Source organism: Eurosta solidaginis, chromosome 2 (genome assembly GCF_040869045.1).
Source record: "Eurosta solidaginis isolate ZX-2024a chromosome 2, ASM4086904v1, whole genome shotgun sequence".
Classification (NCBI taxonomy): Eukaryota; Metazoa; Arthropoda; class Insecta; order Diptera; family Tephritidae; genus Eurosta; species Eurosta solidaginis.
The window spans coordinates 11,264,466-11,552,823 of NC_090320.1; the positions used below are offsets into that span (position 1 = coordinate 11,264,466).

The 288,358-nt window shown below is 37.3% G+C and overlaps 5 protein-coding genes and 1 pseudogene across 10 annotated transcripts in view; 4 read left to right on the forward strand and 2 right to left on the reverse strand.

Annotated features, from left to right (window-relative positions):
* The first annotated feature begins 3,229 nt into the window (after window positions 1-3,229).
* On the forward strand, window positions 3,230-6,331 carry LOC137241977 (putative nuclease HARBI1). Its single transcript, XM_067769351.1, has 6 exons — window positions 3,230-3,541; window positions 3,599-3,868; window positions 4,369-4,546; window positions 4,619-4,757; window positions 4,833-4,977; window positions 5,788-6,331. Exons 1-6 carry the CDS (start codon window positions 3,354-3,356, stop codon window positions 6,014-6,016), a joined length of 1,149 nt encoding a protein of 382 aa, XP_067625452.1. The 5' UTR covers window positions 3,230-3,353; the 3' UTR covers window positions 6,017-6,331.
* A 13,709-nt stretch (window positions 6,332-20,040) lies between these two features.
* LOC137239284 (uncharacterized) lies at window positions 20,041-112,559 on the forward strand. 2 transcript variants are annotated; one of them, XM_067764385.1, is made up of 10 exons: window positions 20,041-21,319; window positions 62,743-63,890; window positions 74,645-74,968; window positions 75,053-75,230; window positions 75,311-75,418; window positions 81,998-83,410; window positions 83,509-87,575; window positions 88,306-97,028; window positions 103,452-105,397; window positions 109,182-112,559. In XM_067764385.1, the coding sequence occupies exons 1-10, from the start codon at window positions 20,560-20,562 to the stop codon at window positions 110,210-110,212; spliced, it is 19,698 nt and encodes a 6,565-aa protein (XP_067620486.1). In that variant the 5' UTR covers window positions 20,041-20,559; the 3' UTR covers window positions 110,213-112,559. The 2 variants fall into 2 exon arrangements, with proteins under 2 accessions (XP_067620486.1, XP_067620487.1); XM_067764386.1 differs by having other exon boundaries at window positions 75,317-75,418.
* A 4,832-nt stretch (window positions 112,560-117,391) lies between these two features.
* Fatp1 (Fatty acid transport protein 1) lies at window positions 117,392-164,766 on the reverse strand. The gene is made up of 4 exons (XM_067764428.1): window positions 164,333-164,766; window positions 125,906-126,529; window positions 125,634-125,835; window positions 117,392-119,093 (listed from the first exon to the last, which is right to left on the reverse strand). The coding sequence occupies exons 1-4, from the start codon at window positions 164,449-164,451 to the stop codon at window positions 118,152-118,154; spliced, it is 1,887 nt and encodes a 628-aa protein (XP_067620529.1). The 5' UTR covers window positions 164,452-164,766; the 3' UTR covers window positions 117,392-118,151.
* A 21,383-nt stretch (window positions 164,767-186,149) lies between these two features.
* The window catches only part of LOC137239292 (uncharacterized), a 157,888-nt gene continuing 55,679 nt past the window's right edge, over window positions 186,150-288,358 (reverse strand). Inside the window, exons 12-13 of one of the 5 annotated variants that reach the window (XR_010949323.1) lie at window positions 271,655-271,839; window positions 270,541-271,587 (exon numbers count right to left, since the gene is read on the reverse strand). The gene's annotated coding sequence lies outside the window, so the exon portion shown is untranslated. Of the gene's footprint in view, window positions 200,222-265,495; window positions 269,299-270,539; window positions 271,840-272,094; window positions 272,754-288,358 lie in introns of those variants that run through there. The other 4 variants (XM_067764427.1, XM_067764424.1, XM_067764425.1 and 1 more) reach the window with 4 other exon arrangements.
* Window positions 258,752-260,244, forward strand: LOC137241463 (uncharacterized; annotated as a pseudogene).
* LOC137239300 (uncharacterized) lies at window positions 271,129-275,396 on the forward strand. The gene is made up of 6 exons (XM_067764436.1): window positions 271,129-271,332; window positions 273,164-273,298; window positions 274,012-274,187; window positions 274,477-274,652; window positions 274,779-274,932; window positions 275,302-275,396. Exons 1-4 carry the CDS (start codon window positions 271,284-271,286, stop codon window positions 274,558-274,560), a joined length of 444 nt encoding a protein of 147 aa, XP_067620537.1. The 5' UTR covers window positions 271,129-271,283; the 3' UTR covers window positions 274,561-274,652; window positions 274,779-274,932; window positions 275,302-275,396.

The window sequence follows — 288,358 nt, forward strand, 5'->3', positions numbered from 1 at the left end:
TAGCAGCAATTCCACAAAATAGTTCCCGCTTTTATTGTGCATCAGCCTTCGCAGTATGTATTGGTGTATATTTTCTTTTGCTCTTCCAATCTTCCTTGCACCAGTAAAGGATTATTTCATTTTGGAAAATGTTCAAGCTCTACCCATTGAGTTTAAATTATTATCAAGATGCCTTACTAGAACTTTACGCTGCCGGAACCTCGTGCGAAAAGAAAATTTTTTTCGTAGTGATGGCCGGTCTGTCTTTTTTCTTCTTTTCGATATTTTTTTATCGCCACTTTCGCCACATCGCTAGGTGTGTTCGCGTGAACACGCTCCCAAGTGGGTCGTAGCCGTAGACCGTAGCAGCAGACCGTAACAATTCTATAGTATGTATAGAGAAATATTACTTTCTTTATTCACGCAAATGCTAAATAACATAAGAATATTCGTAGTATAAAATATAAAAGTTGTATTGCCCCTCTTCATTTACTTTCATTTTAAATTAAATTCACTTCGATAATTCTTTCCGACACAATTCCTCTTTAGTGCTTTGGCATATGCTCCTCTGTGGGTGCTCCATGGAGTACTACAGTGAAAGTAATTTGGAAAGTACTCTCACGTATGTACTCTATGGAATACTCACAAACAAAGCGAGAGTGGGATCACCTACTCCTCCTAGGACATCGCAATGTTAATTGGAGCACATTTTTTGTATGAATACAGATTAGATTTGGAGCAGTCCTATACTCCCAAAGGAGTATTCCTTACATTATTTATAGAGTACTCGCGTTTTTTGAAGGGGAACCATATGGATCACATTATTGTTGCATTTGCTTGTTAAAGCTGGAGACATTGGTGCTTTATCGGTAACCGTATCGGTAACCTTTTAACAGCTGATTCGACCTACCTTATGAGAATCAATGCAATCTATTATTGGTGCCGCTAAGGTCGTAACCGTATCGTAGCCAACCAATTGGGTTTTGGTCTACCTTCGTAACGATAAACAGCTGATTACGTTAGGGATACGGATACAGCGATACGACATACGGCACCAATGACTCCGGCTTAAATCTATCCGTATCTGATTCATGTACCATTGGAACACGAGGATTGTCTTAAGGGCTAATTAAACTACCTTAACTCTAACGCCATAGGCGTAACGATACCCATATCCATAACCATCTCCAATGTGATCGATTAATGGTGTCTTAACATAAAAATCGTGAAAATTTCATAAAAATGAAGAAAACGCCAAAAATTACAAGCATATTACACAAAAAATAAGTCTCTTAGTCATAAGGTATCCAAAACAATGAATAAAATATACAAAAAGTTATTAAATTCACCAACTCAAATATTTTTAGGTTATGGATATGGCGAGAAACAAAAACCAATTTGTTGGCTATGGTATGGTTATGGCACAATTAATCGATTACATTGATTTCCATAAGGTAGGTTCGATCAGCTGTTTTATCTGGTTATGGTTATAAGTCACCATTAATAGGCCCTTAAGTCACCATTAATTTGCCCTTTATAGCATGGTATAAATATTACCAGGTAAAACCATTTACTCTTCTTGACGGCCATAATGGTTTTTTGATTTTTAAAAAAAATTTTAAATCACTCTCTTAAACTTTATGGAAATGCCAAACCAAAGTAAACACAAAAAAATTGTTGGTTTGACATTTTTCACTTTTTTTACATCCCAAAAAAATAGAATGCTTATGAAATAAGTAAAAAAATATTTCGAAAAGTTTGAAATCGGTTTTATGTATATGGCAAAAAAAAGGAGTTAACAATATAATGGATGCCTCAATACGTCTTATTTTTGCAAAGGGACAAAAGAAAAGACCTTACTTCTTAACCTCTTCTCTTCTCCGAACCCAGTGGAGATATTCCCATAACTTGCCCAAGCCAGCAAAAACACAGTAGCTCTTCGCAGCTTAGCTAAACATCATCATCCAGTTGGAGTATGATAGTTCGTGGAGGCTGAATTTACCGGCTGAACGGTCAAAGTCTGCCGCCGTGTGGTAGAGCTAGTGTGTTGGCCTATACCCCAAAAATATTTAAGAAAATTTATATAAATGGTATTGATTGTCCCTCGGCATTACCTTGGCACCAAAAGTTTGTCCGCCTTAGCAGATAAATTTTTGGGTCGGCTTAAAACATGTATGTAGGTGAGCCAGTTCGTAGAAAAACGTATACACTATACGTAGCCTTCGAATTGGATGGAAAGCTAGACCTTAATCTCTTCAGATATATATCACACCAAATTGTTATTATTAGTAGATATGTATCTCTTCCCTACACCTTGGAAGTAAGTCGTGGTTTTCCTCTCGTCGCGCAGACGCAGATAAATTTCTAAACAATTTGTTGAAGAAAATTCCTCAGAAGAGGATCCTGGCCTGATGTTTCCTTTTGCGGGAAACCACAATACAATTCTTGAGTTGAAAATTCTGGAATGGGGTTGACCGTTGAGATTTCTTTCCCACCAAAAAAAAGTTATTTCCACCAATAAAAAATTCGGTTTGGTTTTGGATAAAATATAATAATATTAATGTTAGAATTCAAAAATATTAACGACAGCATGACACTGGTAATACGCGTCCAAAAATATCGAGAGAGATGTCAAAATACTCGTATGACCTCGACAACAATAATCCGAAGGCGGAAAATAAAAATTTTAGATCGTTCAAAAGATATTAACGAAAAAGCGAAAAATGACCCCGGAGTGCTCCGAAACCGAGGGTTGGATCCATAGTATTTTTGCGCAGAACACCTTTCTTCATTGGCAGCCTTTGGCCGCGCTTATAAAAAATTACCTTGGGTGGCTCCAACTCCGGTTTGGAGACCAAAACTATATCCACGCAAAACACTTATGTTCACTTTTTGTTTTGTGGGTACAACGAAATAATCAAAATTACAACAATCACATGGAAATGCAAATATCTCTTGACAGCCCCAAAATTGTTTACCTCCGCTTTCGGATTCGCGTCCTTTGATATCCCTCTTGATATTTTTGGACGTGTATTAAGAGTGTCATGTTGTCGTATAGAATTACCAATTATATTATAGTTTGTTATATTTCTGTTATGATATCAAAACCAAAATAAAAATGTGAGAGCAGTGAGAATTTTATAATTTTTTAAACGTCATTTCGGCTCTCACCGGTTTTACCTTGTAATATTTATACCATGCTTTATAGTATCATTCTACAAATCAATCAGTCTGGCAATATTAAAGCTATTGCAAAAGTGCCGTTAGATTTGCATGTTCGAACAAAGTTTTCACTTGTATTGTTTAATGCAAAATTATACAAAAATAAAAAACTTCCGTACGGAAATATACGTTAACTGAAAACATACAAAAAAATGGATTTGGCGACTTGCCTTTTCGCTGGACTAACAACCCAACAATTGCAGGACAAACAGTACAGTTGGTTGGATGGTCGTTTCGTTGGACCAACTCAGCATAAATTGTTTCCTAAAGAAGTGATTAGATTTGTGAGACGCAAGGAATTACGTGACTTACCAAATCCTTTCAATATTCCAGATGAATAGTAAGTATATGGTTGACGATTTATCATAGAGATGATTAGCAATCTATTTCTTCACAGTTTCAAACGTTCCTTCAACATGGACAAGCTACTCTTCCAGGACTTTCTACTCACGCTTTGTCTACGCACATATTATCGTCCTGAAGTGGACACTAAGTCGTTGCCTTTTGATTTACGTGTGCTGGTCGCATTATCTTTTTTAAGGCATGGCCATATCGAGGCATTAATTCCCTTGGATGCTTTTAAAGTGTGGTCAGCAAAAACACTGCTATTTTGCGTACCTCAAATATGCCAGACAATAGTAAATTTTATGAGTCCTGATTTTATTGTGTGAGTATAGCCATCCATCTGTATTGAAATGTGCTTTTGAACGATCGCTTCATATTTCATTTCTTAACAACCTGAGATGAATGTAACAAATATTAAGTCGTATTAAAACTGCGTAGTGTCAGAAACTTAATTTTAACCAGCAATTATATTCACGTACTTAACCCCTCTTAGGTAAGTTAGATAGGCATATTAAAGTAAAAACTTGCAAATTATATCGCAAGAAAAAAGTTTGTAGTTCAACAGTAAAATATAGATAAATCCCATACGATATTGGACTTGGAGGAAATTTTACATGGGTGAGCGGTGTTTCATATTATCCGGCTAAAGTGGCTACATTTTAACACAGGAGCTTGCTTGATAGTCAGACTGTCGTAAAGAGCACAAATATAGTTCATGGAGAATCTTGTTTAATAGGGTGAAAGGGAAAACTTATATTGAAAACAGTTATTTTTAAGTAATGTATTTCCGAGATAAAGATTTTTGAACAATATCCTTTTCAGATTTCCTTCAAATAGCAGTGAAACCGTGGGTATCAAACATGGTTTTCATTCACGTTATACCATACCAAATGTTGTGGGAATTATGGATTGCTTTCATATTAGACTATCCAAAATAGATGTATCACAAGAAAAGGCTTACAAATGTCGGCATGGCAATTTGGCTATTAATGTACAAGTGGTAAATTAAATTAATAATGTTTTCTTCACTAAATAATTGATAAAGTAACCGCCGTTTTACACCTTTCTATAGATCTGCGATCATAACTCTCGTTTTATAGATGTAAATCCGCGGGCATCTGGTGGTACAAGCGATATTTTTGTGTGGAACCGTAGTCACATAAAGGGTGTAATGAAGAACCTTTTCGTTAAGGAGCCAGCCTGGCTTATAGGTAACCTGTTATTCATTAAAACCAATTCCGTTTAGCTCAAGGCGAATATATAACTAAACATTCTATTAATTTCAGCTGATCGTGGTTATAAATTAGATGATATTCTAATAAATCCATATCGAAACCCGAATTCCAGCTCTGAGCAGCGGCTTAATGATGTATTTGAAAAAATGCTTACACAATTAGATGTCACTGTTGTTATGCTTAAATCGCGCTTTCGGTATGTCAATGATATACGCAGGACTTTCGAGTGTTCGAATGGTTTTAAAGAGGCAAAATTTTTTCATATACATATGTTATTATATTTGTCCAGTTCCACACCAAAAACTTTAAATTTTCAAAGTTTGAAAAAAAAATTCCTTTTAATGCAACGCAATGATTTTTAAAACAAACTTTTTATAAGGGAACCAAATGCAATCAAGCCATCAGCCACAACTGTTGCAAATTCATTTCAAATAAAAATTTAAAATTCCACAGTTTTTTTTATGATTCTAGTAATCGTCCTATCTTTTGATTTTGAGTTTTTATTAACTTTCCACAAAGTTTGAAGCCTAGATTTATACTGCCGTCCGAATAAAAAACATTCTAACTGAAATTGATATATTGAACATGGTGTGCTTGATAATGTGCATAATTGTAATTGCTTATACGCGAAACTGACTAAATAATTTTCTAAAAAAGGATACCCACATTCTATATAAAGATGGCAGTAAACGCCATTTAAAACTTGAGCAAGAGAGTGTATACGAATTTATGTCTTTTACCAGAAAAAATTAGTACTGAATTTGTTATCTTATCGTTGTTCCCAACGAAAAATAGCACGCTTTAAATTCCCATGAAAGACTAACCGTTTCGTAATTGAGAACTGACACCGCTCTTTATTTACGCGAGCAACAAAACCGTTAGTCTTTCAACCGAATAATGCAACATGTTAGTTTTCCTTGGATCCGATAATATATCGCATGTTTAACGCATTGCCTCTGTCTTTTTCGTTTTTAATTATCAATAATGTTTATATGCATTTTTATAGTTGCCTTAATACGATATTACCCTACAATCATCAGACAGCAGCGAATATTGTTACTTCTTGCGCAACAATACATAACTACATGCTGTCGAAAGATTATGCCATGGAAGATCATCTAATGTCAAAAGTACCAAGACGTAAATCATTACCAAATGCAACTTTTGAAGACGAATGGTCAAGTGGTTATGAAAGTCGTGAATATATTAAGAATTATTTAAATAGTATTAACTAGGGTAGTGATGATAAATTATTGCATTTTCTATATTTTTAACTCCTTTTCCAAGCATACATAGTGTAGTGCAACAATTTTTATTTTAGTGCATTAACGTTTCAAAATTTATTTTTTGGTCTACCTTTTAATTATCACGCACGTCCTTTATGGGTGGAATTGTCTCTTTTATAGATTGTCATTTGTATGTCCTTATTTATTGAAATATTTTTTTTTCGTCATACATTACAGAACATTAAAAAAATGTTTTTTTTTTTAAGTTAAGATCGATTTTGATTTTTAATAAAGTACCATATTGGCAAGCATGTTATCAACAAATATTAATTTTGAAATTATTTTAGTCTACAAAGATCTTTGCATAGTTCGTAACCAACCTATTTAAATCAAATAACTGGAGATCAATTCACGTTCTATGAAGTGATGAAGTGAAAAAAAATAATTCATTCATTAATGGAAGTAGTAAATATTTTCAACTTTTCAATAAGAAAAGAAGAAAAGGCCCAATATTCGCCTTTTGATTTCTTTTAATTCTCATCTCCCTTTCGCGACTGCATCGCATTCCATCAGGATGTGTTCTGCAGTCTCATCTTCGCGATCACAGAATCGACAGAGGCTACTAGACGATATATGTACCTAGTTTATCCATGTGGCTCTTTAGCGTGCAGTGACCTGTGAGTATGCCTGTAAAAATTCTAAGGCTGCTTTTTGGGAGCTTAATCATGGCTTTATATCGCTTATTCTCCTCTCCTGGACTTTCTCACCAGTGTTGTTCTCTGAGGCACGCTTCTTTTTGCCTGAACTCTTCCCTTATTGTGTGTGACACTATCGGTATGATGGGCTCGGGTCCTATTGGCTTTTCCGCCGCCGCCAACCTGGCAAGCTCGTTACCATCTACTCCTCTGTGTCCGGTTACCCAGGCTAAACGGATGGTGTTATTGGCCCCTAGACTGCTTAACCTCTACGCACTCAAGGACTGTTGATGATTTAATCTCAACTGAAGGTAGTGCCTTGAGCGCAACCTGACTGTCGCTGAGTATAGCGATTCCCTCGTTTGTATATCCCCGCTGTAAATTTATCTCTGCACACCGGCTCGTGGCGAAAACTTCGGCTTGGAAGATGCTCGGACATTTTCCGATTGGTATGGACATTTTGGTCCGGGGGCCGAATATCTCCGCTTTTATTCCCTCCGGTGTCTTCGAGCCATCGGTGTACCATGTTATAGTGTGTTCCTGGTGAAGCGCTTCAATTCTGGAGGTGTCCTATGTACACTTGTTCCCTTGCTCTTCTCAAACTTAATTAGCTTCCTCGTCTCATCGCTGGGAAGTTGGATGAGTGCAATCTGCTCCTTCAGCTGCGCCATATTCCGTGACTGTATCACTTTGCCTCTTCCGCATCCCTCGTTAGCTATGTTTACTGAAGTACTCCTGGCTGACTGCTCAATTATTATGTGTAGAGGCGTTAACTTAAGGGAACGTACCCAAACTACGTGACCTATTTTCTGCAACTTTTTATCCCCCTCCCCCCCTCGGTGACCCCCGGTAGTATATTTTAAGACCTCCCCCTTTAATTTTCACGTAGTAGTTCATAAATGATTTTAAATTATTTTTTGCTAACTTAAGAAAAAATTATTTGATTTATATTTGTTTTTATTAATTCGGTACCCGAAGCGTTACGCGAAGCGTGCGTGCATACATATAATTTAAGAAAAAATGATATTAAGAAGAAAAAATGTATTTAAAAACATATTCAAACAACAACTTAATTTATAAAGCCTTTCTTTTTTATGTTTTTTTTTTCATCTAATTCAACTTTAACGAATACACTTCCAGCATCAAGCCACTGGGATACATCGTAGATTATGGGAGTAGTAGCATCAGGAGTTTTCTCAGACGTGATTATTTTTCCTCGTCGACAGCCTCTATGTCTATCCACTCCGCGCTTTGCTCCACGATACATAAGCTCTCTTTTGGTCTCCTGTAGAGGACCTGCAGAGGTCGCCCGCGAGACACGTCGTGCACTGCATTACCGTGTACGTTTTTCTGATGATTTTCTGAAATTTTTGGCGCGAAATAAACTCCACAAAAAATGGAAGATGTTCTACAGATTATTGACTACGTGACAAAGTCTCAATCCCTCCCCTACCCCTGTGACCAGGTGTAATACCTAAAGAAACCCGCTCCATCCTAAAGGGGTCACGTAATTTGGGTACGCTCCCTAAACAGCACCTCTATTGCCGCCGTCGGCCATGTTCGCATAGCTCCCATCCATGGATGAGTCCTCTTCCCCATTCCTCTCCCGGGGAATGACGGGTGAAGGTTGCACAGGGAGCAGTTATCGGCATACAATAGTCCGTCCTGTCAAGGATAAAGTCGAAGGCTAGAGTGTCCAAAGTCAGAAAGCCCATAGCCCATATCAGTGGATCCCTAGTAAATAATAAACAACTTTTAAAAGAATTTTTGGGCATTTAGCATCTCTTTAGCCTCATTCTTATGGCTCTTCCTCTTCTCCATCTTTTTATATAACTCTCATTCTCCTTCCTCTCGGTCTCCCCCTCTCCCTCCGCCTTTCCTCTCCTCTCCCTTTCTTTTCCCTCTTCCTTCCGCTTTTCCGTTCCGTTTTTCTTCTTCTTTCCTTCCCCTTCTTTTCGTTCTCTTTTTCCTTCCCCTTTCCCTTTCCCTTTTCGTTCTTTCCTTCCCCTTTTCCTTTTCGTTCTTTCCTTCCCATTTTTTTTCTTCCCTTCCTTCTCCTTTACATCTACGCCCCCCTCTCCTTCCCTTCCATCTTTTTATCCCTCTCCTTCTCAGTCTCCCTCATTCGCCCTCCCGATCTCTTCTCCATTTCCCTTTCCCTATACTTTTTAATTTTCGTTTCCGTTCCCTTTTCCTTCTCCTACGCCTTCTTACTCTCCCTATTCCTATGCTTTTTCTACCCTTATGTGTATTCTTGTATCTATTCTTATTCGTCGGATAGGGACCATTCCCAAGAAGTGGGTTTACCTCGAGTGGCATGCATCACTACTATATATATATTATGCTAGCCTTTACCCGTGGCCTCGCCCGCAAGGAGAAAATAAAATACATGGACTATTCACATTATCCTGCTTATCAAGTTATTTGTTTTAAAAAAATTGTTTTTCTAATATATTTAATTTTTGTAATAGAGTAAAAAAATAACTAAATGAGCTGATAACCTGATAGGATCCCTAATTTATGGAAATTATCCAGAAAAAGCCACGAAATGACCCCGACGGTATCGCGGACGGATCCCGAAAACGATCCAGAAATGCTCCCGGAAGGGTCTCCAAATGGTCCCAGGACAATCCCAAAAAAGTTCCGGAATGACAACGACGCGATTCTAGACTGATCCAGATAATCAAACAGAACTGATCCCTGTAGGGTACCCAAATGATCCCGGAATAGTGTCGAGAAAGTTGCGAAATGACCCTGACGGGCTCCCGCATGGACCCCAAGCACCATCCGGGAAAGGTCCCTAAATTACCCCGACGTGATCCCGGACGGATCCCGAAAATTATCCAGAAATGATGCCTGAAGGACACCGAGAATGTCCCGAAATAACCCCGACGTGATCCCAGATGGATCCCAAAAACTATCCAGAAATAATGCCTGCAGAATACCGAGAATGTCACGAAATAACCCCGACCGGATTCCAGATGGGTCCCGAAAACCATCCAAAAATGATCCCGGAGGAATCCCCAAATAACCCTGACATAGTCCCGAAAAAGTCCCAAAATAACCCCGACAGGATCCCAGACGGATTCGGAAAACCATCCAGACGGGATAAGAAGTATCCTATGCCCGTCTCCTGGTTCTAAGCTACCTCTCGTACTAATTTTCAGCCAAAACGGTTCATCCGTTCTTGAGTTATAGTGTAACTAACACCACTTTCTTTTAAAGCGGAGTCATTGGTGCCGTTTGTCAAATCGCTGTAGTCATATCCCTAACGTAATCAGCTGTTTATGGTGACGACGGTAAACCAAAAACCAGTTTGTTGGCCACCATACGGTTACGACCTTAGCGGCACCAAAAATCTATTGCATTGATTCCCATAAGGTTGGTCGAATCAGCTGTTATAAGGTTACAAATACGGTTACCGATAAGGCACCAATGTCTGCAGCTTTATATATACAGATTTTTCACGGGCAAATTCAAAATTTTTCACGGTGAAAAAATATTCGTTAAATGAAAAAAATTTGACAATAACGCCCCGATTCTAGTGTGGTAACAACATTCTTCACCACGGTAACGAAATCATGTGGAAACTTTTACACCCTTTTGGTATTCTATCCGCGAAAGTAGCCGGATAATTTTTTACCCACAAAAGTAGGTGGTTACATCGAAATAACCACCCAACAGCTGTTGTTTAGAAAAAGGCAAAACTGAAAAATATAGATTTGTAAGCGCAAATAAGTAAAGATAATAGTAAAAAAGTGTTGCCTCTTGCTATATATTTGTTTACATTATGTTCTTTTACAGAATAAATTACAATATAACTATGTAAAATCTTATGCATGCATGTACATATATACACATCGTCTCGTTTATTCGTTAACCTCGTATCTACGAGTGACACATTTTCGGTAAAGCCATGGCGGAACCATACAAGGTGGCAGCCTACAATACCTACAAACATAAATAAAAATTGCATGTACTTTGTTTTTGTAAATTCGATGGACGAATGTCAAAATCTTACTGCGCCGGAAGTTGATGTATCAAATCAAATAAAAAAGTTTATATTCAGCTGTCGCATGCTGCCACTTTGTATCGTTGCGCCATGGATAAAGGGAAGAAACCCAACTTTTAAATTTCACCACAGACATTGGTGAGTTCTTCGGTGATGACAGCGTTTCCACTTTGGCCAGAATCGCGAATAAAAGAACTGGTAACGATTTTCGGGTACATAATGTTCTGGGTAGTATTTTACCGGTAACGCTCAGAATCCGCCCGTTAATATCACTTCTTTTTGAAACTGAATCGCATATCAGATGAAGTGGTGAAAAATGCTTTCACTTCACAACTTCATAGAACGTGAATTGACCCCCCCTGGGCAATGGTTACAGCTAAAATAACTGTATGAAAGGAAAGGCAAAGCGAATTCAACCAATTCGCCGTGCAGAAGAATGTCAACCCGAAAGAAAATTTTAATAGATTTCGATTAACTGACATATTAAAGTACGCGGCGCTGTATGGAAAATAATCAAGAAGAAGTCATCAGCTGTTAGGATAACAACACCTGGTACAGAATTCACCTTGATTATCTTCCATAAAACGCCTTGTACAACAATTTGTCAGAAATCAATGAAAATTTTCTTTGGACTTGGCATTCTTCTGTACGGCGAATTGGTTGTATACGCTTCGCCCACACCTGATATGGATTCGCCTTGGCAAGTCAAAAGAAAGCAAGGCGAATCTATACCAGGTGGTAGCAAAGCGAATTCAATCAATTCGCCGTACAGATGAATGTCAAGTCAAAAGAAAATTTTCATAGATTTCGATTAACTGACATTTTGTTGTACAAGGCTTTGTATGGAAAATTGTCAAGAAGAAACAATCAGCTGATGGGATAACACCACCTATAATGAATTCACCTTGAAAGAAAGGTAGCATTTATTTTGATTTACTGCCATGGACCAAGACCAGTCCTATACCGTACCATGGTATAAATATTACAAGGTAAAACCGGTGAGAGCCGAAATGACGTTTAAAAAATTTTTAAAATTCTCACCGCTCTCACATTTTTAACAAACTGTAATATATTTGGTAATTCTATACGACAGCATAACACTCTTAATACACGCCCAAAAATATCAAGAGGAGTATCAAAAGACGCGTTTTGGATCCAGGATCGCGAATCCGAAAGCGGAGGTAAAAAATTTTGGGTCTTTCAAGAGATATTTCCAAAAAAAAATTTTTTAATTTCCATGTGGTTGTTGTAATTTTGATGATTTTGTGGTACCCACAAAAAAATTTTGTGAACATAAGTGTTTTCCGCGGATATAGTTTTGGTCTCCAAACCATTGTTGGACCCACCCAAGGTAATTTTTTATAAGCGCGGCCAAAGGACGCCAATGCAGAAAGGCGTTCTGCGTAAAAATATTATGGACCCACCCTCGGTTTCGGAGCACTCCGAGGTCGTTTTCGGTTTTTCGTTAATATCTTTTGAACGATCTAAAATTTTATTTTCTGCCTTCGGATTATTGTTGTCGAGGTCAATACGAGTCTTTTGAACCTCACGGTATTTTTGAATGCGTGTTACCAGTGTCATGCTGTCGAATATAATTACCATATATTTTATCCAAAACCGAATTTTTTATTGGTGGAAATAACCAGAAAATAAGAAATATCAACGGTCAACCGCATTCCAGAATTTTCAATTCAAGAATTGTATTGTGGTTTCCCGCAAAAGGAAGCATCAGGCCACGATCCTCTTCTGAGGAATTTTCTTCAACAAATTGTTTAGAAATGTATCAGCGTATGCGCGACGAGAACCCGACTTACCGCCAAGGTGTACGGAAGAGATACATATCTACTAATAATAACAATTTGGTGTGATATATATCTGAGGAAATTAAGGTATAGCTTTCCATCCAATTCGAAGGCTACGTATCGTAGATTCGTTTTTTCACGAACTGGCTCACCTAAATACATGTTTTGTACCGACCCAAAAATTTAGCTGCTGATTCGGACGAACTTCTGGTGCCAAGGTAATACCGAGGCACAATCAATACCATTTATACAAATTTTCTTAAATATTTTTGATGGATAGGCCAACACACTAGCTCTTCACCACGTCGGCAGACTTTGACCGTTCAGCCGGTAAATTCAGCCTCCACGAACTATCATACTCCAACTGGACGATGATGTTTAGCTAAGCTGCGAAGAGCTATAGCGTTTTTGCTGGCGTGGGCAAGTTATGGGAGGATCTCCACTGTATTCGAAGAAGCAGGTGGGGGAAGACTTTGATCTCGCTTGGTGCCACCTGTTGGCGTCAGTTATCGCGAAACAGGGTTAGCTGGAGTGACTTGTTACGCAACGACCAGCATCTCCTAAACGGTTAAGCGCCAATTAAAAAATGTATCTTCCAACCGCGAGTAAAAGGACCAAAACAAACAAAGGAATATCTCCAAGATCATTATTTTCCGCAGTAGCAAGAACACCTGAGACGGTGATCTCTTATAAAGTGAAGTTTCAGCATATTTAAGGGTTAAAGACGTATCAACGAAGTGAAGAAGGATGAATGAAAAATCAGTAGGGGTTGTCTCCAACATTCGCTTCTTAATTAGGAGAGGTTAAGAAGTACCTAAGGCCTTTTCTTTTGTCCCTTTGCAAAAATAGCACGTGGCATCCATTATATTGGTAACTAATTTTTTTTTGCCATATATGTACATAAAAACCGATTTCAAAACTTCGAAATATTTTTTCACTTATTTCATAAGCATTTTGTTTTTTGGCATTAAAAAAAATGAAATGTTTTGTGTTTACTTTGGTTTGGCATTTCAACAAATTTTAAGAGAGTGATTTTAAAATTTTTTTAAAAATCAAAAAACCATTATGGCCGCCAAGAAGAGTAAATGGTTTTACCTGGTAATATTTATACCATGATACCGTACCAGGTGTTGTTATCTGCTCCTGATTGCTTATCCTGATTATTTTCCATACAGCGCTTTGTACTTAAATATGTCAGTTAATCGAAATGAATTAAAATTCGCCTTGGACTTGACATTCTTCCACACTGTTAATTTGGTTGAATTCACCTTGTATAGATTCGCCTCGACCATGACGTTGCAAGAAAAAATATCAAGAAGTAGTCAGCTGAAGGTATAACACTCCCTGGCACTGAATTCACATTGGAAAACACCTCAATTTGGCTTTGATTTCGACTTATTACCGCGTCATATGAGAAAAATTGATTCACGCGTCTGCATTTAGTGTGCAGATCGTACGAGAACTCAATAATTTTTTTATTTTCCCCTTGTGAGCCAAACTTTAGTTGTTTTTAATTTGAAAATAGCCGTTTTTTTTCACGCGCGTATACGTTTACGTTTGCGCGTGAAAAAAAACGCCTATCCTCGCTTAGATAATGCTTAGGAGACCCATGGGCCGGCAACTAGCTACAGCACAGGGTGTACTGAAAAGCGGAGACACAACCCTCTGTTGTATTTCTGTGTATAACATATAGCAGAGTCAGTTGTGATAAATAGTGGACGCGCATAGAATACATCGAATTAGTGCAGAGGGTGAAACATGGACACATATTTCAGTTACATCTGAGTATAATGCGTATTGAAATTTAGTAGGACACATTTTATGCGCAGCAATTTCAGAGGTGTATATAAAGTTTGTCGCTTAGCAGTCCATATAAAGTTTAAGGGTAAACGTATATAGAAGTAAAAAAAAAACAGCTAATATGAGAAAATCCTTTTTGATGTCATAAGAAATAAAACTTCATTTGCCAACGTATAGCCCCTGGTACAGTTACCAGGTAGAAGCATTAGCGAAAATGCAACCCTCCCGTGTATTTTGTTGTTGCCGATTGTACATAAACTGTCAATCGTTCTTTCAATTTTTTCTGTCAAAAGTGATGGAAGAAGAAAAATGTCACATGTAATTTTCGTCAACAAAGCCAAAACAAAAAAAGAAAAAAAAAACTTTTTTAAAAATAAGCTTTTATTATTTTGGTTAATAAAATTAACTAAAAAGTAAACAATAAATTGACTAAAGAAATATAACACTTTATAAGTTCATTGTAAGCTTAAACGATAATTAGGCTTTTTCGTCTGCGACAAAAAAAATCTATATTGTACATAATTATATATTTTTAACATTAAAACATTACACCTAAATTATTAAATCTTACAGTTTATACACAGTCCTAATTCTTCTAATAAAAAACGTGTTAAATTTTGATGGTATAATTAAGAACATTTAGGATCTCATTTTCTTGCTATCGCAATGTAACACGCTTTTATTAGAACAATTAGGACTGTGATATAAACTGTAAGATTTAATAATTTAGGTGTAATGTTTTAATGTTAAAAATATATAATTATGTACAATATAGAATTTTTTTGTAGCAGACGAAAAAGCCTAATTATCGTTTAAGCTTACAATGAACTTATAAAGTGTTATATTTCTTTAGAGTCAATTTATTGTTTACTTTTTAGTTAATTTTATTAACCAAAATAATAAAAGATTATTTTTAAAAAAGTTTTTTTTTTTCTTTAATTTTATTTTTTACTTTTTAGTTCGTTTTATTAACAAGTAATAGAAGCTTGTTCTTAGAAAAGCTATAAATATAAGTAAAGGAGGTGAAACAAAAACACATAATTCAGTTACATCTGCGTATAATGCGGATTTGAATTTATTAGTACACATTTTATGCGCAGCAACTTCAGCGGTGTATTCAAAGTTTAAAGCATAGTAAATATAAGTATTGAAGTCATGAGCCTGGGTATTCGCGCAATTTTAGTGATGTAAATTGCATGGCGCCAGCGCCAATGCGGTGCCAGCTCAATGGTAGCTCATTGACGAAATGACTCCAAGCGAATTTTTGACGCTACTTAGTAGTGAGTGCGTAGTACATTTTACTTGCGCTATTGAGTGAAACGACTTTTGTGTGTCAGGCACGAGTTTGGTGTTATTGGCGCTACTGGCAATGATGACACTGAGCTGTTGACGGTAGCGCTGGTAGTTCAGATTTTAAATCAGAGAAAGAATTGATGACCCGTGTAAATTATTATGGCTTTGGCCGTGTAAATTATTATGGTGTATTTGTATATTTTAGATTTAATGCACAATTAATATATGTGTGTTTGAGCGGCCAAATAATAACAGTAGTATTGCTAAAGTGCTGCTTAGTTGATGGAATGTCGCTAATTTCCTAGCGATGATCAGCAGATTGTCAATATTTCGTTCAACGGACGCGCGAAATTGCCACATCTGATCAAATTTTCCAAGATTTTCCATTCTTGATTTAACTTAAGCTGTTATGCCAATATTTTTCAGCCAGCTTTTTTCAAATAGGTAATTTTTCCAAAAGCAAAATAAATTACAGAAAAGATTACAGAGTTAAACAGCCTTAAAAAAGAGGGTTGTGTCTCCGCTTTTCGCAACCGTTGAGATTCACCACGCGTGACACGCGTGATTCACCTCGTCCAAATGTCACAATCCACGGATAGGTACCGGCGGGTTTGTATGGGACTTAGGCTGTTATGCCAAAGTAAATACAAATCTTTACCGATAACTGTGTTATCGATTAATTTATCGAATTCTAACAAAGTAATATTGCATTGTCATCAGAGTTATACATGTGTGCAAAATTTCAGCTCAATCGGACACCGGGAAGTGTATCAAATTTAACTTGCAAGATTCCATTACAGACAACAAAAGTGAAACTAAATAAAAGCTTATAAAAAGTTGGTTTGCTGATGAAGCTGGAGGAAAAAGGCATTTTTAATGGAAAATAAAGGTAATTAGCTGATTTTTAAATGATGTATATTTAATTTATTGTTATTATTTATTTACATATCGCAGCTGAATCACTTCTTCAACGTTTCCAGCGCATCAACTCTTGGTAATTCTATACGACAGCATGACACTGATAATATGCGTCCATATATATCGAGAGAGGTGTTAAAAGACGCGCATTGATCTCGAAAACAATAATCAGAAGGCGGAAGTAAAAGATTTTGTGTTGGACAAGAGATATTTGCAAAAGAAGTTGAAAATTTTCAATTGAAAATTTTCATGTGAGCGTTGTAATGTTGATGATATTCGTACCCACAAAAAAAATTGTGGACATAAGTGTTTTGCGCAGATATAGTTTTGGTCTCCAAACCGGTGTTGGAACCACCCAGATTAATATTTATAAGCGCGGCCGAAGGCCGCCAGCGCAAACATACTATGGATCCCACCCCGGTCTCGAAGCACTCCGGGGTCATTTTTCGGTTTTTTGGGAATATCTTTTGAACGAGCTAAAATTTTTCTTTTCCGCCTTTGGATTATTGTTATTGGATTTGGTGCTGCATGTTATCTTGCACTAAAAGAAATGGAATATGATAAGAAATTTATAGATTTTCTGTCGAAACGTTTATATGATCGCATCACTTCAAGATTATCACATGGTATATGTAATGGTGATCCAGAGCAAAGGTATAGTGGTTTATTAAATTTATCATTACTTATGGCCTTAAAAGATGTGGCGTTGTCTAGTGCCTCAGCATGTACTTCTGCATCACTGGAACCTACGTGCGATTGGAACTGATGAGGATTTGGCACATAGTTCAATAAGGTATACGAGTTTACCGTACTGAATTGTTTAGTTAATTTGAAAGTAATTTATTGTTAAATTTTTATAGATTTGGTATTGGTTGTTTTACCACCATTGAAGAGGTTGATTATATTACCGATACCTGCATCAAACATGTCGAACGTTTACGTGAAATGTCTCCATTATGGGAGATGGTGCTAGAACCAACTGATTTGAAAAATATCCAATGGTCGCAACATTAATTTTGTTTATGATATATAAATAAGGGACCGTTTTGTATTGTATGCATCTTTTAGTGTATGTATTTATATTCCAAAGCAGTTTAATGTAAAGTGAGATACAACTTTTTAGGAATTATATTGTTCCTACTTATCTGCCTAAGGTCGTTATTTTGTAGTATTAAAATTATATTGGGAAATGCTATTGCTAAATGTTTTTTGAGGTGGACCTTATTTTCAATACATGTATGTATGAGTGCTAACGTTACTATCTTCAAGAGATGTTGAAAATTTGGGATGAGATTGTATATAAAATGCTGAGTTAATAGTATGTTCATGAATAAGTACTGATTTATTTTAAAATTTCATGTATTTTGTAAAGTAAAAATTAAGTAATTTAGTAACCTAATAAATATCGAAGATACATATATACATAATAACGTTTAACGTTGGAAACTCGTCGTGTCGGTATTTGAGGTGCAGATTTCTTTGAAGAATATGTAGGTGCTCCATGTCTTTAGATGTAATTTTTTTTAAATAAAAAAAGCATGGGTGTGTTGAAAATTTCAAATGAGTCGCTATGCCACAGAACTTTCGGCTTCAGCGCCATTGCATGGTTGTTTTGATCCAATTTTTCTTTGGGCTCCTCTGTTCGGAACCGATTTTGCTTTCGGTTAAATTTTTGGATACTAGTTCAGTTGTAGTACTGACTTCAATTACGGTTCCGGGTTTTCCTTCTGGCTCTAGCCAGGAGGCTTATGTAGCAATTTCGGCTTTGGGTTGGATCTGGTATCGGTACCTGCTACGGTAAAAATTCGGCTTGGAATATTTCCGTTTTCAACTCCAGTATCAGTTATACTCCAGTTTTTTTCTTGGATGATATAAATAATCTAAAAGTAAATCTATAGCATGTAAAGCATAATTGTCTAGCAATATTGTCCCTTCGCAAACTGTTTGTGGCCCTGACAAGGGCCGCTTTTCGTAGGTATAATTGTTTAGCATTTTTTTCTCTTTGTTGACTAGTGGTGGCCTTTGTTTTGCGTATACTTGTATAGCATATTTTCGCTCTTTGTAAACTAATGGTGGCCCTGAAACTAGGAGAGGTTACTGCGTCTGGGTTTCACGGCTTATTAGTGGTACATCATGCATATCCGTTTGTGTGCTGCAGCTGTTCCGTGCGAAGTATTGACCTTTCGCTCCAAGGGTGTCACTTAAAAAAAAGCGAACATGTAGAAGGGACTTTATTATTTATCCTTCGTCCTTCCTTCACGTTGTAGCGGCGAAAGTATTGTCCGATATTTTGGTAGATAACTGTAGGAATGACCGTTGGGGGCGATGAGACAACTTCCGTTTTTCACAAACTCTTGATTAGCACTGCTAAGTCATACATAAAATTATATTATATTTTTTATCTTACAACATTCGGGAAACAATATTTAAATCAAAGACGGTAAATATAGCGATGGAGTGGAGTTGGGCATCAAATTTACTCTCTGAGCTCCCACAATAAGGTCACAGGCCTGAAAATGGAGCGAAAAAATTAAGCCATTTTAGGGAAGCTAACGCCACAAGCTTTTTCCCAATTTTTCCTCTTCCTTGATCTTGCGGGGTAATTCTTTACTTTAGCTCACAACTGCAAAAACTCGTGCAAAAATATCGGGAGAGGTGTCAAAAAAATGCGTTTTGGACTCAGGACGACGAATCCGAAAGCGAAAATTAAAAATTTTATTTGTCAAAAAATGTTCCCAAAAAACTGGAAAATGGCACCGGGGCGCTCCGAAACCGGGGGTGGAATCCATAGTATTTTTGCGCAGGTAATAGTCTAGTTGAGGGGTCGACTGCTAATACGCTACCAAAAATATATTCCAAAGGCGGAAAATAAAAATTTTAATTCGTTCAAAAGATATTAACGAAAAACCGAAAAAATACCCGCGGGTACCTCCAAAACCGGGGGTGGGATCCATAGTAATTTTGCGCAGAACACTTTTCTGCGTAGGCGGCCTTCGGCCGCGCTTATGAAAAATTACCATGGGAGACCAAATCTATATCCGCTCAAAACACTTTTACCCACAATTTTTTTTTTTGTGGGCACTCAACACCATCAAAATTACAACAGCCACATGAAAATTTTCAACATTGCAAATATATCTGGAAAGAAATAAAATTTTCAATTTCCGTTTTCTGATTCGTGGTCCTGGGTCCAAAGCGCGTCTTCTGACTCCTCTCCCGATATTTTTGGACGAGTTTTAGTAGTTGTGAGCTAAAGTAAAGAATTACCTAACATATTTTCACATCAAAAGTAAATAAACAAAAAATGTAAACATAAACAAAGTTTGACATTTTATGACCACCTTCGAATGAAAAAACATGTAAAATGCAACTCTGATGCTTTTACCTGGTTATTGTACCATGGTATAGCCCATGAGTAAGACAATTCTCAATACATGTGCATGGCAACTCTACATAAATATGAAACAAACGTCAAATGCCAAATTATAGATATTTGTCAAAAGAGAAAAGAATTTGACGCTGTTCACTGAAAAATTTTAGCACGTCTCGTGAAAAAAATTTTAAATTGTCGAAAAAAGTGGAAAAAATTGAGAAATAATATAAAATTTTATGTGCCTTTGCAAGTTAAAGTGGTATATTTGTATTTTCCATTGAATTTGTTAAAGAAAATGATGAAGCGCAAATGAAAAATGTAAAATTAGCAGGGACTCCTGCATTTACATATACAAAAAAATTCCAAGTATATAAAACGCCGTGCAAATTATATGAGAAAAGATCCCCAAGCAATTGGGGAACGAAGCGAAAAAATAAGCATTGGCAGCCGACATAGAAACGACATGAAGTGCCGAAAGCCGAACGTGAACAAGTGTTGAAAGCAAAAAAAAAAAATTAAATTAAAAAGTTTTTGCGAACGAAGTGTGTGTGCCAACAAACGACGACCGGCTATTTTGATAAAGGAAACGTGACGCGACAAAGTGACAGCGGCGTTGTGTTGAGTGTGCGCTATATATGGAGAAGTGTTGACACAACGCCATGTCACAAAATCAAAACAAACCACATTTGCAACAACAACTTGAACATCATCATTTACAACAGCAACAGCAACAACATCACCACCATCAACAACAGTTTTTGCACCACCACCATCAGCAGCAACAACAACGACAATGGCATCAACAATATCAACAACAACAGTTACATCAACATCAGCAACAACAACAACATGCGCAGTATGCTGCCGCTGCCGCAGCGCATGCACATGTTGCTTCTGTTGCCGCTACTGCGACAAGTATGAGGGTTGGTAACGGAATGCCCGGCATTTATGGAAATAGCTTGGCGAGAGGTGGTAGTGGTTGTTTATATGATACAAATAGAAGCCTTATTCCTAGCGGCGGCAGCGTTGGCGTCGGCTATGACCTTGATATGGCTGGTCATCATGTAGGTAGTAGGAGTTCTTCAATAACGGCTACATCTGCAACTCCGCTTGTTGGTGGAGGTGGCAGTGCTAGTTATATGCCGCCGCATATCAATATAAGCTCAGTCGGTAGTGGTATTTACAATGCCGGTATGCCTGGTATGTCTTCTGCTGCTACTGCCGCAGCCAGTGAAAGTGGTAGAAGAGCAAGTGCTGGTATGTGTGGTTTATATCCACCACAACTTCAGCCGCACCCATCATCGCAACAACAGCAGCGTCTTCAACAGCAAACACATTTGCCGCCTGAAAGAATAAAAATGGAACCACTCGAGAATATACTCACACCAACTATAGAAATGGATGAATTGATAATAAAGAGTAAGTATGTGTGTACATAATAGCTATTACCCGATACTTCGTATGTGTGGAACTTTCCTTGTATAAAGGGTCTTTTATTTTTGAACTGAATTTGGGATTCGACTGTTTAAAATAATATATGCATTAATATTGCAAATTACTCGGAAATTTTCAGAGCTAGCTACCTACTCGTCAGAGCTGTAAAACTGTGCAATCATTTGAAATTTTGGTAATTCTTTACTTTAGCTCACAACTGCTAAAACCTGACCAAAAACATCGGGAGAGATGTCAAAAGACGCGTTTTTATCCCAGGACCACGATTATTTCTGCCAAAATTTACTTCCAAAAAACCGAAAAATGGCCCCGGAGCGCTCCGAAATCAGGGGTTGGGATCCATAGTATTTTTGCGCAGAACATCTTTCTGCATTGGCGGCCTTCGGCCGCGCTTATAAAAAATTACCCTGGGTGGGCCCAACACCGGTATGGAGACAAAAACTATATCCCCGAAAAACACTTACCCACAGTTTTTCTTGTGGGTACGTCAAAATCATTAAAACAACAACAACCACATGCAAATTTTCAATTTTGTTTGCAAATATCTCTTTGAATTCCCGCTTTCGGATTCGTGATCCTGGGTCCAAAGCGCATCTTTTGACATCTCTACTGATATTTTTGAACTAGTTTTAGCAGTTGTGAGCTAAAGTAAATAATTGCCGAAATTTTAAATCATTGATTTAAGAATGCTTGCTCTTCATTCATTCATTCCTTGTTAAGGAATGTGGCTTAAAAGTTAACCCATTCTTCATTCAGTAGTGGAAAAAAAGAATGCACTCCTGAACTCATTCGAAGAAAGAATGAAGTGATTGAATGAGCATTCAAATGAATGCAGTCTTTGCTGAGTGTGCACACACTTTTCTAGTACCAATCAATTATGAAAAATGTACATGCACAAAACCCGCTCAAATATCACATGGTTGCATTTAATTAAAGCCACTTCAAAATATCTATATCTGTCCGTAATGACCAGTTTTTTCGATATTTAAATGGTAATAAAGCACAAAGAAGTTAATGACAAAAATTTCAACATCCCTGTTCCGAAAATTGTCATCGTTCTAAATAAGTGTTGCCAATGTCCCATATAAAAGGCTTGCATGAAAAAGTACTAATCTACATTTGAACGTCCTTAATTGTTGATTAAAAAATTGAAATTTATATATTATAAAAGGTCTTTTAAGTTCCTTCATATATTCTTCATAGCGGTTTATGGTTTTTGATTGATTGATTTATTAATTTAGTAATAATAGGATTACCAGTAATTACATTGATATTATTTACAAAATTTGGATATGCTATTTTCTTACAAAATCTATACATTTTCTCTTGAATGATTTAATATTTTGCTCTTGTTTGATGTCTTCGCTTAATGTATTGAATATTTTAAACCCTTTATAAAATATATTATTTTGCGATGATGTTTTGCTATACTTCTGTAATCTTATGTCTTTAACGTTTCTCAGTCCATATGGTTGCACTTCTCCAACATAGAGGACCTTCTCTGCTATGTAGTCTGGCATTTTTCCGATAGTAGTATGGTATACAAACGTAATTGTATTCAGATCTAGTCTCTGCCTTACATTCAACCATTTCAGTGTATCAAGCATCAGCTGTACGGATGTATATCTACCACATTTTAATATTATTCGCATATCTCTATTCTGTAGCTTTTGCATTCTATCAATTTGCGTTGTTACGAATACAGTATAGTGAACAATACTCAAAATGTGGTTTAAGTATTGTGTTATAAATTTTTATTGTATTTAGCACAGATAAGTTCTTTCTAATTTTTCTCAGGAAACCAAGTTTTTTTCCTATTTTTTGCACGCATTTTCCATGTGAGGAGAAAACTGAAGACCATTATCTATTATTACACCGATATTTCGATACTATCTTCACTGCTCCTATTAATTTCCATTAGTTTCGTTTTTTGCTCATTTAATTTAAGTTTATTCATTTTTAGCCATGTACTTATTTCGGTAATGTCTTGTGCTAATTTATTTTTACATTCTCTCGGAGTTTCACCTACCCTGTATATTAATGTGTCATCGGCATATAACATGACTTCGCTGCATTTTACCACATTGCCTATATCGTTTATATATATTATGAATAATAATGATCCAAGAATTGAGCCTTGCGGGACTCCTGTGTTCACATTTAGGTAGTCGGATTCATACCCTTTCACTATTGTGCGCTGCGTTCTATTTGTTAGGTAGGACCTAAACCAGTTTAGTTCACTATTTTGAACTCCCTACATATATAACTTTTGCAATAGTATATCTCTGTCTATTGTTTCAAAAGCTCTCTTAAAGTCTAGAAAAAGGGACATGATTTTTTTATTTTCATATCTTTTCCACTCACTACATAGTTTACAGCTGTTTCACACGAGTATTTCTTTCTGAACCCCGATTGGTATTTCATACACAATTTATTCGATTCAAAATAGTTTTCTAACTGTATTATGACAGTTTTTCAAGAACTTTCTCTAACGTCTTTAATGAGTTTATGGGTCTGAACTCATCACAGTTTACTGCCTTATTAATTTTTTCAAGTGGACTAATCATAGTTTCTTTCCATATATCAGGAAACACTCCTTGCATGAGGCACTCATTTACTATTTTCAATAGGGAATCACCAACTATATTCCAGTTATCTAATATCATTTTGGGTTTAACTCTTACATAATCTATTATTTTTTAAGGATTTGCATATATTTTTCAATTCTTCTAAACTTATTTTCCTAAATTTGAAAATGGCCGGAGCTTTTGTGGTTTTATCTACATATTGCACATGGTCAATCGAATCTCTTATGTTCTGTACACTTTGAACAAAAAATTTATTGAACTCATTAGACAAGGTCGTTTCATCACAGTATTTTTTATCGTTAAATATCACATAGTCAATTTGCTTTTTGTTCTGTTTTAATACAAATTTTTTGATCTCATTCCACATTTGTTTTTGATCTTTCGCTTCTACAATTCTTTTGTTTACGTAGTACTTTTTTGCTTTAATAACTTCCTTATTGTAATTGTTTCTTGCACTTTTGTAATTTATCCAGTTCTGGGTTGTACCTATTCTTTTAGTTTCTTGATACAGATCAGATTTCATCTTCCTTAGACTCCGGAGATGGTTGTTGTACCAATCATTTATTTTTTTCCCGCATGGAATAACTTTCTTCTTCATAAACATCTGTATTGTATTTTCGAAGCTTTCGTCGAATAATTTAGCACCACTGTGCACATCATCACTTGACAAGGTTAGGTTTTGCCTGCCTAACTCGTGAGCAAATTTGTCTTTATCATATTTATAATATATTATTTCTTCAAATGTTGTACTACGCTCAGTTTTCTTAAAGTTTAAAGTTTTAGGTAACTATTTACCCTCACGTCTATTGCTTGAATGTTACTAATTATATAGTCTATTAGAGTTTTCGAGTAACTGGTTACGCGGGTATGTTCTTTCACTTGTTGCTTTAGACCATTGTCATTCAAAAAACTTTCTATATTTCTTTTATACGTTCCTCGCTTATTCCAGTCAATGTTAAAATCTCCTGCTATTATTATATTGCCTGGCCACTCCATTATTTCTTCAATTGTCAAATACTGTATCTATACTGGTTTGTGAGTTTGCAATTTGCAATGGCAATATCCTATTTTTCTTTATTTTCTAAGAAAAATATTCTTCTAAACACAATAGTTTGTAATTACAGTCATTTAAAATAGGCTCTATAGGTAGTTTTAGCTTTTTTGATAGCAAAGAAAATTAACTTTGAATACAAATCTGTTCAAGTAAGATATAATTCAACCTACAAATGCAATGCAAATAGGAGAGAGAGACTAATGTTCCTTCTCAATCACTCGGGTCCTATATTTATATTACGTCAAACACTGTCAAAACATCAGCTGTAAAAAACTGTAGTCCGATGGAGCCAGTCAATCTCTTTGTGGTAAGGGAAATTAATAACCTCTGAAGAGTTTCTCCCAATGAAAAAATTTTTTTTGTGGCACATATGAAGGAAAACTGGGAACATGACTCAGGTGAATATAAAAAGCCTGAATCGCTGTAGGACGATGCCATGGAATTAGACATATATTTATCGAAATTCTCGGAATTAGGAAGCTCCAACGAAATCGCCGATAGACCTATGTACTTTGATGTATTTACATTTAAATGACTTAAACTCAAGTATCTGTTTTTGTTATACTATCGACTAAAAATATCCACAATTTACTCTATTTGGTCAATGCACAATTTGTTCATTTACAAAAGTCCTTTTACTAAAATAGCAAAATAAGTAGGACATATGTATATGTAGAACCATTTTGACATATAGCAAGAAAGAAATAGATTGTCTTTGCGAAGTTTAAGAGAAACTGAAAAGAAAGAAACATTTACTGGCATATTGCGATGATTTAAGGCAACTGCAGTTTCACCGTGTGATTCGCGGTTCGAATCTCGGCGAAACCTTTGATAACATTCGAAATTGACTAATGAGGATTATGTGGCGGTTTTCGAAATGTTAAAATCGCAGTATGCCTGTAAATGTTTCTTTCTTTTCAAAAATAATGATTGAATATTCAATTATTATAAGCCGGTGTTAAGCTCATGAATTCTTAAATATTAAACTACTTGAATAATTAGAAGAGGCTATTATTTCTATTAATAAAATTTACACCTTTTTTGCACCCAACTCTTAAATTGATTTAACATATCTGATGACAATGAAAGTGTACAAAAAAATTACCTTGGAGAAAAAGTATTTAGTACTGAATGAGAAAAAAAGTGTGCATTCATTAAAGATTGGGAATGGTTCCTACATTCACACTCTATATTGAATTATATTTTACCATTCAAAAACACACACACTTTGGCTTTGAGTTAAAGTATTTTGAGCCATTCAGGAATGGAGATTTATAATATGCAACCAAAAAATCACAATTTTTCAAAAGAATGCTGAGAGAATTCACACTCAATTGATTCAATCTTTTTACAGCTCTGCTGCTCGTGCGCAAGCAACATGCAGTTGATCGCGAGAAAGACAATTCGTAATACATAATTGTCTTACAGAGATTTTGTTTCAACAAAAAAGGGCCGGTACGTAGAGCATTCTTGTACTATCGAGCTCAACGCTATTACAATTTATTTGTTCATGTTTTCGGAAAAGTGAAGATTATACACTATTAAGCTTCTTATATTTGCCATAGTGTGCAAGAACTAAAAAGGTTCGTCAAATAAAACTATCGTCAACTGATTTGAGGACATTCATTCACACTGCCAAAGTTTAAAAGGCGAGAAAATGTACCTTTTTACTTTTACGTATTGCCTTTATATTGGAATCGAACACAAAATGTGAAGTCAATCAAAATTTAATCGGTCCCGAGATGGTCGGGCTTGTACCTTAAGAGAATTTCACATTTCAATATTAGCTCCGTCCCCCAGCGGGTTAGGGGCTTAGATTATATCCGCGGCAGGTATGCCTTTCGTAAGAGGCGACTAAAATACCCAAATGATTCGTGGACTTGTGTAGCGCAACCATCGTAAATATAAACTTCTCCAACCCTACCGTGGCGAATCCTTTTTTTTTTAGCAGCCGAGGCACTGGCGACAACAAGTTTCTCATGGAGCTAGGAGGTGGGAGGCGAGATGGCCTAGAAGGTTTAATGGGCAGAGCAATAAAAATACGTCTTTTATCTTGAAACGAAGTCACCATTAGTAAAGCATACAAAAATAAAAAATGTTTGACACGGCTTACTTCCGAAGTGATATGCGTCGTTGTCCTTTTTAATTTTTACTAAAAATTGGCGGGACGTGACCTACACGTTTTATATCGACTCCAAACGAAAGCTACTAGGCAGCTGGATTTTCACTGAGAAGGTTTTCAATGCAGAACCAACCACAACCAGTGCTGGCGCTCACATATTTTTCTTAGTACGAAAAACCGGACCAAAATGCATTTGAGAGTACCAAAATAATAGTGTCGGTTTTTTTTTATACTTGTGAAGATATCTGTGATTTTTTTTTAAAGAACTGAACCAAAATTATTATTTCGGATGTCTCGGGCGTTTTTCTGTAACTCGATTCAAATGAAAATGCGATTTTAAAGCTGTCAAATTCATAAATTTTTTCAAACGCGACAGAATTTTCTTTCGAATCCAGTTACATTATTAAACCCTGGAAAAAAGTATAACGTAACGTAACGCACTTCTGTTGGAATTGACAAACATTGCTTATGTTTTAAACCCATTTTGAGACCAATACTTGATATTATTATATCAGATGTGTCCATTACTCTGTTAAAAACATCCTCAATATTAGATTCTCTGTTATGCTTCCTGCTATGAGCTCGTTTGAAATTCTTGTAGTCCTTATTTCGGGCTTCAGAAGCTTCTTCCCCTAAAACACCAACAACAACGTTTGCAATCATATCATGTATAATAACATCCTTCTGCAATTCAACAATTCTCTTTGCTGTGTGGTTTCACAAAGCTTGTAGTGACAACTCAATTCTGTTCTCAGAAATAGAGATGTATCTTTAGATGGTCTACATTGAGACTTCATTTCCCTTACATCATTATATGGTGGCCAGATATCGGCACCACTTGATTTGGATTCTAAACGCATATTTGTGTATACGCTCTTAGTAATATTATTGTTCAACAAAAAGGCTAAAGCTTTTTCAGTGGTTTTTGCTTGGATTGAACTTTCAAACAATTTTCGAACTTTTCTTGGTTGCTCAATATTTTTTAAAACAAAACTTATGACTGAATAAAAATCTTTGTTTCCACTTCTACTTGCTGACTGGCGACAGGCTATTAACAACAATTCTGGGCTATGTTTTTGATGCGAGTTAATTTTTGAAACTTCACGTCGTTTAGATCGAGAAGATTTGTCATCAAATTTAAGACTCGGACGACCAGGGCGAGGGCGAGAACCATGCTCTTGTATTACACAATCTTCAATTTCCAGTTTAGGGATATTAAAACTGGAATTCAACCATTATGCATGCTTTTGTTCGAATCGAGATTTTATTCTACATTCAGCGCTATATTTCACATTCCGCTTACCATTTAGAGAGTTAATTGATAGTTTCAGTCTAGAAAGAAACTTATTGTCCACTTTGGAAATTTTTTTTTTTTTTTTCTGAAAAATATAGTTCATGACTAAATTAATATCTTTTAAATTATCTAACTGCTGAAGAATTTCCCCTTTAGTAAATTCTGCCATATTAACTAACGTAAATGTACTTAATCGAAAGAAACCAAATCACGAATATTTAAAAAAAATATGCTAAAAAAGCTGAGTTCAATGAAATGTATATTTATAAATAGGGACTTCTTTAAATCGCTTTTTACTATTTTTTATCGTAATGAACAGTGTTAATAAGAAAAAGAAGAGAAACGTTAAATATTTACTATTTTAGGCAATGAAAAATTCAGTGTCAACACCCCACCTGTAAATTTTAAATCCAACGCTCTTAATCAGATTGAAATTGTGACTTTAATAATTAAGCAATTGCTATAATATTTTACGAACAGTTGCCTTAGTTTTTATATATTTTGGCTAATAACACGAAAAATTAAAATCCCAACAATGACTTTTGGCCGTTTTTGACCCCTTCCTGGCCACTGTGCATAGGTCTGAAATGAATTTCGAGCCTCCCTAATTTTGTTAGAAAATTTTATATCCCATTCCGAATCCGAATTTGACATTTATTTTCATGTATTTTATTTGTGAGAGCCCGCTATTCGGATTGGGATATACAATTTTTTAACAAAATTAGGGAGGCTCGAAATTCATTTCAGACCTATGGTCCCATGGACAATATTACTCAGTATGACCCATAGATTCAGAAACTGGATGTGCCTTCTCAACAATAAATTTGACCCACCCTAATGTACATATTAAGCAGGCGAGGCTCTGGCGACCCCAAGTTCCCGCCCAGAAGGTTTAACGTGCTCATGTTAATCGAGGAGTTTCTCTATCGTTAAAACAACCACAACAACAACATTTTGATTGTTCATAACTCAAAAAGTAATAAAGATATCGATCTCCGCTTTCTACCAATTTCTAGAACAATCTTTCATTCAGAATAAATCGTTAAAAAGTAACTTTTTTCGAGTTTGGGGGTCTTTTTTCGCGGAGCGTCACATGAATGTATTTTAACGCGACTACAATTTAAGCACACTTCCTCTAGAATTTCTTCTGATTTTTCACAGATTTTTGCTACTTTTTTAGTACTTCACTTGTGCAATGTGCGGAAGAAAGGCAAACACGACATACATACATATCTAACAAAGATGTTGAAAGTAAAAGTAAGAATAAGTACAATGGGTTGAGAAAAAGTAGGAAAAAGAGAGTGTCGGGAAGAGTAAGACTACTAGCGTTTTATTTTCTGAAAAAAATTGTGGGCTAAATAAATGGTAAAACCTTAATAGAGTTACTCCTACCCTTGAAAAGTGTCAACTTTTATGTGCATGAAAAGAACATAAATGGCTTCCCCGTGTATCAGCTGATTCTCACAAGCGCGTTGTCAATAATAATAAAAATTCATTAGCAATTATTGCCTTCATTTAAATTTTCTTCGGTAAAAATACGATCACTGGTTTGCCACACCGTCATTTTATGCAGGGTAAAAGTGTAACGCTTTTGTGTTGCGAGAGGGTAACAATTTTCACAAAAGAACGTAAGGTTGTGTTATCCACAATGTAAATAATTTTTGATTGTCATTTGAAAATAAAATTCTAAATTCTAAGGCCCGAACACATTCGACTTCTGCGTCGTTTTGGCGATGGTGTCACTTTGAAATAACGCATGGGGAGTTTTGCCTGCCAAGATGAACGCAAGAAAACTTGATTAGTTTTATTGATCAAATTTTAAAAATAACAAATTTTTCCCAACGAATATGGAGAGACCATGATGAAATGAATATTCAGGTGTTCTCATCCCGTTGACGTTTTCGCTTATTCTGACAAGTTCGGCATGCATAATTTAGAGGATTGTCTATCATTCAGAACTGCCTTTGAGTTCTACTACGATCGTAGTAGATTTTACTATACGTTTAGAAATATTATAACTATATAAGCCGTTACTAGAATTGTTTAGCCAAAAACATTAACGTAACTTTGTATTCCCTAACAGAATATAGAGAAAACTTTGCAGCAAACTAATTTATTTGAAGAATTTGTACGAAAAATTAAGCAATCCATTCTTTATTGCTTTTGAAATACACGTAAATACTGGCATTTAGGGCTGCCGAAAAAGTGAGGTTATGTTGTTGACATCACCTTTATTATTACATCATGTGTAGAGACTTTTAAAATTAACAAAATTAAAAAAAATCAATAATGGATTTCATATACAATTTAGGAGATGGCAATAAGAGATTGACTGCGCATGGAAAAACGTAAGTTTTTGAACTCTTTTGCGCTTGTTCCCGTTGACTTGCCTGTGGATTGAAACATAGCAATAAAGACGTGTGCGCTCAAAGTCAGCTGTTGACGCAACGTAAACACCAAAACGACGCAAAAGTCTAATGTGTTTGGGCCTTTAGGCATTCAAAACAGCAATGAGATAATAAGGAATTTGTGTTTTGTATGGAAGGGCTTTGATGATAAAATCTTGACTTATTATTTCCTTATCCTTCTGTGTGAAATTGCTATTGGTCGCATCTATGAAAAAGTTTCAGAATTTTTTGTTTAAAATTATATATATATTATATATACATATGTATATCAAACAACGCACCTAACAGACATATATTTTGTTTGTATAAATACGATATTTGATATATCATTGGTACGTCGCACGTTTTATTATAACACAAAATTTTATTGGTTTAATGCACAAACTGCCTGATGTCACTGCGTTGAGTCTCATTTAAGACTCAATGAGATAAAGCTTGAGGAAACAGCTGCCTTTTTCATAAATTTTGCTCTTTGAATATCAATATTTCGGCTGCCGTTTCGCAAACGGTGATAGGGCATCTCAGAAGAGAAGAACGCAATATTTCAGAACTCGGTTGAAGTACGCCCTTCTAATGAAAATTTCACTGATGCAGTTGGTTATGACGTAATGCGGTTATTATGAATAACGAAGACGAAACTAACGACGCAGTCAAAGATGACCCCCAGCGGGTAAGGGGGTAAGAATATACCCGCGGTAGGTATGCCTGTCGTAAGAGGCGACTAAAATACCAGATTCAAGGGGTGTGTAGCGCAACCCTTCAGGTTGCCAGCGCAATATATAGCTTCTCCAAACCTAATTGTCAACCTCACCTATCCGCGGCGAATCCTGTTTCACTAACAGACGAGGCTCTGGCGACCCCAAGCTCCTCATGGAACTTGGGGGTGGGGAGGGAGGGGATGGCCTGAAGGTTTAATGTGGCCACATAAATCGTTCCCGAGATGGTCGGGCTAGCACCTTAATGGTGCTGTGGTACCGGAGCATACCGGATCTGTATCCGGCAAAGGCCCATCACATCGATAACACTCCCCAAAGCGTTCGGGGAGCAACCTTATCGCTACAACAACAACAACGATAAAGATGTAAATAAATTAATGATGGCAAGAGCAAAGGAAAGGAACGGCATCTAAAGGAAAGCAAAATAAAATTAGAAGAGAGAAGAAAATAATATGAAAGAAAGCTAAATTTACTGGAAAGGAAATGAAAGTAATCTAAAAGTTAAAAAAAAAATAAAGTAATGTATGAGAAGAAAAAAAGCAATACTCAAGTTATGAAGTTGAATTGTTTCGTTATTTATATTGTGTTGTGGTAAAGAAGTAAAAGTCAAGTTAAACTAGATTGAGCTTGGCTAATGCCTATATAAAGTTACGTCAGTTTTTATAGCTTGGAATCCAAAACAAAATAAAGTAGTGTCATATAGGCATAACAAAATAAATTTTTTATATTGCTTTGTTCTATCTTCTCATGATGAAATGAATATTCAGGTGTTCTCATCCCGTTGACGTTTTCCCTTCTTCTGACAAGTTCGGCATGCATAAGTTAGACGGTGTGTCTATCATACAGAACTGCCTTTGAGTTCTACTACGATCGTAGTAGATTTTACTATACGGTTAGAAATATTATAACTATATAAGCCGTTACTAAAAATTTTTAGCCAAAAAGATTAACGTAACTTCGTATTCCCTAACAGAATATAGACAAAATTTTGCAGAAAACTAATTTATTTGAAGGAAAAATTAAGCAATCCAAATTTATTACTTTTGAAATACACGTAAATACTGGCATTTAGAGCTGCCGAAAAAGTGAGGTTATGTTGTTGACATCACCTTTATTATTTCAGCATGCTATCTTGTTACGTTATGTATAGTAGGGTAGATGAAAACACAAATATGCATCGATCAGTAGTTTCGTACCATAAAGAGTTAAATTAAATATAAAAATGGAAAAATGTACCAAAATATGAAATGCATATTCGAAATGTTTGCCTAACCTTTTTTAATATAAAAGCATTTATATGTTGTAAATAGGTAGCCCCATTTATGGGCAAACTATAATTCTTACGTATAAACAATTATATGTATAACTATCTATAGGTCTTCTCAAGGAGCAGAAACAAGATTTCGAGAAGGTTAAATATAGCGCTAAAATATTAGTTTTAAAATGGCACGACTATAAATGCCAAACAGGTATTTAAACTATGCGAACGTTTACACTCACACCATGTTTGTTGTTGTGTGTTGAGAAAACCAACAGGCCCCATGCAAGCGAACTCACATTTGATCTTGCAAATACGAGTTGGAGTATTTTTTTGTTTGGCTGGTTGCAACAATTTTGTGTACTGCTTTGTTAGTTAATATAAATAACTTTAAAAAAATTGTTAAGTTAAACGGTTTTATTGAACACAATACTTACATTAAGTAATAATAATACTAAAAGCTAGAAAATAATTAGGTAGGTCCTAGGTACTAGTCATCATACTCCTCATCAATCTAGGGCGTTGATCAGATAATTAAATAAAAGCGTTGGATGTGTCAAATTTCTATTGATAGTCATAAGTAAGACCAATTGAACCTTAATCAGGATATGCTACGTCTCGCATTTTTAGAAATTTCACGCACTCAACGCTTTTATTTAATTGTCTGATCAACGCCCTACATTGACGAGGAGAATGATGACTAATACCTAGGACCTACATAATTATTTTCTAACTTTTAGTATTATTATTACTTCATGTAAGTATTGTTTTCAATAAAACCGTTTAACTTAAACATTTTTTTTTATTATTTTATTTTCAAGTTTTTAGTTTTTATTTAATTGCCTATTATTTCTCATTCTATTTAGTTCTTTTAGTGACTCATTATTACACGGACTCTTTCCTGACAATTTGTTACAATCTAAGTCCTCAAAACATAATCCTTCCAAAGACTTAACTCGACTCGGCGCCTCGTATGCTTGTCCCTCCTCGAACTTTAAAGTATTTTGGTGTCACTTCTACCGGGCTGTATGTAATATTTGTTCCAAATGTGAGCCAAATCGGATCGCAAATACGAGTATTTTTAATATCTCGATCTTTGTGGCACCTAGCGGAATTTTTTTTCATAAAGCGATTTCTATTTCTGTATGTAAAATGTGTTCCAAATATGAGCCAAATCGGACCACAAATACGATTTTTTTTGAATATCTCGATCCTGGCGACGATTTTTTCATGTCGCTTTCTATTCATGTATGTAAAATGTGTTCCAAATATGAGCTTAATCAGAGCACAAATACGACTTTTTTAGATATCTCGATACTTGCAATACCTAGCGGAATTTTTTTCATAGGTCGCTTTCTATTCACGTATGTATTGTGTTCCAAATATGAGCCAAATCGGACCAATCGGACAAATACGATTTTTTTAAATATTTCCATCCATGCGCCAACTATCGGAGTTTTCTTATTAATGCATCGGGTTATGAACTATATTCCAAGTTTCAAGCTTGTAGCTTATCGGGAAGTTACTTAAATTGTAATTACAAAATTCGTCAACAACGCACATAGGTAGATTTTCAAGTTTTAGACGGCCAAAAATATTTTATTGCCTATATCTTCTTAAAACTGTTTAATAAATGAAAAATTATAATAATTTGTGTAATTAATCGGTTATATTAATATTACACTGTGTATCACTAAAAAATACCTGCGCAGTGAGGCTATTTTTCTTGTTGTACAGCAGGAAGTGTAATAACTTAGTTCTGTCTTTATCTAGGGTAAAATTTTAATTGGTTTTATGAAAAATTATAATAATTTGTATAACTTATATTAGAATAGATATTACACTGTGTAACACTAAAAAATACCTGCGCAGTGAGGCTAGTTTTCTTGTTGTACAGCAACAAGGGTATATCAAACCCTCTATCTAAACCCCTATCTGCAAGTATCTGCAGCTAAATTTAATGCAGTTGGCAAGCTCATTGTGCCAAGTACCATGTTCAAAACTTATTTTCACTTGGACGGACTTGGAAACATAACAAAACAGGTTTTGAACACCAAAAATCAAAAAAAAATTTTTTTTAACATCCTAAATAAAATAGGTTCTTTATCAATTTATAACTTTTAAAAATCACAAACACCATTAATAATATTAGTATTTGCCTGAAATATAAGAATTCATCACAATTACTCAATTCAATCGTCTTAAAACTTAAAATATTCACGTTAAAACATGCGATTTCACATAGGTTAAAAAAATTATAACACGCGTTTCAGAAATAGCTAAATTCCGATTACTTGACAGCTAAGGCCAGGTATGCGATGGATAGAAAGGGGTAGAATTATTGTTCCCCTGTCTATTCTTAAGCTGTGGGAGTGCTTTTTTTTGTAATTGTGGCAACTTTCAGAAATTCAATTATGGCCGCCTAAATGTCTAAAATCTAGCTATGTGCAACGGTCGGCCGGCCGCTGCACAGAGTCAAGCTAAATAAAAGCGTTTAAAAATAAAATAAGGTTAAATAAAATAAAATAAGGAAAAGAAAGGAAAAGAAAAGAAAAAAAGGAAAAGTAAAGAAGGGAAAAGAAGTGAAAGGAAAAAATGAGAGGATAGGGGAGGAAGGAGGGGAAAGAAAAAGAAAGGAAAGTAAGAAAAGGAAAGAAACGGAAATAATGCAAATAGAGTGACGTCTGTAGGGGTTGAATTTTAACCACTGGGCGAACTATATTTACTGGTTATTCGTACCGGACCGGGTACGTCTGCACAAATTTAGGTTTGTGCGTGTATTCCCCATGAGAAATGAATATATCTATGCATGTTCATATGTCTGTATTGACGGTTTTTTTTGCTCTATACATAGTTTACCTATTTTATAAAACAGTATGTACACATTTTGTTTACCTAAATTGCCTTATCTATTATTATTTCACTTTCTGCACCTATTTATGGATGCAATATCCACGTTAATTCCACTGCGTATACACTGAAAGAAATTGTGCTAGTAAAATCAAAAAATCTGTTCTATTGTTCTTGATTTAACGGAGATTCGGTGAAATTGATCGAATTATGGTTAATTCGATCGAGTTCTTTGTCAAGCGAACAAATTAATTTAGTTATTTCAACAGAAGATAAATTGTCGCTCTTAAGTTAACAAAATTCTGTAAAATTGACTAGGAATATGTTAATCAATCTAACTGATTTTTCTGTTAACACAACTGATCTTACAGGTTGTTTCAACAGCGAACAACAGTCAATGCATGAGCAAATTTCAAAGAGAATTTTACGCTCACTGCGCTCTCTACTTTGTACTTATGACGATGGTGCCACTTGTTAAAAAAAACACCAAAATAAGAAAACCACCAAATCAAAAAAACACACAAATTGGGAAAAAAAAAAAACAGTTTTTCAGTTATTCATACAAAACAAAAAACCCTTTTTTGTGTTATTACTGTGCGTAACACTGCAAAAAATTATGCGATACCGGGGCACCTATTTATCGGGTACAATTTTGCAACTTCTCCTCCAAGCGAAATGCAAAATTGCGCTCTCTTGTTGCAAAAGTTTTGTTTGAACGAACAGGATTAGTAACATTTTGTTCAAGTTTTTACGAATTTTCACTCACTCGAACGAATGTAATAAGATAATAAAAAACATCATTTTTTAATGTTGATGTTTCCGACAACACAAAAGTTTGAGTTGGTTTGGAATCGTTTCAACTTAAAGTGTTGCGAGAATTAAACTTGCTGAATTACATGTAAAGTTACTCCAATGGTGAATTACCTTCCCGCGATTGATTCTTTACTTTTCTATAACTTACAAGTTCTCTATTTAAAATGTTATGTCAAACATTTATACTACAAGTTTTGTTCGAAACAATCCAGTGTGGCGACTATACATACGAGAGAAGAAATTGAGAATAAGTTGTAACTGAAAGAATTGAGAATCAGTTTCGTGAATACTACGAAGTTCAAAACTATAAATTAAATAAATTATAAATTATAAAAAATAAAATTTGGTGAAAGTGCGTTTAATAAAACAAGGTAATAAAGTGTATAGTGTTTAATGTATATGTATAATGTTTAATTGTAAAGTTGAAATAAAGTTCTTGAAACCGACGCCAATGTGGTTTAACAAACGGTAGTTGCTCTTATTTTAGCTAGAGCATGTACTAACGCGTGTGTGAATATGTATGTAGCATATATACATATTTATATATAAAAATCACGTGTCACATTGTTTGTCCGCAATGGACTCCTAAACTACTGAACCGATTTTGAAATTGTTTTGCACCCCGTGTGCAGTTTAATCTAACTTGAAATATAGGATACGTTATATCTCATTTCATAGTCTCAATATTATTTTATTGCATTTTTTTTATATGTTTATACGTAATAATAAAATGTTACGTATACGCACCCGCACTCATTTTCAGGTGGTGCGGATATACTTCCGTGTAATTGGTTGGTGTTTAATTAAACAACGTGCTTATCAATAAAAAATATTATAGCGAATGATATCAAGTATAGCACATCTCCAGGCCCGGCGAGAGGGGTGGGGGATGGGGGCATTACCCCGGACCCGGGGTTTCTGAGGCGGCCCGCGATTTAGAAGTACTAAGAAATTTTTTTAATTCAGGAGAGTTTAGTTGCTCCATGTGCAATTTTTAAGCCGAATTTCAAAAGCAACGAATATCTGCATTTCGTTTTAATATTATAGTGAAGTGTGAAAAATATATGTGACCCGGCCTATGAAAAGGTGGCTTATGACTAAAAAAAAATAATGCAAAAGAAAAACTACTAAGAAACTGAAGAAATGCATTGTTTATCTTTAACAGCTGTATCTTTTTTGAGTCATAAGCCACCTTTTCTTTAGCCGGGTCACATATATAAAAGGAAAGGCTAAAATATGTGTTAGTTGGTCGCCGGTGTTTGAAGAGATGCGTCGCACAGTGGCGCCTCTGCCGTTAAAGCATGGCAAAAATCAAAAAAATCATGAAAGCGTTCGCTAAATCTAATATATGTTTCTAATAGAGAATTTTCCTGGGATCAAGAATATACAACTTCTTTTTCACAGAAAATTATAGTTTACCAGGTAGAGCTGCTCAAAATTGACCAATTTTCAACATTGGGAAAAATTTGAAATTTTTCTTCTTTTTCGTTGTATTTAAAATGGTTGTGTGAGTAAAGAGGGCGACCGGTTGTCGTTTTCTTGTATAGCTATTAAAGATAATTTAATTTAGGATTGAAACAAAAAAAAATTGTTTTTTTTTTTTTGGTAAAAGTTGGCGGATATACCTGTTTTTCGAAATGCCTATTTTTAGGCCATTTTTAAAACTTTGATGGAAAAAATAAAAAAATGTTAAAATAAGTGCTCCGTCAAATTAACAGTAGTTATTTGTGAAATATTCAGTTACCTAAATTCATAAAGTCTACCTGCGTCCAGCTGCAACTTCACTTTTTACATCAAATAAAGTTAAACAACCTTGGGCATAAATACGCGCCTGAGCAGGTATATATAATTCAGTACGGCCGTAAGGTCGTTTTTGTTATTGGAACTTGTTAACAACATACGTTTTTTTAGTTACGAATTGTATACCTGAAATTAATTTTAATAATTTGCGTAGGTATATAAAGCTATCCATCATGCAATGCACATTATCATTCGTCTTTTGGAGATTAAGGAACTAAGTATTCTGTTTACTTAAATAAAGTGAATAGTATTTTTAAATATAGTTTACAGTTTAATATTTAGTCAGATACACTCGAAGCCAATTCTAATATGTATCTAGAAAACTCGAAACTATTTGCGGTGTTTAAATCTACAAAGTCAAGATGGGACTTCGTTGAGGCTATTATGAGAGAATTAGCGAGTGAAACAAGCATTAAAGAAAAGGAAGGCCTGGAAGAAAAAATTGGTACATTATGATAGAAAGAAAATGGAAAGACGTCTATCGTAACAATTTCTAAGTAAGCATGAAAAGTGGCTAGTTGACAAAACTTTTTTGGACGAAGAAACGCCTAGCACGTCAACCAATCCAACTAGAGGGAGACCAACAAAACCCATAGAAGAGTGTTCTACCTACGCAAGGAAAAGGAAGCTGTCTGATACCGCATAAGCTATGGCCACGACTCATCTTTCAGAAGCACTGGCTATTAAATATATGTAAAAAAGACGAAGAAAACGTGAAGTATCATATAACAGAAGCAGTTGCGGTAGCAAGTCCAGTGCGACTGATGAGGATCAAAAACAGCATTCCCACACCACCAAATGCGCTACCTAGGAAATACACTCCCGAAGAAGCTTTGGCGCTGTTTATAGATCTCGGTTTAACGAAGAAAAAACATATTATATTGCGTAAGTCATTACTGCAACGTAATGCCGATATTTTACCTGGATATAAAAAAATTACTCAAGCCAAGAAAGAAGCAGTTCCTCCAAGTCCCAAAATAACCGAAGTATCAGCTGAAATTGAGCTACAAAACCTAATGGATCATACGTCTACATGACTCCTTCAAAGTTTTACTGAAGGAAAGTTGAAATCACTGCCAAAGGAGTAGACGATGACCCAATTACAGATAGTAATATGTTTATGGCTTCTATTGTTCCATTACGACTAAAAGATGAAGCTTCAGAATATTGGAAAAATCCACGTCCGTCATCAACTATAATGTGCCGCCCGATATTATTTAAATACGAGAAGGAGTCTTCGGAACTCATAAAAGTTACAGTGAGTGATATAAAAAATCAAATTGCCAAATTAGAACCAACAATAATTGAAATTGAAGAGGGGAATGTTATTACAATAAAGCATGATTTTCTTCTAACAATGGTCGATGGAAAAGTTTTGAACTTAATAACAAATACGACATCTACAATGAAATGTCCAATTTGTAAGAAGGGCCAAAAGGACTTTGAAAATCTTGATGATTCAATAACTGACGAACTAAATTATAAGTATGGAATATCTCCTTTGCATGCTAGGATAAGACGTATGGAATTTGTTTTGAAGCTGGCTTATACACTACCACAACAAGGAGAAGTTTTCGACGACAAAACAACATGTAAGAAGAAACAAAACAGGAGAAAAAAAATAATTCAGGATGCATTCTATAAAGAGATTGGCCTTAGAGTTGACTGTCCAAATTATGGATACGGAAATACAAATGATGGTAACTCCTCAAGAAGATTTTTTGAAAACGATGAAGTGGCTGCTCGCATAACAGGAGTTGATAGAGATATTGTGAAAAGATTGGGAGTAATTTTAAATATTTTAAACTGCCATGAACCAGTTAATGGACCCAAATTTGGAGAATATGCATCTAAAACTACAGAGATGCTGCATCAAAAGTATCCTGAGAAGAAACTTACACCAACGGTACATAAAATTTTAGCACATGGAAAAGATTTAAGAGTACCAGTGCTTACCATTAGGAGAATTGTCCGAAGAAGCTCAAGAATCTAAGAACAAGAACTACAAAAGATATAGATGTATGAACACCTGCAAAGTATCACGAATTAGACAAAACGAAGACCTTTTCAACATGTTAGCCATCTCTTCTGATCCAGTCATATCATCTATGAGGTATGTAAGAACACAAAAAGATCTTACAGATGCGTATAGCTCAGAAATGGTTGCTTTGTTAGATATATGTTCCAGTAACGATGACAATGTTAAGATAAAATAAGCTTCTCATTTTTTATCACAACAATGAAAAACAGATTTACTAAACAATTTTGTTACTTTATTGAAAAATAAGATATCTATGTACAAGTTAATTTTTTATTTCAAATAAAAGAATTAATTAATTTAGTAATTTGTAAATATATACTTTTCGTTATTGCATTTCTCTAAAGTTTATCAAATTTATTTTAAAGCTTAGGCATTTCGCCTTCAAACGAGTATTCAATTTTTATAGAAATCAGTACGTCTATCGAGTTTGGTACAAATAGGTAAAGCGGTTACTAAGATCAAACTTTTTAGCATAAATGGGCAGTGCCACTCCCCTTTTCAAAAATTCGTTGGCTGTTTAATCTTGAGCTCAAATAAAATTTCATTGAACCACTTTCAATAACTTTTAGTTATTAATAAAATACATATTTGGCTTGTAAATTAAAAAAATTTTACGATGAATTTCGAAGCACCTTGTTATTGTGGCACCAAAAACGGACATTTGAGTTTTATAAGAGTATTGCCATTTAAAAGAAACAATACGTCTATCGATTTTGGTAGTTATTGATTACGTGACTACTTAGATACAACTTTTTATCATAAGTGGGAAGTGCCACGCTATCTTATCAAACTCATTAGTTTATTTATTTTTATTATTTTTTACTAAAAACATTTTGTTTTTGCATTTTTCTAAAAAATTTCGAGTTTGACGAATTTTTTTGAAACATCCTGTATCTGTGACATTCTGAGCTTTCACACAATAAAACTTCAAATAATTAGCTTACATTTGCATTTTAAATTTTTAAAATATCTTCATTGATTCAAAAGTTATGATTTTTGCAAAAAAAAAACTCAAAAGGCGCCACTGTGCGTCGGTCGATTTTGTTAAAACTTGGACCCGGGTACCCCTAGAATGTGTTTATATAATATGGATATCAAATGAAAGCTGTTGATGAGTGCTTTAGTATAGGGTAATATATTATACCGCTTGGTGACTAGGGTCTCAAGATATAGGCCAAAACGTGGGTACCATGGACTCGGGTACCCCTAGAATGTGTGGGTAATATGGATATGAAATGAAAGCTTTTGCTGAGAGTTCTAAAGTAATTTTCATTGTGATATTCGATTTAGTCGCATCAACCTTGCAAAACTGATAAATATGCATGCGAAGCCGAAATAGAGACATGAATTAATAATACCCACATACCTATTTACATACGCCCTATTCGATTTGCCTGAAATTTGGTATATAAATTTGCCTATATTAGTATTTACGATCCTTTTTTCCGGGAAGTAGACCAGAGACGGACGGACTGGGATTAGGACTAGGACTGGGACTGAGACTCGGAGTGGGACTGGGACTGGGACAAAATATATACCACCCTCTAGGAAAGGCAATAAGGGATGAAAAAGAATGAGAAGAACGCGAGAAAAGAGAAAATAGTGAAGGAGGAGACTGAGAAAGAAATGGAGATAGACGAATATGGAGATGGATGAAGCGAAAAAGACGGAGGGAGGAGTGAATAAAAGGATCAGGATAAAGTGAAGAGGGGTGGGAGGAGGGCAGATTTAGACGGAAAAAGCGTATTAAAATGTATGCAGATAGGCCAAATTTAGGGCAGAACAACGTCTGCCGGGTCTGCTAGTATATATATATGTAGCAAGCATGCGTATTTATGTATTCAAATATCAACATACTTTCGTACAAAGCTTTAGATAGTGATTCGGAACAAGTTTTGTTTATTTGAATTCAGATTTAAGTTATTATTATTTTAATTAATATTACTAAATATAGCAATAAAATCATTAGAAATGAAATGTACTTATGTGTAATTTATAATAATAAAAAAAAAAACCTACGTAAGTTTAAATATATATTTATCCGGCTTTTATTTTCTCCACAGGTATTAATGTCATATGAACAGAAAACTTTGTTGATGTAAAATTTACGCTATTAATCTAGAAAAAAACATAAATATCTGTTATTTCAATAGATTTCACTGTCCGTGTCATTTCGACAATAAACACTGTTAATTTAACAGTTCACGCTGGTTTTTTCGAATGAACAGAAATCCCTTTCATATTAACAGTTTTGATTGGTATTCTTAGAACGACAGTAATAATTGTTAATTTAACAAAACTATGGGTTAAGAAATTTCGGTTTAATTTACCCGTATTTCGGTTGATTTTACCAGTCTTTGTCTTTCAGTGTATATATATAAATTGTTTACTTTGAAAACATTTTATATATACAAACTTAGATAAGAATTTTCCAGACTCAACTGTATTATAAAATGTTTTTATATTTTCTCAACGTAACCACATAATTTCTGTTAAATGAACGAAAAAAAAATCAAAAATAAATTATAAGTTTTGTGTATGGTATGTACCAGAGTAATGTAAAGTAATCAACGGCAAATTTCAATTCTCTACGAAAAAATACCAAAAAATTATATTTTGAACGCCAAGTCCCAACCCTCAGTGCCATACATTACAATTCAACGACGTAGTCCATGTCATCGTCGTGTTTCTCGTTGGTTTCGTTCGTAGCTATATATATTAGATATATATATAGTATATATGTATATAAAATGCTCTGCATCGTGTGCTATGTAAGTACATATGTATATATGAGTATGTATATACATTCAAGTATGATATTACGCAATATTTGCGCGCTGTGCTCGTTTCAGCTTTTTGCCATCTTCTTCAATTACTACATTAAAGTTTGTTTGAAAAGTTTTACTTGCTTGTTGAATTTCAATAGTCGTTCGTTTATTGGCGCTCCGCTTTCGTGTACCCATGTTATTTTTGCTTTTGTAATTTTTTTTTTTTTTTTTTCGTGGCTCATCCAACTTTTCAACCATTTATTATTCTATGCTATACCTTACGACTTTTCGTGCTCGATTTTTGAGCCCGTTAGTTTCGCTTGAACATTGGATTCGTTTGAGCTTTTAAAACACATCAATTCGTATAGATTTTCACATAGCATTAAAATTTTTCACACCATCTACTTAAATTTTTTCATTACATTTTTATATTATTTTTTCCTTTTTCAGTTTCATGCATTGCCTTTATTAGTTTTTCGGAATATATCCATCATGTAATAATTATTTATTTCGCTCCCATTCAAAGTGTGAATTGTATTTATTCCGTGTAAGATTTCAACAAGGAAAAGAGTTCTACTTAACAAAAGCTAACTTTTAGATTTCATCAAATGCATAGTAGTTTTTAGAGTTTTCTATCGTAAGTGTCAAGTTATGAAAAATTTTGCTTTGTAGTCAAGTGGAATTATTGCGGGGCTTATATAGAAATTTGTATAGATGCATTCGTTGGACAAATACGGCATTGAAAGACAATTAGTATTCCACAGATACTTATACAAATATCCATTAGACATAATCTATGTATGTATTCACGTAAACATTGGCTTAGTATCCCAATAAACACAACGGCTACAATTTCGTTCATAAAACTGTTGAGACAGTAAACATGTACTTTCCTTCAAATGATCGACAAATTCGAATACATAGAAGTCATTAATCGTTATTAAATTGGCTGAATATAATTTTTTCCACCTTATGTTCTATAGAATTTTAAATACTTACGGTCTATTTGAAAAAAAAAAACGAACATGCAAATTGGAAAAAATATGCTATAATTTATCGGTTTATACTATAATTTATTTTTTATACATACATGCATAAATGCAAATCCAGTTCATGTTGCCTTTACACGTGCCTATCCTCACTCTATTTGTGTATCGATCTCTTAAATCTTCTCTCTTTTAAAAATTAGATAACTTTGAAAATATTAATACAAAAACGGCAGACAATGTCAATGTTTAGTTTTTAAAAATGCATTAACAGCATTAGAAAAGCGAAAGAATATATCAGCTGCATACAAGACCTGGTTTACTTGTAACGTAAATGTACTTCATTTCCTACTCGTTAATTAAATAACTAAATTTTCCATATAAATATTTCCCTTTGATAATCGGTAATTATGAAAAAATTGTAGAGATGCCAATTTTTTTTTATAGACAAAGAACCATCTCTAATGGAAGCACGAAATAAAAGAGAAACACGAAAATTTTACAGCTAATAATCTAGTTCCTAGGAATGGAATATGTGAACGTGTAGATTAACTATTCTGGATTTATTATAGATTAGTGTATTTGTAAAAGTGGTCTAAGCTTCTGGTAGAATGCCAATTCGACTTTAAAAAACTCATAGAGACATTGATTGGGAAGGCCTATCTACTATGTTTATCAAATGTTATCTGAAAGTGCTGTTGTTGCTGTCAGCTCTAAATAAGTTAAATCAGCAAAAAATAATTCAAATAGATTACGACTTCAATATCAACCAATGGTTCTTAATAAATCACACATACGGTGGCGTTCCCATAATAATAAATTTATATCAAAACAAATTTAAGGGTTCAAAAAATCTAAAAAATATTGTATTACATTGTTCGATTCAACATACTTTGCAGAATCTGTCCCAAGGACAAGGTTACATAATGAAAAACCAAAGTTCCAATCGATTAAAGCTCCCGTGTTCAGTACGTTGAACTTGTAACCGAACTCGATTATCTCAAAATGTCGTTTTTTTAAAGTGCAGTTGCGGTGAGCATATTTTCTCGAATCGATTTAAAACATTCGCACGTTTACGCATAATTATGTTTCCTTCGTTCACTAAGTCCGTTTTGGTGTGTTAGAGGCGTGGGTTCCATATTGCAATTAAAGAGATGGTTGGTGTCATGTGGTGACACATTGCAAGTAGGACATACCTAGGGAGAGTGATTTCCTCCTCTATGAGTTCGGGGTATTTATCTTTAAGCGCGGGGTTCGCCGGGCAACTTCTAGCATAGAGGTCCGACGACTTTTTGTGGATACCACAGGGTGCCTATTTGTGTTGTTCTTCTTTTTTACCCCTTAAAAGTCTTCTTTTCATGACAGCCAGTGGATTTAACCCTTGAGACCCGGTTTTCAGTGAGAGTTTAAGTAAACTAGGGTTAAACCGGCTCCCCTTTAAAAGCTTAAATTCGCATCAAAATGGCAAGGTGAAATTTTAGTCCAGTTTAACTGTAGTTCAAACTCGCACTGAAAAACCGGGCCTTAATGTTTTTTTTATTCCTGAATCGTCTGTCCGCACATTGAAACTAAAATTAACGAAATTTAAAGTCACAGTCTATAGGGCCAATTAATGGTGACTTATCCATAACCAGATAAAACATCTGATCGAACCAACCTTATGGAAATCAATGTAATCGATTAATGGTGCAGCCATACCATAACGCTAAAGCCATAACCATATCATAGCCAACCAATTGGTTTTTGGTTTTTCGCCGTATCCATAACCTAAAAATATTTGAGTTGGCAGAATTTATTAACTTTTTGTAGATTTTATTTATTGTTTTGGATACGTTTTGACTAAGAGACTTATTTTTCGTGGTATATGTTTGTAATTTTTCGCGTTTTCTTCATTTTTATGAAATTGTCACGATTTTTAGGTGAAGGCACCAATAACTGATCCAAATTTGATATGGATAAGTTAAAATATGGTTATGACTATGGTGTTAGGGTTAAGGAAGTTTAATTGGCCCTTAAAGCTTTAATTACCGACTAATGTTTAAATTGCCAACCGCGTTCGTACCAGATATACATATTTGTAAATATTTTACAATTTTACAGCAGAAAACAAATGAATAAAAACCATTTTTGTATTAAATTTGATAACAGAGCGCGTCACTTGGGAGTTTTACAACTTCTGCATTATAAAAATGTTACAAGGGATTTTCTCTGGTACAACGGGTAAAGTTTTGGTTTGTAAATTAACTTACTTCACTGTACTGTGGTTAAAAACATACTTCCAGCAAAACTTGTCCCAGGTTCATTACTAATTTCTTAAAAACCAACTTACCTCATTCTTATTCAAGCAAAGATTTTGCTTTTATTATACCAAGTTTACTTTTAAGAGCCAACTCATTAGACACCTGGCATTAGTTTAACTATACTTTTTATATTTATAAGGTAAATGTGTATTTATATTAAACAGTCTGTAAGCATATTGTTTGTTGATGATTGCAGTATTTAGTTTATCTGTCCCGCTTCTTTTCAGGAGATCAGTAAAAAGAACACGATTACTTTATATTTGTTCAACAACAATCTTCGTCTCTTACCATTATTAATAATGGTTCTACATATTGTGAACCATAGAAAACTAAATAAATATAAATTTTTTTTAACTTAAGAAACAACGCTTGAGATTTGAGAACTATATACTTATGTATATCAAAACTGCCTGAGTCCACAGTGGACATTGCTTTCAGGTTTTGTTTGCATTATATATAAGTTGACCAAAGCTATATTTTAAAACAAACAAAAAATTGCCTGGATAATGTCATTAAAATTACTGACAATCTTCGCTATTTTTCAAACCTAACTAAGTCCCACTGTATTTGTAGATCATAGCTGCTTAGTAGCTGTAGTAGTAGTTGATGCTACAGTGAACCATCATTTGGTTTTAATGTAACGGAACGGTTATAATCACATCCCTTATTTGTGATGGAAGATATCCTGGTGCTCAGTAAAGGTTGTTTACATGCCTTAATATTTGTATTAAAATTGTGGAATCCTATCATGTATCTGGCGATGTCCCAAGCGTCAGAACTGATGCAGCGAATTATTTATGCTTGGAAAATAATGGTATATGGAACTCAAAAGGAGTTGCCTTGCAACCGGATGCTATTATTCTTATAATGGTAAGGAGTTTTGATATACTTCGCATCTTACCAAGGTAAGACCTTGTGATTGTACACCCGATTACAAGCTAATTTGGTACCAATGATTCGGCTACGAAGTGTTTAGGTTAGGAGCATAGAGTCGATAGTTGGCACTGATCATGTAATTAGATCCGTTGTGTTTTGACACGGTGAAATGGAACCTTAAGGCACGTTTTCGTGCTAAATGCGTACTATTATTTCCCTCCGAAAACCCCAAAAGCAACGCTTAGGGACATTAACCTACTTTCTTTTTTGTTCCTAACGCAGTTTCTTTGCTTTTTATTAGGTAATCAGCCCAGTTAACCTAAAATAAAAATTATCGATAGTCAATTCAAATCTGTTGCAAACTATCGATAGTTCTTCAACACTTTGATCTACGAGCAATTTTCTTTGATCTAAAGAAACATTTTTTAGGAAATGTTTTCCTCATTTCAGTTATGTAAATATATCACTCTGAATAAATATAAACTTGTACCTATGTATACAGTCTGTCTATAGATGAGTTGGTTCGTTAGTTGCTTGTTGACTTGTTTGGTACGTTTTTACTTATACCGACTTATAGCACAAGTGCACTTCAAATTCATATAGTATAGTTATCCGTTTTCTCATCTATATGTATACACATTTACCGAGTTTGTAAACGTGTATATACGAAGATACTATGCATGTATATTCCCATTTTTTTTTAAGTAACAGCATCTGTATGGGTGCATTCATTATTGTATAGATTGGTATGGCTGCTTGACTGCCTGCCTGGTTACTGTTTGCCGCACTCGCTGTCTGTTTGGTTGCCTGACTAGCTGGTTTTATAAATCAATGGAATGGCATTTTTCCTATACAACGTTCACTTCGACCGTCGTACACTTCATCTATCATTTCATCTGTTTGGTTTATTTGGTTGTTTCGTTTATATGGTCTTTGTTCATCGTGCCCGTAAAATGTCGTTTCATCATGGACGCCGTCGTCGTTCCATCATTGTCGACCGACACAGTTGCTCGTATTTTATCTGCTATTACAATCAACTTTTTCGTTTACCAACCCAACTGGATTCGCTTCAGTGTTTTATTTATATATGTATGGAGTGTCTCTGTAGTATATACATAAGCATGTTTAGTTTGCGTGTGGACATATTTCTGCTACTTGAATGGATGCTTGGATAGATACTCTGCTTTTCTGTGTTCTGAACTTTATACAGTAAACGACTCTGCACTTTCCATTTACACAGAGTTCTTGCAGATGATATCCACGTGTTTATCTTGTGCGTTAGTAAATTTATGGATACTGCATATATCATCTATTTATAGCTAAAATATCTCAATTGTTTGCCAAACATACGCAAATACTCTCTGCCAATTCGAAATTTCTTAACAAATATTAATAATTACCATAATAAATTATACCTAATGTGAAATTAAAATTTTTACAATTTAATCTGCAGATGTTTCCAGCAAAAAACCACAAGAAATCAAACTACATTATGTTCGTACATACAAACATATTTATGTGCATACAACATTATTAAAAGTACTTGCATATTCATTCTTATGATTTAGCAGTTTTATAATACCAAAACCAAAACCAAAAAATAATCATCTAAATTGATAAATAATTCTTTGCTAGCGCTTCTCTCAGTAAAATCATTATTTACTTGGCTCAACTGTACTTTTACATTCTCGCTTGTACTGACAGTATCGCCAGAGTGTCGTTCAGTTTTATATCCAACCACCTAACCAACAACCAACCAACAAACGATGCAATCGATCCATCTGTTTTCTGTATAACTAAGTAAATACATATTCATTTTCTGTCTTCTTTGTTGGGTTTGCTTTTATGTTTGCTGCTGGAACATTTTAGGTCGTTCGTACGTTCGACTTGTGTTTTTATTATTTCTTTTTGATTTTGGTCGTTTGCCCAGATACTTTTACCATTGCTTCCATCCATGTGAATTTTATTTTATAAGACCGATAAGACAACGACTATAGAACGTGTATTTTATGTATCCACAAAAAGTTTTCCCAAATGCTACTATGCTAACAAAGCTACTATATAACGCGGTAAGCTATAGCATTTTATGTGCATATTGTTAAGTACAGAACAAAAGTGTTTGTGCCAAAGTTAATCTATCGAATAAGGGGAGAGGACAACCAAAGTAATGAATCATATTTCCTCACATCATAGAGCTAGGGTTGCTCATGTACATTTGCTTATTTACGAAAAAGTTGTTCTGGATGTGGCAATGTTTGTTTAGAAATTATTATTTAATTTTTAGGGATTTTGAAAAAAAGTGATTTTGATTAAATTGAGTAGCTGATAAAAGATTATTGCTCCTAAATAAGTAATTGAAATTTATAATTTTCTTGCATTTGTCACATCAAAAATTTCCATTTGATTCTCTTCGTCGGCTTAATTATAGTAATGCAATAATATTGTGTAATTATGTTGAAACCCACTTAGTTATTTTAACGATATTTGAGCGTGATTTTCATATAAGACCACGAAAAATTTAAGACATGTTTTGAAAAGATTATACTTAACGTTAAAACGAAAATTTTGTATGGTATTTAATCACTAATCATCGGGATATCCTGTTACAATATGCATTTCTTGATGAATTATATTATGGCAACAATTTCCAAACAATCAACATAATTGTATACTAAATAATCAATATTTTAGTCGTTTAATCGTATAAACATCAATTAATAAAAGTTTTTCAGATTCAGACACACTGACAATTAGATGATACAATAACTAGCGACGCAATTCCATTTCCTTTTCTCCACTGCCAGAAATCGTGCCTGCACTCAAATCTACAGTTGGATGTGATTCTCTTGCGAATTCAGTACCAGGGGCCGAATCGTAACATACGAGCCGTGATCGAATGCCGTTTTTTATATCACAATAGTTTCGAAATGTTTTATCAGATTAATGAAATATGTGAATTAGGGACAACGCGTACTCACTAGATCCATAATATATTATTATTTTTTAAATAGTTGGATAGCCTAATTTTTATCGCTTCAGTGAAAATAGTTTTCGATCTGTGATCGTATGTTACGATTTCATAGCAGGTGTTGGTATTCCAACAGCTGATTGTTTTTTCTTGATATTTTCCATACAACACCTTCGTACAATAATATGTCAGTTAATCGAAATCAATGCCAATTTTCCTTTGACTTGACATGGCGGCAAATTTGCCGTGCAGAAGAATGTCAAATGAAAAGAAAATTAGCATTGATTTCGATTAACTGACATATTTTTCTGCGTTGTATGGAAAATAGAAGGCAGAAGCAATCAGCTGATGGGATAACAACACCTGGTAGCGTACTCGCCTTGTTCTCTTGTAAGGCACTATTATGTCAAACAAATGTAAACAAATGAATTAACCCTTTGTGGTGCATGTAGCATTTTATCACTTATGTTTTTTTTTTGCATTATCTATGTCAATAAAACCAAACACCCAAGTTATAGTTCTCTACGTGAAATTATATTAAATGCACATTTTGCTAAAAATAAAACATATCTGTTAACAAAACCGTTTTAGCCATTGTTTGTATTTAATTTCCCAAGATTTAATATTTTTTTTAAATATCTGCACACTTCCAGAAATATTTTTTGTTAGGATTTTTAAGTTTTTATGTACACTTAAACCCTTTGAGCTTTATTTCCACATTTCCTATTTTCTTCTTTCGAAAACCAAATCGTATTCGTATTCGAGCTTCCAAATCGTATGTTCAGTAAAGGACCATCAACATCGTACAAAGACCTTCGTGTCTTTATCGCTACAACAACAAGAAAAACATGCACTTGTAAGCTGCGAAATATTATAAGTGTACATTAGGGTGCTTACAAGGTATATGGTGAATTTTAATTTTTGTTCTATCTTTCGGGGCACCCTTCTAAAATATGCCAATGGATCAGAAAATGATTATTGCAAAGGTTCAGGCCAATCCGATAATGTTAACTCGTGCATCATTGAGGTCAAAATTAGGAAAAACAGCGATTTTTCAGTAACAATTTTAGTGTTTCGTCAGTAAAAGCGAAACTATTTATGCCAGGAACTTCATTCGTATATCATTCGATAGGTTGTTTTATTCGTATTAATTTTTATCTTAATATTTTTATAATATAATCTAATATATAAAATTCTTCTGTCACGGTTTTAGAGGCTTAACTCCTCCGAAACGGCTGAACCGATTCTCATGAAATTTTGTGAGCATATTGGGTAGGTCTGAGAATCGGCCAACGTCTACATTTTTTCGCTACGTGCCTAGGGTCTTGAGGTCAAAACGTGGACCCGGGTACCCCTAGAATGTGTGTATACAATATGGATATCAAATGGAAGCTGTTGATGAGTGATATAGTACAGGATAATTTTCATACAACTGGGAGGCTAGGGTCTCGAGATATAGCCCAAAACATGGACCAGGGTACCCCTATAATGTGTTTATACAATATGGATATCAAACGAAAGCTGTTGATGAGTGCTATAGATATAGACCAAAACATGGACCCGGATATACCTAGAATGTGTTTTTATATTATGGGTATCAAATTGAATCTATTGATGTGTGCTATAATACAGAGTAAGTTTTACACCGCTGAGTGACTAGGGTTTCGAGATATAGGCCAAACATGGACCCGGATACGGATATCAAATGAAAGCTGTTGCTGAGAGCTCTAAAGTGCATTGTGATATTCGATTTAGTCGCATCAACCTGGCAAAACTGATAAATATGCATGCGAAGCCGAAATAAAGACGAGAATATTATTAATTCATACCTATTTATATACAAAATAAATACGAGAATATTATTAATTCATGCCTATTTATATACGTCCTGTGACTGGGACTGAAACTCGGAATGGGACTGGAACAAAATACATACCACCCTCTGGGACTGGCAATAAGAGATGAAGAAGAATGAGAAAAAATTGAGAGAAGAGAAAAGAGAGAAGGAGACTGAGAAGGAGATAGAATGAGACGAAGATGGAGATAGATGAAGCGAAAAAGACGGAGGGCGAAGTGAATAAAAAGATTAGGAAAAAGTGTATAGGGGTAGGACAGAGTTAGGCTGAAAAAGCTTATTAAAATGTATGCAGATAGACGAAATTTAGGGCAGAACAACGTCTGCCGGGTCTGCAGTATTTGACATTTATCCAAAGATGATCGATCTTAATCTTAATGCGGCCACCCTGATCGGATAAATGCCAAATAATTAAAAATAACCGTTTAATAAAAATATTATAATATAAAAATATTATTAAGATAAAAATTAATAGAAATAAAATAACCTATCGAATGATATACGAGTGAAGTTCCTGGCATAAATAGTTTCGCTTTTACTGACGAAACACTAAAATTGTTTCTGAAAAAGCGCTGTTTTTCTTAATTTTGACCTCAATGAGGCACGAGTTAACAATATCGGATTGGCCTGAGACTTTGCAATAATCATTTTCTGATCTATTGGCATATTTTAGGAGGGTGCCCCGAAAGATAGAACAAAAATTAAAATTCACCATATACCTTGTAACCACCCTAGTGTACATGTATTTACTGTTCTTGACTTGATGTATGTATATAATAATAAAATAATAATGATAATAATAAAATACAGCAACAAGATTTTTACTAAGAAAATCCCATTTCTTGGCACGCGAGCACGCGATTTGTGCATACACAAAACATTCAAACTAATAGTTAATTTCTGAATATGTAATTTATTGATAACCATCGAGAAACTATATATAAACTCGATTCTTGCCACCGATTTTAAATCGCAAAGAAAATTCGTAATGCGCCAAATCAAAACATCCCCTATATAATGCTATCATGTAAAAATCACCGCTTAATGGCATTGACAGTTGAAATTGGGATTAATGTTGACTGAGCCTTCTTTTGTTACGAATTTGAGGGTGTTATCAAAACTATTTGAGCACCAATAAAACATTTGGTCCGGTAAATGCACAGTGCGTTTCAAAATTCATTACCTCTCCCTGTATGCTAAGAACGTTAGTGCCACCAAAAGTAATAAACGAATCAAACAGAATGAATAATATCAGGTAAGGCTAGAATTGGTTGAAATGAACCTAACCTAAGATTGAATGTGCCCTAGAATTTGTTTGATAAACAAACTGAAATGCATTACAACGCGAGCGCAGGACAGGAATACGGGAAAAAGTTATACAACCGAAACTGAAGATGTAACTAGAGTTCGGAAACTATCAACCAATTTTTTTTCGAAGGGTATTTCGTTTTTTTTTCTTCGTAAAAAGCTTGGAACTCTTCCGAAATTTTTCGGAAATATTTTTGGTATTTGTTTCCATAGTTCCCATAGTTCCACTGTTCCCCAACAAGCAAAGTAGACGTAATGTACAGTTATAAAAAGTTTTCGGAAATAAACACTAAGCTTAAAAAACATAAATTTTTTGTTTAAAAATTGTTTAGAAATAAGCATCAAATAATCGAAACGGCTCGTTGCTGAAAAGCTTATAAATGTAAACTTATAAAACATTTTAAGAAAAAACTTTTTATAAATAGTTTTCTTAGGCTTTTTTAAATGATAGATTTCAGTTCAATTAATAATTTCAATATTATATACATATGTATGTACTGAAAATAATATACATATGTATATTAGGGCGGGTCAAATTTATTGTTGAAAAGGCACATCCAGTTTCTGAATCTATTGGTCATACTGAGTAATATTGCTCATGGGACCATAGGTCTGAAATGAATTTCTAGCCTCCCTAATTTTGTTAGAAAATATTTTTTTTTGAACTTTTTATTATTATTTTTGTTAGAAAATATTTTGGGCTATTTAAAAATTGAATTTGCAATATGGAAAAGTAAAATATTCGTCGCTATAGGGCGCTTTCCTACTATTTTTCGCATTTGATCGCTTCTTTTTGGGGAAAATCGACGAATATTTTATTTTTCCATATTGAAAATTCAATTTTTAAATAGCCCAAAATATTTTCTAACAAAAATAATAATACAAATTTCTAATAAAAATATTTTCTAGCAAAATTAGGGAGGCTCGAAATTCATTTCAGACCTATGGTCCCATGGACAATATTACTCAGTATGACCCATAGATTCAGAAACTGGATGTGCACCTGAAGTTTTTTCCCCATACAATTTGGCCCGCCCTAATGTATATATATACAAACATAAATTTCTAATTTCCCACATTCATTAAAGGAAGTATAGCTGCAATTCTAACGAGTTCTTGGACAATACAAGGAGATGTTTAATGCAACTATTAGGGCTGATCACATTCAACACGGCGTCTACAGACCACAACCACAATAAAGCCAAGCTTGACGACAACCGTTACCAAGCATCTGCTCCTTGATTACTTCCAAAGCGGCAGACACCAATATAAATTACAGCAAACAGTAGCGAAAAATTTAGAAAAAAGTTTTAATTGTCTTTAAAAAAACGCCCAAAAGAATGATTTTAGCTTTTATTATCTGCTATTTACTTCTATTTTAGTTTTTATTGACACACTATAAAGGACGCCACTCACTGGCGCTTCTGAAAAATAGAATTAGGTTTAATTTGGCTACAACGGCTTTCATGATTGATTGTCGTACTGCTCTGTCGCCCCGAAAATAACGATGCTCATAAGAATATGTGTAAAAATAATATGACAGATGTGGAGGTTACACCGCCGTCGTGAATGTAATCAGCCCTATTCTCTTCCATGTACAAACATTTTTGAAAATAATTTGAATATTTTCAAGTTAAAACACATTGAATAATAGTTTTTTAGTGTTTTTGTAAACGTTTAAGAATTCAATTGTTTATAAACTTTTGCCTCCAACGCTTATATAAAGTTTTCTGAAAGAATTAAAAAAAAAATAATATTGAAAACGCATATACATACATATATCGTTTTAGAAAGCAAGTTTACTTTACAGAAATGCCTGTTGGGTGGTAGCTATTTGTACATACATATGTCTTGAAATATGTACATATATGGGGTACTCCATTCCATTTCGACCAATTTTGAACCCGACCTCTTTAGAATTGGCTGAAAGTTTTTCTTCTTTCTCTAGCTTACGAAAGACGTTTTTCAGAAGTTTTTCAAATTTTTTCATCCAACTCAAAAAAAGTTATGAATTTAAAAAAAAACACTGTTTTTGTTTTCAAAATGTTATAACTTTTTCAAAAATTGACCGTTTGGGATCTTTTTTTTTTTAATTTGTTTTTAAATGTACTTTTCGGAAAAAATTCAAAAAAATTTTTTAAGGGCATTTTTTTGTAATTTTTCAGTTTTTCGAGATTTTTCGAATTTCGCCCTTTTTTTCTCATAAAAAACTTCAATCAATTCTGCAATCATCCCCACTAATCCCGGAGTGGGCCGAGAATTTTTTTTTTTTTTTTTATTTAATTGAAAAAAAACTTTAAAATTTTTTTTGTATTTTTTCTGAAAAGTACATTTAAAAACATATTTAAAAAAAAAATGATCCCAAACGGTCAATTTTTGAAAAAGTTATAGCATTTTGAAAAAAACACCGTGCTTCGTTTATTAACGTTGATTATCGTAACGAAATGATATCGGTTCGTTGGTTAAGCATGCCTGGTTTATAGTAAATAAAGTATGTCAAAGGTTCAAAGTGTGGTTTCCGTGTTGGAATTATTTCATGGGCTAAATAAATTTAAGTCTCGGAATGTTTTAAGAATTTTTACTACCTAAACCCTTGTCTCATATTTTAGCGGTCGTAATACAGCGGCACCGTTTTCCGAGGAAACCAAGCCTTTATTGGAAGCACAAAGTAAAAAAGAAATATAAAAGTTCGACAGAAAATAATCTACACCATTTCCAGTTGTAAATGAGAAATCGTCAGATATAAATGCGAAGGCGTTATATGGAAATGAGAATAGTCAATTGTAAATGCGAAAGCGTCACTTCGATATGAGAATAGTCACTTGTAAATGAGAAAGCATCAAATGAAAATGCGATAGCGTCATTTGTAATTAAGTTAAGTTATTTAAGCTTTTTGGCTGGTATTTAACCACTATTTACTTCACTAAAATAACAATAGGTATTAATAAGGCTTTGTTATTTATTCCCATTGTGTCCCTCGGACTTCGGACTCCTTATGCATTTTTTGAAGAGAAGTCCAAGTTGTTGTTGTTGTAGTAAGCATACTCTCCCCGAAGGCCTTGGGGAGTGTTATCGATGTGGATGGTCCTTTGCAGGATGCAGATCCGGTACGTTCTGGTAACAAGCGCTATAAAGGTACTAGCCCGACCATCTCGGGAACCATTTGGTATGGCCACATGCAACCTTCTAGGCCATTACCGCCCTCCCACCACCTATTCATCAGGAGTTCGGGGTCGCCAGAGCCTCGGCTGTTAATTAAACAGTATTCGTCACGGGTAGGTGAGGTTGACAATTGGGTTAGAGAAGCTATAGATTGCGCTGGCAACCCCTTGAATCAATTTGGTATTTTAGTCGCCTCTTACGACAGGCATACCTACCGCAGGTATATTCTAAGCCCCCTAACCCGCTGGGGCGAAAAGGCCAATTCTTGTACAGTGGTGGAAATGGGTAATGAGAGAAAACCATTACATTATACTTTTGCATAAAATTAACAAATTTTATTCTTAATAAAAAAATAAGTCTTTCTAATTTTCATTTAATGATTTTTCATTCAAAATTTACTTACTTCTCTCATTTCTATATAACGCTTTCGCATCTACAATTGACTATTCTCATTTCCATATGACGATTTAGCATTTTTTAGTGATATTTTCTTAATTATAATTGACTACGTATTTTAAATTACAAATGACGCTTTCGAATTTTCATTTGATGCTTTCTCATTTACAAATGACTATTCTCATTTACATATTACGCTTTCGCATTTACGATTGACTATTCTCATTTACAAGTGACGATTTTCAATTACAATTGACGCTTTCTAATTTTCAAATGACGCTTTCTCATTTACAAGTCACTGTTCTCATTTCCATGTGACGCTTTCGCATTTAAAACTTACTATTCTTATTTACAAATGACTATTCTCATATCGAAGTGATGCTTTCGCAATTACAATTGACTTTTCTCAATTATATATATATTATAACGCTTTGGCATTTGCATTTGACGCTTTCTAATTTGCAAATGACTAATCTCATTTACAATTTACAAATCTTATTTTAAAATTACGCTTTCTCATTTTCAAGTAACTATTCGCATTTCCAAATGATGCTTGCCCCTTTTAAAGTAACTATTCTCATTTCCAAATGACGCTTTCTCATTTACAACTGGAAATGGAGTAGTTCCCAGAAATGGAACATATGTAAATGCGTAAACGTGGCCTAAGCTCCACAGATGCAGTAATCTTTTTATGCATAATTTAATACATACTGACTCCAGATTTCCTAGATAAATAAACGAGAATATGGATAATCATTTTCTAAAAATATTATTTATGAAATTGTGCCGGTTTATATTATATTTTGTCATAAAATGTAAATTTTTAAAATATTATTTTTTTTATTTCGATTGCTGCACCGTTTAGAAAAGTGCTGTTGTACCCCATGTATATTTTATATATTAGGAAATTTTCTCGTTATTCCCAGGGGCGTTGCCAATTAACAATGATGAATGCCAAATTAAACTGGCGCACGCCATTTTTAAAGTACTATGTACGTACTTGTATGCACTTTCCGAGCGCGCTTAGCATGATATAAAACAAAATTTATAGCGGTTGTTAAATTTTGCTGCAAATTTCTTTTATAGTATGTCTGATTTTTTTTTTTCAACTTCTACTATACACCAACTTTATAATGGCCGCAATATTCCAGTTTGTGTCTCAGAAACTATAACAATATATAAAAGTTAGCTAACAATCGTAAATCCTACTTTTTAATAAAAAAAAAGAAAACCCAAAGAAGAAATAAATAATTTTTTCTTTATTGCAATACCGTTACCATACTTACCAATCTTGTTGTTATTCTGTTTAAAAATAAATGACTTTGCTTGCGAAGTATTTAATCTTATTAAAGTTAAACTTAGGCAGGTTGTATGAAGTACGGGTTGGGGGAGGAAACTATCGAGCACGTTTTATGCGCTTGGCATGCTCAGACTCCAGCTATTAGCAGTGATACAGCTGTCAGATCTAGAAGCAGCAAGTGACATGGGTCCTAGAAAGCTGCTAATATTTGCCAAGAGGACGGAGTTATTTTATGACATATGTAGGTCCTGGTTTTCGATGGGTTTTTCAGTTTGGTCGGTAAACACACTTCTGTTAACACCGGCCAGCTCAACACAACCTAGCCTTTAAATAAGGAATACACAACAAAGTTTATCGACACTTTATTTCGCTTAAAATTAAACAGTCTTGTATTTCGTTTATTGTTCTCAACTATTATGAACTGGAAAACGTGAGATTGGTTAGGTCCCGTATCATGTTATATTATGAGTGACTGAAAACCATTTTCACTCAAAAAACAACTATGCAACTGTCAAACTATTTCTAAAAATTAAAATAGGTTATGGAACTAACGAGTACTCGCTGTCGCCAATTTCCTTATTTACTTACTAAATAAGTCACACCAAGGGAATTCAAATAGTTTTATACCTGGTCCTTCTAGCGGGTTCCGATAAAAGTACTTTCTTAGCCGGAGCATCATCTTTCATTTACATAACATTGCGCGGTCAGCCTTTTAATTCGCTGAACTATGATGTATGCGTAAAGGTCATCATTGAATTTTCTTCGGTACTCACCGTCGCCGACGTGTAGAGGTTCGTAAATATTTCGAAGAACTTTTCCCTCGGACACTCCCAAAACCGCCTCATTTGATGTTACAATGGTCCATGCTTCTGCATCATATACATATGTAGAAGTACCGGTACGATAAGTAAAGTAAGATTTTCGTTTGCCGAGAGAGGACTTTACTTTGAATTCAATTGCCTACCTAGTACAAAGTACCATTTAATGGTAAGAGTGAGTCTTCGCTGACGTTGTTGTTTGTGTTAATGCTGGTTCCCAAATAAACGAAGTTTATTACTATTTCGAAATTATGGCTGCCAATAGTGCCTTATAGTGCTAATACGCTGACTCTTTGCTTAATGAGAGCTGGTACTCCTCGTCCCTAGTTCACCATTAAACTCAGTTTGGAGTAAGCAGAAATTACGGCGCGGGTTTTTAGGCCGATGATATCATGTCACTAATTAACATATGTTATTAATCCGATCCACCGTTTCAGAGCTTTTGTGGTTTAAAAAATCAGTTTCGAAAACGGATCGTGAAACGTAATGCCGGTCTTGAACTATAGACATCAAGCTCTATCCATGGTGGAAAGTCTCGGCAAAAAGAGCATTGCTCAAGGTATCAAAGGTCATTGTCGCTGTACCAACAAAAACAGTAATTTTATTTTCTGTAATTGTTCAGGAGAGCTGAAAAACAATTTTTTTAGAGCGTTTATAATAACTTAAGCGCCCATCAACCTTTGATAACTACCTAACCATAAGAGATATCAAAATATGGGAAACGAGGAAATGTGTATAATAAAGAATACTAATATAATATGCAATCAAAAAAGTTTACAAAGAATCATATACTTAATTACTTTTGTTGTCGCAGAGACGATGTGCGCGTCTTATGATATTTATCTGATCAAGTTAGTATTATCACTGAAAGAAAGGAATGTGTGCTAATGCAGGGCGTTTTGGTATGATTATTTCTGAAGAAACAGAGATAACCCTGTTATACCTACGAACTATAAATACAAGACAAACGACAACAACAGATCAGAACGAAAATAGACACTGATGATGGCACAACGATGAAACTGGTTTGTCTCGAAACCAAATTTGACAAGGAATGGCGGAAGATCGTTCCAATATACATCAATTATCCACCCTCTCACAAAAAAACAATGAGTTATTTTAGAGTTTAACCTTGCCATTTTGATCGGTGACATCAAATTTTGCTTCTCATCTTAGTTTAAGCGACCAAACTTACACCTAAAATCTGGGCCTTGGTATGAATAATAACGCGCAACGCAGTGTTGCACATTATCAATTATAACGTTACATCTATTCAACCTGGAAGTACGATTTAGAAAAGTTACAGAAACGTACTACTGGTTCTTTATAAGATTAGCCGTTTAGCCTACACGCATACAGAATGGGTGGCAGCCAAGTGGGTGACAATGAAACGGTTATCCTTTTCCTCTGCTAGTGTCCAGCTGTAGCGATATCGAAATGCTCCATAAAGGACATCAGCAGGTATATTGATCAAACCAAATGTTTTGAGTAGAAACATCCAACCAAGCAGTTAAACCGAAAGTCCTGGATTCAAACCGTAGGAACAGGAACATCAAAATATTTTAAAAATAGTTTTTCTGAGCGGAGTCACCTCTCGGCAGTAGTTCGGCAAACACTCGGCGCGCATTTCTGCAATGCAAAGCGTCAAAGTATTATTATTATTAAAGCTGCTGTTCGGAAGTTTCGAATTTTATATTTGCTTAGAATTTACCGAATTATACAAGTGAAAGACTAACATTAGCAAATTTTGTTCTTTGCGTAAAGGATTAGCACATTTCCTTTGTTTGCTTGGGAGATAAGCATGTTTCGTTTGGAAATTTTTGAGTGTAAATTACGGAAACAACTTGAGGGAATATTTCGGATACGACTTGATTTCGCTTAATGGAAATAAGGCACTTTTTTATGAAACAGCTTTCAAAAATAATGAATATTGTAACGATTTTCCTTCATCCCCTGTCAAATTTGGTTTCGAGACAAAGCGGTTTCGGCGTTGTACCATCATCAGTGTCGATTTTCGTTGTTGTCGTTTGTAATATAGTTCGTAGGTACATGTTCACAGGTATTGTCAAAATTGATGCTTGTGTATATTTGTGTGTATGTGCTGTGTGTTCATTCAGAACCGAGGGTGGATTCTAGTAATCGATTTGTGTGGCTGACTGAGGCAGGTAAAATTCAGTAACTCTAGTCGTTTGATCTTCTTTATGGGTTTGTTGCTTTGGTTCGTTTATTGTTTTGTGTTTATTTGTTGTTGTGTGTTTGTCTGTTGTACCTATGTGATTACTTCGTTTCTTGTAAACAATTTTTAAAGGCTTGTGTCAGAAATTGTGTTTATCTGTTCGTTTATTATTCTACCGTCGAATGTTTTCTGTTTGTAGATTTCCCTGTTTTCAAGTACGTTGAGACGGCGGCCTTTTGCTTGTATGTGAAGGATCCTAATGTTGTTTGCTGTGGAATTCATTTTCGACCATGCGATTCGCGAAGTTAGACTCTGGTATAATGTTTGGATTCCGTGTTTTTTGTTGTAATTTCTAATGTGTTCTCTGAACCTCATTCTTATTTGCCGTCCTGTTTGCAGGTAAGCTTGTATACGCCGTGGCTCCTAAACGGATACTCTGAGTTAGTGTTAGTTATTAGTTTTCGCCCTAGATTATTCGCAGCTCGACCAGGTGTAAATTTCCTTTTCATTTCATTTTCATCATAACAACTGGTCGACCATAACATATACTGGAAAAGCTCTGAAAATTCGGTTGAAGAACGAACGCCCTATTTAAGCTCTGATTGGGCATTATTAAAACAAATTCTAAGATAGGGCGTTTTTAGAAACAAGTTCTGAAATATTACGTTATTCACAAGTTTTCTTAGGATGTTTTCCAGAGATAGGGTGATATTTCATTTAGCAGTGTATATGTGCCTCAAACTGTTTTTGTTGGCACATCGACGATATCTTAAATGGATTTAAGTATTCGTTATTCCTAAAACAAGTTTTCTTGTGGTATCGGCGATGTAGTGTTAGGTCTAAAAACATTGATATGTATATACATACATACCTACATATGTACGTGTGTAGTAAAATTTATTCTTGGTAGGCAATATGAGCTAGTGCTTTGTATAATAACCCGAAAATTGCTGATGAATAAGTTTTCATTTACCACTTTCCCACTCTCTTCTCTCAGCATTTTGTATGGTAAAATTTTTTAAGTATATGGCAATAGCTTAGTTTCTCTCTTGTTTTCAACACGATAATGCATTTATACTTGCATACACATATGCTGACGTGTATTCTATCTATACACATACAAGTATATACATATCGCTCATTTACTTCAATAGGGTCATAACTCAAAAAAAAAAAATGACTTTTGAGTTAATAACATATAAACGTACCCAATATCATGATCTATGTTGTATAAAAAAATCTTTGTGATCAGTTAAACATTTACCACGTGCTATAAAAATGAAAATATGCCTTTATATGCGTAACATATGGCAGTTAAAATCTTTGAATGGTTCTCCTGGAAAATTGTGTTTTTTGAGTTTTGACACTATTGAAGTAAATGAGCGATATGTACGTATATTGATCTGTGTATGTATGTATACATTTTCACTTGCCGTATGTATTGTACTAATACTATAGTGTATATACTATTTAACTTTTGATAAGTTCGGCATGTTATTAACGAGTTTCTATTTTTCTCTATAACTTTTACAGCCGAACCAACAGATGACGTTTATAATAAAGTTAGTACAGTCGATGAAGCCATATCTAAAGGAAGCACAAATATCCATCCGAACGCTGGTTATATGAATTTTCCAAAGCATTTACAACCATATCCTCAACAACAACAACAGCAGTTACAGCAAAAACAACAACAACAGCTCCAGCATCAACAACAGTTGCGACACCAACAACAAGAACAACATCAACAACAGCTGCGACGACAACAACAAGAACAACATCAGCAACAGCTGCGACAACAACAACAGCAACTGCGACAACAACAACAAGAGCAACAGCGTGTGCGACAACAGCAACAGCAAGAACTACAACATTTGCAGTTGCGGCAGCAGCATCAACAAGAACAGCAACAACAACAGCAGTTGCGACAACAGCAACAATTGCGACAACAGCAACATGAACACCAACAACAACAACAGTTGCGGCAACAATACCAACAGGAACAACAACAACAGCAGCAGCTGCTGCGAAAGCAACAAGAACAAGAAGAACTGCGGCAAGAGCAGCACAAATTGAGACATCAGAAGCAGATAGAACAACAAGAACAACAACAACAGCAGGTTCGAAAACAGCAACAACAAGAAGAAGAGCTTCAGCGGCAAAGGCAGCAAGAAAAACAACAACAGTTAAAACAGCAGCAAGAACAAGAAGAGCAACAGCATATGAGACAGCGTCAACAACAAGAACAACAACAGCATGAAAAGCAAAAAGAACATGAACATCAGTTGAGAGAACATCAACAACAACAGGCAGAATTACAACAAGAAAAAGAACGAAAACAGGAAGAGCTTAAGCAGCAACAGGAAAATGAACCACAAAAGCAACAAGAAAACGAACAACAACAACAGCTACCATCAGAACAAAATCAAAAACAAAGTGAGCCAAAGAAGCAACAAGATAAACAACAATACCAAGAAAGAGAGAAACAACAAGAACAACCACAACAAAAGCTTCATCAACAAGAACAACAAAATCAGCAGAAGCAGCGGCAACAACAACCACATGAACCACAATTACAGCAGCTTTCACATGATGCCATGGCTGAGGCTGGTCTATTACCTATTAAATTGGAACCGCAAATAAATATTACAGAAGAAATGTTCGAATCGTCCCAGAATAAGGTCAGTCTAATGTCATAAATGCATATATTTACTTTATTAACTTATACATTTACTTATAAATGTATGGCTGATTCCACTAAAGCTCTCTCTGTTATCATGTTTTTCTTGCACTTTCGAAATTATTTTTTTTTGTACTTTTCGAAAGTAAGGGCCGGTTTTTCAGTGGGGGCTTAAACTTCAATTAAAGTTGACTAGAGTTTAAGTTCGCCAATTTGTTCGATTCTTAAGCGGCCGAAGATGCAGCGTTAAACTCTAGTCAACTTAAATTGGAGTTTACACCCGCACTGAAAAATCGAACCTAGGGATCACATACTCAAATACACAACCACGCCAGTTTCAGAGCAAATAACTAAAAAAAAAAAACAAGTAAGGACGGGACTGTCTTCAGCTGTGCCGAAGACTTCATACCTTTCATGAATGGGGCTGAACAATAATCTTATCCCGTTCGTAATCTCCAAATAATCGGATGTATAAGATAAGAAATATATAGTGAACAGATGTACATACCTAAACGATTTTTAAGATAAATATAAAATAAACAAGTAAGAACGGGGGCTGAACAATAAGCTTATCCCGTTCGTAATCTCCGAATAATCGGATGTATAAGATAAGAAATATATACAGACCAATTCTAAATATTCTCGCGGAATTTTGTTCTCGCGGATTTTTTTATTCCCGCGGAAAAATTCCTCCAATTCTGTTCTCCTAGGGAGAAAAATAATTGGGGAATAGGAATTTCGAATTTTCGAAGTCAACTGTTTTGTCAATTGAAATTTCGTTGCACATTTCTTATTTTGTTTAAAAAATTGAAAAGTTTAATTATTGTTGCAAATTTGTTGGAAATTAAGAAATAAAATATAAACAATGCACGGTATTTATTGCATTTCATGTAGCATTCCCTGAAATGAGTAATGAATTGGTGCTACAGCAACAACAACAGCGGAACATAAGAAGAAGACGGCCGCATAACACAAATCTGCCGCAGTTGCCTGCTTTCATTCAGCAAAGCAATTTTCTGGCGGCCAAGTCGAGTTGAATTCGTCCTTCGTCATATGCCAAAATCTATTTAAGCCTTAATAAAAAATCCTTGCGCAATTTCTGGATGGCTGCATCAAATATGTATACCAAGAGCTCTACCGTTGCTTATGATATACTTTTCGACTTAAAATAAAGAATATTGTGGTTGTAGTTTTTGTTGTATTAACAGTGAGAATATTGTGGTAGAATGTACATACACAATAGCACAAATTTGTACAAATAAGTGTTCTTTCTTAAAAGAACCAATTTCCTTTAACTATTTCGATACATTCCCTTTAATTTAACAAGTGAAAAAACTCCTATGAAATGGCAGAAAAATCTCCCTCTCCCTCACATTCATAATACCTACTTTTCTCCCATAACCGGTTTCCGCTTTTTCGAACATTGTTCAGAATAGGAGGAAAGGGAGAAGTGAAAAAACTCACAAGGAATTTTTATTTAGAATACGAGGAATGGGAGAAGGGAAAAAACTCGCACGGAATTTTGGTTTAGAATCGGGCTGTAGTGAACAGATGTACATACCTAAACGATTTTTAAGATAAATATAAAATAAAAAACAGGTAGGTACTTTGTGTGAGGATGCAAAGTTTCAGGTTTTTTGTGGTCTGCGTGTAAAAACTATGACTACGAATCACGTATTTCAAAAATATATGACGTAAACGTAACTATTTGATGAAATTTGATGATGACAGTTTATATGAAGTATATAATATATATACCACCGATCTCTATGATTGTTTCAGACAACAATATATGCTATATACGTAAGCATTTGGTGAAATTTGAAGCTTCTAGCTGTTAAAACGGGGCAGAAATTGCGCAAAGTTTCTTATCTGAGCAATCGGTTGTATGAGATATATACTATGTATACCACCGATCTCAATGATTTTGTCAGACATCAATATATGCTATACACGTAAGCATTTGGTGAAATTTGAAGCTTCTAGCTGTTAAAATGGGGCTGAAATCGCAAAAAAAAAATATATATATACTATATATATACACTATATATACCATCATATATATATTATATATATCACCGATCTCTATGATTTTGTGACACAACAATATATACTATATACGTAAGCAATTGGTGAAATTTGAAGCTTATAGCTGTTAAAATGGGGTGGAAATTGCGAAAAGTTTCTTATCTGAACAATCGGTTGTATGAGATATACTATGTATACCACCGATCTCAATGATTTTTTCAGACATCAATATATGCTATACACGTAAGCATTTGGTGAAATTTGAAGCTTCTAGCTGTTAAAATAGGGCAGTAATTACGAAAAGTTTCTTATCTGAACGATCGGTTGTATGGGATATATATTATATATAGCTCCGATAGAAATGATTTTTTACAAGAAATCTATGATATATTAGAATATATATCACCAAGTTTCACGTTCTTATATTGGAAACTAAGGGAGAAATGGCCAAAAATCTTTCTATCTGAACCATCGGTTGTATGGGATAAGTATATACTATATACATATATGTAGTTCCGATCAAAGTGATTTTTTCAGGAAATCTATGATATATTAGAATAAATACTACCAAGTTTAACGTTTTTATATTGGAAATTAAGGAAGAAATGGCTAAAAATATTGCTATCTGAACGATCGGTTGTATGGGATATATATTATATGTATATAGCTCCGATCGAAATGAGTTTTTCATGAAATCTTCTATTATATATTAGAACAAATATCACAAAGTTTAACGTTTTTATATTGGAAATTAAGGGAGAAATTGTCAAAAATCTTCCTATCTGAAAGATCGGTTGTATGGGATATATACTATATAGATGGAAATAGCAATGGATTGTTAGGGATGGAAACACATTTAGAAGTATTACGATCACTTCCAAGTGTGACTGTAAAACTTTTCATTAAACCCGAAAACCATTTAGGTGCGCAAAGTTATTACAGTTCAACTAAACAATGGATAACACCTCTCCCTTTAAGGTGCGGTTTTTCGATGAAAGCTTCAACTGCACTTGCAGTTTAGGTCAGTTTACTTTAGACGCATGATTGAATTTTACTGCTCATCACAGTTTAACTTTTTTATTTTTATTCGATGCCAAAAGTAATATAAGCTCGCACTGGCCCTGTATATCCCCTTTTGAATTGGCATTAGGTGGCACTGCTATGCTGAAAAAAAACAGCTTCTGTAATGGCTTTCGTAGCAAGGTATTTATTTTTCTACTCCTATTTTTTTAAAGCGGGTACAAATTGTACGCTCTTCTGGCCGTTGAAAATACATTCCTACCGTTCCAGATAGCGTACATCTTCTGTCTTTTTTATTTAATTCACGTGGTGATTCCACCATGGAACATGGCTTTGCGTCTACAGAGTTCAGAAGTTATTAAGAGCTTGATTTTTAATTAACTTTTTTTTTAATTTTTTTACAGCAATTGCGCATTTATGTGTAGTAATAGCTGTAGAGAAAAAATAAAAAACAACAAGAACTCTCAGAGTCTTGGAACCAAATTCTGCGTACATAAAAGTAGAAATAAAATAATTTAAAAAAAATTTAAGTTAAACGGGTTTATTGAAAACAATACCTACATTCAGTAATAATAATACTAAAAGCTAGAAAATAATTAGGTAGGTCTTAGGTACTAGTCATCACACTCCTCATCAATCTAGGGCGTTGATCATAAAAATAAATAAAAGCGTTGGGCGCGTGAAATTTCTAAAAACGTGAGGCGTAACATAACCTACTTAAGGTTCAGTTGATCGTACTTATGCATATATGAAAATATCATTTATAAAGATGTAAGCGGTTGACTATCAATAGAAATTTGACGCGACCACGCTTTTATTTATTTTTCTGATCAACGCCCTATTTTGATGATTAGTGTATCTGAGACCTACCTAATTATTTTCTATCTTTTAGTATTATTATTACTTAAGGCAAGTATTGCTTTCAATAAAACCGTTTAACTTAAAACTGTTTTTATTTATTTTATTTTAATATCTCGATCACCTAGTGGCGATTTTTTTTCATATGTCGCTTTCCAATCATGTATGTAATATGTGTTCCAAATATGCGCCAAATCGGACCACAAATACGATTTTTTGAAATATTTCGAGCCATGTGCTACTTATCGGATTATTTTTACGCTCACTGCGCTCTCTACTTTGTAATTATGACGATGGTGCCACTTTTAAAAAAAAATACCAAAATAAGAAAACCATCAAATCGAAAAAACACACAAAATGGGAAAACGAAAAAAAAAATAGTTTTTCAGTTATCAATACAAAACAAAAATACCCCTTTTTGAATTTACTGTACAAAAATTATGAGGTACCGGGACACCCATCTATCGGGTACAGTTTTGCAACTTCTCGTCCAAGCGAAATGCAAAATTGCGCCCTCGTGTTGCCAAAGTTTTGTTTGAACGAAAGGATTTTTCCAAAGTAACATTTTGTTCAAGTTTTTACGAATTTTCACTCACGCGAACGAATTTAATAAGATAATAAATAAAATAATTAAAAAAAAATTTTTAAGTTAAACGGTTTATTGAAAACAATACTTACAATACTTACTTACTTAAGTAGTAATAATACTAAAAGATAGATAATAATTCGGTAGGTCCTAGGTACTAGTCATCACACTCCTCATCATTCTAGGGCGTTAATCAGACAATTAAATAAAAGCGTTGGACGCGTCAAATTTGAGTTGATATGCTCCAAAGTATTTTGACGTCACTTCTACCGGGAAATGAATTTTTGTAATGAAATTTCACTAGCAAAATTTGAACTTATGTGCTCCAAAGTATTTTGACGTCACTTCTACCGGGAAATGAATTTTTTACAGAATCACTAACAAAATTTGAACTTAAGTATGTGCTCCAAAGTATTTCGATGTCACTTCTACCGGACTGTATATAATATTTGTTCAAAGAGCGAAATCGGATAGACAAGTACGAGTTTTTTGAATATCTCAATTTTCCGACACCTAGCGTGAATTTGTTTTACTGAAGCGGTTTCTATTTCTGTATGTCAAATATGATTTCCAAATATGAGCCTAATCGGACCACAAATACGATTTTTGTGAATATCTCGATCCTTGCGCCACCTAGCGGCGACTTTTTCATAGGTCTCTTTCTATTCATGTATGTATTATGTGTTCCAAATATGAGCGAAATCGGACCACAAATAGGATTTTTGTGAATATCTCGATCCTTGCGCCACCTAGCGGCGATTTTTTTCTTAATATTGCATTGTCATCGGGTTCTGAACTATGCTCAAGCTTCAAGTCAGGGATGCACCTTAACGTTAAGCTAATCGTTTATCAAAAAATTTCCACCGTTTCCGTTGAAACACTTCGAAATGTTATCGATAAAGAAATTATCAAGATAAATTGTATCTCGTTTTTAACCGAAACGAAAAGCTTTCGTTAACGTTAACGTTAAAAACGTGATACTTTATGTTTGAATTGTGCTGGCAATGCTATAGCCATGGTGAAGCCGTAAGGTGGTAACAGCGAGCGGACATACACACAAACTCCATGTAATTTGTTTGTGTAATTCGTTGGTGGTTATGTCAAAAATACTCTGAGAAATGTTCGTACTGTCAAAATTCATAAGAAAAGTTGCAATCAGCTTGGCTAATGCTTTCACCTTTAATGACTCCGCCATCAATCAGCTTTCCCAGCATAGGTTGAAATTAATTGTCAACATAAACGATTTGATTTCGTTTTGATATGGCAGAAAACGAAACAAAATCATTTCGTTAATTTGACGTTCTTAACATTAATAAACGAAACGAAATGACTTTGTTTCGTTTATTAACGTTAATTATCGTAACGAAATGGTATCGGTTCGTTGGTTAAGCATGCCTGCTTCAAGCTTACTTAAATTTTAATTACAAAATTCGCGCCGTGCAGTCTGTCAAGTCAACCTAAATAAAACCATGTAAAAACATCCTTTTTTAATGTTGATGTTTCCGGCAACATAAAAGTTTGAGTTGTTTTGGAATCGTTTCAACTTGAAGTGTTACGAAAATTTAACTTGCCGAATTACATGTAAAGTTACTCCAGTGGTGAATTACCTTCCTGCGATTTGATTCTTTACTTTTCTATAACTTACAAGTTCTCTTTTTAAAATGTTACGTCAAACATTTATACTACACGTTTTGTTCGAAACAATCAAGTATGGCAACTACATGCGAGAGAAGAAATTGATAATGGGCTGAGATGCAACTGAAAGAATTTAGAATCAGTTTTGTGACTACTATTTTCATTTCTATTTGCAAAGCGAAGTACGTTTAATAAAACAAAATAATAAAGTGTATAATGTTTAATGTGTGCCAGCGTATCTGATGTAGCCCAATTGACGTTCGGTTAGTAAGTCACACCGTATGCCCTGGGTTCGCACCCCGGGCAAAGCAATATCAAAATTTTAGAAATAAGGTTTTTCAATTAGAAGACAATTTTCCAAGCGGGGTCGCCCCTCGGCAGTGTTTGGCAAGCGCTCCGAGTGTACTTCTGCCATGAAAAGCTCTCAGTGAAAACTCATCTGCCTTGCAGATGCCGTTCGGAGTCGGTATAAAACATGTAGGTCCCGTCCGGCCAATTTGTAGGGAAAATCAAGAGGAGCACGACGCAAATAGGAAGAGAAGCTCGGCCTAAAATCTCTTCGATGATTATCGCGCCTTACATTTATTTACACCTTTTTTTGTTCATTTGACTACTAAAACGTTCAATTACGAATCAACGATTTGTGCGCAGTTGATTCAACATCTTGTTGCGATGGATAAAAATTGACCGAAATTTCGGTTGAATTGACCCGTATTTCGGTGGATTTTATCAGTCTTTTTCATTCAGTGTACAAAATTCATTCACAACGGCCTGTCAACCCTGCAAACATCGACTACCGAAACTACTAATACAGTGATCAAAATTTCAAGGACTCGTAACACCAATAAACTGAAAGTAAATAAGAATTTTGGTAAAATTCCAGTAGCCCTCCTTCATAACTACCAATTTTAGAAACTGCTATGTATTCGGTAATTTTTTAGTAATTTCCACGTATAATATCCGATTTAAACTGTAATTATTCACATATTATGTGAAATGGAATATGTCTCAAGTAATTTTTTAGTAAATTCCGAGTATCTTCGTAATTTAAAACTTAATTTTTCCTGAAACTGTTGAAAATATACATACATAAGTAGGCTGTATGGATTAGATCAAATGGTCTTTCAAATTTTTTCAATAAATAAACAATTTTGGTCGATAAACATACATCAATGTAAACCAATAGTCCGCATTGTCTAGGTGAACTTCATTTCAGGAAAGAGGTAAACATATGGACATACATATATTTTATAGGATGCATTTAGATCACCTTCTAACAGAACTTTTTTTGAACTCTTATTGGACTAGTAATCATGATTTATAGTTTCTTCAACAAGAAATCAACAAGTTATTAGATCCATTTTTATATTAATTAAATTCAGGCCTGAGTTTGTAAACTTAAAAAAACAGATATAAATAAAGTCTGCATAAGTTAGTTAAGGCGTTTAACTGGAGAAAGACTTCCTGACCAATACGTTACTGCCAAGGAAAATACCAGTAGTCTATGGGAATTTAAAGGGTATTTCATATATAATTTTCAGGGGAAATACCAATATCATCCTTTTAATTGTAAGGAAAACTCACCCAAAAGCTACTGATTAATTATTTGAAACATACTTGTAAGATTCCAGAATTCGAATCCAAACTTTATGGTATGTTACAAGTAACTCCCCCGGAAAATGCAGGGATACTTTCATGTAGGCTACCAAAATCCTACCTCTTAATATTCAGGTATTGTTTTGGTATAATACTCGAAAATTAAAAAACTACTGGTATATTCCAGTTTTTGTATTTCCTATTGTACTTAAAAAATGCACTTGTACATGAAGTATATAGTAATTTTATCCCGACGCCAATTCTGTTTAACTGAAGAACTACTGGTAAATTATCTGATAATTATCGAATAAATACCAGTGGTAAGTATGCAGGGAAGTCAAGCTAAATAAAACCGTTTAAAAATAAAAAATTAAAAACGGAAAAATACTCGGTGATGGCATTCAACCAAATTCGCCGTGCAGAAGAATGTGCAGTGAAAAGAGAATTAATTAGCTTTGATTTCGATTAACTGACATCTTGTTTGCCAAGCCGTTGAAGCAACCAGCTGATGCGATAACACCACCTTGCACTGAATTCGTCTTGGATTCGCCTTGAACTTGTTTTGTACTTTTGAAAAGCAAATATCAAAATGAAATTGAAACTAAACAATATATAAATCAAGTCGAATCTATACAAAGTGATGTCAAAGCGAATTCAGCCGAATTCGCCATGCAGAAGAATGTCAAGTCAAAAGAAAATTTGCATGGACTTCGATTAACTGACATATTGTTGTACCAAGGCATTGTATGGAAAATAATCAAGAAGAAGCAATCAGCTGTTGGGGTTTTTTTCGCAAAAAAAAAATTTTTTTTTGTTATAACATTTTAACAAAAGGTGGACAAACGAAAATTTTTCCTGGACAAACATGGATAAACGAATGAGATATGGTTTTTTTAATTACTCGCAAATGGAGGTGCCAACTTCACACACGGTTTCTTTCTGTTGGGGTTTTTTTTTGAAAAAACAACTTTTTTTGTTATAACTTTTTAACAAAAGGTGGACAAACGAAAAAGTTTCCTGGACAAACATGGACAAACGAATGAAATTTGGTTTTTTTAATTACTCGCAAATGGAGGTGCCAACTTTACACACGATTTCTTTTTTTATACTCAGCTGAGCAGAGCTCACAGTAACGGTACCCTGTAACGGCATAAACTAATCGGGATAGATATAGACTTCTATATATCAAAATGATCTGGGCGAAAAAAGAAATTCATTTAGCCATGCCCGTCCACCCATCCGTCCGTCCGTCCGTAAACACGATAACTTAAGAAAATTTTGTGGTATCTTGATGAAATTTGGTATGTACGTTCCTGGGCACTCATCTTAGATCGCTATTTAAAATGAACAAAATCTATAAACTATAACCACGTCCACTTTTTCGATATCGAAAATTTCGAAAAACCAAAAAACTGCGATAATTCATTACCAAGGACGTATAAAGCGATGAAACTTGGTAGGTGGGTTAACTTTATGACGCAGAATAGAAAATTAGTAAAATCTTGGACAATGGGCGTGGCACCGCCCACTTTTAAAAGAAGGTAATTTAAAAGTTTTGCAAGCTGTGATTTGGCAGTCGTTGAAGATATCATGATAAAATTTGGCAGGAACGTTACTCCTATTAGTATTGTGTGCCAAATAAAAATTAGCAAAATCGGATAACGAACACGCCCGCTTTTTATTTTAATTTTAAAAGTCAAATTTCAACAAAAAATTTAATATCTTTACAGTATATAAGTAAATTATGCAACAAAATACAGAAATAAAAGAAATTTTCAAAATGGGCGTGGCTCCGCCTTTTTTCATTTAATTTGTCTAGAATACTTTTAATGCCATAAGTCGAACAAAAATTTACCAATCTTTGTGAAATTTGGTAAGGGCATAGCTTCTACGACTTCTGTGAAAATGGGCGAAATCGGTTGAAGCCACGCCCAGTTTTTATACACAGTCGACCGTCTGCCCTTCCGCTCGCCGTTAACACGATAACTTGACCAAAAATCGATATATCTTTACTAAACTTAGTTCACGTACTTATCTGAACTCACTTTATCTTGGTATTAAAAATGGGCGAAATTCGACTATGACCACGCCCACTTTTTCGATATCGGAAATTTCGAAAAAAGAAAAAAATGCCATAATTACATACCAAATACGAAAAAAGGGATGAAACATGGTGATTGGATTGGTTTTTTGACGGAAAATATAACTTTAGAAAAAACTTTGTAAAATGGGTGTAACACACCTATCATATTAAGTTGAAGAAAATGAAAAAGTTCTGCAGGGCGAAATCCAAAGCCCTTGGAATCATGACAGGAATACTGTTCGTGGTATTGCATATATAAATAAATTATCGGTCCCCGACAGATGATGTTCTGGGTCACCCTGGTCCGATATCTCGAAAACGCCTGCACATATGCAACTAAGGTTCACTCCCTTTTAAAACCCTCATTAATACCTTTAATTTGATAGCCATATCGTACAAACACATTCTAGGGTCGCCCCTGGTCCACCTTTATTGCGATTTCTCGAAAAGGCGTCCATCTTTAGAACTATGTTCCACTTCCTTTTAAAATACTCTTTATTACCTTCCATTTGATACCCATGTCATACAAACACATTCCAGAGTTACCATAGGTTCATTTTCCTACATGTTGATTTTCTCTTATTTTGTCTCCAAAGCTCTCAGCTGAGTATGTAATGTTCGGTTACACCCGACCTTAGCCTTCCTTACTTGTTTTGAAATAACTTTTTAACAAAAGGTGGACAAACGAAAAATTTTCCTGTACAAACATGAATAAACGAATGAGATATGTTTTTTTTTTTAATTACTCGTACATGGCACCTACACAGAACTCTATAGTGTTATGCTTATACAAACAAACAGGTGTATTAAAGTTTTTTGCTTTTTATAATTATTTTCAATCTTACTAATAAAAATATTTTACATGATAAGTAAAAACATCCAAAAAAGTATACTCATAAATTTCATTCTTACTCATTCAATTTAATCACTTATCGTCATTTTCCTCTAGCCACTCAACTTTCCACGTCGCAAAGTTCAAACCGAACGTTCAGACACGCGCCCGATTTGTCAACGCTGCAAGCAAGTATTCTTTAAGAAGCAAAGCTACACCAGACATGTATCGCAAAGCCTCTGCGAAATTGTTGAGTATGATTTTAAATGTTCTATATGTCCAATGTCTTTCACATCCGGCGAAGAGTTGCAGGAACACGAACAATTGCATCGTGAAAATATGTATTTTTGTCACAAATATTGTGGAAAATATTATGATACCATTGAATTGTGCGAAGTGCATGAGTATATGCATCATGAATATGTCAATTATATCTGTAATGTAAGCGCCATCATTTATTTTATGCGAAAAATTTATGAATTTGTAAAATATTCATTTGTTTTGGTTAATTTGTTTGAAATTTAGATTTGCTCGGCTGGTTTTGCTAGTCGTGATCAACTATTTTCTCATATGCCACAACATCGTAACCAACCACGTTATGATTGTCCCATTTGTCGTTTGTGGTTTCACACAGCAATACAGTTGCATCAACATCGCTTATCGGCACCATATTTTTGTGGGAAATTTTATAAACCGGAAGGAGGTGTGTGATTTTCTTATATATATATATATATATAAATATACTATTATTAAGTCTTAATAATGTTTTTAATTTTTTTGCAGCAACAGCTTCCGCAGCGCCAGCGACAAGTGCGGCATATGGTCACACGCCACCACCATCACATGCCACTAATTATAATCTTCAAGACTGTTCCATGGGTGTTATAGAAAGTAAACTTTTAAATCAACTTTTCAATATTCTATATCCAGCTGAGGCTATGGTACATGTTATATGGTAGATTGCAATTGCGAAAAGAGTTGTTCATGTAACATCCGCTGAGTAAAAAAATCGCTCTATCCTGGCTGACGTTCCAAAACTTTCTCTAAGACATTCTAGAATATATTAAAGAACATCTTTTCTCAGAATTTTGTTGAAAGCCTCATACTGCCGAAGTTTTTTCAAAAACGGCCTCTTCCTGAATTCAATCGAAGAACGATGTAAGACAGAATAAGTGCTGTTTAGATACACTACACCTTTTCCAGTTTATAATGAGAATATATAAATTTGTATTGAGAAATATAAATTTATATTGAGAAAACGCAAATCGATAATGGGAAATCCAACTTTATAATGAGAAAATAAAAACTGATAACGAGAAGCGTATCTTCTTATTGAGAAAACTATAAATTGATAGTGAGAAATGTTACTTTATATTGAGAATACATAAATTGATAATGAGAAATATGAATTGATAATGAAAAAAATAATAATTTAATAATGAGAAAATATAAAATTTTAAGAATGAAAAGTTGCAATTAAGCTGATCTGAAGTCGGTGAGCCAATGCTGCAACATTTCGGGGATACAGCATAAAGACAATTAAAATATAGCGTTGTTTAAAGCACTCGGAAGCATTTTAAAAGCGTGAGGTCAAATCCGGAAATTATATTGTACAGATTTTTTGGGTGACTGTGTTACTGGAATGCATAAGATTGCGTTGAACGCATCTATATAAGAAACTTCTCTGTGTATTCAAGTCTCTACTTGCATATCAACTAAACTGAAATATTTGTTTGGAATGTAGGTATCTGCAGTATTGATCTCGCACATTTCCATTCCGTTAAAACATTTTCTGGTGCATCCACTGCTCCTTCAAGGTGCTACCATATTTGATCGCTTACTTAAGTAAGATTTTTTAAATTATAACCACTACCGTCGATTTCGCCATCCACAACAGATATTTTTAAGCTATGAATGCCTTTCAATACAGGTCCGCTTAAGTAAAAACAGGTACAAATAAAACCTAAATATTTTTATTTCTCATTATGAACTTACATTTTCTCATTACCAACTTATTTTTTCTCAAAATAAAGTACCGTTTCTCATTATCAGTTTATATTTTCTCAATATGAAGTGACATTTCTCATTATAAATTTATACATTCTCATTATAAAATTACATTTTTCATTATCAATTTGTATTTTCTCAATATAAACTCACATTTCTCATTATCAATTTATATTTTCTCAATATAAACTTGCATTCTCTCATTATAAACTAGAAAAGGTGTAGTCACAGCTGGACGATGCGCATTATATATCGATCGCGCTCACGATTACAATTACTTTAAGTAATTTCGTAATTTTAAATTTTTTAGAATTACAGTAACTTTATCGTTGATGGTACCTACTGTTATCGTAAAAGTGGCTCGAAGGGTTATAATCGCCTTTATCGTAATTTATAAATGTACAAATACGAATATTTTAAGCGTAATTGTGTTGTAGTCATTAAGGATATGTGTAATCGGTTACATCTAATCGCAATGCATTTTAATTATGGTTCCAATGATTATGAGTGATCTTTATCGTCTCGTAATCCTTGTTCCACAGATTTATATCGAGTCAATAGGGGGACTCAAAGCATATAAATTTGTAAGGTGTAAAATTATATCCGTTTACACACACTGTTATATGAACGCACCTAGTAAACTTCTTGATAATCTCAATTGTCGATCAGCTGTATTGTTGTTGAAAGAAGTAAGATAATTATGCAAATTTAAATATGTCAAGATTATGTAAAAAATCAAAACAAAAACGTCTTTAAAAAGATATTCTTGTAAATGACTTGCTGATGTTGGAGATTTTTGATGAAAATGACGGCTTTTATGTCTGCAAGGTTGCATTTCTTTGAGCTTACCGCGTTTACACGAATGTGCGCGTAAATTTACACAAATTGTGTAAATGATTTTGCATACAAAATTTGACAGTTCATTTACGCACTAGATAAATAGATAATAAATATACGTTTACACACTTTATAAAGCATTTATAAGGTTTAATGACTCCCCTATTGACTAGTACACCGGCACCTGTTCCCATAAAGTTAAAGGTGTATTGTGTGCCATTGGAACAAATGGGAGTTCAAACGAATTTTCAGACTAGACTTTACCTGCGGCTTAAGCTAAGGAAAAAAATATTCTGAATTACAAAATGGACCACGACATAGCATCAAAATGGTCCGAAAACAATCCCAAATATGAAGTTGCATTTATATTGATATAAGACAAAGTCAAACACTTTTTAAAATACGGCGACGCATGAATTACATGTTTCGGCACCCGAAGTGGTCACGAAAATATAGCTGAAGTTATTTGAAGATAGTTTCGTAGGAGTACTGATGTGATTTCAATAGTAATTCCGCAATTTTTCTCGAATTACTTCAGGAATAATTCTGAAAATAGTCCCGAAACCATCCGTCTATAGTTCCAAAAATATTTATGTTTGTTTGTTTAATGGTGTGTTCAATTTATACTTTAAGAATTCATGAGCTTAACACCGGCTTATAATAATTGAGTATTCAATAATTATGTTTTCTAAGAGAAACTGAAAAGAAGAAAAGAAACTAAAGTAAATACTGGCATATTGCGATGTTACCATTTCGAAAACCGCCACGTAATCATCATCAGGCAATTTCGTAATCTTATCAATGGCTTCACCGAGTTTCGAACCACGAATCACACTGTGAAACTGCAGTTGCCTTAACCACTAGGCTATCCTGCTTCTATTTGTTTCCTGGCTTAATTCAGTTTATCTCATTTCTACACTAACAACACAATTGAGACATTCTGTCTGTATTAATTTGTGTGCTATGTAGATTTGTTTCTGTAAAGTTTCTTTTTCGTTGCGAATGACAAGCTTTGTAAACTTATTAAATTGTGAGCCAGTGTTAAGCTCATGAATTCTTAATTAATAAGTTCCAAAGATATTGTTTAAACAATCCCGAAATTATCCCGAATAGTTCCGCGAACAAATAATTCGTGGATGACCGCGAAATTATCCCTTAATGATTCTGAACTGCCTACTTTTTCAAAATTGTTAACATCGCAATTAAATCGACCTTAATTGTGAGGCTTTAAATTTTAGATATCGTGACCAAAGGTATAACTGTTTCTGACATTACTGAAGTTTTTCGCAATGAAAAAAATTTAAAATTGCACAACTTCTCTCAAACAAAAATAAATCTGAATATTTCACTTTGTTTATTTTTTGATTTCCTTTTGTTCTGACGCAAAAACTTCGAAAAAAATCATGGCCGACCAGAAGAGGGAACGGTTATTCCTCGTAAGTGTTTTTATCATAATCAGTACTTCTCTTTCATTAATTTCATTTATTTATTGACAGTATTAGCACAATAAGATCTTGTATGATCTTTTATAGTGCAACAATGGTTGCATAATAATGAGTATAATTTTTTTAAAACTTAAAACTTAAAAATGTATATATTATTCCATAAAGTAATAAAAGTGATAATATATAAGTTTCACAAGAATTGTGACAAGGACATTTAGCAACAATGATTGACTAGATTAGTAAGTAGCTAAACTCAGATTCTAATTTGTATAAACTTTACCAAAGAAAGAAAATATAACATTCTTAAGGTTGCTTCTATTTAAGCTATTGCGAACCGAGTTGGGGATAGAGTTCCAAATGTGGATAGCATTGACAAAGAAAAGTCTTGCAGAGTTTAGGTAATTGTAGCTGGGCACGATCAAGTCATTTATGCGAGCAGATCTAGAGAATGTTAGCTTGTTATATAAATAAGTAGGCATTTTATCAGCAATCACACGACACAAAAATATACAGTTCCTTGCCTTAAGATACTCAGATATTTCACAACCCAAGAGACTCGTTCGCCACGCTGATATATGATCATACCTAGCCAACCCGAAGACATACCGAGTGATGTGATTAAAGGCGACATCAATCTTATGTGCCGATTTTGAATCTAATTTGCTGTATATACAATCCGAATAGCAGATAATTGGTAGCATTAGTTGTATAGCAAGCCGCTTCCTAATTCCAAGTGGGGTGAAGGGGGCAGACATTCGTAGATTACGTAGAGTGTAGTAAACTTTACTGATAACAGCGTTTATATGATCATCACAAGAGAGACTAGAGTTAATAACAACCCCAGATTCCTTACTTTAGACACGTACTTAAGGCAATTATAATTGATATATAAAGCTGGTAGATTTGATGAGTTAATTTGCCTTTTAGATATAGGTAGCACATACGATTTATCACTATTAAGGGAAATATAATTTTTTTGCGCCCAAGACGAAATAGCTGACAAATCACTATTAAACTTGGCACAAAGTTCAGAAACTTGCGCATGTGTTCCAGACATATAAAGTTGAATATCATCTGCAAAAGCATGTATTTGCGCATACCTGCAGGTGGTAAATATGTCATATAAATGTAATATGTAAATAGGCTAAATAATAACGGTCCAAGTATAGAACCTTGGGGGACACCATTAGATAACATCTTAAGACTGGAGACTTCCGATCCCACCTTCACTCGTTGCGCTCTACCACCCAAGTAACTCCTCATGAGACCTAAGGCAGAGTCCCCAAAACCAAAATAAGACTTTAGCTTCATGCACAACAACGTGTGGTTGACAGAATCAAACGCTTTGGAAAAGTCGAGCAGACACAACATAGTTATCTTGTTACTGTCATAAGGCGCCCGAATATCATCCAAGATTTTGATTATTGCGGTTGAACAGCATGTTTTGCTCTAAATCCAGACTGGAATGGGGAAAGTAGATTGAACTTGTCAATATAAGCATGGATCTGTTCTGATAACAAGCTCTCAAAGGTCTTCGACAACGCAGGAAGGATGCTTATGGGACGAAAATCACCTAGACGGCAGGCGGACTTAGTTTTAGCTACAGGAAGGACAGATGCGATCTTCCAGACATCAGGAAAGCACGAGGTTGTGATGCAGTGGTTGATAATGTGGGTCAGGGCTGGCAGTATCTGTGGAAGAACAATTTTTATAAATTTTACAGGAATACCATCTTCACCAATAGCATTTGAGCGTACCTTATAAATGCATTTCACCACATCATGCTCCGACACAGCACAAAATTCAAATTTCTGGGAAAAATTCACAGGACAATGTATCGGGTGGGTGATTGGGACATTGGAAGAGGTAGCATAATTAACGAATACTGCATTCAGATCTTCAGGGTCGAGCGAGCAGCCAGGATTGTCTTTAACATGTACACGAAGACTTTTCAAGTTACGCCACAACACATTATTAGGAAGTTCACAATTTAACATTTTTCGAAAGTATGCCTGCTTCTCATGTTTTATGGTTGCAGTAGCTACATTCCGTATATTCGTATATGAACGCTAGTTTATATCAGTGCGATTCCGTTTCCATACTGCATAGGCTTTGTTACGTTTACAGATTATGTCACGAGCAGTTTTGTTGAATCATGGGCATGATCGAAATTTTCGCTGAACTGTGCGCATCGGTACATGAGCACAAGTTTAGCTTGTCATTTACCGATGGCAAGCTCCAGCAATAAGTCCAGTCTACCCTAGACATCTCAGTACTCAAATTGTTAAAATTGATCGAGCGATAGTCAGGAAAACTTGAAGGAACCGAAACTAAATTGCCATGATCAAAAGTAATGTCAAAGGAACAGAAAATTAAATCATGGTCAGACACAAACGAAATTTGGTCGAACTTTAAGACAGAAGACAAATCAGACACAATGAAATAATCTAGTAGGCTAGGACAACAATTATTACCATATCTAGTCGGTACAGAGGAATTTACTAAAGAAAGACCAACACTAGACATGTCATCTAAAAGGCGGGGGCTATACATATCAGGGGAAAACATATTTACATTAAAATCACCACATACTATTATTTCATCATAATCAACAGCTACTACAGACAACGTATTAAAGAAAACATTTACACTAAAACATCTATTGGGATTGTACACACAAGACAAGAGGACTTTAGACAGGGGACTGGTCACCTGAACCAACAAGTACTCAGTTGTAACTCCGCCTGCATGGGATACCATGCTCGATTTTAGATATTTTTTGCAGTAAATGGCTACCCCACCACCCTTTTTATTCATTCGATCATTTCGATACATCGTATACCCATCTATCTCAAAGTGCGCATCCTTTATCTCATGCCTGAGCCATGTCTCCGACACACATATAACATCTACCGAAGATTGCTCGAATGTTCTCCTAACCTGATCCATTTTCTCAATATTTAGGCTTCTCGCATTAAAGTGTACGACATTAAAACCCTTTTGACGACTGCATAAAATATTCATAAGTACAAGACTATTATCGCCAATGCTATTCAACCTACGCTGCATGTAACCTGTTGTTAAAGTCCTTAGCTGGGTATACATTTTTCGATTTTACACGAACTGCTTCTACTTTTTATTGTTTATTAATTATACTTTTGGAATTTTTTTATTGTTATAGTTCCCGGTAGTAACAATAGCTTCTCCTCAATTCTACAAAATCGCGCCTTTCACCATCAACAGCAACAACATTCACAACATACGCTGCAACATCAGCAGTATCAGACGCACCAACAACATCTTCAACGTCAACAGCAACATATACGTTTTCCACCACCACATCCAAATCCACCACACCAACCACATCGTCCACTACCACCACCACAGCAGCGTCACGCATCACTCACTCAGCCAGATTTTATGCGGCGCAGCAGCATAAGTGGCGGCGTTAATGACTTTCATATGCCACAAATTAAAACTGAAATAAAACTTGAACCTGACACATACGACTCGGATTTTCCACAGCAAACATCTTTGCCACCACCACCATTACCACCGCCACCGTTAAATACACATCAGTCTGCTTTAACATCACCATCACGTCAACGACGTTTTGTTGATTATTCAAATGAATCCTTTGGCGGTGGCGATAGCTCGCTTTCGTTTGGCAGCAATAGTAATAGCAATGATTTTTTAAATGGCAATAGTATGCAACGCAGTAGCGGCAATCAAACACCACAATACTCACCAAATTTTAATTTCCCAACAACACAAATTTGTTCGCCGCATATGCGTGCAGCTGATCCTGATGAGGAGGCTGTATGTTGTGTACCGCATTGTGGCGTCAATAAGAAAGTCAGTCCTACACTACAATTCTTTACATTCCCAAAAGATGACAAATATTTACATCAATGGTTGCATAATCTTAAAATGCTACCCGCACCAAACTCCGACTATAGTCAATATCGCATTTGTAGTTTACATTTTCCGAAACGTTGTATTAATCGTTATTCATTGTGTTATTGGGCAGTGCCTACATTCAATTTGGGGCATGATGATGTGGCAAATTTATATCAAAATCGTGAGATCACCAACACTTTTACAGTTGGTGAACGTGCACAATGTAGCATGCCGGGTTGTCCCAGTCAACGTGGCGAAAGTAATTGCAAATTTTATAACTTCCCCAATGATATGAAAACACGCATTAAATGGTGTCAAAATGCGCGTCTGCCAGTGCATAGCAAAGAGCCGCGACACTTTTGTAGTCGCCACTTTGAAGAGCGTTGTTTTGGCAAATTTCGTTTGAAGCCCTGGGCGGTACCTACACTGCATTTGGGCACACCTTACGGCAGAATACATGATAATCCGGGTGTCTTCTATTTGGAGGAGAAGAAATGTTGTCTTCCACATTGTAAACGCACACGTTCATCTGATTTCAATCTCTCGCTATATCGTTTTCCGCGTGATGAAGTTTTACTGCGGCGCTGGTGTTATAACTTGCGTTTAGATCCGGCTGTGTATCGTGGTAAAAACCATAAAATTTGCAGCGCACATTTCATCAAAGAGGCATTGGGTTTGCGGAAGTTATCATCAGGTATAAAAAAATGTATTATTTCATTTTGTATATTAAGCTTTGCTACCCTTATTGCTATGTCATTGAAAATCGTTTTAATTATTTTCTACATTTCTTAGGCGCTGTGCCAACGTTAAATTTGGGTCATAACGATCGTTTCAATATCTACGAGAACGAGTTGCCCACTCCACCACCAGTAGCGGCACCAACGCCCAAAATGTTTAATTTCCATAACGTATCCACACCACCAGCTCCATATAACAGTCATCATCGACTTAGCATTGGGTCGAGTAGCAGTCACAGTGAAAGGATGTACTCCAATCCAGTTTCAAGTCTTAAATTTAGCATATCCAATATTAGCGCAAGTGATATGAGTGGCATGGGTAACAGTTCGGCACAAAATGTCTTAGACTCAGTTGATGTATGTTTTGTGTCAAGTTGTAAACGTAATCGTAATGTAGATAATGTAACACTACACACCATACCACGACGACCAGACCAAATGCGCAAATGGTGTCATAATCTCAAAATTCCACTCAGCAGCCTTCATAAGGGCGTTCGCATATGCAGTGCACATTTTGAACCATATTGCATTGGTGGTTGTATGCGACCATTCGCAGTGCCCACTTTAAATTTGGGTCATGACGATCCGAATATTTATCGTAACCCTGATGTTATTAAGAAATTAAATATACGTGAAACATGTTGTGTACAAGATTGTCGACGTAATCGTGATCGTGATCGTGCCAATTTACATCGTTTTCCATCAAATTTGGATATGCTTACGAAATGGTGTGAAAATCTATTGAAACCAGTGCCTGATGGTACTAAACTCTTTAATGATGCCATATGTGAACGACATTTTGATGAACGTTGCTTACGCAGCAAACGTTTAGAAAAATGGGCTGTACCAACAATAAATTTGGGGCATAATGAAGAACCCAAACATCGTTTACCAACTGATGAAGAAATTGCCGAACTATGGCCTAAGCCACTTATGCCTAATAGGGGTGCTGAAGATGGCGAGTGTTGTATATCGACATGTCGACGTGATCCTAAAGTTGATGACATTAAACTATATCGTACACCCGAAGATCCAGAAGTGTTGGCCAAATGGGCACATAACTTACAAGTCGAAACCGAAGATCTTACAACTTTGCGTATATGTAATTTACACTTTGAAGAACATTGCTTTAGTAAGAAGCGACGTTTGCAAGATTGGGCTTTGCCCACACTCAATTTGGCGAATAATGTCGAGCAATTATATGAAAATCCTGAACCACTTGTACCATTGGCAATTAGAAAAGCCGAACAGAGACGTGAACGCCGACGCCTGCAACAACGTGATCCCAACGAGCCTGCTAAGCCCTGGATGCCACGTTGTTGCTTGCCACATTGCCGCAAACGGCGTGGTACAGATGGCGTGCAACTCTTTCGTTTTCCAGTACTTAATCGTGCTATACTAGCTAAGTGGTGTCATAACTTACAATTACCCTTGGTTGGTAATGGCCATCGTCGTATATGCTCCACGCACTTTGAGACGCGCGTACTATCTAAGCGTTGCCCCATACCAAACTCAGTACCAACAATTGATATAAATACGCCACCAGGCTATAAAATCTACACAAACCCTGCACGTCTCAAAGCAGTGAAGTTAGGTCTACAACAAACATGCTGCATTGCAAGTTGTCATCGCACACGCGCCGATGGTGTACAACTTTTCCAATTCCCACACAGCCGGACGCTGTTGCGCAAATGGTGTCACAATACACGTCAACAAGCGCGCGAGGCAATACGTGGTAAATATCGCGTTTGTTCGCGTCACTTTGAGCCACATTCATTTGGCGCGAAACGTTTAATGCCACGCGCTATACCAACATTAAATTTAGATCCAGAGGTAGAGGATGCATTCGCAAATGAAGCGCAGAGTTTTGCTGAAACCCAATGTGTTGTTAGTGGATGCGTGGCGACTAAAGAATTAGATGGCGTTCGTCTTTTTAAGTTTCCATACGACGATGAAGATTTGTTGTGGAAGTGGTGTAATAATTTGAAATTAAATCCAATTGATTGTCGTGGCGTGCGTATTTGTAATCGACATTTTGAGGATGAATGTGTCGGACCAAAAAATCTATATAAATGGTCTATACCTACATTGGTGTTAGGACATAATGATCCCGATATAAAATTGGTGCCAGTACCCCCACCAGAGGAGCGTTATAATGATGTTGTGACCAAATGTTGTGTACCTACATGCGGTAAATCACGTAAATATGATGATGCGCAAATGAATAGCTTCCCTAAAGAATTACGTTTATTCCGCGCTTGGAAACATAATCTAAAGTTGGATTATCTAGATTTCAAAGATCGTGACAAATTTAAAATATGCAGTGATCATTTTGAGCCAGTATGTTTAGGTAAAGGGCGTCTTAATTATGGCGCAATACCAACACTCAATTTGGGGCATGATGATACAGACGATTTGTACTCAGTTGATCCAGCACAGCTACAAGTATCGCTTTTCGGTAAATTACGTCCAGCTGCTGCGGGCGAGAAAGATGCTGCCGACGCTGTAGATGCATCTACGGAGAAGGATGATATAATTAAATGTTCCTATCCAAATTGTACTGCGACAAAAATGCTTTTACGTGAACCCTACGATATGCCAGCCGCTTTACCATTACATGCACTTTGGTGTGCACAAATGAAAGTGGATGCCGAAGCATTGACCGAAACTCCCAAATTATGTGGTCTTCATTTTATAAAACTTTACAAATCAACTTTAGATCCTGCCAATGCATTAACTGAAGGCGATGAGGAATTGGGTGAAGCGCTGAAATCGTTGGCTGAAACTTATAACAAATGTCTTGTATCACCAATCGTCTGCAGCGCGCAATGTTGTGTTGTAGGCTGTAGCAGTAACCAAGTTAGCGGTAGCCGTACAGCACAACGTCTTTACCTCTTCCCAGCAGCAGCAAGCAGTGGTGCGGAGTTAAATGAAAAATGGTGTCAAAATGTAGGCGTTAAGCCAGAGGATTTGAGCCGTTATCAACATAGAGTGTGCGCGCGTCATTTCGAGTTACAATGTATTGGTCCAACACAACGTTTACGTTCATGGGCGGTACCTACATTGTATTTGAAACATAAAACTGAAAGTGAAATACATCCTCTACCAGAACTTGGAAGTGCTGTACGTCCCCATGAAGCACGCTGCTGTGTCGTAACGTGTGCACGTGAACGTGGAGATTTTGAAACAATGCGCCTTTTCAGTTTTCCCCTTGTGGAGGAGGTGTTGGAGAAGTGGCTGCACAATTTGCAACGAACGCGCAGCGAATGCGCGCGCTTACGTATTTGCGATCAACATTTCGAAACGCGTTGCATTACTAAGGGACGTCTATTGCGTTGGGCAGTACCCACCCAGCTTTTAGAGCGCAAAGCAGACGAGTTGTTACAGAATGAACCACCAGTTCAACCAACGCAAACAGCTAAAGAAAAAGTAGTCGACTCAGCCAACAACAATGATGACAAAGGTGAAAACGATGATGATGATGATGATTCTGCCAGCGGCGAACTGGCTGTCGTACCAAATGTGAAAATGAAAAAATCCTTGGATATTGTTAAATGTTGTGTTACGACGTGTAAACGTAGTCGCCTACAACATGGTGTACGCCTCTTTCCGTTCCCCACAAACAAAATAATGATGCGCAAATGGTGCCATAATCTTAAAATGTCCGCTGAAACAACTCCGGATCCATCGTTACGTGTTTGCAGCTTGCACTTCCATAAACGCTGTATAGATGGCAAAGAATTGCGTCCATGGGCTAAGCCAACCAGTGCGCTCGGCCATGATGGACCCATTTTTGAAAATAATAAAAATATTCCAGGCGTATTTTTGCCCAAATGCTGTTTGCCACATTGTCGTCAAAGACGCACACTTGAAAATCATTTACGTACTTTTGGTTTTCCGAAAGATCCAGCTTTAATGCAAAAATGGTGCTCAAATTTAAAAATGCGACCTCGTCTCCTCCATGCACGTATTTGTATGTCACATTTTCCACCCGAAGCGATGGGTAACAAAAAATTGCGGGCCAATGCGGTGCCTACCTTAAATTTAGGGCACAACGAACCGCTCAAATATGACAATGAAGCTTTAATAGCTTCGGCGCCACCTAAGGTGGATAAGAGCAATGTAAGTAGAGTTGATTGTAGTAGTATATAGTTGTATTTAACTGCCGTGTTGTTGTCCTCAATGCACTGCGAAAATAAACAACAGATTTATGTGAAATTGGATACGTTGTCATGTGATAGGATATATTTTTTTCTGGAAAGGGAACTATAGACCGACCTCTTCCGCGGTCCGCGGCCTTAACATGGACTTGCGCATACCATTTTCTAGGGGACATGTTGCTAGCTTCTATAGTCTTTTCTCCATCTTTGCACACCCAAAGGTGCATTGCCGTAACAAAAATGCCAAAGCACTCAATGTTTATACTTGGAAGAAAACTTAAAAGGGACGAGAAAAGGTGATCTGAGAAGTAACAACACCTCCCGTCTGGTCCCATCCCATACAAACTGCATTTTTTTATAACTAGAGGTGCTATGAAAAATTGTGGGTGTTAACATGATTAAAATTACCGAAAAAATCTTCAAAAATTTGTTAAGCCTTGCAGACCCGAATATTTCATTTCACCAAAAGACTTGCTTGACTGCAATTTAACTCCACAAATTTTCCATCTCTGCCACCCTACCCCACAAAGCTCACATATAGGCCGTAATCTCCGTAACCAAATATAATATCCTTAATTTTATACAATTAGTACATATACATAAATGTAGATAAATATATAGATCAAGGTTTAAATGATAACTTTTTTAGGCTAATTGATTTTATTCTTAAAAATTTGTTTACTGTCTTACAGACTCTGGATGAACCAAAGGCAACTGCTTCTGATGATGAAAAAGATGAGGAAGAAAAGGACGATCATGGTGACGAAGACTATCGCGTCGACGAAGAAGAGGAGGAAGACGATGAGGAGGAGGAGGAGGAGGAGGAGGAGGAGGATGAAGAGGATGAAAGCGATGTTTGTGCTAGCGTTGTAAACAACAGCGACGAAGAAGAAGATTTAACCCCGAGTATTAGTGCCGATGATAGTCGTAGTAATGCAAAAGCGCGTAATAAAGCACGCAACCTTAAGAATAACTCTGAAGACGACGAAGATGAAGAAGATATATATAGCAATGGTGATGAAGACGACAATTCTGAGTCAGAAAATGAGAGTGGTATGGAGCGTGTGTACGCGGAGGGTGAAGAGGGTGAAGAGGTTGAAGATGATGACAGTGAAAGCGAGGATGAGGTCATTTACGACGAAAGCAAAGATGCCGAAGACGATGAAGATGATGATGATGATGAAGATATTGAAATGCTTATCGATGATGAAGATGATAAAAATAACGATTGTGATCCCCTTGACTTTCTTGAATGTGATAAAGTAGATCAACGGGCAACGCAACAGAATCGAAACCTAAAGCGTGGTAAAATTCTTGCTACAGATAAAAATGCGCGTAAAAGACGAATATCCACAACATCTGTACATTACGATTACGATGAATCGAGTACCAACTTTAGCAATGCTGATGAAACTACACGCTTTACTACGGCAACATCCAATTCGGCTTCAATGACGACATCATTCGCTTCGGCATCGGCAACAAATGGTGCACGTCAATGCAGCACTGAGAAAATAAGCCGCTCGGTTTTTCGGTTTTCTTGCCTCAAGTATCGTAGGAAGAAGAAAGCACCACCAGATCCACAACCACCTGACAAACAGCAAAACGCGCAAAAAAGCAACAAAGATTCAATCGCGCAAAGTAGGATGTTGACGAATGAATTAAATATCAGCAGTAGGTTAAAGAAAGAGCAGAAAGAGCAGCGCTTGCAACATAAGCGACGAATGAAATGCGCTGTACGACGGTGCGGACTTGTAGCTGGTGTGCGTTTGCCATTATATCCTTTCCCTCCGATCGGCAGTCGCTACTCTCGTTATTGGTGTGCGCAGGTGAATGTAAAAATGTTACAAACGCCACGTTTACGCATGTGTCAACGACATTTCGCATATAATTTAATAGATCGAAGACGTAGACGTTTGCGCTTTGGTGCCATACCCACAAGGAATTTGCATATTAATGCAATAAATACGATAAGTAAAGACAATTTAACCGCTATGCCAACCATAATCGATGAAACAAAAGAATTTAAACATACAATGCGAATTAAAGTTAAAACGTCGACAAACAAAAGCCAACTGTCGCACGCGCAATCAAATCCTTATCTCCGTTGTTGCGTGCCACATTGCGGCAAAACACATATGGATGATGGTGTGACACTTTTTAGTTTTCCCAAACTACGTTCACTCTATTTACAATGGACAACTAATTTGCGACTGAAGCCCACTGCTCGTTTAGTACAAGTCTATAAAGTTTGTAGCGAACATTTCGAAGTAAACTGTTTGACCATTCACCCTATACGTACAACACTAAAATATGGCGCAGTGCCAACATTGAAACTCGGGCATACCGAAGATTTGCAAAACTTAAATAATAGCAATATTAGTAAGTCTGTAACACGTAAGCGTCGCATCAAGATTGGTCCAAAACAAAAACGTAAAATCATAAAACCACAAAAAGTACATAAACAACTACAAAAAAGTGTCAAGGCATGTGCTGTGCACGATTGCCGAGTAGCACAATTTCTACAAATGCAACTTTTCCCATTACCCGATGTACAAAAAATACAAGAACGTTGGTGTGATTTTTTTAAATTAAACATCATCAGCAATACGAGCGGCAACGGAACAAAATTCTTTGAAAATGTACGCTTATGCGCACTACATTATATGGAAGGATATCAAATGGCCAGCGGCAGTGATGGTGATGTATGTAAAGATCAGACATCGGCCGGCTTAGAAGAGTTGGAAGCAAACTATGCACGTATTACCAGTTCAACGCGCATACAAATGTTGAAATGCTGTGTGCCCAATTGCTCGACAAAATTTACCGATAACATACGTCTACAATCATTTCCAGGCGTAGATGAGCTACGCGCTAAATGGCAACACAACACGCAAGTTTCTTTTAGTCCATCACATCGTTATTTGTATAGGGTGTGTGCATTGCATTTCGAAAAACGTTGTTACGCTAAGAAACGCCTTCACATGTGGGCTATACCAACATTGAATTTACCGCAACCCCGTAATAAGGATCCAAAGCATAGAATCTATGAAAATCCTCATATAGATATTGTAGGGACATCGCATTGTTGCGTTGAAGGTTGCACAACGACAGAAGATAAAAAAGACAACACTACGTCTGCTGCTGATGGCCGCGAGGGCACTGGCAGCGCAGCTCTTTCGCGCTTATGGCATTTTCCACAAGATCAAAGTTTACGTGAAAAGTGGTGTCACAATTTGGGTCTAACTGCCGAAGCAGAAAAAATTACGCACACAAGTCGTCGTTGGCGTATTTGTGGACGTCATTTTGAAGACTATTGCTTTGGTAAGGCGCTACGCACTTGGGCTGTACCCACATTGCACTTACCCAAGCCAAACAAAACGGCGAAGACTGGCAAGCGTTCTACATATATATATCAGAATCCCGATAGCGCTATACACTTTTATCGCTGCTGCATCAAAACTTGCGGTCAACAACGTGATATCGATGCTGGAATACGGTTGTATGGTTTTCCCAAGAAAGATACAATGCTGCAAAAATGGGCGCATAATTTACGTATGCCCGCTGTAAAATGCCGTCATGCACGTATATGTACGCTACATTTTGAAGCACAATGTATGCGTCCGCAAATGCAGCCTTGGGCATTACCAACAATAGCGCTTGGGCATGATGAAGATGATATTTTCCGTAATCCAAAAGTAAAATTAAAAGTTACACAGGGACGCTGCTGCTTACCGCATTGTAATAAATGTCGCAACAGCGATAATGTACGTCTTTTCGCTTTTCCACGTGATGCACAAGTGTTGGGTAAATGGTGGCATAACCTGGGGATTGGCGCGCAAGATGCTAAGCATCGCCTAATTTGTGAGACGCATTTCGAACCACAATGCATTAGTTTGCGCCGTTTGAAACGTTGGGCCATACCTACATTAAATTTAGGACATACAAATAAGATACTAGAGAATCCGACACCTACAGAAGTGTTGGCATTTGAAAATAACACAAGCACGCGCCGCTCACAAACACCGTCGAAAGCTGTGCGCACACCAAAACCAACTACAGCGACGCCTGGTGTAACTGTGAAATGCGCCATAGCTGGCTGTGAGAGCGGTACTGAGTCGGTCGTGCTTTATCGCTTCCCGAAACCAGATTGGTTGCATAAAAAATGGTGCGATAATACTCGCATTAATGAAGAAGCGGCCAAAACGGCAAAACTATGTGCGCGACACTTTGAAACGCAAGTAATGGGTAATCATAAACCACGTCCATGGGCATTGCCAACATTGGAGCTAGGCTCAGATGAAAATGGCGCGCCCATATCTGCTGTACATGCAAATCCCAAACAACTATCGCGCTTCCATCCCGAAGAGCATGAATGGGGTGAATTGCGTTATGTGCGCGCTAATCATTGTTCCATTATTTCGTGCATGAAATCAAAAGGGGACGGTGTAATACTATTTAACTATCCTACCAACCCACATATGTTAAAAAAATGGGCTGAAAATTGTCGTCACTATGCATATCAAGCAAAACGTTACCGTTTTCAATTATGCGGCTCACATTTCACTGCTGATTGCTTTAAACGCGAAGGTACACGGCTGCGCAAAGGTGCTGTGCCAACACTCAATTTGGGACACGATGATGAGCATATAAATCAAAGCATTTTCGAGACTGTAGCGTCGATGTCAAGTATTGAAAAACCGCTGAGGCATTGCAGCGTACCACAATGTGGACGCACATCAGAAAACGAAGGCGTACGATTATTCAAATTTCCTAACGAACGACCAGAAATTTTAGAAAAATGGTGCCATAATTTACACATGAACGCAGCCGATTGTCGTCAGGCCTCAATATGTAATATGCATTTTGAAGCGCGTTGCGTTGGTCCTTCACGTTTGCTGCATCGCGCCATACCAACGCTGCTTCTGGGACATAATGACACAAATGATATCTACAAGAATCCAGAATCATTTGCGCCACCAGAAAAGGTGATTAGCTGTTGTGTGCCAGGTTGTAGCAACACCAAAACAACTGAGGGTGTTGTATTGAGTGCTTTCCCGAAATGGCGTGCTCAATTTGAAAAATGGGCGCATAATTTACGATTACCTGTAACAGCGACTGTGTGGCATACCTACAAAGTTTGCAGCGCACATTTTGAAAACAATTGCTATGATCATGGACGTATAAAAGTAGGCGCAATGCCCACTTTAAAACTGGGACATGATGACACTGAAGATTTGTATACCAACGAAGAAACAATGGGTTACGTACGTAAACGCAAGATGGGTGCACCTAAAACTGATGTAACGAAAGCGGCACAAGGGACATGTTGCTATCCGGATTGTAAAGAATTCGAATTACGTTTATCGCACTCCGTGTACGAGTTGCCTGCATTGAATGTAATACGCCGTGCGTGGCTAAAGACTATGGGCTTTTGTGAAGAAGAGGAGGAGAAGCAAAGCATAAAGCAGCAACAGGTTATCGAAGCAGAATACTTAGCCATTAAAAATGAGCCGGTTAGCACGTTAGGAAATGTAGCCACCATAACTGTCGAAAGTGTTATGGAAACTGCGAAAGATGGCGTTGGCGATGAAGCGCTACCAGTTCAATCTCCACAAAAACCACGTGAAGTATGTGCAATGCATTACAGAATACTCTATATGGAACACCAACCGATCATGCAGCAGTTGCTATCTAAAAACGATCCGGATATAATACGTTGTCTACAAGATATTGAAAACACATTTAAAGCAGTGAGTGATTTATCGTGCGTACGTCGTATTTGCTGCTCTGTGCCAGGTTGTAAATCAAATTTGCTCACCACTGAAACCATTAGATACAATAAATTCCCCGATAACCCAGATATGCGCTCAAAATGGTGTCATAATACACAGGTCACCATCGATACGGATCGCTTGTATTGTTATAAAGTGTGTGAACTGCATTTTGAACCGGGATGTGCGTCGCAAGCCAAAAAAATGCAGCGCCTGAAAGCATGGGCCATACCAACATTGAATTTGCCACTACGCACTGATGATATGCCCGATATATATCCATTACCATCACCAGAAACAGTTCCCGAAACAAAACGCGCCGCCTTACTGTTGCATACGGCCATAAATAAATGTTGTATACCTAGTTGCTCATATGCCAAGCCACCCGAAGATCGTGGAGATGAAGATGATAGCGATATACAATTTTTCAATTTTCCCAATCATGCTGAATTACTCTACAAATGGGTGTTTAATACTGAGATAAGTATGGTTGCAGCTACGAATGCGCGCATATGCTCGTTACATTTTGAAAAGCACTGTATTAATAAACGTTTGCGTATGTATGCAGTACCTACACTGAATCTGGGTCATGGCCGTACCGATATATATCATAATCCAAAAGATAAAAGAGATGCCGTAGCTGCTGAAGTAGAAGTTAAAGACAAAGAAACATTACAGGAGGATGAGATCAAAGACGAGGACGATGATGAGGATATGAAGGATGAGCAGAAGGAGGCGTCAAAAGAGGAGGAGAAGGTAGCTAGAAAAGTAAAACGCTCTAAATTTGCTAAAACTGTTGCGCATGCAGTAAAGCGCATGCGCAAGATGCGAAAGCTGGGTGTGCTTAAAAAGGCAAGAAAAAGAGAAGACCCTGCTGTGCATTCAACTGCTGAGCTTAAAGAAGAAACGAAAGCGTCCAGTGTAGGGCATAAACGCAAAAAGCGTAAGCTAGGCATACATACAAAAACTGTGAAAGGAAAAGAGGAATCGGAAGCGGTTACTAAAGCTAACAAGGCAGGTAAGCTTTCGGTTAAGCAAAAAGCAACAACTGATAACGATGCACCGAAAGTGGAAGCTAAAACATTCAAGAAGGATGTAGACAGCTATGAAAAATCAATAAGTGAAAAACTGCAAACTAGAGAGGAAGAGCCGAAAGTTGATGCAAAAGCAAGGAAGAGGCATGCGGATAAAATGGAGTCAAAGCAAAAAGCAACCAATGAAAAGTTAAAAATAGAAGAGGAACCCAAAAACGAAGCGAAACAGAGCAAGAAGCATACAGAAACGCTGGAGTTTACACCAAAAGCAAGAACTGAAAAGCCATATTCCGAAAATTCAGCAAAAGTAGAAGCAAAATCGAGCAAGAAACAGGTTGATAAGCTAGAGCGACAAGCAACTGAAAAACCACATCAAAAAGAGGAAGCCAAATTAGAGGTAAAGGCAAGCAAGAAGCATGCGGATAAGTTTCAGCCGTCACAACTAACAAGAACTGAAAAGTCATATCCCGAAGTAGCAATGGTGGAAGCGAAATCAAGCAAGAAACAGGTAGATAAGCCAGAACAACAATCAAGTGAAAATTCACATCAAAAAGAGCATGCAAAATTAGATGTAGAGGCAAACAAGAAGCATGAATCTGCACAAAAACCAACAACAGAAAAACCGTATCACAAGCCTTTCATATTAAATATCAAAGAAGAAAACAATGCTGACGAATACGAAACCGAAGTAGAAGAAGGAGTAGAGGAGCACACTGAAACAGAAGTTGAAGGCGTTGAGAGTCAAATGAAACAAGGTTTACTCGATATGTTCCACAGCTTTGGCGAGACCGCCGATGACTTAGATAATGAAGAGGAAGTAGCTGCTGATCCAGAATCAGAAGATGTAGCAAAAACAAAAACTATTACTGCGCGCCATTGTCGTATTACAGGTTGCAATAGCTACCTCAGAGATCCTGGTGTCACACTCTTTAAATTTCCCTGCCCGGTTAACCAATTTCGTAAATGGTTGCATAATACCCAATTGGAGGTTGATTATACGCGCCGTTGGCGTTATCGTGTATGCAATCGCCATTTCGAGCCGATTTGCACTAAATTCCGAAAATTACCCGCAGGCACAATGCCTACGCTAAATTTGGGCCCAATGCGTCCAGCCAAAATTTATGAAAATGAATTTAATGTAATGGCTTTACAGCGGCGACACAAAGCTAAAGAGCAACGACTAAGTGCCGTAAGTAACACACAGCCAGTACAACAACAACAACTCTTGACTACTAACACGATGATGGGGTTGGACGAGGCGGAGCAAAGTGAAACGATTAGCTCAAATGCGACAGACACGCGCCCAAGGCCACAACACTGCGAAAATGCAGCTGTTGGTGAGTTGCCTATTGAAGATTATTGCATTGAGAATAATGAAGATTATGCTTTCGATGATGATTATGACGTTGAGCAAAATGAAGACTATGCCATGGAGCGCCAAGAAGATTATGCAGGTGCAATGGATACGACACCAGTGGAACGTGACACCTCACGCCATTGTCGTATACCTGATTGTAATAGTCACGCTAAAGATCCCAAAGTCACACTTTTTAAGTTCCCCTTGTCCGAATATCTATTTCGCAAATGGTTACATAACACTCAACTGAAAGTGGATTATACACGCCGTTGGCGTTATCGCATATGTCAGCGTCATTTCGATCCAATTTGTATGCAATTTCGTAAATTACCGCCTGGCACAATGCCAACACTGCATTTGGGCCCATCACGTCCGGCACGTATTTATGAAAACTGCTTCGATGTAAATCATTTAAAAAAGTTCAAGCCCAAACCACCTACTGCAGCAACCTCAACAAGTACGACAGCTCACCAACCCCATTTTATGAACGAAATCTCCGAACCGAGCAGTTCCTTCCCAGCGGTCACATCAAAAGAATCTCAATTGCTGCCCTATTCCATTCCAGAAAGTGTACAATCACAGCTTTCGTGTTCCATACATAATTGTTCCAGCACATATCAGCGTAACGAAGGCGTACATTTGCACAAATTACCTACAAATACTACGTTGCGTGAGAAATGGATTTATAATTGCCGCTTTAGTAAGGAAAAAGTTCTCAATATTAATTCGCGCATACGTGTTTGTACGTTACATTTTACGCCGAATTGCTTCTTTGGCTTTAGACGTCAGTTGAAATTTGGTGCAATACCAACACTGCATTTAGGTCATACAGAGCCTAATATATATTCAGATGGTTTCAGTAATGCTGGTGAAGCAGCACAGCTTGAAATTACGCCATTAATTTCGGGTGGTGCTAGGCCTGACATTTGCTGTTTAATTAATTGTACGCGCAGCGGACGTGAATATACACGTCATTTTGCTTTTCCAACGGAAAAGACAATACTTGACAAATGGTTGAATGCACTCGGCATGGAGTTTAATAGTTCACGTCCCGACGATCATAAAATATGCGAATGGCATTTCAAATCATCAGATTTTGATGGTGAGGTATTACGTGCCGATGCAGTGCCAACGCGCTTTTTGAAAGTTGACGGTGCCGACCAAACGGATTACGAGGAAGATGATCGTTGTGATGAAGATGAGGACGGCGAATTAACGTGGAATACGAACGAGGAACCGCTTGATGAACGGTGAGTAGTATTTAATGTTATTTTTTACGCTTATATTTATGTATAGAGCAGGAACATGAGCGAAATCCTGCCCTAGTACACTCGACCAACTACATATTGAGTTTATAGGTATATTCTCGAACTTTATTCGTTCATTAATTTGGCACTCCAATGTCTAGCTTTTTTGACCATCTCCTATCATCATCCTTTCCAGTGATAACCGACGCCAAACATACCTCTAGTTGCATTTCTCAACTCTTTCCCTTCCTCAGCTACTTAAGTCCGGTGTCAATGAGATCCATGATTATGGAGCGTTTATCAGGACAGTTAGGCTGAGAGACTTGACGTCCGCGCTTTTTGTTCGCCTACAGGACTTTACTTCTCTAGCTCTACTCGGTCCAAAGAAGCTCTTGTTCGCAAGCTGATTACCTGTTGGTTTTCACTTTGGGTCGTCAGAGCCACTGCTGCTAAAGAAACGGGATTCGCCACGAGTAAATGAGGTTTACAATTGGGTTGGAAAAGTTTCAAATTGCGCTGACATCCCCTTGAGCTGGTTGCTTTACACAACCCATTGAGTCAATTAGCTATTTTAGTCGCCTCTTACGGCAGGCATACCTGTCGGCGGCTCGTTAAGGCCAATTAAATTAACATCGTCAGCTTGCAAATGCACACCCTTATTAAAGATTGTACCATCGCGGTATAGTTTTGCTGCTAGAAATATCTTCTCCATCTTTAAGTAAATGAAGTCACACGATAGAGAGTCGCCTATCTGAGGTCCTTCCCACGTGCGTAGCTATTAATGCTGCCCAACCCCATTTCGCATATCCAACGTGGTGAGGGTGATGAAGCATCCCACGCTCTGTATGCTGGTTACAGGGTCGTTATTATTGTATCTCCAGCAACACTATGGACACATTCAGCCTTTGTGAAGTTGATTTCAACCGGACCCCCCAGTTCAACCAGCTTCTCTCTCACGCCCTATAGGTGCACATGCAGCGTTTTCTTTCTAACACCTCACATCGTACCATTTGTTCTTCCGAGCTCGGAACGGAACAGTATTAACAGTAGCGGTAGGTAGTGGTTATATTTTTCAATCACTGCCCGTTTACATCGTAAAGACGAAGATGGATGCTGAGTGGCGAATGGATACATTCAATCATGTGTCTTTTCTATCCATGTCCTTGGTTGGAATCATAATCGGAGTTGTTGTTGTTGTTGTAGCAATGCTCTCCCCACCTAATAGCCGCGACCGATCACAAATTGTCATCAATATCCTCTAACGGGAGTCCAAGGAAACTTGCCGTTTCAACAGGGGTGGACCATAAGGAAAGGGGTGTTAGAGGCGTTGGTTCCACATTACAATTAAAGAGATGGTTGGTGTCGTGTGGGGACACATTGCAAGCGGGGCATACATTTTGTATGTCGGGGTTGATTCTGGATAGGTAAGAGTTTAACCTGTTACAGTATCCAGAACGAAGTTGAGCAAGAGTGACACGCGTTTCCCTGGGGAGTATGCGTTCCTCTTCTGCGAGTTCTGGATATTTTTCTTCAAGTACTGGATTCACCGGGCAATTCCCGACATAAAGGTCCGACGCCTGTCACCAAGGACCTGCTTGTGTTTTTTCGCTTCATACGGCTGGGTTCTCAGGTGCCGTATTTCCTCAAAATACTTACGGAGATGACTCCTTAGGCCCCTAGGCGGTGCTGGTTCGTCAATCAGATGTCTGTTGGATGCCCAGGTTTCTGGGTATTCAACAGAAACTGTTTGGTCAGCATCTCATTTCTCTCCCTGATGGGGAGTATTCTCGCCTCATTATGCAGATGGTGTTCTGGGGACATAACAAGACAGCCCGTGGCGATTCTGAGAGCAGTATTTTGGCAGGCCTGTAGTTTTCTTCCAGTGGGTGGTTTTTAGGCTTGGCGACCATATGGGTGACGCGTAGCACGTAATCGGCTGGCTAATTGCTTTGTATGTGGTCAAGAGCGTTTCTTTATCTTTTCCCCAGGTACTGCCAGCAAGGGATTTGAGGATTTTATTACGGCTCTGAATTCTTGGAAACAATTGCGGTTGCGTGCGCACCAAAATGTAGATCCTGATCAAACGTCACACCCAAGATTTTGGGGTGTAGGACAGTCGGTAGCGTAGTGCCATCGACGTGGATGTTCAATATGGTCGACATCTGGGGCGTCCATGTTGTAAATAAGGTCGCGGAAGATTTAGTCGGTGACAATGCGAAAAAACTGGAGAGATCAGGGAGATAGCCGTTTATTTTATTGCATAGCTCATCGATCTCTGGGCCTGGGCCTGTGGCCATTATTGTGCAGTCATCGGCGTAGGAAACGAAGGAAACGATTGTGACTCCTTCCGGTGGTGAAGGTAGCTTAGATATGTAGAAATTAAACAAAAGCGGGGATAGGACACCACCCTGTGGCACCCCTTGTTTAATTCTCCTTTGTTTTGATGTTTCGTTTCTGAATTGCACCGATGCCTGCCGACCACCCAGATAATTTGCGGTCCACCTTTTAAGACATGGGGGAAGGGTAGACCCTTCCAGGTCTTGCAGTAACGAGCCATGGTTGACCGTATCAAAAGCTTTTGATAGGTCTAACGCTACGAGTACTGTTCTATGCTGGGGATATTGATTCAAACCGCAATTTATCTGGGTGCTAATGACATTTAGCGCGGAGGTAGTGCTATGGAGTTTTCTGAAGCCATGCTGATGAGGGGCTAGCTGCAAATGTGCTTGGAAATAAGGGAGCAAAATGGCTTCAAGCGTCTTTGCCACTGGCGATAGGTGAGATATCGGACGATATGACTCACCTACGTTAGCTGGTTTCCCAGGCTTTAGTAGCGGGACCACCTTGGCCATTTTCCATTTCTCGGGTTTGACAAAGGTGGAAAGAGACAGGTTGAAGACATGCGCTAAATATTTGAAACCCTCTTTCCCTAGGTTTTTAAGCATCGGCATGGCTCTGACGTCTGGGCCCACTGCTTTGGATGGTTTAGCGCGACCAATGGCGTCCTCAACCTCTCTAGTGGTGATGGTAATTGGTGACGCGCTGAGTTTGTGTTTATGTGCGTGTCTATTGGCTCTCCGTCTATCTTTGTCGACCGTAGGATGCATTATATATTGTCGGCAGAAAGCGCTCGCGCATTTTTTCGCATCCGACAGCACCTTATCGCACCTTAAGGCGATGGAAACTTTGTCTTTGTGCTTAGTCGGATTCGATAGGGACTTTACGGTGGACCAAAGTTTACCTACACCGGTAGAGAGGTTACAACCTCTTAGGTGCTCTTCCCATTTCGCCCGCTTGTGTTCGTCCACAAGCAATCTGATGCGTTGGTTTATATCCCTTATTTGGGGGTTGCCTGGATCAAGCCGTCTTATAAGGTCGCGTTCCCTCGCTAAGCTCGCGGCCTCCGCCGGGAAGTGGGGCCGGATTTCGGGAATTCTCCCGGCGGGAATGAAATGTGCCGAGGCGGATTCAATGACCTTACGGAAGGCACGCTCCCCTTGGCGGGCATCAGTCGGGATAGGGAGGGCAGCAAAGCTGCTGTCTGTTGCAGATTTATATTCTTCCGACTTTCCTTTTTTGAAGTTTATGAAAGTGCGTTTTTCGGTGACGATGAAGTCGGCGGTACGCCCGAACGAGATAAGTATGGGCAGGTGGTCGGATGCCAATGTTACCATCGGCTGCCAGTTGACGCAGTTTACGAGTTCTGCGCTCACGATTGAGATATCTGGCGAGCTATGACAGCTTCCTACCATACGTGTGGGTGCGTCTCCGTTTATTGTGCAGAACGTCGTTTCGTCTATTTGATCCGCCAACATCTCACCCCTACTGTCCGCCCGCAAGTTTGAATGCCATAGGTCGTGATGGGCATTGAAATCGCCTAAGATAATGCGATTGTTGCCAGTGAGTAAGGCCTCGATATTAGGGCGGTATCCACTGGGGCAACAGGTGACAGGAGGGATGTAGATGTTGATGATTTCTAGATTTGCATCGCCTGACCGGACAGATAGGCCTTGACGTTCTAAGACATTGTCCCTGCGGTCGATGCCAGGATCAAATATATAATATTGCACAGAGTGGGGTATAATAAACGCGAGGCCGCCTCCATTTCCGCTCTCGCGGTCTTTCCTGTGGACATTATAACTAGAGCAGGTCTGCAATGCAGATCTTGCTGTGAGTTTAGTCTCTTGAATCGCAGCAATGCGGATGTTGTGCCGCTTCATGAAATCGACTATCTCCGTAATCTTCCCAGTTAGTCCATTACAGTTGAACTGCAGAATTCTGAAGTGCATGAGGGGTGACGCCGCCACTCTAGGGGTAAGTGACGGGTGACTACGCCTAGGTTGTGGAAGGCCAGGACGCAATTGCTGTTGTGGCCTTGGAACTGGGCGCCCTTGGGCAAGCATTGGGGTACCCGGATGATTTGGGTTTGCGACCTGGCAACATGGCGCGATGAAACCCGTCGAGGGGTTGCCGTCGCGGAGACCAGAACATCTAGGAAAGTGGCACCACCCAAGGCAGGAGCTGCATTGAGCGAATGTCGCAAACCTATATATTCTGTGCTGGCAGACGGTGCAAACGGAGGCAGGGACTAAGAGTCTGTTTCCCTGACCTGCACGATTGCTGCCAGAAAAGAGGGGGGGAGAAGAAGACCGGGCAGGGGCTGATGCTCAGCATTGCTACCAGCTCTACTACGAAGGTAGTAGTTATGAGTGGTATCAGCTGTTTGAGTTGTTGGCGCCGTGGGGCGCGAGCAGCAGCGGGTACTTGTTGTGGCTTGCTGAGCAGCGAAGCTGCTGGAAGGTAGTGGGGATACGCTTAGGCGTAGACTACGGGACGCCCTTGGGCGTGAGCAGCAAGGAGCCACAAAAGATTTATAAAAGTTACGTGGACGTCGGGTTTTGGGATCAAGCCCAGAACAACCTGTCCGATGCAACCATCCCTTGCACGAGACACACTGAACAGAGTATGACCGTCCTAAAAAGATTCTTTTCTGGCAAATGCAGCAAAACCATTTCTCAGGACCGGGGTCAGGAGACGGACTCGGATTGGGTTCGATACCTTCCCGGAGTAAGAGAATATGTAGCAGTCCTGCTGCAAGGAGCTGCTGGGAGGATGACAATTTGTGGGAGGGACGAAACAAATTAAATGGGGTCACACTGAAATGACAGTCCTTGGTCGGGAAAAATCCCGAGTCGCTCCGGTACATAGAACCGACTGCCTTGGGAAGCGCGGAGTGGTCTGCTGCGGTAACCGCATATACACTCCCCGAAGATTTGGGCAGTGTACAGGTTAGTGAAACTTCTTTAGCCTTATGATACAACCCTGACTGAGTCTGGAACGATTTTCATGAACCTCAAACCTCTGGGTCTGTAGATTTGAGTCGACTCTTACTACAGAGTGACCTTCCTACTAGTATATTCGAAGTCCCTTAAGCCGTAATGTCTGGTTAAGTTGCTGGAAATCTCGATGAGCCTTTTTGCCGAATTGGTCCTATCGGAACTCCCCTTCTATTTGCCGTATTCTACACCTAGATTAAACAGCCATATTGACAAGGTTGAACTGAGATTAACTTTACCAAACAACTTTAATTTACACAGAAGAATTGCACCTAAGCAAGGTTAAATTCTGGTGTAGTTAATTGTAGTATAAACTTGCACTGAAAAAGCGGGCCTGAAAAATCGACTGCCATTTAAAGTTTTTTTCGGTTAACTGGTTCCGCTTATGATTTTGGTGCTGTATCAGTACCGGTTTGAAAATCGATAAATTCGGTTTATGTTTGAATTCCGATTCTGATTTTGGTATGGTTCGGGATTTGGTTCCTGTACTTTTCCTGTTTCGGTCTCGGTTTAGATGCTGGTTTCATTTTTAGTCCCGGTTCGATTTTCGGTACGGCTTGGGACGATCTGTGTTTCAGATATTTACCTTTCCCTTAACTTCCTTCCCCAATCCCTCTCCCTTTTATTTCCATCCTTTCCTAATTTTTTTAGTCTCATCTCTCCTCTCAAGAGCATTTCGTTTGACCTGAGTAAATAGTGAGTTGTTGTTGTGTTATCGATGTTGATGGTCCTTTGCCCGATGCATATCCGGTACGTCCCAGTACCAAGCCCGACCATCTCGTGAACGGTTTCTTATGACCACATGCGACCTTCTAGACCGCCAGCCCCCCCCCCCCCCCCCCCCCCCCCCGCTCCCACCCTCTAGATCCATGAGGACTTCGGGTTAAATAGTGAGTATTTTGTTTCTGCACAAGTCACCTTTTAAATAAAAAAAAAATCAAGTCAGGGCAAATGCTTGCTTTTTATACACGAGTCTTGAATCTACCGGATTTGTTAGTAAGTAGGTTAGTAAGACGTACAAAGTTCGAAGTAGTATAACATCAATTCGTATTATGTTTACTTTTTACTAATTATTACTCATCTCCTACAGTCCTTCAACTTCAGCAGCAGCAGTAGCTGCAGCCGCAGCGGCAGCTACAATCACACCAGATGACGACAAGACGTTAGTTCCAGGTGCACGTAAATGCTGTCTTTCACATTGTCGTAAACAACCATACCCAGATAAGGTGCGCACATTCAAATTCCCAACTATCCGCGACCATTTCGATAAGTGGATACATAATTTGGGAGTTGATTATGATGGCGAAGCGCCTTGGCGTTATCAAATTTGTAGTGAACATTTTGAAGAAAAATGCCTAATACTATATGAAAATAAAGCAAAACTTTTTAGATGGGCTGTCCCCACATTGAAGTTAGGAAAAAATGCGCCAGCCATACTCTTCACAAATGATAGACCCAATAAAGCAAAAATGAAATCAATGAAGCCGTTAAATGATTTCGATAGAGATGTTTATAGAAATTCGAATACTGCAGGCTATAATGAAAATGATGATATGGATATAGAAACAGCAAATCAAGAAAGTTCTAATGCATTACCAACAAATATGGGTTTACTTTCATCAATTGAACGTGCACAACCCAAACAAAGCGCCACCACAAAACGTAGTACGCATGCTGCTGATACTGATGATTATCATAATTATAATGCGGTTGTCGACGATGATGATTATGATAATGATGATGACGCCTATGACATGATGGGTGATGATAATGAAAATTCACTATTGGATGTTATACGCGAAGAAAGGCCAACTCCAGTTAATGAGGGTACACCCGCATCAGCCTTTTATAGAAACCAACTGTTGCCCAATCGTACGCCTAGAGAGCGTGCATGTTGTCTGCCACATTGTGGTCGTACACGTTCGACGGGCGTACGTTTATTCCGTTTTCCAACTGAACCTGTCTTCCTGCAACGTTGGGAATATAATTTGCGCGTGCGCTTTAATGAGGCTCAAAGAAATACACATTTAATTTGTAGCTTACATTTCGAACGCTCACAATATAATAAACGTTTAGTAACGGATGCAATACCAACACTGGATTTGGGTCACAATAGCAAAGATATTTATAGGAATGGACATTTTGAACAAATTAGAGGACATGCCAACACAATAGCACCACATCCACAAGCCAAACCTCTACCACCGGCACCAATTGTACTACAATCCAGCAACAGCAGCACCACTGCAATGAGTGTTGGTAACATGCCAAGAACTACGAAAACACTTAAATGTAATGTGCCCGCTTGTAGTAATACACAAGCGATACGTCGTCTGTATCCTTTCCCAAGCAATATAGCATTTGTTAAAATTTGGACTGAACGTACACAAATTTCGTATGACTTGCGTCAACATGCCGAGTTACGCGTATGTGATTTACATTTTGAGCCGGATTGTTTTAGTGCACATGGTTTAAATAGAAATGCTGTGCCAACATTATATTTACCAGCGCCTATGCCTATAAATGCTGCTACGTTGATGCCAACAGCGACAACAACAAAATCTTTAACACCCGTTAATCGACCAGCAACATCAGCAGCAGTAGCATCATCTACGGCTGCAGTAGGAGCAACAGTACGTGTCACAACACCAACACCAACGCCAATGCCAAAACTCAGCGCAATTAGTTGTAGTGTTTCCAATTGTGGTAATAATACCGCCACACGTCCAGATTTGAAAATATTTTCGAAATTTCCAGATGATTTTGAATTATTCACAAAATGGTGTTTTAATTTAAAAATTGATCCACGCACTTATGTAAATGGTGCCTATAATATATGTAGCGAACATTTCGAACCATTTTGTGTTGGTGGTCATAGTTTGCGTGTTTGGGCTGTGCCCACATTACGTCTAGGACACAATAGCAAACTTATACATAGCGTTGAGCGGCCAGCAGAAGCGGAAATGAAATGCTGTTTGCCGCATTGTGGACGCAAGAAGAGCAAAGATGGTGTGGAATTTTATAATTTTCCAAAAGGTGAGTGATATATGAAATTATACTAATTTTGCTTTATTTTAAAATTAAAATGGAAAAGATAATCTATATTAAAATATGATAAATGGCATATCACGTGAGACGATTACATAAGAGTTGTTGCTACAAGGTAAATCAATGACTGATTAAGGGACCACATTTTTCGCCACGCGAAATCTGGCATTATCACCGACTAAATCCTCTGCGACCCTATTTACAACATGGACGTCCCAAATCTCGACCGTTTTTTACATCCACGTCGATGGCACTACGCTACCGACTGTCCCACACCCCAAAATCTTGGGTGTAACGTTTGATCAGGATCTGCATTTTGGTGGACATGCTGTCGCAATTGTGCATAAAATCCAGAGCCGTAATAAAATCCTCCAATCTCTTGCTGGCAGTACTTGGGGAAAAGACAAAGAAAGGCTCATTACCACTTACAAAGCAATTGGCCAGCCGATTGCATGCTACACGTCCCATATATGGTCGCCAAGCCTAAAAACTACACACTGGAAGCAGCTACAGGCCTACCAAAACACTGCTCTCAAACCGCCACGGGCTGTCTGCTTATGTCCCTAGAACACCATCTACATAATGAGGCGAGAATACTCCCCATCAGGGAGAGAAATGAGATGCTAACCAAACAGTTCCAGTTGAATACCCAGAAACCTGGGCATCCCAACAGACATCTGATTGATGAGCCAATACAGCCCAGGGGCTTAAGGAGTAATCTCCGTAAGCATTATGAGGAAATACGGTACCTGAGAACTCAGTCGTATGAAGCAAAAAGACACAAGCAGGTCCTCAGTGAACTGCACAAACAGGCGTCGGACCTTTATGCCAGGAATTGTCCGGTGAATCCAGTACTCAAAGAACAGTACCCAAAACTAGCGGAAGAAGAACGCACACTCCCCAGGGAAACGCGTGTCACTCTAGCTCAACTTCGATCTGGATACTGTAACAGGTTAAACTCTTACCTATCCAGAATCAACCCCGACATACAAAATGTATGCCCTGCTTGCAATGTGTCCCCAAATGACACCAACCATCTCTAATTGTAATGTGGAACCAACGCCTCTAACACCCCTCACATTATGCTCTACCCCTGTTGAAACAGCAAGTTTCCTTGGACTCCTGTTAGAGGATATTGATGACAATATGTGATCGGTCGCACCTATTGTATAGGGCGAAGCACTGCTACGACAACAACGACAACCACATTTTTGTATATTATAAGCTAGCTTATACAATGCATAATTTGGAACCAATACTTAACTAAATTGATAACTTTTAAAATATTTTATGATTCTGCTTTGCTCAACAAAACGGCCCTCAAGCAATATTATATTTAATTATGTGCTTAATTCACGGCATAATCATTTCCAAATAAGGGAAAATATATAATAAATACTTGGCGCGATTTAACTTCGAGTTCATTTAGGCCGAGATTCTCTTCCAATTTGCGTCGTGCTCTTTTTAATTTTTCCTACAAATCGGCGGGATGAGACCTACTTGTTTTATGCCGAGTCCAAACGATAGCTGCAAGGCAGATGAATTTTCACTGAGTAGCTTTTCATGACAGAGCGGCCAACACGCATATTATTATTATATATTTAGGCTTAAAATTAATTTTAAGATTAAAAAAAAAAGAGCACTAGCCTGCTATGGCTATCAGCTCAGGCGACTCCGCATAGAAATACTTTTTTCTAATTGGCACAAAAAAGGTTATTTCTAAATTTTCGATGTTGCATCGTTCGACACTTGGAGCTTCAGTGCATCATTGTAAAATTGTGATATCCATATCACATTCTTCTTGAAAAAATTACGGGGACATCGCATTGTTACTTCATTTCTTAGAACTTCTTTACTTCGGTCAAGACTTTATGTATTCTTTTACTCGTTGCTGGATAGTATAATATACAAGAGAGATGATAACTATGTCTTATGCAGGCTGGCTTAATAGTCTACTTAAATGACTGTTGTTGTAGTGATAAAGGGTAATAAAAAATAATAAAAGATATTGCTGCAACAACATAAACTTGGATACTAGTTTTTCTTGATGGCAACTATCTTGCCAATCATGTGTGGATATCTCATTACGGCAACTCCCAGGAAAGTAAGAGGAAATCTTCAGAAGCAATGTGATGACATTAGTTATATCATCATGATGAAGGATCACCGACTGGTCTTGCTGATTAAGTCTCCTTAAATTTATGCAAAGAAGCATGACTATTTGACTGCACCTTGCTGCGAAAGTTCTGTTATACAAGAGTTCAAGAACACGGTCTCGGACTCCTGAACGAATTAATAATAGATCGCGTGATACAAACATGTTCTTAAACATCACATCGTAATCATATTGTGACGAATATTAGCATCACTAACTAAAGGCAGAATAACAATAAAGTAAGCTGCCACTCTCATGTACGTAAACGAATCAATTATCATATAAAATTGAAACAACACCTTTTAGTCGTTTAAAATTAGTTTTATTTATAACAATGCAATTGTTTCGACACGCGCGTGGTGTCATCATCAGTTGCTAGTTTTCAACTGAAAACGTATACATAAGTCGTTTAGCACTCTAAAATTAAAATTGTTTAATTAAATCAATTATCATCTACACACATACATACAAGGCAACGGAGAGATACTCATAAACACATGTGGTCATCAGCCGAAGTAGTACTCACATATACACGTGCATAGGGCTATGCGAGCGGCTATAAACTTCAAATACACATGCATATAGCTGGTAACCAAGTAGTAGATTCTAGAAGGAGAAACGTTCTGACATTTGGAGAAATATGCGGACAAGGCAACAGAGAGTATAAAAGAAGCACAAGCTGAGTAATCAGTAATCAGTTTTGGTTGTGAAGTATAAGTGTTATTGTGAAGTACTTTCAAAGTAGTCTAATAAAGACCATAATGCATTATTGAATATTAGAGATATTTATTCAACAGTTTAGCGATTCAAACGTTAGCATAAGGTTTGGAATAAGCGGAATTTCCCTAAATTCGTTGCAATATTCATTCAAATTATGGCCGTTTTCTTATATAAACGTCAAGCCTTATTCGTCCCATAAAAATATTTATTGTGAATAAAATTCGTGTTTATGGGGAAGATAAATGTTAAAGATTACGTGAAAACACGTTTTTTTTACCAGACACGCGATGGTCACTGGTGTACAAGTGACGTGATGATCATATTAATACTGCACTGGTCTACTCGTTGAAGATATTTGTTCCCTTGGCTCATTAAGTACTTCAAAATAAGCCAATCATCTCTACAATCATTATAATATAAAAATGTGCATGCATGTATCGCTGAACCGAACTGCCGTATAAATAACTCCAACATTTAGTATTGCAAATTGGTCTTTATTTGGATTACTTTGGGAGTATTACTTCACAATCATACTTCACAACCAATAGCGTGTTTAAATCAAAACTGATAAGTTATTACTCAGCTTGCGCGGCTTTTATACCCTCTGTTTCCTCGTCCGAATATTTCTCCAAAGGTCTAGACGTTTCACCTTCTAGAACTGCTGTATCTCCTGTTTGGTAATTTAGTTATTTGCGTGTGTATGTGTCAGTAAAAACTTCGGCTGATGACTGCATGTGTGTGTGTGAGATATCTCTTCACTTCGAGCTGCTAGTTATGCGTGTGCATGTACACAAGTTTGGCTGCTTCATGTTTTTGTTGTTCCGTGATTATTTACTAACAGCCTATTGATGTCCCATTCGCCACAATATTATAACTATCTCTCCTGTTCATTTTCAGGTGATCTTTATCGACAATGGTGTCAAATACTTGGAATTGATGAGGGACTCTATCGCAACACGGACAAGAAGATCTGTAGCGCACACTTCCGTGCAGACTGCTTTAATAGCAACGGTACTCTGCGTCAAGGTGCACGCCCAACACTTCTACTACGCAATCGCACACCAACGGCTGCAGCACATATACTCAAACCACCAGCTCCATATCGCAGCAAATGCATAGTGCGGACATGTCATGAAATGCAACAACTTTATAACTTCCCTGGTCAACGCATTTTATGCACAAAATGGTGTCATAATTTAAAAATTGATTATTATCCAAAATTACATGAAAATATGAATTTTAAAATTTGCCGTCGTCACTTTGAACCGAACTGCCTATTGAGTGGTGGCAAATTGCATGTCGAAGCTGTACCCACTGTGCAATTGGGACATAATGATATTAACATTTATCAAAATTTAATTGGCATAAAAAATAGTGGCACCACACCAAGCTATGATGATAATAGTAGTTTACGCACAAGCGTTAGTACTGTACACACTTGGCTAATGGATGTGGATGCGGAAACTAATACCCATATGCCGGCGCCTAGTCATAGTAATGCTGGTGGTGGTGGAGGTCTAGTTGCTGGTAGTCCGAGTGGTGTACGTCGTATGGAGTATGAACCACCCGTTGCACTTGAAACAATTACCGTTGATGCTGATGACGACGGTGATGATGATGATGATGATGATGATGATGATGATGATGATGATGTTGTTGGTGTTGTGAATGACGATATGGATTTGAGCAATAATGCTTATATGCCAATCGAAGATGACTCATATTGTGCGAATTTTAGTGAGCAACGTTTATTACCGCAAAGTAGTACATTTATAGCAGCAGAAAGTACAGAAATAATTGATTTGGATGATGTTGATGTTGTGCAAGAACAATTTCCCAATTGGTCACAAAGCGAGCCAGTGTTAGTTGATGACGATGATGATGGTGATGATAATGGTGATGCGCGTTTGTGGCCGCCGTTAAATTAAATAGTTTTAAGATAATATAATAGTTATAAGTAAAATTAGTTATTTAGCGTACGAAAAAAAAAAAAGTTAAAAGGGTGTGCGAGAAAGAACAAAGACAATTTATAACGGAAAGCAATTACACAATAAGAGAAGTTAAAGAGAGTATGAGTAGGAGCAAGACAGTGTATAACTCATTTATATGCGAGACGGCTGTAAGGCGCTCGAACGAATGTGTGGTTTTAAATTATTTTTACATACCTACTTAACTGTATACATACGTACATGTATTTTTATGCGCATTTTTTTAATGCCCATATTACCGTTTACAACTCAACTCTGGTTGAGTTGAAATTTCGCAATTTGGTATTACAGATTACAACTCAACCTGTCAAAAAAAATTTCGGTTGAGTTGTCTAGTCTTACAACTTTTTGTGGCATTGCCGTTTACAACCTTGTGTTGGTGTAGTTGTCAAAGACGTCAAAATCTTACAACTGCTTACTAGCAGTTGTCTCATGCAATTTTGCAGTTATTTTGAAAAAATGTTATGTTTTAGAAGACGGTTCACCGCCAAATTTTTAACAAAGATGTTCAAAGTTGATATCAAAAGACACGTTTCGACCTCCGATTTAAGAATCGGAAAACAAAAATTGTAATTCTTTGCGACAGCATGGCACTGGTAATACGCGTCCAAAAATATCGAGACGCGTATTAATCTCGAGAACAATAATCCGAAGGCGGGAAAGAAACATTTTATCTCTTGTCCGGAGATATTTGTAGTTGAAGTTGGCGATTTTCATGTGGTTGTTGTAATGTTGTTGTCTTTTTTCGGTTTTTGTTTAATATCTTTTGAAGGAGTTAAAATTTTTATTTTCCACCTTCGGATTATTAATACTGATGCCAAGACGCATCGTTTAATACCTCTCTCGATATTTTTGGACACGTACATATTAGCAGTGTCATGCTGTCGTAAAGAATTACCACAAAAATTAAAAATTTTATTTCTAATAAAATCTAATTTCATGTGGTTGTTGTATTTTGCCAGATTTTTTGTACACAGCTATGCAGAAAGGTGTTGGACCCAACCAGAGTTATTTTTACGAATCGCGGCCAAAGGCCGTCAACGCAGAACGATGTTCTGTGCAAAAAAAACTGTGAAACGGGCCTCATATTTCGTACCCTCTCGGGCCATTTTGTGGGTCTTTGTAAATATCTTTCAAAAGAAATAAAATTTTTAGTTTCCGCTCTCGAATCCTAAAAACGGAGATGGAAACCCGTCTTTTGATACCACCTTTGATAAGAGTTAGATGGTGCACGGGCTTATAAAACGTTACCAAAAAAAAAGCAAAACATTTAAAGCCGGTAGTTAAACCTTTTTTAATCAAACAATAATCAACAATTTTGTACACATTTCTAGAAAAAGCAACGTTTAAATGAAATACATTGAACAACTTTTTGACTTTAGTTGGACGAGGCTGGCCGCAGTTCGGATGCAGCCAAAATAGGTGAAATAATTATGCGAGTCCCATTGATACTTATCACTACTCCTGGGTATCCTATTTGAGTAAAATACAGTTTTTTCTGTTTGGGTTTTAATCTACTTCGCACAAATATTCTCCTCAATAATATCTAAAACCAGTCCAACACCAAAATCATTTCCACATCATATTTGATAGCTGCCGTCAGCAAGGAATCGGAGTATGGCGCATAATTTTAAAATACGAACGCGTATGCGGAAATGGTCCTTAATTTTGTTTAGTACTGAGTAAAATGCTTCCTTTCAAATCTGCAAAATAACTTCATATGAAACTATTATTTGTTTGTCACTTAAACATTTTCTTACTTGGTGCTTGGTAGTTCCAAGGGATTGGAATGATCACGCGAATGTTTTCCGTATTCGCGAAATGTCAATCACCAACATTTTTGTCATTATAAAATAGATTTCATATAATATTAATAAAAAAAAACACATTTGAAAATGCTTAAATTTCTGCCACAAATTGATCAGCTGTTTATTTATCTGTCAAATCATCACTTTCTGAAGTTGGCAACTCAATTCAATTTCAACTGAAATAAGTTGTAATTCGTAATACCAAACAGGAGTTGAGTTGTCTTAAAGTTGAGTTGTTGTAATTACAACCCAACTAAGTTGAGTTGTAAACGGTAATAGGGGCATAAATTATTGTTTTTTAAATATTAAATTTTTGTTTTGTTTAGTTTTCTTCTCGTGATGAATAACATTACTCTATTTTTTTATTTAAACTATTATATATGCAGTTTACTGAATTAAATTACTGATATGTGTATACTATATTTAAAAAAAAGCATTTAAAGCGAAGAAACCCAAAAATAAAGCTGAAACTTAAAGTATATGTGTCTAAAATGTTAACAAGATGTCATCCAGATGGCCAACCCTCAAATCCATTGCGCGTATCTTAATAAAAGCTAGGAAAGCACCGGATGCTTTGTACGGCTGCAGGAGGCATATAGATAACAGCTGGGGACTCAAGCCAAGCGTATTTTACTGACATCATGCTATTAGAGACAAGCCAATGCTGCTCTGGTGGAACGGTATTGATGACTGAAGTCTCTTGAGCCAAGCCGAATGACAAAGTTTTTATTTTTGCAATATCTTGGTAGCTAGTTGTAGATTGATGATCCACATTTTGACATAAAGTTCCATCATTAACCCTTCAAGCAACAATGGGAATTTATCGGTACACAATAACCAAGCACCTAAATTGCCCTATATCTCTTAAATCAAGCAAGATTTTAGAAACAATTGTTTTGCATTATATAGCCCACTATTTGTAGATTAATCCACAATCTGATATAAAGTTCCATCATTAACACTTCCAAGGCAAAAACCGGAATTTATAGGTCCATAAATGACCCAGCACCTAAATTGCCCTTTATTTTTAAACCAAGCAAGATTCTCGAGCCTCTTGATTTGTATTATAAAGCCACCTTCTTGTAGACTAATCTACAAGCTGACTCAAGGGTTTATCATTAATGGTTCAATTTATACGTGCGATTTGTCAGTTCATTGATCAGTGCTGCCTACGAACTGATTTTTGTGTATATCTCTTGAAAAAAGCAAAATTTCAATTTTTTTTTCTTTTGCATCCAAAACTGGCAAAGTTTTTGTTTTTGCAACATGTAGGCCTCCTCTTGTAGATTACTCCACACTTTGTTATAAAGTTCCATTATTATCTCTTTAATGAGAAATCGGGAGTTATCGGTACACACTGAAGGGTTAATAATAGAAGTGAATATCAAATTGTGGGTTAGTCTACAGGTGAGTATCTAAATATTGCAAAAGTGGGTAGCTTTATAATACAAAAAAAAAAAAAATTCTAAAATCTTTCTTGATTCAAAAGATATATGTAGGACAATTTAGGTGCCAAGTTCATTTGTGTAGCGATAAATTCCCACTTTGCATTTAAGGGTTAACGATAGACATTTATGTCAAATTGTGGATTATTCTACAAGTGCGTACAGATGTATTGCAAAAACAAAAACTTAACTTCAATAACTGTGATTCAGAATACTGGAAGTTTTAGAGACTTATACCACGTTTACACATGTACCAATCTATAATATATCCTCAATGGCATTAGGTAACACTTTACACTTCTCAATTGCATCCAGTACCTCTTGTTATACCATCATTGCCTTTTGCCTTAAATACTGTAGGTGGCCTTAGCGGCTCGATCCACATACTTATTTATGTGTATTATGACGACTTTCGTACCGTATCCCGATGATTATATTGCACTTCAGCAAGAGAAGTACCACCAAAACGTGTACTTTTCCACAACTGAGCTTTTTTTGAAATCCTTTGTGGAAAGCGACCCTCCCTACTGAACTCGGAATATCCGCGAAGCATCTTTACCAACTATTCCACAGCGGTATCAGAAATAACTATCTGTATTTGCCAAAATTACTCCACACAGAACAGAAACGTCATACACATCCCTAGCGGCAAATTTTTTCCATTGGCGTTTTTCGTTTTTCTACATTGATCACATTGATGAATTACCAGGCTCGCAGAACTACAAAAGCAGACAATTTTCGCTAATACGTGTGGGTGTGTGTGTGTGTAAAATTTTGTTCTTTCCTCTAACCAAAACAAATATTGCATACTTTTAGGCTGGTTCTACAAGTGCAAATGCCTCATATGACTACTGTAAATTTGTGTATATCTCTTGAACCAAGCCAAATGACAAAGTTTCTGTTTTTGCAATATGTAGGTATATCCTTGTCGTTTAATTCCCTATTTGATATACGGTTCCATCATTCACCCTTCAGGCGAAAATCGAAGCTTATCGGTACACAACTGATCCAGCACCTACCTATATATCTTAAACCAAGCAAGATTTTCTAAACTTTGTTTTGCATTCTATAGCCACCAACAAATAGATTAAGACACAATTTGTCTCAGCATTCTATTTGACTTGGCTCAAGAGATATACACAAAAGGAACAGAAATAATCGAAAAACCGATTAATCCACTTAGCGCTTCAACCGTTAGCGATAGAACCTCGCGCATAACTATGCCGCATTCTACGAGTAGGTGGCTATATAATGACAAAAAAAAATTGGAAATTTGGCTTGGCTCAAGAGATATCCACAATAATTTGTTTAGTTGCCAGTAGTTGTCGATATCTCTCGTAACGCTTGAACCGTTAATGATGGAACCTTGAACCAAATTGTGTCTTAATCTACATATACGTATGGCAACAAAAAAGTTAAGTCTTCCTCGGTTCAAAAGATAAAGGAGAATGTAGATGTTAGGTCGTTTGTGTACCAATAAACTGCATTTTGGCTTTAAAGGGTTAAAGTTGGAACTTTGTATCAAATTGTGGACTAATCTAGAGGTAGGTAGCTATATATTGCAACAACAAAAACTTTGTCATTTGGCTCGGTTCAACAGATATATACCAATTCACAGTAGTAATTTTCACTTGGAACATAACAAAAGCCTAAAAGTATGCAATGGTCGTTTTGAGTTAGAGGAAGTAACAAAGTATGACACACACACACACTTATTAGTGCAAATTGTCTGCTTTTGTAGTTCTGCGAGCCTGGTAATTCATCAATGTGATCAATGTAGAAAAACGAAAAACGCCAATGGAAAAAAATTAGCCGCCAGGGATGTTATGACGTTTTGGTTTGTTTATGCTTTTTTACTGAGGATTTTTTACGGCTTTGGAGTATTTGTTGTAGACTTGGAAAACAGTTGAACGAATTCGTCTTGTAGTGTATGTTACGGCCTACCAATCTCTGATAGTTGCAATTCTTAAGTCCAAGTACTACTTATGTTGTAGATTCAGGTTGCCAGCGCAATATATAGCTTCTCCAAACCCAATTGTCAACCTCACCTATCCGTGGCGAATTCTGTTTCAACAGCCGAGGCTCTGGCGACCCCGAACACCGAAATTGAAAGGTTATTGTGGAATTGATAAAGCGAGTTTGCATCTTCTGCATTAAAAAGAAAAATGGATGGGACACTTTTAACAAAGAATGGCATAACCAGTTTTGACCGTCTGATATTTTCAAATCGTTTATTGTGCAATATCCACCTAAAAATTGAACCTAGAATCTCCACTAAGCAACTTTACGAACCAAAAACATAGATCAAAAAATGCGGTCGTCGCGCGGACAATTTTTTTCCATTGGCGTTTTTCGTTTTTCTACATTGATCACATTGATGAATTACCAGGCTCGCAGAACTACAAAAGCAGACAATTTGCACTAAAAAGTGTGGATGTGTGTGTAAAATGTTGTTACTTCCTCTAACTCAAAACGACCATTGCATACTTTTAGGCCGATGTTATATGTTCCAAGTGCAGTGACTCAGATGACTACTGTATATTTGTTTATATCTCTTGAACCAAGCAAATTCAAAAAAAAAAAAAGTGTTGAATTATGTAGTTACCTACCTGTAGATTGAGACACAACTTTATTCCAGGTTCTATCGTGAATGGTTATGGCGCTAAGTGGACTAATTGGTTTTTCGATGACTTTTGTTCCTTTGTGTATATCTCTTGACCCAAGCCAAATAGAACCCTAAGTCAAATTGTGTCATCTGCAAATAAGTACCAATATAATGATCCAAAAAAAGTTTAAAAAATCTAGCTGGATTCAAAAGATATAGGGCGTTTTAAGTGCTGGGTCATTGTATACGGATTAAGGGTTAATGATAGAAGATTATATCGAATTGTGGATTAACCTACAATATATTGCAAAAACAAAAACTTTTCGATTTGCTTTCGTTCAAGAAGAGGACACAATTAATCGAAAAACCGATTATTGCATTTAGCGCATTAACCGTTAGTGATAGAAACTTGAATCAAATTGTGGATCAATCTAAATTAGGCGCTGATAAAAAAGTTGAAATTTTGCAAAGAAAAAAAGTTGAAATTTTGCTTTGCTCATGAGATATAGACAAAAATCAGTTCGTAGTTAAATCGCTCGTAGAAATCGAACCATTAATAATACAACTTTGAATTTAAATGTGGTGTAATCCTCATGAAAGTCGCTACATAATACAATAGAATAGTTTAAAAAACCTAGCTTGGTTCAAGATATATGACACAATTTATGTGCTGGGTCAGTTATGTAACAATATATTTGAGTTTTTGCATTGAAGGGTTAATGATGGAACTGTATAGCAAGTTGTGGATTAATCTAAATGTGGAGGCCTAAATATTGCAGGAAAAAAACTTTTGTTATGTGGCTTGGTTCAAGAGTTATGGGGAAATTTAAGTGATCGATAATTTGTGTGCCGATAACTCCCAAAACTTTGTCATTCGCCTTGTTTCAAGAGATACACAAATTGACAGTAGTTATCGATAAAGCGTTCAATTGCACTCTACATACAGTGAATTCGTCGAGCACACCAGTGATTCGTACGTTAGAATAGGACGAATATTCATCTTATATGTATGTCCATGCCATGACTTCGGCTTTTCGGTTCCACTTTTTGTCTATCTTTCTTTTGCAAGCACACAAAACCGCGCAGGTCCGATTGACTGGCTTGGGTTTTATGTCCCACATATTTGCTATGACATGAGATCAGGGACGGGTTGACGATATTATTAAAAAATTGCCAAACTTTATGGTCTTGAAACTCAGACCACGCATGACCTGTATTCAAACCCCCTCACATTATACATAAATTAAAAAGTGCGCAGGTGTTATTTTAATATATTTGAGTTACTTTTTTTTAAATCGTTTTTCGGTAGCAAAAATTAGATAATTATATTTAAGATATGTGACCCGGCTTATGAAAAGGTGGCTTATGACTCAAAAAAGAAATTGCGAGAAACAGCTGTTAACAGCTGTTTCTTTTTGAGTCATAAGCCACCTTTTCATAGGCCGGGTCACATATAGTCTTCAACAGCTTTAGGTATGTAAACCTTAACCACCTTACATGTAATAGGCAATCCTCTAAATCTATATTCTTAAGCTACATTTAACGGTATCTGCAATACAAACCCAAAAGCATTAATTTCGAAAATCGACAAAAAAAATATTAACAAAAAATATTTAACGATTCTTGGAGCAATATAACAATTTTTAGTTATATATAGTAGGGATGTAACGGCGCTTCGATAACGAAAATTCGGAGCTTTTGATTTTTCAGTGAAAAAATGACTTTGACTTAGGCATTATGAATACATCATCGATTCCGATGAAGCAAATTTGAAAAAATTTTCTCCGATTCTGGTTCCGATAAGCTCACTTTCGTAACATCCCTAATACTTATAAAGTATCTAACGTACTTATACCTTAATGATAAAGATGTATAATCAATTTTGTTTATACAAAGCGTTATCAATATAAATTATAGCGAAATTACTTAAGGTCTAAAAAAAACTGGCAAACATAACCTTCAAAACAGAAAGGCGGCACAAACTCTTACTTTCCCCTGCTATCCAACTCGATATGGTCTGTCTAAAAACGTAATTCGTGACGATTGATCTTATCGAAAATCTCCGGTGTAAGCAATTCGTAGCGTCCTTTCGACGTCTGATAGTACAGTTTATCCTTTATTGGTTTAGGATCGAAACCTTCCTTCTGCAAATCCACTTTGCGCAACTTAAATGTACCAGTCATATCGATTTTAGTTAGAAAACGTAAAAATTGTGGACGCGCATATGTAGGCAAAACTTTAGCTAATTTATCAGCAAATTCGTTTAAATTGACTTCATTATTGGGATCATAAATAGCCGCCATACCGGCACGTCCTTCCGTATGCGGTATACATACACCATAGACTACGGTATCTTTATAGCCGGCAACATTACTAACTTGTGCCTCCACCTCGCTAGTCGACACATTTTCACCCTTCCAACGGAATGTATCACCTGTACGATCTTTAAAGAATAAATAACCACGTTCATCGGCAACCAAAAGATCACCCGATAGAAAAGCCATATCACCCTTACGAAATACGTTGTGTACAATTTTTTTGGCTGACGCTTTTTCATCTACATAACCGAGGAATTCGCGTGAAGAGTTACCCTTTACAATTTTACCAATAAATACGCCCGGTTCATTTGATTCACATAGTTGACATAGACCATCGGGACCGCGTATTGGTACGCCGGTATCAGGATCAGCGCGCAGTATAGAAATTGGATAGACTTGTGGTAGAATACGCGAAACGAAGCCGATTGCACCCACAGTGCTATCATTATTCATAATATTTGCATTACCCTCGGTGGCGCCATAGAATTCTCCCACTTTTGGTATATTGAAACGTTCAACAAATTGTGGCCAAATTTGTGGACGCAGACCATTGCCAAAAATCAGGCGTACTTGATGAGTGCGATCGTTGGGTGAAGGTGGTGTAGAGAGTATGTAGCGTGCCATCTCACCAATATATTGACCGACCTGTGTGTGGGAGGGAGAGAGATAGACAAAATATCAGAGTAAGTAAAAATATTTAAAGTTTAAATTCGCGTCGTAATTGGAAAAGATTTTACATTTTTACAAGGACTCCATAGAATAGGTTAGGCTACACAATTGATTGTAATTCCACACTCAGTCTGAGGAAAATTAGCCAGTTTTTGACTTTTAGATTATCTTCTAGGGAAGAATAGTAGTAAGCCGTGCTACCATTGTATGGAGGGATCCAAGAACTATCTAGAGCCTCCGCAACCTAATTGTTATGAATATATCATACACCTATTTAGCAGGCGCGGCTCTGGCGACACCAAGTTCCTCATGGAACTTAGGGGTGGCGGCGGGATGACTTAGAAGGTTCAATGTGATCAAATTGAATCGTTCCCGAGTTGTTTGGGCTAGTACCTTAATGATGCTTGTTACCGGAACTATGAGCTTTGTAACCAAATAAAGCGCTATCTCCCTGATCTCTCCAGTTTCTTCGCCACGCGAAACCTGACATTGTCACCGACCAAATTATCGGCGACCTTATTTACAACATGGAGCAGGTGGGCAGAGGTTAAGGTAGTATTCTTACCAAAGCCAGGGAAACCCGAGCAACTGCCCTCGTCGTATCGACCAATAAGCCTGAGCTCATTTCTCCTTAAAGGTATGGAGGAAACCTTAGATCAGCATATCAGGGAGGTCAATCTAAATAAACTCCCTCTGTGTAGGAATCAGTTCGCCTACCAGTTAGGGAGATCCACGGAGACGGCTATTCATAGTCTCACGGTAAAAATCGAAAAGGCTCTTGAGTCAAAAAATATAGCCCTCCGCGCTTTTATTGATATATCAGGGGCTTTCGATAACACAACACATCAAGCTATGATTGACAAGGACATAAGCCCTATAATAATACGATGGGTGCTGTCTATGTTAAAGAGTAGAAAAATCCATTTGGAACTGGGAGGAACAACTAAATCAATTGCGGCCACAAGAGGCTGCCCACAAGGAGGTGTGCTCTCCCCTCTTCTGTGGACCCTGGTCTTTGATGACCTCCTTCAGTTAATGAAAACCAAGGGATTTGACATACAAGGATATGCAGATGATTTGCATCACAGGGATGCACGAAGATACAATATCAGATCGCATGCAACAAGCCCTTTGCATCATAGATACGTGGTGTGATACCAAAGGATTGTCTATAAATCCTAACAAAACTGTTATAGTGCCTTTCACCCGGAGAAGGAAATTATCCATCCCAGAACCATCCCTGGGTGGTACAAAAATACAATTCTCAATGGAGGCTAAATATCTAGGGGTCACACTGGATAGAACCCTCACGTGGAATGCTCATTTGGATGCTATCCTAAACAAGGCAACAAGAGCTTTCTTCGGCTGTACTCGTCTCTACGGCAAAACATGGGGGATTTGTCCAAAAATGGTATATTGGACATTTAATACTGTCGTAAGGCCAATAGTCACCTGCTTCTCTAGTTTGGTGGCAAAAGGCCACGCAAAGAAAGGCAACGGCTAAACTAAGCAAACTTCATCGATTATAGTTTGCGTTGGCATAACGGGTGCGATGAGAACCGCCCCTGCTGACGCACTTGGTGCTTTAGTGGGAATACCTCCCTTCCCCATTCTGATAGAGAAAGAGGCAACACTAGGTGCACTAAGACTTCCAAATATTTCTGAGTTGAAGGAAGGAAATATGATAGGACATATGAAAGTATTAAGAAAATTCATAGGAAATCCCTCATTACAACTTCGTGACGTAATGTCCCCTAAGCTCAGAATCTCACGGAACTTTGAAGTGTCCATTGTGGACAGGACACACTGGGAAATAGAGAATCCTTATAACGACCCTGACTCAGAGGTCTGGTACACGGATGTATCGAAATTCTATGACGGAAGAACGGGAGCTGGCATATATGGGCCAAACTTCAAAAAATCGATACCAATGGGATGTTATCCCACCATATTTCAGGCAGAAATTCATGCAATAGAGGTCTGTGGTAGAGAATGTCTGCGGAGAGGCTCAACATCGCAGAGCATCTACATTATGTCGGACAGCCAGGCGGCACTGCGTGCCTTGCAATCCTACACAGTTACATCTAAGTTAGTGGATGAATGCATTGAAATCCTTAATGCCCTGGGAGCCAAAAACAAGGTTTTGTTGGGATGGGTTCCCGGACATCAGGGAAATGAAGGTAATGAACATGCAGATTACCTAGCAAAGCATGGTGCTACATCAGCATTCTATTGTCCAGAGCCCTTTTGTGGACTCACAAAAGCACACACCAGGGACACTATAAGTAACTGGAAAACTGGATCGATTGCCCAGGGCAAAGGCAGGCCGAACTGTTTATACTTCCGGCAACGAAAGTATCAGCCAAACTCATTAACCTAAGCAAGGAGGACCTAAGAACTCTTACTGGGTACTACACGGGACACTGCGTCACGGTCTACGATATCACCTAAGTAAATGAAATCTATCTGATACCCAAATTTGTCGTTTCTGTGAGCTGGATGATGAAACGCCGGTTCACATTCTCTGCGAATGCGTCGCTCTAGCTAGGCAGAGACGATCCCATCTAGGTGGTGGGACGTTGAATGCCTATGTGATATGGATTAAAAAGCCTGAAGAGGTACTTAGATACATCAAGAGCCTCCAGATACACAATAGATCTGCACAAAGGTCCCAGTGCTTCCAGACCTATTAATAATAATAATAATAATACAACATGGACGCGCCAAATGTCGACCATATTGAACATCCACGTCGATGGCACTACACTACCGACTGTCTTACACCCTAAAATCTTGGGTGTGCCCTCAGAACCGCTATCTTCTTATGTCTCCAAAACACCATCTACATAACGTGGCGAGAGTACTCCCCATTGGGGCTTAAGGGGTCATCTCCGTAAGCATTATGAGGAAATATGGTACCTGAAAACACAGCCGTATGAATCAAAAAAGCACAAACAGGTCCTCAGTGATATCCACAAACAGGCGTCGTACCCAGAAAAATACCCGTTTTCCTTAGGGAAACGCGCAACACTCTAGCTCAACTTCGATCTGGGTACTTTACCAGGTTAAACTCTTACCTATCCAGAATCAACCCCGACATACAAAATGTATGTCCTGCTTGCAATGTGTCCCCACTGGACACCAACCATCTCTACAATTGTATTGTGCATCCAAAGCCTCTAATACCCATCTCATTATGATCCACCCCTGTTGAATCAGCAAGTTTCCTTGGACTCCCGTTAACTTACCGTAACTTACCGGATCTATATCCGGCAAAGGAAAATCAAGATCGACCAAAACCTTTTGGGAGTGTATTTAGCGCTTTAACAACTACAACAAGCATTGTATGGAATGTTCAATCTTCTCTAATATTGAAAAGGGAACGGGTGCTGGACTTTCCTCCAGGCATTGAATATCAGGCAATCTTAACGACTTTCTGACACTTGCAATGTGTTCCCAGCGGAGAGCGTGGGTCCAGGGATCAACATAACGAAAACCAGGCTGCCTTAAGGATTTGGAATTTCGGAAAAAGCGCTTGACAGGAAATGGATATAAACGTCGCGGACAACTGTATGACCACCATTGGGTGATTTCCGGATGAAAAATGCGGAACACACCATTCTTCATGTCACAAAAATGATTTGGTGCAACTAAATGGATATCAACTTTTCAGGGCTGATAGACGTGGTCATGGTGGTGGTGTTGCTATATATGTTAAAAGTAGTTTATCCTGTAAACTTTGCTGCAGTGCTAGTCCAAGTGATTTTGTCGAATATGTGTTCGTAGACGTGTTCTCTGTAAATAATAAAAGGCTTCTTATCGGCTGTGCATACAGACCTAATCGTGGAGTTGACTTCTCTGGCTTTATTGCATTTCTCGAGCCTCTACTTATAAGCTATGATAATATAATCATCGCTGGGGATTTCAACTCCAACCTTCTCGTCGACTCAACTCTAAAGCTAAGTATGGAGTCTCTTGGACTTTTTCCCAACAATTTAACATCACCTACACACTTTACTGACTCAAATTCTTCTTTGCTGGATTTATTTTTTGTGAATGATCCCCTGAAATTGCTCCACTACGATCAATTGTCGGCATCATGCTTTTCAAAACACGATCTGATATTTCTTAGTTACAACTTTCAAACGTCACACATACAATGTTCCTTTACATATCGTGATTTTAGAAGCATAGATTACAGTTCCCTTAATGCAGCGGTGGAGTCGGTTGAGTGGAGCTTGATTCGTACACTGACATCGGTCGATGATCAGGCATCATTCCTACAGAACCATATTATTAGGCTTTTCGACAACTATGTGCCAGTGAAACTCAAAGCTGCTACACACAATAATACCCCTTGGTTTAGTGCCAATCTAAAACACTTAATTCACCAGCGTAACCTTGCTTACTCACGATGGAAAAGATACAAAACCCTGGAGGCTCACAACTGCTTCAAAACAGCTAGGATCGCTGCAAACAAAGCCATTAGGTCAGCTAAGCAGAAATTTTATAATAACAAGTTTAGTGCTGCTTTGAGTTCGAAGGAAACCTGGAAGTCGATTAAACATATTGGTATCGGAAAATCCAAATGTGATATTTCTGTCCTCCCTGATGTAGACATTAATGAGATAAATATAAATTTTGTAAATCTGCCAATCTCAACTGACAATATATGTGCTGATAATTATTGTATTCGCGCTAATGTTGATTTTGGTCCTCTTGAGTTTGCTAGTGTCGATGATTGTGATGTCGTTCAAGCCATTCTTTCAGTAAAGTCTAATGCTATGGGGTTCGATGGTATATGTCCGAAATTTTTAAAAATAATTCTTCCTAAAATCCTTCCTCACTTAACCTACTTGGTTAACTCTGTGCTGACGTCCTGTGTATTTCCCAGATGTTGGAAAGTTGCTAAGGTAATCCCAATCCCCAAGCAAAACAAGGAGTATAGGCCTATAGCTATTCTGCCTTTCCTTTCCAAGGTCGTCGAACGAATTTTGCACTGCCAGATAAATACTTATGTGCAGAATAATAACCTTCTCACAGATTCCCAGTCTGGATTCAGGTCAAATCGTAGCTGTAAAACGGCGCTCCTATCGGTGATAGAGGATATTCGAGAACAAGTTGACAAAAATTTTACTGCTTTCCTGACTCTTCTCGACCATTCAAAAGCGTTTGACTCTGTCGACCACACCGTTCTCTGCAAGAAGCTGGACAACCTATTTAATTTCTCCAACTGTGCAACAGCCCTAATCAGATCGTATTTGGCCGACCGAACTCAGGCAGTAAGTGTTGGTAGCAGAAAGTCTGACTTCGTCAGTGTTTTAAGAGGAGTCCCACAAGGGTCAATCCTTGGTCCCCTGTTATTTGTTTTGTATATAAACGATTTGCCTGGTGTTCTCAAGTATTGTAATATTCACATTTATGCTGACGACGTACAATTGTATATGTGCTGTCCTAGTGATCGTACCAGTTCATGTATTAATAACTTAAATTACGATTTGTGTCAAATTGGTACGTGGGCTTCTATGAACGGCTTATGTCTTAACCCTAAGAAGTCGAAATGTATAGTCATTCATAGAAGGTCACTAGATAAAAGTGGAATGGAAAATTTAATTTTAGACAACACTGCGGCAAAAAATCTAGGTGTAGTTTTTAACAAAACCTTGACATGGAAAGATCACATCTTCCGCACAGTGGGAAAAGTTTATGGGATGCTTCGTACACTCTGGCTTACACAGTATTTTACTCCGTTACATATTCGTCTACTAATAGCAAAAGCGTACTTAATACCTACGCTGCTTTATGGATGTGAGGTTTACTCCAATTGTGACTATGTATGTAATAGGAAACTTAATGTTGTGTATAACAACATTGCTAGATACGTCTATGGGTTGAAAAGACTTGACCACGTCTCTCAACATGCTTACAGGTTGCTAAACATTTCTTTCGATAACCTTATTAAACTTAAAACGCTCACCACGCTACATAAATTAATATATATGAAGGAACCTGACTATCTGTATCGGAGGCTAAATTTTCTCCAGTCGTCTAGATCTGTTCTCCTTACCCACTTCAGACATCGTATGCTAATATCTGATCGCCAGTTCTTCATTAATTCCATATGTCTTTGGAACTCGCTCCCTTCTAGACTTAGGCTTATAGGCAATGCTCTGCTCTTCAATAAAGAATTAACAAGTTTCTATAATAACCTAGACAATTAAAATACTGATTCCTTCTAAGCAAATGTACTCTATCATTCCTTTATTTATCTATTTACTATTTATTAAATATATTATTTGTTGTAACCTTTTCTTAGCCATAGTCATTAGCTTTGAGTTTCAAGATTAGATTGTTCCTATTTTATGCCTTTTACCGACTAGCACTGTAAAATAATTTTTGTCAAATGGTTGTGCTGGGATGAATTGCCTAATAAATACAAATACAAATACAAAGGCGAAGAACTTGTTCTGAACCAATGGGGATGGTCTCTGCTTAACATTCACTTAAAACACTTACCGTAGCTTTAAATTTTACACAGTCCGCGAAGTAACCGGAAGCCGAAAACTTCTTGCGAATAACAACTGTAGAACCAAACAACACCGATTGACCAATACTCATAATACCGCCAGCGGTATGATAGAGCGGTAACGGCGTATAAAAGATATCCTCCTGGCGGAAGCCCATTGTAAAATTAATACCAGCGGCAATAAAGAGATATCTGAAAAGAGATGGGGCGAAAATTAATATTTCAAATGTTGGACTAAAACTCATTCAACAATAAGCTTTACCGCGCATGTGAGATTACTGCTGCCTTAGGCAGTCCTGTTGTACCCGATGTGTAAATGTAAACGAGACGATCATTATGATTGGGACGTTCTGAAGTCGATATCACCTTATGCTTCTCCATTGTCTCCAATAGCGTAGTCATATCTTTAGCCATCTCAATCACTTGCTTATTCGGCTCTTCATTAAATTGATAGAGTGTCACATTGGTGGGTATATCTTTGCGTACATCTTCGACAGCTTCGCTAAAGCTCTCGCCAAATATCAATGAGCTGCAATGTGCCACATTTATGCTATGCACTAATGAAGGTCCACGTTGATTGGTATTAATAAGCGGTGTGATAACACCGATTTTCGAAAGTCCCAACCAAATGCCTACAAACTCGACACGATTCTCCAGCAATAAACCGACAACATCACCCTTTTTGAAGCCTTGCGCATGAAATAAATTGGCAATACGATTCGAAAATTCGTCCAACTGTCGAAACGTCCATTGCTGTGTTTCGCTTATTATTGCCAGTTTATTGGGGTTCTGCTTGACTTGTATTTGAAAGATATCTGCAATGGTGAGATTTTCTCGTTCATATTTTTTGGTAAGCCGCAATAGTTTCACGTAGGCCCACAGTGCGCTGCAAAATGAAAACAGAGAAGATGACAAAAAGTAAGTGTGATGGTAAAAAATCATATTTTTATAGGTATTTACAAAGATATTGTATTACTGTAGATCGTAATATGTACACTTCCTTATCGAGGCGTAGATAAATTCGCCAGGCGTTGTAAATTAGATTAGAAATTCCAGCAACGATTACCTTCGTTTTGCTGCCAATTTCTGTAAAGATCTGCAATTCGAAGTACAGAAATCAAATTCGAATACAAGCGCAACATTTTTTGTAATAGTATTTGTGTACATGGGAATAGCGAAAAAAGTTTCAGCATAGAGTTTGCGAATGCTTCTTTACGGAATCTCTATCGCTGAGCTCGCAAGACAAGTAGGCGAATACCGAATAGTTGTCCGTTGCTTTACGCAGCTCTCAAGCGATACTCTGGTCTAAATCATTACAACACGGTTGTAAGTCAAAACAAGTAAGGAAGGCTAAGTTCGAGTGTAACCGAACATTACCTACTCAGCTGAGAGCTTTGGAGACAAAATAAGGGAAAATCACCATATAGGAAAATGAACATAGGGTAACCCTGGAATGTGTTTGTATGACATGGGTATCAAATGGAAGGTATTAAAGATTATTTTAGAAAGGAGTGGGCCATAGTTCTATAGGTGGACGCCTTTTCGAGATATCGCCGTAAAGGTGGACCAGGGGTGACTCTATAATGTGTTTGTACGATATGGGTATCAAATGAAAGGTGTTATTGAGTATTTTAAAAGGGAGTGACGTTTAGTTGTATATGTGAAGGCCTTTTCGAGATATCAACCGATTTCGCCCATTTTCACAGAAAAAGTTACCGGCATAAAAGCTATTCACAAATTTCACAAGAATTGGTAAATTTTTGTTCGAGTTATGGCATTAAAAGTATTCTAGACAAATTAAATGAAAAAGCGCGGAGCCACGCCCATTTTGAAATTTTCTTTTATTTTTGTATTTTGTTGCACCATATCATTACTGGAGTTCAATGTTGACATAATTTACTTATATACTGTAAGGATATTCAACTTTTTGTTAAAATTTGACTTAACTTTTTTTTTTAAAAAGCGGGGTGGTCATCATCCGATTTTGTTAATTTTTATTTAGCACACATATGGTAATAGGAGTAACGTTCCTGCCAAATTTCATCGTGATATCTTCAACGACTGCCAAACTACAGCTTGCAAAACTTCTAAATTACCTCTTTTAAAAGTGGGCGGTTCTACGACCATTGTCCGAAATTTTACTAATTTTCTATTCTGCGGCATAAGGTCAAACCATATACCAAGTTTCATCGCTTTGTCCGTCCTTGGTAATGAATTATCGCACTTTTCGGTTTTTCGAAATTTTCGATATCGAAAAAGTGTGTGAAATAAGTTCTATTTCAAACTGGAATAGCCAAACTTAGACTGCACTTCGGGTAGAAACTATCTCAGTTACTTTTATGTCTGTCCCAAATTTAACAAAAGTATTTCATTCTGAGATCTTTGCAATTTATGAACTTTGCAATAATTAGTTCGAACAACGCCAGGAATTGGATATACATCTGATGGTTACTGAGTAAAGAACTATAACATTGAGTCCAGTTGACCATTGTAGAGATAGCCTTGTAAAAGGGCCATAGACTTAGCTAGTCGACATATTATTTCTTTGAATTGGGGACACAGTAACCTGCAGGTAAACGGAGAAAAAACCTGTTGGATTAAGATGAACTTACCATCCCTTTGAAAACCTTTTAGAACTCTAGGACGGGTTGTCTTCTATAGTCTTTAAACTCAATGAGTTGACAGAATTAGATAATAATTTTATGCCGGATATTAATTATATTAGCTGGGTATATTAAAAACTACTCCACGTTAGCTTACAAAAGTGTCAACAACTGTGATGGATGAATTAAGTTGTTTCATGGCCTTTTCGGCTAATTCCAGATAGCATTGCTAAGAACAAGAACTCCATCTGCATAGTCGGTCGAGCGCATATCGAACTGGTGAAGCAGCTATGGAATCGTAATATACGATCACGTATCGAATACTATTTTCATTCAAGCGTTAAAAATCAGACTTTCCATTTATTTAAAAGAATATACATATATATTGTGGCGAATGTTTGCATAACTAGGCTGTTAATAAATAATAACGCAACAATAAAAACATTAAAGCGATCCATACTGGTGTACATGAATACATCAATCATCATTTATACACATACATACAAGGCAACGAAGAGATACTTACAAACACATGTAATCATCAGCCGAAGTAGTTACTCACACATACACCCGCATATGGCTACAAGATAAACATAAAATACAAATATACATGTATACAGACGATAACCAAGCAGAATAGACAAAATTTCTAGAAGGCGAAACGTATAGACCTTAGCAGAAATATGCGGACGAAGCAACGGAGAGTATAAAAGCAGCGCAAGCTGAGTAATCACTAATCAGTTTGATTTAAACACGATGTTTTGTGAAATACGTGATATTGAAGTATAATTGTGAAGAATAGTTGTACTACTCCCAACGTAGTCTAATAAAGACAATTTTGCAATACAGAATATTGGAATGATTTATTCAACAGTTTAGCGATTCGAACATTAGCAGAAGGTTTAGAATAAGCGGAGTTTCCCTAAATTCGTTACAATATAATATATTATGGATCTAGTGAGTACGCGTTGTCCCTAATTCACATATTTAATTAATCCTATACACCATTTCGGAGCTATTGTTATTTTAGAAACGGCATTCCATCACGGATCGTGTGTTACAATTCGGCCCCAGAGCGCTCGTCATGCCCAGCATGCGGTAATGTGCTTAACGATCAACCAGCTACTCATATAACCTCCATAAGGAACCACAATAATAGCGTCTAGGTTATACAAATGTTTGGCGTACTTTTTCATAATTCAGACAACGCTTAATCTACATGTGTCGACTGTGTGGGGGAAGCAGAAGCACGGCCTAAATTACGACATATATGTATGTTAGGCCGGGTCGATTTGCGGGGAGGCAAACAAATCGCCGATTGCTCTGTGAAAATCATATTCTAAGGACCATGCCTCTAAAACGAATTCTGATGTCCCCCCTTTGGGTCGTAGGGGCAAATTTTTGAAAAATCCCACTTTGATATGCCTATGTTTTTTCTTTTTGGAGTTTATTTTTCTCTTTAGAAATTATTTAGTCAGAACATATGTAAATGAAAAAATGAATTTAACTTAGTAATAGAAAAGAAATTAAAAAAAATTATTAGAAATTAGCGTTTTTACAACCCCCTTTTAAAACCAAGACATCACTGTGATGCATTTGCATGCCGTAAACATAGTTGTGTGGGTTTTTTATTCAACCGTTTTAAAAAATGAAGGTATCACTGTGACACAATTGCAGATCGTAAAATTGCTTGTGTTGTTTTTTTTAAACCACCACAAGACACAGCAGGTAGAATTGAAATTGCCCCTACCCAAAAGTTCGACCCAAAGGGGGGACATCAGAATTCGTTTTAGAGGTATGGTTCCTTCGGCAAAGTTTCTTATTTTGATCCCTAGAATACGATTTTCACAGAGCAATGAGCGATTTTTAAATCGATCCGCCCTAATGTATGTGCAATATACCAGCTGTATTATAAGATAAGCATTCCTTAAATACATATATAAACGTCAAATAGTCCACCATACTTTAATCACAAGTCTGACTGATCGATTGATCTACTTATTAAAAAATTGAAGATTATATTTAAGCTAAATATGTACAGTGTGCATGTATGCAGAAAGTTTCTACTATACACTGATTTTGATAAGCTTCATGTTTTAAATTTTGCACCGTTGATTCCTCGACTGCACTTTGGACTGACAGCAGAAAAGCACATAGTTACCCAGGGTGAACTCTTTCTTCTTCTTGATTTTGACTGTGGTTGAGTTTCACAAATAATATTAGCCTGCCCTATTTTTTGCGAATTATGTTTTGCTAGATCTTTCTGGCGTAAGCCTATGGATATCTTCACACCTTGTTATTAAAAGAGGATGAGATAATGCTCTCGCTACCAACTCTTTCCTATTTCTATACCAATCGTATCAAACAGTTTCATCTATCAGTGCTTGTTTATCTCACTATTGCTGAATCAGCAGATTGATACCGATCTAAAAGTGGCCCTTGCTAGATTTTTCCTTTCAATAGCATATGCATTCCAGGGCAACTCTATGTAGATATGTCTGCTCTTGCCAGATAGGGTGTGGAATATTATAGGAATATGCAAGCCCGCATTATAGTAGAGTGCTCTGCCCACTAATCTTTTCAATAATTTGAAAAAAAACCTTTACAATAATATTCAAATATTACACCTCAGCTAAAGAGTTTTTAGTTGTCACATCCTAAGTATCTATTTTGCAAGCTCAGCCTATCCGCGATTGCATTACTTTGTCAGTTATTTATTGTGACAGCAATTGCCCCGCGAAGCCACATAAATTACGTAACTAATTATTTGAACGCAAACGCTACGTCGTTATATCAACACAACATACGGAGATCATGAACGAATAGATCACTTAAATAGGTAAAGAAAAGGCGCACTCTTTAGCAAACACATTGCAAAAACACATGATTGATATGTGTCGACGGAACGTGATATAAAATACGTATGACGTATGGCTCCATAATGTGGTGGGAAGGTCTTAGTAAGAACTACATTCTCAATTAGTCGCACTGCGGGCGTTGGTGCCACCGGAGTCTCTCGCATCCGGCCCAATACGGATTTGGACCCATTCTTAACCCTTCTTCTGATAGACATACAAATGTTGTGTACGATGGCATAAACCGCGCTGAGACTTAGGGAATCTGTGTACTGGAAGTATGCTCTGAAAGGGCATAGCAGTATCCTTAATTTACTTCCGCTAAGAAGACTTAATGCCGTAATAAGTTATTATTCCCGCAAACTGCAGTTTGAGGGCGGTTTTAACACTGTCACTCCATGTAGGAATTATTGGAAGGGGGCACCGATGAACTCAAGTGTGAGGGTTGGAATCTATTCGCATTATCTAGCGATTTCTACGCCATTCAAACTGCCGTCATACTTTAGTGTGTTTCAAGCAGAAGAGCTCACGATTTGACAGGTCTGAAAATCATTCGAGGTGCGGAACATAACTGACAAAGTTTCTATTTTTTCTGACAGCGAAGCAGCAATAAAGGCGCTAGCTGCATAGCTCAGTAGGGGCATGCGAGCAACTTATAGCTGCATTAACCGACACTCTGGATATATCCATTATCTGGGTTCCGGAAGATAGGAGAATCGAAGGAAAGGAAATGGCTGATGAGCTGACACGTACGTACTCAGCGGAAGGAGGTGGGGATATTATCCCCAAAGGGGAAAGTCGGCATTTTTACGTGAACAAAGCTCAGCAAATGACGAAGAGCTCCACGGGCTGTACAATTTCAAGAACTGCATGGCCAGACTACAATGAAAGGAGTAGGAGGAGTCTACTGGGTAGACCTAGGGCCGACATCCAAAAGCTTAAAGCGGTCTGCACCGGTCAATGAACACTGTAGAAGCTATAAAGACGCAACTGCAAAAGAGACTGTTGAGGATTTTCTGTGTTAGTGACCAGCTTTAGCTATAACAAGTTTAAAACCCTTAGGATGCATATTCTTGAAAATCTGGGATTCTTGAATTTATAGAAAACTCGAGCTGGTTGTAGTACAATGTGGCACTCAGTAGGTTCACACGAGTTTTATAGCATTAAAACGGCTTTCATTAGCTACTTGGACGACCTGAGTCGCAGCCATTATACCTATCTAGCTACCTAGTTACCTTTATGCTGATCCCAAAGGCAGTTTGAGAAATGATTCGCCAAAATATCTTTATACCTCACTTGTAAGCAAAGTGTTATAGTAAAAACGCTTTCAGAATGTCTGCTCTTTGAAAGGTTTTTAAAGAATGCTTAGATCTCAAATTGTATTATTCTTGGGAGATGAAAGGGCGTTTTTTTTTTAAACTCCCGCCCAAGGCGAATCCTTATAAGGTGGTGTCAAAGCGTATTCAACCAATTCGCCGTGCAGAAGAATGTCAAGTCAAAAGAAAATGTTCATTGACTTCGATTAACTGACATATTGTTGTACAAGGCGTTGATGGACCAAGGCGAATTCAGTACCAGGTGTTGCTACACCAACAGCTGATTGCTTTTTCTTGATTATTTTCCATACAGTGCCTTGTACTTTAATGTCAGTTAATCGAAATCAATGAAAATTTTCTTTTGACTTGACATTATTCTGCACCGCAAATTGGTTGGATTCGCTTTGCCACCACCTGGTATAAATTCGCCTTGGTATGGACAATAATCAAGAAAAGGTAATCAGCTGTTCGGATAACAACACCTGGTACTGAATTCGCCTCGCACCCGCCTTATGCCATCGCAAAAAGTGTATGAAATGAGGTGAAATAATCCGTACTCATAAGTGAGGATTTGAATTAAACGCCTGAAAAAGGTACGCAATTTTTTTTTGAAATTAATGCTAAATTTTATATATGTACATAAAAATAAAAAGTAATTTCTCATTCCATAGAAAGTTTTCAATTCAACAAAACATTTTTTAGGAAAGGTTTTTAAGATGGGCCCATATTCTATATCAAAGAGTAGAGATATTATAAAAAATATGCAGGAATAAGAAATTGCCGTTCTTTGACTGCTTGGTTGCAAAAGAATGAATCTAAAATATAATAATTTAGCTAAAGGGGTGAACAGTTATGTAGGATGTAAATATTATAAAATGAGCGGTAAAATTGAATTGTGGTTACAGTATAAAAGCTATATTATACACATATTAACAACATTTACATATTTACATACATATGAATGTAAACATGTTTGTCCATTAGACCGTTTTAGAAGGAAAGCTTTTAGGACATTCTTTTTAGCAATCAGCCAAAACTGGCTAGAATATGTGGTATGTGCATTTAAGCAGATGGGCTTGTCTAATCGCTTACTTTTTGGTTGTCACGTCTATGGACGAATGTCTCGCTGCTATCAACATTTTTTAATATCTCATTCATTTGCACCCATACACCGACGGAGGAGAATGGCGATAAGGTGAAGAACGTTTTTGGCCCCACAATGAAACCGCTTTTAATGGGCTGAAGCTGATCGAACGGAGAGGTGTTCGAAGCATGGTCAAAGGCAGCACCTGGTTTAAGTTACATGGCTGTCCCCTGATCGAAATACATGTAAGGAGATCGACTAAATTGTGATCGACGTACGGCATGCCTCCAGTGTTTTAGATATAGCACGATTCCAGGACCTAACATCGACATCATCGATAACATTGCAGCAAAATACACGCGGCTAAGAGCAAGAAAAAAAAATCGAACAGACCGCCAATGATTTCACAGCTCGACACTCACACCTGCTCTCTGACGGTTGAAGTCAACCCGACGGAATGGAGGAGCAGTGGGGGGCATATCTCTAGAGCACTTCATACCGCCGCCGTAGAAAAAATTGGTTAGCACGGAAAAGTAACTGGTACGAAGCAGCATGCCGCGTTGCAATTACGTTAAAAGCGTACGCAACAATAAGAGTGACTGAGCGCTACTGCGAGTTGAAAAGGTAAGCCAAACGTCTTTACAGGAAGAAAAAAACAGAGGCAGAAAGTCGTGAGTGCTAGGAGCATGAGCTGTTAGCCACCAAGAATAACGCCCTCAAATTTTACCAAAAAATTGGGCGATAGAAAAATTGTTTCAGGTCACGGGCTAATTTCTGTAAAAACGAAAACGTCGATATGAACACTCCTTTGTGCTCCCAAAAGGAGAGACCAATGAAACGCCCAGGGAAGATGATGAACCCGAGGCTATACACAGATAAATTGCGCATTGAATCAAAAACACATCACTGAGCGGTACTGGTAGCGCTAGACTTTTCAAAAGTTTTTGATATAGTCAACCACAGCACGTAACTAAAATAGGCGACCTTATTTAGGTTAGGTTGAACTGGCCGGTCAATAAAGACCTCACATAGACTGATTGTGTCCATAGTGTTACCAGAATTTGTTTGACGACCAAACATTAAAAACCCGAACAAGGTACCAGGACTTATGTTAAAAAATAACTCTGCCCTCTTGGCGAAAACTAAAAGTTTTCTAGGACCTAGCTTAATAGCTGACTCGAAATCTGGCAACTCTGCCGCTCTTAGTAGAACACAGAATGTGCTCAACCGTTTCTTCCTGCAGCTCGCACTTCCTACTTCTGCTGTTACTGACGAGGCCCAGAAGGAAGTGTCCAGTTAATATGGTCATTGTGAGCCTTAAGATTTCTCTCTTTAAAATATAAGCAACTTTTCCACGCTTCCGCCCATGTCTTTCTTGCTTGGTGGATCATAGCCAGATTAAAAAACAGCAAGGCAACGGCGACGAATTGATAAGGCACATGCATCAACTTTTATGCAAAATAAGGTCGAACAAGTACATGCTCCACGATTGGAACCTAAGTGTTCTTTGCCCACTCCACAAGAAATAGGATTCTGCAAACTGCGCCAACTATCCCGGAATCAGCATTCTTATTATCGTATATAAGATCCTGTCAAGCGTATTTTGCGAAAGTTTGGACCTTATCAGTGTGGCTTCAGACCTGGTAAATCGACCAGATTTTCACTATGCGCTATTCTTTATTACTCCATACAGCATACCAATATTACACACTACGGCTGCATTTACATTCTACATATATCCTCTATATAGCCTACCTCTTACAAAGACTACGCTTACACTTACATCTTAAGAAAAGATGTTAACACATCAAAAAATTGGGTTTTCTGTAACGGCCTAATGTACATGCAATAATAAAATGCATTTCAGGTTACTTATATGGAAATATATCTTACAAAGTCAGCAAAGCGTATAAACCAATATTTAGTTCTCTAATTACAGTGCAGGTAATTTAATTGGAAAATTTGAGGTAGAAATCTATTTGATGTGTGTAAACTTTGCACTCTCGCCAGCACTTACGCATGTAAGTATTTGTTTTCAAAAGTGATACTTACACTTCCTCAAAATAAATATAGCTACTAGTTCCCGTTGGAAGAGGGAAATTGAAACAAAAGAGTAAAGGAAAGAAAGTGAGAGCAAAAAATAAAAGCTAATATTAAGGAATTTAAAAAGGAAAAGTAAAAGAAAATGGAAGAAATACTAAAAAGTAAAGGGAAGAGATAACAAGAGGAAAAGGCAGACCGGGAGTAATAGAAGGAATAATGGTAAGAGTTCCAGGAAAAGTAGGAAAAAGAGGTTAATAGGAAGAGTAAGAACAACATTAAGATACATTAAGAATAATAGTGAGAGTAATACTAAGATTAGAGTAAGAGCGGGAAAACGGGAAAAGTAAGAGGAAAAGGGTAAAACATTGGGCGCTTTCAGCGAACACAATTTTTGTTACTACGTTGCAAACATATTTCCATCAGTTGAGTGATAGAAATGTTGTTTTATGAATGGCAAGTTGATCCAACTGCCAAGTGAAATAATTACACAGCCCCACAGAAAGAAAAAGTGGGATGTTCAACGGAGGAGACAGGTCAATTATGGATTATTGGTCGTTGAACACGAAAACGAGAGTTTTTCGAGGTTAGAAAAAAAAAGTAAAGCTAACCTAATCCATAAGATTGACCTGTATCCTCCGTTTAACATCCCACTTTTTTTCTGTGGGGCTGTGTTATCATTAAATATTAAGGAAATGGACTTTTTAAATTATATTTTACATTTCGCCATTATATTATTCGCAGTGTTTTAGATATATGCACGATTCCAGGACCTAACATCGACATCATTGATAACATTGCAGCAAAATACACGCGGCTAACTGCCAATGATTTCGCAACTCGACACTCACACCTGCTCTCTGATGGTTGAAGTCAACCCGACGGAAGTAAATTCCAATCGTTGAGTGGATCAAAAAGACTCAACACTAAACCCTTAAGTGGGTCAAAAACACTCAACGGTACACTTAGAACGTTATCACTTAACGACTGATGAACAGTTGTGTTTACAGAAAGCGCCCATTCAAAAAAAATGAAAGGAATAGCGAAATTGAGTGGGTTGATTAAGTTAAGTTGGAAACACGCAGAGCAAAAGGAAAATAAAGGAGGAAGAAAAAAAAGATAAAGTTCTAGGATTTGGTTTTATATCAGCATGTAAAGAAATGTTTAGCCGGAACAATGTTTGTCGGGTTTGAGCATAAGGCTAGAAGTATTTGATATTGTTGTACACTCTACAAAGTATTGTGACGAATATTAGTATCACTAAGTGATACTCACATCACTAATCTGATACTAAGTAAATAAAGGCACAACAACAATAAAGTAAGCTGGCACTCTTGGTAAGTAAACAAACCAATCACTTACACACATATGTGCATACAAGGCAACGAAGAGATACTCGCAAACACATGTAATCATCTGCCGAAGTAGTACTCACATATACACACGCATATAGCTGGTAACCAGGTAGTAGATTCTAGTAAAAACATCGAGACATTTGGAAAAATATGCGGACAAGGAAACAGAGTGTATAAAAGCAGCACAAGCTGAGTGGTCAGTAATCAGTTTAATTTAAGCACGCTATCAGTTGAGAAGTGAAATATAATTGTACCACTCCCAAAGTAATCTAATAAAGACCATTTTGCATTACTGAATATTGGAGTTATTTATTCGACAATTTAGCGATTCGAATGTTTGCAGAAGGTGTTAAATAAGCGGAGTTTCCCTAAATTCGTTACAGTATTATTTAAAATAAAGTTCTTATAATCAAAAAATTTTATTTTTGGTCATTAGGTAAAGCTATAGGCTCTAATTTTGAGAGGCGTCGTTGCTAAAACAGCAGTATAATATGACAACATTCACAACTTTTTGCTGAAGAAGCCTACGCTCAAGAAAAAATTGCCAAGAACTCTTGAAAATGAAGAAAAAGTGGTATTGATTTTGCGCCATATAAACGCTTCCCTTAATCTAGACAAGTAATTATCTAAAAAACTAAGATGTTTTTTCTCCTTGGTTCTAGGAATAATTTTCCTAAAAATGGAGAAAATTATATTAAAAAAATTTAATTGTGTAACTCTCACGGCCGGGGATTTCTTGTCTAAGTCCACTACTTTACAGTTAAGTACTCTTATACACTGAGGTAACTTATTCACGTAAATATTGTGAGAAACAATCAATTAAGTGTTCTTGATTACAAAAAAAATTAAGATACATTTTTTCTCAAATTGATGAATAGTTTTATACAAAAATAAGAAATTCTTACTCTTTACATTGAAATTTTCCTCAATTTAATAATAATATGTTAAAACAGAAAAACAAATTGAGGCGATTTCGATTTAAATTGAGTGATGTTCATACAACTCAATTTAGCTTACACAATAGTATTTTGATAGCTGGTTGGCTCATCATACAGCAACAACATACCTTTGTTCAGACCGTCAAAATGTGCATGTTGGTATTAGGCGAATGGAATGGAATGAAAACATAAAACTTTGAAATTTTTGTGTGTTGAAAGAAAATGTGTTCAATGTTTTGGTTTCATTTTGAGTTTGCCATCTTCTATTGACAATCCCTACTCCAGTGAAATGAAGAAAATAAAATCAGCTGATGAGATGAGCCAACCATATAGTTCAGCCATGCGTAAAACTGACGTTTAAATATACTCAATAAACACACTTTACAAGGTTGCATTTGCAGTTTGAAACAATTTATTACGCAATTTTATTTAAATTGGCAATTTGGTGTGTGTTTGTGCCTAGTATAAAGTAAATTTGCTTAGGAAATGTTTTTCCTCATTTTAGATAAGTATTTTTTCTGAGTGTACCTCTGACTCTTAGTCTAAATTTACAATAATGACTACAACTTTCGGTGTTATTGCATCTTGCTCTAAATAAAGCAGTTTTTCTAAAAACAAGGAAACCTTTCTTGTAAACAAATTCTCTCCATTATTTCGTATAGGTATTAAATTGAGCAAAACATTTCTATGCCGCAAAATCATTACCAATTTCCATGTTCTAAGTGTGGTTTTTGGTGTGGTCATCATCATCGTTGTTAATTGTCTCTTAGCCATATAGCTAGTCATCCCTACTTCACCAAAACTGCAGATCAAGCCTTTCTCTGGGGGTCGATAGGAATACTTTAAGAGCCGGAGCACTCTTTTTTATTTAATTCTTTAACCTATATTGCATAAAGCACGTACATCTCATTAAACTTCCTTCCTAACACGCCGTTGGTTTAGAGGAAGAACCATACAACTTCGGACACATGATGAGAGACTTATAGAACATGGTTTTTGTTCCTCGAGAGATGATTTTACTTTTCAATTCCTCACTCCATACAAAGTAGCACTTATTAGCAAGAGTGATTCTCCGTTTATGCTTGTTCCCAAATATATGCAATCTTTCACAATTTGGAAATTTATAGCCGACAACAGTGGCAAGGTTGCAGAGGCAAGAGGACTGCTCGCTCTCTCTTCCCTGCATCCCATCAAAACCTGCAGCAATGCACTGTAAAGCCCAGTGCTTAGTGCCTGGTTCATGGTTTCGTTGTTAAAAGATCTGCGTAAATAACTTTGAAATTGTATTTCAATTACTTGAATAAATAATATAAAATAGGGCGCCTAAAAATCTTCTAATACGGACAGAATCTCGACAGCAATCTCGACAAAACATAAGCACTACAGTACTAAATAACCAGTTCTCTAAAAAGTACTATATATACATATGTATACGTACATATGCATGTATATACATAACTAAAGAAATAAGATAAGCAAATACTTGTTGCTTTGTGCCCTTCGCTTTGCTCAAAGGTCAATGCAGTTTTATCCGATGACTTTTTATAAAATTCCACACAATACAAGTTCAGATTTAAAGAAGGTCAATAAATATATCGCTCAATTACATCAATAGTGTCATAACTCAAAAAACATGACTTTTGAGTTAATAACATATAAACCTACCCAATATCATGATCTATGTTGTATGAAAAATCTTTGTGATCGGTTAAAAATTTACCACGTGCTATAAAAATTAAAATATGCGCAACATATGTCAGTTAAAATCTTTGAATGGCTCTTCTGGAGAATTGTGTTTTTCGAGTTATGACACTATTGAAGTAAATGAGCGATATATAAATGCCTGAGAATGATATGGCGATAACATTTAATTGAAACAAATTTAATGCTTCCAAATATAAAATAATTAAATTGTATAGCTAGTCGAAACTATGTCAAACTAATTTGTACATAATCTAAAATCTTAATAGCAGTTTATAGTTTGGTTTTTAATTCATCTGACATAGATGCTGTGATAAGTGAAGACTTATGACCGGTTTTTCAGTGCGAGTTTAAACTCGAGTTAATGTTGACTGGAATTTACACATGCCACTTCGACCACTTAAGCTGAGATGAGCATCAAAATGTTATGTTATCAAACAAAGTGGCACATCAAACACTTCAAAAACTCATCGAAAGAATGCCGAAATTGTGCGCTGCTATCATCAAAGCCTTCCAATAAATTTGTAACATATACAATTTACTTCCCGATGATATCAAAGCCCTCTATCATCAACATACAGATAAAAAGTAACAACACGTTAGTTAACAAAAAAAACTGCAAACAAAATTGAAAAGAAAAACGTAATGTAAGCGTTCTTCAAGCTCCAAATTTGTCATTAAAATATTCTGTAGGTCAGTGGTGGCGTCCGGTACGTTGAACAGTAGCCAGAAAAATGAATGCTAACCATATCTTATATGTATTGACATTAGGGTGTTTCATTGTGAGCCGAAATTTTTTGATGTATATGTTTACACCCTTACACATACAAAATAAAATATGATTATAAAGATCTTACATCGAAACCGCTGTAAAACTAACATTTTTTGGTTAGAAGAGTCATCCAACGTTATACTATTTTCACACAGACGGCTTATTGAATAATAAATGCAATTTTCTACATTAAGACGCTTATTGAGCTCAATCTTCCCTACAAAATTCGAATCTATTATTATTTCATTAGTAGCTAATCGAATGCCTAATGAAGTCAAAAGCACAATGCAACTCTGTTGGCAGCGTTCCACTTCCGTTTCCGCTTCTTAGTTTTTGGTGTGTTCAGTCCTTAAAAATGCCATTTGTCAAAGCAAATGTCATTATCTGCATGGCGGAACGATACAAGGTGGCCGCATCGAACAGCTGATTATAACCTTTTTTATTTGATTTGATACATCAACTACCGGCGCAGTACGATTTTGACATTTGTCCATCGAATTTACAAGTACATGGAATTTTTTTTGTTTGTAGGTATGTCACCCCATCACATGATATGGGTTGGTTGGTTGCTCTGGCGCCCGAATATCAAAGATCCGAGCCCAAGTAGCGCAGGGGGCGCCATTTTGATGCACATTTCGCCTGAAACCAATAGCTGTTGTTTTAGTATGGCTAGTCGGTACTCCATTCGTACCATTTCGGACAATGAACAATGAAATTTCGCAGGCTCGAAAATTATTTTTTTTCGGTATGCGTAGTGGAACTTTTTTTCCTGAGCCCAAATCCTATCGAAAAATCGATGGCGCGATATCGGTTAACTTTCGTCCATACAAATGGACCCAACCTAATGTACATAACTGCACATAGTTAGAAACCTGTTGTGTGCTAAATCTGCGGTTATTCACATAGGTAGTGCGTGAATGTTTCTTTGTTGTCCTCCCCTCACCGCAGCTCCTGCAAATGCATTTAAAAGGGCTCACCATTCTCTCAACATGCAGGCCAATATCCGTTGATTGTGGCAGTGATCCTAAAAATGTCTTTCCTTGACCTATTTAGTAGGTCCTCTTCTCCCCTCCTATCGTAATTCGGCCAGGAGGTGCTTGGTTATCTTACAGGAGTCCGAGGAGTTCCAGTTGAAGACTGCCAACCCCTTGAATGTGCTATGTATATTACTTTAGATTGATGTAAGTGGATGATACATCACGACCACCTCCGGAGCATCCAGCAATGCCCATGCGTTTGAAAGTTCGTATGACTTCTTGTTGGTTACCCTCAATATTCCAGTGATCAGGTACCTATATGTTATGTTCGCGAAGTTAGACGCGGTTTGAAGCGACCGCTTCCAGCTGCTGACGGTCTTAGACGAAGTAATATGGGAGTTAAGCGCCATGAGCGCGTGCGCCGACTCCTCAAACAGGACAGTACACGTCCTACCTATAACAAGAACTTACGCTTGGAAGATATCAGTCAAATTGGTAGGACGGACTGACAGCAACACCTTAAGATGTTCACAGAAGACAACAACACAACAAATAAATCAACTCAATGAGACACCCTAATGTGCATAGGTACTATTTCTTTATGGAATCAGCCAATTTTACTTTACACAGTACGTGATTTTAACATTCAACGCATAGAGAAGTATTTAGAATTTTAATTGGTGTAGAGTTGCCAATCGTATGTGCAATAATTTTTTATTATCGTCACCTAAACTTAAAGCTGATCTTATTACTTATATTGGCGCTTAACCGTATAAAAGGGCGCGCCAATCGCAAATCCACTCGGCTAACTGGCACCAATAGGTCACACCAAGGGAATTTCAATCGCTTTTTCAACAGGTCCTGCAGTGAACTGGGAGCCACCCTCTTTCGCCGCTTCCATAGGCGGGTTCCGATAGCAATACATTTTTGAACCAAACGTCATATTTCACTCACATGACTTAGCCAGCGTAGCCGCTGTGTTTTAATTCAATTCGCTTAGCTATGCTGATGTCTGCATAAAGCTTACACAGCCCCTCATTAAATCATCTTTGGTGCTAGCCCTCGTCGACGCGTAGAGGCCTCTAAATCTTTCGAAGAACTTTTCTTTCGAACATTCCGAGAGCAGTACGATAAGTGACTTTGTAAATTTATTAAACTATCAAATTTACTACCCATTAATTGGTAAATACGCGCAATAACTTCCGTATTTCCGTAATAGCACACTAATCAACCTCGTCGACGCAGACGCAGTCATTGTATCAAAACAAAAAAAAAAAAAAACAAAAAACGAAAAAAAAAACAAAAGATAAAATATAAAACTTTGTTGGTAGCATGCTGATTCATTCAAAAAAACAAGGCAAGCGCAATGACATCCAAGCTTGCGACGTCATTGATAGACGCGCTCTTAATACAAAATTATATTTTTGTTTAGTATGTAAACAATTCACCTATTTGCAGATATTTTGATAAATATGCACATAAGCATACATATGTATGCATGTACATTAGACCGTACTAGAAAACAAAAGCCGACCATTCAGATATATAAGTGGGGTAGGTTAAAATGTAAGCTGTATCTGTATCTTTTGAAACTTAAACTTGCAACCGTTATATCCAGATTTGTGTTACAACAATACGAGCCGCAACCAATATAAAAGTCTCTTATAAAATATCAACAGAAATCAGCTGTTCTATCAATCAATAAAACTTATAGCTTGCGCTGGCGTATGGGAGCAACTGCCGGTAATGCAGTGCAAATATCCACAATAGTGCCATAGTACAAATAGATTTCTTTGTGTGCTCACAATCGTTTTTTTTTAACAAATTATTTTAATAAAATAAAGCTAAACAAAAGCTCTACGACTAAAATTGCCCAAAGCTCGCTAATAGCCCGAATCTCCATCTTTACGGCCAAAACTTTATTTATAGATTTGGATTCCAAATAAGAGCAAAAAAGCCACCCGTACATAAAAACAGCAATTAGAAATAATATATATGATAAACAGGATAAATAAATCAGAGGGTAGACGCCATGGTCCATGGTCGTTATCTGCCAAACAACTTGCCAGAAGGGTTTCCATAGCACATCGGATCCTATAGGATAAGATTCGATCAAACCAAAAGTCATTAGAAATAAATTAATGAACTCATGGCGACAAAACTTGGTCAGTCAGCATGATGTTTCTACCCAAACAGAATGTTGTCAGGTTTCGAAAACTTTTTTTTCGGGTTCCACACAATTCTTAATAGCAGCGACTCGTTCCGCCCACAGCGAACAATACACCCGGTCATACTTAAACACCTTTGTAAAGAAGCTTGTAATACTCCGAACGATTCTTCCTCACACTGCTTCCGCCATGATACCACTGAGAAGGTGTAGTTAAAGAAGGCATACACATAGTCAAATCTTCTTAAAGCTGGTAGCAGTTTTTTGTAGTCTTTCTCCAATGTAGGCTAAATACGAAATATAAGAACCCAGACTTTCGGGTTAATAACACAGGAGTAAATTTTGTTACTATCGAACTAGTACTGATTTGCCACTTTAGGTGTGGTTCCGAAGCAGAAATTTGTATCACTAGTTACTGACTTCCCTTCGGCAGCAGTACAAGGCGACGTTTGCTTTTAAGCTCTGGCCTCCATACTAATTTTCAATTCATTCCCTCTTCTATTATAGCGAAATACTTAACCCTAAATTTAATAGCCTCGTATTTCCTTGTGCATGGAACGAGTTGTAATGTTAATGAATTGACAACTAGTTCGCTTGAACCCTTCGTTAATTAACAAAGAAGTATCTAAGTGAACGAGCTTAGCTCGGCGTGATTCAATTTTGCCTGACTCAGGAACTTTTTATCTAAACGACTTATGCACATCTAAACAAATTTTAATTAAGGTTAAGACCCTTCTTGAAAATATTTTTACTAAGAAAACTGAGCAATTATACATCACCTTATTTTAAAAGCGAGCATAGGGTATACAAATTTAGAATTGCTCGTTTTAAGTAAAAGACAACTTTGTTTTTAAATAAGTAGTTTTGAAAAACGAACTTCAACCCGAAGCCGGAGATTTGTTTTTCAAAAATACTTCAAATTGTTAGGTGCACGTCTAATACTTTTTGATACCACCTAATGTAGATAGATGCACACTCAATACGCACACTGATTTTACCCAATAAACAACATAAACTGAATTCGAATTCGCGACCTAACCTTCACAAACTGTACTCAAACATTTATTTTCACCTTAGTAAGGAGATGATGAGCTGAGAAAGAACCGAAAAACGTGGATATTTGGCTCTGTGAAAAACTTCGTCTTTCTGGGAACCAGCATTAACTGTAAAAACAATGTTAGCTTTGAAATCAAACGTGGCCTCACTTTTGCCAACAAGTGCTGCTTTGGACTGAGTAGGCAATTGAAAGGAAAATCCCCTCTCGACGAACAAAAATCACGCTCTATAAGTCTCTCATCATATCTGTTGCGTTGTATAACTCGGAATTATGGACTATGTTACGAGAAGGGGAGATGGCTCTTAAAACAGAGAGAGGTCAGCCTCAGAAAATATTCTTATAGGTAACCGTATTGGGAAGCAGAGGAAGGTGAAGATTTCCACTTAGTTGGGAAGAACAGGTGGAGAAAGACTTGAACTCCATTGGTGCACTCAATTGGCGTCAGATTGTCGCGAAACAGGGATAGCTAGCGTGATTTGTTACACAATGGGCATAATCGACAAAAACGTTTAAATTTGAAGATATGAGCGCGGTATTCACATCACAAGAATTAAAAAAATCTATAAAAAAACGCTCAAGGTATACTCAGTAAAAATTTCGTTTGTCAAGTAGTATCCAAGTAGTAACTCAAGGAAACTAATATGCTACCTGGTAGCCCTGGTTTCGCCAAGAAATATATGTATCTGCGTCACGTTATTTCTTGAGCAACGACCCTGTAAGAACACAGTCGGTAAAATACCAGGGATAACAGAGACTGTATATATGAGTTTTTTTGCATGGAATTTGCAATTCTTTTTGAGCACACAAATTTGTTTTCTCTTGTTTAGTGTATTCTGTTTTACTTAAGTGCATTTTCAATTCGAGTATGTTATTTTTACTAAATTTGTTTCTAAAGCATTGCCGAATCTGATTTTTGTGTTATGCAGGGAAGTGACGCCGCTTAACATGTTGGCTGCCACGTCGCACCTTTTCGTGCGACACCCAGATGTTACCCTGCGGCCACGTCGGACATTTTCGTGCGACACCTAAATGTTACCCTGAGGCCACATCGCACATATTCGTGCGACACCTAAGTGTTACCCTGAGGCCACGTCGCACATCTTCGTACATTTTAATATGGAATTTTACATGGAATTTGGATTCTCTGGCCTGTGATGAACAGTTTGGTGTATTTCCCATGGCCGCTGTGTATTTTTAATGGTATTTTTTTGGGTAATAAAAAAGTTGGAAATTAAAATTTTTTTTCCTTCTGTTATGGGTTCTGGAGACATGAAGTCCAAAAAAGCATTTGAAATCTCCTGACGAAACTTGGTTATTGGAATTTTTTTGTTTGTAGCCTTTTTATATATTATAAAGGCATTTACGACAGACATTCCAAGTAACAGTTCAAAAGCCACTTTGCGGTACCACTTAACACCTCTTCTGAGAGTGGTGGCGTAGGAGGTAATTTGATCGGATATATCAACACCTAATTTGGCTTTATTGTAATTAATAACAGCACGGGGTTTTTCAATAGCTCGTTGCCTTCGCTTCCTGGTGGATGGTGGATTGTTCGTTTGGATGGTTCATTACTGTCTACATTTGGATGGCTCGGCGTGGCTACCTTTACAGGAGGGTGTTTTGTCGAAAGAATCCTAACATCTCTGGTGTCCTTCCAATTTAGCACAACCACTCCATTTTCCTCCTCACGGGCTACCATCTCGCCTCTTTTCATATTAGCTTTCATAACTTCAGCCGGACAATTCTTTTTGTTGGCCCAAAAGGGTGTCCATTTTTATTTATTTTTATTATTTTTCTTCTTTTTTGTTTCTTAGTGCCTAAAAATAAGTTTTGACTACTCGCGACTTTATTTTGGTCCCTAATTTTGCAGTTATAACGGTTTTTTTGTGTCGCACATTTTCGTGCGACGTGGCCCCACAACATGTTTTATGTTCTCCCAGGCCATGTCGCACGAAAATGTGCGACACAAAAAAACCGTTATAACTGCAAAATTAGGTACCAAAATAATGTCGCGAGTAGTCAAAACTTATTTTTAGGCACTAAGAAACAAAAAAGAACCAAAACAAGTTGTTGGCCTCAGGTGACCAAAATGGTTAAATGACATTGCCACTGAACGATCAAAATTCTAAAATGGCTTTGGCAGCCAACGTGTTAATAGAGTACAGAGAGATATAGGGAATTTCAAATTTATTGCGTTTTCCTATTTATAAATATATACGAAATTTTCCTTGAGCGTTTTCTTTTGATGTGGATACATTCTAGGATATTCCATAAACGCTTCCCAAGTTGAAACGGAATAAAAATGTTTATTGGGTATGTGCATTAGGGTGGGTCGATTAGAATGGACGAAAATTAACCGATATCGCGCCATCGATTTTTCGATAGGATTTGGTTCATGAACTAAAGTTCCACTACGCATACCCAAAAAATAATTTTCGAGCCTGCGAAATTTCATTTTTTTGACTTTTTTCGACTTTAATTTTTAAGGTGTTTTTTATGACCTACTAAACAAATTTTCATATGTATACCCTGTCCGACCCAAAAATGTCCGCTAAAAACGTTGGCGATAACAGTTTTTTGAAAAAAAAAGAAAATAAAATATTATAGAAAATTTTACGATCAAATGAAAATTTTTTAGGTCATGAAAAAAACCTTAAAAATCAAAGACGATAAAATTAAAAAAAATGAAATTTCACAGGTTCAAAAATTATTTTTTTGGGTATACATATGGTCGTAGTGGAACTTTTTGTTACTGAGCCCAAACCCTATCGAAAAACCAATGGCGCGATATCGGTTAATAAATCCACCCAGTTTAATGTGCATACTTAGGTAAAAGAGGAAGTACCTACTCTGTACGTATGGTCAATTAATGTACTAAAAGGCAATGACTTTGGAGTAATGCCAAGTCTATGGACGCCGGGCCCATATCTTGTTGGATTTAAATATTTTTGTAAACAGAAACGCTGCAACTTTCAATTGTTTTAACCACCGGCTTCGCTTGATTCCATTTAAATTGGCTTACATTTTTTTTCTACAAACTTTTTTATATTCCGTTAATTTGTATGCAAGTTTTGTAACAGTTTTATTGTTTACCTTGAACCTCAAAATAATATATGTACATACATACGTGTTTGAAGTAGCCCTATGTATAGAATTGCATATATTGCACAATTTAATCAATACACACACACATGTATATGTCGTTGTTGTTGTTGTAGCGATAAGGTTTCTCCCCGAAGGCTTTGGGAGTGTTATCGATGTGATGGTCGGATACAGATCCGGTACGCTCCGGTAACACAGCACCATTAAGGTGCTAGCCCGACCATCTCGGGACGATTTATATGGACAAATTAAACCTTCAGGCCATCCCTCCCTCCCCATCCCCAAGTTCCATGAGGAGTTTGGGGTGGCCAGAGCCTCGTTAGTGAAACAGGATTCGCCGCGGATAGGTGAGGTTGAGAATTTGGCTTGGAGAAGCTATATATTGCGCTGGCAACCTGAAAGGGTTGCGCTACACAGCCCCTTGAATCTGGTATTTTAGTCGCCTCTTAAGACAGGTATACCTACCGCGGGTATATTCTGACCCACTAACCCGCTGGGGGCACACATTTATATCAGTATAAGTTTTTGAATTAAATGATAAAATAACATTACATTAATCATTAGCACTTTTAGGACGAGCTTCTCTTCCGATTTGGTGTGGCTGTTTCTAAAATATTTTATAGATTTTCGATGACTCCAAATGCTATAAAACAAAACATATACATAAATACTAGAGTACCCGGCAGACTTTGCTTGCTCGAATATTAGTTCGGCTACATTTAAAAAAGGAGTCTCGCATTCACTCTTCACTTTCTTTCCTCTTATCTTCTATTTTATTTTCCATTTATCTCTCTCCCATTGCCACTGCCATTCCCACTCCGATTCCATATTAAATCTTCCTCCTCATTTTCATTTATTTTATCCCTTTCTGTCCTTCTGAGAGCTTTGGAGACAAAATAAGAGAAAGTCACCATGTAGGAAAATGAACCTAGGGTAACCCTGGAATGGGACATTGGTATCAAATGGAAGGTAATAAAAGAGTATTTTAAAAGGGAGTGGGCCATAGTTCTATAGGTGGACGCCTTTTCGAGATATCGCCATAAAGGTAGAACAGGGGTGACTCTAGAATGCGTTTGTACAATATGGGTATCAAATGAAAGGTTTTAATTAGTATTTTAAAAGGGCGTGGGCCTTGGTTCTAAAAGGTGGACGCCTTTTCGGGATATCGCCATAAAGGTGGACCAGGAGTGACTCTAGAATTTGTTTGTACGATATGGGTATCAAATGAAAGGTGTTAATGAGTATTTTTTAAGGGCGTGGCCCTTAGTTCTATAGGTGGACGCCTTTTCGAGATATCGCCATATAGGTGGACCAGGGCTGACTCTAGAATTTGTTTGTACGATATGGGGATCAAATGAAAGGTGTTAATGAGTATTTTAAAAGGGCGTGGGCTTTAGTTCTATAGGTGGACGCCTTTTCGAGATATCGCCATATAGGTGGACCAGGGCTGACTCTAGAATTTGTTTGTACGATATGGGTATCAAATGAAAGGTGTTAATGAGTATTTTAAAAGGGCGTGGGCCTTGGTTCTAAAAGGTGGACGCCTTTTCGGGATATCGCCATAAAGGTGGACCAGGGGTGACTCTAGAATTTGTTTGTACGATATGGGTATCAAATGAAAGGTGTTAAAGAGTATTTTAAAAGATAGGGGGCCTTAGTTCTATAGGTGGATGCCTTTTTGATATATCGCCATAAAGGTGGGCCAGGGGTGACTCTAGAATTTTTTTGTACGATATGGGTATCAAATGAATATCGGAATATCGTTATAAAAGTGGACCAGGGTTGACTCTAGAATGCATTTGCACAATATGGGTATCAAACGAAAGGTATTAATAAGTGTTTTAAAAGGGAGTGGGCCTTAGTTCTATGGGTGGACGCCTTTTCGGGATATCGCCATAAACGTGGAACAGGGGTGACTCTAGAATGCGTTTGTACAATATGGGTATCAAATGAAAGGTTTTAATGAGTATTTTAAAAGGGCGTGGGCCTTAGTTCTATAGGTGGACGCCTTTTCGAGATATCGCCATAAAGGTGGACCAGGGGTGACTTTAGAATTTGTTTGTACGATATGGGTATCAAATGAAAGGTGTTAGTGAGTATTTTAAAAAGGCGTGGGCCTTGGTTCTATAGGTGGACGCCTTTTCGAGGTATCGCCATAAAGGTGGACCAGGGGTGACTCCAGAATGTGTTTGTACGATATGGGTATCAAATTAAACATATTTATGAGCGTTTTAAAAGGGAGTGAACCTTGTATATGTGAAGGCGTTTTCGAGATATCGGACCAGGATGACCCAGAACATCATCTGTCGGGTACCGCCAATTTATTTATATATGTAATACCACGAACAGTATTCCTGCCATGATTCCAAGGGCTTTAGATTTCGCCCTGCAGATCTTTTTCATTTTCTTCTACTTAATATGGTAAGTTATATTTTGCGTCCAAAAACCAATCTAATCACCATGTTTCATTCCTTTTTTAGTATTTGGTATAGAATTATGGCACTTGTTTCATTTTTCGATATCGTAGTCGGATTTCGGCTATTTTTTATACCAAGATTAAGTGAGTTCAGATAAGTACGTGAACTAAGTTTAGTAAAGGTGTATCGATTTTTGCTGAAGTTATCGTTTTAACGGCCAAGATGAAGGACAGGCGGTCGACTGTGTATAAAAACTGGGCGCGGCCTCAAACGATTTCGCCCATTTTCACAGAAAACAGTTATCATCATAGAAGCTATGCTCTTACCAAATTTCACAAGGATTGGAAAATTTTTGTTCGACTTATGGCATTAAAAGTATTCTAGACAAATTAAATGAAAAAGGACAGAGCCACGCCCATTTTGAAATTTTCTTTTATTTTTGTATTTTGTTGCACCATATCATTACTGGAGTTGAATGTTGACATAATTTACTTATATACTGTAAGGGTAATAATTGTATGTTAAATTTTGACTTTTAAAATTATTATTTTTTTTTAAAGTGGGCGTGTTTGTTATTCGATTTTGTTAATTTTTATTTAGCACACATATAGTAATAGGAGTAACGTTCCTGCCAAATTTCATCATGATATCTTCAACCCAAATTACAGCTTGCAAAACTTTTAAATTACCTTCTTTTAAAAGTGGGCGGTGCCACGCCCATTGTCCAAAATTTTACAAATTTTCTATTCTGCGTCATAAGGTCAACCCACCCACCAAGTTTCATCGCTTTATCCGTCCTTGGTAATGAATTAGTGCAGTTTTTCGAAATTTTCGATATCGAAAAAGTGGGTGTGGTTATAGTCCGATTTCGTTCATTTTAAATAGAGATCTGAGATGAGCGCAGGAACGTACATACCAAATTTCATCAAGGTATCTCAAAATTTACTCAAGTTATCGTGTTTACGAACGGACGGACATGGCTAAATGATTTTCTTTTTTCGCCCAGATCATTTTGACATATAGAAGTCTATATCTATTTCGATAGTTTATGCCGTTACCGTTATGCGGGTACCGTTATACGAACAAAATTAATATACTCTGTGAGGTCTGCTCAGCTGAGAATAAAAATTAAATTGTGTAACTGCCACGGTAGTGCATTTCCAGTCGAGGTGTTCGACTTTACAGTCGCCTGCTCTTATTCACTGAGCTAAGTCGTACATGTAAATCATGATTCAATTACCAGAGGTTTGTTCACTAATAATGGTAGAGCTTTGACACTCCCAAATTTAAAATTTTTGATTTAGTAAGAAAACTTGACTAATTAATTCATTAACGCTCTGTGTGAAATTCATATGAAATTAATTAGATGTTCGGAAAGTTTAATAAAATTGCTTGAATTTTAATTTTTGTTCGAAACTGGTTTACACAGTTTAAGTTATACATTTCTTAATAGAATAGAAATAAATAACTTATAAATTTTACAAATAATTTTTGTTGCTATTTGTTTATTTGCAGACATAAACGTGTCTACATATTCATTCCTCATTTAAAATTGAATTGATATGGTGTACTAAGTTCGCTGTCAACGAACTTATTTATGCATTGAATTCAATTATACTTCTAAAAAGAATCAAAGCATTTTGAAATAAAAATAGCAGTTTATAGTTAATCTAGATTTTTAAAAAGCAAATAGTAAGAAAAACTTTTTAACATTAAAATAAATAAAAAATTTATGAGTGTTTTTTTTTGCGCTGAGAAAAGCATTTCTCATTGCGTTTTTTTTGCAGTAATATTTATTGACATTTACTGCTGTCATTTACTGCAGTTAAGGGAACTTTTGTGCTAAATTTGTTATTGCTGAATCGTTAAATCTATCTAAAGGCACAGCGAAACCTTTATATAATAAAAGAACATTTTTAAGCTTTTGTTTTATTTCTACATACAAGGTGATGGTAAGGCGAAATCAACCCAATTCGCTGTGCTGAAGAATGACATTTTGTTGTATCAAGGCGTTGCTTGGAAATCAAGGCGAATCCATACCAGGTGGTGGCAAAGCCAATTCAACCAATTCGCCGTGCAGAAAAATGTCAAATCAAAAGAAAATTTTCATTGATTTCGATTAACTTACATAGTGAAGTATAAGACGCTGTATTAAAAATAATCAAGAAGAAGCAAACAGCTGTTGGGATAACAACACCTGGTATTTAATGCGCCTTGCTTAGAAATAATCAGGAAGAAGCAAACAGCTATTGGGATAACACCACCTGGTACTGAATTCACCTTTTAAGTGTTTCGGAAGTAAGTATTTCAGAGCTGGAAATACAAAATTGTCATAAGCCAACGCTGCCGCTTAATGAGGCATGGATTGGAATGAAAAAGCGGATGAGCTAGCTAAAAAGGGCGCATCCATTAAAGCTTGCTCCGTAGACGTCCCAATTAGATTGGGCGAGATTAAGAGAAGGCGACAGCATATCATCGACCAAGCGAGGAAGACGTGAACCCAAGCGCGGGGCTGCAAAGTATCCAACATCATGGCTGGGTCTTACAACCTTAGACTAACAAAGTTACTCCTATTATTAAAAATAGAGAACTGCAGACTCATCACGGGTATTTAGACTGGACACTGCCTTTTGGCGCCATATGCCTTTAAATTAGGCTTGGTCAGTGATAGCAGTTGTAAGAAGTGCGGGTGGCAGGGGGAAACGATCGAGCACGCTTTGCGCTTGCCACGATAGGACTCCAGCAATTAGGAGTGATACGGCCGTCATATATAGAAACAGCAAGTGGTGGAGTTATTTTACAACATAGGGCCTGATTTTTGATGGGGTTTTTCAATTTGGTCGTTAAATAAACTTCTAGTAGCACTACGGACTCATTTGGCCTATGTGAGATCCCCATGGACCGGACAATTCATCCCAACCTAAACTTTATGTATATTGGAAATAATCTCAAAAAAGAAAGATTTAATTTTGAAACCCTGTATAATCGTTACCCGTTCATATTTCGGTTCATTAACCATAATAACACAATTTCCACCAACTTTCCTGGATATTAGGCATATCAAGCTTTTCAAGTGGAAACCCTTGCATTAAAAAGCCTGATTCACGAATTATAAGACCCGGCAAAAGCAGGCCCATCGACAATGTACATATGTATGTAGCGAAAGTACGCCAGTTATTCTTTCTTAGCGTTAACAGCCTCGGATTCCGAAAACAAAAGCCGATTAAGTCTTTCGCCACTTGTTTTTTCCCCCGGCCCACTGGATGCCACTACATGCGATTAGGATACTTTTGCAGCATATTGATATGGAACGTTTACATTAACAAAGTTCATGCAGCGAACTGTTCGCTATGTGGGGATTTCACTGTTTATACCTGTTTAAAAATGCGACAAATTAACTGCTACTGATCTATATGCCGTTACTCAGCTAATTGATTCAGTGATGAGCCCACCATATATATGATGGCTGGATTACTTATTGCGTTTTAAAGCAAATAGTAAAAAGTAGTCAAAAAATAGAATTATTGGCAAAATGAAATAAATTTAAGTGACATTAAATACAGTGTAATAAAATAAAAAATAAAGCATGTGTGGACTTGTTTCACAGACAACGCTATTTGTAACATCACAAGTAACAAATCAAAACCAGTCATCATGATCAGCAAGAATTTGAATGGCACAATGCAAGTAAAGGCTTGCATTCATTTTATTCGCTGGACAGTAGCCTACCGAGGTCAAACTTTTCAAACATTTTATAATAACTTCTATTTAAGTACAAAGAATTTACACTTGAACGCGCGGTTTGATAATGAAGGTTCTTCTTCGGATATCTATGCGATACGCTCCGGAAAATAGCACCATTAGTGCCTGACCACCTTGGGAACGATTTGATGTGACCACGTTGAACTTTAAAGCTCATCCAACTTCCGCCTTACGTATGAAGATTGGGGTCATCAGAGCCCCGCCTGATAGATAAACAGTATTAGCAACGGGCAGGTGACATTAAAAATTGGGTTGAAGTTACGCTGGCAATCCTTTGTGAGGGTTGCGCTACAGAACCTCGTTGAATCGGCTCAACATGTACACATTTGCCACAAACCTACCGATCCAACCAACAGATTGGGCGCTGTACACCGGTTGTGGCATCAAGTATATATTATGAGGTAAAGCTGGAGTACTTTGGTGTTTTCGGTTACGCCCACAGGTGGGACAGGTCATGAAAGAAAGATAGAAGATAATCATATGATAGGTTCACGAATATCTATGCCCACTTTACGCAAACTGGAATACACGATCATTTCCAAGTTTCTGCAGATGAAAAGAGACCTTGAGAATTAGCATCTGGGTTTCGAACTCGTGCCTACTTGCAGTTGATTAAAACTAAAAAGTCAACAGTTATATCAAGATTGAGTGGTACTTTAAGCTTAAGCAAAAATTAAAAGAACCAGTATTCCATACATCATAAAACTTTTGATTTGAAAAGTATTATCTCCAAAGTGCAATAGTGTGATTACTCATTCTGCGGTTGATTTATTTGGTTTTGCTTATTTATACGCACTTAAGCATGTTAAGCTAAAATCGAAGTCCAGCCAAAATTGTTTTAATTGTAAGTTTTGTTATCGTCATCCAAGAATCAATCAAATACGTATAGCGACAGCTTTTAAAAGAATAATGTGCAATGCTTGAGCACCAAAGTCGGGGCATTGAGAGCTCTTTCCTTAAGATTCGTGAAGACGCAAATACTTTGATACATGTCTATTTGGACTCTAACGTGAAGCTAGCTTTCAGCCCCACCTCGATCTTGCAAATTACCTCCGGAGAGTCGAAAAAGACCCAACCGAGATATTTACGCCGCGTCCTCGCAAAAGATGGGCAGCTGAGCATAAAGTGATTGGATAATTTTACCTCGTTGCCTTCCATACAGCTAACAAAGCTGAAGCTGTCCAGCTATTAATTAAATGGACTCCTTTTGGACAGTGCACTGATAATATTCTAACAACCGTGGATAGATTCTTGTTAACCTTATTACCTCCGCCGAGCGCTTTGAGAAAACAAAATGCCAGAAAGACATCGAAACACGGCAAGAGGTGCTTAGCAAAGCTCCTCGTGGAACTTGGGGGTGGGGAGGGAGAGATGGCATGAAGGTTTAATGTGGCCATATAAATCGTTCCCGAGATGGTCGGGCTAGCACCTTAATGGTGCTGTGTTACCGGAGCGTACTGTATCTGCATCCGGCAAAGGACCATCACATCGATAACACTCCCCAAAGCCTTCGGGGAGCAACCTTATCGCTACAACAACTACAACAGGAGAGAGCCCCTTAACGTTTGACAATTGTCCCTTGGCAGCACTACAAGGCCATCGAAGCCTTCTTAGCCCTGTCTTTCACATTAAGCTTCCACGGCAGCCTGCTGTCAATGATAATCCCAAGGTACTAAACCCTGTCAGACAGCACTAGAGGTAATCCTTCAAATTTAGAAATCCTATACCTCATCGTTAACAGAACGGGCCCATGATTCAGGTCACATGGTCCCTTCACCCACGTAACCCTGTAAAAAATCACACAGTGGATTCAAGAATTAATTACTGACAAGAATTACCAGGTAATCGGCATAAGCCATCACTTAGCTGTCTCTATCTTCAAGTTCGTAAAGCAGAGAGTTCATTACCACGACCCGAAGCAGGGTAGAAAGAACACCCTTTGCACCTATAAACCTTTGTATTGCTTTTAATAGCCACCTTCCTCGGAACCATCGGAAATTAAAAACTAATAATTCTAGTGGGCCCAAATCTGATATCGCTCAGAGGCAGGATCGCCAGCCTATTGGGATTCAAGGGTATAAGCGCAATACAAAGCTTTATAGCTTCAAAGCTTTCGCAACCCAATTGTCAATCTAACCTACGCGAGGGGAATCCTGTTACAAATATGAGTGTCCCATATACATATTTAGCAGGCGAGGCTCTGGCGACCTAAGTTCCTCATGGAATTAGAGGGTGGGAAGGGCAGGATGGCCTAGAAGGTTAATGTGGTCATACCAAATCGTTCGCGAGATGGTCGCGCTAGTACATTAATGGTGCTTTGTTACCGGAAAGTACCGGATCTATACTCGCCGAAGGACAATCAACATCGATGACACGGGTGAGTGTCTTTATCGTTAATACAACAACAACATCGCTGGCCTGATGGTGCTACAACACACCTGGAGTTGGACAATACCCACTTGTGGGAATGACGCGTTCGCGTATTCCGATTTATCTTCTTGGATTGACGAAAATTACAGATTCCTACTTTATCAGTCAGAACTTTAGTTCGACTATCAGTCTTTCGGAACTTCATCATCATTATTTAAGTGAAAATTAAATGAAAGAAGTTTCGATCTAATCAAGTCATATGACATTTGGTATGTATTTTGTATGTGTGTGCAAATGCATGAGTTTGTCTTTTCTTAGTCTTCTAGGCGTTCAAAAAAATTAAGATTAGAAATATTCAGCATAATTTAAACTGGTTTTTCTTGCAATACAGCTTTGGAGAAACAGAAAATTACCAACTTAGTAAGCAAAACGAAATGCAAGCTTCAATCATCAGCTATTTTAAATCGTGCGTACAATCTGTGAGCGCATGCTTTTTGGACTCAGTTGCAAGGTTTGTGCTACTTTTTCCATACAGCCAACAAAGCTGAAGCTGTCCAGCTATTAATTAAATGGACTCCTTTTGGACAGTGCACTGATAATATTCTAACAACCGTGGATAGATTCTTGTTAACCTTATTACCTCCGCCGAGCGCTTTGAGAAAACAAAATGCCAGAAAGACATCGAAACACGGCAAGAGGTGCTTAGCAAAGCTCCTCGTGGAACTTGGGGGTGGGGAGGGAGAGATGGCATGAAGGTTTAATGCGGCCATATAAATCGTTCCCGAGATGGTCGGGCTAGCACCTTAATGGTGCTGTGTTACCGGAGCGTACTGTATCTGCATCCGGCAAAGGACCATCACATCGATAACACTCCCCAAAGCCTTCGGGGAGCAACCTTATCGCTACAACAACTACAACAGGAGAGAGCCCCTTAACGTTTGACAATTGTCCCTTGGCAGCACTACAAGGCCATCGAAGCCTTCTTAGCCCTGTCTTTCACATTAAGCTTCCACGGCAGCCTGCTGTCAATGATAATCCCAAGGTACTAAACCCTGTCAGACAGCACTAGAGGTAATCCTCCAAATTTAGAAATCCTATACCTCCTCGTTAACAGAACGGGCCCATGATTTAGGTCACATGGTCCCTACACCCACGTAACCCTGTAAAAAATCACACAGTGGATTCAAAAATTAATTACTGACAAGAATTACCAGGTAATCGGCATAAGCCATCACTTAGCTGTCTCTATCTTCAAGTTCGTAAAGCAGAGAGTTCATTACCACGACCCGAAGCAGGGTAGAAAGAACACCCTTTGCACCTATAAACCTTTGTATTGCTTTTAATAGCCACCTTCCTCGGAACCATCGGAAATTAAAAACTAATAATTCTAGTGGGCCCAAATCTGATATCGCTCAGAGGCAGGATCGCCAGCCTATTGGGATTCAAGGGTATAAGCGCAATACAAAGCTTTATAGCTTCAAAGCTTTCGCAACCCAATTGTCAATCTAACCTACGCGAGGGGAATCCTGTTACAAATATGAGTGTCCCATATACATATTTAGCAGGCGAGGCTCTGGCGACCTAAGTTCCTCATGGAATTAGAGGGTGGGAAGGGCAGGATGGCCTAGAAGGTTAATGTGGTCATACCAAATCGTTCGCGAGATGGTCGGGCTAGTACATTAATGGTGCTTTGTTACCGGAAAGTACCGGATCTATACTCGCCGAAGGACAATCAACATCGATGACACGGGTGAGTGTCTTTATCGTTAATACAACAACAACATCGCTGGCCTGATGGTGCTACAACACACCTGGAGTTGGACAATACCCACTTGTGGGAATGACGCGTTCGCGTATTCCGATTTATCTTCTTGGATTGACGAAAATTACAGATTCCTACTTTATCAGTCAGAACTTTAGTTCGACTATCAGTCTTTCGGAACTTCATCATCATTATTTAAGTGAAAATTAAATGAAAGAAGTTTCGATCTAATCAAGTCATATGACATTTGGTATGTATTTTTGTATGTGTGTGCAAATGCATGAGTTTGTCTTTTCTTAGTCTTCTAGGCGTTCAAAAAAATTAAGATTAGAAATATTCAGCATAATTTAAACTGGTTTTTCTTGCAATACAGCTTTGGAGAAACAGAAAATTACCAACTTAGTAAGCAAAACGAAATGCAAGCTTCAATCATCAGCTATTTTAAATCGTGCGTACAATCTGTGAGCGCATGCTTTTTGGACTCAGTTGCAAGGTTTGTGCTACTTTTTCGGTTGTAGCCACTAATTATAAAATCAACAACAGCTTCACTATGCAGACTCAAATACGTACTTATCAGTGAACTGCAGTTAACACATAAACTCTAAGTACATCGCCAAGTAAGCTTGGTATGCGTGCATAAAAACAATGCTCAAGAAATAATTTGCTTTCCCTCTTCAATATCTTTCCCATTCTCTGCTACTGTATCTTTCATTATACTCAGTTGAGCAGAGCTCACAGAGTATATTAACTTTGATTGGATAACGGTTGGTTGTACAGGTATAAAGGAATCGAGATAGATATAGACTTGCATATATCAAAATCATCAGTATCGAAAAAAATTCGATTGAGCCATGTCCGTCCGTCCGTTAACACGATAACTTGAGTAAATTTTGAGGTATCTTGATGAAATTTGGTATGTAGGTTCCTGGGCACTCATCTCAGATCGCTATTTAAAATGAACGATATCGGACAATAACCACGCCCACTTTTTCGATATCGAAAATTTCGAAAAATAGAAAAAGTGCGATAATTCATTACCAAATACGGATTAAGCGATGAAATTTGGTAAGTTAGTTGAACTTATGACGCAGAATAGAAAAATAGTAAAATTTTGGACAATGGGCGTGGCACCGCCCACTTTTAAAAGAAGGTAATTTAGAAGTTTTGCAAGCTGTTATTTGGCAGTCGTTGAAGATATCATGATGAAATTTGGCAGGAACGTTACTCTTATTACTATATGTCTGCTTACTAAAAATTACCAAAATCGGAGAACGACCACGCCCACTTTTAAAAAAAAATTTTTTTTAATTAAAATTTTAAAAGAAAAGTTAATATCTTTATTACTGTATATAAGTAAATTATGCCAACATTCAACTCCAGTAATGATATGGTGCACCAAAATCAAAAATAAAAGAAAATTTCAAAATGGGCGTGGCTCCGCCCTTCTTCATTTAATTTGTCTAGGATACTTTTAATGCCATAAGTCGAACAAAAATTTACCAATCCTTGTGAAATTTGGTAGAGGCTTAGATTCTAGGACGATAACTGTTTTCTGTGAAAAAGGGCGAAATCGGTTGAAGCCGCGCCCAGTTTTTATACACAGTCGACCGTCTGTCCTTCCGCTCGGCCTTCAACACGATAACTTGAGCAAAAATCGATATATCTTTACTAAACTCAGTTCACGTATTTATCTGAACTCACTTTGTATTGGTGTAAAAAATGGCCGAATCCGACTATGACCACGCCCACTTTTTCGATATCGAATATTACGAAAAATGAAAAAAATGCCATAATTATATACCAAATACGAAAAAAGAGATGAAACATGGTAATTGTATTGGTCTATTGACGCAAAATATAACTTTAGAAAAAAACTTGGTAAAATGGGTGTGACACCTACCATATTAAGTAGAAGAAAATGAAAAAGTTTTGCAGGGCGAAATCAAAAGCCCTTGGAATCTTGGAAAGAATACTGTTCGTGGTATTACATATATAAATAAATTAGCGGTACCCGACAGATGAAGTTCTGGATCACCCTGGTCCACATTTTGGTCGATATCTCGAAAACGTCTTCACATATACAACTAAGGGCCACTCCCTTTTAAAACCCTCATTAATACCTTTAATTTGATACCCATATCGTACAAACACATTCTAGAGTCACCCCTGGTCCACGTTTATGGCGATATCTCGAAAAGACGTCCACATATAGAACTAAGGCCCACTCCTTTTTAAAATACTCATTAACACCTTTCATTTGATACCCATATCGTACAAAAAAATTCTAGAGTCACCCCTGGCCCACCTTTATGGCGATATCTCGAAAAGGCATCCACCTATGGAACTAAGGCCCACTCCCTTTTAAAATACTCTTTAACACCTTTCATTTGATACCCATATCGTACAAACAAATTCTAGAGTCACCCCTGGTCCACCTTTATGGCGATATCTCGAAAAGGCGTCCACCTATAGAACTAAGGCCCACGCCCTTTTAAAATACTAATTAACACCTTTCATTTGATACCCATATCGTACAAACAAATTCTAGAGTCACCCCTGGTCCACCTTTATGGCGATATCTCGAAAAGGCGTCTACCTATAGAACTAAGGCCCACGCCCTTTTAAAATACTCATTAACACCTTTCATTTGACACCCATATTGTTCAAACACATTCTAGAGTCACCCCTGGTCCACGTTTATGGCGATATCCCGAAAAGGCGTCCACCCATAAAACTAAGGCCCACTCCCTTTTAAAACACTCATTAACACCTTTCGTTTGATACCCATATTGTACAAACGCATTCTAGAGTCAACCCTGGTCCACTTTTATAACGATATTCCGAAAAGGCGTCCACCTATAGAACTAAGGCCCACGCCCTTTTAAAATACTCATTAACACCTTTCATTTGATACCCATATAGTACAAACAAATTCTAGAGTCACCCCTGGTCCACCTTTATGGCGATATCTCGAAAAGGCGTTCACATATAGAACTAGGGCCCACGCCCTCTTAAAATACTCATTAATACCTTTCGTTTGACACCCATATTGTACAAACGCATTCTAGAGTCACCCCTGGTCCCCTTTGTGGCAATATCACGAAACGGCGTACACCTATGTCCACCTTTTAAAATACTCATTAACACCTTTCATTTGATACCCGTATCGTACAAACAAATTCTAGAGTCAACCCTGATCCACCTTTATGGCAATATCCCTAAATGGCGTCCACCTATAGAACTATGGCCCACTCCCTCTTAAAATACTCTTTAATACCTTTAATTTGATACACATGTCATACAAACACATTCCAGGGTTACCCTCGGTTCATTTTCCTACATGGTTATTTTCCCTTATGTTGCCACCATAGCTCTCAACTGAGTATGTAATGTTCGGTTACACCCGAACTTAACCTTCCTTACTTGTTTTTATTCTCATTTTTGCCCATCCCTTATTCCATTTATCGATTTCCCACAACAACTGCCAATCACACTCCGTATCGTCTTACCTCTTCCTCCTTTTTTACTGTTCGACTCCTTTCTTTCCACCGTATCTTCCTCAATCACCATCTAAATTTTTCTTCCTTCTACTCCCACTTTCTTTTCTCTACATCAACCTACTATTTGCTCCCATATTTTTCCCTTCTATTGCTTCCTTACCCTCTTTTCCTATTGTACGGAAAGATGTATGGTCCTGTCCGTGCGGCCAACGGCGAGTATCAATGCAGTTAAGAAGATAGTGCAGCGAATAACAGTCCCAAAACTTCGCTAGCAAGGTCGTGTTATGCGAATGGGCAAAGACACTCAGGACAAGAAAGTATTTCAGTCCACACCACAGTTTGGAAGCAGAAGGAGGGAAACGATCTCCACTGAGTCAGGAGAAGGAAGTGGAGAAAGACTTGGTGCCCCAAATTGGCGGATCAAAATCGCGGTTAAGCTCCAATTCATGAATGAATGCATATATACAGGTTCAAAATGGACAACTTTGCGGCAGGACTTTTCACAGAGCAACTACTAAAATCCTCCTCTATTTTCCAAGAAAAAGTACTAAGGTTCAATAGGGACTGCAGCAAACTCAATGAGTGTACGTGAGGTACGCATATACTCGGACATCCAAGCAACGCTTATGCCTTTATAGTTGTGGCACACATCAGCCACAAAACCTTAGGCATGTTTCCAAATGCTTCATAAAGTATATTAGCAAATTGATTAACCTAATCAAAAGGTTTCAGATTTAAGTACCAACCCTCGTTTAAGCCGGGCATCCCAGCAACGAATCAACCAACCTACACTATATATGTGTGTAGTTCTCTGGTAGACGTGTGTTTTTAGAAATCAAGGTACAAATAAATAAACCAGTTGAATAGGGTTGAGAACCACAATCAGTGTATAGATTCTGCAGTAGGGAAAGTAGAATGCAGAACTGTTCATTCGCTCATCATGAGCCACAACTCATTTCTCTTACGAGGTATGAGCAATTTTGTTAGACTAAAATCGTATGACTTGCAGATGATATTAGAAAATTGGCAAAACTGCGGTTCATACACGACTTTCTTGCTTGAATGATTATATAGTCCTGTCCTTTTTAATTTCCCTCAAACAGATTGGGGCATCTACCGCGTATTCATCGAGTGCTGCACCGTGCTTCGTCAACTTATCGAATTTTTTATTGCCTTCTATCTCTTTATAATCTGCCACAAAGTAAACCTAGATGTATTCTCCGTGATTTTATCTAATGCTTGTTGGTCGTCCAGTACACCTTAAGACGCCTAGCATCAGGCTCTTTACTATCTGCTACTCACAGCGAGGAGGTGTACCATTATGACGAGAACAGCGAATGCGGAGGTGGTACGATAAGCTGAAGCAATCCTTAACGCACATCTATATGGAAACTAGTTTGTAGCCTTTCAGTATCTTCGGAGTTTCGTTGCCCCTGTCAGATTTCACAGATTAATTTGGTTTGTTTACAATGCGGTTGTGTTTTACGACAGAACATCACGTTCTTTGGCAAAGTTTGAGCATGAGAATGAAATGTTGACAATCTATTGATCATCAGTAGCAAATCAAAGGCAACATACAATTTTATTATTATTAGGCCTCGATGTACTGTGACCCTTTTATTTAGTTCTATTGTACTTGACCTTTCAGCATACTAATGTATGTGGAGGCTCTTTTAAGTATTTAAGTACTTCTTCAGGCTTTTTAGTCTATATCACGAAGGGATTAATGTGTGTGAATGTGAACCGGTGTTTCATCATCCAGCTGACAAAAGCAACTGATTTGTGTATCGGATAGATTTATGTATGTATATTACTTAGGTGATATCGTAGTCTATAGAGCTCAATTTAGTTCGACTTCTCCCTGGGCGTTTAATCCAGTGTCCTCTGTGCTGCTCTCTTTCCCAGTTACTTATGGTTTCCCTAGTGTGTGCCTTTGTCAGTCAATAGAAGGGATCTAGACCACAGAATGCTTCTGAAACACCCTGATTGGCTAGGTAGTTTGTCTGTTCTTTACCATCATGTCCCTTATGCGCGGGAACCCAAAAACCTTCTTGTCGGTTCCCAGATCATTTAGAACTCCAATGCATTCAATCCATTGATTAGAAGTAATTGTGTAAAGCTGCAAAGCACGTAAGGCTTTCAGGCGGTCTGACATATTGAGGATACTCCTCTAAGATAAGACTCTTCGTAGACATTCTCTACCGCAAACTTTGACTGGATGGATTTCTGTCTGAAAAATGGCGAGGTAGTATCCCATTGGAATATGTAGATTTCTGGAAGTACGGCCCATAGATGCCAGCTTCTGTTCTGTCGACAACGGCCACCTCAAAATTTCGCGAGATTTTGAGCCTAGGGCTCATTGCAATTCCGGATTATGAGTTTTCTTATTACTTTATATATGCCCTCTTATGTTTCCGCTCTTTAGCTCAGATATATTTGGAAGGCTTAGTGCAACAAGTGTTGCCACTTTCTCTATAAGAATTGGGAAAGAAGGTATTAACTTCAGGGCACTAGGTGCATCAGCAGGGGACGTTCTCATCACGCCCACTATGCTAATACAAACTATTCGAGGCAGTTTGCTTAATTTTGTTATTGCTGTTCTTTTCGTGGTCCTCGGCCACCGAACTAAGGAAGCATAGATGACTATTGGCTTCACAACAGTATACCACGTTGGCAGATAGCCCTTACTCTAGCAATACTACTGTTATTATTTGGCGGTTCCCCCTATGAGATATGGGAAAACAGTCTGTGTTGCAGATTTAGCGGTATCGTTTGCGATGGGTTCTGCAGCGTTTCCTTTTTTTCTAGTCAGTTAGAGTAATACATTTTACACACCATTTATTGCACAAACAAAAAGAGACAAAAGATACATATATTTATTTTAATAGAGTAAACAAGAGAGCAAACTCACGTCAAGTCGCGCTTCGATGTAACAGCCGCGATATAAAACCAACGCCAACCGACTTTCGACACCAGCAACGCGATCAAAGTGACGGCTAAAGCGGGCCCAACCGTAACTAACCAACTCATAGTTAAGTATTTTTTTTTTTAGCAATTTTCTTCTTTAAATCGAAAACAAACGCCAAAGTCGAAAAAAAAAATAAGATTAAGAAAAACGCAATATTTTAGAAGTGTTAATTTAAGTAAAATAAAAAAAGCGAAAATTCAATAAACGAAACTTATGCACATAGAAATATCTATGTAAGTATGTACATAAGTTGTAGCTAATTAACACCAAAAGCGCGCACAGACCCGACGCGTAGCTCAAACGAATATAAAATACAATTTATCGAATTTTAGCTTCATCCGCCTAACTGAATGAAATGAGCGAACCGCGCACTCTGGCGTAACAGAAACGACTGAACGCACTCAACAAATACATACATAAATGCGGTCATAGTAATGAATGAAATAAATAAAAAAAATTAGTTGTGCTCATTTGTTTATGAGCATATCTCGTTAAACATGAAAAGAGAAGACGCAATTACAAAGATTGAAAAATATTGGTCTCATAAAAGAGGGTTGTAGAAACGATACTCCACATGTACAGTAGTGCAGTTTGAGCTTTTCAAATTTTAAAAATTCAATTTCTTTGACAGGGGTGACAGGATGGAAAGTCGGTTGAGAATGATTTCTAGTTATATATAAGTAGTAGCATGAAATACTACTAAGCTTCACGGAAATAAAATATCGGTAGCGTAGTCTCTATCGATCATTTTTATACTCCGCGTGCTTTGCCCACAGAGTATATTAACTTTAATTGGATAACGGTTGGTTGTACAGGTATGAAGGAATCGAGATAGATATAGACTTCCATATATGAAAATCATCAGTATCGAAAAAAATTTGATTGAGCCATGTCCGTCCGTCTGTCCGTTAACACGATACCTTGAGTAAATATTGAGATATCTTCACCAAATTTGGTACACGAGCTTATCTGGACCCAGAATAGATTGGTATTGAAAATGAAGCGAAATCGGATGATAACCACGCCCACTTTTTATATATATAACATTTTGGAAAACACAAAAAACCTGATTATTTAGTAAATAATACACCTAGAATGTTGAAATTTGACGTGTGGACTGATATTGAAACTCTTGATAAAAATTTTAAATTTCTTTTTAAATGGGCGTGTCACCGCCCACTTGTGATAAAATCAATTTTACAAATATTATTAATCATAAATCAAAAATCGTTAAACCTATCGTAACAACCTTCGGCAGAGGTTGCCTTTGCTATAAGGCATGCTTTGAAGAAAATTTTACGAAATCGGTTAAGGATCACGCCCACTTTTATATAAAAGATTTTTAAAAGGGTCGTGGACGAAGAAAATAAGCTATATCTTTGCAAAAAAAGAGCTTTATATCAATGGTATTTCATTCCCCAAGAAGATTTATAACAATAAATAGGAAAAACTTCAAATTTAAAAAAATGGGCGTGGCACCGCACCTTTTACGACTAAGCAATTTTCTATGTTTCGGGAGCCATAACTCGAAGAAAAACTAATGGATCGTAATAAAATTGGGTACAAATGGGAAATATTTCTAGAAACAATGGACCAGATCGGTTAAAGACCACGCCCACTTTTATATATGAAAGGTTTTTAAAAGGGTCGTAGACGAAAATAATAAGCTATATCTTAGCGAAAAAGAGCTTTGTATCAATAGAATTTTACTTTTTAAATTGAATTATAACAATCAATTGGAAAACACTAAAATTTGCGAAAATGGGTGTGGCAACGCCCCTTTTATCACTAAGCAATTTTCTATATTTCGGAAGCCATAACTCCAAGAAAAATTAATATATCGTAATGAAATTGTGTACACATGTTTTTCTTATAGCAGAAAATATTTCTAGTAAAAATGGACGGGATCGGTTAAAGACCACGGCAACTTAGATATAAAACAAGTTTAAAAGGATCGTAGACTAGAATAATAAGCTATAAATATTTTTGAATCAATTGTATTTCACTTATCAAGTTTTATTGTAAGAGGAAATGGGGAGACATTTTTTTTAACGAGCGGTGCCACGTGTTATCTAGAAAAGTAATTTATCTGAAATGAAAAGTGCAATTGAAGCTCACGCTGAGTATATAATGTTCGGTTACACCCGAACTTAGACACCTTTACTTGTTTAATACTCTTTTCAACTCCCATAATTTCAAGTTTATCAAAAAAATTGTTTTGTTATTCGTCGCTGCTCCTTCTTTCCCCATTACTTTTTTCCTATTTCCCATCTTTCGTTTTCTACATCGTCCTCCCCGTAGATTCTTTGTTGTCTGCTCTCCGTCCTTCCCTTTGTACTCATGCTCTTCCGGCCTCCTTCGCTTTTCACTTTACCTCACTCTCTTCCTTTACCATTCCTCTTGCTCTCCTTAATCCATTTCCTTTTCAATACCCTTTCTCTCCCCTTCTTTTTGCCCACACCGTTCTCCATTTCACTTTCGTCAGCCCACTTCATTTCCCCGTAATTTTCCTTTTCCAATCCCTTAAATTATTCTCAAATGGAATATGTCACCACCCACTTCACCAAAGTTCTCTACATCTTTATGTTGTACCCTTTCCGTTTCAATATTTTTCTGATTTTTTTTTTTTTTTTGTAATAACTGGGCCGCGGACGATCTTCACCTTTATTTTAGGCTTTTACATGTAACTCCATCTCTCCTCCCTTTGTCCAAGTTCGAAAGAGAATGAGCACCTAATCAAGAAGCACCGTGGCATCATCCCTCAAAAGAGCGTTTCAGTACCAAAATATCACAGGAAAGACTTATATTGGTCTCGGTATTAAAATTAATTATTTCCAATGTGTAGACGGCACCATCTTTATTTGCTACCCAGGTGTCGGTTGGGTCAATGCCTACCTATCGCTTAACCTTTTGCGATACACGCCATCACTATAGCACTAAGGCTCATAAACCTTTCGCAGGAATTTGCTTACTCGATGATATCGTCTTGAAAAATCCCGTATCAGAACGTATCTCAAATGTTTATTCGACTCAAAATAGCACTGAAAACGAGTATTGAAATGCTACTTTCATATGTGGCCACAAAAATGTGGTTTCTTTCGTATCAAATTTCATAATAACACACTGTGCTCTGTCAGTTTGCAACTCTACTTTGTGTAATACTATTTTCACACAGACGGCTTATTGAATAATAAAGGCAGTTTTCTACATTAAGACGCTTATTGAGCTCTATCTTCCCTACAAAATTCGAATCTATGGCCCCTATTATGAGACAAATTCGATCTTCGACTGTGGTCGAAAGAGCTGATCGAACGAATTTTCATTCGGTATTACGACGCACGTTCGATGAAGGCAAGCATTATTGTGAATTTCGATAAATTCAAAACTTGTAACGTAGCGTTACAATAAACCACTTGTACTTATGCTTGTATAGCATAGTCAACAACCACTAATAGCAAACCAATGAAAAAGCACAATAATGGTGCGTTGACTTCTCAACCAGTTTCTATAGCATAGCCAAAAACCACTTGTATAGCATAGTCAACAACCACTGATAGCAAACGAATGAAAAAGCACAATAATGGTGCGTTGACTTCTCAACCAGTTTGCGGCACCACCCATATAAACATTGAATTTGCATTTTTGGAATTCAGTCCTCGCAGGTGAGCCAGCGGGAGTGGTTGTCTTTTTAAAGACAAAATTGCCACTCCGGCTAGCTAGCCGAGTGGAAGGGGGCGCTGTCATGGCGCGGGTCACCCTCCACCAGAGTTGGACGACGCGAGTGGTGTCTTCGGACTATCCTTCCCTCCGTCGCCCACCCTGGTGTTGAGCGGCCCGCTGCCTTAATGACCAAATAACCCCCCTCCCCCGCGGCTCTGATTTTAGTAGGCTGGCCGGAGCGGAGGAACCACTCCCTCTAGTTAGCTGGGGAGAAGAGGGTGCGGCCGTGGCGCGAGTCACCCCCTGCTGCACCAGGATGACGCGAGTGGTGTCTTCGGACTACCCTTCCCTCCGTCGTCCTGGTCTGGTAAGGAATGACTCGCCGCCCGAACGACCGCACGACCCCCTCTCCGCAGCTCTGGTTTCGGCCGTGAGCCGATGCGTGCGCACAAGGGGCTACCGCTGTGCCGTTAAGGTGCACTTCCCCTCCGCCACGGGTCGACCCACGGCGCCTCGGCTGGTACAACCCAACCCCCCTTACGCACCTTCTACTAGTGTGCAAGTAGGGAGGCGGGGGTGTCCAGCGGTGAAACCAGCACTAAGCCGAGTCCTCGCAGTTTCTCCCGCAGGTGACTGACCCCGCCGATTACCGAGCCTGCCGAAGACGTTCGATCAGCCCGATCCTGCCGAAGCCGACCGACCAATACAAGTCCGCTGGTACGCCCATCCTATCCCGCCCGGAACACGCTGCCGCTGTCCAGGTAAACCCCGTCGCCAGCCCATCTCCCCTCTCACCACGGCCCTGGTACGCGCTCCGTAGCCCACCGCCGCATCGTCGCCCCTCTGGTGCCGCCGCTGCTACGACGTCCGTTGGCCGTTCCCCACCCCACCGCCGTTAAGCCGCTGCATCCGTCACGCCGCTGCTACGACGTCCGTTGGCCGTCCGCCATCCTACCGCCGTTAAGCCGCTGCATCCGTCCCGCCACTGCGACGACGTCCGTTGGCCGTCCGCCATCCTACCGCCGTTAAGCCGCTGCATCCGTCCCGCCACTGCGACGACGACTGTTGGCCGTCCGACATCCTACCGCCATTAAGCCGCTGCATCCGTCACGCCGCTGCTACGACGTCCGTTGGCCGTCCGCCATCCTACCGCCGTTAAGCCGCTGCACCCGTCCCGCCACTGCGACGACGACCGTTGGCCGCTTGCCATCCTACCGCAGTTAAGCCGTTGTTTCTATCCCGCCGCTGCTTCCGTACCGCCGTACCAGTCCGTCCGTTACCCGACCGTTCAGCCGCCCTACCGAACCTCCGTTAGTCGACGCTCCGCCCCCCTCGCCATCTTGCGACGGAAAGCTGCTGTCCGCCTAATATCTCCAGCCGCGTGTGCGTGTGTTCGTAACACATAAATATTGTGTATTTATTCAGTAGGGGTTTGTGGGACCTTTACTCGACTCTGGATTGACTGAGCGTTACCCCAGCCTTAGACAAAACCCACCTCATAAATGGCGCCCGAGCAGGGACCCTCCTCCGCAGATGACCGTGGAAAAACAACTGCAACCACCACCAACACTGCCGGGGCGGGTTCAACGAACACATCGCTAGAAACAACACACACACAGGCTCCGGAAGGCACGCTGCTGAACACCGACTCGCTCAATTGGATCTACCTACTTAGGAAGGAGAAGCTGATCGAGGAGTGTAAGGAACACCGAATCGACGTGGAAGGTCAACCCGTAGCCGAGCTGCGTCGCGCCCTGAGTACTTACGTGCGAGCGAAACGCGCCAGGAAATCCAGTGAAGACCTGTTGAAAGAGCTGGAACGAGAAGTGAACGAGGAAGAGGGGAAGTTCGCTACGCTACCCCAGCCAACAACAAAGCCGATCCCTACAATCCAGATCAACAGCCCACAGCCGCACGGAGGAAAGGGAGAGAACGCACTACCGAAACGAGACGAAATGAGCGACGGTGAACTTATGAATACCGTTCGCCGCTGGGACTTGCACTTTTCAGGGGAGGAGTCACTGCACGAATTTCTTGAGAGGATAGAGGAGCTTGCCGAATGCTACCGCATCCCCGTCGACCGACTCCTCCCAACACTGCCGGAGCTTCTACGTGGGAAAGCACTGCAATGGTACCGCGTCCGTAAGCAACACATACACCGCTGGAGCGATCTGCGGAGGGAGGTGCAAAATTTTTTTCTACCTAAGCGACACATACGACATTTGGAAGAGGCCATCCGACAACGCAAACAGCAAGGCCGAGAGAAGGCCAAGGACTACATCCTCGCACTGGAAACGCTGATCCGCCAACACCCGACGATGTGCGAAGAGAATCACCTCGAACGGATCTATGATGGTCTACGCGTGGAATACCGCCTTTTCGTCAAACGCAGCGAGTTTAGGACGATCGAGGAGCTCCTGGAGCTAACGGAAGAGTATGAGCTGTTAAGAGGCGAGGAAGCGAAATAGGGAAAAATGGTGGCACACAGCCTATACCACCTACCCATCGAATACGACAGCAAAGAGTGCTGTTGGCGCTGCAAGGAACGCGGACACCACCGCTTCCAATGTAAGGGCCCCTGGAGGAAGTTCTGCTCCCGGTGTGGCCAAGACAACATCCTCTCCAGGGACTGCCCATGCCCTCCGACTAGCCCAACTACCGAGAACGCATCCCGAACGCCGTCCAACGCTATTAAAGGAAGCCGCCAAGCACCGTACGTCCGATCAGAGAAGCCGAGGGAACCACCCGCCAGCAAATCAACCGCAAAAACACAAGTAGATGGCCGATTCTATATACCAGTGGTCATCGTGGACATGGCGTGCGCGCACTAGTGGACACCGGCGCCACCCTATCCTATGTAGATGACACCGTACGGAAACACCTAGAAAAGAACAACATCAAGGCGCGCCCCAACAAGCGAAGTATCCAGCTGGCAGACCAAACGTGTGTCTTTACCTCGAATTCCTACCCGGCAAGGATTGTGTATCAAGGACGAGCCACAGACGCGATGCTGTCCGTTATCCCAAACTTGGCCGAACAGGTAATCCTCGGAATGGACTTCCTAAGAAAGAGGGGAATCATCCTCACGCTGGATGGCCAGCCGCTAGAGGCCACCGTGACCAGGAGAGCACCCGAACTGGATACGCTATGTACATTGACGAGCCGAGAACACCTGAGCGACGAACAAAACACGGAACTGGGAAACTTCCTGGCGCATCACCAAAAGCGGTTTGGCGAAATCATCGGACCGAGCACTGCAGCCGAGCATACGATTCGTCTCAAACACAACCGACCGCTGAAGCAACGATACTACCCCCGCAACCCGGCCATGCAACAAGTAATCAACGAAGAGGTAGACGAGTTATTAGCCGGAGGAAGAATAGAACCATCACGAAGCGCGTACAGCTCGCCAATCGTGCTAGTCCGCAAAAAACAGGGCACGTGGAGGATGTGCATAGATTACCGTCAGCTCAACGCCGCCAGCGAACCAGACGCTTACCCGTTGCCGCAAATTGGAGCCATTCTCGACCAGCTGAAAGAGGAGAAATTCATCTCGACCATTGACTTGAAGAACGGCTACTGGCAAATCCCGCTCGCCAGAGCATCCCGACCATACACCGCATTTACAGTTCCTGGCAGAGGGTTGTTCCAGTGGAAAGTCATGCCATTTGGCCTACACTCTGCTCCGGCTACCTTTCAACGCGCTCTGGATTCGATACTTGGACCCGAACTCCAACCAAAAGTTTTCGCCTACCTGGACGATATCATCGTATTGGGAGATACCTTCGAAGAACACTTGGCGATCTTGAGAGAAGTGTTCGAGCGCCTACAAAGACACAAGATGCAAGTAAACTTCGAAAAGTGCAGCTTCGTCCAGCAACAACTCCATTACCTAGGACACATCATCAGTTCGAAAGGAATTCACACCGATCCAGCAAAAGTATCCGCTGTACAAGAGATGCCCGCACCGAAAACGCTCAAAGAGCTCCGCCGTTTTCTTGGACTCACGTCGTGGTACCGCCGCTTCGTGGCAGACTTCTCTACGCTCGCCGCGCCGCTTAACCAACTGCTGAAAAGGGGACAAGTCTGGAAATGGGAGGCGCAACAAAATCACGCTTTCAAAGCACTCAAGGATAAGCTTTCCAGCGCGCCAATACTTTGTTGTCCGGACTTCTCTCGACCGTTTTTTCTCCAGACCGACGCGAGCGGAGAGGGCCTGGGCGTCGTGCTCTATCAACGCCATTCCGACCACGAAAACGTAGTAGCTTACGCCAGCCGAAGCCTAACCCAGCTGGAAAAGCGATACTCGGCCACCGAACAGGAATGCCTCGCCGTGCTATGGGGTATCCGTAAGATGAGACCGTACCTGGAGGGGTATCACTTCACCGTCATCACCGACCACAACTCACTAAAATGGCTGCACTCGCTCCAAAACCCCTCTGGACGTCTGGCAAGATGGGCACTGGAATTGCAACAATATAATTTCGAGATAGAATACCGAAAAGGAGCACAGAACGTGGTAGCCGACGCACTCTCCCGCTGCCCGCTACAACACGCCGATGATGACATTTTGTACACCATAACCAACGGAACAAACGACTGGCACGAGAGGAAAGCAAGACAGGTGCGGGAAAAACCTCAAGCACATCCAGATTACCAGATCGTCGATAACCGACTCTTCCGCCACATTTCCCCGAGAAATCAACTCTCGCGGTCACCGCAATGGAAGCTGTGCATCCCAGCCGACCGACGAAAGGACGTACTACAAGAAGTCCATGACGCCGCCGCCGCCGGACATCTCGGGGTGAAGAAGACGCTTAGGAGAGCACAACAGAACTATTACTGGCCCGGGATGTTCCGCGATGTTCTCAAACACGTACGGAAGTGTATCAGATGCGCAGAATACAAAGTCGAGCAAAGACGCCCAGCAGGATTGATGGCAACCATGCAATCATCACGGCCGTGGGAAATAGTAACCGCTGACTTCGTGGGACCACTGCCCCGTTCCAAGCAAGGAAATACTTGTCTCCTCGTCATGGTGGATAAATTCTCCAAGTGGGTGGAGTTGATCCCAGTGCGCCAAGCGACAACGACAAGCGTAATCAAAGCACTCCAAGAAAGAGTCATATACCGATTTGGCTGCCCGAAAACCTTCCTCACCGACAATGGTAAACAATTCGTCGGGAAGGCATTAGCAGCGTTTTTGAACGACCACCGCATCGATCACAAGTTTACGGCAGCTTACGCCCCGCACGAAAACCCCACCGAGCGAACCAACCGAGTCGTGAAAACCATGATAGCTCAGCGATGCAAGGACGACCACCGCACCTGGGACCAGGAGATTCCGCAAATAGCATTCGCGATAAACACGGCTAGCCACGAGTCGACAACAGCATCAGCAGCAGAAATCAACTTCGGTAGAGACCTTACAGCACCGCAGCAAGTGCGCACGGAGGGAGCAGTACCAGCAGAGCCACCAACCGTACCACCGTCCATCACCAAGTTATGGGACGAGATAAAAGGGCACCTAGCCAAAGCTTCAAAGCAACAGAAAAAACACTACGACTTACGCAGACGGCAATGTAAGCCACGCATAGGCGAGCAGGTGATGAAAAGGGACCACCCACTCTCATCCGCGGCCGACAAATTCGCCCAGAAGTTAGCACCAAAATTTTCCGGCCCATATTTGGTGATGGAATATGTTTCCACGAACACGGTGAAAGTAGGCCACCCGGGGCAAACAAAGCAACAACACGCGCACTTGCAAGATTTAAAGCCGTACAAATTCTAAACAACCCTCGTTTGCTTACTCATTGCAGGAACCAACCGTCCAACAATGAGTCGAAAACAGCGGCAACCCACACCACCGGACTCACCGAAACCGATACGCCCGTGGCGCCCGCCGTTTGAGGCAACAGTGTGGCCGGCAAACAAACCGAAGATCCAGAGAATCCAAATTTTTTATGGGCCACCAATAGAGCAACTAATGGCCATAAAAGAAGACCCACAACCAGAGCCACAGGGACGGGGCGACACCGAATACATCGAAACAAAGAAAACGTCATACGAAGAGGGGCACCCCGATCCCGAACAATTTTTCGGGGAACTAAAACTAAAACGCCCGACAAAACTGAGCAAAAAGTGCTGGAAATTCTATTGGAAGAACCAGCGCGTCAAGGTGAAGATGATGGGCGAAAGTCTCGCTGATGGGAATCAACCGAATGGTACAAGTCGAATGAGACAGCAAGAGAAGAGGCCGCCGCATTTCTTTTTTATATTTTTATATTTTCATACCTTCTACAAAAACTTGTTAGATTTAAGTCAGAAATGAATTGTAAATTATTTTCACAAAAAAAAAAAAAAAAAAACAAATATATATATATATATATAAATACATACATATCTACATAACATTAAAAGGGGAACAAGAGAAGTACGACAACGGACACAGTTTAGTACGACTCCACCCCCGACAAAAAAAAAAAACAAAAAAAAAAAAAAACAACAAAATAGTGGAACATTTTTTTTGAACAATTACAATAACATTAACTCTGTTAGATATAAGTGGAATGACTGTATATTTTTGGAAAAAAAAATTTTTTTTTTTAAATAAAGTGCTTCGCCCACATGCACACCGGCACAAGACCTAGGCCATGCCTGGAGATCCATCTTTCCCCACCGCAGCTTTCCGTCAACCGAAGTGGGAGGGGGACTGTAACGTAGCGTTACAATAAACCACTTGTACTTATGCTTGTATAGCATAGTCAACAACCACTAATAGCAAACCAATGAAAAAGCACAATAATGGTGCGTTGACTTCTCAACCAGTTTCTATAGCATAGCCAAAAACCAATTGTATAGCATAGTCAACAACCACTGATAGCAAACGAATGAAAAAGCACAATAATGGTGCGTTGACTTCTCAACCAGTTTGCGGCACCACCCATATAAACATTGAATTTGCATTTTTGGAATTCAGTCCTCGCAGGTGAGCCAGCGGGAGTGGTTGTCTTTTTAAAGACAAAATTGCCACTCCGGCTAGCTAGCCGAGTGGAAGGGGGCGCTGTCATGGCGCGGGTCACCCTCCACCAGAGTTGGACGACGCGAGTGGTGTCTTCGGACTATCCTTCCCTCCGTCGCCCACCCTGGTGTTGAGCGGCCCGCTGCCTTAATGACCAAATAACCCCCCTCCCCCGCGGCTCGGACTGAGCGGAAGGGGCGCTCTCATGGCGCGAGTCACCCTTCACCTGGGCTGGACGACGCGAGTGGTGTCTTCGGACTATCCTTCCCTCCGTCGCCCACCCTGGTGTTGAGCGGCCCGCTGCCTTAATGACCAAATAACCCCCACCCCCCTCAGCTCTGATTTTAGTAGGCTGGCCGGAGCGGAGGAACCACTCCCTCTAGTTAGCTGGGGAGAAGAGGGTGCGGCCGTGGCGCGAGTCACCCCTTGCTGCACCAGGATGACGCGAGTGGTGTCTTCGGACTACCCTTCCCTCCGTCGTCCTGGTCTGGTAAGGAATGACTCGCCGCCCGAACGACCGCACGACCCCCTCTCCGCAGCTCTGGTTTCGGCCGTGAGCCGATGCGTGCGCACAAGGGGCTACCGCTGTGCCGTTAAGGTGCACATCCCCTCCGCCACGGGTCGACCCACGGCGCCACGGCTGGTACAACCCCACCCCCCTTACGCACCTTCTACTAGTGTGCAAGTAGGGAGGCGGGGGTGTCCAGCGGTGAAACCAGCACTAACCCGAGTCCTCGCAGTTTCTCCCGCAGGTGACTGACCCCGCCGATTACCGAGCCTGCCGAAGACGTTCGATCAGCCCCATCCTGCCGAAGCCGACCGACCAATACAAGTCCGCTGGTACGCCCATCCTATCCCGCCCGGAACACGCTGCCGCTGTCCAGGTAAACCCCGTCGCCAGCCCATCTCCCCTCTCACCACGGCCCTGGTACGCGCTCCGTAGCCCACCGCCGCATCGTCGCCCCTCTGGTGCCGCCGCTGCTACGACGTCCGTTGGCCGTTCGCCACCCTACCGCCGTTAAGCCGCTGCATCCGTCACGCCGCTGCTACGACGTCCGTTGGCCGTCCGCCATCCTACCGCCGTTAAGCCGCTGCATCCGTCCCGCCACTGCGACGACGTCCGTTGGCCGTCCGCCATCCTACCGCCGTTAAGCCGCTGCTTCCGTCCCGCCACTGCGACGACGACCGTTGGCCGTCCGACATCCTACCGCCATTAAGCCGCTGCATCCGTCACGCCGCTGCTACGACGTCCGTTGGCCGTCCGCCATCCTACCGCCGTTAAGCCGCTGCACCCGTCCCGCCACTGCGACGACGACCGTTGGCCGCTTGCCATCCTACCGCAGTTAAGCCGTTGTTTCTATCCCGCCGCTGCTTCCGTACCGCCGTACCAGTCCGTCCGTTACCCGACCGTTCAGCCGCCCTACCGAACCTCCGTCGCCATCTTGCGACGGAAAGCTGCTGTCCGCCTAATATCTCCAGCCGCGTGTGCGTGTGTTCGTAACACATAAATATTGTGTATTTATTCAGTAGGGGTTTGTGGGACCTTTACTCGACTCTGGATTGACAGAGCGTTACCCCAGCCTTAGACAAAACCCAATACTCTGTTAAATAAAATACAATAAATAAACAAAAGCAGAACTAGTTATTAAATGCAAATATTAAAAATAAAAGTATGACTACAACGGAATTGTGGTTTGATGATTCGTCAGATGAAGAGGAAAGCTTACTGGAGCTAGCCAGAAGTAGGAGACGGGTAAGATGCTTCAAATCCTTTGGAAGTGAATTCCACCACGTAAGTGTAGCTTTCTAAATAAGTTGTTAAATTGTTGAAATTATAAGTTTTGTTTATAGATTTATTCAAAATTTCAGACTGTCCAAAGAAGCGTTCATGTACTTGTTGTCCAGTACAGATGAACTGCTGCAGGAATGCACAAGAGTCGAGTCTATTCCTAATATTTTTTTAATTTTGGCAACAGTTCTCCGATTTTGCGCTCAGGGATCCTACCAACCGAGCGTTGGAAACGAAAATGCACTCGGACTTGCTCAGCCGACTGTGTCTGTGGTGCTATCAAAGGTGTTGAATGTCTTGGAAAATTTTATTTGTGAAAGATGAATAAAATTGAATTACGAGGAGGCTGAGCTCCATCAAGCAAAGTTGCATTTCTATAATGTGCAAGTTCCTTTGCTATATGGGGATTTTGTTCCATAATTGAAACCAACCTTTCAAGCTGTTGATTTGTACTCACGACCTTGGACCTATATAAAATTAATTCAAATAGTTTAAAATTACTAGTAGGTAGTAAAAAAGTACAACATAAATACAAAAAACTTACATTTTAAACAATTCTTTTTCTATTCGATACAGCACCGACTACAAATTTCTATTCGCTTGAAAATTAGATACACAACGAAAATTTCGACAGAGATGAGTGGTCATAATACCAATTTCAAATTCGATTTTCGATGTTCGATAGCCAGCGAAGATCGAAGATCGAATAATGCTCATAATAGGGGCGTATAATTATTTCATTAGTAGCTAATCGAATGCCTAATGAAGTCAAAAGCACAATGCAACTCTGTTGGCCGCGTTCCGCTTCTTAGTTTTTGGTGTGTTCAGTGCTTAAAAATGTCATTTGTCAAAGTAAATGTCATAGTCTGCATGGCGGAACGATACAAGGTGGCCGCATCGAACAGCTGATTATAACCTTTTTTATTTGATTTGATACATCAACTACCGGCGCAGTACGATTTTGACATTTGTCCATCGAATTTACAAGTACATGGAATTTTTTTTGTTTGTAGGTATGTCACCATGCTGCCACCTTGTATCGTTACGCCATGATTGTCTGTCATATAGCATTGTCATTTTATTCGCTTGACATTTCATCCTTCATACTAATCGAGCAGTTCTGTGTGAAAGCAAAAAATTTACGATTTCATTAGAAGGTGAAATGAGATCATTAAGTTTCTGTGTGAAAACAGTATAAGACGCTTATTGAGCTCAATCTTCCCTACAAAATTCGAATCTATAATTATTTCATTAGTAGCTAATCGAATGCCTAATGAAGTCAAAAGCACAATGCAACTCTGTTGGCAGACTTCCGCTTCTTAGTTTTTGGTGTGTTCAGTTGATTATAATAGCTGATTATAACCTTTTTTATTTGATTTGATACATCAACTTCCGGCGCAGTACGATTGTGACATTTGTCCATCGAATTTACAAGTACATGGCATTTTTTTTGTTTGTAGGTATGTCACCATGCTGCCACCTTGTATCGTTCCGCCATGATTGCCTGTCATATAGCATTGTCATTTTATTCGCTTGACATTTCATCCTTCATACTAATCGAGCTGTTACTTCTGTGTGAAAGCAAAAAATTTACGATTTCATTAGAAGGTGAAATGAGATCATTAAGTTTCTGTGTGAAAACAGTATAACACTTAAGTTTAAGGTACCAAGCGTTCCACACGCGTATGTACGACAGACTCCGTATTCGGGTCCACCATCCAGCAGCGAGCGCAATATCTATTTGCGGTCACAACTCATTCATACAACAAAACCGATGCAGCCATTCCACTCACCAACATCTCTATTTATGAGTAAATCGCAGTTATTGTGCTCTTCTTTACGAGATCAGCAATCTTGTAAACTTGTATCATAGCGGAATGATACAAGGTGGCAGCATGGTGACATACCTACAAACATAAATAAAAATTTCATGTACTTTGTTTTTGTAAATTCGATGGACAAATGTCAAAATCGTACTGCGCCGGAAGTTGATGTATCAAATCAAATAAAAAAAGTGTATAATCAGCTGTCCCATGCTGCCAACTTGCATCATTGCGCCGTGACTTGTATGGAGTTTAATGATGCTCATAACCGTCGCACAATTGAGGGTATTCTCAAAAACAATCAACAACTTAGACGGCAAGAAGACGTAAAGTAGTTATGGAAATGGTTATGGAGGATGTCATAAGTTAGAAAGAGATATCCGCGGGGTAGCAAGTAGACTTTTTTTTATAGCATTACCATGGTAGACGTGAAATAGCGGCAGAAGTCTTACGGCTAGGTCTGTAATTAAAGAGCTCGAGAGGGACTGGGGACTGTCACCGCATACCTTCCATTGCATGAACAACACACTCATTCGGCCCATACTAACGTATGAAGCCGTCTCATATATATTCGGCAGGTTTCCGAACAAGTTGGTCCAATGAATATTACTATTTTACAAAGCTTTAAGAAACTTCGAGCATTTTATGGACTTTCAGCACTTTGCCAAATACTTCTTATGTTCATATCTGCATTCAATGTGAATAAATGTACCTAAATTCATCGATAATCCATATTGAATAGTACAAATATGTTTCTAAACGATAAGAACCGTTATCTGAACAAAGCTACGCACATTGTATTGTACTCTCAATATATAAAGGCAACTAACACTAAAGGTTATAGACTAGACAGATGAGACGTTAAGCAAAATTAACTAATAAAGTGATTCGAAATAGAATCGATAATTATTGGCACATACTCCCTATAAAACTATTATTTGAATTGTATTTGGCAGCAAGACTGAAGATACCCCCTTGCAATCTATTTTGAATGTTGAATGCTGTCGCTGAGTATAATATGACTCTCGTTTTGTGTCATTGGATTGAAAAATAAAAGCGTGGATGAGAGAGCACATCCCTCTAGTCATAGATGACTTCCTTCAATGACTAAAATCCAATGGATTTGACACACAAGGGGATGCAGATGACTCAGTAATCCCCATCACAGCGATACACGAGGAAACAGTTGCCAATCGCATTCAACAAGCAAGAGAGGTGGTTTGATACCAAAGGATTGTCTTTAAATTCTACCCAAACTGTCCTAGTGCCTTTTAGCCGGAGAAGAAAACTATGCATACCAGAACCAGCCCTGGGTGGCACCAAAATTCGATTTTAAATAGAAGCAAAATACCTAGGGGTTACACTGAACAGAACCATTATGGCAGATGCTACCTTAAGCAAAGCAACAACATCTTTATTTGCCTGCACTCGACCCCATGATAACCTTTGGTGGCTATCTCCTAAATGTTGTGAAGCCAATAGTCACCTATGCTTCCTTAGGTTGGTGGCCGAAGACCACGCAAAGAACAGCAATAACAAAATTAAGCAAACTGTACCAACTAATTTGTATTGATATAACGATAAGCGATGAGAACGTCCCCTGCTGACGCGCTTAGTGCCTTAGTGGGAATACCTCCCCTTTTTATTCTAATAGAGAAAGAGGCACGAAGGCCTCAAAATATGCCTGAGCTAAAGAGCGTAAATATGAAATGCATTTGAAAGTAATAAGAAAATCCCGTCCTACATATACGAGATGCAATGGCCCCTACTCTCAGAATCTCACCAAATTCTGAGGTGTCCATTGTGGACAGAACTCTTTGGGAAACAGGGAATCCATTTATGGACCCTGACCCTGCACCAAAATTGTATAAAAGAAAAACGGGAGCTGGTATCTATAGGCCGAACTTAGAAAAACCAATATAAATGGGGGGAGGCTACCCCACTGTTTTTCAGGCAGAAATCTAAGAGGCGTAACCAAATTACGTTATACAGGCAGGCTGCATTCTAACTGATGTGGGAGCCAAAACCAAGGTTTTGTTAGGACGGGGTCCCAGGCATCAGGGACATGAAGGTAATGAATAGCCAAGCAGGCTCTAGCAGCAATCTATGGTCCAGAGACCTTCTACGGGCTCACAAAGGCATATACTATGGACTCCATAAGTAACCGAGAAACAAAATAGCTCAGACAACGCAGGATTGAATGCTCAGTGCAAAGTCGGGCTAAATTTTTTATACTCCCAGCAACGAGAGTATCAGCCAAACTCATTAATCTAAGCAAAGAGCCCACTACTCTCACTGGAAACTATACCAAACACTGTACATTACTTACTTACTTAATTGGCGCTTAACCGTATAAACGGTTATGGCAGTCCAACAAGGCGCGCCAGTCGCTCCTTCGCTCCGTCAACCGGCGCCAATTGGTCACACCAAGGGAGTTTAAATCGTTTTCCACCTGGTCCTTCCAACGGAGTGGGGGCCGCCCTCTACCTCTGCTTCCATAGGCGGGTTCCGATAGAAACACTTTCTTGGCCGGAGCATGATCTTTCATCCGCATAACATGGCTTAGCCAGCGCAGCCGCTGCGTTTTAATTTTAAATAAAGGTCGCATTGCATCGAGGCCTAATAATAGCTGTGTTTTTTTTTTTACATCTATAGACGTTTACGCTTAAAGTTTAAATGGACTATAACGATTCAACTGAAATATGTATGTGTCTATGTTTCACCTCTACACTAATTCTATGTATCACCTCTTAAAATGGTGCGTATCCACAATTCATTGCAACTGATTCAGCTTTATTTTATACACTATGTCCATCAGGGGGTTGTGTCCACGTTATGTGCTGTAGCTAGTTATTTAACCACTGCCGCTAGATGGGTCTCCTAAGCATTATCTAAGCGTTTTTTTACGCGCAAACGTAAACGTATACGCGTGTAGAAAAAATACGACTAGTAACAATATATATATCGACATCCATACCACCGATCGAACGTGAATTATAACCGATTTATACAGAACGCTATGTCAGCGCCATAAGTTCCGAACGTCTAAACCTCTGAGTTTGTTTTACATTGGAAAAACTTTGTAAAACAATGTGAACTCATTTACCAGCAAAGCACTTGGCAATACATATATATCCGACCTTATGACAGGTGTGAAATCTGAAGCATAGACATCAAAATAGCAAACAGCCCTAATCACCTGTTCCCATTCCGCGTCTCTATATATTACTTGTTGAAAAATGTGTTTGACACTTTGCAATTAGCCGTGTTTTTTTATACACGCGTATACGTTTACGTTTGCGCGTGAAAAAAAAACGCCTATCCTCGCTTAGATAATGCTTAGGAGACCCATCTTGCGGCAGTGGTTAAATAACTAGCTACAGCCACAGGGGGTACCGAAAAGCGGAGACACAACCCTCTGATGAACATAGGGTATAACATATAGGTAAATCAGTTGCGATGAATTGTGGACACACATAGAATACATAGAATTAGTGTAGAGGGTGAAGCAAAGACACATATTTCAGTTACATCTGAGTATAATGCGTATTGAAATCTAGTAGGATAAATTTTATGCGCATCAATTTCAGAGGTGTATTTAAAGTTTGTCGCTTAGCAGTCCATATAAAGTTTAAGCGTTTAGACGTTTACGTGTAAAAAAAAACACGGCTATTATATAACATGGAGCATGTCATTAGTTTGTTCCCGCAGGGGTGTTGTTTTTAGTATTCAACCACACGTAGTACATAGTATGACGTATTTGACTATGGTGAAAAGCTTTAAGATGCACAAATTAAGTGGTTGGTTAGTGATAGTAAAGGTAAAATTCATATATGGTTTGTGTATTAGCTTACGATGTACGATCATTGCAATAAGCAGTGGCTTTCGTTAAAGCCCGGACACATAAACACTTTTTCATATAGATAAGTTTAACACAAGCTTATGCATTATGAGTAGATTGCACGCATTTTTATGGAGAACGGTAGAATGAGCGACACTGGCGCCATCTGATATTGAAAAGTAGCCATCTCCCAAATTTTGTTACAAGCAAAGCATAAGAAGAATGTGACATTTGTTTTGGTTAAGGGTGTTGACACACTTTGCAAGTGAAATTATTTTTCCCACTGGTTGGTAAATTTTCTAAAATTTTTCGCAAGTAAAAACTGTATTATAACAAATGAATACGACACAAAATATGTTAGCAAGTATCTTTGTTGTATAGGGATAATGTTTATACCAGTGCTTTGCGAAATTTTTTATGTGAATGGGCAAGGCGAAATAAACTTCAATTGCCAAGTCTGAAGTTCTTTCATATTTACAAACGCAACATCTTGGTTGATTGTGGCGATGTTATTGGAATGCATAAGCTTGTGTTAAACGCATCTTTATGAAAAATGTCATTGTGTCACGGCCTTTACAAGTGTGGTGTAGTACATAAATAGACGGCGAATAAGTATGTATGTATGTGCTCCACTCATAGGTACACTAATGGAGAAGCTTCCTTACAGACCGACGTTAAAACAGCAGCGGTATAAAAATCGAATTTTCCAAACGCTGAGTGTCATGACATGTTTTTTCAGTTTGCGACATACGAACACTATGGACATGAGACATTTTTGACAGATAAATACTGCTGGCGATCTTGTTTAGGATTGTTATGTACCCAGTGGAAGCTCTGCTCGAAGCAGGCATCGGCTGGGTTACCAAAGGTGACAGCAACTTATCAGAAACTACCTAAGTATTGAGCACAGGATAATGATATTTAAACTTCACCAAAGTCGGTATTACTTACCGGAATTACCCAGGGCAAATCGTCAAAGGAACTTTTCCCAAATCTCCAAGATATAGCTCATCTGTGGTTGTTATCGTCCAAACTGCCGCGGTATAATTACATTTTTTGTTCGCCGAAGGAAAACTTAATTTCTCATCTCTTTATTCAGTTACGCAGGGATCGGAAAGAAATTTCGCATATATTTCTTGTGTGAAAAGTAGTAGCATCCAGTAATTTGACATTTTATCTCTCTGTTCTCTATGAAGAGGCGCCTCTTCCCTGCAAGACACAAATATCAAATTCAGCAGTGCATCAGAAGAAAATTTGTTAAAATTAACATATTCGAATTGAAAATGCACTTAAGCAAAAAACAAGTAAAGGTGTCTACGGTCGGGTGTAACCGAACATTATATACTCAGCGTGAGCTTCAATTGCACAATTCATTTCAGATAAATTACTTTTCTACATAACACGTGGCACCACCCGGTGAAATATCATTGATTCAAAACTATTTTTTGCTAAGTTATAGCTTATTATTCTAGTCTACGACCCTTTTAAGCTTGTTTTATATCTAAGATGCCGTGGTCTTTAACCGATCGCGTCCATTTTTACTAGAAATATTTTCTGCTATAAGGAAAATATGTGTACAAAATTTCATTACGATCCGTTAATTTTTCTTCGTTATGGCTCCCGAAACATTGAAAATTGCTTAGTCATAAAAGGGGCGGTGCCACGCCCATTTTTTTTAAATTTCAAGTTTTTCCTATTTATTGTTATAAATCCACTTGGGAAATGAAATATTATTGATATAAAGCTCTTTTTTGCAAAGATATAGTTTATTTTATTCGACCACGACCCCTTTTAAAAATCTTTTATATAAGAGTGGGCTTGGTCCTTAACCCATTTCGTTAATTTTTCTTCAAAGCATTTTGGCGAATTTTGTTACGATAGGTTTAACGATTTTTGATTTATGATTAATATTTGTAAAATTGATTTTATCACAAGTGGGCGATGCCACGCCCATTTAAAAAAAATTTTTATCAAGAGTCTCAATATCAGTCCACACGTCAAATTTCAACATTCTAGGTGTATTATTTACTAAATAATAAGTTTTTTGTGTTTTCCAAAATGTTATATATATAAAAAGTGGGCGTGGTTATCATCCGATTTCGCTCATTTTCAATACCAATCTATTCTGGGTCCAGATAAGCTCGTGTACCAAATTTGGTGAAGATATCTCAAGATTGACTCAAGTTATCTTGTTAACGGACAGACGGGCGGACATCGCTCAATCAATTTTTTTTCGATACTGATGAGTTTGATATATAGAACTCTATATCTATCTCGATTCGTTTATACCTGTACAACCAACCGTTATCCAATCAAAGTTAATATACTCTATGTGCAAAGCACGCTGAGTATAAAAAAATACACTAAACAAGAGAAAAAGAACACTTGTGCTCGAATATAGATGGAAATTCTATTAAAAAAGTCATAAATACAGCTATGGAGTCGGAACATACGATAACGGATTGTGAACTGTTTTCATTCAAGCGATAAAAATTAGGCTATCCAAATATTTAAAAAAAAATTATAATATATTATGCATCTAGTTGGTACGCGTTTTCCCTAGTTCACATATTTCATTAACCGGATATATCAATTCGAAGTTATTGTGATTTAAAAAACGGCATTCGATCACGGATGTACGTTACGATTGGGCCCCAGTATATGTATTGTAACGAATTTTGGGGGATTTCGCTTATTCCAAACCTTCTGCTAACGTTCGAATCGCTAAACTGTTGAATAAATAACTCCAACCAATATCCAATAACGCAAAATGGTCTTTATTAGACTACTTTGAAAGTATTTCACAACCAATAGCGTGCTTAAATCAAAACTGATTAGTCATGCCTCAGTTTGCGGTGCTTGTATTCTCTCGGTTTTCTCGTTTACCCATTTCTCCTAAGGTCTAGTAATTTCGTGAGCTTCATGCGTGGTTACCAGCTAATACATATATGTATATTTGTAGTGTGTATATGTGAGTACTACTTCGGCTAATGATGACATGCGTTTGTGAGTATCTCTCTGATGCCTTGTATGCATGTGTGGACATGATGATTGATTTGTTTACGTACATACAAGTGGCTGCTTAGTATCGGCTTAGTGATGGTAGTATCGCTTAGTGATGATAATATTCGTCACAGTATGTTATCCCTGGTAACCGCCTATGTTCTTAAAGGGGCCTTGATCAGCAAACAATGAGACGTACATATATTTATTGGCGAACATAGGGCTTCCCTGTGCAAGTTTGCTAAAAAATCTTAGCAGAAAGCATACGAGTTTTCTTGAGAGGTGATACTACCTGACAAACGCACTATACGTTCATCGTTTTTGTTTTATGGAACTTTCCATTTCTTGCGATGTGGATATTACGCTTTAGCTACATACCAACAAACGCTAGCTCATGCGACATATAATTTTCATTAGCAATTTTGCGAATATAATCCTAAGGCAAGGTCAGTTTAGAAATAAAATTTGGTAAATAAATTCTTACAGATTATCACAACCGCAAAATCTCGAATTCTACTTCATATGCCTGTTGAGAATTGAAATGCCAAGGTTATGTTGAGTTGGTGTACTTACTGTGATAAAACTTGATCATAAAAATATTTTTGAAAATTAATAGTGAAATATTAATTATTATAAATGTTTTATTTTGTTTTATTTCAACCTTCACTATAGTATTTTTTCTAATTTATATGTACATATTTAATACTTAAGTTATTTTGTTAATATTAAAGATTTAGTTAATAGCAGTAGACTTAAAATATTTGGAATTTAAATAATTAAAATATAGGGTTTGTCGTTTAAAGAATTGAAATGTTTCTCTATTTATTAATAAATTCATAAATTAGCCCGAAATATACGAAATAAAATGTTCGAACATCTAAAGTAAAATAAAAACAATTTCATATATAAAAAAACTATATTTTTGTTTCTTATCATATCACTTAAGTATATATAAAACTACTCAATATTAAATCTAGAAAATAAATCCCAATTATAAAATCTAAATCAATATATATTTTAAATTGGAGTATTCAAATTATTATTCATTTCATTTTTTACTCAGTTTAAGAGGTGAATCTTTCAATAATTCTTTTTATCAAATATTTCACGTCACTTCAATACTCATTGCAAGCTTTTTCAACATCGAAAAAAAAAAAACGTTTTTTAAAAATATTTGTTGAAACATGTGTATTTGAAATGTTTATTCCATGTAAAAGCATCGTAGTAATAGTAGTTTAGTCGTTGATTATCGAGCAGCGAGGCAAGACGTGTACACATATGTTTGCTATCACTCAAATAACCAAAATATTTTGCTCACATTAACAAAATATGTGTTTTGAAATGCGCATATAAATAATAGCCTGTTTCGAAGTTACTACTCTACTTATTTAGCGACTATGTTGTTGTTGTAGCAATGCTCGCCCCACCTAATAGCCGCGACCAATCACAAATTGTCATCAATATCCTCTAACGGGAGTCCAAGGAAACTTGCCGTTTCAACAGGGGTGGACCATCAGGAAAGGGGTGTTAGAGGCGTTGGTTCCACATTACAATTGAAGAGATGATTGGTGTCATGTGGGGACACATTGCAAGCGGGGCATACATTTTGTATGTCGGGGTTGATTCTGGATAGGTAAGAGTTTAACCTTTTACAGTATCCAGAACGAAGTTGAGCAAGAGTGAGACGCGTTTCCCTGGGGAGTATGCGTTCCTCTTCCGCGAGTTTTGGATAATTTTCGTTAAGCACTGGATTCACCGGGCAATTCCCGGCATAAAGGTCCGACGCCTGTTTCTGGAGTTCACAAAGGACCTGCTTGTGTTTTTTCACTTCATACGGCTGGGTTCTCAGGTGCCGTATTTCCTCAAAATGCTTACGGAGATGACTCCTTAAGCCCCTAGGCGGTGCTGGTTCATCAATCAGATGTCTGTTGGGATGCCCAGGTTTCTGGGTATTCAACAGGAACTGTTTGGTCAGCATCTCATTTCTCTCCCTGATGGGGAGTATTCTCGCCTCATTATGCAGATGGTGTTCTGGGGACATAAGAAGACAGCCCGTGGCAATTCTGAGAGCAGTATTTTGGCAGACCTGTAGTTTCTTCCAGTGGGCGATTTTTAGGCTTGGCGACCATATGGGTGACGCGTAGCACGTAATCGGCTGGCTGATTGCTTTGTATGTAGTCATGAGCGTTTCTTTATCTTTTCCCCAAGTACTGCCAGCGAGGGATTTGAGGATTTTGTTACGGCTCTGAATACTCGGAACAGTTGCGGCTGCGTGCTCACCAAAATGTAGATCCTGATCAAACGTCACACCCAAGATTTTGGGGTGTAGGACAGTCGGTAGCGTAGTGCCATCGACGTGGATGTTCAAAATGGTCGACATTTGGGACCTCCATGTTGTAAATAAGGTCGCGGAAGATTTAGTCGGTGATAATTCCAGGTTTCGCGAGGCGAAAAAACTGGATAGATCAGGGAGGTAGCCGTTTATTTTATTGCATAGCGCATCGATCTTTGGGCCTGGGCCTGTGGCCATTATTGTGCAGTAATCGGCGTAGGAAACGATTGTGACTCCTTCCGGTGGTGAAGGTAGCTTAGATATGTAGAAATTAAACAAAAGTGGGGATAGGACACCACCCTGTGGCACCCCTTGTTTAATTCTCCTTGGTTTTGATGTTTCGTTTCTAAATTGCACCGATGCCTGCCGACCACCCAGATAATTTGCGGTCCACCTTTTAAGACATGGGGGAAGGGTAGACCCTTCCAGGTCTTGCAGTAACGAGCCATGGTTGACCGTATCAAAAGCTTTTGATAGGTCTAGCGCTACGAGTACTGTTCTATGGTGGGGGTATTGATTTAAACCGCAATTTATCTGGGTGCTAATGGCATTTAGCGCGGTGGTAGTGCTATGGAGTTTTCTGAAGCCATGCTGATGAGGGGCTAGCTGCAAATGTGCTTGGAAATAAGGGAGCAAAATGGCTTCAAGCGTCTTTGCCACTGGCGATAGGAGAGATATCGGACGATATGACTCACCTACGTTAGCTGGTTTCCCAGGCTTTAGTAGCGGGACCACCTGGGCCATTTTCCATTTCTCGGGTATGACAAAGGTGGAAAGAGACAGGTTGAAGACATGCGCTAAATATTTGAAACCCTCTTTCCCTAGGCTTTTAAGCATCGGCATGGCTATGCCGTCTGGGCCCACTGCTTTGGATGGTTTAGCACGACCAATGCCGTCCTCAACTTCTTTAGCGGTGATGGTGATTGGTGACGCGCTGAATTTGTGTTTATGTGCGTGTCTATTGGCTCTCCGTCTATCTTTGTCGACCGTAGGATGCATTATATATTGTCGGCAGAAAGCGCTCGCGCATTTGTTCGCGTCCGACGGCACTTTGTCGCCAAAGGCGATGGAAACTTTGTCTTTGTGCTTAGTCGGATTCGATAGGGACTTTACGGTGGACCAAAGTTTACCCACACCGGTAGAGAGGTTACAACCTCTTAGGTGTTCCTCCCATTTCGCCCGCTTTTGTTCATCCACAAGCAATCTGATGCGTTGGTTTATATCCCTTATTTGCTGGTCGCCTGGATCAAGCTGTCTTATAAGGTCACGTTCTCTCGCTAAGTTTGCGGCCTCCGCCGTGAAGTGGGGCCGGATTTCGGGAATTCTCCCGGCGGGAATGAAATGTGCCGAGGCGGATTTAATGACCTTACGGAAGGCACGCTCCCCTTGGCGGGCATCGGTCGGGATAGGGAGGGCAGCAAAGCGGCTGTCTGTAAAGGATTTATATTCTTCCCACTTTCCTTTTTTGAAGTTTATGAAAGTGCGTTTTTCAGTGACGATGAAGTCGGCGGTACGCTCAAGCGAAATAAGTATGGGCAGGTGGTCGGATGCCAATGTTACCATCGGCTGCCAGTTGACGCAGTTTACGAGTTCTGCGCTCACGATTGAGATATCTGGCGAGCTGTGACAGCTTCCTACCATACGTGTGGGGTAGATATATACGCCGCCGCCGCCGCCGCCAATTTTGGTCGTTTTTCGCACGCCGCCGCCGAATGTCAAAAATATCGGCGCGTCGGCGCGGCGTCCGGCGCGGGACTATATTTTGTACTTATTTTAGGCTATATAATGCTGATTATCTACATCGAAAATGGGTTCGATGTTATAAAAATGGGTATCAAATGACTCGTGTTGCTATAGCATTAAGAACACTAATACCAAAATAAATTTTTTTAGATCGGCTTAAAGTTATTTTCTAAAAACAACATATATTAGGTATGCATTTCAAACCTCACGAGGTTGGAATAAAAATTTAAAATATAAGATCTCTTTTAAGTGGAATTTAGTGGAAAAATAAGTGGACAATTTCTTGTCACTTTCTTACATTTTTTATTATAGTACTTAAGTAAATTGTTAAAGGTAAGGTAAACGTATACAACAGCGGTCGACTGCAAAATCGCGTCCGAAAATATCGGGAGGGGTGTCAAACTGCGCGTCTTGGACTCGTCAACAACAATCCGAAGGTGGAAAAGAAAAACTTCAACTCTGTCAAGAGATAGGAGTAAACCGCTGTTCTAGACATTACCAAATAAATAAAATTTCATTTTACAAGAACTAGAAGCATCCGGAAGGTGAAGCATTTGATTTTGTCATTTGGGAGGGTTTCTCTACCAAATATTGGTAATTTTTTACGACAGCATGACACTGCTAATACGCGTCCGAGAGAGGTATCAAACGGTGCGTCTTGACATCAGTATTAATAATCCGAAGAGAATACAAATTTTAACCCGTTCAAAAGATATTAACGAAAAACCGAAAAAAGACCCACGGGTCGCTCCGAAACCGGGGGTGAAATCCATAGTATTTTTGCGCAGAACATCTTTTTGCGTTGGCGGCCTTCGGCCACGGTGATGCACAATTTTTTTTGTGGGTACAATCACAACAACAACCACATGAAAATCGCCAACTTCAACTGCAAATATCTCCGGACAGAGATAAAATTTTTATTTTCCGGTTTCGGATTATTGTTCTCGAGATTAATACGCGTCTTTCGACACCTCTCTCGATATTTTTGGACGCGTATTAGCAGTGTCGTGCTGTCGTATAGAATTACCCATTTTATTATTAGTAGATAGTGCAAGTAGCTTTTGTTTGATGTACCAACATCTTTAATTAATGAAGAAAATAAAAATAAATAAATGTAAGGCGCGATAACCTCCGAAGAGATCTAAGGCCGAGCTTCTCTTCCAATTTGCGTCGTGCTCCTCTTGATTTTTCCCTACAAATTGGCCGGACGGGACCTACATGTTTTATGCCGACTCCGAACGGCATCTGCAAGGCAGATGAGTTTTCACTGAGAGCTTTTCATGACAGAAATACAATCGGAGCGCTTGCCAGACACTGCCGAGGGGCGACCCCGCTTAGAAAAATTTTCTTCTAATTGAAAAATCTTATTTCTAAAATTTTGATGTTGCTTTGCCCGGGAGTTGAACCCAGGGCATACGGTGTGATAGGCGGAGCACGCTACCATCACACCACGGTGGCCGCGATTAATTAATGAAGACTTATAATAAAAATATGTTATGTAGGAAAGCGTTTATTATGTGAAAATGCAAAAAAGCTAACTAATTTGTTCTTAAATTTTATGCATTTTCGTTCTGCTTTATCGGCCTGTAACTTACAGATGGAAAAGGCAGTGAAGGATTACATAATCAAACTACAAATTGCAAGTAGCCGACGTAAAAGCAGTGTTTGGCAATTTTTCGGAACGTTAGAAAAGGCTCAAGTTGGAAAAACTATTGAAAAAGAAAAGTTTTTTGCAACCTTTGTCTAACAAAACGGAAAAATGAGGATTCATCCATAATTTTTTCATGGTAAGTTTTGAGCCTAGTACTTTTTCTATTTCACAAGTAACAAATATTTTAGTTCCAAGATCCAGTCATATAGCAAAAACGTTTCTACAGGGAATCTAACGAGGCACTTAAAAAATGAACACAATATTCGTGATTTCGATGCTGAAAGTAGTTCTAACATATCAAACTTTTTTAAAAAATGTCCTAAAAAATCTTCAACGGATTGCAAATGGCTATTGGGAAGAGACTTGGCATTGTGGATGGAACGAGATTTAGTACCGTTCCATACAATTTCCAATAATGGAATAAAAGACTTCCTAAAAAAATACGAAGTTGTATTAGCTGATGGTGATATACCACATTTCAAAACCATTTCAACAACAGCGTTAGATGATGTTTATGAATGCGTTTTAAACACATTTCGACAAAAAATCTCTGGCCAGAAACATTTTGCACTAACATTTGATTTGTGGACTGATAATTTTCGAAGAAAAAACTAACTTTCTAGCAAACGCTGACTTCTCGCTAGATAATCACGAGTTTGCAAACAGTGAGGTTCCTTTTCACCCAGGAGGGTGACTGGTATTTCCCAGCACCCAGCGACGAATTTAGAGAAGTTGCTGACAGACCAAAAATTGTTAGCACGTGCCAGGGGTTTCCGTTAATAGCCTCTGAAATTTACAGCCGTCTTAGTGCGCTTAGCCCAAGCTTCGGGAAAGTAGTACCGAAGTGCGCCTTAGACTTTTATTTGGAAAACATTCTCTATGCGCGTCTTTTGCATATTCATCATCAAAATGGGTTCGCCGTTACCTACGATGAACTAGAATTCCTCAATGCGGTATTACAGATTGGCATCACCACAGGAGGGTTACCGTACCGAAGAGCTTTGCTATGTACTTAGCAGGATTTGGCAACACCACTGTACCGGGCGGTCGCGAACTTTTGTTTGAATTTATTAAGCCTTCCTTGGTATCTGCTACCATGCAAATAGGAGGAAGGGAGATTGTCATCCCGGGTTATTTCGGGTCCGTTACATGTTCTATTCGTGCCTAGGCGTTTTCACGCAATGAATATGCCAAGACCTTGCTCGAGCCAATGGTGCAGCAGTAAATTGGGATTTACCTGATGCTTATCGTTGAGACGGGCATGACATAAACATTAACTGTCTTGGTTACACGCCCAGTATACGTCTGTCTCAAGAGCAGACTAACTTTCTAGCAAACGCTGACTCCTCGCTAGATAATCACGAGTTTGCAAACAGTGAGGTTCCTTTTCACCCAGGAGGGTGACTCGCATTTCCCAGCACCCAGCGACGAATTTAGAGAAGTTGCTGACAGACCAAAAATTGTTAGCACGTGCCAGGGGTTTCCGTTAATAGCCTCTGAAATTTACAGCCGTCTTAGTGCGCGTAGCCCAAGCTTCGGGAAAGTAGTACCGAAGTGCGCCTTAGACTTTTATTTGGCAAAAATTCTCTATGCGCGTCTTTTGCATATTCATCATCAAAATGGGTTCGCCGTTACCTACGATGAACTAGAATTCCTCAATGCGGTATTACAGATTGGCATCACCACAGGAGAGTATACCGTACCGAAGAGTTTTGCTATGTACTTAGCAGGATTTGGCAACACCACTGTACCGGGCGGTCGCGAACTTTTGTTCGAATTTGTTAAGCCTTCCTTGGTATCTGCTACCATGCAAATAGGAGGAAGGGAGATTGTCATCCCGGGTTATTTCGGGTCCGTTAAAGATAACGTGGGTCGTTACATGTTTTATCCGTGCCTAGGCGCTTTCACGAAAAGGATATGCCAAGACCTTTTTCGAGCCAATGGTGCAGCAGTAAATTGGGATTTACCTGATGCTTATCGTTGGAACGGGCATGACATAAACATTAACTGTCTTGGTTACACGCCCAGTATACGTCTGTCTCAAGAGCAGACTAACTTTCTGGCAAACGCTGACTTCTCGCTAGATAATCACGAGTTTGCAAACAGTGAGGTTCCTTTTCACCCAGGAGGGTGACTCGTATTTCCCAGCACCCAGCGACGAATTTAGAGAAGTTGCTGACAGACCAAAAATTGTTAGCACGTGCCAGGGGTTTCCGTTAATAGCCTCTGAAATTTACAGCCGTCTTAGTGCGCTTAGCCCAAGCTTCGGGAAAGTAGTACCGAAGTGCGCCTTAGACTTTTATTTGGCAAACATTCTCTATGCGCGTCTTTTGCATATTCATCATCAAAATGGGTTCGCCGTTACCTACGATGAACTAGAATTCCTCAATGCGGTATTACAGATTGGCATCACCACAGGAGGGTATACCGTACCGAAGAGTTTTGCTATGTACTTAGCAGGATTTGGCAACACCACTGTACCGGGCGGTCGCGAACTTTTGTTCGAATTTGTTAAGCCTTCCTTGGTATCTGCTACCATGCAAATAGGAGGAAGGGAGATTGTCATCCCGGGTTATTTCGGGTCCGTTAAAGATAACGTGGGTCGTTACATGTTCTATCCGTGCCTAGGCGTTTTCACGCAAAGGATATGCCAAGACCTTGCTCGAGCCAATAGTGCAGCAGTAAATTGGGATTTACCTGATGCTTATCGTTGGAACGGGCATGACACTCTTGACTGTCTTGGTTACACGCCCAGTATACGTCTGTCTCAAGAGCAGACTAACTTTCTAGCAAACGCTGACTTCTCGCTAGATAATCACGAGTTTGCAAACAGTGAGGTTCCTTTTCACCCAGGAGGGTGACTCTTATTTCCCAGCACCCTGCGACGAATTTAGAGAAGTTGCTGACAGACCAAAAATTGTTAGCACGTGCCAGGGGTTTCCGTTAATAGCCTCTGAAATTTACAGCCGTCTTAGTGCGCTTAGCCCAAGCTTCGGGAAAGTAGTACCGAAGTGCGCTTAGACTTTTATTTGGCAAACATTCTCTATGCGCGTCTTTTGCATATTCATCATCAAAATGGGTTCGCCGTTACCTACGATGAACTAGAATTCATCAATGCGGTATTACAGATTGGCATCACCACAGGAGGGTATACCGTACCGAAGAGTTTTGCTATGTACTTAGCAGGATTTGGCAACACCACTGTACCGGGCGGTCGCGAACTTTTGTTCGAATTTGTTAAGCCTTCCTTGGTATCTGCTACCATGCAAATAGGAGGAAGGGAGATTGTAATCCCGGGTTATTTCGGGTCCGTTAAAGATAACGTGGGTCGTTACATGTTCTATCCGTGCCTAGGCGTTTTCACGCAAAGGATATGCCAAGACCTTGCTCGAGCCAATGGTGCAGCAGTAAATTGGGATTTACCTGATGCTTATCGTTGGAACGGGCATGACATAAACATTAACTGTCTTGGTTACACGCCCAGTATACGTCTGTCTCAAGAGCAGACTAACTTTCTAGCAAACGCTGACTTCTCGCTAGATAATCACGAGTTTGCAAACAGTGAGGTTCCTTTTCACCCAGGAGGGTGACTCTTATTTCCCAGCACCCAGCGACGAATTTAGAGAAGTTGCTGACAGACCAAAAATTGTTAGCACGTGCCAGGGGTTTCCGTTAATAGCCTCTGAAATTTACAGCCATCTTAGTGCGCTTAGCCCAAGCTTCGGGAAAGTAGTACCGAAGTGCGCCTTAGACTTTTATTTGGCAAACATTCTCTATGCGCGTCTTTTGCATATTCATCATCAAAATGGGTTTGCCGTTACCTACGATGAACTAGAATTCCTTAATGCGGTATTACAGATTGGCATCACCACAGGAGGGTATACCGTACCGAAGAGTTTTGCTATGTACTTAGCAGGATTTGGCAACACCACTGTACCGGGCGGTCGCGAACTTTTGTTCGAATTTGTTAAGCCTTCCTTGGTATCTGCTACCATGCAAATAGGAGGAAGGGAGATTGTAATCCCGGGTTATTTCGGGTCCGTTAAAGATAACGTGGGTCGTTACATGCTCTATCCGTGCCTAGGCGTTTTCACGCAAAGGATATGCCAAGACCTTGCTCGAGCCAATGGTGCAGCAGTAAATTGGGATTTACCTGATGCTTATCGTTGGAACGGGCATGACATAAACATTAACTGTCTTGGTTACACGCCCAGTATACGTCTGTCTCAAGAGCAGACTAACTTTCTAGCAAACGCTGACTTCTCGCTAGATAATCACGAGTTTGCAAACAGTGAGGTTCCTTTTCACCCAGGATTAATGAATGCTGTACATCAGAAGCTTATTTAGCGACTATCATGTAGTTCTGTGGATTTGCCACTAGGCATGAGAATTGTTATACATTTTGCTTAGGGCAGATCCCTACACTTTATATACCCTTTTAACATTGACATGCCTTTGGAGGTGGGATCGTGCCACACACTGCGGACTTTGAGTCATACTTTTCCCAACATCGCCTGCATTAAAAAACTTGAAAATAGGCATGGTATCTTGCCAGTGTTAGAACAATTAATCGATAGAATAGTTAAAAGAATTAATCAAAAGAAGATTAATAGAAAATTGTGTAATAAGGTTTGGTAAATATACCTCAAATCAACCACAACCAAGATAACAGGCACCCAGAAAAGATAACTCCGACCCCAGGGCCGCGGACCACCATCAACCCCAGCTATTTCGAACTCATCAGCTACAGACGAATTGCTGTACCAGGGCAGCACCGCGGCGTCAGTTCCAAAACGAACGAACGCCAGGCAAAACAAAACTCTAGTTCTGTTAAAATTTTGAAAGAATTTTGGAAAATGGCACGCAAGAGAAAATAATTTCCTTGAACGTCAAGTACCATATTGCATGTTACAGCACGTGATGTACTTTGTTAATAATCTAAGAAAACTTTAATTAAAAATCTACAAATAAATTTATTAAAACAGTGAATATTGTGAACAATGTTCATTCATTAACACACAATTACATTGAATCATGTTTGTTTTGAATTTTTTGCTACAATTCGCAAAAACAAGAATGCAAGTGAATCAACGTTAATATTGGTTAGCTTAAAAAGAAACATCGACTATCGCACAAATACTTTGCTAAACAAAAGATCTGTAAAAAGGATACGTTATGATAATTTAATAACGCAACACCATCACCTATTAAGGGACATACATTTTCAATGCGTCATTGGTCCAAAGGAGGAACTGAAAGATTTACGGGAGAAACGCGAATATTTCTTCATAGGAAGAAACATAGAAATATTAAGTGATACGAAACACTAAAGAAGGAACTATATTCTTTCCGCAAATTGAAGGTATTAGAGAATTTAATGATTATTCTTCGATCGTTTAGGGATTTATTCAAGGAGGGACTGAATGTTGCTGCAAATTTGTCATTAAATATAGTCAACACTTGCACCTTGTCCCCGATTATCCTTTCTTTAATAGGACATGCACAGATAATTCAAATTTATCAATTGTAACCGAAGAACTGCAGTCAATGTTCCAGTCGAATTCTTCAACTACGAGGATATTAAATATTGTTTTTCGTCTAAGTGACATTGTCTAAAATAATCATTAAATCTTGTGGTTTGTAGGCACTTAACATAAGTGTTCTCCATAAACTACTATATGCGTGGAAATAAGACACAAATATGCATTTAAATTTACATATTTGACATTCAATTTTAAACAATTACTGCTTTCTTAAACATAATATTCATTAAAAATAACATTAGGGCAGTTAGTTTCATACATATTTCACAAATAATTATGTTTAACTTGTGTAGTCTTAAACACTATGTTCTTTAAATAATAAGAATATTGGTATTTAGTTTCACTTAAATGTGTACGCAATATCTATAACAAAAATTCTGTGAAAAAGCAACAAGAAAATTATAGAAAATAGAGTTAAATACAGCAGCAGCATATATTTAATTTTTTTATAATGATCAATTGAACTATAATACTATAAGTATTACTGGGGGAATTTCTTTCTCAGTTGTAACTTACCGCATGCTGCTGTAAAATATCTCGGACAAATCCTGTGTTTCAAAGCTGCGACTTAATATAAATTCGCTAAGCATCAATATGCATTTTATATGAATTTTTTCAATTCAATTTTCATTGATGTATATACATATATATATTTATAAAAAATTATTAAAATTTATATAAAAAAAGTTTGAAGCAACTTGCGAGGCTGTTAACAGTCTAGGTAATTATAAACATAAACTATAATTCCGCTCACATTATTCGCAAACTCTAAGCAACATTATTTCATCTTGCAAGAACAAATAATTCTAAAAACAAGTTAAATCTAAAAACCAGAGAACGCAAAATCAAATAAAGAGAAAAAATTTAAAGCGCAATACAGAAATGCATCGGCCGTAGGCCATGATTGCTAGATAATAATATACAAGAAACAATTGACAATGAATCGCGAAACAGTGGTGATAGACGATGTGTCGCCGGTTTTAACAGAAAACGAAGAGGAAGCGATACCAGATCAGATTTCCAAAAAAGACGAATATGTATTATACTAATGTGTCACTTACGTATTTATCTAATATTGTAGCATAAGTATAATTTAGTACTATAACTATTTACTTTTAGTAGTATAAATGCTCATTCAGTACTATTAGTTGTCAACGACAACCCTATTAACCCTAGAACACTAATGTTAGTCGAATCGACTAACATCACTTCCATTTAGCTAACTATTTTTTTATTTACTTTACTTGCTACTCTCGTGTATGCTCAGTAGCCGATGTTGTCTTGTCGCGAATGGTCGCATAGCACCAGTAGGAACGGTTTTATTTGAAATATTCAGCTCTTGTACGTCCGATCGACTAACAATTAGTGGTAATGTAACTTTTAGCATTAATTTTTGAAATATGTGTGTTAGATATATTGAAGATGAAGTAATTATTAACGGGGCGATATTTATCATAGGATGAAAAATGAGTTTCAAAAAAGGCTTGACTGAAGAATTTATAAACAAATTTTTGGAAGAATGTGGAGAAAGCGACATAGAGGAACCTAATTGTAGTGACTACGAAGATACTTTAGAAGTCGGGGAGATAGAGGAAACTAATTGCAGTGACTACGAAGATACTTTAGAAGTGGAAGAACATGTTGATTCGGATGATAACGTTGATTCAGACTTAGAGTATCAAGCAGAGGAAGGTTTAGATAATGACGATCATCCAGTGGGTGAAAAAATCACTAATCAATTAACAGATTCTTCAAAAATAATCAGGTTTACTAAAAAAGTGATCCGTGGTAAAAACAAACATGTATGGAGTACTCAAAAGCCTAAAACTGCAGCCAGACAGGCAGCTATGAATATTGTTCACAAGCCACAGGGCCCTACACGACAAAGTAAAGCCCATTATTATGTTTTAAATTATTTTTGACGGATGAAATATTCGACGAAATTGTAAAATGGACCAACGTAGAAATCGAGATGACACAATCAAACTATGAAAAAGCCACTGCCACTCAGAGAAAAACTGAAAAAGATGAAATACAGGCATTTGTGGGATTATTATTATTGTCAGCTGCACTTAAAGATAACCACCTAAATGTAAATGAATTGTTTGACTCATCTTTTTCCGGCAACAGGTATGTTACTACAATGAGTAGAGCTAGATTCGAATTTTTGACACTGTCTACGGTTTGATGACAAATCTGAAAGACTCAGATATATAAGCGATGATAAATTTACGCCAATAAGAAAAGTTTGGGAAGTATTTATTGAAAATGGTCGCAGAAATTATGATGCAGGCCTATACGTCACAATTGTTGAACAACTTCTAGCATTTCGAGGTAGATGCTCCTTTAGAATTTACATACTAAATAAACCGGCTAAGTATGGCATTAAAACTGTGATGATATGTGACAGTGGTTCAAAATATATGCTGGATGCAATTCCTTATTTGGGAAAAAGTACAAATACTGGCGGCTTACCACTTGGTGAATATTTTGTAAAGGAGCTTACGCGTACAATTCATGGATCTAACCGCAATATAACTATGGACAATTGGTTTACTTCCATCCCACTAGCAAAGTTGCTTCTTCGTCACCCATATAATTTGACAATTTTGGGTACCTTACGTTCAAACAAAAAAGAAATTCAAAAGGAAATGTTAAATTCGAAAGAGAGAAAAGTATGGACGTCAAAGTTTTGTTATGACAATGAGTTAACTGTTATCGTATAAGCCAAAACCCAACAAAATGGTATACATGGTATCCACTACCGGTGAAGAAGGAACTATTAATGATGAATCAAACAAACCGCATATGGTGGAGTTTTACAACCAATCCAAGGCGCTGTCGACACCTTTAATCAAATGTGCAGCATTATGTCATGTAGCAGAAAAACGAAAAGATGGCCAATGTGCATGTTTTATGGTATATTGAATATGGTTTCTATCAACAACTATATAATTTATTGTCACAACAACCACAAAGACGGCAAAAAGCCCCTTAATCGAAAAGATTTCATGAAAGAACTTCATAAAGAATTGGTCATGCCTTATTTAAATAAACGTTTAGAAGTTCCTACATTAAAAGAAGCAACGAAAGATAAAATAAAAATTTTAACAGCTTCAAATGATAATGAAGCCTCATCAAGCCCAAATGCACAAGTAGCTGGCAAAAAGAGAAAACTTTGCCGATTTTGCCCGTACCAGAAACATCGCATGACCAAGTCAGCATGTGCTACCTGCGGAAAAAATATATGTGGAGAGCATAAGATTGAAGTGTGTAACAAATGTTATTCAAATTAAATTTAATCTTTTATTTTTATAATGGATTTATGTTTAACTTACTTTCTTTTGTTTAAAATGAACTATTTGATTTTATCCTCAGTTAAATTTTTTTGTTTCTAATTTTAGCAACTGATCTTAAAAAATGTTCCTAAAAAAGGATAATTGGAAAATATGCTAATAAAATAAATTTCTTTATAAAAAAAATAAAGTGTGATTTAATTATTACTTAAAATAAAGCAAAAAACAGTAAATGAATTAAATATATAAAATTGTATAAATATATATTGAAGAAGTCGGTATTTTATATATGTTAGTCGATTCGACTAACAATTAGTGTTTACGTATTAAAAATATGACTAGTGTTCCAGGGTTAATATAAAAGCACTACAAATCATTCCACAACATATGCTAGTTATGACACACAAAAGCACTACAATATGTTCCGTTCCACAGTATATGTTAGTTACCATACACATATACACAACATTTAAAATTAGAATACAGAAGCTCTTAATAGCAATGTACAAGCTCAGCACCTGTTGCTATAAAAGAAGCGCTCTCAAGTGGACATCTTTCACTTTGCGATTTTCGTCCACTTCAGAGGTAAGCTAAAATACTAACATATGTACAATATTAGTTGAACAGGGACAAACTGGTCGCTAGTATTGTTCATCATAAATAATTAATATTAACGGTGCTTAGTTGAACAGTGATAAACTGTTCGCTAACATTGTTAAATATAAATAAATAATATTAACAATATCTAGTTGAACAGTGACAAACTGGTCGCTAGAATTGTTAACAATAAATTAATAATATTAACAATATCTAGCTAATAACATTTTTAACACGTACTATAACCCTACTTTTGTAATCCTTTTTATTTAAGGTTTGTTTGTGTATTATACTACACTGAACTTACACTCCCACAGCCACATCTAAATAAAAATTCATTGTGAACCAAGTTCCTCCACTTTTATTTGGAATAAATAACTTTTATAATATACTTTTTTATTTTCTTTTAGGAGTAAATATATCTTTAAAAATTCATTTTCTACACTCCCATTTCAATTTTTCTGGTGAGTAGACGTTTTTATAGGACCGCCCACCTTTGATACCTTAGGGACGCCACTGCAAGGCATCGATACTTCCAGAGAATGCGGACAATATTTCTCTTCTTTCTTTCTTTCTAGTGATGTGGACGAAGGAGTTTCTATTGGATATCAATTCATTAGATATTTTGATATCTTTCTCTTTGGTGGAGAAGCAATACGAAGCGAGATACGAAGAGGTATCTGCACAATATGATGGAATCGATGACTTTTGTTCAAAAAGAACTACTGAACCAAAAGAAAGAATTATGTAATACAAATTATTTATATAAAAGATATATATACTAATTTTTCTTTTTTATTAGGCAAGTGTTCAATGAGGAATTTAGTAAGTACCATATTAAACAGCGAGTGGTACACGACGTATACGGATGCCCATATGACATTAGAAACATCTAATTGGAATACCAACAAATACGCCGAAAATTTTCAGTGGCCATCCTCATCATCTCGTACCATGGCAGCCACATCCACGTCGTCCACGATTGCTCATATTCCAACTTTTTTATTTTCTTTCAGGAGTAAATATATCTTTAAAAATTCATTTTCTACACTCCCATTTAAATTTTTCTGGTGAGTCGGCATTTTTATAGCATCTACCTCCCACCTTTGATACCCTAGGGACGCCACTGCAAGGCATCGATACCTCCAGAGAATGCGGACAATATTTCTCTTCTTTCTTTCTTTCCAGTGATGTGGACGAAGAAGTTTCTATTGTATATCAATACATTAGAGATTTTGATATCTTTCTCTTTGGTGGAGAAGCAATACGAAGCGAGATACGAAGAGGTATCTGCACAATATGATGGAATCGATGACTTTTGTTCAAAAACAACTACTGAACCAAAAGAAAGAATTAGGTAATACAAATTATTTATATAAAATATATTTATACAAATTTTTTTTTATTAGGCATGTGTTCAATGAGGAATTTAGTAAGTACCATATTAAACAGCGAGTGGTACACGACGTATACGGATGCCCATATGACATTAGAAACATCTAATTGGAATACCAACAAATACGCCGAAAATTTTCAGTGGCCATCCTCATCATCTCGTACCATGGCAACCACATCCACGTCGTTCACGATTGCTCATATTCCAACAACTTTTTTATTTTCGTTCAGGAGTAAATATATCTTTAAAAATTCAATTTCTACACTCCCATTTAAATTTTTCTGGTGAGTCGCCATTTTTATAGGACACACAGCAATTCAATAGAAGATATACTCGACGAATCGTTCCGAGTTGGTAGTTCACGATCCAACACTGGATTAATCTGTCAATCTATTTGCAAAAAGATTCCAGGCAGTACATCTATTATAACATCGCCGGGAGAACGTGGTTACCAAGTAGTGAAACTCAATGTATTCGATTTTTCAAAGATATCGAAGAAACCGAGAACAGAGTGGTCGAAGGAACCGAATTATCGGTCGACTTTTATGATAAATTCACCATTGGATCCAAACCACCAAAAGGTAATGAAGCTACTGCTTTCAGCGATGAATCAAATATCTCAAATTCCGGGTGTAAAAGAGAGAAGAAGGATTACCACACTTTCAAAACTGCAAATTTATTTTAGAGTGGACCTTATACTTGATACAAATTTAGTTGCTTGAATAAACATAGAAAGGAATTAAATTTCATAGAGTATTAAATATAAGTGCGAAGATTAACAAAAATTCGACATACACAATCCCGAAACAATAATCCTGACACGACCAAATTTCGCCAAATTTACAGACACATTCAAATACAGAAAAAAAAATCCAACAAAATTTATTTAAAAAAAAAAAATTGCTTCAATTCTCATCTTTCGGTTACTATAAAAAGTTGTTGCGTCTTGTTGTGATTTGGAATTTTCTGCATTTTTTAGGTTTGTAGCATAAGTATAATTTAGTAGTATAACTATTTACTTTTAGTAGTATAAATGCTCAGTCAGTACTATTAGTTGTCAACGACAACCCTGTTAATATAAAAGCACTACAATATGTTCCACAATATATGTTAGTTACGATACACATATACACAACATTTAAAATTAGAATACACAAAGCTCTTAATAGCAACGTAAAAGCTCAGCACCTGTTGCTATAAAAGAAGCGCTCTCAAGTGGTCATCTTTCACTTTGCGATATTCGTCCACTTGACGAGGTAAGCTAAACAAAATACTAACATATGTAACAATATTAGTTGAACAGTGACAAACTGGTCGCTAATATTGTTCAACATAAATAATTAATAATATTAACGGTGCTTAGTTGAACAGTGATAAACTGATCGCTAACATTGTTAAATATAAATAAATAATATTAACAATATCTAGTTGAACAGTGACAAACTGGCTAGAATTGTTAACAATAACTTAATAATATCAACAATATCTAGCTAATAACATTTTCTTGAGATTAACACGTACTATAACCATACTTTTTGTAATCCTTGTTATTTAAGGTTTTTTGTGTATTATACTTCACCGAACTTCCACTCCCAATTCTAAATAAATATTCGTTGTGAACCAAGTTCCACCCTTTTATTTGGAATAATAACTTTTATAGGCTTGTATTTTGGCTTCATCGGATTGTGTCTTTTCGGGATTTGTGAAACTTATGAAATTTTTCGTTATTATCTCTTGTCGGTGTTCTGATGTGTAACCCTGCTGGATTACCAATGCTTAAGGAGCGCAATATATTTACTAAGGTGTAGAACTATAATTGCGTTTTTTTGGCTTACTCAAAATAACTCCCCACGATGTATAAACCATACGACACGAAAATAAATTTCATCATTGATGGATGATCAATTACGAAAGCAATTTCGTTAATAGGGTACTCCTATTTACTATATAACAATTTTATGTTGACAAACATTTGTAGACAGTAGTAATAACAAAAGGCTTCGCAGGCTTAAAAATTAAATATAGTGTAATTTGTTTTTGCGTAAAGAAATTTAAAATGTGGCAATCTTCGGACAAAACGTACTTTTCGCGATGACTGATTTCCATTTGAAATGAAATCGTTATACAATTTATTGCTTTATATCTAGTTAGTAAAATAATTATAATATGTATTTGAATAAAATTATAATTTTTAAATTAGTCTTCATTTTTGTACGGGTTTTCAGCAACAGCAATAAAGTTTATTTAATCTTTATCAGAAGTTTCTTCAGCGGCCAAACTCAAAAACCCTATCAAAATACAGCACTATGTTGTAAAATAACTTCATCCTCTTCGCAAATACTAGAAGTTTTCTAGTATGCATGCCACTTGCAGCTTCTAGATCTGAAAGCTGTATCCTAATAGTTGGAGACTTAGCCTAGCAAATGCATGGCACGAGCACAAAACGTGCCTCCTACCCGCACTTCCTATATTTGGTATCACTGCCCATGCTTAATATAAAAGCATGCGCTACTTAGGGAAGATTGCAGAATTAAGATTTTTGAAATGGCAGTTGTTGCCACGAGTCTCCTCAAACAGTGTACGTACTTCGGTAGATTGTAATTCAGTAATATCAATAAAATAAATCAACATAGGAATCTAATGTGAAATGGGCTATATTGCGTAAACGGAATATCTTAGTAATAAGCAAAATTATTTGTACTTGTATTGTAAAAACCTCTATAAGTACCCTGCTCAGCGTTTATCGGTATAGTGACCGATAAACCTTAACTCTTGTGCCGTGACAAGCTGGAAACTCAATCATATGTCTTGCAACTATTATTTTGTAAACTGAAGGTAAACGATCCTAAGGAGATGTTGATATAATCGGTAACACCATTGCCATGTGTTGTCATACTCGTTTACTCCATGAACGTTGGAAAATATCATATAGGGATAATGGTCTGTGTAAGCGCTTGCCTGGTGAAGTGAAAACGCTTGTACAGAGTCTGGCCGATAGTAAGACCAAATATCGTGTAACAAACAAATAACATTTTCGAATAAGCTGTAATTTGATTTGCTTGCTTTTACTTGCTTTTGGTTTATTTATTTTTAAAAAGAAAAATTAATGTAATGAAGTTATACGGCATATGACATTAAGTACTTGAAAAGTGGGATTTCAGTTTAAAATACACATCCCGTAAAAATGTATTTAATCTCGTTTGAGCAAAGCTGCAAAGTAATCGTATCGTAAAGTTTTAACTGGTCAAAAAGCGTGATTGACCCTGTATGATAATTTTTCTGATTTTGCATAAGTCAAATTTAAGGATTTGAAATCATAGTGACCATATGCTTAGGTCGACTATACACAACACAACACAACGAAGTGCTGTGTTGCAACTTTACATGCCTATATAAAAGTTTAAAGTTGTCTTAATGCGAAAAGAATGGGGTTTTGAATCTGTTTCGCATTTGTATACGGGGAATTGCTCGTTTTGTTTCGATGCACCAAACATCAATTGCACTACACATAGCAGCTACACTAACAACAATCAAAATTGCTAGTAATCGACGTCCGATGGTTAAAAACATCGTGATTTTTCCCGACCAAGGGCTGTCAGTTCGGTGTTAAAACTGCTACAATAACCGCAAACAGAACTACCTTTCCCACCATCTATCAAGGTAGGTTTACACTAGTGGTGCATGCAGGATTAAGGCCTCAAACTTCTTTAACTTCTTATTTTTTAAATAAGGCCAGAGATGGCTTTTTTGCTGGTTTTTATGCTATACACATAATACGTTTTAAATGTCATTGTCCTTCATTAAATAAGCTGATATTATCGTTTGTCAGCAATTGTGTCACAACAGCCAACGTAGCGACGAACGCCAGCGTAGGCACGCCACTAAGGCGTCCAATAACCACGCGCTAACGGGACCTGGTGGATCGTTAGCCAATACAAAAGCATAAAATAAATAGCAAATATATAAAGCAGAGTAACAACAACATAAGTAAGCATGGCAGCAGGCACGCCAACGGGACTTGGGTGAACCGTTACCAAAATACCAAATTAAGTAAAGATGTGCGATTAATGAAATTTGAGGATAAGTTTGTTATAAATAATTGAGTTGAATAAAGTGAATTTGTACGACTTGGAAAAGGGCCCAAAGTATAAATTTATTGTACGGAACCCTGGACACGGCGAGTATACCCCAGCAGTTAGTTTAGAAGCATCGGGGCACAGCACAGTGGGCGATTTGGATGCGCTAGCGGCGTTTTATTCAATTTTTAAGTTTAATAATGCAGAAATTTTGCATTTCCTATCGATAACGCATACTTCAATTAGTTAAAAATCGATAGTTAATTACCACTTCCAAGCAAATACGAACAGCTGTTACCTATCAAACCCAACATATTTTTTAGCAAGTGCTTTACGATTTTTTTTTTGCCTTATAGAATGTTCTTTTCATTTCGCTGTAAATAATAACATTTTTACCTATTAACTTAAAAGTTTACTTTATAGCTTACATCAAGGTAATTCTATATGTAGAATATATTTGGTTGATCTGTTTAAGCATGTGTTACTTATAAAACTCAGTTGAACTTAATTGTATTAACAACATGATATTGGTAGCCTACACCTGTATTTCGTGGATTAGAAATTAATAAAATTCAAGCGTATTCAAGTTAAGTTTAAAATTTTGTGAAAGCGTGTTTTATTGTGTGTTCAAAATGCCTTAGTTGAACCGCTACTACCCACTACCCATCAATTTATTATTTTTTAGACACAATGACCTCAGTACCAAAACGCAATTTTTACTTAGTATCGCTGGACGAAAAAATACCCAGGAAGAATTTCTTGCTATCGAAAACTACCCGTCCTGCTATATGGGGCAGAAGCATGGACCATGACAACAGCAGATGAAGCGGCTTTGGGAGTGTTCGAGAGAAAAGTTCTTCGAAAATTTATGGATCTCTACGCGTTGGCGATGGCGAGTACCGAAGAAGATTTAATGATGAGCTGTACGAGCTATACGCAGACATCAACATAGTTCAGCGAATTAAAACGCAGCGGCTGCGCTGGCTAGGCGGCCATGTTATGCGAATGAAAGATGATGCTCCGGCCAAGAAAGTGTTTCTATCGGAACTCGCATATGGAAGCAGAGGTAGAGGGCGGCTCTACTCCGTTGGAAGGACCAGGTGGAAAAATATTTAAACTCCCTTGGTGTGACCAATTGGCGCCGGTTGGCGAAGCGAAGGAGCGACTGGCGCACCTTGTTCGACGTCCATAACCGTTTAAACGGTTAAGCGCCAATTAAGTAAGTAATATAGATATGTATACACTAAATAAATGTATATATGTATATTATAAGTTTTTGTAAAAAAACCTGAAATTTGATTTCAAGGTTACATGGCAGCTATGTGAAGACGTCGTCCCATTTAACAAAATTTGTTTCCAAAAATAATCTATGAGCTTATTAGCAAATGTACGAAGTTTCAAAGCTCTAAATACATTTTTCTAGTTTATGCCAAAAAAATTGCGATTCAGACCACTGTGGAATGGTTATATACGCCACTATCGTTAATTAAAGTAGATGTTGATCGTCCAAAAAATGATTTTGCAGAACTTTTTAGTAAGACACAAGATGACAAAGTGTCTGACCTTATACAGGAAGTATCATCCGAAGCGTTGCTGGTAGCTGCAGGCCCTAGTTTGTACAAAGCTGGACAACGCAGTGCTTCAAAGGTTGTATCCATGCTTAATTCTGAAAGTAAATTTTTCGGAAAAGTTATGAAATCTATAAAAACCCCAACGCTCCTTCCAATAAAATATTCGGCTGAAAAAGCATTAGCGTTATTTATAGATGTAGGTCATACTAAATATACGTGGAATTTGTCAAAGAAATCTGCGAAAAGTAAAAAGGCCGATATATACCCAGGCTACGATAAACTACGCTCTGCGAAAAAAAGATTGCTATCCGAGTGAAATAACAGTCACTGATTATTCCGCTGAAGTGTCATTGCAAAGTTTAGTGGACCATACTGTTGGTAGGATCATTCAAGCGTACCCACAAATTTTTGAAAAGCAGACTGGAAATAACAATACTAATATAACTGCCGTTTACAAATGGGGCTGTGATGGCAGCAGCGAACACTCAACGTATAGGCAAAATTTCAGCGATTGTGAAGGAAATATGATCGATCAGTATTTATTTTCAGTTTGTATTGTACCATTGCAAATAAAGCAGGGATTGAAAATTCTATGGATAAACAACCGACCTTCCTCAACTAGATATTGTAGACCAATAAAAATTCTCTGCGAAAACGAAACGGCTGACTTGACTCGTATAGAAATTGAAAATATTAAAAGCCAGATTTTAAATATTGTACCAACACAAATAAACTCTTTAAGTATTCATCACCAGATTCACATGACTATGCTGGATGGAAAAACTTTTAGCGTTATCTCGGAGTCTTCTTCCCAAACATGGGGAATATGCAGAGCCACACCAAAAAATATGAATGACTTGAATTTGGTTCAAAGTTTTCCAATTGATTGTAGTCTCCTTGAATATGGATTATCTTCATGCCTGGATTAGGTTTTTCGAGTGTCTTGCACATTTCTTATAGGCATCCAACAAAAAAGTGGCAAGTTCGCGGTACTGACAAAAATGTTGTTGAAGAAAATAAAAAACGCATACAGGAAAACATACGAAAAAAATGGACCTATTGGTGGACATACCATGGCCTAGTTCATGCCCATTTTCTCTTCCACTTGGTATGATGTCGGAGAAAGCCCTTAAAGCCAGACACAAAAACACCCGATATATACGTGAGCACAGCACAAGAAAAAACTCCAGGAAAAACACAATGGAGGATACCATTAATGCACTTTTAGTTTCTTCCGATCCTTTAAGAAACAACTGACTTATTAGTTTAACGCCGCTAGGGATATCAAATCGCCCACTGTGCACAGAGAAAGCTTCGTTACAAGCTTCCCAAACAGCTACGATGTGTTTTGTGTCATACGCGAATAAAATGGCAATGTACAGGATGCCAAATATAAAACGTAATGCATAGACAAAGAATGTACTAAATAAAGTAAACAAAAACATATTCAGGTTGAATTAGATCGAATGGTGAAAAAGCCACTGTTTCAAAGTAAAATTACTAGTGGCGTTGCAGCGGTCAGGGTGGAATCCCTGCCAAGAGTTGGTTCTAATATGCTGTAACGATATGCGTTGTGGGAAAGCAGTGCTATAAACGAACGAGGTGATTTTATAATATCAAATTATTTCTATGTATAGAAGAGACAAGGAAATCTGTTCTACCTTTATCTCTATAGGTTTATAGAACTTCCCATGATAGGACTATATACATATATATGACTACATGACATAAGTTAACTATAGTAACTAGTCGGATTTTTAAGTATGACACGGTTCAGTGTCAAAGAAATTATCGCTTTGCGCGATCATTTGTGGTAGGCTGAAAGGAAGAGAAAATTTCATAACATATAATCTAAATCGGATATCTTATCTATACCATAAGCTAGGCACCCTTTAAATATACTGAAATACCGAGTTAATTCTTGTATAACAGAATGTAATAATAACAAAATGTAATAATAGGTATGTATTAATATTTGGCGCCCAAGCAGACCCCTCGAATGAAAACATATTTTAATTATTTCAAATATTAACAAAAATGTTCGTACTCGGTGCTCCAATATCATTGGAAAATACGACGGAGTAAAAATACAAATAACGACCAAAAAACATTAAAAGGACTTATCATTTAACTACCGCATGTAATGGCACCCTACGGTCAAACTCAACACATCAAGCACACATCAGCTGATGTCACAAATGCAACCCGGCGCGTGAGCGGCTTGCACATGAGATGCATATTTTAATCAATTTTACACACGCCTGAAGTGAACACGCTAAAAACTGAGAAGTATTAATTTATATAAAACAAACATTAATAAAACAATTAAAAACATTTTATTGAACAATTAAAAAAACAAAATAAATAAAATTTAAAATAGCTGCGTCTGTTTGTTGTTGGTGTGTGAGCGTGGGGCTGCAAACCCAAAAATAAGTGTCATCAAAAGGCCAATTTACATGGCGACCGTGCCATCGGGCCACACCACGTGCACAAAATGGCGGATTTCTTACAAGACAAAAATGTCGTAAAGTGCTCTTTGGCATGTAATTCCATAATTCGGTCTGAAAGCAACACCCACTGTGAGGTCTGCGGTATTTGGTGCACACAACTTCTCTGAATTACTATTTTCCTCGCCAAAGTGTTCATAATTTAGTCGATACCGACATCGGTTTATATACTTTCACCACCAAGCATATTAGCTATTAAACCTACGGATTTTTTCCACGTTGCCAACAATAAAACCCGTACATAATAAATATATGGACATTATAATTTTTTCATGCGGCTGCAAAGCATATTACGTTTCCACTATTGGTACCAGTGCAATGCAATGCAAAAAAAAAATAAATCTTTTTCAATAACATTGTATAAATAAATTTAATCAGCATTAATTAAAACTCTTTTTACATATTAAATAAGTTCAATAGCATTGTATAAATAAATTGAATTACCACATATTAAAACTATTTTACATATTAAATAAGTTCAATAGCATTATACAAATAAATGTACTTATTTAAAACATCTTACACATCAATTGATTTTGGGCAAGAAGAAGCCGGCAGAATTGATCACCATGCCGACTCCTTCTTTTCCAAAGGAGGATGATGTAATGGCACCCTACGGTCAAACTCAACACATCAAGCACACATCAGCTAATGTCGCAAATGCAACCCGGCGCGTGAGCGGCTTGCACAAGAGATACATATTTTAATCAATTTTACACACGACTGAAGTGAACACGCTAAAAACTAAGAAGTGTTAATTTATATAAAACAAACATTAATAAAACAATTAAAAACATTTTATTGAACAATTAAAAAGACAAAATAAATAAAATTTAAAATAGCTGCGTCTGTTTGTTGTTGGTGTGTGAGCGTGGGGCTGCAAACCCAAAAATAAGTGGCATCAAAAGGCCACTTTACACGCATTTACATTCGTTACTTTGGCGAACTGGCAGGCAAACATTTTACCCATCTATTTATGTAGGGGAGACCGGGGTAGCTTCGGCTTTGGGGTACATTCGGCAATAGCGTTTTCGGTATGAGAGAGCAGTCTGGCATCATCCCGTAGAGTTGAAAATTTACTCTCCACTAATAAAATATATCGAGTCAAAGTTTCACACATCTCTTTGGACAACTGATAAAGTTGCAAGTGTTTTTGCATTTCGCGAGTGCTTAATGTGTTTTTCGGTTATTATAAAAAAAGTGTTTTCTTCCCTTGTATTTTAATTTATTAAAAAAACTTTGATATTTACTAAAAGGTAAAAATGTGTGATTAAGAGATATACAAATAGTCAAAAAGTAAAAAAATGGAAAAAAGGGGAAAGGGAATGTCCGGGGTAGATTCAGCGTTTAGTCTTGGGGCACATTCGGCGAACCTTAATTTCTGCCGAATGTGCCCCGTATAATGTTAAGTAAACTTTTCCCTTAGTTATAGATTTATCTAGGTATATAAAAATGGTTCGAAATTATAAACGTAAAACCGAATCGGATATTGATGAAAGCGCTATTAAAAAAGCAGTTGCAGATGTTTTAAGCGGTGTAGAAACGGCAACGTCTGCCGGTAAAAAATACAATTTAAAACGACAAACAATTGAATCTCGAGTAAAAAAACGAAATTTGTTAGCCGGGCACAAGACTAATTACTAATCAAAGTTTACCTGGAGACAGGTTTTTACAATGGAGGAAGAAATCGAGCTAGTGGAGTACATTAAAAAGTGTAGCTATTATCAATATGGGTTATCATATAAAAGTTTTCAGAAGTTGGCATACGAATACGCTACCGCTAACGGTAAAGATTTTCCTGAAAAATGGAATGTTGCGAAAGAAGCTGGGGAAGACTGGCTATACGCGTTTATGAAACGGAATCCGAGCCTGTCTCTTCGAAAGCCCGAGCGAACTAGTTTAGCAAGATTAAAAGGTTTCTCGAAAGAAGCTGTCGATGAACTTTATTTAAATTTAAAGAAACTTTATGAAGTCTATGCATTTCAATCAAACGATATATACAATCTGGATGAAACTGGTATTACAACTGTCATTGATTCGCCAAAGGTTTGTAAATTAGTTAACAATCTTAATTTTTAAGGTGTTAACCAATTTGAAGTATGTTCTAGATAATTGCAGCAAAGGGGCAACGACAAGTTGGGCAAGCTGTTTCAGCTGAGAGAGGCAGTTTGGTCACCCTTGTAGGAATAATCAACGCCAATGGAAATCGACTTCCACCAGCTTACGTTTTTCCACGCGTGCGCTACAATCCTCAATTTTTAAATGGGTGTGTTCCGGGATCCCTGGGATTAGCCAGTAAAAGTGGGTGGATGATATCGGAATTGTTCATATACGTTCTTAAACATATTCAAAACAACACAAAGTGCTCTAAAGAGCGACCGATTCTTCTACTTCTCGACAACCACTCATCTCACTGCAGCATTGACAGCATTAATTATTCTAGGGAGAATGGAATACATCTTTTGTCGTTTCCCCCACATACTTCACACCGTCTGCAGCCACTTGACGTATCAGTTTACGGATCGTTTAAAAAATGTCTTCAAACATCTTTTACTGATTTTATGACAAACAATCCAGGAAAGAGAATAACGATCTACGAAGTTGCACGCCTGTCTAATTTACCTTTCCAAAGAGCATTCAAATCAGAAAATATAATCAGTGGTTTCCAGTCAACTGGAATACATCCTTTCAACTCCCAAAATTTTAGCGAAAATGAGTTCGCTCCGGAAGTTCAAACGGATGAAAATGGTTTGACCGTATCTTCTAATAATAGTGTAGCTATGACAGACCCACTTCAACTAGATGATAGTGTTAGTGGAAACAAAACCCCAGAACAAATTCGTCCTATTTCACGATTGAACGCTTCTAAAAAGACTCTAAAATCGGGACGCTCTCGAATTTTGACTAGTTCTTGTGAGAAAAAAAGGATAGAAGAAAAAATTTCTGGAATAAATTCTCAAGCAGCAAAAAGAAATATAAGGTTTTCAGCTAAAAGAAATGCTAAGGACGACAAAAATACTAAAAATGTTAAAAAGAACTCTCGCCCTAAGGCTAAAAAACCTAAAGTTATGGTTCGAAAGGAAATTTATTCCTCCGAGGAAAGCAACACAAGTATTGAATACGCAGATACTGATCAATCACTTGGATCTTTTGTTGGCGGTGAGGAAACCCCGGAGGTGGAAAATTGTTCCAACCATAAGTTAACGAACGACTTCGAACTGAATGTAGGAGATTTTGTTCTTACCGTACCTCCTCAAACATGCAAAAAAAAGGTGTATTATGTTGCTGAAATCATTGAGAGTCTTAGTGAATGTACATTCACTGTTAGTTTTCTTAGGAAGATTGACATTCCGCAGCTTATATTTGTCAAGCCCGAGAACAAGGACATATCATTGGTTTTGAAAAGTGAAATTTTATTTAAACTTCCAAGCCCTGTGAATCCTGCTTCAACATCACGTTGTCGGACCAAATATATTTTTGAGACAGATCTAAGTAGTTTCAACATCAAATAATTTTCTCTTATTTTAAGCCCATGAGGCACTATTTTTCCATACACTTACATGAAATATGTTTTTTGTTCTTGCTGATATACTATATTTATTAAAATATAATCTAAAAAAAATGTATAAAAGAACTTTTTATTTAATAACAATACATTAACGCCGAAGGTGCCCCATCAAATGCCGGAGCTACCCCGCCATGGGGTACATTCAGCAAATTTGAGTTTTTTCAATTAACTCTAAAAATGTTTGTCTCCACTACCATTTCAAAAAATTTCTCCCCAACATTTTATATTTAAATAACATGGGATTTGTTAAAGCATACATACGTTTCGATTCGTTAGATATCTAGTGAGATATGGAGCTTCAAAAAAAAAGTGCCGGAGCTACCCCGGTCTCCCCTATATTTTTCGTTATGGTTCTTCAATTTTCGTTGTTTTTTATGCATAACCTGGAAAACTGTTTCCATTACGCACTTGCGAAGTGCAAAATTTCGATACAGTGTACAAAATCAAACGGTCGTGTTAAGCTACTGGCAGTATATTGTTTAATAACTATTTCAGTGCTGTAGGACATGACTCTTTCGTTTGGAAGCATTCGGATAAGGGGACGATTTTGGAAAAACCTTACAGGTTTTGCTACACAGGTAACAATATACAAAATTGTTCAGTTTATTCAAAGGATTTTTATTGAGTGCAGGTGCGTGCGCAGGAATTGTCAATGGAGGGGGGGGGGGTTTGAACATATGGAAGCTCATAGTAAGCATCCGTTATTGTCAAGAGTACTTTTGCGATAAAAATTAATAGAAACGGGAGTAAAGAGACATTTACTATATTGATTGGCTATCAGTCAACAAATGCACTCTTTCATCTACCATTTTTATGAAAAAATTCAGTCGTTGTAGGCCCATGGGGGGGGGGGGGGGGGGTATTCTTGCGCACGTCCCTGATAGAGTGTATTCTAAACCCTCTTACGTATAATCAAATCATAAAAAGAAACACTTTGACCTAAGAAGTTCTACAATTTTAACGCGTCATGTCAAAAAAAGTGATTGGTCTTAAATTATAAAATCAATTTTAGTGACAAAAAAGTAGGCAGGTCTAGCATCAGCTGATTTCACTGAAGTTGTCTCCTGTATTTATTTGAAGGAAATAAATAATAAATTAATACAAATTTAAAACAGCAATACGATTTTAATAAGTGCGACTCTAAAGTACAATTGAGCTCAATTCACCATTGTCACGTTGGCCATTTAAGTTAAATAAACAATAAAGTGTTAAGTCAACGACCAAAGTGACGAGGTTAAAATAAGTGCGCGTGGTTTAAAATCGCACTCGAAATAGTAATTCCCTTATGTTCACTATGATAATGGCTCACAAAAATTTGCGTGGTATTATGCATCTTAGGCGATCAAATATAATCGTGTCCTTCTATAGACGAATTGAAAATTGAATTTTTTTAAGAAAGGCATTTGCGGATTGTATATATCCACTAGGATATACATGCATATAATGCCATACTCACATGCGCAAATAAATTGGGCCTTATCTTCACAAATATAATCGTTTTCCTTTTTAGAAGCATTCTAATACTGTTGATAGTGTTTTGAGGGTGTGATAATTTGGATGGTATTTCTTTAATTTACATTAGTGATAATACAAGTTACTGTAGGTGTTAAGATTTTTTGCAATGGTATATTACCGCCAATCTATTAAAGAAAGGATGGAGTATTTAAAATAAATCAAACATTATAAGCATATTTAATATGTCTTTTGCTCAGTGCAGCTGTCTGCTACGACAATCCGCCACATAAAAATAACATTTTTAGCTTTCGCGATTCTAGTAATATTATTTACTATTATCAGGAATTAGCCAGACAATTTTATAGACTTCTTTATCGTACACGCGATTTCCTAAAAGCGAAAGAGAAATTAGGATAATTCTTACGCGTTCTTGGTAGTAAAATGCTAAAAAGTTCATTTAAAAGCATTCGGAGAAGGGAAAGATTTTTTAATGTTTTTATTATCCTATTCTAATCTAGGCTAAGTATTTAGACATATACATATTTCAAGTACAAAAACATGCAACCATGCGTCATCTTAAATTAGGCAACGTCAGCAACCCAATTGGCTAATCAAACAGTTCAGCAGTACTTGCCGAAGAGTCGTAGACGAAAACAAATTAAGTAGGCCCGTTTACTACAATCTAAAAACAAAAGAAATTTTTATTTTAATTGGGTCGGTACCTACTAACACGTCAGTTTGTGTAATTTAGTCTTTCTTCCAGGCATGCTTAACCAACGAACCGATATCATTTCGTTACGATAATTAACGTTAATAAACGAAACAAAGGCATTTCGTTTCGTTTATTAACGTTAAGAACGTCAAATTAACGAAATGATTTTGCTTGGTTTTCTGCCATATCCAAACGAAATTAAATCGTTTATGTTGATTATTATTTCAAACTATGCTGGCAAAGCTGATTGATGGCGGAGTCATTAAAGGTGAAAGCATTAGCCAAGCTGATGGCAACTTTTCTCATAAATTTTGACAGTACGAACATTTCTCTGAGTATTTTTGACATTACCACCAACGAATTACACAAACAAATTACATAGAGTTTGTGTGTGTATGTCCGCTCGCTGTTACCACCTTACGGCTTTACCATGGCTATAGCATTGCCAGAACAATTCAAACATAAAGTATCACGTTTTTGTTAACGTTTTTAACGTTAACGAAAGCTTTTCGTTTCGGTTAAAAACGAGATACAATTTATCTTGATAATTTCTTTATCGATAATATTTCGAAGTGTTTCAACGGAAACGGTGGAAATTTTTTGATAAACGATTAGCTTAACGTTAAGGTGCATCCCTGCTTTCTTCTAATGAACACTTTTATTTCTCGTAAAAATGATGGCATCTACATCTGGCATGAGAAGTAGAGATAGAGACAAAATTTTTCTAATTGACTATACAGCTCATCAGATAACTGGATGTAAGCTGCCTCCAATGGGATGGTTGGAATGGAAAACTACTACCAGGTATCCTCTGTAGGGTTTTTATTTTTATTTAACTTTGTGTTTAAGTTACTTTGAAATTTGTATTTGGTCTATTGCAATTCATGCACTTTTAATTAAAACATGAGTTGTTGAAAGCTCTTCTTGAATTGATGTGTTGTTGTCGGTGCTGCTGGGCTATTTGTTTGTACTTGTTGTTGTTTAATTTTGAGCTTCTATTGTTGAAATTTTCGGATTTATGTAGTTTTACGCCAAAACCAATATTTTTTTTTTTAAATATTCCTTTCTTCTATAATTTCTGCTTTGAAATTTCCTTTGTTTTGTAATTCTAGTTTAAATGTTTATTGCCAATTGTCGTTCAACAATATGGTGTAACTGATAAAAATTATATATTGTAAATTCAAAAATTTTAGAACTGAATTTGAACTGATGGTTACACTAATCTTTGATTTGTTCGAATTTCTGCCCGATTTTAGGCGCACTAATAAATTATGTTTGTTTGGGGTAGTAAATTTTTATGCGTACAATAAATATTTAAAATATCACATTATTTTTTGTTTAAAGGTTGATGTTTAGTTAAAGCCTCCTGGCAAGATCGCCAATTGTAGTATCCTTTTTTATTATTTATATTTTTATTAAGAATATTCACATATAAAGAGTATAACTTCTTGAAGGTAAAAATTGAATCCAACTGAAAATTTTTGAAAATTAAAATATCAAAATTGAAAATTAAAATATTGATGAAACATATTAAAATACAAATTTCAAAGTAACTTAAACACAAAGTTAAATAAAAATAAGAACCCTACATTCTGGAGATTTAAAAGAATATTTTGCATTTAATAACGTTGAGTTTTGAACGTTATTTTAAAAAATTAATTTTTTGATTTTTGAGATTCCATTTCAATTATGCTTCGCACGCCACCAAACGACAGAAACACGTCTACACCAACACATCGGGTTAACGATTCACTTATTGATTTAGAAGGTGTTTCTTCGCAAAATGATCTAATAAATCCATATGCGAACGAAAACAATAACGAAATTTTTTCCACTTCAGTGAAACTTCCTCAGTTTTGGACAAGTTGTCCTGAGGCATGGTTCATACATGCTGAAATGCAGTTCAATACTAAAAAAATTACTCAAGAAACGACCAAATATGAGTATATTATTACTGCATTACCTCAGGATGTCATAATGACGATTTTGGATTTTATTCAAAATCCACCGGAAATAAATAAATATTCTGCATTAAAACAAACTTTGATCGAAAGACACTTAAGTGAGAATGCAAAATTAGATAAAGTGTTGTCTGATTCTGAAATGGGTGATCGCAAGCCTTCAGAATTTTACCGATCTTTAGTTCTACTTTCTGGTTCTAATTTTAGCCAAGAAATGTTAAAGAAACTTTGGATGCGAAAATTACCCAAAAACTTGAATGCAATTTTAACAAGTTCGAATTTCAATGACATAAATGATCTAACTAAATTAGCTGATAACGTTTGGGAAGTTATCAGTAAAAATGAAATTGCTTTGATAAACAGTTCTCAAAATTCTAAAGGCGAAAATTCTATTATTACTAATTTGGTTAAGACAACATCTTTAATTTGTGAAAATTTTCAAAATTATCTTTGGAATTAAGTGAAATTAAAAAAGAAATTAGTCAGAATTATTCAAGATCACGTTCAACAAGTAGAAATAGTTTTAGAAGTCCTGTTAGATATCGTTCGAAATCTCGTGATAATCCCAACTGGTTATGTAGATATCATTACAAATTCGGAAATAAAGCTAGGAGATGTGAGGAACCATGCGCGTTTGTAAAAAATAGTAACCCAACAAACTAAAATGTTCCGTTGTTGCAGCGACAAATAACGGAATTTCAGAAATATCAACTCGTCGCTTATTTATATTTGACAAAGAAAACAGGTTAAAATTTGTGGTTGATAGTGGGGCAGAAATTTCTGTGCTTCCAGCTTCGAAATTCTCGTGTACAAAAAAATCATCAGATATTATTTTAACAGCAGCCAATGGTTCAACGATTTTTACATATGGAAAAAAACTTGTAAATGTTAATTTAGGTTTAAGACGGGAATTTCCTTTTGTGTTTTTGATAGCTGATATAGCAAAGCCGATTATAGGTGCAGATTTTTTATGCAAATATGGACTACTTATTGATATTAAAAACAAATGTTTAATAGATCCATTAACAAATTTATCAGTTAACACAATTTCGTACTATTGTAACATCTCTCTTCCAAAAATGTTTTCAGTAGAAAATCAATACACAAAATTGTTCTCTTATAGAAGAGCCAAACTATTCAAAACCAGTTAAACACGCCACAGTTCATAGACTTGTTACAGAAGGCAATCTTCCTTTCTCAAAGCCCAGACGTCTAGACCCAATCAAATTTAAGGTAGCTAAAGCTGAATTTGATTTTCTTGTAAAAACTGGAATTTGTAGATCATCAAATTCTTCTGTAGCTTCACCACTTCATTTAGTACCAAAAAAGGAAAGTAATGATTGGCGTCCCTGTGGTGATTTTAGACGACTTAATACTGTTACTGTTCCTGACCGCTATCCTTTACCACATATTCAGGATTTTAATATTAATCTAAGAAATAAAAAGATATTTTCAAAATTAGATCTTGTTAGAGCGTATCATCAAATTCCAATGGCAGAAGAAGATATTTATAAAACGGCGATTACTACTCCTTTTGGCATGTTTGAGTTCATTCGAATGCCTTTTGGTTTGAGGAACTCAGCACAAACTTTTGAAAGATTCATCAATGAAGTTGTAAATGAATTAGATTTTGTTTACGCGTACATTGATGATATTTTAGTTGCTAGCGAGAGTTAGGAGCAACATATTAAAGATCTCCGTATACTTTTTGAACGTTTGTGTGAATATGGTTTGAATGTGAAACCAAATAAATGCATTTTTGGTGTTACTAGAATTGATTTTCTAGGACATAGTATTTCTGAATTGGGAATACGCCCATCGGAAAATAGAATAAAAGCTATTCGAGATTTTGAACTACCAAAATCCATTAAACAAACTCAAAAGTTTATTGGTATGGTTAACTATTACCATAGATATATTTCACAATTAGCCGAATTTACTTGAGTTATATATGATTTAATTAATAAAACAAGTAAAAACCGAGACAAAACTCTAGTTTGGGATGATAAATCTATTAAAGCGTTTGAATGCATTAAAGACAAGTTTGCATCTAAGGTCTTGTTAAATCGTTTTAGCAAAGATGCAAAATTAACTTTAACTGTAGATGCATCCAATACGGCAGTCGGTGGTGTTCTACAACAAAATTTCAACAAAAAGTCTGAACCTCTCGCATTCTATTCGAAGAAACTTTCACCAGCTGAAATGAAATATAGTGCTTTTGATAGAGAGCTATTAGCAATTTATCTTAATATTAAACATTTTCGATATCTATTAGAAGGAAGAGAATTCACTGTATTTACTGATCACAAGCCCTTAGTTTTTGCTCTAAATTCAAAAACTGAACGTAGTCCACGACAAACCAGACATCTTGAATTTATTGCACAATTTACAAATGATATTCAGCATATTACTGGACAAGCAAATGTAGTAGCCGGTACTTTATCTAGGGCATTTGAAATAGAAGCAATTCAAAATTCAGAACTTAATTTTAAAATTTTAGAAAAGGAACAGCAACAAGATGATGAGCTAAACAATCTTGTATCTCAACAATCATTTCAAAATTTAAAATTAGTTAAAATTCCTGTTTTAAATTTCAATATATGGTGTGAATCATCCGGAGATTGTCCTAGACCGTTCGTTCCAAATAATTTACGCAAAACAGTATTTGATAAGTTACATGGGATAGTGCATCCGGGTACTAAAGCCACTCGCCGTCTAATTATAAAAAAATATTTTTGGCCAAACATGAATAAAGAAATTAATAGATGGTCCAAGGAATGTATTAGTTGTCAAAAGTCTAAAGTTTATCGACATACGAAGTCACCAGTTAGTAAAATTTTAATACCGAACAAAAGATTCGAACATATTCATTTAGATATTGTAGGACCTTTACCTATTTCAAAGGGACATCGCTATATTTTGACTATTATCGATAGATTCACACGTTGACCAGAAGCATACGGATTAAGGGAAATTTCTGCAGAAACAATTGCAAATAAATTTTTATGTGAATATATATCTCGGTTTGGTGTACCTCTAGAAATAACTACTGATCAGGGTGCTCAATTTACTTCAAAATTGTTTACAGAATTAACAAAGTTATTAGGTAGTCATCAAATTACGTCAGCTTATCATCCTCAAGCGAATGGCATGGTAGAGCGATTTCATAGGCAATTGAAATCTTCTTTAATGGCTACAAATGGAACCAGAGATTGGTATGGAGAGCTACCTCTAATACTGTTAGGTTTGCGATCAACATTTAAAGAAGATATTTCGGCTACACCGGCTGAAATGGTTCTTGGACAAAATTTAAGATTACCCGGTGAACTTATTGTTCCAACATCTGAAAATTCATCATCAAATGAAATTTTGGGTAAATTACGTGAAACATTTAGAAATGTTCATTCGAATTTAAATCATCATAACTCTAATGTTGGTTTTTATGTTCCGAAAGATTTGCAAACATGTAAATTTGTTTTTGTTCGTTTAATTAATAAGCGTTCTTTACAACAACCGTATGAAGGTCCATACAAGATACTTGAAAAAAACAAGAAGTATTTTAAAATAGAAATTGATAATGAGATCAAAACTATCCCGATTGACAGGCTAAAACCAGCGATTATTGAAACGTTACCTAACAACTCTAACACTCATCACAATAACATTAAAACAAAGAAGAAAGTCACATTTAATTTATTTAATGTTAATTCTCTGGAAGGGGGAGTAATGTAGGGTTCTTATTTTTATTTAACTTTGTGTTTAAGTTACTTCGAAATTTGTATTTTGATATGTTTCATCAATATTTTAATTTTCAATTTTGATATTTTAATTTTCAAAAATTTTCAGTTGGATTCAATTTTTACCTTCAAGAAGTTATACTCTTTATATGTGAATATTCTTAATAAAAATATAAATAATAAAAAAGGATACTACATCCTCAATACAGAGCAAAAAGAACGGGTTGCTCTTCTGGTATCATATGGGAGTGTAGTGTTCATAAACTTGTTGAAATATATGTAGGATTTGGGTGCACCCTAATAATAAAATAGTATCCACAATCTTACATCTCTCCTACCGTGAGCGCGAATACAATTAGCACTTACATAAAACACACACACATACAAATAAAAAGAAAAAAGATTGTCGACGTCATTAGGTGACGGAGACAGAGAAGTAACAGAGTTAGTTCGCGCTACCGTCTCAACCCTGCAGGACATCATACCTGTCGTAAAATATTTAAATAATAAAACATATTATATCCACAAAAGTGGTCTGTGTTGTTAATGGAAAAATTACATATATATAAAAATAATTTAGTAGTTTTGTTTGTTAAAATCAAATTGTAAAAAAGAAAATTTTATTATAAAAAATATTTTAATTCAAAAATGTAATAACATATCGAGCCCTCCCACAATTTAAGTGCAACCAACAAAAAGTAAATTTTACAGTAGAAGGTTTTTTTAATTATCTTCTAACAAAAATAGCTACTATCATGAAATTTGGTATGTGTATAAAATATTTCTTGAGCCTACAATCAAGACTTCGGTTTTTGACCACACTGTACCGAAGTCCTGTTATCTGTACTTACGTTTTTTTTTTGCTGTCCTGTTGGCTCACTTTCCAAACACTATTTTGTTGGTTACCTTAAATTTTAAGTTATTCAATTATATTTTTCAGATTACATAGGGGCACAACATTAAAGGCGTATTTATTTTAATTTTTTAGTACATACATACATTTGAAATTAAAGGAAACTTATACAATTCCAAATTTGAACACAATATATTAAACAGTATTGTTGTAAACAAAATAATTCAGTCATCTTCGTCTGTCTCAGGCAGTGTATCTATTACCTTTCCAGTATGGGATAAGCTAATATATACATAGTGAAATTGTTTTTGTTATGATATTCTTTTCGCAAAGAGCTTTTAGTCTTATTATTTTGAAGATGAAATGTGTAAGAAGTGATCATACAAGGTAACAGGACCCTTACTAAGTATGAGAGAATTTCGTCTTGACCGCACAATTGTACTGAGATCGTATACCTTTTTTTCGCTATCGTGAAAATAACCATTGTGTAGTTTAACCAATGGAGAATTTTTTTCGAAGATAGCGCAACGCAAAGACGTAAATGATATTTTAACTGAAGCTGGAAGCAAAGCTTGAGAAAAGGTTTTCCAATCTTTAAAATTCGAATTATGAATTGAAATGCATGTATAATTTTCTGGTATAGTTTTTGCGTTCGAAATAATTGTATACCATTCACTTGGAGCCCAAACATTTCTATCGCGAATAATAGTGCTATGTGTGGAGTCCACGGGCATCATGGTATGCCCAGGCAACAGGTACGTTAATTTAATGTGTTTTATTTTAGCAGCCTTCTCTAAGAAATATATTATCATTGCTTGCATATCTCTGTTCCTGTTCTGCCCAACACAACTATCACAATATAGACTTATATCAGAATGAGTCCCCCTTTCATCCACGATATTTAAGTATTGGAAAATTGCACTGGAAATTTCGTTACATCCACGTTTTCCATCTGATTCACCCCATAAAAAGCAATAACCGTTTCTTGTGCCGTTTTCGTAAACGCTTTCATTATAAAAAGCATATTTTCTTGAATAGAAAAGGTTTACGCTTTTTCCGTGTGGTGTATTAAATACTTTCTGAGGTCGAAGCTGGCGCAGATATACGCCCCATTCTCTTTGCTTTTTCTTTGGTCCTCTAAGAAAATTTCTTTTGATTTATTTCTGTCCCGTATGTGCATTTTATGTTCCTCAGTTTGTTGTAAAAGGTTTTGTGCTTCTCTGTCCGAATTCTTATACTTTTCACAAATAATGCATTTGTCCATTTTTGGCAAATGGAAGCCTATATGGTATTTATATTTGAAAATGGTACGAAAAACTCTTAATTCTTAATAACTTAGCTTGCTCCTGATTTGTATTAATCAAGTGCTGCGTGTAACGCCATACAAAGTTGGCACGTTTCGAAAGTACTGTGGAAGATATAACTTAGTACTTTTGTTCCTACAATAGTGGGAAGGAACTGCTGGTAGGTGTTCAATGAATGATTTCAAAAGAGCCACATTTATTTCGTCAGACTTATTATGGGGAGGAGGTCTTTTTTTGGTCAGGCAAGAGGTATTTGAAGAGTTATGTTTTTTTCTAACACATATTAACGTGTTTTGGGAAATATTAAGTGTTTTCAGTAAAAAGTGCTGACAAACTTTAAAACGCTTTCGTTATAGGTAATGAATTATGCATAGCTCCACTGTTTTTAAGGCTATCTGATATTCTCCTTTGGACGCATTTCCGGGTCATGCACGATAGAAGCCAATCTCTTTGTCGTATCTTGTTGCCTAAGCCCCAAAAGTGTTCCATTTAGCACCAACCGATCTCGCTCACTAAGCTTTTCACAACACTTGTTTCCACACTTTTTACCTACGCAGGGATTTGGTTTAACTTCATACAACGTTCGTTTTTTACCCCGAAGTCTTTTAGGAAGTTTTCGTTTCTTCTTGTACCCTCTTGTTCCAACGCATATCTCGTTTTCTAATTCCCCAGAATATGTCTTTTCAGACTCAGTATCGCTATATGGCACCAGTGAGTTATTCTTGATCGTTCATTGGTATAAAAACACAGTTTTGTTATTTTATTTTAAGGATAATATAAAATAATTAATCACCTTATTTTGTAAAAGCTCCATATTAAAATAATAAAAAAAATTATTGGATTTCACGAACTTAAGCAGAAATGATTTGTATCAAAATAAATTATATATTTTCGTTTCCAGCCATATTTTTTTCTCTTTGCAAAATGGTGGCTTAAATCATACAAGTTAACACGCTGGCGGCCCCCAACATGATGGATTCCCACAAGCTAAGTTTACACGTGCAGCTGTGTCAGCATAATCATTCTTCCCACGTTTGATGGGGCACCTGCAGCTGCGCTAGCATAATTATTGTAAGCATCATAATTGCAACCCAACACCCGCATTTCATCATATCGCGCAACTTTATCAAACCTATGGGAACCAAGTCAGTACCTATGCACATTGCAGCGGAGTCAGCATATTTCTATTTCACAATGTTGTGAGACTTTTGCATTGCACATGCCAGCCAAGTAAGACACCTGCGAGAAGTCAAGGCCACACTCACACCAAGACGTCGCATATGTCTAGCTACAGAATGTAGCTGCACGAAATGTTATAAAAGGAAGCAGCAGTCCACGCAGAGGGCAGTTGCGTAGGGGCTTTCATACTAACCACTATCGTACTTAATTATCTAATATTAAATAAAGTTGTTAAAAAGTTAAAAGTGGAAAAGCTTCTTTTCTTATTTAGTATCCAGGGCAAGTTGACCCTTTCATTTTTTTAAGTGTAAGGATCACAGATCCTTAAAGTGGCGCCCGAGCAGGGACCAGTGAAGCTAAGTGGATTTTAAAGTAAAAAGAGGCTGATAGCCCAAGAAATTGCAAAGAGGGGAAAAACCCTGCACAATAAAGTGAAAAGAGGCTGATAGCCCAAGAAATTGCAAAAAAGGGACAACCCTGCAGTATAAAGTGAAAAGAGGCTGATAGCTCAAAAAATTTTAAAAACAAAAAATAGTGTGCTAATGATAAACCTATACGTGATAGGGGCGTAAGTAGAATATCTAAAAACAAATCTTAATATTTTCTTGCAGGATAATGGAAGCGCTGCAGACCACCGTTACAAATTTAACAGGTGCGGTTAACGCACTCTTGGAAAAGGTGAACAGCGTAGATAGGCGGGTATCTTCCTTGGACAATCTGCGATCCCGGCTCGACGTTTTGAAAGGAACTAGCCAATCATCCGTACCGGAAGCAGAACCGCGAGCTCCTGCAACGGAGGCGGATCTTAAGGACATCTCCAGGTTACCCGACTGTGTGAAAGAATTGCAAATCTTTGGAGGCAATCCCGTCCAATACATTTCATGGGTGCACTCTGTTGAGAGCATCCTGTCTGACTTCAAGGTGGTAACAAACAAACCGATATACCGTGCTATTTTACAGCACATTCGCCAAAAGGTACGGGGAGCAGCTGACACTGCCCTAATATCGCACAATATATTCGACACCAACTAGAGTGCCATTAAGGAGTGCCTATCACTCCATTACGCGGATAAACGCGACATACGCACTTTGGAGTATCAACTCCATCAATTGTCCCAAAAAGATTCACGGCTTGATGAATTCTACGCTGCCGTGAAGCACCAATTCTCCTTAATTATAAACAAGATCAAAACAGAGACGTAATCTGAGGAGACGACAAAAGTCCTCATAGACATAGGAATCGCGCCTTGGATGTTTACATCCGCGGCCTGAACGGGGAGCTGGCTAAAATGCTACTCATACAACGTCCCAAAGCCCTACCTGAGGCATATTCTGCATGCCTCGAAATTCAAAACACTAATTTCCGAAACTACACTATTCACAGCGCACGCCACGACAATCGCGTTGTTGCGCCAATGAACGCGATACTAGATAACATGCATGGTTTAGGTGCCACCAGGGCACCACCAATACCTCCAAGGACAACGTGGCGTCCCCAGGAGCGAAAATTCCCTTTCGAAAAGCGAAACTCAAATCAACAGAAATCCGCAAAGCCAGGCCAACCAACTTCTTCGCAACCACCCGTTGAAAAGATGGACGTAGACCAGTCCATCCAGAGTAGGCGCGTAAACTACATGAACCGGCCAAACCCCTTTAAACGTGGGGATAGATCGGAAAACTTTCCGCGTAGGCAACAACGGCTTTATCACGTGACCACAGACGATGTGGAGAAAGAACCAGTCCAGGAAGAGGATTTTTTTACCGAACGGCCATCTAGCGTACCATATATACAATACAAACTTTCCGACGGCCGCACGCTAGACTTTCTGGTCGATACGGGTGCGAATAAAAATTTTATTAGACCAACTGTGGCCAAACAGGGTTGTACTGTGCAAAAATCATTTAGCGTTCGATCAGCGGGGGGGGGGGGGGGGGGGGGGGGGGCTGTTTAGATATAAACGAAAAGATAACTTCGAAATTTTTTTACAGACTTAGGCATTAATTCCGAGATAACTTTCTATATCCTTCCCGGTCTTAAAACATTCGATGGGATTATTGGCGACGATACCCTTAAGGATATCGGAGCAGTGGTAGATAGGAAGAACAATGTTTTAAAAATTAAGAAATATGAAATACCCCTTAAGGCACGAATATCCAGTGAAGTAAATTATACAATGTCTAGGGACCTTCCTTTAGAAGCGAGAAGAAGGATAAGCGAAATAATTGAAAAATATGGCGAATTATTTCAACCGATTAATGGAAACGAATTGGTAGGCACTAGGCTATCCCTGCGAGATTCTGCATATAGACATCTTCGAGATTGAAAAACAAAAATATCTTAGCGCAATAGATAAATTTTCAAAATTCGCTAAGCTATTTGCGATAAAGAACAAGTCTTCAATACACATTCGAAAAAAGCTTACTGATCTCCTGCACTACTTCTCAGTACCAAAAATATTGTTAATGGACACCGAAAGAGGTTTTCTAACTCCCTCTTGTCTTAAACTATGTCCGCTCACTAGGTCTAGAAGTCTACCAAACCCCCACACAACGAAGTGAAAGCATCAGTCAGGTTGAGCGCTTGAACTCAACCTTGATTGAAATATAGCGCTGCATTTCTCTTGAATTTAATAGATTAACTCCGAAGGAACATGTCTCGATAACAGTGGACCGGCACAACAATACCGTTCATTCTGTTATTAAGCGACAGCCAGCAGACGTATTCCTTAGCAGGACTTCTAGAGTCAATTACCAGGGATTGGTGGACTTCAGAGAGAAAACGTATGAAGACGTTAAAGCATTATTAGAAGGGGAGCAGGAGGTCAGAAACGCTAGGTTGAACAATAAACGTTCTACCCCACGCACCTTCAGTGCAGAAGACAAATAATTTATTGCAAATAAATACCGACGTAAAACACGTCTGAGATAACATTGGTCACAAAGCAAAACTCATGCTTAGATCCTTTAGCCCAGGGCGTTGGGTGCAAATTATTTTGTAGCCGATCCAGTCAGAGGTTGGTTCAATTCCAAATAACTCGTTGGTTCGAATGATGACGATCGGTATGGTTCAACTCCACCATAAGGTCTTTGCTTTAATTGATGTGAAGCTACTCGTGCCCCGAGTAGGCCATTTGGTTAAAAGGGATCACCACGGCCCTTTCATCAGCTGAGAAATCGCCTATATTCCGATGCAAAATAAATTTTTTTTTAATACAATGCACGCACTGATCAAAATAAAAACGAAAAAAAAAAAAACAATCTTACAGTCGTTGGGCTGGTAAATAAACCCGCATAAAGCGGCAATACGTAAAACGCATAAAAGCGTTCATTAAAATAAAAGAATAAATATAAAAAATGGGGGAATGGCATCCTCACTAAAAAAAAAAAAAGAAAAAAAGAAAAAAAGAAAAGAGAAACAACTAACAACTAACACCGAACAAAGAGCGAAGTCATTCCATTACACTGCTTCCCGGCTGTATGAATGAATGAATGTGTAAAATCCTAGATTAGAAAATTAATATTAGAATTAAAATGTACGTATGGGGTAAAGGTATGGGAAAGTAACTCAATGAAATAAGATTAATCTCTTTATTTTATTAATAGCATCTGCCTCTGCGCAACTGTACACTCGTACGATATATTCGAGATAGACTCTTTAGTTTACTACCGCCCAAATATGCTTGTGGTCACTAATACACACAGGCATCTGTGAGTGGTAGTACGTATGCATATTATATTTTTACCTCTGTGAGCCCGCGGTATAGCAACTTTGTTGCTGGGAAACCCATCGAGGGAGCTGTATCGTGGGTTCATCGGCGTATGTTGCAAAGAGGCTCGTTCTCTTTGTATCCAGCAGCCGTCAAGGAAACACTGAATCCCACGTTCACGTAAGTGCTATTTTTTAAATACTTAATACTTTTAATTTCGCAACATTTGTTACACTTTCGTTAACACTTGTTATTTTTTAAGTCATTAAAATAAAAAGCCATCTGTACATTCCTTTTATTAATACGGAATTTTTTGGTGTTTTCTTATTTCCTCTTTTTTCCGCCTAAACCTATTCTTCTACAATTCCGTGGGTGCCCGCCGTTGCCACCACGAAATTGTACATGGTCCTTACCACGCTGGTCAAGAGAACCGCACAAACTACAGTCCAGAGTAAGAGACTTACTCAAAAACAAAAAACTAAAATAGGAACTGGCAACTAAAAGGCTCTCCTGGTAGTATTACGTTTCCTAGTATAAAGTTGCTGAAGAATACAATTCTATCGTTTGGAAGCATTCGGATAAGGGAACGATTTTGGATAACATTTGGAAGTATAGTATATCATTATATAGTAGATTCGCGATATGGGATCTTTCTTGATGGAAGTGTTAAGGATTTACGGAATACTTTTATTATAGCAAAAATAATATAAGTTAGCAACTTCTTTGGAACAGCGTCAACACTTTCCGTATGAATGAAATTGGCAACAAACACGACAACCTACTTCGCAACTTAGTTGAAGTAGCATAAGCACTTTCTATGATAATATAATATGCAAATGTGACACAAACTGCACTGGCGTGAGAACAATATACAAAATTGCCATGAATGCAGCGGCACTCGAGCTACGTTGCCGAGAGCAGACGCAGAATTAGTCGAAATTGTTAAATTCAGTTTTTGCGCAAACTTCAATGGCATTCAGTTCGCTCTGGCCGCCAGTAAATAAATATCCATCTTGTAAGACAGAATTACGTTTTCTCACTTCAATTTCACTGGGCATCAGACTGCCCGCACAGCAACGTTCATTTAGTTATATGATTACTTTATGAACAAACCATTCGGGACGTAATTTATTTGACTCTAATAACTGGAACTTATAAATAACTATTCATACGTTATCCAAAAAAATTCATAGTGAAAATATTAAAGTTCTCAAGCTAAAATATTATCCTAGGCCATAAATTGACAAAGTTAGTTTTATACAGTCTTCTTACGTTTGATATCCATATTACCATTAGAGTGCGGAATAAACGGAGAGTTTATTATAAAAAGGAGTTGATAAAACTATACAAGATAATTTTAATTTATAAAAACAACTATGTAGACACATATTGAGGAAACCTAATCAACGCAATATAATAACAAACTCTTTAAGCTTTTTATAGAGCGATTATACCATGCCTTAAATGAACTTAACGCATTGTTGCGATTCAATAAACCAAAGAAAAATTAAAATTGTAAATACAAACACCTGCATCGCCTGCACTGAAATAAGTTGGGATAAAGCAGCACTGCAAACAGTCTGACATCAAAAGATATTTTAGAGTTACACTTTTTACTAATCAGGGACCTTGACGTAAAAAAATACACCCAAGTGATATTTTTTTGCAAGACATAGAACTTCTTTCTACTCTCATATTTAGGTGGCTTATGCAAATATAACCTATCTACCTAAATACACAATTTCGCGTAAATTTGATGAAAGTACAACAATAGGTACCGTTGCTAGAAGAAAGCCTAATTTATAATTTATCACAACCGAATGACTTCGTCGTTTAAACAAGGGTTAGTGTAATAGTTGCGAACACATCCATCATATATCAAATACGCTCAAGTAATTATACAAATGAATTAAAGAAGTTGTTAAATTGACACCAATATTCCGGCTAGCAGTGACTGACAGTTGTTATAGTCCAATTGTAATCGCGTCTATGTGGTTGTTGTAGCGATAAGGACACTCCCCGATGGCCTTGGGGAGTGTTAATTTTGATGGTCCTTTGCCGGATGCAGATCCAGTACGTTCCGGTAACAAGCACCATAAGGTACTGTAGCATTATGCATGGTGGCCTCTTATGTCAACGAGTTTGTAGCATTATGCAGTATGCTCTTCCACGCCAATGCACTTCTTGTGCAGACCTCACACAGTCATATTGCATTCATATTACAATATCGACCTAAATATATTATGTTAACCCAAACACAGCGGGAGTTCAACTCACATACAATTGCCGACAGCAAGACCTATATCCGATTACATTTAACTGGCGCATTGACCAATTTGTTAATAGTGTCACCGAACGCCAATGACAGTTTGTCAATGTGCCTGCCAAAATATTTATACATTGACAAATATCTAAAATTAGGTCAAACTAATATGCTGACGCAGAATGTAAATGTTAGGAATGTAGATACCTTTAGTGTAATAGAATTAGTGTAATTACGTATGTGTAGAATAGATAATTTTGTATAAAAAGAAAGGCATTTCTTTAATAAAACCAATCACTTTTGTTCGCTAAACATCAGCTGAACTCTTTTTCATTTATTTCACATTGCAGTACTATCCCGACCATCTCGGGAACGATTTGGTATCTCCCACCCCTAGATTCATTGGGAGTTCGGGAGCAAAGACCACACAGCAGAACATAGAGGCGCTGTTTGAGATCGGATTCAAAAGTATCAACGAAACACTACAAATAATCACTTCTATAATTTCGCATAGTATAGTAACAACTGATATTTGACAAACGTCAGTAGTCACTAGCCAGAATTTGGCTTTTAATGCGGTTGTATATCAACCTAAGAGCCACATGTTTCTCTAATGCTGGGGAATATTCCGAATACTGTGTTAGAGATCAACAGAAAAACAATAGATTTCTCAAAAGTAGGTTACTATTCAACACCTCTTGATCGTCAACATACCTGAAGATTGAATATGAATCGTATATATATTTTTGTTTTGTTCTAGGATTTCTGAATTTGCGCTATGAAAAAGTACTATCGGCTCGTAATAAAACCTAATACATAATGTGTTCGAGTGAAATCAGCATTCACCTCATTCCCAGTATTTTGTTATCATACATCAAGCGTGCATTTTTATTATGTATGTACTAAAATAAATAAGTTTTATTAATGATATCGTAAACAAAAAAAAATCTACCTGATGTCTCAATGTATTTAGAAATTGTTTCATCTAAAACTGTTCTAAAAATTATGTGGCGACCTAACCGTACATTATTTATGCTGTGCCACGAAATTCAGTATTGAATCACGTTTCTATGTGAGTCATTTTAGATCAATTATATAAAAGCAATTAAAATACATTGCAGAGATATTCATAAAACGCAGTTTAATACCCGTACATACCTGGTTAGCGATTTATTAGCTAGGCCACATTAACTCACAGAAAGTGCTGCAAAAGCATAATAAAACAATAAAATATACACCTCAAGGAGCCTTATCTTTTGCTTAAAAATATATTATATATTGTTAAAATTACTATCAATAATTTGGATAAGGTTTATTGATTTATATAAGGTTTAATTGATCTATACAAATTTAGATCTAAATCGCGATACTAATCTAATACTAACTATTCACGATATAGAAAAAGTGCAACATTAACGTTCTTAGATAGCAATTAGATTATTCATCATGACATCATAGTGAATTGCCTAAACGCGGACCAAGAACGTTCATGCCACTTTGTTTTCTATGAGCTTTGACTAGAGTATGGAACTAGTGAATAGTACACAGAACGGTCTCAAGTTAACTTTTATGCTTATATAGTTTAAATAAAATAATAGTCAACTTTTTAAGCTTATAGCTCGAATTAAACAAAAAGGATTTGTTCAAATATATGAACCGTTTCAATTTATGGGCACATTTTTAACTCTATATTATTTTTAACTAGTTTTGACATCAAGAATATCAATTTATGCAGAATGATTCGTGTTCGAAAGCTATTAAGCATATAGGTAATACTACATAGGCAAATAAAATAATTATTATAACTCTATATTAAATTCAACTAACTTTGAGTTCAAGAAGTGATGCTAAAGAAAAATCCACAATATTTAAGCTCCAGAGTAAATAACGCAGTATTTGATTGAAATGAATGCAGTCTTAACTTTAAATTTGTTTGCAACAATGAATGATACGTGTTCTGTAGTTAATAAACCTATAATTTATAAGTCTGGCAAATAAAATGTTTAACTCTAAATTAATATTAGCTCATATCTCGAGTTAAAAAAAAAAATTGTTTCAAATATATGAACCGTTTCAATTTATGGACACATTTTTAACTCTATATTATTTTCAACTAATTTTGACACCAAGTAAATTAAATTATGCCGAATGATTCGTGTTCGAAAGCTATTAAACATAATTGAATACTATCTAAGCAAATAAAATAATAATTATTATAACTCTACATTAAATTCAACTAATTTTGAGTTCAAGAAGTGATGCTAAAGAAAAATCCACAACATTAAGGTCCAGAGTAAATAACGCAGTATTTGATTGAAATGAATGCAGTCTTAACTTTATATTTGTTTGCAGCAATGAATGATTAGTGTTCTATAGTTACAAGCCGCCATGCAATGTTTCAGAATATGCCAAGTAAAGTAAAAACTTTAAGCTTTTTGACAAAAACAATTTATTGGAGTGGTTTAATGTGGCATAAACTTTGTGTTATACAGAAAAATTTATACATCTTATGACGCACAAAATCGTTATAATTTCCTATAATGTTTTACTCAATATACTAGTACAAGATATTCAACATACGCATATAAATATGCGTTGGAATGGTCAGTTAAAGAATGGCTGGAATTCACTTTAATAGGGTTTTTTTTTATCAACAAGATGCCGTGAAAATAATATAGGAAAGAGCAATATTCAAGGCTAGAGTAAATAACGCAATCGTTTTTTGAAAGCAAAGTAGATTTAACTTTTAATTTCTACAGCGAAGGAATGATGAATGTTCTACTTTTAGTAGACATAAAATTTATGATAGCAGGGAATGATGTAAAAACAGGACAAAAGGTGTTGGATAAACAAAAAAATTATTTATAATAATCATTAAAAATATTTTAAACATCGTATATAGTCTTAAACATAACTAAGTTTATGTGAATGGTTTAATGATTTTTTTTGGCGATGTAGTATGCATATACATGCACGTAAGCGTGATAATGACTTGATAATGACTTGAAATAGTTATTTGGATAAGAATGTAGACTTAAGACTTAATTTATGCAACAACGAATGATTCGTGTTCTATAGTTAATAGAAATATAAAATACATGCGATACAGCTTTTTGTAGTTCGTTTAATATGAGTGGTTTAGTGATAAACATTGACGATGGAAAGGTAAACTTTGTGATGGAAAGGATAACGCTGATAAAGCCGTATAATGTTTTAGCGTAAAATGACTTATCAATAATGCTTATGATAGTGGTATGTAGTGGTGATAGTTTTATTTGTAGGTCTTGTCAAGTAAAAGATGAAACGAAGTAATGGCTTAAGCAGATACAATTCGCCACCGTTGCAAGGCACGCCCTTCTTCACTGACAGTACGTAAAGTGAGACATATAATGACCGAAATAAATACCTTTATTTGGCAATAAAATTATAGATATCATTATCAAAATAATAATAGAAAGAAATGAAGCTAGTTGATCGCATTGTGGTTAAATCAACCTGGTTTTTTGTGAAGAAGATAAACTTGTTTAGTTATTTAAACAAAAGAAACACTTTTGGTCTCAAGTAAACATTATTCTGTAATAATAAGAGATTCTCAATCAATCTAACTGAATTTCTGTTAAAAGACATGATTTCATTGCTCATTTCAACTACGAACAACTGCCATGCTAATTTTAAATATAAGCTTAAGCTCACGGCACTAACTATGTAGTTACAACTATAGTACCACAGAAATCTCTGTAATATTAACAGCCACTGCTACGAGTATTCCAATGTTGACGGAAATATGTTACTTTCATTGGTTATCTTAGGGTAACATTAATAACTGTTAGTTAACAGAGCAGAGCTAGACTGCTAGCGTGGTGTGATGGTAGCGTGTTACGCCTACCACACCGAAAATTCTGGGTTCAAGCGCTGGAAAAAGCAACATTAAAATATGAATATATTAGGGGTATTCTCTCTGTCTAGAATCTATTGAAAGCGTAGAAAGTTTTTCATTTTACTGCCAAAAGTTTTCTACACGCAGCAACAAAATACATTTGTGGAACATATTCTACGGTTTCTACATTTTCTATACTCAACTCCAAGTATATTCGAATAATAAATTTGAACAATTTTTTGAGCTTCTAAAAACTTTCTACCAATACTAGACTTAGACAATTGTTTTTTTTTTAACAGAGCTATTCACCACAAACGCTGCCGCCAAACACCTGTTCAAACTTAAGCAAAATGCGGGGAAAAATAAGTGGAAGTGTTTTGCAATTTGTAATTGTTATATTAATTAATAAGTTATAAATCGTGAAAGTGGAATTTAAGGTGCAAATAATTAAATAGTTTAAGACTAAAAAAGTGTGTGCTAAGCTGAATGTATGTAAATCAAATATATTTAATATTGCTGCTGAATTTAAGCCACATTTGAAGAACTTATTTGTTTTTTTTTGTTGATTGAAACACACATTTGTGTGTAATAAATCAACAGCTATTTGCGATGGTTTAGAAATGACAGAAATATCCGTTGACCCGTAATTCAGTATTTTGTTTTTATTTATTTTTCCAGTGATGGCAAAAAAAAAAACACCGTTTTAACTCATTGCCCAACATTTTGAGCGGGTTGTGAAAATTTATTTAATTTTTCTCATTTCATGTTTTACTTGACTTGACCTACAGAAAAATGCTTAATTTTAAATCACTTGCATTGCAACTTGACTGTTTTTATAGCATTGCTGTTCGGAACACAAGTAACTTTCTCTCTAGCCAATTGAAATATTATAGATCATGTACTCAATTCTCAATTTCTACATCCTATTGCTATACTCGATACACGTGACATTTGGTTTCAGATCAGCATTCAACTAAAGCCAAGCTTTTAATTACATGAGTAATTTTTAATGAGTTTTTCATATATTTAATCATATAATATAATAATGTGTGAATTAACTTTAATCTTGCCATAACTTTTAACAAAATTCGCTTTGTTCCATTCAATAATTCATTGGTAGTTCAAGACCAAACTAAAGTGGAATTAGTTGTAAGTCGACAAATAAAACAAAAATTTAAAATAAAGTTTGATTTAAGTCATTAAAAACTTCTTGTGACGTTTGTTGTGCTCATTCGCAAACAAAATTTGTTTGTCACGTTAGGCAAATTAAACTGGCGCCCAACATGGGGCATGTCGAAATTTTTGACTTAAAATCGTGCTTCAGAAGAGTTTTCATCCAATTTTAATAGTTAATTTGTGCTAGGGCAAAAGGAGATTATGCACTGCTTTGAAAACTTTTTTTTTTTTTAAACCTACATATGCGAAATTGAAAGCAGGTGATGGTTTTGAGTTCGACCGATTAACACGAAACTAAAACGTGTGAACTTTTAATTGAGATGAGCAAGCTATTTGCAAACGTGAGAAAACCAAGCTATGGTTGATCTCATACTGCAGGAATACATTTTTTGCAGCCACAAAGATGTGCAAATATGTAATTTTCCCGCATTTTTGCACAATTTTCAGATTTCCATGACTAAAAATGAATTTCGTTTAATCAAAACGGTATTTCTTTAAATGTATTATATTTTTTTTGGTTTAGCGCAACCACCACCAACTGCGACAACCACCATCGCTAGTGCCACCAAGGTGCGTTATATCATCAACAGCGCCTACCCAAACGCTGTAGCCAACCAGCGCCAGTTGGGCCCACCTTGCGTGCAAAAACCGTGCACGGCCACTATAAACCGCGCGCAACCACCAGCGATAGCTCTAGCCAACCAAACGCGCTACCACCAGCTATAGCGCCAACGAAACCACCGGACGTACCACCACCCTCAGCTTTAGCAATAACAAACGGCAGGGCCGCCTCAGATAGGCCTGCTGCAACCTCCACTTGATTAACAAAAACCAGCCGGGCCGCCTCGTATAGGCCTGCTGATACAGCCACCAACTACAACAATAAATGCCTTTAAAACTGGGTGAGTTCGTTCTGGAATACAGAAACCACATTTTTTATTTTAATTTAACCAATTATTAGTTGGGTTTGGAATTAAGAGAATAATTGTAAAAATCTTTGGGAATTGAGTTGGACTATAAATTTGTAATGACAGCCTAAAAATAGTTAAGTTACGAAAAGCTGCATACTCAAAATTTTAATAGGGTTCTGAAGAAAAATTTCGGAATTTATTCAAAAATGTTTTAGAAGTTGGTTTACAATTCATTCACATTCGTTTTAATTGCACTGAAATTTAATTTTAAATTTGGTTATTGGGGAAAAAAAATATCGATGGTTAAACTGTGCTGTTACTTTAGTGCGTGTAAATACCTAAACATTATTACATATGGGTATTTTAGATTTTCTTTCATGTAAATAAGAAAATTGTTTTATAATGCAAGAAAATCTAAAAATAAAAAATTTGCCTAAAGCATACTCAAAAAAATAGCTTAGAATTTTAAATGAAAATTTGTAAATTTTCTGAATATTTTTGAAAACCTGCCGAGTTTAAAATTTTTTTTGAAAACGTTTTCAACATCGGCCTACACATTTTCTGTATACATTCAACCAATTGTTTAAACAAAAAAAAAAAAAAAAAAAAAAAACAAAGAATATATAAAATTGGATATTTATTACTACTGAATTAGGGTGGGTCCAATTGTTCAATAAAACCGTGCTTCAAATAATATAGTATGCAAGCTGATGGCCACAGCTTTTTAAAGGTCTTTATTTTAGTATAAAGGCTGAACTACCAGAGAGGTGATGTGTGAAGCGTTTTAAGCATAAATGCAGCAGTCCGTTTGTCAAATCTGAGAAATTTACCGCTTTTGCTAGCAGTTATTAATTATGAACGTGAAAGGAAATGGTTATTTCTTATACATTTTTCTACCCCAGCTGCAGTACGCAGGGCTAAAATTTAACTGACATGATTTCCAAGTTTTATATATATATCACTATTTAAATATAGGGGTGCCGTTTGTGCTATCGAGGATTTGAAAAAAAAAAGCACAATACTTCAGAAGACGTTTCCAATGTCATGTTTAGATATTGGAATTGCCTTTTAAATGCGTGAAAAAGACCCACCTTAATCTACTACATATGTATAGCTGCGAAAAAAATAAAATTGCAGGAAAAAAAAAAATTACTTACACACTTTATTTACGTAAATTATCCAAAACCTGTTAATGAATTGTACAATGAAAGCTGTTGGGGTTTACCCGAACAAAATTTCGAAAAATTTTTTAAATAAGAATAGTTTTTAAAAGTATTGGTATTATTTAATTCCAATATACATTTTTATTAATTTTGCACAGTTTTACACTTTGTATGGAAGAAAAACCAAAATCAGCCTTCGAAAAAGAGTTGTTAAAAAACCAATGCGAATTTTCAAGACTTCAGTTTTTTTTTTTATTTTACTCCAACTAGAATAAGTTTGTAGTTCAAAATTATTGACTAAACATTTGTAAGTTTACATGAAGACTTTTAAAAACTGCGAATTTTTTCCAAATTCGTTTTCGTTATTCAAGTTTTTTTTTTAGGTTTTAAATAAACGAAAACCAAATGAATTATAAATAAATTCTTAAAACAATGGGAATGCTGGCGTCCTCTTTTATTTAGAAGGCACTTAGGCATACAGGTAAGGGGCCACCGAAAAATAGGTGCGTCGGTAGCCATGGTTTTGAGGGTGGGGCAAGCACCGGGCGTCGCAACAACACCCGCGGCGCCCCCTATATATATTCGGCCCTTTCTGTTTTCCCCTTCCTTTTTATTTTACTTTTCAGCAATTTTTTTTTCTTTTTGATTTTCAGCGTTAGTAACCGGCCATGTCCGGTTCGGTAATTTTTTTCTTTGCGTTAGTTTCTTTTTTTTTGAATTTAAATTTTTGAATGTTTAACGGTCTGCCCGTGGCATCCGGTTCTGCCGGTTGTCGTTTTAGTTTGAATTTATAAGCGTTTTGAGTCGGCTCTGCGCTTCTGTCACTTTTTTTTTGAATTGCTGAGTGTTTTGAATAGGCATAATATGACTTTTTTTTGTTGTGGCGCAGGAACAGTAAGGTTGGCAAGGACCCCGCCCAGCCGACATGACTAGCCACAGTGCTACCCCAGATCATGCCGACTGCCTTCCTTACTGCTCCATCATAGATGCGATTCCATAACAAAATGTTACTTATACAATAATTGAAATTAAGTGTAGTACCAACATGCCCTTGCTAATGGTCTTTTTAAAAATAATATTGAATGTTTCATTCAAATAATCAAATTGATATCATTAGCATGGAATACACAAGTGAGAATAGGGACGTGAAAGTAAATTCTAACTGTGCAATCAACGGCTTATAGAATTTTTTAAATTGCACAAACTATTTATTTATCTATGCTTCTAATATTAAAACTCAAAACATCGAATTTGTATTTTGCGGATATTATTTTTCATTACTCCGGAAAAATTCCTCCAATTCGTTTCTACCAGGGAGAGCAATAATTGGTGTATTGGAATTTCGAATTGTCGAAGTCAGCCTTATTGCCAAAAGACATTTCGTTTCCCATTTCTATTTTTGTTTAAGACATTGAAAAGTTTAACTATTGTGGCGAATTTGTTTAAAATTGAGAAATAAAATATGAAAAAATGCACAGTGTTGCATTTCATATGGCATTGGACGGAATCAGTAATGATTTGAATAGAAGTTAAAATGGTGAATAAGGTTGCCAAGATACACATTAAAGCCCTTATTGAACGGAATGTTAAATACAAATTCCTAATTTACTCATTACTGCTTTATTGAATTAATGGAGTTACAAATCTAGTACGTTTCAGATTTTATTGTTAATGTAACAAATGATAATCAAAAACAAAATTTTTCAATAATTTACGAAAATTAGAAACAAAAAAAAAATTCAGTTTTTATAATTTTTTTTTTTGTTAGGTACAACATCTGTGATAGTTGCACGCGCACTTTATTTTGATAGTTCAGAAGGAAACGACTGCTATTTATTTTAACAATGAACTATGAATAGTTGCACATGCATTTAATTTTGATTGTCTCTACAGTTAAGGAGTGTTTTCGTTGTCCGTATTAGCGGGGTTGGCAGCCACATCCATGGGTTCTGACTTCCGTGCGGACGCCTCTACCTCCCGAACAGTGTCTGGGTTTGAGGAGCCATCTCCCCTGGAATCGGCGTTATAGATCTTGAGGATCACACGCTCAAGACCATAGGTGATAGCCCCCCTTGTGTCAGAAAGAGGACCGGTGGACTCTGCATTCAACAGAATCAGCACTTGCCGACGTGCCCCAACGGCTTCCTCTACCTTGAGGACCCTCCAGTTATGTGTCGGGAGGTTTGGGTTGCAATATCGCAGCAACTCCAGAATTTTTTCTGGCTGAGAAGGTTCGGCAGGCAACCACACTCGAGCCCTCGGTCGAAGGGAGAGATCCTTCCGGTTCACGGCCTCGAGCCTAGCTCCCTTCCAGACCTCCCCAACCGAAGCAATTATTCTCTTAAATATACATGCCGACCGCTCGTCAGCACAAGTAACCATCCTGATGCCATGGTACCATCCCGAGTACTCAAAGCATGGCCGAGGACCTGGGCTATCCATAACGACGGTCATATAGGCCGCTGATATGGCGCTGGCAACCCACTGCCACTCCTCGCGGGAGATGGCACCATCCTTTCTGCTCCTGTCTATAACACCGAGGGCGATGGAGCCCGCTCGTTTAACGGTTTCGCTAAACGGAAGTGCATCTCCACCTTCCCGAACCCTCTTAGTCGTGGAGGCATTTATCTCAGCCGACTTTTGCTGCTGCCTAGCCTCATTAACCCCTGAAACGGGTGAGCAACCCGCTTCGTTCGACGCCGGCGTGTTATCGTCGCTAGCGATGATACTCTTGGCCCACTGCAGCGTATGGGCATGCTTCTCAGAAATCTGAGATGCATCCTCTCCGCCGTAGCGCTTCAGGATCTTCTCGGCCATGCGCCGTTCACCCATAGCTTTCCTTCGCTGCGTCGATCGCTTGCTTTTGCCGGCAGGCCTCGATTTCGAAGCGTTGCCGCCCGTTGTACAAGCAGAGCGACCCTGGCTCGTGCTAGCCGCCTTCTCCAGGACTCCCGCTGGGATAGCCCCTCGCAACAAGGCCTCCATACTGGTGCTTGGCTGGTCCGACGTATTCGCCGGACATCTCCCTCCCCCAGTACTAGATGGGCCAGTATTGGGTGTCGAATTCCAAACCCATCCGCTGCCTGAGCTACCCATACCTACAACTGAAGGGCAAGCGATGGGTGTTCGTTTCGACTCCCCTCCGCTTCCCGAGCTACCAATACCAATGAGGTTTGAATGCAAACCCCAGCGCTGATCTGGCTGATCAGCCCTTTTACTCAACCAAGAGTTCCCCCGGCTAACATGGAGCGGTTTCAGGGCCCACTCCGCGCCTGACCTTGATTGCCTAGGGGTCGATTTCGACACCCGCTGCCAACTATTGTCGACTCCTTCAGGGGTTCCTCGGCCACCCCTAGTCCCCCACGTCGAGTCCCGCGTACCTTGACGACCCTCTCGGTCCCTCCTTTCCTCCTTTTTATATTTATAAGTTGTGTCCATTCTAAAAAGTCCCCCCTCAAGGCCGCTATCCGGAGCCGAATGTGTAGTCGTCCTTCAACGGTCTCGTGGTTATCTATGCTAGGCAGGGAGGCCACGCGAGGGTTGACGCATGTCCTTATGGGACATGCGTTCAGAGCCAGACCGGACGCAAAGCGGGAGGAGTCTCAACCGAACCTACACCACCAACTTAACGGCGACGGACCCGGAACGTACCTTGAGGCCCGCTACGGTTTTAACGGGACGTGGGCAGATACGGCATTAGCCTACCAGCCATTTCGATTGGGTTTCACCCCAACCTACTGAGGTGGCAGAATACCGCACCTGCCAGCCCAAGGTCATAATGTCAAAAAACGAAGTCAAAATCAAGTCCTTATCAAGCAAGTTTGTCACCTTTTTGTGCCGATCTTGACACTTTACAGAGTCCTTCTTCCCCGGAGCTCGGCACAACGACTCAGGAGTTGCAGGATTTATCGAGTTGTACTATTTAAATCCGCCATTATCAGTAGAAGCATGGGCACCTCAGCACGTGACAACGCATTACGTGTAAGAATGCGTCACTATGGGAGCCCGATCTGTATGACATTTGAGTCGGGCGACCATCTGAAGTAGCCAAGAAAAGCGCAAGGTCACGAACAATGGTTAGGTAGCAAGCATGGTGGGAAGAATCGAGGAAAAGGCGCAGAACCCCCACATTAGTTTGAAATATAGCGGAATAGTAAGAGTAGAAGCACGGCGAACTAAACTACCACCTTCACACTATCAAATTGGAAAACGCAGAGCACGTAATGTTTCATTGACCTCGCTTTCTTGGCGAAAGGCACTCTATACACAGAGTTTTTGAAGAGAACCCTGCCATAAGGAATTCAGTTCCCCTTATGTGCAGACACATAGATTGTTGGACTGCTGTAAGCAAAATGGCATTCCTAGTCATGGCGCGACTAATGCACGCTGAGGGAGTGCAGAAAAATATGAAGTAGTGGCGATTAAAAATTCGCCTTTCGCCCCCCCGTGACGTTATGTCTAACGACGAAATCACGGGGTTTAGCCACTTAAAACAGGATTATCCTGGTTTAATTGTGTCACTTGAGGGCAGTGCGTCCAAGAAAAAAGGTAAAAAATATGTTGCACTACCTCCAAGTAATAAAATGAACATTGAAAAATTAAGTGGAGTTATGGTAGTCACTTTCGTATAATTTTGTGAACAAACAAATTAGGATTTTGTAAATTAAAATATGTTCAGCATCAAAGCTTCACGGCTTTTATTTGCTAGAGATTCCCGGCAAAGGCAAAAGCTGCCTTTTGAGCGACATAAGTCCCTTCTATGCCTATATACAATAGGCCACATGCATAAAACTAGTGGTCTATTTTTAATAGTCATCACTTAAAAATTATACCGAAATAAGCGCTTAGTGGTTTTATGCATAAGACCCAATAAAGAGACTTGATAACAATTTATTATAATTATACCTCCATTATTCGTGTGTAATTAATATGAATGCTCAAATTTACTGACTAAAATGCATGTGGTATTAGTGTTATCGCTACGACATTCCCTTAATCCTGCCATAAAAGATTATAGTAAGTGTTAAATGTGCTAAATTCAATGATATTAAGAAATATTTCAGCTCTAGGTCATTAAAGTCAATGTACACAACGATAAATGGTGAGAATGAGAAAATAGTTGAACTATTGAGAAATAGAAAATCAGCTGTTTCCCATACTCAAAAATTTACTGAACAAAGTTACTGAATAGTAAGGTTGGATAAACATTTTTTCGCAAAAAGTTGTCCTTACTGAGGACTTAGCATCAGCTCCTTACTGAGCATTTTACTTTAGATCTCTACTGGGCATATACAAGAGTTCGTATACAACACTCTTAGATTCTCGCAAACTACTAAGTTATGCTATCCAAATTATCGTATGCTTCAATATGAAATTTGTAAAATGTAAATCCTTAGTCCGTTCACTACATTTTACGCATCCGTTGCTGGCGCTATATAATTAATAACTTCTCTGAAACAGCATCCGCACTTACCGCGAGAATGGAATTTGCAAATATAAAATAACAATTACGGCTGCAATGAATGTGTGGCGGCTGCAACTACCCGTGCTACGATGCCGGCAGCAGAAGCAGGATAGCTTTCGGCAGCACCCGCGGCTAAGGTAGGGAAAAGTTAATTAAAATTGTTGGATTCAATTTTTGCGTTAACTCCATTGAATTCGGTTGGCCCCGGCAGCCAAAAAATAAATATCAATCTGCAAAACCCAGTTACGCCTTTCACTTGAATTGGGCATCAGGTTGCCCGCACAACAACGTTCATTTAGTTACATTCAATTTGTATATACATATATTTAGTCTGACAAATTGTCAAATTTGTAGACTAATTAATGAATAATTAAATATGGGCACCACCACTTTAGTGGCGAGCATGAATTTGCAGAAAAACTCGCGATTTTTAAAAATACGTTGAGAATATTGATTGCAGACAACTACTTTTAAAAAGTTAAGGAATTTATCAAAATTAATTACCAAGGTTTAAATGTTGTCTTAAGGCCTGACTTGGCACCAATACAGCAAGGCTAAAAATGCTGACAGACTACATTCAATTCAAGATATTTGAAAAGAACCGCCGCCTGCTCAAGCAATTTCAGCCCGAACAGTTCAAACAACAAAATCAATAAGAAGAATAATAAGAAACGCCATAAATCCACAGCGGTTTGATTTGTGTTTTTTTGAAAGTAATGAGAAAAGTTTCTCAAAACTGAGACCATTTTTTACGTTAAAGCAATATATAAAGTTGTTAAAAACGTCTCAATTAGTAAAAATCATGAAAATCCACCACTTTCCGTAAAAAAATGTCCGCAATAGTAGTGTGCTTGGCAGTCAATTAATCTTTACAGGTGGAATTAAACAACTTTCCATATAAACGCCCACATGGAAGGTGGGCGTAAAAGTATATCAATAATTTAGGTATCTCTAATATAATGGCATGTCTAAATAATTGTGTTTCTTAAAGATCAGGGAACTCCCTAGAAGAATCCAAATAATCATTTAGGTATCTCTTATATAATGGCATGTCTATATAATTGTGTTTCTTAAAGATCAGGGAACTCCCTAGTAGAATCCAAATAATCATTTAGGTATCCCTTATATAATGGCATGTCTATATAATTGTGTTTCTTAAAGATCAGGGAACTCCCTAGTAGAATCCAAATAATCATTTAGGTATCTCTTATATAATGGCATGTCTATATAATTGTGTTTCTTAAAGATCAGGGAACTCCCTAGTAGAATCCAAATAATCATCTAGGTATCTCTTATATAATGGCATGTCTATATAATTGTGTTTCTTAACGATCAGGGAACTCCCTAGTAGAATCCAAATAATCATTTAGGTATCTCTTATATAATGGCATGTCTATATAATTGTGTTTCTTAAAGATCAAGGAACTCCCTAGCAGAATCCAAATAATCATTTAGGTATCTCTTATATAATGGCATGTCTTTATAATTGTGTTTCTTAAAGATCAGGGAACTCCCTAGTAGAATCCAAATAATCATTTAGGTATCTCTTATATAATGGCATGTCTATATAATTGTGTTTCTTAAAGATCAGGGAACTCCCTAGTAGAATCCAAATAATCATTCAGGTATCTCTTATATAATGGCATGTCTATATAATTGTGTTTCTTAAAGATCAGGGAACTCCCTGGTAGAATCCAAATAATCATTTAGGTATCTCTTATATAATGGCATGTCTATATAATTGTGTTTCTTAAAGATCATGGAACACCCTAGTAGAATCCAAATAATCATTTAGGCATCTCTTATATAATGGCATGTCTATATAATTGTGTTTCTTAAAGGTCAAGGAACTCCCTAGTAGAATCCAAATAATCCTTTAGGTATCTCTTATATAATGGCATGTCTTTATAATTGTGTTTCTTAAAGATCAGGGAACTCCCTAGTAGAATCCAAATAATCATTTAGGTATCTCTTATATAATGGCATGTCTATATAATTGTGTTTCTTAAAGATCAGGGAACTCCCTAGTAGAATCCAAATAATCATTCAGGTATCTCTTATATAATGGCATGTCTATATAATTGTGTTTCTTAAAGATCAGGGAACTCCCTGGTAGAATCCAAATAATCATTTAGGTATCTCTTATATAATGACATGTCTATATAATTGTGTTTCTTAAAGATCAGGGAACTCCCTAGTAGAATCCAAATAATCATTTAAGTATCTCGTGTAAGCAGACGGTCATTACAGTCAATTATGCACAAAGATTTGGACTTATCTATATATATAAAAATGAATTGCTGTTCGTTAGTCTCGCTAAAACTCGAGAACTGCTGAACGGATTTATCTTATCTTGGTCTTGAATTATTCGTGGAGGTCTAGGGAAGGTTTAAAAGGTGAGAAAAATTCGAATACTTGCCGGGAAAATACTCAAAACAGCATATTTCTATTTCCCATACAAACGTTTTCTAAATAAAATGGAGAGTCAATTTCTAATTTATTACCCCTGCATAAAGTTCAAATTCGCGTGCGCGTTGGAGGATCTAATATCGCGTTCTGAAATTCGACAAAAGTGAAAGTGAATCGCGAACGCGACAAAATTGCATAGTCTCAAAATACATAGTACATAAATAGTGGTCGGCTTCGAGAAACTCAATTTTAGCTAACTTCAGTTGTTAAACTGTCTGATCATTTTTTTAATAAGACTATATAGAAATCGAAAGATAAATCTTAAGTTTTGTCACAAATTAAATTATAAATCTTAAGTTAAATTTCTGAACGCAATCATAATATTTGACATTAGATTTGACAACCAACTAATATGTCAATCCATCCTGTCGCATTTCAGAGCACGGAAAAAAGTATTACGCTAAACTTTTGTTCTTGTTTTAGAAAAATCTTTGAGTGATTTCATCATTATTAGAAGCAAAAATATATTTTCGAGGCTAAAAGTTGACTGCAGTTTCCTTCAGGAAAATATATCTTCGTGGGAAGAAAACGTGGCCTATATAGAAGCAAAAAAGAAGATTTTGTGCTTAAAAGCAGTTAATGACACAGCTGAAAGAGCTGTTAAACTTATGCAAGACTTTCATGGTTTGATAACCGCAGAAGAAGAACAAAAGCAGTTCCTTTTACGCTGTGTGCAAGAACATAGAGATATGTATCCAGATTGTAAAAAACAGACTTTAAAAAGAAAATGTTCTGAGTAATCCTATTAACAATATTTAAATTAAACAATCTTTAATACAAATTTCTATTATTAAACAAAGCAATGAACATTTTCGTTGATTTAGCTACTAGATGAAGAAAGAAACTGCTATTTTTGAGGCCCTGTCGGCACGGGTTAAAGTTTACGTGGAAAGTTAAAATTTGTTATTTAAGCAGAGGTTTGTATACTGAACCGAATTAGAGGGTATGCGTTTTGATAATTGCAAAACGAAATATTTCGTTCATATAAGGGACACCCTAATGTACAACCACTAAACAGAATGCATTAATCAACATACGAGCAATTTTGATAGGCGAACGCATAAAAGGGTGGAATAAATCCGAGAAATTTGGCAGCAAAACAGGACATAATTGGTATACGATATCATATAGCAAATCAACAAGATAATGAGCAATACTCTGGCAATGAATATTAGGTATATTTAAATTAGTTAAAATTTCGAATAACTTGAGCGGCCCTGCGACGCTTAACTATTGGCAAAATTATATTTTTGCGTAGAATTTTTTTTTTGTACAATAGGAAATATTTATATATGTAAGGATTTAAAAAAAAAAAAAAAAAAAAAAAAACAAAAGGGAATTGAAAAAAATTAAAGCATATTTCAGTATCTCTTATATAATGGCATGTCGATATAATTGTGTTTCTTAAAGATCAGGGAACTCCCTAGTAGAATCCAAATAATCATTCAGGTATCTCTTATATAATGGCATGTCTATATAATTGTGTTTCTTAAAGATCAGGGAACACCCTAGTAGAATCCAAATAATCATTTAGGTATCTTTTATATAATGGCATGTCTATATGATTGTGTTTCTTAAAGATCATGGAACTCCCTAGTAGAATCCAAATAATCATTTAGGCATCTCTTATATAATGGCATGTCTATATAATTGTGTTTCTTAAAGATCAGGGAACTCCCTAGTAGAATCCAAATAATCATTTAGGTATCTCTTATATAATGGCATGTCTATATAATTGTGTTTCTTAAAGATCAGGGAACTTCCTAGTAGAATCCAAATAATCATTTAGGTATCTCTTATATAATGGCATGTCTATATAATTGTGTTTCTTAAAGATTAGGGAACTCCCTGGTATAATCCAAATAATCATTTAGGTATCTCTTATATAATGGCATGTCTATATAATTGTGTTTCTTAAAGATCAGGGAACACCCTAGTAGAATCCAAATAATGATTTAGGTATCTTTTATATAATGGCATGTCTATATAATTGTGTTTCTTAAAGATCATGGAACTCCCTAGTAGAATCCAAATAATCATTTAGGTATCTCTTATATAATGGCATGTCTATATAATTGTGTTTCTTTAAGATCAGGGAACTCCCTAGTAGAATCCAAATAATCATTTAGGTATCTCTTATATAATGACATGTCTATATAATTGTGTTTCTTAAAGATCAGGGAACTCCCTAGTAGAATCCAAATAATCATTTAGGTATCTCTTATATAATGGCATGTCTATATAATTGTGTTTCTTAAAGATCAGGGAACTTCCTAGTAGAATCCAAATAATCATTTAGGTATCTCTTATATAATGGCATGTCTATATAATTGTGTTTCTTAAAGATTAGGGAACTCCCTGGTATAATCCAAATAATCATTTAGGTATCTCTTATATAATGGCATGTCTAAATAATTGTGTCTCTTAAAGAACAGGGAAATCCTAAGTTTTACTCAGAATCGGAACAAAATAGTTGGAACAGTTATCCCTTTTCGTGGGCTGCATAAATGTTAAAAGTTTAAGCAAAGAACTTTAAAATTCGGTTGGATTTTCCCCCTAAATACTTGAAGCTTTTGTTGAGAGGACCTCGAAAAAATATATACATATTTGTAGCCCCCTAACTTATGATTTTTTTTTTCACCAAACAATGAAAAACGGCTATGTGAAAACGACTGCAAAACTGAAAGAGGCAAAAAAATATTAAATTTAAAAATCAGTTGCTCAATAACCAAACAATTTCGGATAAAAAAATTTAAAAATATATTTTTTCGAGATCCTCTCAACAAAAGCTTCAAATTTAGGGTGCATTTTTGAAAATTTTTTACTTCGTACGGGGCTCAGCCCGATCTAGTGGTTACCAGTACGATTTTAATTATGTCGAAGTCAATAAGACCCAATACATATGTGACGTCAGATTGTGTAGAATGCCAAATATTGGCTAATCATGAATGTCTTGCGAAGCTAAATCCCTAAAATTTGCGATTGTAATTAAGAATTAAGTTGTAGTCGATATTTCACATTTAAAATGAAGAGAATTTATACTGTGGATTCATAGTTTTTCACATAAATCGAAGAAACGTTAATCTTATTCAGTGTAAAATAAATATCCCCCAAATTAAAACATGATTAGCAAAACTGCAACCAACGAGTAAATTTAATAGCCAAATTTATGTTGTCACACGGTTGATCAAAAAATTTAAGTTCAAGCAATCAAATCTTATTTACTTAGTTTAACGCCAGCTTTTTAATTGATGGAATACTTCTTACTCATATATATTACTTTAAAGTTTAATTTCTATTTAGATTTTGTTTTTCAATTGCAAAATACATACGAGTTCTACGTACTTCGTTTTGTAACTTGTGGTATTAGCAAGTCAGCGTGATGTCTTGGTGTTTGGTGGGTTGTAAGGCCCACTTGTAGAAGAGCAAGTTAACTTTTTTAGTTTCAAAATTTGTAAAATGTATGAGCTTAACCCCTCATGTAAAGCTAACTCTGAGTTATAAAAATAAATTTTAGCTGGGCAAGTGGGCCTAAATTGTAAAATTAGTTTTGAAATTCAGCTCAAGCAGAGCCAGCGTTAATAAAATAATAACCAATAAACTATTTAACTGGCGCCCAACATGGGGCTGTAGTGAAGGAACCCATTTAAAGCAAGTTGCAGCAGAAGAGCGACAAAAACCAAACACCAGTTAGCAAATATCAGTGAGCAGCGTAGCACAAAAGCTACACTAGCGAAGAAGACACTCAAACTTTGTGCAGAAGACACTGCAGCTAGAACTGTGTAAACGTTCTTGCAGACGTTGCTGCTATCACCTCCTTTTTCAGCTATGCACATAAAATAGCTGGCAAACGAGGTAAAATTCTACAAAGCATGAAACACTAATTAAATCGTTTCAGCACTCGATTTCTAAACAAATCAAAGCTTAAGAGGATTCTTATTTTTACTGACATTATTCAATCAAACTAAGTTTTTATACCTCAGCAGCGTACTATTCTTTAGTAAGAAAAAATATTGAATTGCTTTAGAGAACAAAAATAATGCGTTGCTTTTATGTAGATGACGGGTTAATCGTGTTCATTATATATAACGTATTCTCTTTAGAATATACACACATTTTTTCGTACATAAAAAGAAAATTTCCCCGACATAAAAGTGTTTAGCTCTTGTAAGCTATTAAAGGCCTTCTATGTTGTAGTATTCGGTAAATGCATCACTGCGAATTGTATCAAATCGTTTCTTTTGAAGCTAATTAAATTGTACATAATAAAATTTGTACGTAGCATAACGAAGTTATCTGCGCCAACACATTTCATATCGCCTCTTTGGACGGACGAAGACTATGCAAATACTTTGTACACGAATTTGCAAATTATTCAAATATTTTATTGTTTTTTAATTTATCCATTGTTGTTAAGCTTTTATAGTCTGGTTATGCTCTATTTGTCATATCGTATTACCTCTTGTGTTAAATCTAGTCTTTTTGACAACAGATTGAGATCATCATGGCATAAAATAATAATCAACATCGAATTTGTTCTTATTTATATACATACATGCCTATGTAATTTAATTTAAAAAAAATCTATTTTTCTTTTGAATTTCTCATAGTTTAAAATAAATTTTTGATTATAAATTGTAAACTGTGCTTACCAGAGTTGTTAAGGAATGTAATCATCCCAGAATGCAATCCATGCATTTCCATTTCTGCACTAACACTTTTGGATGGCAGCCTTTATTCCTTTTTTTTTTGAAATAATGAATAAATCTTTTTAGTCATTATTCCTTTTTTGTTAGTCCCAACTAATTATTTCATTAAATTTAAAAGCATTCTTCTTATGGAATAACAAAATTCAAAAGAACTCTGCAAGTGAATAATAATATTGAAAAGCAAACGGAATGCAAAGGATTTTGGATTGCATTCCTTTGCGTATTGCAGTCCAATGAATGCAATCCATGGAATAAAAAAATAAATATTTAGCCTGGCCTAACAAGAAAGATTGGCAATCCTCTGGAGCTGCAATCAAAGCAAAAATCATTCCTTGACAACTCTGGTACTTACATATCAACTCATTTACTTCGACGTGTAAGAAATATAATATTACCCTGTATTTCAATTGAATTAATCAGCTTACAATGCAGCTGGTAATGTTTCATTCCCATACATATATGTACCCACACACATACATATGCATGCTTGTGAAGCATAAATCAGGTGACAAAGACACAGAGAAATTCATTAAACATGGCAAATCACGTAGCAAACGTCTTGTAATTAAGAGATTTTCGAAATATTTCAACATAGCCTCTATTCATTCCATTTTTAAACTGATAATTACACAAGTTCATTATGCACAAATTCTTGCTAATATAAACAAACTCATGTCTGCTTCGAGTAAAGGCAATAATTAGTAGTAGCGTACTTAACTAATTAATATTTGAATGAATTATACGCTTTGCCTCAAGACAAAAAATTTCTTAGTCGTTATTCGCTTTTCCGATAATTATTCTAGTCAAGCTGACTGTTTGAATTGCAAAATAATGGTTTAGGAATTTAAAGTTATACACTGCATGTACTTATTATGTGCAAACATACAACTTTTGCATGTCAAATTTTGGTTTGCGGACAACGGCTTAAGTTGCATAAGTTGCTTTGCAATAAAAAAGTGCATATTTGATTTAAACAAAAACTATGATTCAATGTAATGTAAAATAAATTATAGTATATTAGGAGCTTATACAGTGGTGGCCAAATCATAGGCAACTAACATGCCATTTAGAAAAGTGTGTACATATTTTATCATTAAAATTTGCAGAATAATGATTTAATGGAAAATTATATTAGTTTGGAATATACATTTTTATTTTACGTTTTCAAACGGAAAGTATTTGTTATCTTAAAGAATATAGACTCCCATTTTTATATCAACCCTAAAGGAGCATGGACAAAACAAATACAACTCGTCAAAATAGTTTAAGTAACACTACTTTAACGGTATTTTATTCGTGGCCTTTGGTTTAACTGTCACTCAAAATAGCTTGTATACTGCGTATAATATAATATCAATCGTTCCTGCAGATAAATAAATGTGTTTATTTAAATAAAGTTTCGCGCTTTTGATAATGGCAAGCGACAAATTTGGAATTGAACTTGGTAAGAGAATTATTGCAGATTTTCAGACAGGAATGGCACAGAATGACATTGCTGCAAAATATAGCATACACAAAAGTACCATTTCGCGAATAATAAAAAGGTTTGTTACAAGAAAAGAGGTTGATGTTATTCACCGAGGAGTGCGCATACGCAAAACCAGCCAAAGGACAGCCAACTTGATAGTACAACTGGCAAAAAAGAATCCTGAAATTGTCCCAAGACAAATAATAAAAGACTTAGATTTGCAATCATCCACGAGAAGTGTGCGTAGACGCCTTTTGAAAGCTTCACTGCGAGGTTGCCGTCCTGCACACTAACCTGTGATTTCAATGAAGAACAAGGCAAAGCGTTTGAAATTTGCCAAGGATCATCTAAATTGGCCGATCAGCAAATGGAAAACAGTTCTCTTCAGCGACGAGTCAAAATTTAACTTGATAGGCAGTGATGGAATGTCTTATGTGAGAAGACCAGTGCATAAACGGTATGATCCTCGTTATTGCAAGAAAACAGTTAAGCATGGTGGAGGCAATATAATGGTGTGGGGCTGCTTTTCTGCTAACAGAGTTGGACCATTACATAAAATTAATGGAATTATGGACCGCTACGGCTACAAAAATATTTTCGAAGAAGTAATGCTGCCATATTCTGAGTGAGAAATGCCGGTGCGTTGGGTCTTCCAACAGGATAATGATCCGAAACACACGTCAAAATATGTTAAGTCTTGGTTTACAGCAAATAGTGTTAATGTTATGGAATGGCCACCACAGTCCCCGGATCTTAACCCGATTGAGAACTTGTGGGCGCTGATTAACAGGCGAATAGATAGGACCAGCATTAGAAATGCCGATGAACTTTTTAATAAACTCCAAAAAGCCTGGAAATCGATCCCGATGAAAACCATCGATAATTTAATTGCGTCAATGTCGAAATGATGCGCCAAGTCAGCCAATAAAATGCAATGGGTTTGCAACAAAATACTAGTTTTACTATTTTTCATAATAACTTTCAAAATGTTGCATTTGTTTTGTCCACGCACTTTTTAAGTTGTTATAAAGGTAAAATTTTTCCCTTATGTCAGAATTGATTTTGTTTAATTTAAAAATATAAATTAAAAGTGTACATACCAAACTCAAATAAATTAACTTTCAATCAACAATCTGCAAAGTTTGATGATAAAGAACATACAATCTTTCGTAAATACGTTGTTTGGTGCATTTGATATGGCCACCACTGTACTTGGTAGTTGGCATTAAGGGTATTCTTTTAATCTCCTATATGATACGAGGCATCGTGTTAACCGCTTTTGGTTAATCAACTCGTAAAACACTTGTCCACTACACGTATTCATGTATTTCATTTGCTTTGCAAATATGTATATCTTTTAACAACTACACTTTAATGAACCTTTTATTCTTCGATATTTGGGCCCAAACGGAGTTCGTGTTGTATACAATTTTTTTACTCTGTTTGCCTATATAATTATTTCCAGGAAAAATGAACTCGTAAACTTAAAGAGGCAGAAAAGACAACCTTGCTTGTTTGTGACACTTGATTTTGAATTTTTCAAAAACTAACAAGTAGAATGAAAGCGAAATGAAACTTTTAAGCCCGTTCATTTGTGAGCACATTATTGATAACAAAATAGCAGCAAGGCCAAAATTATTCAAGCAAATTTCGGAATAAATTGTTTCGATTTTTTTAACAGAAACTAAGGTACCTACTTAGTTGGCGAAATAACTTCTTTTTTTATTCCTAAACTAACCGTAACAATATCACTTTAAATTTCTTTTTTAGGAAACGTATTATATATACAGGAAAGGGGAAAAACGGAGGGCTGCCTACATATATGCAAAATACCATAATGCTGTTTATCGATTGCGAAAAGAAAATGAAAAGAATGTCACCCCAATGTTCCCCAAACTGATATAGGAAGCCAACAAGCAACAACAAGCGATTTTTCATACGAAGAAAGTAAAACCTGGCTGCAGTACAATATTGCTCCCAACGAAGAAGTTTTAAAAAATGGGAGGAGTGCTTTTCCAATAGAAGGAATATTTTAAAATCGGCGGCTTCTACCTCAGATATCTTATACGATTGGCCGATTTTAAAGCAAAGTTTTGACTTTTCTTTGGTAAGTTCCTCAACAATTTTTTTCCTATCCTTGATGAATCTGTTGTTGTTCCCTATAGAGCGGAGAGCACTATGCAAAACTTTTCCAGGGAAAGTAAGATTTGTTTATTGAAAATTGGGATCAATTTGTTAGGAACGTGGGCCTAATACTAAAAAGGCCAATAAAGGACCCTTGGGCATTGGAATTGCTTAATCGCTTAGACAGAGAAAGCTTGCAAAAAGTTAATTGAAATTTTTAACTATTGCAGGCCCAATTTACTTAACAAAAAAAAGTTTAGTAGCATATTTCCTTAACTTAATGATATATATCCTCTATTTTGGTAGAAGGCCTACTTAAAATTAGGAAATAGTTATTTGTTTTTTTTTTTTTTTAATAAAGTCTAGTAAGTTTTTCCTTCTATTAAGTATCTAATAGCACCTTAAGAAAAAATTTCATCACATCAAACATTCAAAAACACAACCATGCGTTAGGCATCAGCTGATGTTCGATAATGCGACCCTACACGCAAAATGCAGATAGACAATTGATTGTAATTTTTACGCTTGACCCGTGCGGTCTTATCAAATTCGCTCTTATAAAATAAGTCTGTTTAAATTAATAAAAACTTGTAGTTTATATATATAGTAAACCAAATACAGTTTTCAATTGGTGAATGCTTCGCTGTATGTGGAGACTGCGCCCATAGTAAGAAGGTTTACTGAAGATTTAATTGGAAACCTACAATCCGACGCAGGAAAAAACTTTCAACAGGTTGTGGCTGGAAAACCTGCAACGTAATCCGTAATCCCCAAGACGTCCGAGGAATCATATTGGGTAAATCTGGTAAGAACCCACCATACACCATAACGACCTCCACAACTTAAATTTTACAAGTACATATATAACTTATTAAATTTAAGTACATCAACTTCTTTGGCTTAAGGCAATTCGACCTTAGTGCAATATTTGTTCCCTTCTTTTACTTAAATTTGTATTTCCTAACTATTAGGGAATCTTTTTTATGAGTATATATTTTCATACAAATCTTGGCTATGTCCCAAATCCGTTGTTCTACATACATATATGTTTTCCAATATCTCGCCACTTGTGCTATTTAAGAAATATTTCTTCCTTTCCAATATGCACCACATTTACATTTACTAAATATGTATGAACCAAATTGGTCCATAAATCCGCAATTATGAACAAATCAATCCGTAACTACGAGTTTCCGAATATTTAGAGACACTGGTGTCACCTAGCGAAGTTTTTTTTTTTTGATATTACATTGTCACCTGATGACTACCAGTTTTATGTACATTGTAGCTCAGCGTGCAGTAACTTTAGAAATATGCTGCATAAAAAATAAATAAAAAATGCTTTAACGCATTAAGCAACAGGCAAAATTTACGATAAGCAACAACGACTTAACATGAATAGTTAGTTATTGTTGTTTGCAACAAAACCTTTTATGATTCGTTAACATCTGCAATTTTTCCTGGTAAAATTTGTCCAGAAAATAATAATTAAAACGAGTTGACATGCAAGTAGATAGTAATCGGCAAATAATCCGATATAAAATATTTATGATTAAATCAACAATAAATTTTATTACTTAGTTTATCTTAGATTTGTCGCTTTTTTAAACATAAAGCTCTTTCTTTGCAATCTAGTGAAAATACGTGTGCTGTCCTTGTATTATAAACTGAGTACCTTGTGTTAAATCATGTCATTTGTTGAATAGCAACAATAAAATTGGATGTTTAAAAATTCGAATGATGCACTTAATTAAAAAACTGTAAGCCGGCAATGTGGCTTCACAGTAGCTTTTACTACACTACGCATGACTTGCAATGTCATAAAAAGTTATAGAATCATCATATTCGCTATTTACAATGTCTATCTATAACAATAATCGTAAGTTCACTCTATGGATAGATAAAGCTAAAATGTAAGCGGCCATAATAGCCAGTTCTATGTCCCGGATCGAATCGCAATAATTTTCCCCGACCAAGTGCGGTTATTTCAATGTAACCCCATTAATTGTCATCATCGGAGCAGCTCCTTGCAGCTGAACTGCTGCATACCCTCCTGCTTCGGGAATGTATTGAGCCCAACCCCGGTCATAAGAAGCGATTTTGCTGCACTCTCCCGGGGAATTCCGGGATAGTTTTAGCGACTCCCTTGGGATCTTCCCGGGATCATTTCGGCATCCTTTTACAAAATATTGCCCGTGACGGCTCACGTTTTTTTATTTTGCTATATTTGACTTTATAAAAAATTTGACCACGTAATCTTGTTTTATGGTAGATAAGTAGTTTTGATTTTTAGAAAGTTTATCGCCCAGATCAAATACTTAATATTAAATTGAAATACAATGAACACTAGTAATCGTGGAAGAGCAGGAGGAACCGAAACAGAAACCGCCACATCAAAAGAGGAAGAAGAAACGATTTCAACGATAAAAGTTGCATTGCAACAACATTGTCTGGACGAACGAGCTTTCGAGAAAATTCAATCAGATGTTTGTGAAATGTCTGCTTTATTTGTCGAAGCGAGTCTCTATATCAATTATTCGCTGTACAAACGATGGAACAGCGTTAGCTAGACTTTAAATTTCATAGAGAAACATAATAATAAATCAATTTTGAACTAAATTGCTCCGTGACCAGCCAGCTCTATACGAGTATGTTTTTGTGTTAAAAAAATACTTAAAATTAAAATTATTCCATGTAAAATTTATTTTGTACTAAGTAAAATGAATCACCCAGTGATTTATTAATTATTCAATATTAAGATTTATGAAGTACCCGGTTATGTCGTTCTGTCATCATATGTTTAGCCATTACATGTCATTGAAAACTTATTTTTTTAGCTTGGAGTTTTTGACAAGTAACGACACAAATAAATATCTGCAATTTGCAGTGGAATCCTGCTTACAGAATTCAATATTAAATTAGCGACTATATCCAATTTTCTATAAATGAGGTCATAGCATTAAACAAATATGTTCGAACAAGAAAAAAATTATAGAGCAAATAAATCACGCCGAATACCGACACTGATTGCACTGATCTAAATAGATAACGTATCTACATAATGTGGAATATCTAAAATCATATATGTATACATACCAAAATATATGTAAGTTAACACGCTCAGCCACTGCCCATTCATACCATTCCCACGTTCGATCAACACACGCGCTGCAACGTCAGCACATTTTGTTTCCCATCGATCGTTGCATGCGCTGCAGCGTAAGCATATTTGTATTTCATCATGAAATGCAATACCAATAATTTCATAACGCAACGCTTGTGGGAAATCAAGGCCACGGTCATTCTCACCTGCATTCTAACACACTTGCGTAAGGGTTGCGCCGCTACCGCCGGCGCTGAGTTTTCTTTGGCAAACCGCGAAGAACGTTTGGGCAGTTGCTGTCGGGGATCCGTGCGATTAAGTTCAATAGTGTAAAACATAATATTGAATCATTTAAATAACCCACATCTTGTTAACTTTCAATTTCATTGTGACATTAATTTGAACTTACTAGTTAGTTCGGAGCAAGTAGGCTCCTTAATTTTTTTAGTTGAAGGATCGAAGATCCTTTAAGTTGTATGTATATCTACATATACGGAAAAGTGCATTAAACCTAGTCGATTGATATTGTTACATACATATATCTTGGATGCGTTCTAAACGTTTCTCACGCTGCATTGCATTCGACACTTTACTTACTTATGTCGTAAGTATGAATGTGTTTATAATAAGCAACGTCAACATAATTACGTTCCCACAGGCAGGCAAGCAAGCGAAGCGCGAGTTATGTGGAATGCCCAATATATACATTTGAAATATACTTGTTCACCCAAAATAAGAAGTTAGTTGTCTTAAGTAATACTTGCTCAGCATTTCACATCAGGCCACCCACACAATAAATAAAGTAAATAAGATACTTTGTTGCAACCAGCTAAACTGGGCTTTGTATATGACTCCACTTTGGAAGCATACAAATGTACAAACATACATACATTAAAAGAAATAAATTCAGTTGATGCCTCTGCTTATGTTGTTCTACAGAGGCATACAGATATACAATACATACTTCGTCGGCTTAACGTGCAAAGGTGCTAAGTCCACTTTTTGCCAAAAATTAAATTCTGATGCAGTTCGGTAGATAATTTGAAAATACATACTATGTAAAAAAAACCCTGTCGACTCTTGTTTTAAAGTGATCTAAGCAGCGGTGTGCAAGTGATATGTACACATATGACAAAACGCGCGCGCTAAGTCCACTTGACAATAGTTTTGTTCCGGTACTGTGTGTTGTTTTTTGTGCTCAAGCAAAATTATTTGCTTATTTTAATTTATTTATTATTTAAAGGTAAAAAATATCAAATTCAATTTAATGAATATGAATTGGACTAAAATTTGCATATTTAGACATTTCAATGGACACTGATAAAAACAACAACGAGTATTTCAGCGAATATGGTAATCAGGCAGATGATGGAGTTATGGGACTGGTGCCTTACGGCTTTAATAGCGATTCGGACGAGTCGCTAGACCTTCCTTTAAAATCACAAACGCGCAAAAGAAGAGGAAAAGTTGTTAATCAGGCATGGTTCGAAGCAAAAAATAAAAAACTGAGAGAAAATGGCAAACTTTTTTTGGGGAAAAAAAGATAATGGCGTGTGGAATCATCGGAGAGTTAGAAATGCAAGAGTTATTGGAGAACGATGTAGGTGTAAAAAAGCCACTGGGTCTGCTACCCTCCACTGTGCAGAAGTCACTGAAGACCAAAGACAAGTAATCTTTAAACAGTTCTGGAAATATTGAAATTCAACACCAACAACACCTGCAAGAGTGCGAAATCGTAAAGATAAAAACCAGACAAGAAGGGGTTGAACATTACAATAGTATGTAAGGATACAGCAAAAAAATGTTAGTTTGCCAAACATTCTTTTTGAACACTCTTAGCATTGGCAAACGTACGGTGCTAAATTGGGTCAAACAGACAACGATTTCAATAAACACTAGACAGAACGCACCACAAAAAAAATTGTAGCATTGCACGTCAAAATCTTAATTCATTTTTCGATTCTCTACCGACCATGGAATCACATTACTGCCGTGCAACAACGAACAAAAAATATCTTTTGCCAGAATGGTCTTCAAAAAAACAACTATTTGATTTTTACGTAGAGGATTTTTGTAAGGCACGTGGGGGAACCCCACTCTCTATTTCGGCGTTTCATGATGCATTTGCTGTTAAAAATCTGGGCCTACCCTAAAAAAGATCAGTGTGGAATCTGTGCTCGACATTCTGTGGGAGATATTTTGGATGACGTCTACAATCACCAGACAAAAAACATGAAGCTAGGGAAGAGAAGCAAAAAGACAAAATCGAAGAGGCCTTTGTGTTTACTGTCGATCTGCAAGCGGTCTTAATGGCACCAAAATCCCAAGTAAGCAGCCTTTATTACCGCACGAAGTTGCAAGTCCACAACTTGGTATTCTACAATTGGATAAGTTATGATGCTTATTATTTCATATGGAATGAAGTAGAAGGTGGAGTATCTGCGGAAGAATTTGCTAGCATTTTGGTGTACTTCATCGAGAAGCAAATAGTTCCAAAACTTACCGAGAATGCAGCTGATACGAAAATTATTCTTTATAGTGATGGGTGCACGTACCAGAATAGAAACGTTACTATGAGTAACGCTTTGCTCAATACATCTATTAAACATGGCGTAACAATTGAGCAAAAAATACTCGAAACGGGACACACACAAATGGAAGCTGACAGCGTCCATTCAGTTACCGAGCGTGCCATTAAACACCGAATTGTTAATGTACCAGAAGAGTATATTGAAATATGTCGCAATGCTCGCAAGAAACCGATACCTTATATGGTAGAGTATTTGGATCACAATTTTTTCAAATGTTGCAAGGGCATACCATATTTAAAAACAATTCATCCTGGGGACGGAAAAGGTGAATCAAAAGTCACCGATATTCGTGTAATAAAATACACGCCGCAATGTGAAATATTTTATAAATTGCGTTTTCCAGAGCCATGGAGCTATTTGCAACAAAGAGTGGACAGAAGTGTTGTGCCAACTGAATGGTCTAATTTGACTCAACCTCACCAAGAAAGAAGAAAATTAACAGCCAGAAAATACGCAGATTTACAATATATAAAAACTTCTTTGCCAAGAGACTACCACCAATATTATGACGACCTGCCACATGAGTGATTTCTATTTATTTTTGTTTAATTTATAATTTACAGACAGCAATGAGGAAGACGATAGATTTATTATGTAATTTTTGGGATACCCAAAACAAAAATTTTCCATTAATTACTTATGTTTTCCTTTAAACGACAGCAACGAAGTAAGACTGCATAATATTTTTTTGTGATAATAAAATACGCCGTTGGCAAAAAATCTTTTACTGCAATACTTCGTTTTGTAAAATGTCCTAAGTCCAATACATAAAGTGAGTATAAGTCCATAAAATGTGCTAAGTCCAAAACAAGCTTATTTGAGGGCGCTCATTCTATTTTTTTTAATTTGTATTTTTTTAACTTAAATGAAATATGAAAGTTGACAAAATTGCATTAAAAAAAAATATATATATATTTATATTAAATTATTATTCAGTTTTTTTTTTGTTTTATTCGACATTTCTAAAATGGCACATAGAACCTTTGCACGTTAAGCCGACGACTTATTGATGTCAAGATTCGGGAATGCAAAAGATTCCTGAATGAAATGCGATACCCCAATATGCATAATAAATAAAAATACTGACTGCAACTATGTTGCAGCCAAAGTACATATGTGGGAATATGTGAATTGTTTAGTGAGCTTAGTAAATAAGTAATTATGTATGTGCATCGGAAAGATGCCTTATGTATTTAGGTTAAGGAAAAGATTGAGAAATATTGAAGAGGCAGTTGTTGCCCGGGACTTAAGTCGACCTGTCCATCTCGGTCGAGTGAAAATACTTAAAGAATAATTCTTCAAATCTGGAGAATATATAAAATTTGTGTAACTAATTATATAAATATATTAAATAAAGAATTGTGAATAATATCACAGCTAAAGTGCCATTCTTATTTAGTGACGATGGAAACCGTAAGTAGTACCCTGCCCAACGTCTAACTTAAAGACGTAACTCGCGTGCGATATATGAGCCACGCTTATGCAACAGCGACCATGCGAACGGTTGCTATCTACAAACGTTTACATCGCTCATGCAATATGTATGTACGTATGATTAGTATATAGGAACTTTAATACATAAGTATTTGTTTAGAATATTTTAGTATAAATAAGCCGAAAATTACTGAATAAATTCAATTCAATCTTGGTGCCGCTTAAATGGCACTACACAGAATTCAATTCTTTTAATTACCATATTACAATATTGAAAAGAAGTACAATAGTGATATAGGAAAATTAGTACAACATTACTTTCTTATTCATTGGGAAGTGCGTAGTGATGATTAAAAGTCAAGTTGACTATTTTGAATTGCAAGGTAGTAATTAATGAAACATAATCGAAAGTTCGATATAAAATTATATGTATATGTTTTATGTATAGATTTATGAATACAAATCTGAAATAGTTTTCATTTGTATATTTAAGTTGATAAAATAAAAGTTCTGGTTATAGAGATTTATAGTCAGCTAGTTTTCAAAACTAGCTGACAACTGCCCCGCTCGCAACCATAATAAATTTAATGTGCTACTACCACACATTAAGATGTCCCATGACGAAGTCGATGCTGATTGGTCAAATCCTTCCTTACTCAATAAATAAATTTGATCGCTATGCATTCTAACATAGTGATGCGGGTAGATTTTACCAGCAGTTAGTTTTAAGTAAGCCGGTAAAAAGTAAAAAGGCAAAAATTGAGAACATGCAAAAAAAATAAATTAAAAAACGAGTGACCTTTTAAATAAAGTTAAGAACCAAAGAAAAACATTATACTTGTTAAAATAAAGTTGAAAAAAAAAAAGAAACAAAAAACTAAGAACTCTAAATGATGAAATGTAATGAACTAAATGAGTTTATAAGTGTACGTGTGTTTACGGTATGTGAAAAAGTTTCCCCATAACTCCCACACCTCCCTAACATGTGTCTTCTAGAAGTTGCAATATGTTTTGAGCCCGACTATAGTAAAATTGTTGACGATAACGAAGGAATTATTGATGCTGATGTGGAGGATCCACCAGCTAGGCGCAGACGGATCAAGCTGACTAATGGAATCAAGAGGGATATTTGATATACAAAAGCAAATGTACGTGTACCATATTTTCAAATGCATTGCGATCCCGAAAACTGCTACTACAGCTTACTAGCGCAATACTTGCCATTTATTCAGAAAACGAGCTAATTAATGAGTACAGTAGCTCTCGCGAAGCCTTTCTTGCTCGCTATGACCAGTTAAGACAGACGAGTGCCTATCTTGAAATACATCAGATCAAGATGTAGAAGCTGAGTTAGCAGAAGATGACATTACAGAACAAGCGATGACAATGAATGTACAACAGAAAAATTTGCTGAACTCAATTGCTTGACACATTGATGATCAACAGAAAGGCGGTGTAAATCGCGTGAGAATGTTTGTTACTGGAGGTGCTGGTGTTGGTAAAACATTCACGTTCAATGCTGTGAAGGAATTAGTAAATCGCTGTTTTGGAAAACAAGCGGCAAAAATAGGTGCTTTAACTGGCGTGGCAGCCCGACTTGTTGTGGGAAGAACATTGCACACATTATTTAAATTACCCGTGGAGAAAGATGAGCCTGGCGCAACTCACGGGTAGTTATTTAAAAGTCATGCGAAACCAGTGGAAATACACAGAATTTCTATTAATCGACGAAATATCTATGGTTTCATATGAAATGTTGTTCATGATTGATTCAAGGTTACGGCAATTAAAAAGAAAGGAGGATCTACCCTTCGGCGGTATCAACATCATGGTATTTGGCGATCTGTTTCAATTACCACCTATTCGTGGAGCGCAGGTATTTCATCAGCCGGCTCGATTCTTTCCAGCTACCCATTTATGGAGATTATTCAGCTTTGTTGCGTTGACTGAGAATATGCGCCAACATGGTGACACGACTTTCGTGGATTTGTTGAACACCCTTCGTATTGGCCAATTAGAGGCATCACATTTCTCTATATTGATGTCTAAGTTGCTAACTGAGATATCATATGACTTCGCTGTAGACCAAGTTATTAAAAATTTATCCTACTAGGGCCTTGGTCGACGCACATAATGCAACTGTCCTTCAACATTACAACACACAAGGCACACGTATTTATAAAATTAAAGGATAAACTAGTGAACGCAAAAAGAAATGCAAACAATATAAGTATGGAAAACAATGTTTCAGGCGAGGTAAACAAAACTGGAGGACTGCAGAGTTTTGGAAATATTTACAGGAGCGAGAGTTATGTTACGTTCTAACATCAATGTGCGTCAAGGCCTCGTAAACGGTGCTATGGGCGTTATAAAAGAAATCGGGTGGCCTCTGTTCCGACGGGACCAAATATACGATGACGACATTCCATCTGTGAGTATTGTTTTTGGGCGGGATGATATTTGGTTAAACCAAGGACGGTACAGTTCCTGCATTGCGAAACTTTGGGCCAGTTGAAAGAATACAGCTTCCGCTTACATTATGTTGGGCTTGTACAGTTCATAAAATGCAAGAATGTACCGTGGATAACGCAGTGGTGTATCTCGGGTCTGCACTATTTGTCAAAGGCCAGGCCTATGTAGCATTGAGCCGTGTTAGATCCCTAAACGGCCTTCGTATGGAAGAGCTAGATTGCACCAAATTGACAGAAAAAACTTCATGCAACGAAGATGCGAAAAAAGAAATGGAGCCGATGCGACAATTAAGGCCTCCATAATAAAATAATAAATTCCGAAATCTATAAAATCAATATTTAAACAGCGGCACTCTTTCACCGCTTTCGGATGTGTCTAATTCACAATTATGATCACCCTCACAAACGACGATGACTCAACACATTCATCGACTGTGTTGTATGCGCCCGCCATCAATTGTGATCACATCTACCAGCGAAAATTCACTGCCGTCATCGATTGTGCTGTATTCACAGGCTTCGCCAATTGTGAGCATATCCACCAACGACGACAAATCACCACATTTGCGGTGTATATCTTAATCAATGGCTCGACCAACTATGAACACATTCATGCACGACGATAATTCAACACACTCCCATCGATTATGACTACATCCCCCAACGACGAAAATTCACTGCGTCCATCGAAGGTGTTGTATCCACCGGATCTACCAATTGTTAGCACATCATCAATTGTGTTGCACTTACTTCCTCAACAATTGTAATCATATTCACCAACAACGATTGCGTTGCACTATCCGGCTTCAATTATGAGAATAATAGCCAACAAGAATCATTCACCACATTCATCCTCTTTGTCCAACTCACCCGCTCCACCAATATCAAGAACATCGAACAGTTATAATAATTTACCGATTTATATGTTGCACACATACATCTTTCTACATTTACCTAAGCCGAATATAGATATAGACGTAGTACGTAGTACGTCCGAGCAACGCCAAAGAACGAGTAGCTATTTTTAACAAATAAATAAAGATAAGAATTTTCACTTAGGAATTACTTTAATTACTAATCAAAATTGCAATTTCCTTTTTGTAGGCAGTATTAAAAAATTGAAAATAAAAAGATGATACAAAAAATTTAAGGACTACCTTTATATAAATGGACCAAAAAATAGAAGGCAATTTTTCCTTTAATGCAGACATAGTCTTGTTGAATTTTGACTAAAAAACTTTAACAATAGCTCTTGTAAAAGAATTTTGGGATTTAGAACTATAAAGGTGGAGCGCAATCTTTCAATTTACGGCAAACCATTTACTTGGGATTAACTAATTGATTATTTAAAATTTAAACACGCGCTCTACCTTTATAATTTTAAACCCCAAAAACTTTTACAAGAGCTATTGTTAAAGTTTGTCAGAATTCAACAAGACTATGTCTGTATTAAAGGAAAAAATGCCTTCTATTTTTTGGTCCATTTATATAAAGATAGTTCTTAAAATTATTTTATCGTCTTTTTATTTAAACTTTTTTTCTTTGTGATTACTAAAATAATATAGCAGCTGCTTTGCAAATGTTATTATGCGCTATGATGACTAAAATTCAAGTTGAAATTTGTTTGAAGGAGCTTTTTTGTAGTGTACACTAACGAGAAAATTTAGTAGGAAGTTTTTTGTAATAGTAGTTTAAATTTGATTTAAAAAAAAATGTGTCTTGTTTACATACAAAAAAATATGGAAAACTGTGATTAACATGTTTTTGTGACACTTGAAAAAAAAACGGCAAATTCGATTTTGGTTTGGCTCAGCGTAATGTGCTTGCAGACACCAATGGCAACTCTGCCGATATACAACTCGGTGTTATAGTCGCCGCAAATATTACATTTATATTGAGCACAAATAAGAAGTTTCAAATTAATTATTTCGAAGCGATTACATTGACTTTAGTCAGAATTGGATCGCATTTACAGGCTAAAGTAAATGCCAGTTATATTTGCATAGCATTGCTTGATACGCCCCCTATTTCCAGATTTTGCTACGCTTAAACTCCATCGCCTCAAATCTCTAAAACAATATCAACCGCGCAGAAAAGTATGCAACATTTATTACCATATCGTACACTTACTACAAAAGAGTCATAACTTAAAATTTTTCAAAATCGATTTTTTTACCATAAACTAATTCACAGTACACATCTCTAACTGCCCCTTAAATTTCGTTGTCATTATTTTCTTCTTTAACTGGAAAATTACCGTTATGCCAGTTTTGGTGTTGAGTACTATTTTTAGTTGTGTCAATGTGCTTAAGAACAAGTGAACAGTTTTTTACGCATAAAGCGTATTATTTTAAATTCTGACTATCTTGTTGCAAAAAAGTTTTAACTTTGTTGTGTATCAATTCAAATTGTGTCTATTTATACGTAAAGAGTAAGTAAATTTGCTTGTATTATTTTGAAATGTGCCTTTTTTGGTGAAATAATTGTCATAAATATTCGTAATTCAAAATTGTTATATATTTTGTCCGTAAACAAATAATTACAACAAAATTTCGTCAATTTATTTTATAATGAAGGTCTCCTTCTTTGTAAAACTGGATTTCAGTATAACACTACAGACGTTTTCATATAAACCGTTTTTCTTCTCTCCTGAACATTTACATTTTTCAATTTGTGACTCTTTTGTAGTTAGTCTGAGATATGGTCAGAAGCAATAACTGCCAAACTCCTATACTTTTACAAAGGACTTAGGCGGTTATTGCTTATGAACGCATGCTACTCAATGTTGTATGCTTTTCTGCGCAAAACAATTTCAAAACTATTAATCAGTATTATTGTGGTTGTCGTTAAGGCTTGCTTTCCTCGAAAGCGATGCCGCTATATACCGGCCGCTACATAGCGGAAGAGTACGTAAATGCTGCAATATAAAAGTAATTATATAAAAAATTATAAAAAATAAGACGGTGAAGCTCACCGTAACGTAATATAGCGGTAGGGCATAAAATATTACGGCCGTCACGACGGTAGAAACTCGTTAATGAACGTTTTTCACCATCGCTATTTTGAAAGCGGTGAATATTTTGTCAAATATTTCAAAAATAAACAAATATTCAGACTTCAAATTTATTACTGAAAATCTTTGTACAAATAAAAAAGAAAACAAGCTAAAAAACGGGAAAAAGGATCAATTTAGTCAAAATATCATCGACGGAATCGGCTGGATAAGCTCTTCCAACTCTACAAAAAAGCGGTGAGTATAGCAACCGTTCTTTAGCGGTCGTAATATAGCGGCAGCGTTTTCCGATTCTTGATTTCTTGATTTAATCGATACCTTAATGGAGAAAAAGTAAAATATGTCGATTGAACAGTTAAGTGTGATAAAAGAATGCCATTTAGCTGTCAGAAAGCATATTCGGGAGTATATACCACATAAATAACAGAATCCAAGTATTGGCTATTTTAAAATTAAAAACCGCAGAATCTTTAGGATGTGTGACTCTGTGAATACTTCTCTTTCTCTCTCCCACATTCTAGTACTCCCACACTCCTACTCTTCTAGCATTCTAAACATTTAAACCGCTACCTCACCTCTTAGCTTAGTGACGGAAAATAAAAATGTTCACTAGAATATTTGCGCTTGAATAAAAAACGTTTAACAACTCAACTTAGTTGGGTTGCAATTAAAACAACCCAACTTTAGGACAACTCAACTCCTGTTTGGTATTACGAATTACAACGTATTTCAGTTGAAGTTGAATTGATGCTGCCAACCTAAGAAAGTGATGATTTGACAGATATATGAACAGCTGGTCAATTTGTGGCGGAAATTTAAGCATTTGCAAAAGTGATTTTGTTATTAAAAGCAAAACGAATATTATATGAAATCTATGTTATAATGGCGAAAATGTTGGCGATTGATATGTCGCGAATACGAAAAACATTCGCGTGATCATTAGAATCCCTTGGGACTACCAAGCAACAAGTAAGAAAATGTTTAAGTGACAAAAGATGAGCTTCAAATGAAGTTATTTTGCAGATTTGTAAGGAAGCATTTTGTTCATTACTAAACACAATTAAGGACCATTTCCGCAAACGCGTTCGAGGGACGCTTTATCCCTATTTTAAAATTATGCGCCACACTCAGATTCCTTGCTGATGGCAGCTATCAAAAATGCTGTGGAAATGATTTCGGTGTTGGACTGGTTTTAGATATTATTGAGGAGTATATTTGTGCGAAGTGGATTAAAACGCAAACAGCAAAAGTTGTATTTTACTCTAAAACAGGATTCCCAGGGACTCGCGTTCGCATAATTTCACCTATTTTGGCTGCATCCGAACTGCGGCCAGCCTCGTCCAACTTCGGAATGTCGCTCCATAAAGTCAAAAAGTTATTCAATGTAATCCTTCGTGTAAACGTTGTTTTCCTATAAATGTGTATAAAATTGCCGATTATTGTTTGATTGCAAAAGGTTTAACCACCGGCTTTCAATTTTTTGTTTTTTTTTTTCGGTAATGTTTTATGAGACCGTGCACCATCTAACTCTTATCAAAGGTGGTATCAGAAGACTTGTTTCGATCTCCGTTTTTAGGATTCGAAAGCGGAAATTAAAAATTCTATTTCTGTCGAAAAATATTTACAGAAACCCACAAAATAGCCCCGAGAGGGTCCGAAATATGAGGCCCGATCTATAGTTTTTTTGCACAGAACATCTTTCTGCGTTGGCGGCCATTGGCCGTGATTTGTAGAAATAGCCCTGGGTGCATCCAACACCTTTCTGCATTAGTGCGTAAAAAAAATTTGGCAAAATACAACAACCACATGAAAATTTAAACCGAAATGATATATAGAAATACAATTTTTAATTTTTGTTTTCGGATTCTAAAATCGGAGGTCGAAACGTGTTTTTTGATACCAACTTTGATAATTTTTGTTAAAAATTAGGTGCTGAACGGTCTTCTGAAAGGTTACCTTTTTTCAAAAAAACTGCAAAACATCAAAACGTCAAAATTTGAAAGTGATTGGATCACCTGATTTGTAATTGACTATCGCTGTCTCATTCTGTATCGCTTTCTATCACCCGCTGAAGATAGCCGGCCCTATGCGCCGCCATATTGAACACCCTGTCAAAACGCTAAAAAGTAGCCATATTGAACATCCAGTCAGGCAGTTGACAGATAAGATATCACACTTAGTTTGATTCACAATGCTACAAAATTGTATGAGACAACTGCTAGTAATCAGTTGTAAGATTTTGACGCCTTTGACAACTACACCAACACAAGGTTGTAAACGGTAATGCCACAAAAAGTTGTTAGACTAGACAGCTGAACCGACATTTTTTTGACAGGTTGAGTTGTAATCTGGAATACCAAATCGCGAAATTTCAACCCAACCAGAGTTGAGTTGTAAACGGTAATAGGGACATTAATATAAATAGTTCGGATAACAAGGCAAAAATAAAATCAATAGAACAGTCACCCTTATTATGGTTGTCAAGGTCAACCATCACTTCGTATCGTCATCGACATCATGTCGTATCGACATCAACGTCACGTCAACGCGAAATGGGTGTTTACTAAAACAATGTATTGACGTTGATGTGTTATCGATAGTTTTATAGAAAAACTATGATCCCTTTACTTTTGACAAATGTTTATTTACAATTTTTTCAGTGGTTATTTGGTAATTAGTGTAAAAATTGTGATTTAAAATGTTTTTCGTATCGGACAGTGAAAATTCGAGTGATGACGAGTGCAAAATGTTACTTCTCCAAAGAAAAGAGATACGCCAAAGGTTTAAATTTCCCAGATAGGAAGTTAGTCTGTCAACATATTTTGCGTCACGTCAACACAAACTTCAATATTGTTTTAGCCGATACCAAAAAAGCATCAACACTTGTCAATCGTTGTCGACTTTGACAACGCCGATACCAATTCATGAGCAGCGACACTAATTTTCTCACTATTGACAACCATTATAGGGGTGAGTATTTTTATTCATACATAGAATGTATATGTAAAGTTAAATATCTATATATCGGACACATAAAGATTAATATAATTTCAGTATTTACTGGAAAGTGGTGTACTAAGGAATCTGCTAAAGATACGTGTAATAAGGAATCTGCTAAAGATACGTGTACTAAGGAATCTGCTAAAAATACGTGTACAAATATACCCGAAATAACATTAATTCTCATTAGTTTGTCGACATTGGAACTTATTCCGCACGAGCAGTGCTAAAGATTTCTCATTAAAAGTATTTCAATATATGTCCTTAACCAACATAATTGTTCTTATATCTCTATAGTAGACCTCGCAGCAACTCACTTTTTTTAGTCACAAGTATGTGGGGCATTATTTTACAAATCGTACATCTTTTAGGATTTCATAATTTTGATTTAGCTCTAACTTTTTTTCTAATTTGTTTGCACGAAATTAGTAAACACCTACATACATATATCAGGATTTCGTCGAAACAAATTTTCTTTCAGAGATATGCCTGTTTTTAGATACAAACTTTTCCACATTCAAAATTCTATAACTTTGGCTGTACTAGTCGTATCTTACTAATTTTTGTTTTATTTTGAAGGTAACAATATTTACTTTATAACTGTGTTTAAGAAATATTAAATTTGACATAATCGAAATTTTTTTAAAAAAGTAAATTTTTTTTAATAATTATTACAAACATGTCCAACGAATATTTTTGAAAAAATATATATAATATGCGCTGAACTTTCATCTAAAAGAATAATTTTTTTCCAGGATGGAGACTTTTGTAGTAAAAAAAATATTAACTCATTTCTGATGTGACATCGAGCAGCTTGCCTATACTTGTAGCAAGCAATACGTGCGTCACACATATCCATTAATGATAGGTATACAACGAACGCGTGCCTGCGTATGCATGTTAGTTAACTGCAATATACATGCATATGTTAATGTAATTAAACCAACCCAGTTGGAAAATGAGCAATACATTACTTTTTTCGTATATGAATACATTCACGAATCCATATGAACGAAAACATGCATGCCAATGTAAGCGAAATGGTAATGTGCAATTGACCTCTTCGATACATGCGTTGACAGTTATGTTTCTTTTATATCTTTTTCTCTTTGTCGCGTGTTTGGCTGATGCAATTTCGCATTTTCAGTAAAAAATTTCTGCCGTGTGGACGTGAAAAATTAAAAAGTGTAAAACACAATATAAATAAATTAATTGATAAATGTGTTTCAAACTAAGTGTAAAAGTGTTTTTATAAACGATTAAGGAATGTGATAAATGAATTTGTAATGATTAAACATTGAAAGTATAAGAATTAATAATATAAGAAAAAAACATGTACTCGAGACGCCATTGGCGTCGTTTGCTAAAAAAACGAAAAAGAAGTATTTGTATTGAAAAAAACTTTGGTGCAAGTGACTCCTGCTCCCAAACGGCGCAAAATGTTCCATCTTCTAATGCATCAAAAGTGATAAGAGTGCAAGATGGATGTTTGTTATTAGATGGCAGCAATAAGGATAAATCCGATGAGCTGTTCGACAATGCTCAGCATTTGAACCTATGCCAAAAGCTTTCCATGTGGGGTGCAAAGTTTGGGCTCGGCAGGTTGTGCTTCGATGAATTATTGGCAATATTACTATCTGAAAATATTTGCGTACCACAATCTTCTAAAACTTTGATGAAAAATGAGTTATCAACGTTACGTACGGTATCTCCAGGGTATTACATCCACATAGGCATTGAAAAACAATTGATGAAATTGTCTGAGTTGCTAAAAAAAATTGATTCCGTAGTTTTAGATATAAATATCGATGGTATATTTATCCTTGTGGCCGATATTAGGAAAGATAGTTGACGATCCGAATGAAAATGTATTTCCCATTGGAATTTTTCTGGGAAATAAAAAACCATATGATGTTTCTACGTTCCTTCACGATTTTATTTTTGAATATAAAAGACTAAATCTAGACGGACTTTCAATAGGCAATAAAGTAATACCTATCTCAATTAGATGTTTTATTTGCGCCGCTCCGGCAAGGGCGTATATTTGCCAGACAGTCGGGCACAATTCCTTTCATGCAGTAAATGTACGCAGGAAGGTCAGAGAATAAATGGTACCACTACATATCGAACAACAGCAGGACGTTCTCGGACAGATTAGGAATTCAAAAACCGTAAGGATGAAAGCTACCACAAGTGTCCTTCAGACGAGTGTGTGTCGTTGGAAGCCATAGGCATAAAAATGGTCACCCAATTTCCATTAGAGCCGATGCACCTTATAGATTTGGGGGTCGTAAAAAAGATGATGGTGTGCTTATTCAGCGGAAAAACAAAGAACTTTAAGTTAAAGCCTGAAGAAAAAAATACAATATCTTCAAGGTTGATTTCTTTCAGATCGTTTATTCCACAAGAGTTCGCGAGAAAGTCAAGAAGTATTGATGAAACACCGAGGTGGAAAGCAACTGATTTCCGCCAGTTCATATTGTATACTGGAACCGCTGCGCTGAAAGATATAGTCAATGAAACATTTTATTATCACTTCTGTCTGCTACATTGCGCTTATAGACTTTTGTCTGTTCAGGAAACCTACGAAAAAAATTTAGATGTAGCTTCGAATATGATAAACTATTTCGTCGAAATGTTTCCAGATATATATTTTGAAGACCAAATGAGTTATAATATCCATTCTCTCCTCCACTTAACTCAATGTATAAGGGAAATCGGGTTCATAAGCTCATTCTCAGCGTATGCCTTCGAAAATTACATGCAAAAACTTAAGCGATATGTGAAACGGCCTTCTAAAATCCTAGAGCAAATAAACAACAAAATACAACGGGAATTTTATGAAGAAAAAATTGAGGAAACACTATTTGACATAAAATTTACTAGAACGGGAAAAATAGTAGAAGTCAATACGTCTAAATTCTGTCTAAATCTAAAGCCTAGTAATAAATATTGTTTCTTAAAGACTGGCAAAGCTATTGTTATCACAGGTTTTGAAATCATTCAAGGGGAACTCTTTATATCTGTGAAAATATTGCTGAACCCGCAAAACTTTTTTACAGAACCGTTTTGCTCCATGGAGGTTTTAGATATTTTTGTATCGGACCAGGAAGACAACACAATTAATACATTTAGTTTTGACTTAGTTTCGCATAAATTAATGCGGTTGCCTTACAATAACACATTTTTGTATATTCTAATAATTCACACAAGAGTTAATTACAATTAAAAATGAAGAAATTCCAATGAATATTTTAAAAAATAATGAAATCATGCAAAAGAAAGCACCTTTACTATCAGAAGCACCTTTACCAGCAGATTTAAAAAATGAAATGAGTGCTCTTAAAGGTTTGTTTTTTATTCCTTAACTTCTTATGTTATTAATTTACTTCACAATCTTATTTCCCTTAACTACATACACTCCTGCCCATATTCCCAGCAAACACAGAATCTAAAGTTAGAGAATTTTTCGTTTTGCACATTAGAAACTAGTGTAATTATCTAATAGAGAAAAATGTTAGAAAACTACACTAGAAATCGACTCGAAATCGGTTAGAGAACTAACGTAAATTCGAGCATATTTGAATCAAATTAGAGAACAACATTAGAATTCGATTAGAAATCTAACTTTTTTCTCGATATCGAGAACTAAGTCCCCTTTTTGTCGAGAATGCTATAGTTCTCGACAGTTTCTCAAATCGTTCTCTAACCTCCTACCCTAGAGAAAGTCATTAGAATTCGAATCGTTTCTAATCGTTCTCTAACCTAAATGTTTGTTGGGTTAATAGGTACAAAATCGAAAATGAGTTTGTTCGAAAAATAGTATATTTAATAATGTGTTCTTTAATAATATTAATTTAAAACATATCGCAATCGTTGGTAGAGTAAACTTTTAAAACTTTTCTCATGCCGTTTTTACTAATGGTTTCGCTATATTTTAAACTCAAGTTATTAAAAACACACAAGTAAATAAAAAAATATGTTGTAATAAACTCATTTTCAATGTTGTACTTATTAATATGAGCAGGAGTATATATTTAAACAATCAATATATTTTTTAGATGAAGTTTCTGAATGTAAGTCATTACTTCAACAACTTATCAACGTTCAATCCAAGTCGAACGTATTACTTGAAAGCCTTTTAACCCAAAAGGAGACACGTTGCACATTTCCAATTAAAACCGTAGACGAGTTATACAAAACTGATGAAATTGTTGGCCAGGATTCAGACCTATATGTAAGTATTCTTAGTAAACCTAGCAATACTTTTGAGTTGTCCGAAAAATAGTATATTTAATAATGTGTTTTTTAATAATATTAATTTAAAACATATCGCAATCGTTGGTAGAGTAAACTTTTAAAACTTTTTTCATGCCGTTTTTACTAATGGTTTCGCTATATTTTAAACTCAAGTTATTAAAAACACACAAGAAAATAAAAAAAATATGTTATAATAAACTCATTTTCAATGTTGTACTTATTAATATGAGCAGGAGTATATATTTAAACAATCAATATATTTTTAGATGAAGTTTCTGAATGTAAGTCATTACTTCAACAACTTATCAACGCCCAATCCAAGTCGAACGTATTACTTGAAAGCCTTTTAACCCAAAAGGAGACACGTTGCACATTTCCAATTAAAACCGTAGACGAGTTATACAAAACTGATGAAATTGTTGGCCAGGATCCAGACCTATATGTAAGTATTCTTAGTAAACCCAGCAATACTTTTAGTGTGTACTACGTATACAATTTTAACTAAAACCATTACGCCGTTCATTATTATTTATATACATATATATGTATGTACTTCCATTTTTAATAGATTGCAGTTTTAAAAAATATTTTGGGCAAGCATTCGCTTAACAAAAAACTTACATCAATTGTCAGTGAGGACGTAATTTTAAAGCTAAACTACGGCGGAGTTAAGGATATGATACCCTTTAAAAATTTAAAGAATTTAAATGAAATATTATTCAGTAAGTTTTTTTAAATTAATTTTTATTACTTTTAAGTCATACAATTTTATTTGACGATTTTAATTAAACTTAGTTCTATTTTTTAGTATTATACTTTTTTTAGATCTCAATCAAATTATATTTTAGTTTTATTTAACTCGATTTTATTTCATTTTATTTTATTTTACTTTAATTTATTTTATTTCACTTTATTTTACTTCACTTTAATTTATTTTATTTCACTTTATTTAATTTAATTTAATTTTATTTTATTTCATTTCATTTCATTTCATTTCATTTTATTTTATTTTACCTTATTTATTTTATTTCGTTTTTTTTATTTTTTGTTTATTTATATTATTATTATTATTTTTTATATATTATTTCTAGGTTGTCTTCAGAAGGAGGGATATGATCAGAAAACTTATGAAAACGATGTTCGCACTGCAATAAAGCTAGTAAAAGGACGCTACTTTAAAAAACAATGTATTATTAAAAAAAACAAGGTGATAAAAATATACAAGAAAACGTATGAATGAATAAATGTATATTTTTCTATTCAATAAAATTCAAATATTATTAAAAAACTTATTTGGTATATTCAGCTCAACTTCGGTGACTTGGTAATTCGGTATTTGTTAACTGGATACATCGTTTAACTTCCGCAAAAATGAAATTTTAGTTAATATCGAATTTGTAAGTGCCGCACTTGAACTGAATACCCCTATTTTTATTTGGCATGTAAAGAAGTGAAAAATACGCATTAATTGGGAATGCTTCTTGTAATGAACACCAATTCATACATGAATTCCTATACGAAACGGTAATGTGTCGCGTTGCCTTTTAAGCGACACATTACTTTCGTAGGACACGTGCTGTGTTAGGAGTCATGAATGCTGTAATGCGTACATAGTGCACGTGATAGATTACTTTATGCATTACCAAACATTACTATTTCCAACTGGGAAGTGTCGGCAAAAATGTTGTGTGGATGTATTAGTGAGAGCGCTTTGATCGCACGAACCAATTGATTCACTGATCATTCGCTTGTTAGACTGCAACGGCTAAGCACGCAATAAATAATAAATTATTGATGGGCGCAATGGCAAGCGAATATTTTATGTTGAACAACGCCTTTGGGTAAATTCAATGCGTTTTATCCTACAAAACATTTTCAGCGACGTATGTACATAACATCAAACGACATTTTGAAAGTTCGCATAAAAACTTAAATAAGTTGAATGCAACAAAAAAATTAAAACTTTTTCAGAAGAAAAAGCATTTATTTTTAGAAAAAATAAAAAGGGTGGTTGCCCAATATGCAATTCTCTGGCAGGGAAAAAAGGCAAAACGAAATTAAAGACTGAATTATCTTCTTTAATAAGCTTTAAACTGGCGGAGAAGGGTAGCCCGTTCACTGACGGTAAATTTATTAAAGACTTAATGATAAAAGTTTTTGATAAACTAAGTATAAACATAGACTTTGTCAAAGATATTCCTTTGTCTCCAAGAACTTTAGTACGTCGTACTGATGATCTGGGGATAGCTATTAAATACACTGGACCCCGAATTTCAACTCTTTCTCTTTACCAGAAACGCCGTTATGAAATTCGTATGTAAAATCACCCCCTGATGTCGAAAATTGAGTTCATTTTTGATTCTATGGCACCGTTTTTGAGATATTTGAAATTTACCGTTATTCGAAAAAACCAAAAAGATGGCTCCCTTTAATTACGTATATCTCACGAACGGGTCAAGCGAAGCAAAAAAGTTTACAGAATCGGAAAGACGATACAATTTTCTATAAATGCATTATACATTGTTTTTTGCTCAACCAGATAGTTTTCGAGATATTAGCTTATCATTTCAGATTTTTGTTTTTTTTATGAAAAAATATGAAAAAAATTACTCTTTGCGAGGGCAGCATTCCAAAACCACAACTTTTTTCCAGATATTTTTTCTTTACGTAAAGCTCTGTTTAATTAGAAAAAAGATAAGCTATCATCGAAAAAAAACTACGTAAGTTATAAGCGATCAAATAAAAATACCCAGGTTGCGCAACTTCAATGTATGTATACATACATATATTGAAGGTATAAAGTGCAAATGGGATATTATCCGGACAAACGAATAACACCATAACAATGATAATACTTTTTCTTTAAATAAATCAAATAGTACTTTTAATACTCGAATTGTTTTATAGTAGGTAGAGTGGTTGCATCGAAAGGAAGATTGGTTGGGTTCGAAACCAGCTGTAGGCATGTAGTTGTAAACATGTATTTCCGTCACTTATGGCTAAGTATGCAGGTAGATTTTCAAAATTATAAGACACAGAAAATTTTTAAAGCCTACATCTAAAGCAGGTAGTATTTTCTTTTCCCGGCTTCGTATAAAAAGGAACCTTTCTGTCTAGGTAAGATTTGATTTTTTCAATTTCATTCTTGTTCCGAGTATAAATATGAGTTAATGCGCCTTGAAACTTCATAACACCTGCAAGGCTCGCCGGAGATAGTTCAGTTCATAAGTCAAATTTCAAAACCGTGATTTATTAAAAAAAAAAACAAAAAAAATGAGTAAAAGGACGCGAGAATTTGAGTGTAATAACGATCCAGATATGTTCTGTTTCATGTCACTATCATAAGGCGACGACGAGTGTTCTCAGATCATATCAAAACTTTATGCTCCAAGTATTTTGGCATTGAGCCTAAAAATGCTGAAAAACCATGGACACCGAACACTTTGTGTACATCGTGTCGAGTAGAATTGATTCAGTCGGAATCAGGATAACAAATAAAATTTGATACACCAATGATATGGAGAGAACCTACTTTCCATTTAATAGAGTGTTATATTTGTCAAACAAAAGTACTTGGCGTTGGAAAATCAAGAAGAGTAACCTATGCCAGCGTACCTACAGTGACATTACCAGTACTACATTCAACGGCAGTTGCGGATCCAGTTCCATTGTCAACAGTAATATCTGAGTGCGGGGAATCAAGATGTACTGAATTTCGCATGGGAAACGAGAGAAACGTTCTGTCACAAGCACAACTTAATGATTGGATAAGAGATTCGGAACTATCCAAGGAAAAGGCCGAGATCCACACTTCTCGTATGCAACAATTTGAATTTGTGTCATCCGATGTTAAGGTGATATATTGTAGAACTCGTCACGAACCATTTTCCGAACACTATACCCAGAATGACAGTATATGCTACTGCAACGACATTCCTGGTTTAGTCAAAGAGTTTGGTCAAACATATGATTCAAAAGAGTGGCGATTGTTCATGGACAGCAATAAACTGAGTTTGAAGGCTGTATTATTGCATATTGGTAACAAAAAGCCTTCTATCCCGATCGCACATGCAGTAAATACAAAGGAAACCTACGAGGAAATGCAAAAACTACTCAAATTTATCAAATATGAAGAGCATGATTGGAAAATATGTCCTGATCTCAAAGTCGTTGCAATGCTATGCGGTCTACAAAGTGGCTACACCAAGCACTGCTGCTTCCTCTGCAAGTGGGATAGCCGAGCTCGCAAGGACCACTACGTCAGAAAGGATTGGCCGGAAAGAGTCGAGTTTACCGTTGGTGTGGATAACATCACACTCCTCTTGTCAAGAAAGAGAAAATCATACTTCCACCCTTACACATCAAGCTCGGTCTCATTAAAAACTTTGTTAAGGCTTTGGACAAAGAAGGCGAAGCATTCGACTATTTGAAAACAATTTTTCCAGATATTTCTCAAGCCAAGATAAAGGAAGGTATTTTTGTTGGACCACAAACAAAAAAGTTGATCAACAATAATCAATTCAAAGGACTACTCTCATCAGTTGAGGCAGCAGCGCGGGAATCCTTTGAAAAGGTCGCTGCTTCTTTTCTCGGTAGACACAAAAGCGCTAACAACGAGCAGATAGTCAACGACTTAATCAATAATTATGCGAAAATGGGTAAATATTAAAGGCTTATTAAAATTAATTTCCCAAATTTCTATAACTTGTTTACATAACTAATATTTTCTTTCCAGGCGTAAATATGTTTTAAAAAAATTCACTTTCTGCACTAACTTTTGCACTCACATTTGAGTTTTTTTCCGGCAAATCTTGGCGACGAAAGTGACGAACATGGCAAAAGGTTTCATCAGCAAATGAAATTAATTGAGAATCGATATCAAGGATTCTGGGACGTCGCAATGATGTGATTACTGCTGGTTTCTCATAAGAGAAACCGATCCTAAACTGAATAAGCGTCAAAGTAGAACACATAATTATTTCGACTACATAGTAAAATCAAATTAAGAGTTAGAATATAGTATAAACATAAATAAATTTTAAAAAAAGTTAAAAATATGGGTAATTTCATTCATAAATTGTATAACCGCACTGCGTTTGCCCGCTTTACGCAACAAAATGCACCCCTGCGTGCAAGTGGCATCGCCGTCAGCTGTTGCTGAACAGCAATGCCAATTGCACTCAGCAGTGACAATTGGCCTTCAGCTATAGGAAAAATGGCAACGCAGCGTGGGCATACATTCAGTTTAGATAGACAAGCGGCAAATTAGGACATGGAAATAAAAAGTAAGAAGAGTGTCAAGAAATTAAAGTGAGAGTTAAGTAGAATAAAGAAACTAAGAAACTAAAACGTGTGTCGAACAAATTATTGCAAATAAAGAAAAACAATTAAACTTTAAACCTAGTTTTGAACAAACATTTATTTAAAAAAAAGAAAAGAAAAAAGGAAACCAACGTAAGTGAGTGTAAGTGTGTGTAGGGTGGAGCACATTTTTTTGGTGTCCAAAATGGACGCCTTTTAATTGAACTTTTAACTAAGTAGAAACAGAGCATAGCTAGATATTTCACTCTTCTTTATACCATACATACGTTTTGAGGTATACGTTGAAATTGCGCAACCTGGGTATTTTTATTTGATTGCTTATAACTAACGTAGCCTTGCATCGATTTTCTTCGATGATAGCTTATATTTTTTCTCATTAAACAGAGCTTTACGTAAAGAAAAAATATCTGGAAAAAAAGTTGTGGTTTTGGAATGCTGCCCTCGCAGAGATTTTTTTCATATTTTTTCATAAAAAAAAATCAAAAATCTGAAATGATAAGCTAATATCTCGAAAACTATCTGGTTTAGCAAAAAACAATGTATGGTGTAGTGTGTGGTATTTGTAGCAAATTTTATCGTCTTTCCGAGTCTGTAAACTTTTTTGCAATTGCTTGACCCGTTCGTGAGATATACGTAATTAAAGGGAGCCATCTTTTTGTTTTTTTCGAATAACGGTAAATTGCAAATATCTCAAAAACGGTACCATAGAATTAAAAATGAACTCGATTTTCGAAATCAGGGGGTGGTTTTACATACGAATTTCATAACGGCGTCTCTGGTAAATTTTGGCCGTCGACCAGTGATATCAAACGATAAAGCTTTTGGAAGATTGCAAATTTTTTTCTATCTGCTTAGATGAACGTACCGACATTAATGACACTTGCCATTTGTGTTCGAATGGCAATGGCCGATTTTAAGATTTACGAAACATTATTTTCCATTGAGAGCTTTTATGGGCACGTAAATGGAGTCTTTATTTGATGTGGTCAATGAAAAGCTCTTCTCTTTGGTAGATATGGGAAAATTGTCTGGAGTTTGTACGGATGGGGCTGGTACTATGAGTGGTAGGAACGAAGGCTTCGTAGGTCAGTTAAGTAAGCATGGTATTAAAGCATCAGCCTTCCACTGCATCACCAGGCGGCACTTCGAAGTTTTTAAGAGATCACCCAGTCATGAAAACAGCAGAGGAAATTATAAATAAAATACGTTGTGGTCACCAATCACTTTCCCATAGCAAATTCGTAAGCTATTTGAAAAGCAAAGGAGCCGTCCACAATGACCTAAAAATGTTTACGGAGATAAGATGGTTAAGCCGTGGTGATTGCCTTAATAGGTTGTTTGACCTAAGAGCAGAAGTTCTACAATTTCTGGAAATAGACAAAAAAGAAGTTCGTTTTATATCGTTGCTCAAGGATAAAAATTTTATTTTGAACTTGGCGTTTTTGTCAGACACAATGAAGTTTTTGAACGAATTCAACCTATAACTTCAAGGAAAAGGGTTAAGTTTACCGGATGCCTACAAACTCTTAAATATATTTAGGACAAAGTTGTTTTTACTTCTAAGCGATTTGCAAAGCGGTGATTATTCCAGTTTTTCGAAAACTGTATTGATTCTGACTTTAGCACGAGTAATACAAATTTGGAGCATTCCTTTATTTTTCAAACGCAATAGCAATAACCAGATTGAAAAACAACAAGGCCGTGGGCGCTGATGGATTGCCTGCGGAGCTATTCAAGTACGGCGGCGAGGAGTTGGTAAGACGCATGCAGCAGCTTCTTAGCAAAATATGGGCGGACGAGTACATGCCCGACGGTTGGAATCTAAGTGTTCTTTGCCCAGTCCACAAGACGGGGGATACTGTAAAATACACCAACTATCGTGGAATCAGCCTTCTTAATATCGCATATAAGGTCCTTTCAAGTGAAATTGTGCGAAAGTATGAAGCCCACCGTGAACCGGCTGATTGGACCTTATCAGTGCGGCGGCTTCAGACCTGGTAAATCTACCATCGACCAGATTTTCACAATACGCCAAATCTTGGAAAAACCCCGTGAAAAGAGAATCGACACACATCACCTATTCGTCGACTTTAAAGCCGCCTTCGATAGCACGAAAAGGAGCTGCCTATATTCCGCTATGTCTGAATTTGGTTTCCCCGCAAAACTTATACGGCTGTGCAAAATGACGTTGAGCAACACCATCAGCTCAGTCAGAATTGGGAAGGACCTCTCCGAGCCGTTCGAAACTAAACGAGGTTTCAGACAGGGTGACCCCCTATCGTGCGATTTCTTTAATTTGATGCTGGAGAAAATTATACTAGCGGCATATGCTGATGGCATTGATATCATCGGCCTAAACACCCGCCCTGTTAGTTCTGCTTACTCCAAACTGGAAAAAGAAGCGGTAAAGATGGGTTTGATGGTGAATGAGGACAACACGAAGTACCTGCTGTCATCGAGCAAAGTGGCAGCGCATATGCGCCTTGGCAACCACGCTACTGTTGGCAGCCATAATTTCGAAATAGTAAAAGACTTCGTTTATTTGGGAACCAGCATCAACACTAGCAACAACATCAGCACTGAAATCCAGCGAAGAATCAATCTTGCCAATAAATGCTACTTTGGACTAAGTAGGCAATTGAAAAGTAAAGTCCTCTCTCGGCGAACGAAAATCATACTCTACAAGTCACTTATCGTATCCGTCCTGCTATATGGGGCAGAAGCATGGACCATGACATCAGCAGATGAAGCGGCTTTGGGAGTGTTCCGGAGAAAAGTTCTTCGAAAGATTTATGGACCTCTACGTCTTGGCGATGGCGAGTACCGAAGAAGATTTAATGATGAGCTGTACGAGCTATACGCAGACATCAACATAGTCCAGCGGATTAAAACGCAGCGGCTGCGCTGGCTAGGCCATGTTATGCGAATGAAAGATGATGCTCCGGCCAAGAAAGTGTTTCTATCGGAACCCGCCTATGGAAGCAGAGGTAGAGGGCGGCCCCCACTCCGTTGGAAGGACCAGGTGGAAAACGATTTAAACTCCCTTGGTGTGACCAATTGGCGCCGGTTGGCGGAGCGCAGGAGCGACTGGCGCGCCTTGTTGGACGGCCATAACCGTTTAGACGGTTAAGCGCCAATTAAGTAAGTAAGTAAGTTTTGGAGAATTTTCAAGATAGGTTTAGGGATTTTGAAAATATGAGTCCACTAATAGAACTTTATGAAGATCCTTTTCGGTGCGATGTAACTAAATATCATTTCGAGCTTCAATGCGAACTTGTTTTTCTAAGAAGTGAAATGATTGTTCCTGATGTCACAAATATAATTGAATTCTGGAAGAATTTGGATGGCAAAAACTATCCAGAGCTTAAAAAAAAATCGTTAATATGTTTGTCATTATTTCCTTCCCCATATTTTTGTGAGCAAACATTTTCCGAGTTGAAATATATTTGTTCAAAGCAGCGGAGTAAATTGCAGGCTATCTGTGTGAGTTGCTCACCGTCTTAAGATGTATTAAATGCGTACCCTTGAATTAAACCTACAAAGGTAGGTAGTAGAGGCCTGCATGAAGCCATTCACATGTGAATACACAATGAGACATGATGAATGAACTGTAGTTATTTTAGTTTGCATTGCCTACCTGTTTTCATACAAAATTTCCAAAAATAACAAGGCTTACAAATATGTCTACATATGTTGCGCCGTTATCCCTAATCACCATCAACTTGTATAATATATGTATATACCCCAGGCTGAAGGTCATTTATTTATGATGAGAGCTTACGAGTTAACATTATTTTGCCGGAAAGAAAAATTCGCATCTTTCTCTCCGAACTATAATCTGCGCTTTCCATGGTGTGATGTTCAAGCACCGTGTCTTCTCCACCCTTTGCACTGGGAAAGTAAAAGGACAGTGTATTATAACGGTTTCCTCTAGATACCGGGCGACCTCTAGTTGTAATCAATCGCCTAACCCGATATGAGGTGTAATCGGGCTCGTCCAGTATATTCCTCACTAAAATCTTGGGATGGGAAGCATCTACTAGCTATGCTAGTACCTAAATTCTTATTCCGCAAATATTAATAATGCAATCAACAAAATCGAATAAATCGAAGCAAGTAGAGGTGAAGCCAGAAGTTAAAACAGAGACCCCGGAGGGCATGCAGTTATCAGCAGTAACATATAGCCCACCAACATATTCAAGTCCAAGGTCAATAGTACAAATATACCCTCTGTTGGCGATAGACAGGAGTGCTACACCGTCAGAGCTTGAGGCATCATACTTTCGCTCTGGGGTTATGAGTGGTGTATCGAGATTGCGTGAGATGCCTGCGTGCATAGTGGACGGCAAAATCTTTCAAGCAATCCAACTCATAAACGAGAAGTTTAACATGCAGTACAGCGGTAGCCCTATCCTGTTCAAGTCTTTTTACAGAGACATCGACTTTGTGTGGTCTGATCCAGTGTCCATGGCCATAACATGGGATGACAAGGGCAAGATGGATAAAAACAAACTGGTAGTCCAGAGAGGATACTACGGGGTAGAGGTTTAAGCAGTTGCTCCTGGTAACTGCAAGTTGAGGATATCATTGGAGCAAGCGTCAACACCGCCAATGATAGATGACATTATAGTGCTGACTAGTGTTGTCAATTCTACTGTCAGGGGCCGGATAACGGTGTCAGAGCCATCAGGTACAATCAACATAAGTGCCGCTTGGAAAAACAGGGGCACATCTGCGATAGCAGGCAGTTTAGTTTTAAGGCTAAGACAACGCGGGGCGCCGACGAATATAAAATCCGAGGTCGACACTATCAAAGAGCTCAAGTCGGTGGGAGTGATAGACCACGTAATTACGCTTGATAAGGTATCATCTGTTGACGTACTTAACTCACTAACTCCAAGTGATCTTGGAAAAAAAAGCTCCTTTATGGGCATCTAATATCCCGCAAGTTTCTAGGGAAGGGTGGGTTCGTGGCCTGACGTGGGAAGAGGTTGAGTCGAACCCTGGCCCTCTATTTAAGAGTGAACTTGCTAAGTATCTCATTGATAGAGCCAGCACAAACGTAGAGATTAAGCTCGGTCTTCGTGGACTAGCGTATTTAGTATGTAACGCAGAAGCCAGTACTAATATATTCAGCATTCTGGGCTATTTTAGTGACAACAAGACTACGGCCGAGTGTGACAATGATGCCGAGGGTGAGGCTAATGATGGCGTCGTTAGCCAAGGGTAACTCAGGTGTTCACAGCTTAAGCGACCAAGGGTTGCCAAGTGTCAGAGAGACCGCGCATCACTGTTGCCTGGTAATCCGCGTACCGAGGGTGACACCGAGCGTACAATTGAGACATCTCGTAGCCGAACTGATATTGCCATCAAACCGAGGGTTGAGCTTGACCCGGGCGAATTGATGGAGAGAATTGCTCGGCCAATAGTTTCTAGGATTAAGTCACTGAAAGGAGACGCCTCTGCGGCATTCCTAGACTGGGTCTTCGAGGGTAGCCCCACTCGGGCTCTTGTACGCCGGGCTGCTTCTTTGTTCTATGGACCCAATTGGGAGACGAATACTACCATGCACATATCACACTTTATTGTCTACTCCTACTTAAATCCAGTGAATAAGTGTGAGATATTTGACACGCTGTGTGATGCTTTCGACTCGGATCAAGTATATTCAGACGCTCGCCCCACGTTTTACACAGAAATTACCGGAGACCCATATGTTGTGGGTTCCGTGAGACTACATAACAAGCGTATGCACGCTCTAAATGGCAATATATTCGTGGTAGATTTTAAGGAGGTTCCAGAGACGCAGGGATGGAAAGAAGTGGTATCGGCCAGACAGGGCGCTATGGTAGCGACGGGCTCAATAGCGGACTACGAGACTTATTTCTCTACGTACGCGAGAGTATCCGCCCAGATGGTAACTGACCTTCGGAATTTGGATGGCGTCGAATCCGAAATATACGACAGTGCTGGAACAGTTGTTGGTCCTTACAAGATACGGTTCCCTACTGCCTCTTTGTATCCGTACACTAATGTATGGGCAAATACTGCAGCTGGTGCGAGTGGTGTCTGTTATGACGTCCCTCTTCATGCTGAGTACACTCAAGTTGGTCCTGTCGACTACCGCGCCAACATGTTGACCGACACTTTAAAAGCAACGGAATTAAAACAAGCGTTGCAAAATCCTGCGGCTACGCGGTTCAGGGCAACTGATGTCGATGCCTCTGGATTCTTATCGCTCGATGTAGCCAATATAACTCGCGAGTCTGTTGCAAAAGGCTTTTCTCTGGAGATGCCTGTATTACGATTGTTCCTGCTGTTAGACATCCACAATTATGCAGGTAATAACCAGTGCCCGGCCAGTGTTTTCCGAGCCTGCAATCCAAGAGTCTCTGCCGACCCCGCTGCAATGGACCTCGAATATGAGCCACCCTTGACTTGGGGTGACCCTCAATTCCCTTTCGTTGGGGGCACCGGTAATATACGAGTCCACTTAGCGCTCGAAACAGTCGCTGACGATCGTAGGGCTGCTTTATTTGCCCCTCCTTGGATATGGCAGACCAGCCGGGACCCACAAACAGCGTTCTTCCTATTTGTGGTTAGTATGATGGAATGGCCATACGGTATATACGCATTGAAACAAAGTTTTGACACGGCTGAAGAAGGTCTACAGGGGGATTACAGATGGATACGAATATAGCATAGGGTGCAGAAACACTATCGAAGTATGTCATGACATGCTGGCAGCACTTGTTTACACTTACCAGCAGATATACGACAATGTCGGTCAGCACATCGAGCCCTCGACATTAGCATCGGCTCAGATGTCAGGTCATGAGAAGTACTTCTCACCACTTTTCGATTCTGCGACAATTTGGGGGGGTCTACTCGATAGAACAACGACTCCCGCTCGGCCATGGACTGCTGATCGCAGACCTAACGCCCAGATATACGCTTTCTCTCACCTTTCTTGGAACAAGGTGGTGTTGGGGTTGGCAGTCCGTGAAGATATTGCTCCTGAGCCGCTAGGTCGGATAGGAGCGGCAGTCTGCTCGGTTAAATGGGTCTACTGGACGGTTTTGAAATCCATGACCCTTGCTATCACGATGCCTGGGACACAGCAATAAACAATCAGCATTCATCGGCGATCCAAGCAGCCGCTCGGGGTTTATTTGTTGACCAACTGGCTCCTGGTATTATGGTTCCCCCCAAGATGCACGTGATTGTCTCAGCCATATATTCCCACTACTTCAGTGTGTCACTTGCGACAGCCATGTACACTAGTTCACCAGTTAGCACTACCGTATCAGTCTTCGGTAGGCAGGTTATACCAGCTCGCTTTATCAAGGTAAACAAACCAACAAACGATCTTACCCGTGTACCTCAGTCCGGTTTGTACACGCCAACCTTTATTGCAGACGTTTTCGTGCACGCACTAACCGAGAAGAACATCAGATTCATGTGTAATATGTTACCATCATATATAAATCATGGCACCTATGGTTTCTGTAGGGGCCTCGTGCCTCGGAATTTCCCTCGCACATCGGGGATGGGTCCGTACGTTGATCCGTCTACTTCAGCAGGTCAAGCGCCAACTAACAGGCTTTTCATGAGTGACGAGCATATTTGGAATAATAGACTGTTTGCCACGAGCGGTAACATTAGGGTCGTCGACCACACCGGCACAGATGTTGTAGAAGCGTTCGGCTCAATGAACCTAACTCAAAGACCAACTTACTCTACCTTCTTCTTAATAACATCACCTCCAGCTACTGACCGCACGACTATAGCTGGCAGTTCAACTATGACATTCCCCTGTTGGCCACCCAACAACCCCAATACGACCATACAATTAAACGCTTCCATTTCCAGAAATGACTGGATTCAATTTGAAGCGCTCCAAAACAGAGGCACGGGCCAATTCGTTCACCATCGCGTGCCGTTTATGCAACAAGCCTCACGGAGTGAGATTGTGCCCGATATACCGGAGTATGTCGGCCGAAGCGCGTCTACGCGAAGTATTAATACATAAATATTGCCCAAATTGCCTGTCGCCATTTCACCGCCTTGAAATATGCCCTAGCCAGGATCGATGCCGACGATGTAATGAGCAGCACCATACTACGCTCCATATCGACGACGACCAGCCGCTGCCAACGCAAGGTCATAACGACGACGATGATGCGAGCTCAGATGGAGTTCTCTCCATCCATGTTACTGAGCAATTTAAGTCATGGGCACAGCAGGTCGGAGAGGAAGAAGAGAGGCTTGCCAATACGGCAGAGATAAATTAAACGATACAACAAGGCGGCTTAAAGACGCAGCGATTTCGACCACCGCTACGCCACGAGAGACCTGAGTTCCGCTCGAGTATGCACGGCACCTTGGTGCGCCCACAAAACGGGGATGGCGCGGAGACACGTCCTTTTCGCCCATCGCACCGCACTACTGGTAAACAGCGTGACTACGCGGAACCGCGTCCGTCCCGCTCGTCACGTCAATTTGCTGGAAGGGTGGCCCCGATTAAAGTACGTAACAACCACAAAGCTCTCGTTCGGAAACTTCAAGCACCTACGAGCTTCAGGAGCGGCCGACTCCGGGATAATCTAGTGGCACCAACCATAACGCGATCACTTATCGCCATTGCGCCGACGGCAATAGTACGTATTGAAGCCGGAGGCCGTCTTCATTTGCTCCGCGCCCTTTTAGACGCGTGCGCCCCACCACCATTATCTCCGCCTAGAACGCACCAACACCACGTACCATTCGCAGTGCACCATAGTATTGAGAGGGAAGTATGGGGTGGCTGGGAAAGTTATAACCCAA

Excerpts from the sequence above, each read along its gene's own strand:
- LOC137241977 (XM_067769351.1), top strand. The coding sequence starts at position 3,354 with ATGGATTTGGCGACTTGCCTTTTCGCTGGACTAACAACCCAACAATTG. Across the intron at positions 4,547-4,618 it reads TGGCTATTAATGTACAAGTG|ATCTGCGATCATAACTCTCG; the intron begins GTAAATTAAATT and ends ACCTTTCTATAG. Across the intron at positions 4,758-4,832 it reads GGAGCCAGCCTGGCTTATAG|CTGATCGTGGTTATAAATTA; the intron begins GTAACCTGTTAT and ends TATTAATTTCAG.
- LOC137239284 (XM_067764385.1), top strand. The coding sequence starts at position 20,560 with ATGTCACAAAATCAAAACAAACCACATTTGCAACAACAACTTGAACAT. Across the intron at positions 74,969-75,052 it reads ATGTCAATTATATCTGTAAT|ATTTGCTCGGCTGGTTTTGC; the intron begins GTAAGCGCCATC and ends TTTGAAATTTAG. Across the intron at positions 75,419-81,997 it reads TTCCATGGGTGTTATAGAAA|TTCCCGGTAGTAACAATAGC; the intron begins GTAAACTTTTAA and ends TTATTGTTATAG.
- Fatp1 (XM_067764428.1), bottom strand. The coding sequence starts at position 164,451 with ATGAGTTGGTTAGTTACGGTTGGGCCCGCTTTAGCCGTCACTTTGATC. Across the intron at positions 126,530-164,332 it reads ACATCGAAGCGCGACTTGAC|CGCACTGTGGGCCTACGTGA; the intron begins GTGAGTTTGCTC and ends TTCATTTTGCAG. Across the intron at positions 125,836-125,905 it reads GCAGTAATCTCACATGCGCG|ATATCTCTTTATTGCCGCTG; the intron begins GTAAAGCTTATT and ends ATCTCTTTTCAG.
- LOC137239300 (XM_067764436.1), top strand. The coding sequence starts at position 271,284 with ATGTACTCGAGACGCCATTGGCGTCGTTTGCTAAAAAAACGAAAAAGA. Across the intron at positions 271,333-273,163 it reads GCTAAAAAAACGAAAAAGAA|AGTTAATTACAATTAAAAAT; the intron begins GTATTTGTATTG and ends AATTCACACAAG. Across the intron at positions 274,188-274,476 it reads GCCAGGATTCAGACCTATAT|ATGAAGTTTCTGAATGTAAG; the intron begins GTAAGTATTCTT and ends ATATATTTTTAG.